The 288,358-nt window shown below is 42.4% G+C and overlaps 5 protein-coding genes and 2 pseudogenes across 9 annotated transcripts in view; 4 read left to right on the forward strand and 3 right to left on the reverse strand.

Annotated features, from left to right (window-relative positions):
* Positions 1-38,156: 38,156 nt before the first annotated feature.
* On the reverse strand, positions 38,157-87,769 carry INO80D (INO80 complex subunit D). Its single transcript, XM_081095486.1, has 12 exons — positions 87,322-87,769; positions 72,932-72,972; positions 71,499-71,591; positions 71,147-71,393; positions 64,898-65,643; positions 56,137-56,245; positions 48,917-49,141; positions 46,790-46,899; positions 44,533-44,666; positions 42,372-42,589; positions 41,510-41,667; positions 38,157-39,859 (listed from the first exon to the last, which is right to left on the reverse strand). Exons 4-12 carry the CDS (start codon positions 71,362-71,364, stop codon positions 38,694-38,696), a joined length of 3,084 nt encoding a protein of 1,027 aa, XP_080951612.1. The 5' UTR covers positions 71,365-71,393; positions 71,499-71,591; positions 72,932-72,972; positions 87,322-87,769; the 3' UTR covers positions 38,157-38,693.
* On the forward strand, positions 60,405-60,768 carry LOC308522795 (large ribosomal subunit protein eL22-like; annotated as a pseudogene). Its single transcript has one exon. The product of its transcript is annotated as a large ribosomal subunit protein eL22-like (transcript).
* EEF1B2 (eukaryotic translation elongation factor 1 beta 2) lies at positions 87,383-147,887 on the forward strand. Of its 3 annotated transcripts, XM_081095490.1 has the most exons (11): positions 88,176-88,383; positions 89,075-89,146; positions 140,161-140,219; positions 140,602-140,669; positions 143,657-143,762; positions 144,759-144,906; positions 145,345-145,467; positions 146,406-146,535; positions 146,793-146,859; positions 147,456-147,581; positions 147,688-147,887. In XM_081095490.1, exons 6-11 carry the CDS (start codon positions 144,827-144,829, stop codon positions 147,840-147,842), a joined length of 681 nt encoding a protein of 226 aa, XP_080951616.1. In that variant the 5' UTR covers positions 88,176-88,383; positions 89,075-89,146; positions 140,161-140,219; positions 140,602-140,669; positions 143,657-143,762; positions 144,759-144,826; the 3' UTR covers positions 147,843-147,887. The 3 variants fall into 3 exon arrangements, with proteins under 3 accessions (XP_080951615.1, XP_080951616.1, XP_080951614.1); XM_081095489.1 differs by lacking the exons at positions 88,176-88,383; positions 89,075-89,146 and adding an exon at positions 87,383-87,969; XM_081095488.1 differs by lacking the exons at positions 88,176-88,383; positions 89,075-89,146; positions 140,161-140,219; positions 140,602-140,669; positions 143,657-143,762 and having other exon boundaries at positions 144,051-144,906.
* Positions 116,228-144,264, reverse strand: NDUFS1 (NADH:ubiquinone oxidoreductase core subunit S1). Its single transcript, XM_081095487.1, has 19 exons — positions 144,158-144,264; positions 140,389-140,453; positions 139,784-139,875; positions 137,412-137,519; positions 136,645-136,721; positions 136,173-136,254; positions 135,951-136,081; positions 135,110-135,295; positions 133,300-133,434; positions 132,331-132,445; positions 131,416-131,561; positions 130,913-131,041; positions 129,328-129,457; positions 123,870-124,030; positions 122,044-122,198; positions 120,044-120,219; positions 119,047-119,181; positions 118,874-118,946; positions 116,228-117,666 (listed from the first exon to the last, which is right to left on the reverse strand). The coding sequence occupies exons 2-19, from the start codon at positions 140,447-140,449 to the stop codon at positions 117,575-117,577; spliced, it is 2,184 nt and encodes a 727-aa protein (XP_080951613.1). The 5' UTR covers positions 140,450-140,453; positions 144,158-144,264; the 3' UTR covers positions 116,228-117,574.
* An 8,329-nt stretch (positions 147,888-156,216) lies between the features above and the next one.
* Positions 156,217-193,902, reverse strand: CMKLR2 (chemerin chemokine-like receptor 2). The gene is made up of 5 exons (XM_081095491.1): positions 193,799-193,902; positions 181,557-181,648; positions 166,804-166,928; positions 166,028-166,111; positions 156,217-157,804 (listed from the first exon to the last, which is right to left on the reverse strand). Exon 5 carries the CDS (start codon positions 157,799-157,801, stop codon positions 156,737-156,739), a length of 1,065 nt encoding a protein of 354 aa, XP_080951617.1. The 5' UTR covers positions 157,802-157,804; positions 166,028-166,111; positions 166,804-166,928; positions 181,557-181,648; positions 193,799-193,902; the 3' UTR covers positions 156,217-156,736.
* A 34,944-nt stretch (positions 193,903-228,846) lies between these two features.
* Positions 228,847-232,061, forward strand: LOC308522524 (N6-Methyl-AMP deaminase-like; annotated as a pseudogene). Its single transcript has 4 exons — positions 228,847-228,978; positions 230,376-230,536; positions 230,928-231,045; positions 231,249-232,061. The product of its transcript is annotated as a N6-Methyl-AMP deaminase-like (transcript).
* A 48,183-nt stretch (positions 232,062-280,244) lies between these two features.
* Positions 280,245-288,358, forward strand: part of ZDBF2 (zinc finger DBF-type containing 2) — a gene marked incomplete at its 3' end in the record, with an annotated part of 13,175 nt that continues 5,061 nt past the window's right edge. Inside the window, exons 1-4 of the mRNA XM_081095990.1 lie at positions 280,245-280,436; positions 281,511-281,616; positions 284,559-284,905; positions 286,327-288,358. The exon at positions 286,327-288,358 is cut by the window's right edge and continues 5,061 nt beyond it. Of these exons, the coding sequence (XP_080952116.1) occupies positions 281,557-281,616; positions 284,559-284,905; positions 286,327-288,358 (2,439 nt within the window). The 5' untranslated portion in view covers positions 280,245-280,436; positions 281,511-281,556. The remainder of the gene's footprint in view (positions 280,437-281,510; positions 281,617-284,558; positions 284,906-286,326) is intronic.

Below are 288,358 nucleotides of genomic sequence, written 5' to 3' on the forward strand. Positions count from 1 at the left end.
ACATACAAGAAGCAACCAATGAATGCATAAATACGTGGAACAACAAATCAATGTTTCTCTCTCTCTCTCTCTCTCTCTCTCTCTCTCTCTCTCTCCCTCTCTTTCTCTCTCTCTCTCTCTCTCTCTCTCTCTCTCTCTCTCTCTCACACACACACACACACACACACATGCACACACACAAATCAATAAATATTTTTTAAAATAGGACATGAGAGATGCAGGGGCCGCCCTCGCTCAGAATGTCATGTCTGCCCTTCCTCCCACTCTGCGTCTTCCCCCTTCTGCCTCTGCCTCTCAGCTCTCACTCAGTACTTTCTATCTGTAGATGGACATTGAACAGAATTCTACAAAATAGGCTACTTTTATACTAAAAGGAATTCAATAAAAGTGAGATACATAAAGCCAGCTCTTATAGATTTTTATTATGATTCTTTTCAGCCAGGCTTTAAAAAATGCTCTCAAATTGAGAGAAGTCTAACCAATGTTTCTTGCAGGAGGAGACAAGATGTCAAAAGAAAGCCAGCATGTTTATCACGCACGTCCTAGCCAAATACAAAGCCCCGCCTGTCACAGGCACCAAGTTCAAGCTCCTCCCTCCTCATTCCCACGCGCTTTGGGACAACTTTTTTACGTTGCTCTTCTTGACGATCTCAGGTACCAAGGGGTGGTCCCCACAAATTGCATTTTTCTATGAATCTTTCATGAAAGCACTTTCTCCCCCCATACACAGTGGTGAGCTGATGTTCATAGAGATTGATGAGGGGCCCTGGGTATCAGACAGATGGCAATTGCGACAATAAATAATTGTAATGCTTTTCACTCCCTTGACCTCAACAAACCCAGGGTCTCAAAACACAGCAGACACTTAGAATTATTGAGAAGGAAGAGCCCTCGGAGAAGGGTATCTCATTCATTCTCCTGTTCTCAGCCCAGATCTCAGACTAACCAGACTGTGTCCTCGGCAGGGGGCCCCTGACCACATGGAAACTGGTATTCCTGGGGAAGCAAGTGCAGCCCTGAATTCGGGGAATCGAAGCCTCCAGACCCACGGGCAGCAATCACAACAAGCTCCAGGGCCCTCCTACAAGACGGAGATGCTAAAGAGCGACTGGTGGCCAAGGGCTGGTCGGGGGGCGCCGCAGGCAGCCATGGGCCCTCAGAGGAGCGGATGCCGCGGACTCAGCCACGACGCAAACCGCACTGCCACAGACCCGTCTGCCATGGAGAGCTTGGCCACCCTGTCCGTTCCTAACACACACATGCACAATGACATGCTTCTTGGAACCCAAGCCAGGGCATCCCCCGTGTGGACCCCCCTCCATGGGCTGTTGATCAGATGCTAAGAAGATCCAGGGCATGAGATGGCAGATGCCACCCACCTCGCCTTCCCCTCCCCTGCCAGGACAGAGCACACAAGGACGGGCAGTGGCTGCTATTTGCAGCTGCGCGTGGAGACACATTCTAGTTCCCAATCTTGCTGCTGGGCCCAGGACTGAGCAAGTGAAGAGAGTGACGCTTGCCTTCAGTTGCCCTCGTCCTTTCATTCCCACCCCCAAGAACCAGTCTGGGGTGAAAGCCTGGCAAACAAGTTGTAAACATGCCAATATCTCATGTTTCCACACTGCACAGGGTTCAAGGCCGCCTTCCTCGTCATGGGTTCCGTGATCCGAAGTCGCCAGCCCCACTGCTCAGGGGTCCGCCCTGTTTCTGTCCTGGGATCTCTCCCTTCCCTCCGGGGCCCCATCCCTCCTGAATCTTAGGTGTATCTTAATTCTCATCCCCTTTGAAAAAGACAATGTTGTCTTTGATTAGAAAAGCAGAAATATTCTGCGCCCATAAAATCCTATTATAATAAAAGGCTAATATGCAAATCGACCAAAGTGCAAAATGACTGGTCGCTATGACGTGCACTGACCACCAAGGGGCAGATGCTCAACACAGGAGCTGCCCCCTGGTGGTCAGTGCAATCCCACAGGGGGAGCCCCACTCAGCCAGAAGCCGGGCTCACCGCTGGTGAGCGCAGTGGCAGTGGCAGTGGCGGGAGCCTCTCCCACCCACCTCGGCGGCAGCGCTAAGGATGTCTGGCTGCCAGCTTAGGGGAGCAGGCCTCAGCCATCAGTCGGACACCCCTTGAGGGCTCCCAGACTGTGAGAGGGCACAGGCCGGGCTGAGGGGACCGCCCCCCAGTGCACAGATCTCGTGAACTGGGCCTCTAGTCTGTAATAATGTCCTTGTTCCTAAGATCCAGATTAAAAAGAGAGAACTGTTTGGCTCGTTGTTGTTCACAATGTCCAAAGTGAGCAGCCTGAAGGGAAGGCGTTTGAAAATTGGACACATCCACTAATTTACTTTTCCCCAACTTTACAAAATGTGGTGGTTGTGCTATCAGAAAATTGTCCTTGAGACAAGAAATGCCAGCAAGTAAACAGCGACAGCTGACATCATTAAGAAAACATGAAGCACTTTTTATGAGGGTCCTGTTTATGGCTCAGTTATCTTGTCCTAAGTATCAACATCGTCAGCAATAAATCCAAGCGTCGTTAAGACAGGATGGAGTCTGATGCCCAGAGGAATCCGAAAAGACCAGTCCTCACAGGCACACGTCCACAGCCACTCACAGCGGCATGAAACATCAAGGCTCATAGCACGAGCGCGCTCTGCCATCTGGTGGCCAAAAGGGAAATGACGCCGAGTGCTCTGCCGAGACGGAAAATAGATGTCGCCCGCATAACAGTCATCGTGAGCAGAACGGTTTTCTCAAGGCCACCACCAGTAAGCAGTGAAAGTTAGATCCTAAAAGAATAATAGTACTATTATTCAAAGACTCTCTTTCTGTGAGCCTCACAAGTATGAACGAAAGCCTCTTAAATTGCTTGCTTAGATGTGCCTAGTTACCAAACCAATGTCTAGGAAAGCAGCCATTATTAAGTCAGCAAACCCCTTTGGTCGTATGCATCCACTGACCATCCATCGGGCCAGGAACGTCTCTGTCGGTGGTCCGGTGAAAATACGCGGCTCATTTTGGTGATACAACGACAGAAGGGCAAGGGGGCCTGGGACAGGCTGAGAGCCTCTGTGAATGTATTTAGATGGTTTGGGTCGTCATGATCACTTCCCACAGGCTGGTCTGTGAAACACCAGTCCCAGAGACAACTGAAAAAAAACCAGTCACAGTCCTCACCGGTTTGGCTCAGCGGCTAGAGCCTCGGCCTGTGGACTGAAGGGTCCCAGGTTCGATTCCAGTTAAGGGCACATGCCAGGTTGTGGGCTTGATCCCCAGTAGGCAGCCAATCCATAATTCTCTCTCATCATGGTTGTTTCTATCTCTCCCTCTCCCTCTCCCTTCCTATCTGAAAAGAATGTGAGCCTAAGCTCTTCCGATCGAGAGTGAGGGACAGATCACATGCATCAGGAAGCATCAGGCATAAATTCAAGCGAACTGCCTGCTCAGCGTGCGTGCAAAAAAAAAAAAAAGCAGTCACAGAACTGGGAGGACTGACACCACCCTCCCCTCCTTTTCTCTAGCACCCCTTCATCACTCCTCCTTGGAAACCCACAATGTCTTGCAACGTATACAAGCTCAGAGCTGACCTGCAGCGAAGTCCTTTAACACTGCTTAACTCAGAACCTACTAAGCTTTTTTGGCTTCTGAATAGGGGTTTGTTAGTTAGTTAGGATTGGTCCTTGGGTCTTTTTTATAAATTGACTAGAGGCCCGGTGCATGAATTTGTGCACGGGTGGGATCCCTCAGCCTGGTCAGTAATCTGGGCCAATCAGGCTGCGGGGGGTTGGCTGTGGGAGCACACTGACCACCAGGGGGCAGCTCCTGCATTGAGCATCTGCCCCCTGGTGGTCAGTGCTCATCATAGCGACAGGTCGTAGCAGTCACTTAGCCTTTTATGTATACAGATGTTATTTTCACTATAACCCAGAGAATTTGAGGAACAATAGTCTAAGTGCAGGCTCCGCTCTGCTGCTAACAGCCATAATATGGAAAGTCACCTAAGCTCTGTGTACCTTCTTTTCCTCAGACGTAAACCAAGAGCAAAAAAGAGGGAGAGAAAAATACATTATTTCAGCCATCGCTTAGCTCTGCCATAGTTTCCCCACACACAATCAACTTTCAACGGTCTACAGTATGGATTATGTAAGGCCAGGCATCCGTGACACCCTCAAAATAGCCAGCTGACAACACGCCTTCATATCCTTCCCCTCCCCACACCCAGTAGGCTGAGAAGGAATAGTAAAGGTGTATTAATGTATAAGAAAACAAGAATAGAAGAGGGAATAGCCAGAGATTTGCAATTTCAAAAAAAAAAAATGAGAAATTGGGAAATAGCAACTGGCTTAACAAAATGGACAAAGTCATTTTGCAGTAGATTGTACTGCCCAAAGATGGCCACTTCCTCCCATCCTATATGTTCTTTTTCTTTAATTTCATTAATTGGAGCAACATTGGTTAATAAAATTATATAGGTTTCAGGCGAACATTTCTATAATGCATCATCTATATATTGCATTGTGTGTTCACCACCCAAAGTCAAGTCTCCTTCTGCCACCATATATCTGACCCCCTTTACCCTTTACCTCCCTTCCACCCCCCTTCCCCTCTGGTAACCACCATACTGTTCTCTGTATCCATGAGTTTTTGTCTGTTTCTCATTTGTTGCTTTCAGTTTATATCCCACATGTGAGTGAAACCTTGTGGTTCTTATTCTTCTTACCACCCTTCCATCAAGAAGTGTGGTCTGGCCTTGATGACTTCCCGGTAACGAAAGTCTTGAAGCTCTGCCTTGGTCTCTTGGAAAGCTCACTCTCAGAACATTCCTTCTTGGCCCTCAGCCGCCATGCTGTGAGGGAGCCGAAGCCACACGAGGTGTTTGTGTGCAGGGGCTCTGCTCCACCAGCCCGGCTGAGCCCCGCCTTTGAGGCAGGCCAGCCTGGAGCAGACAGGGGAGTAAAGAAGCCTTAAACGGAGAAGGTTTCCATGGCAAGTCTATCTAAACCGACACTTTCCTCCTGCTTTGTTTTATTCATAGCCATAACGTAATTCATTTGTCTAGTCTAATCTTCATAAGGTCAGGGGACTTTATCTTATTAATGACTATATCCCCAAGATCTAGAACAGGGGTCCTCAAACTTTTAAAACAGGGGGCCAGTTCACTGTCCCTCAGACCGTTGGAGGGCCGGACCATAGTTTTAAAAAAAAAAAACTATGAACAAATTCCTATGCACACTGCACATATCTTATTTTGAAGTAAAAAAACAAAACGGGAACAAATACAATATTTGTATTTGCATGTGGCCCGCAGGCCGTAGTTTGAGGGCCCCTGATCTAGAACAATACCTGGCATATAAAAGACACTCAATAAATATTTCATGAATAAGTAAATTAATAGAACAGTCAGAAAAAAAGAAAAGAGGAAAAATGAAACCAGTGCAATAAACAGAATAAAACTTCAAGGAGGTACTAATTAATATCTTCAGAGAGGTGTATAGCATCCACATAAAAAGAATTGGAAGTAGCTTCTGCACAGCAAAAGAAACCATCAACAAAACGACAAGAAAGCCCATTGCATGGGAGAACATATTCGCCAATGTTATCACCAATAAGGGTTTAATCTCCAACATTTACAGGGAACGCATACAACTTAACAAAAGGAAGATAAACAACCCAATCAAAAAAATGGGCAACAGACCTAAATAGATACTTTTCGAAAGAGGACATACGGAAGGCCAAGAGACATATGAAAACATGCTCAAAGTCACTAATCATCCGAGAGATGCAAATCAAAACGACAATGAGGTACCATCTCACACCTGTCAAAATGGCTATCATCAACAAATCAACCAATGCCAAGTGCTGGAAAGGATGCGAAGAAAAAGGAACCCTCGTGCATTGCTGATGGGAATGCAGACTGGTGCAGCCACTGTGGAGAACAGTATGGAGTTTCCTCAAAAAACTACAAATGGAACTCCCATTTGACCCAGTTACCCCACTTCTAGAAATATATCCCAATAAACTAGAAACACCAATCAGGAAGGCTATATGCACCCCTATATTCATAGCAGCACAATTTACCATAGCTAAGATTTAGAAACAGCCTAAGTGCCCATCAGCAGATGAGAGGATTAAAAAACTTTGGCACATCTACACAATGGAATAGTATGCTGCTGTAAAAAGGAAGGAACTCCGACCATTTGCAATAGCATGGTGGACCTGAAGAGCATTACACTAAGCGAAATAAGTCAGTCAGAGAAAGATAAATATCACATGATCTCACTCATTTATGGAATATAGTGAACAACATAAACTGATGAACAAAAACAGATCCACAGACAGAGAAGCATCAATCAGATATATCAAACCTCAGAGGGAAGGTAGGGGAGGGTGGGGGTAAGGGAGGGAGATCAACCAAAGGACTTATATGCTTGTATATAAGCCTAACCAATGGACACAGACACCAGGGCCAGTGAGGGCATGAGTGGTGGGGGAGTGGGCAAGGGAGGCATGAGGACACATATGTAATTCCTTAATCCATAAAGAAAAAAAAGTAAAAGAAATTTAAAAAGAATTGGAAGCTATTGTGGGAGTGGGACAGAAAACAATAAATAGAGAATAAGAGAGAGCTTTCACAAAGTAAAAATATGGTAGTCGAAATGAAAAATTCAATAGAAGGCTTATCTGGTAAAGCTAACAAGATCTTCCAGGAAGCTGAACCAAAATAAAGTGAGATGAAAAATGGAGATGGGGGGATGAGGGGCACAACCGAGGAGGAATCACATCTAATACACGTTCCAGAAAATAAGCAGAGAAAATGGAACGTGGCTGAACAGCAAAGGGAAACCACAGCAAGTCGTGCATGCGCGAAGCAAAACAGAGACCAGCCCCCAACCTGCAGCAGGTCACAGAGGGTGGGGGCTCCCGGGTCACATGCGACTGATGGATTGTGGGATTTGCTTGAGCATTTGGAAAAACCTTCATAAAGATTGTTGGAAAAACTTGGTTGGGAAGGTCTGCTGTATTTAGGGGGGAAAAACATATTTTGTATAGTATTTTATATTTTGTATAGATTCATAGAAACCTACAAAAATAGAAAATTAAGATACTTATTAGCTCCAGAAAAAGCAACATCAAGTAGGATTTAACCTGGCAGTAAAGAGACATGACCATTATTTAAGGCCCATTGGTGATATCACCGTGGTGGGACGATGGGAAAGAGAAAGGCAGACAGGAGCTGAGTAAGGGAGCGAAATGTGCAACTACCAGGATGCCAAGCGATCCTGTCCAAATTAGTCATGAATAGCTAACAACATAAGCGTACTTCTCAGAACTGAGGAGCAGATGCAGAAGACAGCAGCCGTAGAATTCTAAATGGGGCCTCCAGGAAACAGAGCGGAGAGGAGAGTGAAGTGGAGTAGGAAGGTAATGTTTGCCTTTAAGAGCCCTTTGATATTCATTGATTTTTCCACGAGGTGCACATATGTCTTTGGTTTTAGAAAATAATAAAATAATAATAAATGTAAAAAGAAAAGGAAATAGGCCGGAATGAGAAGGTGTGGTGGCAGTCTTCGATGGTGAGATCCTGGGCATTGTTTTGCCTTCTTTCTCCTTTTTCATATTTTCCAAATTTTCTGGAATAAGAATGTAATAAGTTTGTCATGAAAAAGCTTCAATAAACATTTTTTTTAAAAAAAAAACATACTTACAACTATTTATGTCAAAGTGATGGTCTCAAGCTGTTGAAATGAATAAAAATGACTTGAGGGGGCCCTGGCCAGTGTTGCTCAATGGTTAGAGTGTTGGCCTGGGCGCCGGAGGGTCCCAGATTCTATTCCTGGTCAAGGGCGTGTACTTGGGTTGTGGGTTTCTCTCTTTCTCTCTCCCTCCCCGGGGGAAGGCCACAGAGGGCTTCCCACAGCCAGAAGTGGCTGGACCTTCAGGTTCTTCATAACCCTACAGGGGTGGTTGCCTGGAGCAATTTTGTCCTCCTCCACACCCACCTTCACCCCTGCACCCCACTGCCACTCCCACCTCACCCCACCCCCAGGGACATTTAACAATGTTTAGAGACATTTCTGTTTGTTAGAGCTGGGCACTAGGGAGTGTTATGCCCCTGGCACCTAGTGGGTAGAAACCAGGGAGGCTGCTAAAAATCCTACAGCACACAGGACAGCTTCCCCCCATACACACACTCCAATAAAGTATTACCTGACCCAAAATGTTAATGGTGCCCGTACCTACAAACTACACTCCAGAGCCTGTGATCCAACCATTCGACTGAGATCAAAAGATTAGCTGTCCTCTTCTTTTCCCACAATAAAGTGCTATTATCTCTAAATACTCGGCTTGATAGAACGTGTTGCAAGCCTCTTGCAGAATTTGGGACCGACCATTTATAGACAGGTGCATCGGCAAGAACACCAGTCACCCCTTCCCCAATAAGATCAAAACACACGCTGTTGCCACCTCTCCGTAGCAGGCACAGATGTCATGTCATAAAAGATGCTTCGCACGATATGCTTTTTTTTTTTCAAGTCTTTCCCCTGGGGAAGCTGGAGGTGGTAAAAAATAAAACCTGAATACAAAGCTAGTGGGGAAAACAATTTAATGAGTGATGCCCAATGCTAAAAATAAAGCAAGAGGTGTTAGCTTCCTGGTGTGGGAGAGAGTATAAGAGGCTGTGAGGCAAGTTCAAAATACCAGCCTGACATTGTTGGGATGAATAACGGATGGTGTGTACAATGGTGACATCACACCAGAAAGAAAAGACCCGGCGATGCGCTGGGGGAAGGCGTCCTGCTCGGTTTTATTCCTGGGCAGGTCTGGGCGAGGCCAGCAGAGGCGGAGACGACAGCCATTGGGAAGAGAGTGTGCTGCTCAGTGCTCTCAGGAGGAAGTGGTGCGCACGCCACACCGGCCACGTGGGGAAGCGCCAGGGCCACCTAGGGCGCAGAGGGCCGTGGGCAAGGGCCAGTATTTCCATTTCCATGGGAAGGAATGTGAGGCAGGGTGAGCAGGCTAAGCAGGTGTGGGATTGGCTAGCTGGCAGAGTCTGGGCAGACTCAGGACATAGGTGTCCCTAGGTGTCCGGGCCTGGCCCCAGGGTGATTAGGGCAAGTGGATAGTCGTCCAGAGTGTGAGAGCCCAGTATAGGAGGTGGTGTGGTTGGGGCTCTGGATTGGCTGGTTTGCATTTGAAAAACATGCTAGACCAGCGGTTCTCAACCTGTGGGTCGCGACCCCTTTGGGGGTCAAACGACCCTTTCACAGGGGTCGCCTAAGACCATCGGAAAACACATATATAATTACATATTGTTTTGTGATTAATCACTATGCTTTAATTATGTTCAATTTGTAACAATGAAAATACCTCCTGCATATTAGATATTTACATTATGATTCATAACAGTAGCAAAATTACAGTTATGAAGTAGCAATGAAAATAATTTATGGTTGGGGGTCACCACAACATGAGGAGCTGTATTAAAGGGTCGCGGCATTAGGAAGGTTGAGAACCACTGCTCTAGACAATGAGCTGTTTACTATCTCTAGGAACTGGCTAACCCTGAGAGGGTTAGCAAGGCCCCAGATGACAAAGCATCAGAATCCAGAAAATAAAACTCATGATTAATACACAAAAAAGTGTCAGATGAGTAACGAAATACGTGAACTAGTAAACGAGTAAACTCATTCTTGCTGAGTGTGAGGGAATCCATGAGAAGGAGCTACGCATCCAAGAAAAGCGAATGGAGCCTGACAGAGCAGTGTTTTATTCAAATAGCTGGGTCATATGATGGGTGAACAAAACCAACATACACTCAAAGCCCCTCAGTAGACGATTGGATAAACAAAATGTGCCATACCCACAGAATGGAATACTATCTCTATATCTAAAAGGTTAATATGCAAAGTGCCCCCTCAGGAGTTCAACCAGGAGTTTGATCGCTCGCTATGACATGTGGTGACCACCAGGGGGCAGCACAGAACATGGCAGGCAACCAGCAGTGACGGCAGGGTGCTGAGGAGTGAGGGAAGAAGGAGGCAAGGAGGTGGGGAGGCGGGGAATCTGATCACTGGGCAGGCCTAGGGACCCTACCTGTGCACAAACGCCATGCTCTGGGCCTCTAGTTAACTAATAAAAAGGAATGAAGGACTGATCCAGGCTACACCACAGAGGCACCTTGAAAACAGCATGTTATATGAAAGAAGCCAGACACAAAGGGTCACAGCTGTACGATTCCATTTACAGAAAATGTCTAGAATCAGCAAATCTATAGAGACGGAAAGTAAATTGGTGGTTGCCAGGGGCTGAAGGGAAGGGGAGAGGGGGAGTGGTGGCTGATGGGTACAAAGTTTCTTTAGGGGGCAATGAAATGTTCAACTAGGTAATGGTGGTGGTTGGACAAGTCTATAGAATGTACTAAAAGAAATAATTGAGCTATATATTTATTGATTTCAGAGAGGAAGGGCGAGGGAGAGAGAGATAGAAACATCAATGAGAAAAAATCATTGATCAGCTGTCTCCTGCACGCCCCCTACTGGGGATTGTGCCCACAGTCCGGGCATGTGCCCTTGACTGGAATTGAACCTCCTCCACTCAGCCCTGCGTGCACACGTGTGTGTGTGTGTGTGTGTGTGCGTGTGTGCATGGGAGGGAGGATGTGGGATGTGCCCGACTCTAAACATGCCGAGCGCAGGTGAGAGCAGGTGAAGGATGAAGGAAGTCCCTTGACTGGGATTGAGCCTGCAATCGAGGTACGTGCCCTTGACCGGAATCGAACCCCGAACCTTTCAGTCTACAGGCTGACGCTCCATCCACTGAGCCAAACCAACTAGGGCTGAGCTATATACTTTAAAAGGGTGAACTTTATGGTACTGAATTACATCTCAATGGACCTGTTATAAAAAAGCAAATAACAACAACAAAAACCCAGGCTGTGCAAGGGCCCCCAAAGACACAGGGCGAGGAACTTGTAGAGTGACTGGACAAAGGCAGGGGTCAGGGCGGGCAGGGTTAGGCCTGCCCCCCACATACCTTCCACACTGTCTGGCTCTGGTAATTGTATTCCACCCAAAGCTATTTATTACTTTGAGACCCGAAGGCTTTGATGGTCCAGAGCCTCCTATTAACATGCAAATACTCCTGGGTGAGTTCTAAACTAGCACTCTCTCCTCACAGTGAGAGAAAAACTTGCAGAAGCTGCTGACCATCTGAGTTCAAATGAGTTCTGCAGGCATTGAAAACCGCTGTGACACTCCTCCGCTCAGCCCTGCGTGCACACGTGTGTGTGTGTGTGTGGTGTGTGTGTGTGTGTGCACGTGCGCGTGTGCATGGGAGGGAGGATGTGGGCTGTGCCCGACTTTAACAGGCCGAGCGCAGGTGAGAGCAGGTGGAGGATGAAGGAAGTCCCACCCGGACAGAGGGAGAGGACGTGGAGGAGGAGCACAGTGAACAAGGGCTTCTCAGGGAGACCCCGGAGGTGAAGGTAGAGGGTGCAGAGACGCTTGCACACCCCGCGCTGACATCCCAGCCTCTCTGCACCACAGGGCACTCCCTGAGCAGGCACCCGCACGAGGATGGAAGTGGGGTAGAGATTGGAAAGCACCTCAAGTAGGTACACAATAGGGCAGGACAGGGTGTGAGATAAGTCAGCAGGCCCAGCATCGCAAGCCAGAGGTATGGCAGTGCCAGGCAGCCTCCCACGGGTAGAGGAGGGCACTGAGGACAGGCCTGGGCCATGAGCGGCTCGAGTCCCCCTGCCCCCCCACCCCCACCCCACCCGCTCAGGTAACTGACTGACTGTGGTTCGGTTCTGCACAAAATGGACACAAATGACGGGAATACTTGGACAGCCCTCACCTGTGGGTGATCAATGGATTGCCATTCCTGCCCAGTGTCAATAAACGTTACTGAGGGTTGTAGGGGAGGAAAAATAACTTTCCCTCTACCTGTCTAGGTTCTTGGCTGAGACCACCCCCAACTCCTTAGAAAAAGGCAGATTGACAAGAGAAAAACAAACAGAAGTTTAATAACATGTAGGCCTCCTGTGTGCATGGGAGAGACTCAGTAGTAACTCCCCAGAGGGCCCAAGCCATCGCCTTATTACCAGCTCCAGCTAAAGGCAAAAGCAGATGCTGGGACAAGGGGGAGGCCAGTTATGGGAGGAACCAGGAAAAGCACAGCAGACAAGGGTAGGGTCTGTGATGTGGATTGAAGGCTGTGCCTTCTCCATGGAAGGGTCCTAGACTGTTGGGCATCCTCCTCTTGCAGGTAGAGAATGTGAGACGCCCTTCCCCACAAAGGGAGCTTTCCCTTGTGCATGGAAACTTCTCTTACAAAAGGGTAACTTCCACTCCGTTTTCAGAGCTTTTCCTGTGTCTGCTGTTTCTTTTTTTTTTTTAACATTACTTTTTTTTTTAAATATATTTTATTGATTTTTTACAGAGAGGAAGGGAGAGAGATAGAGAGTTAGAAACGTCGATGAGAGAGAAACATCAATCAGCTGCCTCCTGCACATCTCCTACTGGGGATGTGCCCGCAACCCAGGTACATGCCCTTGACCAGAATCGAACCTGGGACCTTTCAGTCCACAAGCCGACGCTCTATCCACTGAGCTAAACCGGTTTTGGCTCTGCTGTTTCTTTAAAATAACCCTATGTATGCCAAAGAGACACATTTTAGGGTGGCAGAGTCTGCTCCCCGCCAGGGTCTGCCTGCCACAGGCTCTGAGCGCCTGGAGAGATTGGGACGTGGGCCCTGAACAGAGCGGGGAGATAGTTACATCCACGGTGGAAAGAAAGCAGAGGAACCTCCTCCTCTGGTCCCTGCCAGAGAGACATTCTCCTTTTACACTCAGGGGGGCAGCCTGAATTCAGAGCAGCAGGCTGGGGACTGGGGCATACGCAGTGTCACCGCCTCCTCCTTTGTGAGCAGCTGGTTTCCGACAGGCCTGGAGAGACGGCCTGCGAGAGGGGGAGAAGGAAGGCCTGTCCAGAAGCTGCTGTTTGGAGAAAGAGGAAAGCCATCCTGCACCCGTGGCTCTCCACCTTGAGTCAGCCCAGAATCACCTGTAGCAGATCGCTGGGCCCCATCCCCCCCCACACACACACACACTTTTTCCTTACACTTCAACTTTAATGTTTCTCTTTCAGACACATCTACCATCCAAGTATAAGGCAGAAACGCAGCCAGTCAGGTGAAAATGATCTTTTGGCACCTGCCACTTGCCAGTGTGTGAACTGCTCCTCTTTGAAGAGCATTTGAACAAAAGCTGCACTCATTTTTGGACAGCAAGGTGGAATTAGAGAAGATGGATGTGCAGATTTCTCTGAACAAAGGTCTAAGAAGTGAAGCAAAGAGAGAGCTGCTGTTCTGTATCAAACTGCCTGGGAAAGACATAGTCATCTACTGATTTCATTATTAGAGATTTTCCCACTTCCTTCCACCACTCAGTGTGCGATGGCTCAAACGTAGAAAAACGCAGTATCTGGATCCTATGAGCAGGTCCTATGACCAGAGGTGGGAAGGACGCCCTTCCTTTGGGTATGGAATGCAACGTCTTAGTGAATTGCAGAGAACAGCGGGGACGCTCTTGAGAATGCCACTTCACACCCAACACAGAATGCAGTTTGGTTGACTGTACCTCATCCTTGTTTAGAGAGGGGAAGACAAAAGGACTTGGGCTCCAGCCTTTGCTATGAATACCTCATCCATTCTTTCCCCTAGTCTCTGTCTATTGGGCTCCTAGGATGTGCCCGGCATTGTGAAAGCAATGAGTTAGAAAGCCACATTTAACCAGCTCAGCAATCGCCAACAAGTACTTTTCTTCATGCACTAGTTTCTCGAGTAGTAAGATACAAATAGAAAATTGAATTTCCTAAGGAATTCAGCTCCATTTAACAAACATCTACCCAGACCTTCGTTTGGCGCCAGACAGTGTGGTCAGGGACAGAAGCCTAGAGCCCAAGAAGGGGATGGTGTCTATGAGGAGCTAGCTGGGACCCCTGCCTTGGAGAAATGGAAATAAGCCAGGAAAGGCTCCCATGTAAATGCCTGAGATCAGTGCTCCTCAGAGGCGTGGACTGCAAGTGAAGAAGGGACTTGGTCTGAGTGCTGAGAGAGAGCAGGAAAAGTCCCCAAGAAAATGACAGGGACCCTTTATGCTGGGCCGTGCAGGAAAGATGACTTCCCTGGTAAAGAACTGAGGAAGGCCCTGGTCAGTGTTGCTCAGTGGTTAGAGCACCGGCCCAGGCACGAAAGGGTCAAGGGCATGTACTTGGGTTGTAGGTTCGATCCCAGGCAGGAGGCAACCAATCGCTGTGTCTCTCTCGCATTGATGTTTTTCTCTCTCTCCTCCCCCGCTTCCTTCCACTCTCCCTAAAAAATCAATGGAAAAAAATATCCTTGCGTGAGGATTAACAAAATAAATAAAAAATGCTTTTAAAAAAATAAAAAGAAATAAGACAGGACAGTCCTACCCCCAGCTGGTGAGAAAGGCCCACACCAAGGCTGTGCTCCCCAATAACGCGGCTTCTATCTCCTGGCCTTCCCATCCTCTACCCAGGAACACAGAAATGCAGTTCAGAAGGGAGTCAGAAACAGCTGGGCTCCAAGAGAAATTCGGATAAGTCAATACTTGGAAATTAATAGTGACATGGGTCAGGGGAGGTGACAAAGAGCATGCCATCTACAGGGGACAGCCACTATCCAGCTCAGCCCAACTGCTGCTACTCGGGAAAGTTGGAGCAGCAGGGTTTGGGGATCTTTCAGAGAAGCTAAATATACACATGTTACAGGGGAGCCGAACAGGCCGCACCAAAATGTGCCTCTTCGGCATGTGAGTTATTTTGAGCTGAAGGCAATCAAGACCCAGCAGACTCAAGAAAAACTTTTACCTCTCCCTTCTTTGCCTAAAAGAATTTAGAAGGCGATAGCTTCTTATCTGAAAAACTTGCCTGTATGGCAGGGCAAACATCTAATTACCCCACATCTGCTCTTCAATGTTCGTCTTGTCCTTGAATGACTCTGCCCACCTTGAAGGCCCAGGCCCCTATCCCATTCCTTAGCCCAGGATGGCCTCTAAGCCTCAATTGCCTGACTGCCCTTGAGTATCATATCTTTGGGGCTCCCATACATAAGACATCAAATTTGTTTTTCTTCTGTTAATCTAGCCTACATCAAATTTAATTATTAGATCGGCCAAGGAAACCTAGAAGGGAAGAAGAGAACATTTTCCACCTCTATAAATACACACACACACACACACACACACACACTATCCTATATAATAAAAGGGTAATATGCAAATTGACCCTAACAGCAGAACAACTGGGAATGACAGGTCACTATGACACACACTGACCACCAGGGGCAGATGCTCAATGCAGGAGCTGCCCTTGGTGGTCAGTGTGCTCCCACAGAGGGACCTCTGCTCAGCCACAAGCCAGGCTGATGGCTGCCAGTACAGCGGTGGTGGTGGGAGCCTCTCCTGCCTCCTCAGCAGCATTAAAGATGTCCTACTGCAGCTTAGGCCTGCTCCCTGCTGGCAAGTGGACATCCCCCCAAGGGCTTCCGGGCTGCCAGAGGGATGTCTGACTGCCAGCTTAGGCCTGATCCTCTGGGAAGCGGGCCTAAGCCAGCAGGTGGTCATCCTCTGAGGGGTCCCAGACTGCAAGAGGGCACAGGCCGGGCTGAAGGACCCCTCGAATGCACAAATTTTTGTGCACCAGGCCTCTAATATATATATATATATATATCTCCTCACCCAAGGATATTTTTCCATTGATTTTTAGAGAGAGTGGAAGGGAGGGGGAGAGACAGAGAGAAACATCAATGTGAGAGAGACACCTTGATTATAAATTTTTTCTCTTAATGTTAAATATCCTTAGCACATTATCACATTATGCAGGGCGAATAAAAGGCATCTGTGTCTGCGGGCCAAATTCAGACCCACAGGCCACCTTGGGATATGTCAAGGGGAAGCTGAGGTTCTGAGAGGGCAAGTAACTTGCAGAGGCCACAACTAGTAAGTGCATAGACTGGGGTTCAAATCTTGGGCTATTGGACCCCAGAGTCAAGCTTGTGGAAGGGCTAGGTGAAGAAGGGGAAATCATCCCAGGTGTGGAGCTGGGAGTTGTGGAGGGAAGAGGAAAGAAGCTGGGAAGGCACCAACAAGGAAAGGAGTTGGTAATCTTGGTGCCTGACAGTCTAGCAGAAGAATATTTCAGATGCACTCACATGGGAAGGGCGCCCAGAGGAAGTGGCAAGATTGAAACTACTACATCTTTGCTATTGGAAGAGACCAGTAAGTGACCAGGAAAAGGAATACTTGGAAATCATCAGCTGTGGGTACTAAATTCCAGGGGGCCAGGACTCAAGAATGGCTTCAAATATTAAAATGAAACTGTTTTACCAGTGAAAGAAAAACACCAATCTGACCAAAATAAACCTAAAAAAACAAACAAACAAAAAAAAACCCCTGAATCCTGGACCTCCACTCCCAGCCCTTCCTTCAAGCCACAATTTATTTCCATTAATAATTAAAACAACATCCCCCAGGCATATTCATGACCCACAGTCTAGCTCTGCCCTGTGGGGTTCCACAGTGAACATTTGCATGTGTCAGAGTAAGAGCATGTCCCTCGACCTCTCCATTCTCCAGAGAGAACCCAGGGCCTTGCAAAGGTGAGACCACAAACACCTGCACACCTCCACTGTGTGTGTGTGTGCGCATGTGTGTGCACGCGCATGTGTGCGCGTGCGAACTGATGGGTTTATGATGCTGGCAGTGAAGCAAGGTTGGGGAGGAGAGAAAAGTATTGAGAAGAAAGTAGAACAGATATTTAGATCTAATGTTCTCTTCCAGTTACTTCCCTTTTGCTAAAGCCATTCCCAGTCAACTACAGAATGACGCAGTGATTCTGGGATTACACCCGAAGAGGACATTTTGATGGAAAAGGTGTATCCTTTTCGGGAATGAGGGGAAAGCCACCTACTTAGATGCCTGGCATAGAGCCATGAGGGCTGAAGACCCGGCAGGGTGTGCCTTGTGGGTGAGAATGAAAGCCGGTCCTTACCAAGCCTTCGCCTCGGTGCTGCACTGGGCACCCTTAGTGACTTCGGTGGAAATGAGGCTCTGAGGGGCTCTTGGGGGAAGAGTCACAAAAGCCACAAAGCAACTCTCTTCGCCGCAGACGGATAAAGCTCAGGTGTAGGGGCAGCCTCGGCTGACTCGTGGGAAATAGGAGAATCGATCTTCAGCATTTGTGAAAGGCGAGGCCTAAAGGTCTTCAAAGGCTCCACAGGCAATGCCTACCCTCTCTCCCAGGTCCCTCTGGTCTACAGATGGTCGGCTCCAAGGACTCCGCAGGCTGCCGTGTGAAGTAAAGAAGCAGCAACCCTCCCTCAGAGCAGCTCTGGGGGGAGGGGGAGCAGGAATGGTGCTCTGGACCACAGGGCAAAATAAAGCCAGGATGGTGGGTGGCCCGCTCCCCCGGGCTTTCCCACCCAGCCCAGGCCACCGTATCGAGTTCTCCCCTACGATTTCAAAGGGGTGTCCTTTCCTCCCACTTTTGTGATTTTTTTTCTACTTGATACCTACTTTTAAAGCTCCCCCCGGCCCCCAACAATACACGCCCAGGTCCAAAAGTTCATTCAGTTCTCTTTCAAAATGCCTCCATGGCACACCTGGTTGAGTTCCTGACACAGGTGCCGGGCAGGCTCCAGGCGTGGGAAGGGAAAGCGCCGACTTCCCACCAGAGAAGGACAGGATGTCCGAGGGCCGGGAACTGGTCCCTCATGCACCGCTAGTCCCATCAGCCCATGCGGGAGCCTGGCCCAGTGCAGACTTGATCCACCCGGAGTCACTGGAGGCTGGGCATCACTAACCTTGCTTTTTCTCTTCTCTTTCTGCCTTTTGGCTTGAAAGAGAGAAACACTCATGAAAAGTTCTATCAAAAAACAACGGGGCCGAAACCGGTTTGGCTCAGTGGATAGAGCGTCGGCCTGCGGACTGAAAGGTCCCAGGTTCGGTTCCGGTCAGGGGCATGTACCTGGGTTGCGGGCATATCCCCAGTGGGGGATGTGCAGGAGGCAGCTGATCGATGTTTCTCTCTCATCGATGTTTCTAACTCTCTATCTCTCTCTCCCTTCCTCTCTGTAAAAAATCAATAAGATATATTTAAAAAAAAAAAAAAAAAAAAAAAAAAACAACGGGAAGGCAGCTCGGCCGGTGTGGCTCAGTGGTTGAGTGTCACACAAGCACCAAAAGGTCTCCGGTTTGATTCCCGGCCAGGGCACATGCCCAGGTTTCAGGCTTGATCCCTAGCAGGGGCGTGGACTGGTGTTTCTCTCTCGCTCTCCCTCTCCCTTCCTCCCTTTCTAACATCAATTGAAACATTTTTTTTTTTTAATGAAGAGCAGAACAAGACACTTTTTTCTAACCAAGAAAAGAGCTCACACAGATATATAGGCATGAAGTGGGTGCTTATATCCTTCAAACATGCATTTCTACATGGAGGAAGGAGAGGACTGGCCCCCCTCCCTGCTCTGCTCTCTGCCCTGTGAGTGTACAAGGAGAAGGTGGTCGCCTACAGGAGGGCCTTCCCCAGAACTGAGACTCGACCATGCTGGCACCCTGAAGAGAAATTTATCTTCTAAAGAAGGTGAGGGTGGGAGATATGGCGCTAATATTCGCATTTCATTTCCAGCCTGAGACCTCACTGGGCGTGAACAAGGCTGGGTCTGCTACTCACGCCTCCATCACATCTCTGCTTCCCATTACATGTGTATTTATTTTCTTTATGAAAACCATAATTTCTTTCACAGCAAACTACCCATGTTTAGTTCTCCCTCAGGTCTCTTCATTCTTTTTTATAAATATTGAAAAATATCTTTATCAGAAAAGTTGATTAGATTTGTGTATTGAAGGAAACAAATCTGTTTTCCAAGTGTAAAATGAAGCATCCTATGAAATGAGTTATTTGGAAAAAACAGGATTATCAAATCTAGATCTGAGGGACATATCTTCTCCTGCAGCTTACTTCCAAGAAAGATATGAAATATGCAATGACATCATGCTAGCTGAACATTTCTCTGGAAAATATTTTCATGTTCTGAAAGAATTTTGACAAACAGCCTTTCAAAGGTAAACTTGAACCACATTAGATATATGTCAGAAACAATTAAACATCCACAATTTCATGACTAAATCTAATACAAGAGAATGAGGAAAGTGCCATTACTTTTCTACTTAGTTATTTTAAAATCCTTCTCAAATTGCACACTTAAATGGGTGAATTTTAGGGCATGTAAATTACATCCCAGTGTTATGAACTAAATATCTAATTCCAAAGTTTACATGTTGAAATCCTACCCCTCAATTCAGTAATAGGATTAGATGAGGCCAGGAGGGTGGGGTCCTTACCAATGGGATTAGTGCCCTAATGGAGGAAGGAGAGGGCTGGCCCCCCTCCCTGCTCTCTGCTCTCTGCCCTGTGAGTGTACAAGAGGAAGGTAGTTGCCTACAGGAGGGCCTTCCACAGAACTGAGACTCGACCATGCTGGCACCCTGATCTCGAACCTCTAGCCTCCAGAACTGTGAGAAAATCTTTTGATTAGAAACCATCCAACCTATGGTGCTCTGCTGAATGGGCTAAAACGCTCAATAAAGCTGTTATAGATTCTACTTGTGTCATTTACTCATGACTATTTTCAAAACACTAATCCATAATTTATAGGTGGGAGATCTTACTGAGGTTTCCTGAAGCTGAATGACTTTTCTGACTTATCCAGAGAAGGGCAGAAACCAGGCCACAATGAAAAGCTGAACATGCTCTTCTTGGCTCAATCCCCTAGCTCACAAGACGTGGGTATAAAAGGGCCCAATCCATGCCCAGGGTTTTCAGCTCTCCAAGATGGGAAGATAACTGAACCAAGGCCACAGAAGTTTGTAGAAAAGGAGCCAGAAACTAAAGTCCATGGTCCCCACGGCTTCTTTCCCCATGGTAAGTTAACCATTAACCTGAGGCCAAACAAGGACTTTGTCTTTTTCTCTGATGCTCCCTCTTCTACTGTGACACAGCAGCTCCTCCCACCCCACCTCCTAGCCCACCCTGTTAACAATCAGACAACACCCCCCCCCCGCGCCCCCCCTTCCCCAATCCAGCTCAATCCAAACAGTGCCTATGGGGAGAAAAACAATAAACCAGCACTGAGAGCAACGTGATGAAAGCCTTCTACTCCTGGTCCACCACAGCAGCAGGCAGAGGCCTGCTGAATGCATTCCTGGAAGCAGATGATCCACCAAACCCACTGGGAACCCTCTAAGAGGCTTCTCAAACTTGAACTCCCACCCAGAACTCTTTAGGTCTGGGTGGGCTAGTGCAGGAACCACACTTGAAGTAGCAAGGTTTTAGGACAGCACTCGCTGTTCAATAGATATGTAAGGCAAGGCAGAAATGAAAGATACACATACTTTTAAGTTTGCTGGTGGCTATATTAAAAAAGTCAAAAGGAACTTTTGTAAAGGAATGTGAATAATACATTCTTATTTAACCCAATAGTTCAAACGATCATTTGAGCCTTGGCCAGTGTGGCCCAGTTAGTCGGAGCATCATCCTGTACACTGAAAGGTCGCCGGTTCAATTCCAGGTCAGCACACACCCAGGTTGCAGGTTTGATCCCTGGTCATGGCATGTATGGGAGGCAACTGATCAATGTCTCTCTCTCTCTCTCTCTCTCTCTCTCTCTCTCTCTCTCTCTTCTCTCCCTAAAATCAATAAAAACATATCCTAGGGTAAGGATTTTTTAAAAAGGACTGACTGCTTCAATCATATGTTCTACAGCTTCCAGGTGCCCTGCTCCAATTACTACATGCAGGTCATCTTTTGACCAAGGAACTCCAAGCAGCTCACAAACAGTCGTTCTCATAACACTCTTCCAGGGAATAAAATCATATCAATATGTAACTCATGTAAGATTTTATTTACAAGGTGTTTTACATTATTTTTTTCATACTAGGTATTTGGATCTGGTATCTATTTTACACTTATGCACATCTCAGTTCCAACCAGCCATGTTTCAAGGGCTTGGCGGCCCCATGTGACCAGTAGTTGCTGATCAAGCCAGCCCAGCTCTAGCGGCCTCCCCAGGTGGCTCTGAAATGCCCAGCCAGGCACAGCACAAGCAACAACACTAAGAGGAGTTATTCTCCTTCTAATTTGTTCTTTCTTGTAAAAATATTTTCATTGATTTCAGAAAGGAAGGGAGATATAGAAACATCAATGATGAGAGAGAATCATTGATCGACTGGCTGCCTCCTGCACGCCTCACACTGGGGACTGAGCCTGCAACCCGGGCATGTGCCCTGACAGGGAACGGAATCGGGACCTCCTGGATCATACATAGGTCGATGCTCAATCACTGAGCCACACCGGCCGGGCATACTCTGTTCTTTCCTAGTGAGAGGTCTGCTAAGAGGCCATGGGGACTCAGAAAAGGAGAAATAAATGTCTTGTACTTTAAGGTCTACTCATCGGCAGGGAGGGGCATGCATCCAATAGAGGAAGAAGGGCATTTGCAATTGGGAGCCTGACAGGGAGTCTAGCAAGCACACTGGGAAGTTAGGGGGTCATGCCGAGTCCATGGGTAGCAGGCAGAGCATGGAAGAGGCCCCAGAGCCGCTGCTTGCCATGCCTCACCTCTGACCCCTCAACTCCTCACCCCTCAATACCATCCCCCAGCCAGTGCTGCGTGGGTCCCTGCCCCACACCCTTATATCATAGCCAAACCCATCACTCCGGTGGCTTGAATTTAGAATAAAAAATGAAGTTAAAGATGGAAAGAAAGAAATTAAATTTAAAAAAAAAGAAGAAAGTGAGACAAGTGGGACATGAGAGTACCTCAAAAAGAAAAAAAACCTCTTTTAAATACTTAACCTCTATTTTCTTCCTCACTTCCTCACTCTGAGTTCCCAGACTACACAAGAGAAGATACATTTTGGAGATAGTTTTCCTGCCTCAGCTGAAGACAGGAGGAGACTGGGAGCCACAACATGAAGCCGGCATGATTGGGTCACTCCTGGCTCTTCGACACGGACGTCATAGAACTGTAGGGCTGAGACTACAAACACCCTTCAAGGCAGGAATCCTTTCAGAAACAAAGACAGCAATCAAGCCACACCAGCCAGGCATTTCAAGATTTCCTTGAACTCTTCCAGAGAGTTCACTACTTCAGTAAGACATCTTTTTCCATGTTTAAGAAACATCACAGAGTTGAACTTATTTCTGTGAAGTTGAAATTTACCTTCGTTCAAAGTCCATCCACTCATCCAAGTCCTCTTTTCCAGAACTACATGAAATACAGGCCATCCCTGTTCTTTAAATAACTGAAGAGAGCTGTCCGGCATGGCTGTCCCAGAACTCTTCCCGTTTAAATCTGCCAACACCTGTACATCAATTAGAGACTAATATAGAGGGTATTATAATTGTCCAGAAAGAGGAGTACTTATATAAATTATAGCACATCCATGCAATAGGTTATTATGCACCCATTGAAAAAATGATGGACATGTAGATTTATTGACATTGAAAGATTTTTACCATATGTTAAATAAATAAAAGCAGGCTAGAAAAAAAAAACCCTATGTATATAATAGGATCCCCTTTTTCAAAAATATGTAAGTATAGATATCTAGTGAAAAAAAGTCTACAATGTACACTAAAATGTCACAGAGGTTATTTATGGATGAAAGCATTAATAATATTTTAGCATTTTTGCTTAATTGCATTTTCTAATGCTTTTATAAGGACATGTTGTGCTAGTATAATACAGTTAAATAATGGTTTACCTAAATAAATCATTACCAGTCTTCATAGTAGATAAAGTCCAATGAATCATTCATTCAATGAGTAAGTGCCTGCTATATGCCAGGCACTGTTCTAGGTGTTGGGGTACAGTTGTGAGTAGGCAATGGTCCTACAGCATCTCCTCACAAGCCTCTCATGTTCAGAGGCAATCACAGGGCCTAAGTGGAGACATGCCCAGATTACCAGGGTGCCAGGAGAGAGCCATTCCCTTACACACGGTGGGCTTAAAGAGTCTCTTGGGAAAGATTATGAAAGAGAGAGGGGAATGACATGCAGAAATCAGTAAAAACAGCCAAAAAGGCTCTAATCAGTAAGCGGAATCACTGATTAGGAAACTGAATCACTGATTTTAGCAAAGGAAAGGAGTCACACAAGCAATATTGGTTCATCAAGGTGGGATCTACCATGGACCAGTAGCTAATGGAAAACCCATGGGCACAACTTAATGGGAGAGTCCAGAGCATCCCCAAAGCATGGATCTCCAAATGCTGCGTTAGGTCAGCAAAACCAAAACCAGAAGGATTTCAGCTTTTCAGAACAAAGAATATTTAAAATCTAACAAACAAAACAACCAAATACTCTGAGAAAACTGTTATGTTACTTGAATATGCATTTGGGGAGTTTCTGCACGATGGTGGCACAGGTAAGTGTAATACGCTAATTCTCCCACAACCATGTCAAAACTACCACTAAATACAGAACAGCCATCATTCAGAACCGCCTGATTTCTAGCCAAACAGAGGTCCTACAACTAAGGATACAAAAAAGAAACCACACCAAGACTGGTAAGAGGGGTGAGATGCAAAATGGGCTGGTCCCACACCCATGTTTGGTAGATAAAAATTGAGAGGGATTTCTAGGCTGTAGAGGTTCCCCTTGAGGAGTGAGGGGTCCCAGCCCCTCACCAGGCCACCCAGCCCAGGGTTCCAGTGTCAGGAAGAAACGACCCCATAACACCTGGCTGTAAAAACCAGCAGGGATTGAGGCTGAGGGAGACAGAGAGCAGTTGGAGTCCTAGGCGTTCCTCTTCAATATATAGATATTAGAGGCCCGGTGCATGGATTGGGGTCCCTCGGCCTGGCCTGCGCCCTCTCGCAATCCAGGACCCCTCAGGGGATGTCGGACTGCTGGTTTCAGCCCAATTCCTGTAGGCCAGGCTGAGGGACCTCACCAGTGCACGAATCCATGCACCGGGCCTCTAGTATGCATATAAGATCTTTGATTAATCTCTTCCCACCCTCTCCCCACCCCCTTCCCTCTGAGATTTATCAGTCTGTTTCATGTTTCCATGCCTGTGCATTGAGCATCTGCCCCCTGATGGTCATCATAGCTACCGGTTGAACAAATGGTCAAATGGTCACTTAGGCTTTTATATATATAGGTTATTGCTTTCAGAGAGGAAAGAAGAAAGATAAAAAAAATCAATAATGAGAATCATTGATCACCTGCCTCCTGCACACCCCCCACTGGGGATTGAGCCCACAACCGGGGCATGTGCCCTGACAGGAAATTCAAACTGTGACCTATTAGTTCATAGGTCCATGCTCAACCACTGAGCCATGCCAGCAAGGCCTAGCTATTCCTCTTGAAGGGCCTGCACATGAACTTACTCGGACTCACTCCCTCTGAGCTAACAGGGAATCAAACCGGCAACCTTTTGGTGCATGACAGGACACTCAACCAACTGACCCACACCAGCCAGGGTTCCTAAGCACTTCTTCAAAACACAGTACTGCTTCTAGTAAACTACTAATTTTTAAACCGCTACACGTTTTGGTTTACCAAAACAAACAAAAAATTGCACCAGTAAGAAATTGTTCAAAGCAAAACTGAGACTTTTAGAATTCTACTGTTCTGAGAATTAGCTAATTAATTTAATTAGCATAATTAATAGTTAAACTTTTAAAAATCACATATTTTTTCTCTCTACTGGATTAGTTCAATGGCATCAAAGAAAAGTTTACATTCTCAGTAATTTAAGCATTATTTTATCAGAACTTTAAGAATATGTGATTTTAATGTTCACTGCATTTTCTAGTAAGGTTTTTATTTAGTCTTAGACCCAAACTACTTCCTAAAGGAGAGCATCTCCAACTTAGTAATTTATGTCAACAAGAAAATATGACTAATTAACATAAATCAGATTTACTGCCAACTTTCAGGAATACATTTATTTTGTCAAGTAGCCTGTTAAACAGGACTATGATAAGAGAAACAAATGATAATAATACAAATAAACTAGATTCCTCAAGTTTCTCATTATTTTCAGAGAGTAATGTTGTAACCATGAACAGAAAAACACGTTATGCTTTCAATACCAAAATTCAAATACAATTTTGGCACTGCTACTCCACCAGTACTTAGAATGTAAGTAAAACAAAAAAGGCACTGGATACACATTCTTAATAATTATTATTCTGCACATATGTTGAGTGAGACAAGACATGGATAAATGAAATGCTGACAAGTCAGCATATGCTGTGACAAATGAGTGTTGTCGCAAGATCACCAATTTTGGATATCAAGATATATTTGAAGGTTCCTTGTCTTCCCCCTACCCAAAAAATCAGATATATTATTTGGCTTCTCCTAGCATTATAAGGGGCAATAACTTATTAAGGTTCTGCTATATGCACTGGGCCATCCTCTCAAGCAAGGATTTTAAAGACAGGTCCTTATCCCATTGTGGCTTGGTTTTCTTGAGGAGGTACAGGACATAGAAAGATAAATCAAAGTCAGGGAAGAATATTCTGCATCCAAGTAGTGTTACAAACAATGAGTGCTGCCAAGGACAAGTGACTAAGGATTTCTCTGGAGAGGGAGTCTTCTTGAGGATAGGCTGGCTGGACGGCAGGCTTGAAAGAAGATATGGTGACAGGAGATTTGACCTTGAATGGTGGGCACGCAATGCAATATACTGATCTTGTAACATAGAAACCCACACCTGAAATGTGTATGTTCATGTTGACCAACGTCACACGAGTAAATTTAATAAGTAAATAAATGTAGAAAGGAAGGAAGGGAGGGAGGGAGGGAGGGAGGGAGGAAGGAAGGAAAGAAGGAAGAAAGGTAGTTCTTAGATAAGCAAAGGTCTTCACAGTACACGGAAGAAAGGAAGGAAGGAAGGAAGGAAGGAAGGAAGGAAGGAAGGAAGGAAGGAAGGAAGGAAGGAAGGAAAGTAGGTAGTTCTTAGTTAAGCAAAAGGTCTTCACAGTACACACCATCACAGGTCCAGACAGGATTATGCATGTCTGCACAGAAGTATGCAGAGGGCAGGTAAATTTGTCTGGAAGAGAGGGACTATGAAGGAAAGAACTTGTGCTGTTGATCATGATCAGACAATGATATTTAGTTCAAACAGGTTGTAAGAGCCTTGAAAACCAAACTGTGTTGGGACCTTCCAATGGGGGAATGGAAGGAAATTGGAGATTCAGATTCAAAATTGTAAATGACTCTTGTCTAGTTTGAGAGTGTTTTGGGAAGATTTGTGGGGCAGAAGAGAATGTACAGCATTGATCTGAGGGAGGAGAGATTATAAGCAGGGACACTAGTCATGAAATGCTGGGAGACCGGGAGAAGTCAAGGTGACTAAAGATTCCAGTGGCTGAGTGAATGTGTGAACAAATAAACAAGGACAAAAGCTCCAAGAACTGGTTTAAAATGAAAGATGAGAAGTGTGGACTTTGATCAACTGAATGTACAGTCACCGTCAAAGATGATAGTAGAGGAAGCAGCAGCAGATGGAGACCCAAGTCTGAGAGCTATCAGAGCAGCAGACATAGGCATGGAGTTCTCCTCCTGGGAGGTCCATGGTTGAACCATGGCAGTGTAAGGGTCCTCCATGGGAGCTCAAGTACAGAGTCAGAACAACAGAGAAGGCTGAAGAATTAGTTTGAGACAGGTTCAAATTGAGAGAGAAGAAAGTTGAATTGGAACAAAGAATGGAGAAAAGACATAACCAAAGAATTAAGTGGAGAAAGAGGACAATGCAATGTCTTCGATGCTGACTGACTCAGAGGTTAAAGAGAATGACAGCAAAGTCACCACTGGCCTTGGGAAGAATAGCTTCAGGAAAATAACAAGGTGAAAGCTGAATTGCAATGGCTTAAAGAGTAATAGTGGAAAGAGCAAGTACAATGTTTAACAATATAAAAACAACAACAAAAACCAAACAGCAATTGAAAGGAGAAGAGAGGGGAAATTTTAGTCTTAAAGAATCATCCCTGGTACAGAAGGTAAGTACTGTGGGGCCCCATATTTGGCCTCGATGGACTGTGGAGGTAGTACATGGTCTGGCTCTTTAAATTCGACTTCTACTTTTCTGTTTAGGTGACATGCACATCTTTTAACAAAGAACACTCACACCCTGGCTGCTGTGGCTGTTGGCTGGAGCATTGTCCCACTCACCCAAGGGTCCTGGGTTCAATTACCTGTGTGGTGTGTGCAGGAGCAGAAACCAATCAATGTTTCTCTTCTCTCCCTCTCCCTCTAAAGCAATAAACAGATAAAATACAATAAAAATTAAAAGTAAACATGCCTGGATTAAAGACCAAGGAAAACAAGTCCAAATGCCCACAAAAATAAAAGTAGTGAATCTTTACAAATGTATTGTGTGATTAGATTACTGATTTTTCTTTGAAAATTGTGTCCTAGCCTTACCACTACATCCTTCAGCAACAAAAATTGCACAGGAAATGAAAAGTTCTATCTACATATTTTTTTAAAGTAACAATTCAATTCTAAGGAGACACAGGCGGGTGGGGAACCTTTTCTCTGCCAAGGGCTATTTGGATATTTATAACATTATTTGGGGGACATCCAAAATTATCAACTTAAAATTAGCCTGCTATATTTGGCCAAACATTTAATTAATTCACCCCTAATGCCGTGGCAGGGCCAGACCAAATGATTACGTGGGGCGGATGTTTCCTGCCCCTGCCTTAAAGGAAAAGTTTGGTTATACAGCATGAAATTGTTCTTATACTTGTGACGCTATGAAAATGGAGAGAAGGGGTTTTTGATTAAATGAAATAGACATTGCTTTGTAAAACCTCCACCATAGCATTTAACAATTTCAAATGCAACTTCTGGTTGGATTTCAAGGTTGGATAGACAGCAAAGTCACCTTAGATAGCGTTTAATTGATCCACAGCTGTTACAAATATTAATCATTGTCAGTCTAACCATTGAGAACCATAAATATATTTCCCTAGAGTTCTTGATAAAATATAAGATATAAGGAAAAATTTACCCTATTTAAATAACAAAGTGGGGAGAAACACCGACCCTGGGTTAGAACCTTCCATCAATATTCAGGCAAAGGAAAGTATACAAAATACAAGGATACTTCACAGCAAGATTTATTAATACATCCAAAAGAAAGAAAGAAAAATCATTTTGTCACACTATATACAGATAATACATACAATGTTTTATACACATATTACATCAGTTTTTACACAAGAAAAATATACATAAAAATGTAAACTTTTGTATACAAAAACCCTTAAACAAATTAAACAAGGACCAGATAACAAAAGGAGACCAATCCATTATTATTTCATCAAATTTTTAAAACAGTAATACAGTACATTCATTGAGAGATATATGGAAAATGTGAACCATCTCTTCTTGTTTAAAGGGAAATTACAAACCAAAAGCCCATCCCCTCCCAAAGTGTGGTCTCTCCCAGTAACATCACACCCAATGCCTTTCCTTCAGAACTGGGGGGCTCGCACCAAACCTGCCAATCTCCTCATCTCGCTCTACAGTCTGTGCAGAACCCGGTGGCTCCTAGCTTTTGTGCATATAACTAAGCTTCCAGCCACTATGATCACAAATGCAGAGAAGATTCTGTTTGTAAGTTCCCTTTAAGCAACTCTCCTTTTTGTAAATATTTTTAATGTATGGACTATTAAACATACTTGTGTGCCAAGGTGACTGAGAACACTGAAAAACATAGGCTTCGAGGATCGCTAGTCCTTGCTACCGTGCAGTTACATTAAGAGATTTTAAAACTGTGCAACTTGTCATTTATTGGTTTCAAACAAGCCACCTCACCTTTGATTTCCCACTGCAACTTGGTTTCAACTTACACTTTCAGTACTCTAGTTAGTACCATGCAATCGCCAAGAGGCTTTTTGTTAAAGGCTGTTTCTGATATCAAGTTCCAGCTAAGCTGCTCTGAAGTCACTCGCCCCCAACCTCTCTATTTTAGTTCTCAGGGGTACTCTTACTCCACTGTTTTTCGTAACATCTTACATTTAGATTGTCCGCCTACATTCCTCTCTGTAACACCTTAAAACCTAATCAGCTGCCAACTCATCACAAAATAAAATATTTAACAGTTCTTCTTAATACTATTTCATTAGGTGTGTCAAATTGATAAGCTAATGAAAAATACTTGAAGCTGTGGGGAATAAGAATTAAACCTATGTCAAGTGCATGCAGACTTGGGAGTTCTTTTTTTTGGGGGGGGGGGGAGGGGGTAAAGGGAAGACCTTTAACTAAATAAATGCAAAACATGCTTAAGACAGCTTCATGAGAGTGCCGCCTTCCCTCAGAGTTGACTTTTGAACAAGGCAGAATAACAATTAGGGGATATAGTTCCCTGCAGCAAGAGTAGTTAACTTCCCCCAGGCAAAATGATCTGGACGATCATTATTTATTAATGAAAGGAAGAGGCAAATTGGTGAATTAAGTTGATCTAGGAGATGGTGGATGACATACACTAATGGAAATATTAGGACTGCTTTATAACTGAAATAAACAGGCTGGTTTGTGGTACATCAGAGAGCGGAAAAACACACACGGTCCCTCAAGTGAATTTCCAGCTCTCCTCCTGTGAGACAGATGGCATTTTAAAAATGACAGCCTCCCTTTCGATTAAAAAAATAAAATAAAAAAAGGAAAAGGAAGATAAATAAATAATGTGTGGATATCTTTAGATGAGAATTTTAAATGTTCTTTAAATAACTTTTGATAATGTATTTTAAATCATTACATACAACTGCCATTGCAGTGACAATATTCCAGTAGGGGCAGCATTTTGCTAAATGTAAAAGATTGCCATTTAAAACTCATACATATACATGTGTATATACAGTATATCAACACTATTTATATACATATATATCTAGAGAGCAACATTTCATTGCCTTGGAATATCTATATATCCACTCCCACAATATACACTAAAGACATACTGTGTGAGTATATAGGAAAGTATATGTACACATGCTCCAACATGTATAAATATACTTTTGTCTGTGTGTGCATAAGAGCTTGAAAGGCACAATATATAGGGATGCAAGTTTTCTAGAGAGCTGCAGCAAAGTTAAAACAATGCCACCGATGTGAGACAAGTCAAAAGGAAATATAGCAGAATGCATTCCACAAGAATTCATCAAAACAGTTTCATCATGAGTAAAATGAGTTGGTTATAGAATTCAAGAGGCTAACATGTGAGTCTGTGCGCTTTCCATTAAAATTAAAATGGTAAATTTTTTATCAAAGTCAATTTAATGTTAAATGACAATAAAGGAGGAAATGAACCTAGCACTAATATCAATCATAAAATCAAATTCTTTTTTCAATTTAAGTAAAATGTTCCAAAATTATCTAGGTAAAATTTTTCAGTTTTGTTTGAATGCTGATTTTTGTCTGTGTGTTTCTGAAACAAAGATGAACACCTGGTTCTCAAAATTACTATAGAAAATATTCCCAAAACGTGTACCTTCTGGGAAATTTCAGAGATAAAAATCTTTAAAAGAAACAACCAAGACGTTAATGTAATACACGTAAGACAATGCTTCTGAAAGGACACAGTAAAGGAGGAAAAGCACAATGAAGTGTTGTAAATGTGGAAAGGTGGGCTGAGAAGATGAAGAACAGTGGAACTGGTAAGAACGGCTCTAAAAGAAGTTCAGTTATAATCACCATAAACGAGACTATAATCCAAAGGACTTCCTCCGTCTTAGTCTGCTCTGATGATGGACTCGACTGTCACCTCCTCCCGCTTACAGCAGAATCCAGAATTTTCCATAGATGTATAATCTTGCTTAACAAAGGCTGTTTCTCTATTATACACACACATTTTTAGGGAAACATATGTATATAGCTTTATCTATACACACACATATACATACGTGTATATATAGATTTATACAAATGTATAAATAAACATAATACTTCTCAATCTTTCCATTGACAAGGCAAGTTCACATTCAGCAAAGTGCCGCCACATTCCATATACACATCTCTATACAGATATACACAAAGGGTCGATTTTCACCCTTCAATTAGGGGGACTTTACTCTAGGGAATCCCATTAATCAGTAACTGAAGGGAGAAATGGCACCAATACAAACTCCCTTCTTTCAGTTGCATGCATATGTACAAGAAATATGCAGGTTTCTTTAAATCCATAAAGCAAGAGTGAATGGAACTGGGAGATGCTGCAAAAATACCACTGTAAAAAGAACATATAAAGCTTTCGGTCTTGACTATATATAAGAAGAACAAGGCTTCAAACAGAACTACAAATTCAGGTGTACTTTCAGAAGCTGTTTTGACATATTTCAAAGTACATGATTTTTTAATATTAAAAATAAATGTGGCTGGAGCATTTAATAACAACTCTAGTTTTGACTACTTTAGACCACCAGATAATTCAGTAATGAATGTATAACAGCAAAATGGCAAACCTCAAAATATAGGAATGTTTAATTCCATATGGATCAAGTCAAGGGTAGCATATTTCCCCTACAGCCAAAATATAGGTGGAGGAGGGCAGGCTAACTTCATAAATAATAGCACAAGTAAGCAATTTTTTTCTTCATTTTTGAAAATAACTGAAATCATCTGTTTTGAAATATACACGGTGAAATGATCCCACCAATTCATTAAACAAAGCAGCCCCTTGAAAAATTGGCATTTTTTTTTTATCAAAGGCCTATAATTTTCTTAACTTCACCAAGAAAAGATGATCAACAATATTTTCTAACTCAGTATATAAAGAAATCGTAAAAAAAATAATAATAATAAAATAAATAAAATAAAATAAAAAAGAAGAAGAAGGCGGCTCAATTGATCTCTGGTCCCAGCACCCCAACGGATAAACACAGCCCTGTCGTCTCTCTCCTATCTTTATGCTCAGAAGCCAGAGGCTGGTCTTAGAACCTGCTGTTTCTCATGTCACTTTAAAAACATAGCATAATATAAGTTAAAACATTAGAATAAAATGCACATGATATCAGAGTTAGCCTTTTAACATAACATGATGAACAATTTGGTATATTTATACAACAGAGACACTGAGAAAGCAATTCCAATACCCTCAACTAAATGAATCATATTTCTATAATACATTGTTACCTTTCTCTATTTTTACTGAAGCTCACACTCATCTCTCTCACACGTGCCCCCAATGGATATTTTTGCATGTGTGTAAAAACAGACATATACATGCACACAAGTAATTTAATTCTATTTTAAAGTCACAGTGGGAATTCCTTAGTGAGGAGGGATAAAAAGGTTCCTGAATAAGACACTGAGAACATCTAGATTTATTTTCTCTATTTTATTTCCCAACTTACAAAATCAACTGTAAATTAAAGAATAAATCCATAGGAAATAAAGGAGGTCTTAAAAACTTCGTTTACAAATTCCAGCTACAGTAGTTGGGAATTTTACTTGATCTATGTATTTCTATTTACCCTGTAACTAAGCTTCTAGCCATCTTAAGTGTAAACCACAGATCACTGACTGAAGAAACATGATTCTCAACAGTTCTATGAGCGTAATTAATGGTCTAAAGGTGTTCTACATTTTGAGGCCCCAGGATATCCTTTTATTTTATATATCTGCAAGGTAGCAAAGGACAGCTATACACCTTGACACAGCGGAGATCCAGTGTAAAAAGGTGCTTCACTAGTTTGTTTTATATAAAAAAAAAAAAAAAAAAAGCTCTTATATAATTTTTTAGCTATTAAACACATAGGCAACATAACTCATTACACTCAATACAGCTTTAGTATAAAACTTATAATTTATGAGGTGATGTTAATAGCATAAATTAATATACCTTTTCTCTTAAAATCTACAATAAGTATTCTGAAAGCTCATCGGGGAAGGAGATTTTTAAATAAAAGTTTTAAAGCTGTGCATGATGGGAAAAGATTCTGTATGCTGAAGCTGAGATGAGAGGCTGAAGGAGAAAGGAAAAGTCCTATGCAAGACACTGTGGGCTATGAAACCAAATGTTTTCTCTTTCTTGCACTCTCTTCAATGATGAGTCACCTTTAGTTTTTTGAAAACTATTTTCTTATTTTAAAATCTGCCCTAATTTCCACAAGGAATCCCTGAGACATACTCAACACTGTACAGTGAAAAAGAACTATCACTGTTGAGAGGAACTGATTCAACCCTTGCAAGCAGATGAAGACAACGCCTATCACTTCCACACTCATCTGCTGGAGCCTATGGGATCTCAAGGAGGTGAAGTCACTTCAGGGCCAATCAGTCTATCCCCAACTAAAAGCAATGGTGTGGCATTCCGCTGCACTGGAGCCTTCTGCACTGCATGTTGAAAAATTTTCCAAGGGGAACTTTGGGTGCATACAGAGCTTACGTCAGTGGTCCCCAGCTTAAAAAAATAAACAAACAAAAACAAAACAAGTGAAAGATGAGGGTCCTGTTACTCTTAGGCCAGGATCAGCATCAGTACAGACCGTGTGTGTACGCGTGCGTGTGTGCGTGTGTGCGTGTGTGTGTGTGCGTGTGTGTGTACACTGCAGGACTGGGGTGGGCTGAGCAAGCAGGCAGAAAGGGAAAGGAAGGAAGGCTGTGCTGTGCTGCCCTACAGAGGTCACTAAGGGTGAGACAGGTTTTCTCTTACAAAACTAAACTCCAGGTCACCAAAAACTCTGCCATTGAAAGGAGCCGAACATTCCCAGGACCCAGGGATGTAGGTAAAGAAAGTCACGCCAAAGTGGCTCGCCCGCTCTGACTCCACATTCCCTTTGATTAGCTCTGTGCCCCAGTGCAGAGAGGAAAGCTAACAAACAGTAAGAGCTGGAGTGGAAGGAGAATTTTTGCCATTTGGAAATAAGGCTCTAAATCTGACCACAATCTTAGCATTAATGATACTGGTTATTAGGAGAAATGTAGTCATTCATTTATATTTTATGTTTTCTTTCCCAACTCGCTGGTCAGGGGAAAATGAATATGTTCTTCACTGGTATTTTATTATGAATCTTTTGAATGATAGTGTTTAAAATGTCAATCTCCTAAACGTGGATTCAGGATCCCTCCCCAATATACGGGGAAACTTGTAAAGTTCAAGATATTAGGAAGTCATTAAATTGTTTTACCTTTCTGTAGAATGCCAGTGAAGATTAAATTATTTTCATTGTATTGAGAGAGTGAAAAAAATCTATGTTCTATCATATATATATTCCCATCCCCCACCCCAAGAAACATACATTTTTGTCAGGAAAAAATCCTTGGCACAACGTAGGCATTGGTGATGAAAGAGATAGAAATGAAGACGGTTTGGGAGGGCTTACATTTTCTTTCTGAAATTCTCAACAGGGAGTTCTGCTGACCATTTAGAAGACCATTAAACATTAAACTACTCTATATGTGCCAGGCTAAAAACAGAATTTAATTGAATGTTAAAAGACGTTTAAAAAGAAAGAGGATGAAGAAAATGCAAACTAAACACCTAAAAGTTTTTGAATGAATTTCAAACCTATTAAATAGTTTAGTGTTATTAATAGCATTATCTTTCTACAATTCTAATCCACAACCTTTTGAACTAGCCTGGAGCAAGGGTGATGCCTCACAAAGACGTTGCTGATGAAGCTATCAACAATCACCACCCACAATGCACTGCACAGGAGGGACTGCAGGCAAGTGGGCGAACTGACCGCATGGGACCCCCTGCGCATGCTCAAGCTCTAGTGCCAATTGGTGAAAACTGAAAGGAACAGGTCAACAGAAATATAAATTCTTTCACATAAGAAGAGAACTGTACCGATAGGGTATTTGTGTGTATCACAGATAACCTTTCTTTCCAAATCGAAGAACTATCTTTGCTTCTCTGGGCTGTGATCACGGATTGAGAATGCTAAGAAAATACTTTAGTGTTAGTCACAGAAAAATGGGATTTCTAACTTGCAGTTGAGAGATTGGGCTTATTTAAGAAATGATTCTTGAATAATTATGTGGCAAAGATAAAGTATTAGCTTTCTTTAGCCTGAAGCCACTCAAGATGTAACTACAATTTGAAGGGCGGAATTCCAACTTTACTTCCATACTTACTATTTGCTTCTCATTAAATTACAGTCTTCTCGTGGAGGGACACTGGACTCACCACACTGCCCACCAGCATGACATTGCTCAGGAAGTCATTTGCAAAGAGTCATCTCTCACATGGCAGGTTATCAGAGAAAATAATCCTCCACAGTATAAGCTATGTGACGAGAATTAGAAAATTTTTTCATTGCATAGTCCGTCACTTGGTGGGTCAAGTGTAATTGCTATTAACTATTATGAATTGTTTACTAGATATATAACCTACCCAGCTGTGCAAATTGCTAAGTATTTTTAATAGAGAGAAAAATCAATGTCTTAAGCACTTTAATTAAAATAATATTAACAATTATGTAGAGAGAGTAAAGGAGAGAAAACACATCTTTTCTTCGGACACTAGATCACAGCCAATGAGTATCATACATTAGAATGGAATCCTGGTTTTCAGAACACAGAATGTATCTATTAACTGCAGCAACTCTGTAAATAAAATCACATTAACACAATCTAACTGGCCTTTATAAATGGTCCCGAAGAACTGCAGAAACAGAGTGAACTGAACCTTCTTTGCCACTCCTTCTCGAGTTTAACACCAGAATAAAAGCTAGCTTCCACCTAATTAGGACCTTAAATAAAATTTGTTTTTGATTCCAGTATTGCCTTATTATATATAGCATAAGTGCTACTTCAAAAGACACTAATTTTCATATTTCTGGAGTAAAAGACACTTCATTCCTTTCTTTACATATTAATAGCAAGCCTACTACTAATAGACTAGAATTGCTCCATTAGCTACCAGAAAAACATAACGGATATCTCTGGGTTCCCAGATGTTCTTCTCTCTTCCAAAAGGGGACTCAAGAAACAGCAAGAGAAAAGCAAACCACAAGCCCAGGTATTTGTTTTGAAGTAGATGAAATGAGAGGAAAAATTTGTTTGTTTTTGACTAATTCCTCACGCCTACACTGGGTACTTTCTACGTGTCCTTTCTTCAGCTATCACCGTGGGCATCTAAACAAAAATGAATTTTCTCCAAGTTTTTGGTGTGAAGCTGTAACTGGCAACATTCCTGATCATTTCCTGCCTCCTTCCAGGAAGCAGAAAAGGGCTTTTAAATGCACATAAAACAGAAAATTGCAAACAATAAAATGTGCAACTTACTGCAAACTCAGTTTTGATAACTGAAGAATTTTAAGCAGCTACCACGAGGGACAAATAGCCAGGAAAGTTCCAATGGACTCCCCGTGACTTTCCCTTTGCTGTCAGAGAAGGGCTGATAAGAACACAAGCTGCTCCCTGCAACCTTTCATTAGCACACAATGCAGACTAAGCCCAGTCGCTGGGAAGGGACAGTTATTGTAATGGGGTGTGAGAACAGTTCAGCAAACTAAATGACACTTTTGAGTAGAGGTAACTACTCATAATCATTTCATTACAGTACATTAACATAAAAAAGTTTACTCACATAGGTCCACAGGTGAGACATAGTCAAATGATCTGTTCTCACCATTCAGAATAGAAATTTATGGTGATACCGAATATAACTGCTTTGTGACATAATTTATAATTTAGAAATTTCTCAATCTGCAAAAAAGGCAAAGCTATTAAAAATAAATCTTCTAATCAATTATCATGATTTTAAAAAGAAACTAAATATATTACAAATGTATTTTTGGCCCATAAAAAGAAACTTCAATAAATATAAAATAGGGCATATAATGATTTCTTACAGTCATGTGACTTCCCCTCCGTAATCTCAGTCACATGGCACCTGCATAATGCCTGCTGATCACCATCATTCCTTTAAAAGGCAGAGAAAGAAAAGCTTTCAAAAGAAGGGACTGGTTACAAGTAGCATGGCATAAAGAGAATACATATTGGAAGTAGGAAAATACATCCCAATCTTTACCTTTTGAAAAGAAATTAAGATCAAATATTCCCTGACAAATGAAGCATTATATCACATCATTAATAGATATGCTCTCTCTACTCATCTTTTAAAATATATATATGTTAAATTAGACTAGACTCAGGTATAAATAGCCAATGGTACCTCAGGGGACAGTAAAACGTCTCAGCAAAAGCAGAGGACAGATGCCTTTAAAACCTAGTTCTGCCCTTGGGGGTAGGGGCGAGGGCAGGGGAGAAGGCAGGTAAAAAGAAAACTCACATAGTCATTTCATAGTCACCAATTTACTAACCTACCCAATATGATTTTTAAGTGTGAAATCCTGGTACTTGCAGACAACTTCCCAAAACTTAAACCTAAGCACTTAAATTATTTTAAAAGTACCAAAGAGTGGGTAAAATTTATGTCTCATTTCCATAATCTGCTTTGAAACTTTAAAATGTGTATCCTTCAGATATTACATATCACTTCACCACTGGTACACTGATTCTACAAGTGTCTTCAACATTTTACAAACCTTACCAAAGAATCACTACTGTAAACATGAAAAATTCAAAAGCAAAAGACGGACCAAGAAGTTTACAGATGCCATCTTCCCACATCTACCTGACCTACCCCGCTTTCCACATCGAAATATCTCCTTTAATTACATCTTGCGAATGCGTCGGGGCAGAGGGACCTAGGAACAAATGCATGTCCAACACGGCGACATGACCAGCAGACAGTCTCTCAGCAACCCGGCAGCATCAGGCGAGCGTCTCACCCCTTCCCACGGCACCGATGGGAATTCAGCTTTGGGTTTCGGGCTAACTTAGCAGAAAGGGTTGTGCCATTCACGTGACCAGACCACCACCCTCTCTATTGAGGGAACTTCGTTAACTCAGTGGGAGAGAATGACCAACATGAGTAGGGGTGTGAGGTGTGGGGAAGAAGTCAGAGTCTTATATGCTCATTAGGAACAAAAGAGAACAACAATAGGACAGCTGCTCCGGCCCTGCACAGAAACACACGTGTGGGCGCACACATACACACAGGCAGTCCAAAGACTACTCTTTTTCTTTTTAATTAAATGTGATCACGATTAGGAATGGAATCCTGGCCTCACTGGTTTTTAGCAGTTGCTGTTAAGTCAGAGTCTTGATCGGCCTCCACACACCATTTGCTATTACGTCTTACACACGGGGACTCGATGAATGGGACCATTCTATCTAGAACCACCTATGTAAAGACCTGGTAATAAAATGGAAAGCATTGATCTGAATACTAGGAAATAGTAAAGGGCACTGGTAATCTGAGGTATCTTCCACTTCTAGGACTTGCTGCTGAGTCAATTCTATCCAGTCACTGTGCTGAGCCACTAAGGGAACCACGGGGGGAGTGAACCTGCCAGGAGGGAATGAGCACCAGTGCGAAGGAGCACGCGTGAACACTGCAGCACGGTCCACCGCAGGGGAACTTGTCTAACCGGAAAAGGGAGTTCCCCCCGCCCCCACCTGTTATTTTTTAAATCTTCTTTAGGAAAAGGGGAAGGGGTGATAAAAGAGGAAACAAAGATAGAAAACACCAGGCTCCCCACCTGCCTGCAGACACACAGACACGCTCAGTTAGGGGAGGTAAAAGGAGAAGATGCATTATTGGTACTTGTAGCTGTGGCACCTGTTACTGTGAAGCCTGTAGGAGGCGCTATAGAGCTGTGGCTGGGCTGCAGGTCCTTGGGAATGCCACTGTGAGAACTCAGCTGGTGGCCGAAGGCTGCGCTGAACTGAGGGAGCTGCTGCTTGGGAGAGGTGGAGGCCATTAGCTCAGCGGAGGGCCCCATGCCACTGAAGCTGGTCTGCGGCAGCCCCGGAAGCACGCTGGAGCTGCTGGGGGTCGCGGTGGCGAAGGCAGGCTGTGTGGTCTCTGAGTTCGAAGTGGTGGGTGGCGTGGACAGGGAAGTGGAAAGAAGATGTCCATCTGCGTCGAGAAGGTTGCTAAATGGAGAGTGATCCCCAAGGTTGACAGGGAGATTGCCCCAGTGAGTTCTGGGGTTCACGACTCCTCCAAGTGGCACCTCAAGTTGGGTTGGGAGCAAGTGCTGTGCCATGATGGGCATCTCTGCTGAAAAGGTAGCTGCCATATTATCACCAGAGAAAGATGTTGTGTGGGGAGAGGTGATATGGTCACTGTAGGGAGACGGCACGTGCTCACTGTCATAATGGCTTCCGTGGGGCGAGGAGTGTGAATGATCACTGCTGTATTGCTGTCGTGAGGTGATTAGGTCATCTGCCTTGCTCAGCAGCTGGGCAGGGTGTGGCCTCTGGGAGGCATGGCTGCCATCGTGAAGTCCATGAAACTGTCCTGGGAAGGCTCTCTCCCCAAGTGCACTCTGGCTGATCAGAGTGGCAGAAGTAAGGCCAACGCTGGCTGGGGCAGAGAACTGCCCCTGGATCTGCCCTGCCAGGGGTGTAGGTGGGTTAGACAAGGTAGCAGAGCGGAGCAGGTTCTCATCCAGCTCTAGACTAGAAAAATTATCATGGACTATGCGCCCATTCAACAGCTCCCCCAGGTCCGTGTTCACTTCTCGGCTCAAGGACTGAATTCCTGGTGCTCCAGTACCTGCGGCGAACACCCCTATTCCTCTATCCGACAACTCCTGGCCTGGCACACCGTCTGACTGGGTGAGCACCCCAATGGTACTCAGGCACTCGAGAGAAGTTACAGCCTGCAAGGCCCGTTCAAGCTCCTCGGCCTCTTCGGTCGTTGGGAGGAGGTCTCCATTCTTTCCTAAGCAAACAAAAGTCATGGTGCATCAGCAGAGCTTTCACAGGTCCCACATTTCAAACACCATCCATCTGAAGTATCCCTGACAGTGGCTCTCCAAGAGAGGCCCTGCTGGGAAGAGAAATTTGCAAGGACTAGGCTAGAAGGAAAAATGAAATTTCAAACTCTCCTGGGGCTGGTAGCGCGCCTTCAGTTTATTTATAAATAAACCCTCTTATCAGAGTGTTAGGAAGGAGCTCTGCTGTGGACTCCTCCTGCTGGAGGGGCAGCCGTGCAAGCCCAGGACGTAGAAACTCCCTGCGAGGGCTAGCACAGCACTGGGCACTCGACTCACTTCACAAGCTATCTTATAAGGCTTCCGCACTGCTTTCTACTACTTCCCTCTCATTCTTCATTCTTTTTCCATTTGTAACTAATGTTTGTAATATGGAAGCTGATGGGCCTACCCTGATTTTATTACCAATATTTTTTAAAAATCTATGGTTAGAAGCTTGATTAATTCACCACAAAAATATCCAGCTTTTAATAGTGAAAGAAACAGTCGAAGTGTAAAAGATTCCCCATGAAAACACCAGATAATTGGTGGGATTAAGCCAGTGGTTCTCAAGCTTCTGGCCCTTTAAATACAGTTCCTCATGTTGTGACTCAACCACAAAATTATTTTTGTTGCTACTTCATAACTGTAATGTCGCTACTGTGATGAATCGTAATGTAAATATCTGATATGCAGGGTGGTCTTAGGCGACCACTGTGAAAGTGTCGTTCAACCGCTAAAGGGGTCGCAACCCACAGGTTGAGAACCACTGGATTAAGCAAACTGCTTTGGAAAAGTATATTTCAACTAAAGTACAGGGTAGAGTATTAAAATCAGAACAAGAACTAAATGCCTTCAATAAACTCAAGTTTGAAATGTCTTTGCTCAAAAGTAAACTCAAGTCTGGCCAGTGTGGCTCAGTGGTTGAGTGTATGAACCAGGTTACAGTTCAGTTCCTGGTCAGGGCACATGCCTGTGTTGCAGGGTCAATCCCCAGCAGGGAGGGGAGGGGGAGGGGGGCAGGCAAGTGGCATCCGATCAATGATTCTCTTTCATCATTGATGTTTCTATCTCTCTCTCCCCCGCCCTTCCACTCTCTGAAATCAATAAAAACATATTTAAAACAAATTAACTCGAGTAAAATTACTTCATTTTAAAGGAGTGAAGTTTTAACATGTCTATTGAACTATCCACCTACTAAGTCTATATGAGGTTGAACAAATTGCATAATCCTTACTTTCTGAAAAGGAGAAACTGGCTTATGCAGCTTCATATTCTCTATCTACAGTGGAAGGCATTCTATGTGAGAATGAATATTTCAAACACATCTCAAAAAACTATTTCCCTTTTTACGAACTCATTTTTTAAAATATATTTTTTATTGATTTTAGAGAAGAAGGGAGAGGGGGAGAGAGATAGAAACATTAATGATGAGAGAGAATCATTGATCGGCTGCCTCCTGCACGCCCCCTACTGGGAATCAAGCCTGCAACCCAGGCATGGGCCCTTGACCGGAATCGAATCTGGGACCCTTCAGTGCACAGGCTGACGCTCTATCCCCTGAGCCAAACCAGCTAGGGCTAAAACTCACTTTTCTTGACTAACAATATTGACAATACCTTCAAAAAAATCAAAATCCTGTAAGTCATCAGGCAGCCGTGGCAGGACGTCCGAGAAGTCCTCCTGGTTCAATTCCAAGTCGTGTGGAATGTCAGTGATCTCATTGGCAATGTCATCCGGCAACTCATCAGCACTCAGCTCTGGCGTGGACGGGCTCCTGGGGAAGAGGACAAGGTTGCCCCACCACTCCCCTTGACCTTCACACCATGCCCCCCAGACAGGGTCCTCAAGCAAGAAATCGGGAAAACCTAACTCAAAATGCCTCCTTTCTACTTTAAAAGAAGGAAATTTGAAAGCAAACAGACCTCACCACATATAGTCACATATTTCTACAACCTTTACTCATGTATTGAGACAACCATTTCAAAATAATATTTTTTACTTCAAATTATAATAAATTACAGTTTGGTATATCAAGTGTGTCAATACTTTTTATAGGATTTCAAGTCTGGTCAATATAATAATATTTAAAAGTGAAATAAACAGATAAAACTAAAATGCTTAGCTGAAACAGAAGCCTCATTCATATGGTCAAATGCTTACCCCTGCCAAAACTAATAATGCATCAAATTTCTGATGGAATACTTCTGCTGGGACAGATATGGAATTTCTGTAGAACAGAAAAGTCTAAGAGTAGACAATTAAATCCTCAGTTTCAACATCTGCTCTCTTTGTTTTAAACAAAAGCTTTATTTCAGATATATCCCAATCAGATATTTGGTAAAAGTTGTGCTGAAAACTAAAAAGTTTAGGCTGATGCACCAAATGGTGTATTGTAGCCTAGCTCCAGCACTAGAGAAGTGAATGAACCGAGGTGTCCTGAGAACAATCAGAACCCGTGAACTCGGGCACGTCACTGACCGGATCTGAGAGGCCTCCACTGGCAGTGAGACGCTGGTGGGCATGCTGAGGTTCCCTTGGGGTACTGCAGGGGGAATGGGCTTTTGGGGTCGACGAGGTCCACGCCTTCGCTTCTTCTTGTGTTTTTTGGTAAGTGCAGGAGGCTTGGTTTTTTTCCTGGGTTTCCTCTGCTGCTGGTGCTGAACTTTCCGGGAGCTATCTCCTCTCAAGAAATTATCCTTTGAAATGAATAAAGGGGTATTTTTAAACTGAGATTATTTGGGGAAAATCTAACAGCTACCTAAAAAAAAATACTTATATCTTTTAATATTTTACATAATGCCTAAATACACTAAATACCTAAAATTACGTATAATAAACAAATGAATTAAAAACCCCATTTTTTATATAATGCAAATCAATTCAATATATACATATCATTCTCCCACATTTAAAGACATTGTGATGGGTGCTGTAGCATAAAATATTTTAAAATTTAATTTGCAGTTTCAAAGGACTTACTCTGTCATGGCAAAAACATGAATACATACATAAATACAGTAGAGAAAATTGGGTAATAGTGACATAAACACCTCTGGGAAAACGAAAGAAAAATCAATTACTTTTAGTTTTGTGGGATTAAAAGACAAGTAAAATTTTTAAGTCCTTGGGGTTGAGGGGAAGACCTTTCTAGGCTAAAGAAAATAGCAGAAACCAGTCAAAAAGAACAGTAAATAATTGTGTTTGACTGGTACTTGGGGCATAATGGAGGATGAAGTACAGAAGTAAGCTATAAAGAAGTTTGATACCAGATCATGTATGACTTTGAATACCCTACTAAAGATTTTAAACTTATTTTATAGGCAAAGGGGAATGATTTTTGATGAGAGGAGTAGCACACATGTGCAAACACACATGGTCACAGCTTTCTGTATCGTCACTGTTTGAATTAACGTAAATGCACTACTGGTTTTACATGTAGAGGAAAAACTATTGTGTATGCAGAAAAACACAAAGAGCATCAGGGTATAAATTATTATTAGTGAAGCAAAAACATTCAGTATTGAAGAACTGACCACAATGCCTTTTTTGCAAAGCAAAATCCCAATGAAAAGGGAAAACAACCACCAAGGAGAGGAAGCTGGATCACAGCTGATGTAAGTAGAAAATACTACCTTCCACAGGTCAAATAATCCAGCTGAAAGCAAGAACGATACAGAATCCATGTCTAACAAACCGTAAGTGTAAGAAATGCACTGTGTAGAACCTTTTCTTCCTTGGTGGTACATACAAAAAGTGGTTTTTACAACCACTGTCACCTTCGATTGGATGAGTTCAGCAATAACACAACTAAATAAATAAACAAAGAATAGACAATAGTATTGAAAGAATAGTAACTGCGTTGGCCGGTGTGGCTCAGTTGGTTGAGCAGCATCCCGAGCACCAAAAGATCACTGGCTCTGTTCTCAATCAGGGACCCCTGAAACTGTAGCGTGCTTACAGTGGGCAAGAACTGTTCCCTCAGCATTGTAGTACATATGCTTTAACAATACCTTGCACAGAGCAGAAGAACTCATTAAGTGTCTGATGGGTGAAAACAATAAAAGTGCATGTATTTGAAATGATTGCATAATCAGATAGGTCACTAATTCAGACTCATCTTTCCTCTAAACTATTCTTAATTAATTAAGACTTATAACACTACCATTAACAAAAATAATGATTGTTCAATACAAACACAGCAAGGTTTGGCTTTTGGCCAAAATTTTAACAAATAGCCAAAACATTCAGAGAACTGTATCTAAAACAACAAAAACCTAGAGAAATAAGGCAAAAAGAAGCATGGGAAATCTGCTAGGTATAAGAAAATATAACTTAAGGAGAAGAGAGGTATAGCATAGGAATATATAGTAAATAAAATACCCATATTTAAGAAACTGCTAAAACATTGTTGCTGTTTATAAAGGAGAGTATGAAACTAATTCAATGAGTCAAGACCAGTAATTTTTTTTTAGTAAAATAGAACAGCCTAGCAAATATCAGGTACTAAAAGTATTGTTTCATAAAACTTATTTCTGTGATTCATATACATAGTTTGTACTAAGTCACAAAATACTTCCTTTTATGGAAAGCTATCAAAAGTTTGAAAGCCTCTGCTGCAGAAAATAAAATCTGGACTTACCATTTTTTTGGCATGTTCTTCACACAGGGGTGTCTGGTGTGTGATGTCAAAAACAGGCACAGAGCACTGCTGTCCATCTGCAAACTTGGCCGTGCAGCTTGAGAAGAGCTGCTGAGAGCGGTTCAAGAGGATGTCTGGGGTTTTTTAAGTTAGGAATCAAACACATTGCAACTCTACTTAACTTTTCAATTTTTATGTAAAATTTTCTTCTTTCCTCACTTGTGCTTAGTAAGTATAAATTTTATTATTTATAAAAGCTGAAGAACCAACCCAACTCCTGAGATGGGAAAACAATGGTAGTTTTATCATTATTTATCAGGAGATACGCCTGAAGGAGTCTATTTTGCAACGGGCACCTAAATACTCGTCTCCTTTATGGTCATTCTGATTTCTGTTATTGGGGAAGCAAGGTCATTTCCTTCTTAGCATGCAACCTCCCAGAAGTTCCACTATAATGGTTAAAAATAACAATACTCTCTTATAAGGAAAATTTCCTCAAATATGATACTCACCATGAAGAATAAAAACATCTGAAACTAATACAAAATATTTAATATATACTGTTATTGAAAAAATAAAGAATACAACATAATTAGTTAGCTATAGATATAATTCTAAAAAAAATCTCATCTACCCAAATTTGGATTTTTCACCTCATATTTCCAACACTAAACTCAAACTTACAACTTAAGAAAAACTCCTTTTAAATCAAAACTATACTACTAAATTGGAACATCAGCTCTATAGCACCAACATTTTTTTTAAATTTTTTAAAAAACATATTTTATTGATTTTTTACAGAGAGGAGGGGAGAGGGATATAGGGTTAGAAACATCCATCAGTTGCCTCTGCACACCCCACACAGGGGATGTGCCTGCAACCAAGGTACATGCCCTTGACTGGAATCAAACCTGGGACCCTTCAGTCCACAGGCTGATTGTCTATCCACTGAGCCAAACCAGTCAGGGCCAACATTTTTTTTTTTTTAAATATATATTTTATTGATTTTTTACAGAGAGGAAGGGAGAGAGACAGAGAGCCAGAAACATCGATGAGAGAGAAACATCGATCAGCTGCCTCTTGCACATCTCCCACTGGGGATGTGCCCGCAACCCAGGTACATGCCCTTGACCGGAATCGAACCTGGGACCCTTCAGTCCGCAGGCCGACGCTCTATCCACTGAGCCAAACCGGTTTCGGCCAGGGCCAACATTTTTAAGAATCCATACTTTTAGCCACTAACTACATTTCCCTGAAATTTAGTTTATATCTATTAAGAAAGTATCTTATTTCCCTTATGCTTTTATAGTTAAGACTCTTCATAAGCCTTTACTGCACAGAAACTGCTGCTAAAAAAGTTGTGAAAATACAACCCCAAGAATAGAAAGGAGGGCAAAAGTCAGGTAGTACATTAAGTAACTGTTACCATATAAATTTTTTAAGTGCTACTCTTTTTAAATGTTTAATAAAAGTGAGAGCAATAAGATTTCATAACCAGCCTGAAGCCCTTACTGTAAGTTTTCTTCAAGTATTTTCTGTCTGAAGGTATTTTCTTTCTTAGTGATGTTTACATTTTATTCATTTCAAATCAGCGCTGTACTCAGTACAATTAGCAAACTAAAACCACAGCAAAAGGCACACTGTAAAACTGTATGTTTCTTAGAAGATTAAAAAGAGTTTCTTAATAATATGATTTGATTTTTCCATCAATCAATGTTACAGCTACTTGCTGCAAATTATCTAGAACCATTGGAAGGATTGAAATTCTGTTAACAAAATTTAATCAAGTGACAGCCACTGGAAGAACCCGCTAGTTGCTGTCAATTTTGCTTATTGCAATGTGATTCTAGAATGAACAACTGCAATGATATAAGCAGAAAAAATTACCCGGAGGACATCATGGAAATTAGAAGTCATATAAAAATTATTTTAAATATTAAATAGAGATGTTTACAAAAGTCATTCACTTGGCTTAAGAAAAACTCAGCCCTAGCCAGTTTGGCTCAGTGGATAGAGCATCGGCCTTCAGACTGAAGAGTCCCAGGTTCCGTTCTGGTCAAGGGCACATGCCCGGGTTGCAGGCTCGATCCCCAGGAGGAGCTGATCAATGATTCCCTCTCATCACTGATGTTTGTATCTCTCTCTCCTTCTCCCTTCCTCTCTGAAATCAATAATATATTTAAAAGAAAAAGAATGAAACACTCAGCCCTGAATGAGTCAAGACTTGAATGCACACTCAATTTAGTTTGTAGGATACGTTGGAAACAATGTCTGGTGAATGGAAGGGCCTTGTTAGTGCACTGTTCACCCTTCACCATGCCACTGCATGCTGCTGGTTCCACCTCCCTCAACTTGGTCCGGCTTATGCTAAGGAAGGGAAAAAAAATTAATTTTTAAAAAATGCTTTAAGAATGCAGGACAATTTTTCAACACTATGTTACTATAAAGTAATACCAACATTTTACCTCTTTACATTCACTAAATAAATGTAAACATGGGTTACAATGACCAGTTCCACAGTTTCCCTAATCTACTAACAAAAGAAAAAATCAGTTTTAACTATGCCTATCTGTTTTCTTCTTATTAAAGTGATATTTTGATTCCTTTTACTTCACAAAGAAGATTGTAGAGAAAAGTGATGAAGAACATGAGACTAGATGAATCAGACCTGGTTCTGAAAATCATCTCTCCCTCTTACTAGCTGTGTGACTGTGGCAAGTTACTTAGCCTTACATAAGTCTCAACTGCCTCACCTGTAAAGTAGAGATAAGAAAAGATAACACATCTAAAATACCATCAAATACAGTATGATACCTAATAAGCAGTCAAGCCTACTATCTGAAGACAACCACTACTAAAATTTAGATATAAATTCCTAAAATGTTACATACTATATATATTCAAGGTTATCTGATAATGTAATAACTAAAAAGTGTGAAATAATACTCAATACAGAACGAAGCCTTCTAAATGTGAAAATTATTTAGCTAGTTAAATAAGATGTTTTTATCAATAAAATATTATATAAACATTATAAATCATATTTTCAAAACAATCTAAGGACATTGGGGAATGGCTATATTTTTAAGGGAGAAAAATGGACACATAACTCTTAAGACAATATAGATCTAATTTTGCTTAATTACATACATAAAAATGAAAAAATGTAAAGACAGACATTCATATTATGAAACCATTAAGTCATGTTTTAAAGTAAAAAGGAGGTCATAATTCAGTGTTAAGTGGAAAAAAAGCAAAGAATAAAATACATATAGCATGATCTCAATTTTGCTTTTTAATACAAATAATACATGGCTCACTGGAGATTCACACACACACACACACAGAGAGAGAGAGAGAGAGAGAGAGAGAGAGAGAGAGAGAGAGACTAGAAGGAAATAGAATAAAAATGTTCATAGTGCTCGTTCTGTTTTGTGAATGATGATATTATTATTTATGGAGATTCCCCGCTTAAAAATATTTACTTTATTTTTAAATATATTTTTACTGATTTCAGAGAGGAAGGGAGAGGGAGAGAGATAGAAACATCAATGATGAGAGAGAATCATTGACTGGTTGCCTCCTTTATGGCCACTACTGGGGATTGAGCCCACAAACCAGATATGCGCCCTGACCTGGAATCTAAATGGTGACCCCTTGGTTCATGGATTGACACTCAACCACCTGAGTCACACTGGCCAGGCACTGCCCTTTTTATATATTTTTCACAGTAACACAAGTATCTGCACTATAAACAGTGACTCCCCCCGCCAAGACATCCAGTGTTAATAAAATATTTAAACATACAATGTAGATATTAACAGAAACACATTTCAAATAAAAAATTTTTTAAAATAAAAAATGTAAAATGCCACTTTCATAGTAAAAACTATGAATATTACTTTTAAATGACATACAAAATTTCTAGGCATTGTATTTTTTTTAAAGATAGGTAACATTCTCTTATGCTTTACTGAATAAATTCTAATCAAACTCTAGAAAAATACAGTAATGCTTTAATTTTTTTTTAATTCTCACAGGAGAGCATGCTTAGAGAGAGGAAGGGGGAGAGAGAGACAGAAAGAGACAGACAGGCATCAAAGTGAGAGAGACATCGATCAGCTCCCTTCTGGTCTGTGCCCTGACAGGGTTCGATTGAACCTACAACCCCCAGCTGGGCAGTAATGCTTTAATTTTAATGTCGGCTCATGCAGTATTATTTTGCCATCCATGTAGAACCATATTTGAGCAACAAAACCAAAATACAATGCATAAATATTTCAGACTTAAGTGCCCACAGCCCATCGTGTCCAGCTATCTTCTCACAAAGTACAAAAAAGAGAGGACAGGTTCCTTAGAAGTGGGCGCTGCGCACGGCTCTGACCTGGTTCGGTGGCACGCAGCTCTCTGCAGTTCTTGGATTAGCTGGCCAGCGCACTCTGGTTCTCGACTGGCCGCCTGCAGCAAGGCTTTCCTAAACGTGTGCCGGCATTTCTTTTGACGGGATTCTGCCCGCTCCAGGCGGCAGAGGTGCTTATATTTCTGCTGAAAGTAAGTGCAAAGTTGGGTCACCCTGGAGCTCCTACTCTCCGTGTCATCGTCATCTGACCTGGAAGGTGCAAAGAGAGAAGTGAAAACCTGATTACCTGTGAGGCTCCTTTTAGAAAAGGGAAACGCGGGGAGGAAGGATAGCTGGATGCACAGGGTTAAAATTTGTGCCATGTGAACACATACTTAACAAAATTAGTGGAAGAGAATTCCAGCAGAGCTGAAAATAAGCACAATATTTCAACAATAAGGCAGGCAACAGAGGCAACCCAATGCTTTAAGCTTAACCTTCTCAGCATATCAGAATTAAACAGTGCTCTGGGTCTTCTAAACTCTTAGGAAGAATATATTACTTACCTTTACTTAATAAAAAGTCTCAGTAAGTGGCATGACAGCTATGAGGAAACAGCATAATTTCGTAAGATAGGTCATACCAGAAATAGAGCCGTGAATTCTAACAGCACATTATCAAAGAGCTGCCCCTTTAGACACACTGGCTTTTCTTGCTAAACACACAAAAAAATTTATTGTAGGGATTACAATCATTCTACAGAATTTTTTTTAACCACAGGAGATATCCTACACATTTCATACACCAGGTTTTCTTCTGTCTTTATGCTAATGTCACTGATTGGGAGCACTCCATTGAAAAGGATGCTAAGGGCACATCCAGACTCCATGAGAAAGAGTGGTCAGTCGGCAATGTCCACTACCCACCAGGTTAGAAAGGGCACCTTTCTATCTCACTTTTTACTGTTAGAAATAAGGCACACTAGGCTTGGAAATGGACCATGTTAATTATTTTCTCTTCAATTGTAACATAAATAAATAGCACCCATGTGACCCTACAAACAAAATGCTATCTTACTCATCTTCTGTAAATCATTGCTTGGTTTCTCTTCTCGAGCGGCATCCCTCCCTTTTCCTTCAGAATAGCCCATTAACAGGCTGTCGGCCAAATTCCATTTAGTGTATGTCCTAAGAAACATGTTCCCTTCAGTGTACACTCTCTACAGGTATACCAATTGAAGGCTTTTACTTCAACCTTTTCATTTATTCAGCATTCAACAGTTACTGTATGTCTACTACGCTAAGTACCATAGAGGAGAAACAAAACATTGTGGAGTTTGCAATGTAATTTAGATAAGATAAATGCATCCCAAAGTTAAACAATTCAAGAGGATAGACTCAGTACCTGAAACTGTGGGGCAGTCAGGCCAATGATTCAAACATCTGACCTCAAATTTGAAAAGTCTAACTGCTCTTTAAAATGTCAGATTCCCAAGACCTTCCTCAGACCAAAACCAGAGTTTCCATGGGATGGGGCCCAGGAATCTTTATTATGAACTAGAGGCCCGATGCATGAAAATTCATGCACTGGAGGGGGATCCCTCAGCCCAGCCTGCCCCCCCTCACAGTCTGGGAGCCCTCAGGAGCAGGAGGTGACCCAGCGATCAGGGGAAGGCAATGCCCCCATCACACCTCTGCTGCTGCCACTGCCAGCAGCACAAGCCTCGGCCAGCCCTGGTTACCTGAGCCTCGGGCGGCCCTGGCGGGTGGGGGGCTGAGGAGACTGGGGGACTCTGGAAGCAGGCGCGTGGCAGGGCTGAGGGGACTGCCCTGCCATCTTTGAGGGCGGGGCAGTCAATTAGCATATTCCCTCCTTATTGGCTGTGGGTGCCACCATCTTTGAGGGCGGGGCAGTCAATTAGCATATTCCCTCCTTATTGGCTGTGGGCGTCACCATCTTTTGCAATGGTGTGAGGGTCAATTAGCATATCCCTCTTTATTAGATAGACTAGAGGCCCGGTGCACAAAAATTTGTGCACTCAGGGGGGTCCCTCAGCCCGGCCTGTGCCCTCTCGCAGTTTGGGACCCCTTGGGAGATAACGACCTGCTGGCTTAGGCCTGCTCCTGGGTGGCAGAGGGCAGGCCCAATCCCTAGGTGCAGCCCCTGGTCGGGCTCAGAGCAGGACCGATTGGGGAGTTGGGGCGCCACCCCCTGTCATGCACAGAGCAGGGCGATCAGGAGGTTGTGATTCCACCCTCAGTCACGCTCAGGGTAGGGCCGATTGGGGGGTTGGGGCACTGTCCCCTGTCACACTCAAGGCAGGGTCGATGGGGAGGTTGCGGCGCCACCCCCTGTCATGCACAGAGCAGGGCCAATCAGGAGGTTGGGGCACTGCCCCCTGTCACTCACAGAGCAGGGCCCATCAGGAGGTTGGGGAGCCACCCTCTATCACCCACAGAGCAGGGCCGAGCAGGGTGTTGGGGCGCCGCCACTCTCACACTCAGGGCAGGGCCGATGGGGAGGTTATGGCTCTACCCCGTCACACACAGAGCACGGCCCGTGGTGAGGGGGGTTGGGGTGCCGCACCCTGTCACACACAGAGCCACAGGGCAATCAGGGGGTTGGGGAGCTCCCCCCTATCAGGCACAGAGCAGGGCTGATCAGGGGGTTGGGGCGACTTCCCCTGTCACGAACAGAGTAGGGTGGATAGGGAGGTGGTGGCCCCGCCCCCTGTCACACACAGAGCCACAGGGTGATCAGGGGGTTTGGGCGCTGCCCCGTCATGCTGATCCCGGTGCTGGGAGGCATATTACCCTTTTACTATATAGCATAGAGGCCTGGTGCACGGGTAGGGGCCGGCTGGTTTGCCCTGAAGGGTGTCCTGGATCAGGGTGGGGGTCCCCACTGGGGTGCCTGTCCAACCTGGGTGAGGGGATGATGGCTGCTTGCAGCTGGTCACACATCCTTCAGGATGGGGGTCCCCACTGGGGTGCCTGGCCAGCCTGGGTGAGGGGATGATGGCTGTTTGCAGCTGGTCACACACCCTTCAGGGTGGGGGTCCCCAATGGGGTGCCTGGCCAGTCTGGGTGAGGGGCTGACGGCTGTTTTCAGGCTGGCGGGTGACTGAAGCTCCCAACAGCTCCTTTTTTCTTTTTTCTTTTTTTTATTCTGGGCCAGCTTTAGCTTTGAGGCTTGGCTCCAGCTCTTAGGCCTCCGCTGCTGAAAGTAGGTTTCTGGGGTTTTGTTTAGCTTCTATATTTGTTACATAGTTGCTTAGAGTTGCAGCTCAGAGGCCTGCAGCGGCAGGCGGGGAACGTTGGAGTCCTCCATCACTGAAGCAAGCAAGCCTCATGTTAGTTTCAAGCTGCCGGCCGCCATCTTAGCCGGCACTTAATTTGCATATCGCCTTGATTAGCCAATGGGAACGGTAGCGGTCGTACGCCAATTACCATGTTTCTCTTTTATTAGATAGGATTGTTGCCCCAAGTCCCACAGCAAGTGTCAATTTGGGAGTTGTATCAGAGCCCTAAGGGCTGTATCATTAATGCTAAGTCACAACAGTAAGTAACATAAGAGAGGCATAGATAAAGTGCTATTAGTGTTCACTAGAAGGTTTGCTGGATAAAAGAAAGGCTTTGCAGAGGAGATGACAACAGAACCGAAGCTTGAAGAAAAGGCAGAATTTGAAGATAAGACACAAAAGGTACCTCACAAGGATAAAACAATATAGGCCAAGATACAGAGATGGACAGGATGGAGAACAGCAAGTAGCTTGGTTTGGCTAAAGTGTGGGGTTTGTAGGAGAGTGATGGTAGGTAAGGTAAACTTTCTACACCTGAAGACGAGATTAAAGAGTTGAACCTTTTATTCCAAGGCAGTGAAGAACCATGTAGATTTTTAAGAAAATAGGTCACAGTAAGAGCTGTGCATGAGCAGGATTACACCATCAGCAGATGTGAGTGGAGGAACAGACAGAAGAAGAGAACAGTGAGGAAATTGTTATAAAACTCCAGGTAAGAGATAACAGGGAGCCACACCATAGTGGCAACAGCAGAACTGGAGAGGATGAGGTGTAACAACGGGGCAAGGGAAATGGAAGGGACAATAATCACTCAGCAGTTTCCACCAGCAACGACCAGGGAACAGGAGCAAGAGCAGATTTGGGGCAAAAAATAAATTCCGTTTCAGACCCAGCGAATTTCAAGTAGAGCTGAGAGGTATGAGAGGGAGCGGTGGCAAAACCGTTGGAAATGATAAACTGGAGCGCACTTAGGGATGAGATACAGATTTCAGAGTCAACAACTAACAATTGAAAGGCATGGGAGTGACTAAAGTAAAAAGCCAGAGATAACAGAATGAAATAGACATATAAGGGCCATTATCATCAAAGAATTAACTCAATTTGGTGACTGGATATGAAGGATAAGAAAGTCACCAAGGACTCAGTGACTTTGAATCTGTATAACTAGAAGGATGGATGTGCCATTAATAGAAAAAGAAAAGAGAGGAGAAACAGCAAGTCCTAGAGGAAGTAAAGCCAGTGGGTAAGCACTTGCCAAAACTGCTGTTTGAAAAGACTATTACTGCAGGGAGGACTGGCCTAGATCAGTGGTTCTCAGGTGATGGCGGAAAGATGCATCGGCTGCCACATCTTCACAGAAGTGTTCAGAGCTTACTCATAATTCCCACATGACCAGAGTAGGTCCACAGATCATCCCTAAAATGGTCCTAAACTAGAAAATCTCCAACTTGCTTCCCACTTCTAAGATGCTATGACATTAATATCACACACTTGGGTTTGCTAATGAAGAGTAGCAAACTGGGAAGGGAAGGGCCAGTTCCCATCATTTACCAGCAGTGGAAAGGCCTGGCACCTAGAGGATTCTCAAGGTATGCTACTTTCCTTCCTTCAAGGAAATGAGAGATATAGCTGGCTGGCTTGCCTATCCCTGAGGTTAAAAGGATGAAAAGAAATGACATATGTAAGATCACAATGTAAGTACAGGCATTACAATTATTTAAATGCTAATAACTCCAAATACAGAGCAGTAAATTCCAAACCTGGTTTCCTAAGACTTCCAGCTTACCTATAATCTCAAGGCATGGCATGAAATTCCTCAAGTAAAATTCTTTTTACTTTACTTTTTAAAAACAACAAAAGAGCAAAAAGGTAACATCTGATAAAAATAGGGGAGTCAAAAAAAGGCACTACATATTGAGGAAAATAATGAGTTTAATTTTAGAAATACTGAATTAGGGTATGGCAGAATATTTAATAAGAAATATCTGATCAGGAGTTCTAACTCAAAAGAAAGGTCAGACCTGAGAAAAAAATCTGGGAGTTGTTCACATACAGGTAACAGTTGAAACAAAAAAAGGAGTAAAAGACTTACGGCAATATGGCAACTGAGATATTCTAAGGGACCCAAAGCAACTACATACAGGATAAGATAGGCTTATGGATGCATTTTTGGTCTCAAAGGAAATAGACTAAATCTCTTTCTGAACTGCCTGGTCAAAAAACAAACCTGAAGACAGCAATAGAAACTTTCTAAAATGAAACAGAGAGAGGAAAAAATACTGGGGGAGAATGAGCAGGACATCAGTAAGTTAGAGATAATTTCCAGCAGCCTAAAATATGTGTAACTAGAGTTTCTCAAATAGAAGGGGGAAGAAAAATAATTGAAGAAAACTTGGCCAAAATTTTTCCAAATCTGATAAGACTTCTAAAACTACAGATCCAAAAGCTCAGTTGTACTTCTATCTGAAAGAATTGCTAATGGTAAGGAAACAGTTTTGAATGACATCTAAAATGGAACATCAGGAGAGGGAGAAGAAACATGGCATTTTCCAATAGTGTGTAGGCGATAGGGAGGGCAAGGACAAATAAGTGGGAAATAAGTCCCAGGGCTGCAAAGGGATGCCTCAGACTCTAGGTTAAGGACACTGACCATTAATAAACCTAACGAACTCTTTTTGCTCTAATTCCATGCCCAAGTAAGCGTCTGATTGCATTTTGCTTCTTATGTAGTTCTGCTTAGAGAACATCTGTACTACTTACAGATTATATGTCTCACTGTAAACTGGTTATTTTGGTTTAGACGTCAGTGTCTAGTGAATCAGTTCCCTAAGCTTCATCTCCTCTGGGTGTACTTACAAATCACATTTTGAAGTCTATATGTATGTCCACTCAATGAAACTGCAAAATTCTACGAGTTGACCTGAGGCAGATAGCTGCTTTCCTCTCCATCTCACTGAATATCTAGTCAAACCACAGTACTCTTCAAAAAAAATAATTAGCTGAGCTTGTGAGTTATCCTTTGGCCCTATAAATAAGGATGTATCTCAGTACCATCACACTGCACCAGGTGAATTCCTCTGACTCTAAGGCAGTCCCCTAGAAAACAACAGCACTGGCTTCCTCACTATCACTGAAGGAGCTGTGCATTAATCTACAGCTTCCCAGTAAGGTAGATACCAAGAACCTTTCATGAGATTATCTTGAAAAACATGTTGGCACATTAGAAATATTCAGTGCATTAAATATTAAAGAATAGGTAAATCTTGCAGAAGACAGAGGTGACGTCAAAAACACTATTTCCAGCCTTGCCAGTGTTGCTCAGTGGTTGAGCATTGACTCAGGAACCAAGAAGTCACTGGTTAGATTCCCAGTAAAGGCACATGCCTGGGTTGCAGGCTTGATCCCTAGTAAGGGGTGTGCAGGAGGCAGCTGATTGAGGTTTTTCTCTCAATGTTTCTATCTCTCCCTCTCAAAATAAATAAATAAATAAATAAATAAATAAATAAATAAATAAATAAATAAAAACTTTCTTTTTTTAAAGCACTATTTCCAGATACTATGGGGATAGGGCCAACAAAGATAAGGAGAACTCAAAGAATGGGACTTCCAAGTAGCCTTGGGTTGGGACCACAGGCAAGTTCCTTAACCTAGCTGGGTCCTGATTTCCTCTTCTGTAAAATGAGGAAATGGGCTCAGATAAATCACTAAGGTCCCTTTCAATTCAAAATTCTATTACAATTATTTCCCTCAGTGATAACTGGGAAAGGTACAGAAACAAGTTAACTAAGAAAACTTAAGAGTAACTTTCCTCAAACAATATAGTATATTTCTCTCCAGGTAGAATCTATTTTCTCTCTCTTACAATAAAACTAAATCCAGTAAGTTTTTCAAAAATTGCACACATAGGAAAGAATCCATTGGCTACAGTGGTCACTGAAGAATAAAAACGAAAAGGAAGACTTACGTGTGTCTTTCATATCTGAGGGTTTCTCGGATGGACCATGCAACCTGATATGGCGAGGCCTGCTCCGAGTCCTCCAGTTCCTCTCCACTCTCTTCAGACCAGTCCAACCCTGGACAGGAAAGATTATTGCAAGTGAGAAAAAATTTACTTTTATTTAAAATTTAGATAAAAAGAAACCTGAAATATGTGACCTAACATCAATAGCAAGTGCTACCACAGTCTGAATAAGTGCCTCCTGGTGAGTGTCATCGCTACCTGACAAAGACAGTAATAATGAATGTATGACATACATTCAGGCCTAAAATAATGACGTTATTGCAAAAAGGCTATAGTCCAAGGATGGACTTTTTTTGTTTTTGTGCCCCCCCCCCCCAATTTGTTTACATTCAATATTATTTTGTATTAGTTTCAGGTGTATAGCATAGCGGTTAGATAATCATATACTTTACAAAGTGTTTCCTTCAGTATTTCCTGTACCCACATGACACCATACATTATTATTAATTATTAGCTATCTTCCCTATGCTGTATTTATATCCCTGTGACTATTCTGTAACTAACAAATTGGATTTCTTAATTCCTTCACTCAGTCCCCCAACACCCTCCCCTCTGCCTACCATCAGTCTCTTGTCTGTGTTTATGAGTCTGTTTCAATTTTGTTCTTTAGATTCCACCTATAAGTGAAATCATATGGTATTTGTCTTTCTCTGGCTGACTTATTTCACTTAGCATAATAACCTCTAAGTCTACCCATACTGTTAGATTTCATTATTTTTTACGGATGAACTTCTTTTATCAGACATTTCACAAATGGAGCAGAAACAACACAAGCAAAGAAAGTTCAAGTAAAAAAAAAGGGTAGACTTTCATAAGTATCAAAATATTATTCACCTAAAATGTCAGAAAAGCAAAACATATTCAAAACGGTGAGAAAAGAAGTTCAGGCAAGAAAAAAGTCAGAAGGTGCCAGTGAAGTCACTCTGACATCAACAAGGACCCTAGAAAGAATTGTCAAAAGTAAAGACATTCCATCCCCTTCCCAACACGAGTGGAGGAAAGGATTCATCGAGCAGGCAGGGCCATTCCCTGGCTCCTGCCTTCCATAGGAAGAGGAAAGAGCAGGGTGGCTTGGGTTTCTTTGAATTTTTTAAACAACAGCTGCCCCATTTAGTGTTCTATTTTGAAAAACAAATTTATAGGGAAAAGTACAGAAATATAGTATGAACAATGCTTACTTATTTTGTTAAATGCTATTGTTTTTAATGATTGGATAATTGTTAGCTTCCAACAGAAAGGTTTTACCTGTTTAAAAGTTGTATAAATACTGACAATGATGAGCCTAAAATATGCCAGCATGTGAGACTACATTACTTTAATATACTCATGCTGCTGTTAGACTTTAATTAGATAACCAGTATTCTACATCTTCCTTCTTGAGACTGTCAAAAATCATTAAAGTTATATTTAAAAGGACTTCACAGATTTCTTCCATAATTTAAATCTTTTTTTAAAATTGATTTAGAGAGAGAAAGGTGAAGGGAGAAGAGAGAGAGAAAAACATAGATTGGCTGCCTCCTGCACACCCACTACTGGGGTTTGAGCGTGCAACCCAGGAATATGCCTTGACCAGGAATTGAATCATCAATCCTTAGGTGCATAGGACCACACTCAGTCAACTGAGCCACACCAGTCAGGGCTTCTTACATAATTTAAATAAGTTTACATGTGATAAGTAGAGAAATTAAGATAAAGTTAACGGAAATGCAAACTTTAAATCAGTGGTTCTCATCAACCTTCCAAATGCCGCGACCCTTTAATACAGTTCCTCATGTTGTGGTGACCCCCAGCCATAAAATTATTTCCGTTGCTACTTCATAACTGTAATTTTGCTACTGTTATGAATTGTAATGTAAATATCTGATATGCAGGATATATTTGCATTGTTACAAATTGAACATAATTAAAGCATAGTGATTAATCACAAAAACAATATGTAATTATATATGTGTTTTCCGATGGTCTTAGGCGACCCCTGTGAAAGGGTCGTTCGACCCTCAAAGGGGTCGTGACCCACAGGTTGAGAACCGCTGCTTTAAACGCTTAAAATTAAAGAACACATTGCCACTGGCATAAGAAACCTCAAATCTAGGTTCAAGATTTCAGGTCATTTTCAAAAGTAAGTTACTTTCTCTCAACTAAAATAATTAGTAATTTGTTTTGTTTTCTTAAAGTAAAAATCAAGTGATCACAACAGCATCAGCCTCAGGATGTTGAATGGTGCATTCTTTCTTTCAAACACAAAGTGACATTTAGGCATCTTTGAAAAATTAGAACAGGGGTTATCTGTAGAAGTTATAATAATTTCTACCAAGACACCTATACTTTCTCTGAAAATGTCACAATCTAAATCATAAGAACATAAAATATAAGTGTTTCTCCTATTATAATAACAACTGTCCAATAAAGCAAACCTTTAATCTTGGCTTCATTATCACTAGTTTAATGTAACTTACTGAGATAACCAGCCCAGCCAGGAGTTCTAAAGCCAATTGCAAGACTGCATTTTTAAAAAATATATTTTATTGATTTTTTTACAGAGAGGAAGGTAGAGGGACAGAGAGCCAGAAACATCGATGAGCGAGAAACATCTATCAGCTGCCTCCCGCACACCTCCTACTGGGGATGTGCCCACAACCAAGGTACATGCCTTGACTGGAATCGAACCTGGGACCTTCCAGTCTGCAGACCGACGCTCTATCCACTGAGCCAAACCAGCCAGGGCAAGACTGCATTTTCAAAAAGTATTTTTTGCTGACATTAATGCAGATAATGTTTGGTCGTAACAGTGCATTACAATTTCTGGTTTCTCCAAAATAATCTTTGTTTTGAAAACTTGGGCTCCTAATATGTTTGAGTTAAAAAAGAAAAAGACAATGCTTTTCTGCAAGTTTTATTCCATTCAACATGATAGAAATCATCCCTCAACATGACATTCAAAATCAAAAGCTAAAAAATTATCAGCATCCAGAAGTAAGAGTAAAAACTCTAGTAGATGATATAGGTAAGTGACAGAATAAGAGGCAAAAATTCAGCGGGGAAAAGTTAGATCTCTGCCTCAAAACTAACACCTCATGAGTTCCAAATAGATGACTAAAATCCCTTATACTAAACCCTAATATGCAAATCGACCAACCAGTGGTCAGTTGCTATGATGTGCACTGATCACCAGGGGACAGACGTTCAATGCAGTTCCTGCGTTGAGCGTCTGCCCCCACCCCCCAGAGGCAAACCCCCCCATCACTCTGCCTGACTGCCCCACAGATGGCCCTGATCGCTGGCCAGGCCTAGGGACCCTACCCTATATATTGGGAACAGTCTCTTAGATTTAAAAATTAAAACCTGGCAAGGCTATTCTAACATTGAAAAAGCAGGATGATGCAGTGATGACCTGCATGGACTCTGACTTGCACATTTTGTGGTCAACCCTGGTTTTGACACTTAGAACTGTGTGACAAAGCCAATTAACTTCTCTCTGCTTCAGTTTTTCCACCCATAAGATGGGGAAAATGGTACTACTGCCTCAGAAGGATCATGTTATGTACTACTTTTTATAATCAGGGCAAAAAAATGTAGCTGCCCATACAACAGCAAGATGCCTTTCACCTATATGAAAAGTATGGTCACTGGTGCATGCAGCGTCCTGGATTGCAAGAGGATGTCCAACTGCCGGTTTAGGCCCGACATCCCCCAAAGGGTCCTGGATTGCGAGAGACTGCAGGCCGGGCTGAGGGATGGCCACCCCTCTCCCACCCCACCCCTGTGTACCGGGCCTCTAGAGCAGTGGTTCTCAACCTTCTGGCCCTTTAAATACAGTTCCTCATGTTGTGACCCAACCAAAAAATTATTTTCGTTGCTACTTCATTAACTGTAATGTTGCTACTATTATGAATCATAATGTAAATATCTGATATGCAGGATGGTCTTAGGCGACCCCTGTGAAAGGGTCGTTCGACTGCCAAAGGGGTCGCGACCCACAGGTTGAGAACCACTGCTCTAGAGTAAATAATAAAAGGACTAAAAAATATATATATATAGGTGAAATACTGATGGGATGAAGAGCACCCAAAGATTGGCGGGAGGGGAGGGGAGGAACGGGGGGGGAGGGGGGGACGGGGACACGACGACTGACTAAAAAGGAAGAAATCCTTAAAAAAAGAGAATACATTAAAAATTTTAACTTGTCCTTTTTATCTGCCTCCGCGGCCGCCATGGCTCCCGTGAAAAAGCTCGTGGCGAAGGGGAGCAAAAAAAAGAGAAGCAGGTTCTGAAGCTCCCCTTGACTGCACCACCCAGAAGATAAAACTATGGACGCTGCCAACTTTGAGCAGTTTCTTCAGGAGAGAATCAAAGTGAATGGAAAAGCTGGGAATCTGGACAGGGGGGTTGTAACCACTGAAAGAAGCAAGATGTCCAAGGTGCCTTTTTCCAAAAGGTATTTGAAATATCTCACCAAAATATATTTGAAGAATACTCTACGTGCCTGGTTGTGTGTAGTTGCTAACAGCTAAGAGTTACGAATTGCGTTACTTCCAGATAAACCAGGATGAAGAGGAGGAGGAAGATGAGGATTAAAACTAATTTATCTGGCACATTTTGTATGAGTTCTTGAATAAAACTTAGGAACCAAAAAAAAAAAATTTAACTTTTCCATTCTAAAATCATAATAGATATTTAAAAGCAAATAACAAATGGGAGGGAGGAGAAGTATTGTAACAAACACGAAGTATGCATAAACAGCTCTTACTAATAAAGAAACCCAGAAACACATCATTAAAAATGAATGAAAAATTGAAAAGGCGAAATAAGAAATACAAATGTCCAAAAAAACACATATGGACAAATATTCACAATATTAATAATCTAAAATAACAGTTCTCACTCAAAGTGTGGTCCAAAGATTCCCAGGGGTCCCTGACACTCACAAGGGAGTTCCTTAAGTCAACCCTGTCTTTAAAATAAAACTAAGAAATTACTTGTCTTTTTCACTGTGTTGACAGTTACACTGATGATACAACAACTATGATGGGTAAAACTGCTGGCATAAGTCAAAGCAGTGGCTACAAACTGTACTAGAAGTCAGTATATGTTTCACACCAGGACTTACAGTTAAATAAAAGCAATAAAGTTTTAAGGATGTTCTTGATAAAGCACTTGTTTATTAAAAATTGTTTATTTCATTAAATCTCAATTCCTTAGTATATGTCAGTGATGGCAAACCTATGACACTCATTTTTTGGTTGATTTTTCTTTGTTAAATGGCATTTAAATATATAAAATAAATATCAAAAATATAAGTCTTTGTTTTACTATGGTTGCAAATATCAAAAAAATTCTATATGTGACACGGCACCAGAGTTAAGTTAGGGTTTTTCAAAATGCTGACACGCCGAGCTCAAAAGGTTCACCATCACTGATGTATGTCTTTATAACATTCTGTGTGACTAAATGTGAAGTATATATAAAGCACCTCTGTTGCATACAAAAAAAGTATGATGGCTGTCTTGAGGAAAAGTACTTGCATGACTGTTTTAACTGTGACCTAAACTTGCTTCCCCTCCCCCCCCTTCAATACCATTTTTATTTGAAAGAGTAATGACAATGGACATTATTTGTTGCCAATATCTTTCAAAGTTTTACCTGAGAGCTTGATTTTTTTTGTTGTTGAAAATTTGAATTCATCACTGAGAGCAGAGGTCCTCAAACTTTTTAAACTGGGGGCCAGTTCACTGTCCCTCAGACATTCCACACGTGTGCACTGCGGGCCCAGGACGAGTCGGCTGCTAAGCAGGACAGGCAGCGGTGGCAAAAACACCCGGTGGGCCGGATAAATGTTTTCGGCGGCCACATGTGGCCCGCGGGCCGTAGTTTGAGGACCCCTGACTGAGAGTATGACAACTTCCTAACAGACTTTTCTGATGAAATTGGTGGTAATTTTAAATCTATAAAAATAAAAGGATAAAATGCTATTTAGACCAGATGTCCTTCCAGATGAAGCTGGGGCTGCGAGGGAAGCCCGGGTCCTGCGTGCCAGAGGGAAGCTGGTGCCAGCAGCCAGGGGAAGGAAGGCCTACTTTTGCACAGATTTTGTGCATCAGGCCTCTAGTCTTTACATAATGAGCTGGGTAGAGCATGGTACCCATATCCAAGGTTTTGGATTCAATCCCTAGTCAGAGCACAACAAGAATCAACCAATGGGTGCTCGGATAAGTGGAGCAACAAATCAATATTTTTCTCTCTTCCCCTCCCTCTCTCTCTCTCTTAAATCAATCAATAAATAAAAAATATATATTTTTAAAATGATCCATTCAAGTACAAGGAAAATCAATGGATTTTAATGTAACGGTATGTAAAATTCCTTGATCTGATAGCAGATTCCACATTATAACTACTTTTAAAGAAATTAACACTTACCAAGTTTTGGTGTAGAATCAAATAAGAATATGCACAATTATTTGGGGGAAAAAAAAAAAGCTATTAAAGTATTCCTCCCTTTTCCAAATGTGTAAGGACACATTTTCATCTACTAACCAAAACTGCATATAACGACAGACTAAATACAGAAGGAAATATGAGAATCTGTCTTCTAGTAGATCAGATAGTCGGATTTGTAAAACAATGCTGCTCCTTCACATGATATTTGTTTTGGAAACCATACTTATTTTTCATAAAAAGAACATGTTAACATGTGGTGAGTTTATTTTTAAATGAGTTATTTTTAAACTTCTGTATCAACTTCTAATTCAGTAAATATCAATAGATATAACTCACACAAAACTCTGTGTTGTCCGCAATAATCTTTAAGAGGATAAAGGGATCCTAAGGCCCAACATTTGAGAAACACTGATCTAAGTTATGCAAATTAAAGTAAAATTTCTATAAAAATTGCAAACATAAAATAATTATAATAGTATTAATAATATTATCTAATACCCATGCCTATAAAGATATAGAGAAGGTGTCATTCTCATTCACTGCCAAATGGGTAAACTGACAAAATAATTCTGAAGGAAAATTTGGCAGCACCTATCACAAACCTCTTTAAGAATGCAAAAGCTTGGAATCAGCAATTCTGCTTCTAGGAACTTATTTAAAGGAAAAATTAAAGATATGACTAATTGTTTTACTGCAAGGCTATACAGCTACAACAATTTATAATGGATGTTACTTACATTAGAAAAGGTATTCAGCTGTGACAAATTATGTTGTGTATGAAAAATTACTAATTGGTAATACATTACCAAAATTTTTAAAAATTACAAAACTGTGCATATAGCAGGAACTCAATTTAATGATATTTGGGGCATTTTATTATTTTTGTTTATATATTTTAAGTTTTGTTTGTTTTTTTAATGAACAAAAGTCATACATGGTTTAGTAATAGGAGAAACAACTCCCAGCTACTTAAAAACACACCCTGTCCACTCCATCTGCTTGTGGCAGCCAATGTTAACAGCTCAGCAGTGTATATCCACTCGCACTTGACCTATACTCACACCTAATAGGCAAACATCTATCCATATACTCAAGCAACAGATATACTGATGTCCCTTGTTTATTTATTTTTACAAAAATAAGATACTATACAAATGCCTCTTGATTTTTTTCTACTTGTTAATACATATCATGGGCACAGCCAGGTAAAAATATAGATTTCATTCATTCTTTCTATGAGCTGCATAATACTTCAAAAACATAGATGCATCATAATTTACCCAAGGTTTCCTATTGGTTATAAAGATTGTTTGCAGATTTTTAATATGACAAGCAATGCTGTAATAAACGTCTTTGAACACAGATCCCTACATTCTGATTACTGTGATCCATAAGACAGAATCCCTAAAGCGAGTTTGCTGGCTGTGCATATGACTTTGATTTAGCAAATACTGTAATACTACTTACCAACAATGTCTGAGATCCCATATCCTCATCAACACTGGGTATAATTTTTGCCAATCTGATGAGAATTCATTATTACTTTAATTTGCATTTCCTGCCTGCTTTGGGGTTTGAGATTTATTTGTTTATTGAGCACTTATATTTCTTCTTCCTCTATACCCATCCTTTCCCCATTTTTCTATTGCTGTCATCTCATGCAAATAATTTTTCCGCCGGTCAGAATCACAGCTCATACCACATTCAAAAATAAATTCCAAATGAGTTAAAGATTTAAATGATCAAAAATAATCAAACTATTAATATAAAATATAGAATATCTTTATAAACTTGGGATCAAAGAGATTTTCTTAAGCATAAACACTAATTGCTTTGGGAATTTTTTCAAGTTCTCTTTTAAACTGTTGGCAGATATTAACAATGCTCTCATTATTCCAAAGTCCTACGATAACACACGTAGAGAACTTCACTGGACACACAGGTACTGAGACCACAGAGGCATGCAATCAAACACAACTGCCTTTTACTACTGCTGCTGCTGCTGCTGCTGCCACAACTACTATTACAAGCTATGACTGGGATTCTAAACTCCCAACTCCTTTCTCTGTATCCTGTTCACCAAGTATTACCCTCTCCAGCAGCATATTTCCTTGACGGTGGTCTACCTAAATACAGAATCTTCCACGGGACACTCTATCCAAATGTTCTTCTCCCCCATCACGTATGTGGTAGTTATAAAAATAAAGCCTCATGCAAAAGTGCCCATTTTGTTGTCTTACACATATATGATACGTAACAGGTAACTCACCCAAATGGGGAAACAGATCAGTGTCCAACTGATGCTTCTGAGTGCACAGTTTCACCAGTCTCTGCAGTCGACTTATACAAGAGAAGTGTGGAGAGAAGGCTGTGGCTTTCATAAGGACCCGGTCAGTCCTGGGCGGGTCCACGACAGGAGCCCTACTGGATGGCAGGAGGGGCAGAGGCCTCTTGTGAGACCACTGCCTCGCTTGTGCTATAGTGTGTGTGGTGGGGGCCACTCCCTGCAGTGGTAGGCTGGTGTTCGGAGGCTGAGGTGACTTGCAGACTAAGCCCTGCGGTGGCGCTGGAGGTTTGACAGGCGCGGGTAAAGGTGACAGGCTGGAGTGCTGCTGCGGAGGCTGCTGCTGGGAAGGTGCAGGAGGGGGACTAAAGTGCTCTTGCCGAACTTTTAAAATCTCTGTCTCTCTCTGGCGCTGACGATTCTGGGCCAACTTGCTCTGCAACTTCTTTCTCACAGTTGCCCCTTTCTTTAGGTCATCATCTTCCTCGTTGAAAGCGAACGGGTCTTCCAACTCGGTTTCCAGGTAGTGGAGAGGGACCCTTGCCCCCGGTGGAGAGAGGGACATGCCGTCCAGTCCGTTGGGCATCTTCAAGGCCAACGTGGGCACCGCCAGGCTAAAGGCCATGGTATCCATCTGGTGCCTGCCCTTTACCTCATCTATAGGATCATTCTTTTTCTTCCTCTCTTTTTTCGGGATAAAGCCAAGTACCTGCAAGTGGCTGTTGCAGTACCTTTAAAAACAGAAACATACATGGGAAAATGTTCATGATATATATTAAGAAAAGCAAAATATAAAACTACATTTTATAAAATATGAATCCTAATATGTTAAAAATGCTTGATTAGAGTAACTCTTGACATTGATGAATTTCATACATGCAACTTCCACTCCTCTGAAGCAATCCTCAAAGTCTGGCAATTTTGCTGAAGCGAATATGTGACTGTACACATGCAGAGGCCGCCAGACAGAAGTCACTCAAATACTGAGTGGCCCAGCTATTGCTTCTCAGACCGCTTTCTTATCCTTTATTCATAGCAAACAGAGTAACTCATAAGAGTCACTTAAAATTCTCTTACGGAGAAAAAAATATGTGTTCTAAAGCCATTCAAGTATTAGAAATTCATAAAGATCTTATGGGCCCCAGCCCATAAGTTGGTTAGAGAGTCCTCCTGATACTCCAAGGTTTCGGGTTTGATCCCTGGTCAGGGCACATACATGAATCAGCCAATGAAAGCATAAGTAAGTGGAACAACAAATTTCTCTCTCTCAAATAAATCAATTTTTTCAACAAATTTCTGTCTCTCAAATTAACAAATCAATTTTTTAAAAAAGATCTTATGATGTAATCCTTAAGAATGTCAAGTGTCCACTGTATGTTCTACACACACAGAGAACAGATTCATAAAGCTGGCCAGCAAGAGGAAGGGCTTCAGGGATAACTGTAGTAACTGTAGACACTTCCCAATCTCTCTATATAAAAGCCTAATATGCAAATTGTCTCCTCAGGAGTTCACGCTTCCCAATCTACACTAATAAAAGAGAAAAATGGTAATTGGTGTACGACGATACCCTTTTCATTGGCTAATCAGGGCTATATACAAATTAACTGCCAACTAAGATTGGCAGTTAACTGCCAACTAAGATTGGCAGTTAACTGCCAACTATGATTGGCAGTTAACTGCCAACAAGATGGCGGTTAATTTGCATATGTAGGCACAATGCAGGGAGGCGAAAGGGAAAGCAGGAAGAAGCCCCCTGCCACTGACAGTGATCGGAAACCCAGTGGGGAGCTAAGAGCTGATGATGGGAGAATCAGGCGCCTTTGCTGCCCTGGCCAGTGATAGCAGGAAGTAGGGGTGGAGCCAGGGATGGGAGCTAGACACGGTCGAAGCTGGCAGTCCCGGGAGCTAGGGGTCCCTTGCCTGGGCCTAAAGCGAAGCCCACGATCGCGGGGCCGCTGCAGCTGCGGGTCCCTGCTGCCCGAGCCGGACGCCTCAGCCAGAGGCGTTAGGCCTAGGCAGGGGCAGAGCCTGCAACTGCGGGGAGCTGGGGGTCCCCTGCCCAGGCCTGACACCTCTGCCGGAGGCCTCAGGCCTGGTCAAGGGGCCGATCTGGTGATTGGTGATCGGAGGGTGATAAGGGTCAACTCCTCTGGCCGAGGCATCAGGCCTGGGCGGGGGGCTGAGCCGGGGATTGGGGGGATATGATGGTCCCCTTGCCCAGGCCTGAAGCCTGGGTCAGAGACGTCAGGCTTGGGCGGGGGGTGGAGCAAGCGATCAGAGGGAGATGGGGGTCCCCTGCCCAGGCATGATTCCTGGGCCAGAGGCTTCAGGCCTGGGTGGGGGCCAGAGCCAGTGATCGGGGGGAGATGGGGGTCCCCTGTCCAAGCCTGACACCTCTGGCGGAGGCGTCAGGCCTGGGCAAGGGGCTGATCGGGTGATCAGAGGGTGATGGGGGTCTACGCCTCTGGCCGAGGCATCAGGCCTGGGCAAGGGGCAGAGCCAGCAATCGGAGGGGTCTGGGGGTCCCCTGCCCAGGCCTGATGCCTGGGCCAGAGGCATCAGGCCTGGGCTGGGGGCAGAAGCAGTGATGGGGGAAATGAGGGTCCCCTGCCCAGGCCTGGCACCTCTGTCAGAGGCGTCAGGCCTGGGCAAGGGGCCGATCCTGCGATTGGAGGGTGATGGGGGTCAACGCCTGAGGGCTCCCAGTATGTGAGAGGGGGCAGGCTGGGCTGAGGGACACTCCCCCCCACACACACCCAGTGCACGAATTTCGTGCACCGGGCCCCTAGTCTCTCTATATAAAAGCCTAATATGCAAATTGTCTCCTCAGGAGTTCGACTGAGAGACTGTGAGTTCACTCGCTCACTATGACATGCACTGACCACCAGGTGATGGTGTGGAACGAAGGAAGGCCCCAATCATCCCTGGTCACCAGCCAGGCCTAGGGACCTTTCCTGTGCATGAATTTCATGCACTAGGCCTCTAGTATAGAATAAAGGTTTTGTTGTTTTCAACTCACTTTCAAATTGACAAATGGATTAGTTTTTTTAGTGAAGAAAAATAGATGGGTTGTTTTTTTAATTTACAAATCAGACTTTCCTGGTCATTGACATGTGGGCAGCCTGAACTGGTAAATGAGGCCACTATGTGCTTCATCATGTAACACAGCAGAGGCTGATGCATGAACAGTACTCCCTCAGCCTCGCTCTGCACGCACTGCAGCCACACTGGCGGCACTATCACAACAGTCAGAACTCCTAAACCTCCACCTCTTCACACCGAGAACAGCTTACTAGCATTTAAAATAAGTGTGCAAACGTGAATTTCTAGTCTAAAAGAATTAGTAACTGCTAATGGGGTTCTGGGGGGAAGAAAATGTAAAATTAGACTGTGGTGACCACAGTTGCACAACCCAGTGAATATACTAAAAAATACTGAGTTATATACTTTAAATGGGTAAACATATGGGATGTGAATTTTATCTTAAACTGTTTTAGAAAATAAACATATAGATGACGAGTTTTCCTGGCTAATATATACATACTAGTAAAATAGATATACACACACATACACACACACACACACACACACACACACACACACATATATATATATATATATATATATTATAGCAAACTTAAATTTAAAATATTATATAAAATAACCAACTTAATATAACCATGATCTCTGAAAAAAAGGGTACAATAATGAGCCCTAGCTTAGAAAATGATTTTTACCTTTTAATTATACCATTACTTCTACTGAGCATATAACACTATTCTATTTCAAAGAGCTGGAACTCATAAGTTAGCATTTATAATGCACACCAGATAAGCTAGACACTGATATCAAGAAGCTTCCTCTAGCTGACCACCAACCAGATAATTTTGTCCATTAAAAATCCTTGAGCACTGGCTGGATTGGTTCAGTGGATAGAGCATCAGCCTGCTGACTGAAAGGTTCGGCGTTCGATTCCGGTCAAGGGCACATACCTCGACTGCAGGCTCAATCCCCAGCCCCTGCTGGGGTATGTGTGGGAGGCAACTAATAGATATGTCTCTCTCACATTGATATTTCTGTCTCTCCTCCCTTCCACTCTCTCTAAAAATATCAATGGGAAAAAAATCCTTAAATTTTATTTTCCTCTAAAACAATATATAAACCATCTCAAATACCTAGGTGCCCAAGTAGTAATTGCATCAATAATAATGAAAGTACATTTTCAAAATATTAATCTTTTCTACAGTAGTATAGTTAGAACTATCAATATTTATACACTGGTCAAGATATTATTACATAAATTCAGCTTGGAATTCTTGAGGTAACATAAGAATATTACCTGTGTTAAAGTCTACTTTAATTCTATTTTCAAACAACCCTACAAACAAAAATACCAATACCCAAAAAATTATAGCCCTGACCAGTTTTTCTCAGTGGTTAGAGCATTGGCCTATGGATTGAAGGGTCATTGGTTTGATTCCTGGTCAAGGGCACGTACCTGGGTTGCAGATTCAATTCCTGGCCCTAGTGGAGGCAAGTACAAGTGTGGGAGGTAACCAATCAATGTCTCTCTCCCTTTCTCCACTTCCCTCCACTCTCTCTAAAAAAAAATCAATGGAAAAAATATCCTTGGGTAAATATATATATATATTCATATTCATATGTTCTTGGACCAACTTTGAAAAAAGAAGTAGCTTCTCTTGACATAGCAACACAAAAATCCTTTCCCTTATCTTGTTCTAAAAAAAGGAAATTTCTTAGTATATAAAGGTGAAGGCATATGCTTCACAGAATACTTTGGACAAATTCGAAGTGACTCACTTTACTACTTGCTGTAAGCTATAACACTTGCTTCAGCTGAATTTTAAAAAAAATCGAAGGTTAACAATCACAACTGTGAAAAATGGAATTTAAGACAAAATTATAGAAATGTATTTATAATGGAGCTCGAAGTAAAAAATTAATCCAAGTTCTTGCATTCTTTAAGTTTAAAAAGGGCAGGGGTAAGAAATTATCATTTTTAGTCTGCGAAAACCAAATGGACAGATATGTTTACCCTAATACAGTGGTCCCTTTCTCACCTGAGATTAAAATTTTATTCCTTGCCTCACTAAGCAGCTGTTTCTAACTTTCGGGTATTGTAATTTGACGCCTTAAGTGCTCATTAGAAATTCTAACAGAGTATTCCCAAATCACCACATTATACTATACTCATTTTGGTGGGATCTCTATCAACACAAATTATTTATTTCACCCTAAAAGGGTAAAAATTGCTCACTCTGAATATAAAATACATATTCCTTTTCAACCCTTTTATGCAGGTGACATCTGCTTATGTATGGAACAAGGATGAACTTTTTACCTCTAAAAGAAAAGTAAAAAGTTCAAAGTTTCTACCTAAAGATAACAAATATTTGAAACTTTCTTATAAAATAAACATGCACCCCTCATTGTAATAACCTACAATGATGAATACTGTTTCTGTAGAACTGAAGAAAAAGAGATCATATGTGAAATCTAGTGTGAATTTTCCTAAAAATATGAAAGGTGAATAACCAGCATAAGACTTCTTTAAAACACCTTCCTGTATTATTATTTTTAATTCAGCAAAGCATAAATTCATAATTCTAGTGATAACAGCCACTCATACTATGAAAATACAGTTTCCAATTTATAGTAAACATACTCTATATGGAATTCTTTTTAACCAAAAAGAAGTCTGATAAAAAGTACATCTGAAAAAAAAAAAAGTACATCTGAGTGATTCAAGTAATCATTCTTTTGAATAACTCTTTTTCAATAAATACTTACCCTTTTCTACCTTTCAAGCACAGATTTTAAAGTTCCAAAATTACTATCATTACTTACAACACCTAAGTAGTTCCTATAATTTTTCTCATTTAGGCAGATGACAAGTCAGAAACACTTTATAAGGCTGCAAACTAAATACATCAGTACTAAGACTTTAAGCAACAGTTTCATAATCCTAGCAAGTCTATTAAGTCAATATAAAAAGAAAATACTGAAACATACTTTTCAAATGATTCCCCAAATTTACTATTCCCTTTTTTTAAATTACCAATCTCTCATCTTTAGAAGCATTTCAAAGTTTAATTAGAATACTCCAGGAAAGCATCCTTTACATTCACTGTATCAAAAGAAAAAAGGACAAGAAAAAGAAAAATCCCAGCCTAACTAAATCAAAGGTTGAGTCCCATTACCAGCTCTTACCTACGATCCTCTGATTTGGGGATGGGGTTGGTGCAGCGTTGGCTGTTATACTTGGCCACATATTCACATTGCTTGAAGGGGGCAGTCTTGTCCTCCAGAACGTGTCTGATACAGAAAGCGTAGCCGTTGAGTCGCCGCTGCTTGCACAGTTTGGGGCTATATGAGCACAAGGGCTTATTGTCAACCTCAGAGAAGTGTATATGTTTCCCTTCATACATCACGTGACTCTATTCCTTGTGAACATCAGCTAAAAGACCACCACAAAAAAAGAAACCCAAATGATAAATCAGAGAGTGTAAGGGAGATTTAAGTTGAGAATTTCACTGAGCGACTTCTGGCCCCATAGCCATACCTGATTTTAAATCTTCTGCACCATAGCAATGTTAAGAGAACCCCAAGGATACCACACTTTGGAATGCTGCAGAATCAAGATGAAGCAGATTGTCTATAAAAATATCAAAAGGCCTAGTTAACAAAAGTGGAATAAGCGAAGTTTCCTCACCTCAGAAGTAAAATACTATATCACCCTTCTAATGGGATGGATTCTTCATTGTAATCCAACATCCCAATACTGAATTAAAGTAATAAGAGGCATAAAATATTAAGTTACCTTACCCCTCCAAACTGAACTAAATAACTTCTCCTCTGGTTAAGTTTTGGAAATACCTCAAAACAGGTAGGGGTTTTCCACCAAACAAACGCCATAAAGTCTTTTCATCTCATTACTGCTGCTTACAGGCTATACCTATTTTCAGAACCCGAATCTCTTTACAATGCCGATGGACCACAAACTTCCCTCAGAAAGTCTATATTTTTTGATAGGTTGACAAGTGTTTGGCAATTTGTAACAAATGTTTTTATGAAATTTAAAAAAGAGCAAATTCCTGTTTTTAAAAAAGTAATTTTCCCTCTAATCTTCCCCCTCATTTAGCCCATCTAAACTATAAACTTCTTGAGCCCAAAGACTAGTCACCCAACCACACTTCCGCCACTCAGTTCAGTTCTTGGTACTACATGGCACTCCCAATTAAAATAAATAGAATAATAATCATGGTTTATGAGTCTTTGGAGGTTTAGGAAGAAATGGAAGAAAGGACACAATACTCATACCTCTCTAAACACAAAGTTCCAGCAGTAGAATTTATATATTACTAGAGGCCTGGTGCATGAAATTCGTGCACTGGGGGTTGGGGGTCCCTTAGCCCAGCCTGTTCCCTCTCGCAGTTGGGGAGCCCTCAGGGTATGTCCGACTGATGACCCCTGGGGAGTGGGCCTAAGCCGTCAGTCAAACATCCTTAGTGCTGCTCTGGAGGTGGGAGAGGCTCCCACCACCACCACTGCACTCGCCAGCTGTGAGCCTGGCTTCTGGCTGAGCGGCACTCCCCTTGTGGGAGCGCACTGACCACCAGGGGGCAGCTCCTGCATTGAGCGTCTGCCCCCTGGTGGTCAGTGCACGTCATAGCGACCGGTCGTTCTGTGGTTCGATTTGCTTACTAGCCTTTTATTATATAGGATAAGACCACATAGTCTACAATGAAATTGAATCAACTAATCTGTCAAGTATGATTGCAGTGGGCTGATGTGGTCTAACACCCTTCCTCTACACTCTGAAAGTCACCCACATAGCTGATAGAGCAGCTTAGATACCAGCTACAGAAAGCCTCAAAAAATACTCTCTCCTTTACTAAACTCATTATGAAATTCCTTATACGAGTGACTGGCAAGACACACAAATGCTTCAGGAGTCGGAAGATATATTTGCTCAAGTTCAGAATCTGGACTTACTTTGTTATCCTGAACAAGTCATTTAACCTCAGTTTTCTCATCTGTAAAATAGGGATAATAACAGTAGCTATGTTATCATCAAGCTGCTCCAAGGATCAAATGATAGAGCATGCAACACACCAAGTACTGTGCCTCATACATGTTAAACAATGAACAAATGAAAATTACAGATTTTGAGAGAGAAGGGAGAGAGAAAAAGATCAAGAGCAAAACATAATCAGCTGCCTCCCCCACACCCCCTATCAGGGATCTAGCCCACAACCTGAGCATGTGCCCCAACTGGGTACTGAACCGGCAACCTTACGGTGTACTGCATGACAACCAAACTGAACCACACCGCCAAGGTAATAATGTTGACTTTTAACATGATTTCCTATTATGTAAAGAAAGTTATCAATTAATTCCTATTTTAGTAAGTTGTCCTATTTTTTAAAAAACCTCAGAATTAATGATTAATGTTACCAAATTCTTTTTCAGCTTCTGGGAAAGATGATCATTTTTCTCTTTCATACTTTAAAAAATATGGTGTTTATTATTTTCTGACACTGAACTCTTCTTACAGTCCTGGGATGAAAGCAACTTGGTCATTATGTATTATTATCTTAATGTGTTGTTGAATTATACTTGTTAATATTTAATATTTCTGTAGTAGGAGAAAGATCTAAATTTTCTGTTTGTGTGCTTTGCCAGAATTTGGTATCAATAAATATTTCAAAAAATAACTTAGAAAATCTTTCTCTTTTTCTATGTTCTTGAGCAAGTTAAAAAGTACTGCGGTTATGATGTTCCTTAGAACTGCTGGGCTTAGTACTGCTTTTTCATAGTGAATCAGGTTTTCACATTTATTCCCATACACTTTAGCAATATGACCTCTTACATTTAATTTCCTAAATATATATGATTTTTTCTCATATTCAGTGTATTCATTAATTCGCATATGTGATATTTGTGATTTCTCCCTTTGTTCATGACTGGTTTTTTCCCCCAGTATCCTCTAAAATAAAAACACAAAGAATTCAACTCTCTTGGAGTTATTAGTATCTCCATGTATGTTTTCTAATTCATCAATTGCTGCTTTTATCTTTGATAATACGTTCTCTTATTGATTTTTAGAAAGAGAGAAAGGGAGGAGGGAGAGAAAAACATCGATGTTTGAGCGAACTATCGATCAGCTGCCTCCTGCACACCCCCTACCAGGGATCAAGCTGCAACCTGGGCATGGAATCAATCTGGCAACCTTCTGGTGCGTGGGATGACACCCAACCAAGCCACAATGGCCAGAGCTGATAAACTTTCTGTTTGCTTTTCATTTATTATTTTTTTGTAACTTCTTTGGGCTGAAATATTCTATTCTATTTCTTGCTTAGTAATTTATGAATCTTCCGGAGTACTGCTTTAGCCATATCCCAAAGGTACTATTACACAGAATTTTGAATATCAGCAGTTTTTAGTTGATTTGGATTTGATATTTTAATTTCTCCTTTGACCCAAGAGTTATTTAGTTTTAGACGGTAGAGTTTTATGTTTTCCTTGTTTCAGTTGTAGAGAAGAATAAGGAACATACCTGCATATATTTGGGTTTGTTTTTTTTTGTTTGACTGAGGTTGTCTTTGGAGCCTCATAAGGATTCTTGAAGAAGCACATTCATTGTACCCAGGGTATGTTGTCTGTTATACCATATATCATGGTATTAACATCCACTATATTATTACACATTTTGTCTGGTTGCTCTATCAAGAGCTCAAAGAGATCAGTCAAAACCCCCTACTATGAACTGATTTGTCTGTTTCTCTGTATATTCTTTGTTTTATAAATTTTAAAGCTGTATTATCCTACCTAATAAAAGAGAAACATGGTAATTAGCGTACGACCGCTACCCTTCCCATTGGCTAATCAGGGCGATATGCAAATTAACTGCCAGCCAAGATGGCGGCCGGCAGCCAGGCAGCTGGAAGCTAATATGAGGCTTGCTTCCTTCAGTGACGGAGGAAACCAACGTTCCCCGCCTGCCACTGCCAGCCTCTGAGCTGCAACTCTAAGCAACTATGTTACAAATATAGAAGCTAAACAAAACCCCAGAAACCTGCTTTAGTCGCTGGGCTTCAGCCAGGAGGATCGCAACATTGTTTCAAATACAGAAGGTAAACAAAGACCAGAAACCTGCTTTCAGCAGCAGAGGCCTAAGAGCTGGAGCCTCAGAGCTAAAGCTGGCCCAGAATAAAAAAAGAAAAGAAAAAAAGGCGCGGTTGGGAGCTTCAGTCACCCCCAGCCTGAAAACAGCCCTCAGCCCCTCACCCAGGCTGGCCAGGCACCCCAGTGGGGACCCCCACCCTGAAGGGTGTGTGACCAGCTGCACACAGCCATCATCCCCTCACCCAGGCTGGACAGGCACCCCAGTGGGGACCCCCACCCTGATCCAGGACATCCTTCAGGGCAAACCAGCCGGCCCCCACCCGTGCACCAGGCCTCTATGCTATATAGTAAAAGGGTAATATGCCTCCCAGCACTGGGATCCGCGGAGCCGCGAGGCCTCCCGGCACCGGGATCAGTGTGACAGGGGGTGGGGCCACAACCTCCCTATCCGCCCTGCTCTGTTCATGACAGGGGAAGGCGCCCCAACCTCCTGATCAGCCCTGCTCTGTGCCTGACAGGGGGAGCTCCCCAACCCCCTGATCGCCCTGCGGCTCTGTGTGTGACAGGCTGTGGTGCCCCAACCCCCTGATCGGCACTGCTCTGTGACAGGGTGCGGCACCCCAACCCCCCCCCCCCCACGGGCCCTGCTCTGTGTGTAACGGGGTAGAGCCATAACCTCCCCATCAGCCCTGCCCTGAGTGTGAGAGTGGCGGCGCCCCAACCCCGATCAGCCCTGCTCTGTGGGTGATAGAGGGCGACGTCCCAACCACCCCCCACGGGCCCTGCTCTGTGTGACAGGGGGCGGTGCCCCAACTCCCCTATTGGCCCTGCTCTGTGAGTGACAGGGGGCAGCGACCCAACCCGATTGGCCCTGCTCTGTGCGTGACAGGGTACGGAGCCCCAACACCCCTATGGGCCCTGCTCTGTGCATGACTGGGGGTGGCGCCGCAAACTCCCCATCGACCCTGCCTTGAGTGTGACAGGGGGCGGTACTCCAACTCCCCAATCGGCCCTGCTCTGAGCCCGACCAGGGGCTGCACCTAGGGATTGGGCCTGCCCTCTGCCACCCGGGAGCAGGCCTAAGCTAGCAGGTCGTTATCTCCCAAGGGGTCCCAGACTGGGAGAGGGCACAGGCCAGGCTGAGGGACCCTCCCTTCCCCCCAAGTGCACAAATTTTTGTGCACCGGGCCTCTAGTTTGATATATAAAATTCATAACCACTAGATTATCATTCTTTATCATTAGGAAATGCAACTCAAGTGATGAATTTTGTCTTAAATTCAACCTTGTCTGACAAAAATATTTGAACTCTCATTTTTGTTGTTGTTTCAATTTGCCAGTTAAGTATTTACCCATCCTTCTACTCCAAAGTTTGGTGAGGCACTGTTTTTAAATCATGGGTCAGAAAACTCTGGCTTACAGGACAAATCTGACCCAATGACTATTTTTTTAAATAAAGTTTTAGTGGAACACTATCCTGTTAATTAATTTACATGTTGTCTATAGCTGCTTTCATGCTATAACAGTAGAACTGAACAGTTGCAACAGAGATTGTATGACTGAAAAGCTTAAACTATGTACTAAAATATTATCTGCTGGTCCCATTTAGATGACATCTCTTAATTGGTTTGACTTTTTTGCTCTAATATGAGTGTCATTTTCTTTTAATAAATGGGTTTATCCAATTTATAATTTTATATTTATTTATTTTGAAAATATTTCATCTTAATTTTATTATTTTACTAGAGACCCAGTGCACGAAATTGTGCACAGGTAAGGTCCGTAGGCCTGGCCAGTGATCAGGGCCAATCGGGGCCTTCCTTCATTCCACGCTGCCCCCTGGTGGTCAGCACACATCACAGCGAGCGGTCAAACTCCCAGTTGGTCAAACTCCCGAGGGGACAATTTGCATATTAGCCTTTTATCATGCAAGCATTTTTTGCATTGCTTTTAGCTCTTGATTCTTTTCATTACATGTTTCATTATATAGCCTATTTTCTTGGAAGATTTAGTCTGTGTCCTTAAGATAACATTTTTTTACTGCACACTAAGAAAATTAGTCTACTTAGCATTATCATGATTGACCTCATATTATGAGAAAAATTTCCTAAACCACACATCCCAAAGCAGTATTTTTTCCTTGTATTATGATTTCTACATTGCCATAGTTTATAACTTTTTTTCTTTTTTTCAATATATCCTTTATTGATTTCAGAGATGAAGAAAGAGGGAGAGATAGAAAGAAACCTCAATGATGAGAGAGAATCACTGATCAGCTGCCTCCTGCACACCCCAACTGGGGATCAAGCTTGAAAGCCAAACCCACAACCTGGGCATGTGCCCTGACCAGGAATCAAACCATGACCTCCTGGTTCATAGGTTCATGCTCAACCACTGAGCAACACCAGCCAGGAAGTTTATAACATTTTAATGCTGGTTCTACATTTAAATTTATTCCATGCTACTCACTAATCCATTTAATTTTTAATTCATCTCTGATTCAATGGTTTAAACATAGTCAACTCTCTTCTCTAGCTCCCCTTCCACTCCACCCCCACCCCCACCCAAAGCTGATTTATGGAATCTCAGCCATGGTTTTTTGTCTGGAAATATACGTCAATTAAACAATATACTTAAACTATAGCTTACCTGGACATAAAATTCTGGGGTCAGATACTTTTTTGTCTACGAAATTTGTATATTTTTTTCCATATCTTCTAGAATGAAAATGCCTAAGGCCAGCCTCTTTATTTTATACAGGGCTTGATTCCCTCCCCACCCCACCCCCCATTTTGACCTAATAATGTCTTTATATTTAAGGACTAGAAACTACTTTAGAGGCCAGCCAGCATGGCTCAGGGGTTGAGTGTTGACCTATGAACCAGAAGGTCACAGTTCCATTCCAGTCAGGGCACATGCCTGAGGTGGGGACTTGATCTCCAATAGGGGGCGTGCAGGAGGCAGCCAATCAATGATTCGCTCTCATCATTGATGTTTCTAGCTCTCTCTCCCTTTCCCTTTCTCTAAATTAAATGAAAACATATTTTAAAATGTATTTTTAAAACAAAAATATATATAAGAATGTATTAAAATCTGCCAAGTCAATGTCCTTCTAATGCTAAGAATTCAGTAATCTATCCAATTGCCCCTTTTCAGTATTTGCCACTAGGTGGGAAAGGAAGCGCCGCTAATCATCCCCATGCCATTACAAAAAGGTGTTTAATTTCAACCTCTTATAAACAACTCCTCTGCCATCTTAATATTTTTACATCTGTGATTAATTTTTCTTCCCATGTGTTTCATTTTTAATGTTTTTAATTTCTTTTAATTTTTTCTCTGATTTTTAATGTTTTAAAGTCCTACTAAAAGCCAACTTTATACCATTCTTTGCATCTTACTTTTGAACAATCATCTGGTTTCTCTATTTTCAAATCCCTCTTTTAAAAGCTCAACTTAATCTTTATACTTAAACTTTCAATTCCCTTATGAACTCACTCACTTTAAATACCATAAAACGAAAGAATGTTTGGGGAAAATGGCCCTCTGCTTGGAAATCTAACTTTTCTAAGTGAGTATTATTTAATATCAAAATCACTTTGTCTATAAACTGGAAACAACTATTCCTCTAATAGGTTTTTCCTTTTTTAATTAAAGAAGACATTATGACAAAATCAGTAAGGCAGCTCTCAGGAAAAAGAGCCTACATTTTTTTCATTCTTTATATCCAGCCTCCCACAACTCAAGTTCTTTACCATTACTCCACCAAAGGTGAAGTTCACATGGCCTTCACTCTTTGACACTCCTTGTAAAATATAAAGAGAGGAGAAACATTATAAATGATCTTAATCAAATGTCTTATAGACCCTAATATTTAAATACTACCATATCTCTAATCCAGAAAGAAATGCTATAGCTAAGCTCTACCTTTTAACACATGCTAACTATCTTAAGAGGAGGGAAAAATATCCTAACCAGACAACTATAAGTAGATATTTTCTCCAACCATGGAAATAATTTGCTTAGAATATAACAGATTTATGCTCCCTTAAGGAGAAGAATGCAGATAATTAAGCACTTTAGAGTGGCAGCAGAATAGAAACCCTTATTAAATTATTATCAAAAGCAAAAACAACTATATTGAGAATAGTCTCACAGAAAGAATACCTCCATGTTAAACATACCCTAATGTTTAACTGGTGCGTGTACATTTGCATATGAGTATGGAAATGTTACCAAAATTCAAGAGTAGAAAATATGGTTAGGTGTTAAATATTAAAAACAAACAAACAAACTAAAAAACCCACAATCCTCCTTGATATTATATGCTGAGTTTAACTGGAAAATGAAACAATTCATTTCTATAATTTCTTTCATCTTGCAAATACAGAGACATTAGCAGGGGACAAAAGTAAGAAATGTAAGCTTATAACAAAAGCACCTATAGCCCTTTCAGTCTTCCAACAGCAACCATAAACCAATTTGACAAAAAATATGAACATTACTCTCTTTGGGACTGCTGCTGCACCACCTCCATGTGGGATCTCTATACGTCATGACTGTTCTTTTTGAGTCTCGGGTTTCAGAAGCATGTTCATTTCACCGCCACAGCATTTTTCCCTAATTGCCATCTGTAATTTTATATTCTACCCCCTTTTAACAGCCTAGACCTCCAACACACCTTACAATTTTCTTAATCCAGCATGTACCTAAATTCTCAGAATGTTAGGTTTTTTTTTAATATATTTAATAGAAATGAATAGTTACTTACCCCAGAGTCACTTTCAAGTCTTTAAAAAAGCTTCCCTACCTCCCACATTTTAAGCTTTTTATAAAGACTTTTAATTCAACTTTATAGAGCAAAAAATGTAATAAAATACTAAACAGATAAGTATATTAATTTTTTTAAAAAACTAACATCCCACATACTAATGTGAAAAGCAGTAAAATTAGAAATAATGAAAATCAGCTGATGGGAAGAAAAACATCCTATCACCCAAAAATATGAACAATATTCAGTATAAAGTTCAAACTAAATATTTTTAAATAAATCAAATAAATGCTTATTGAACGTCTATTATATGCCAAACTGCACTGGACAAATAAGTTTGCATTATGAACTTGAATTTAAATGGCCTTTACAAGTAGTTGAGTTCCTTACCTGATTTATCAGAAAGGTAAAGGAGAGTTTTTGCAGATGTTGAGAGCACTTATTGGCTCTAGTGGGTATCAGAGATGGCACTCAGTTCTGGGTCTCCTAATTACTAGGTCTATGACTTTGGGCAAGTAATTTAGGTTTCAGTTTTCTCATATGTAAAGCGTGATTACAATAGTCATTGAGTTGTTTAGAATTAAATTAGGCATTTCATGAACCATACTTAGCATGGTACCAAGAACACAGTAATCACTTAATGTTAACTATTAGAAGCTGTAAACAGTAGTTTATTAGTATTATCATTTTAATCTACAATCTGCAGAGCTAAAATGCCTTCTCCAGCTGCTAGTGGTTTTCTGAATGGTACAGTGTAACTCTCCATTAAGTCAGGCCCTCCCACCCTTTCGGGGCTATGCTAACAGAATCCACTGAGAATTCTTCCCTATAATCCATATTAAAAATCTAATACTAAAAATAATGTCTATCTTCTATACAGCATCTATATACTGTTGTTCTTGTGATGGAAATAACTAGTAGAGCAGTGCTTGACTTGGCTACAGCATTATTAGTTCCAGTAAATAAATCATCCTTTACAACAAATGCCTTCTGAGTTCCTGTCCATGCCAGTCACTCTCAATTATTATGGAAACCCTATATTGCAGGACAAGAAGAAAAAAGTTGTAGCTATAATCCTCAAAGTTCTCTTGTTCTACGAATCTGAAACGAATGGCCTCTTTGTTGCTACACTCCACATACACAGTTCCATCCTCTCACTTGACCTCTCTGTAGCATCTGACTCTGCTGACCACTTTCTCTTTCTTGAAAATCTTTCTGGCTGCTCAGTCAGTGACTTAGTTTCTCTGGCCCCCACACTCAAGCGTCAATGTTCCCCAAGATCCTCTCTGCCTTGTTTTGTATAGGGATGCAGGATGAAATACCTTACATGGGCCACCAGGGTGGGCCAGGGGCAGACGGTGGCAAACTTTGCTCATCTCCGGGGACGGACTCAAACCAGTTCCAGTAAACTGATGCAATAAAAAGTAAAAAAAAATAAAAAGCAGACCCAGAGTTTCTAGATCTTCCAATTTCCAAAAGAAGATAAAATTCCAAATAGTCCCACAAAATATTCTAATCGTTTTCATGTCAGCAGCTCATTAAAGCCGTTCAAAGACAAGATGTACTGTGGTAGGCAGTTAGACAGACCTGATGCAGAGCAAGGACCGTGGCCATGTCACCAGGGTGGACAGCCCTGGGTGCCTAGCAAAGGACAAACTGTAGGGTGGGACCTTGCCCTCAGGGTGACCTTTCCTCCCCCTAGCAAATTGCTGGTCATGCGGTTTGGACCCCTGACCTTTCCTCCCTATTAAAGATAACATTTAGGCCTCAGTTGTATTTCAGCTCCAGGCCCAGAAAAGCAACAAAACCAGCCATAGCTGATATCAGGACCAGCTGCACTGACTGACCCCCTGCCCAGGTGCCGTGGAGACCACATCCCTGAAAGGACACACCTGGAAAGCTGCTGAATATTCTATTGAGATCTCCTCCTGGGACTTCCCCTAAAATCTCCACCCTTAAGCTCCAAGGGCTCTTCCTTTACCTCTATAACTTGTTTCCTAAGCCCATTTCTTCTAGGAATCACTTTTTCTACATCTGTGATGTCTTGGCTTTTTGTTGCTAAGAACTCGAGTACCAAGGTTGCTGAACCCAGGTCCAGTCTGACCCGATAGGGCAACACCCTGTGCCATTCCTGCCACCTACAACAGTATTACCTTGAGAAATTTATTTTATAAATCTGTCCCCTCATCCATGAAATGGCAGTGATAAAGTCACACACAAACACACAAGAAGTGTGAGTCAAGACACTTGTACAAGCTTTCATTTTCATTTCTATTCTACATCTACCAAGGTTAGGTTATTATCCCAGATTTCAAACCAAATGTACAAAACTGTTAATGCGAATAAATGCATTTTTCTGGACAGGAGTCCGTAAAGTTCGTCAGATTTTCAAAAAAGACTATGAACCACTGACTAAGCCAAATTTTTCTACTTCTACCCTCCAGCTGTTATCTATAGGAGGATGATTCCCAAATCTACATCCGGTTCAACCCAGGCAGCCACTTTACCTTGGTAACCTCGCCACTTCTCTCCATCTCTGGCGCCATTGCCACCGCCATAGTTCAAACCTTCAATCTCTTCTCAGCAGCACTGGATCTAATTCCAGTTTTGCCCTCATTTATTCCACCCTTTGTACAACTCAAATTCTCTAAAACGCGAATAACTTATTAAGCCAAAGGCTTCAAGGTCTGCTTATAATTGTAAAAGGAATTCAAACATCCACTCCTTAGGACCCAGCCAGGCTGACTTCTCCCTCTTGCACTATTTATTGCTCTTCCTACAATTTGCAACACAGGATACTTTCGTGTCCTCCGGCATTTATTCATACCTTCAGGTCCCACCCTCAGAAGTGCCTTCCTAAAACTTCCCATTTGCTTAGCACAGAAACACCCCTGGAAAGTCCTTACTTTAAGGGTTGCCCCAGGGCAGCCAGAATAAATAGCTTTCCTGCCTCCAGGCCTCCGGGAGAACCTATCCCTTATCATCCACGGTTGTATAAGTCAGCGGTTTTTCCTTCTCCACTAGACTAAAAACTCCTCAAGGGCAGAGAGTGTGTCTTTGTATTACAGGGCCCACTGTTACAGTTAAATGAATGAAACAGCGGGGCTCCAACAACCCCTACCACCACCTCAACACCCCCCCTCCCAAGGTGAGGTCACACACACCCAGAGGGCAGGCAGATAGATAACTGCAAGAGTTTTGGAGGAAGAGCTGGAAGTAAAAGTAAACCCACCTTTTTGGCAACTCTTAGAATTCAAAAGCAGACTACGCTAACATCAAGCTGCGGAAAGTTTCTATGAATATACTGCTAATTTTCTCCTGGCACAAAAATATTTATTTGCCCCATGAAGGTAATGATAACATTCCATTTGCACTCAATACGCACTAGTATTATTAGCATATATACTGAATCAAGAACTCATTCAGACTGAAAAAAAAAAATCACATGGAAAGTATTGAAACTCTTTAGAGGAAAACGCTAGCTAAAGGTCCTGCACCAGGCACCACTCGAAGGGCTTTCTGTGCAATTCCTCATTTAATCATCACAGCAACCCTATGAAGAAGGTATTACCATCACCTTCTCTCACAGATGAAAAAACTGAGAATGAGATTAAGTAATTTGTCCAAATCACAAAGGTAGGATTCAAGGCCAGTTTAACTCCAGAGCCCAAGCTTTAACCAACAAAAAACTACACAACACTGTTAAATGGAAAATCCTAAGATTATGTTTATGTTGTATGCACACACAATCACACAAAACACAACATGTTAACAATGGTTATCTCCTGGGGTAAATCTGAGTGGAATGAATATGAGAATTTATTACTTTTAGCCAGAAAAAAAGCAAACAAGTAAGAGAAACTGTTTTTAGATGGCGCTAACAGAAAGGTAAGGTGGGCTCAGGAATTAATATTTAAAGAGCACCAGCTAAGAGCCAAGCACATGGGCTATCTCATCTAATCCTTACCTCAAAAAAAGGTATTTCTATTTTACAGATGAACAAACCCAACCACTGGAAGCGCTGCGATGAGAACCCAAAGCCCAGTCCAAATTTCTGTCTGACTGTAGGATGTCATGCTACAAATAAAAATGAACTGAAGAAAAATTTTTTGAACTGAAGAGCTGTCTTAAAAACCATCAGAACCTCGTAGCCTGGCATCTTTAGTGCCACGAGGGAAAAGAGAGGCTATAGATTTTAATTTGAAGTTTTAGTGCAGAGTATCTTTACACGTGTCTCAAAATAGCCAGAAGTATTGTCTAAAATCAGCATTACAGTCAGAGCTCTGGGACAAACAGAGTTACATTAGCATAAATTAAATGGGCTTGGATGTGACTCCATTGTATATGCAGTGGAGTATCTGCTTTTGGGGACAATTTGCTGCTTCCAACCCATTCTCACCTACCTACCTATTGCTTACAAGTTTCTAAGTGTGTGTGTGTGGGGGGGGGGGGGGGGGAGCTGGGCTACAAGACCAAGGGACTGTGGATTGTATCCAGAAATAAATGGCCTCTCAATATCCATAACTATTGTTCCCAACCTGGATAGTGAGAGCTGCTCACCCTGGGGGAACATTTCAGATAAGAATGAATGGATCAGCATTTTTTTTTTTTTAATGACTTGTTTAATTCTGGGTGCTCTGACTTACAAGTTTTAAAATCCATCAAAATCAAAATTTCATTTCTCTAAGAACAGCAGTGACATGATTTGCGGAGAAAAATAGTTGGGGGTGTGGTGTTCAAATTTCCTTCTACAATCTTCCAGAGGAAAGAAACATTGATCCTTTCGGATTTATAAATCAAAATAAATATTTATTTTTGGAAATATTTAAGAGTAAAAAAGTAACTCACCTTAGCAATTTAAAATTAATTCCGTATTTGCCCTGAAGTCTCTTATTCGTTTCAAATAAAATGTAGCTTTTGAAAATAAACCCCACCATTTCTTCAGGAATAAAGTAGTCCTTGAGGAAATTTAAGAAATTAACATATTTTGGAACAGGGTAGAAAAAGTACAAAACTTTTGGGATTTGTCCATATAGTTTTTTAAAGCTTAGGAATGTGAAGTTAAACCTATATCTTTCAAATATTGGATTATGAGGCAAAGGGGCTTTTTTTTAAACCTTAAAATGTTGTGCTAAGAGACTCATTGAGTGATTTCTTCCAACCAATATGCTCTGAAAAGGCCAAACTACAACAGAAGTAACCATTTTGGGTACACAAGTACATAAAAACGTCCAAGTCAATAAGCAATTTCAATTAATCAATAAAGTTAAACAACCATTAAATGTAATTTGCATGTCTTGTACGCAATCCATATCATCTCGAATATCACGCCTTTCTTAAGAACAATGCTAAATGGCTGGATGTGTATCGCTGTGGAAAAAACAGAAGTAGTTTTATTCTAGGCAGACAAAAGGAAAGGACACGGTAGGACTCACAGGAGGAGCCTCACACTTCCATCCGGACAGAAGTCCGCCTGCCCAGGTCCTGGGCCATCCATCCCCTGCTCTGCGCGGCCCCTTCTCCCGGGTACCAGTGCTCTGGGGGCGGGTGGTCAGAAGGTGGCACACCCCTGCCAGCCAACTCCAGCCCGACACCCGGCAGGACGCACACGCGCACCCACCCACCCAGCATCCTGCCCTGGGTCCACCACAAAGGGCAGGAGGTGGGGATGGGGGGTGGGGGGAGGGAGGCACAAACGAAAAGAGGAAAAAGCACCTCTCCCCACCTGCCCATCCCGGAGGCGGGCCGCGGGGGGCAGGGGGCATTAGCATCCCAACTTCCATACCAAAGAACCCCCAGAAGGCGGCTAAGTGCGGCACAGGAAGCATCCCATCCCTGAAAGCCAGGACATCTAGATCTGGGAATGTAAGTTTTCAACTAAAAGACAAACAAGCAAACAACAACAACTAAACCCTTTCAAAGCCCAGGGCACCAAAATACAGCTAACACTGAACCCGTTTAAACGGAAAGAAAGAGGAGAAAGCCCGGTGTCGGCGAGGCTGCGTTCCCCGAGGGCGCTCCCGCAGACCCCTGTGAGCTGCAGCGATCGCAAATGCCCGTAAAACCCCCACTTTCCTATCGCTGGGGTGGGACAGGAGGGGTCCCCTGAATGCAAACAGTTCTCCGAATAAACCCCCTGCGGATCCCCGCGCCGGGTTGCAGAGGTGCCCTGCCCACCTCCCCTACCTCCCCGTTTCTCCTGCTCCCACGCGTGCTGACAACCAGCCCCCCCACCCCCCCCCCCGGCTGTTCACGTGTTCGGCTCCCCGGACAGTGACCACACAGGACGGGAAACTCCCACCTCCGGGGGCGGCGGCAGAAACCCAGCCCGGCTCCTCGACGGGGTCCTCGCCGCCCACGCCCTCCCGCGGGGCCGCAGACCCGAAGGAATCCGGGGTGCAAGGGGGTGTGTGTGCGGGGGGGGGACTGCCAGATCGCCAAGTACCCGCCCGGGTGTCCGGGGTCCCGCCCGCGCCCACAGCAAGCCCACCTGAACTCACCGCCTCCCGCCCCGGCGCCCCGGCCCCGGCGCTCACGACGGAGCCGGGAAAATCCTCGGGAAACTTTTCCGAACGGGGCGGCGAGGCCCTCACGCGCCGGGCGCCGGGGCTGGGCTGGAGGCGGCCGCCCGGCGGGGCGCGCGGGGCGCGGGGTGGGGCGCGGGGCGCAGTACCTTCGCCGACGGGAACTGGCCCAGAGTTTCCAAATCGCCGCGAGCTCTCCCCGCTCCCGCGGGGGTCGCGAGCGCTAGCGCCAGGGCTCCCCGCGAGGAGGGCCGCCCCCCATTCGGGCCTAAAAGGAAACTTTCCGGGCCGCGGCTGCACCTGACTCCTCGCCGCCCCGCCACCCCACCCCACGCCCGCCAGGCCGCCCGCCCCGCCCCGCCAGGCCGCGGGCGCGGAGGAGGGGGCCGAGCACACCGCGCGCTCCCCGGGTGGGGGCGGGGGCGGGGGCGCCGGCGGGGGGCCGGGGGAGGGGGGCGCCGCTCCCCACTCCTAGGCCCCGGCGCCCCGTCCCGGCCGCCCGGGCCTAGCCGCCCACGGGGGGCTCCGGCCGGCGCCGGTCCCGGCCCCACAGCGCCGCCGTCCCGCCCGGAGGCCGCGGGGACCCGCCGGGGCGCGGGGAGCCCGGGTGCGGGGCAGGGCGCGGTCGCCGCGGGGCCCGCCGGCCCGAGGCCTAGCCGGCACCCCCGCCCCGCACCCCACCCCGGCCCGCAGGCCGCGCCGCTCGCTCCGCTCCGGCCCCGCGGGACCCGGTCGCCCCCCGCCGTCCCCGCCCGCGGGCACCCCCCCAGACCCCCCGGCCCCCTGCCCCGCCGCCCCGGCGCCGGCCCGCCTCACCCTTTCATTCTCCGTCCCGGGCCCGGCGCGGGCCGGCCAAGCCCCGGCCTCACGTACGCGCGCTCGCCGCCCGCCCTGCCCGCGCGGCCCAGCCCGCCGCCCTACGGGAGCCCGGGGATGTGGGCCGGGCCTGGGGCCGCCTCTGCTTACCTTTCAGCTGCTTTTTTCCCCCCTCCTTCCCCCCCGTTTCCTCGGCCCGGCTGACGGATGCGAGTGCGAGGCGCTGGCGATGGACGCGGAAGCTCGGCGGCGCTGCTGCCGCTCCCCCCTGGGCTCCGGCGCGAGCCTGTCCCTGTCAGGCGAGAGGGGCGAGGATCATATTTTTATTTTGGAAACTGAAAAGTGCTCCCGGGGCCGGCGATCATGAAGGGGAAATCCCTGAATGTCCTCTCCAGCCAGGAGGCAGGGCTGCCGGCTGCGCTACGAGAGGCGGCAGCCTCCTACAGCACCACTATCGGCACCGCGAGGACATAGCACCAGACCGCGCTCCCGGCCCCCGAAACGACAACTTTCCTACCATCTTGGCGGCCGGGGAAGGGGGGCCGGGGGGACGAGCGCACCCGCGCCCGAGAGAGCACCGATTCCGACTTCTCATCTCGGGGGGAAGGCGCCCCCCGGCCGTCCACGCCGGCGCCCGCGGGCAGAGCGGGCCCGCGACGGGGGGGAGCTGCTGCTCGAGAGACGCGCTCCTGGGCACCCGGGGGGCAGTGCGCCTGCATCTTCTGGTGGAGAGAGATCTTGACAGGACCCCGGGTTCCCGGTGGTGATTGTGTTCTGTTTTCCGTGTCGGTGACGGTGGTAGGTTACATTTTTTTATTTTTATTTTATTTTTTTCAGGCTCATCATGGTTTGTTTGTTTTTTTCTTCCCCTCCGTTACAGATCTAAGGTCAGTGTCTGGTGGTCCGTCGATACATGGGTACTTCAAGGGACTTCGAGGCCACTTGGTCTCTATTTGTCAGTCTGTGTATTTATATGTTTTTATGGAGAGAGTTGTTTCTCTGTGTGATAGGGAAAACGTTGTGTTGTCTATCGCTCCCTCCAAAACTGGGATTGCCAAAAGGCGATTGATTGCAAAGGGGTGTCTTTTGTCTCCTTTCCCCAAAGCCACGTAAGTAAAACCTGACGGGCGGTCCAGGAAGGCAGGATCCAGATGTGCAAACCCCACGTGCGCACCAAGGCAGAGATCACCAGCGGTCAGGTGCAGCTGTGGTGTAAGTGACCACGTCCCTGGAAACCTCCTTCTGTTATGGTCTTGCCAGGAAGAAAGGTTACTGTAAAACTGGAAATAGATTCTGATGACCAGCTTTGGGTTTTAAGTAGAATGACTTATGAAGAATTCATTATCGCTAGGCATTTAAAAAAAAATTTTAATTTATTTAGATTTTTTTTTTTTTTTTTTTTGGTAAGGCGTAAATCTTGGGTGCATGACACATGTTGCTGTCCGCTTTCTGTTGTGTCACAGAAGCGAGCGGTGTCTTTTTGTTGGAGTTGAAATGTCTGCTCAGGACGTCCAGTGTGCTGCCGGGCTGTATAAATTACTTTTAATGTGTTTCGGTGGATGGTGGATGTCATCCATCTTTTTTTTAATTAGCAAAGCTTAGATGAATAGCATCCGAGTTCCCGGGAGCCGAGGTCTAGCTAGCGCAGTGGTGAGAGAGGAAGGTGATGCCCACTTGCAACACTTCCCATAGAACTCTGACGGGGGAGAGTGAATTGCAGAGATACTTTCCTATGTTTGTGAGAAAAAGGAGAATCTTAGAAAATAACCAGAGGATCATTTTGTTTGTTCTACAGGTCATGGGGAGTCTTATACTTATTTTTCTGACACATGTTGGCTAACCTAATGGGAATTGATTTGTACTCTGACTGCCTTGAATCTCTTGCATTTTAAATTTATTACAGTGCATTAAGAAATAACTGATGACTCCACTTCAACCTGTTTATGTTTTGAGCTCACAAATTTAGAATTTTAAAGTAAGTTCAAGTAATGCATGTATTGTGGTATTTTCATGTTGACCCCCATCTTTATCATCTAAGTTTTCCCCCCTAATGCCAGTGTAGCTGAATAGTTGAGGTGTTCTTTTGTGGGTTTTTTTTCTTTCTCTGGTAAGAAAATCTAAAGTAATTAAAATTAACTGAGTTTTATCATCTTGGAAACTTGGGTTGTGAAGTTCTGTTCAACTTACAAATCTTTTAAGCATTTGGAGATCAAACACATTTGTCATAACAAGGAAATTACTTCTCCTAATGTAGAACTCTAAGGGTCTTGAAAAACGTGTTTTGAACAACTTGTTCCTTGAACATGACGTGACTTTATAGATAATGCTTTGAATTTTTTTAGGAAATTAACATGTGTTTGTGCTGGCTGCACCCATTTATGCAATCTATCTAGTGACCAATAAACTTGTTTATATGATGTGTATCGGGGATAGGGATATTGTGCATAATCTTAGCGTTTCAATGTCTTTCTCTTTATAAAGCTTGACTTGTACATGGTTGTAGTCCATAATGTTTATCCACCATCTGAGCTAAGTAGCCAAGACTTAAGGAATTATAACCCAATCGAGAAAGAAATCCCACTTCATTTGCAATACTAGAGGACTGATGCAGGAAATTCGTGCAAGGGGCTCAGCCCTCCTAGCAGCTCCAGCTGCTGCAGGCCCCTCCTCCCCACACTGGTCAGAAGGTCGTTCATCTACTGGTCTAATTAGCATATTAGCTCTTTATTATATAGGATTGGTGAATTTGATTGGTCAGTGTATATTTCAGTTGGTAATTGAACTCATTGCAGGTACGATGTCTCTGTAATTCCTAGAAGCTGCAGGTGCTAACAAAACTACTGACATAATTGAGCTTAAGTAATCCTATTTGCCCAATAAAATTCCCAGTACTCAAATTTGGCTAACGTTATTGAGGAGCTAATGCATCTTGGTAACCTCACTGGGCACTTTTATGCATGTGCTCTCATTTGATTCCCCCAAGAGTATTATTTTTTCTTTCTTTCCTCCTCCTTTCTCTTTCTCCTTTTAAACACAGTTGAGATAACTGTCTTCACTTTCAAGTAGTGTAGACCTACTTGGCTCTAAAGCTTTCCAGTAAGATTTCAAAACTTCCTCCCGCTCTAGGCTCTCCAAGGTGCCTGGAAATGCTAAATTCCTGCCGTGTGTTCTTTGCCAAGAACAAACTGAGCACCCAGCAGCTGGAACCCTCTTCGTTCGTTAGTCCCAACCAGTGGCCTATTTCATCTTGAAGTCTAATATCTAAGTCTATCCATTGTTTTGAGGATGCAAAAAAAAAATGTATTTTTCAATTGAAATGCACTGTCTTTATGGCAAATGTTTACTGACACATCACCAAGTGTTTAAAAAAGACACTGACAGCAGACATGGTTGTACAAATTCAGTGGGGGTTTTGCTTGTCTTTTGGAGGACTAGGGTTGTAAATATAAACCTTCGCTAGTTATACAAATGCTTTTTCTGACATTTCTAAAGGCAGACTCAAAAGTCATGCAAAGAATCCCTCGCTAGTGTAAAAAAAATCCCAACGAGGTAAAAAAGTTAGAAGTGAAATGTGTGTAGAAGCTAAAGTTTTTAAAAACCACACTGCTATGATGGCCATAGACAATTTTTTTTCACTTTAAGTATTTCTGCTTTGGAAACATTTGCTGGTAATGTTTCTATCTAAAACAAAGATTTTGGTTTTATTGTGGTTACTGTGCCCTGCAAGGAAATGCTTCTGAGACAAGCGTATTTGGCAGATATCCACATCATAGCTTCAGATTATTTAAGTGTGAATTTTCTGTAATATGGATTCAACTATAGTCAAAACACACATGATCGGGTAATCCCCCAAGTTCTAACATGGGGCAGGCACTAAAACCTGGGGACTATTACCTGATGCCAAGTTAGAAACCAAGAAAGTCTTTTATTTTTAAATCCCCACATGGGCCAAAAGATACCCCTAGGTACCAGATGGTCACGGGCAGCAGCAGGGGCAAGACATGTCCCTGGTGCCATTTCACTGCCTTCTCCTCCTGGTGCAGGCAGAGAAGGTGATGTCATAGCCTAGGCCAGTGGTTGGCAAACTGCGGCTCGCGAGCCATGTGCGGCTCTTTGGCCCCTTGAGTGTGGCTCTTGCACAAAATATCGACTTCTGCACCTGGGCCACGAAGTTTCAATCGCACTGTACATATGCGCCCGCACGTGGTATTCTGTGGAAGAACCACACTCAGGGTGCCAAAGAGCCTCATGTGGCTCGCGAGTCGCAGTTTGCCAACCACTGGGAAGGCTATGAGCATTCTTGGGCCACTCTTCTGACTCCTGATCGTCGGCTACGGAAAACAACTTTCCACCTGAAGTCATGTTTTAAGTAATGATTAGTGGAAAGAAACACCCCGAAGCAGTATTAAAGATTGGATCTGGGTAGAATTATAAGTGATAGCTTTTTCCATAATTTATAATGAAAAAATCTGTGTCCCAAGAGGTGGTTAGCTAACACATTGTAGTAAGAAGAGAAATCCATAGAGCCCCAGAATAATAGGCAGAGTGCAACATAAAGGTGACAGCATTCATTTCTGTCACATTCCTGGTGAAGCAAGCTTTTATAGGTCCTCCGGGAACTTAGCCACTATTTCCATGGGAAAATAAATTCCAGTTTCCAAACAACTAATTTACTGGAACACAGCCCATTAATAAGTTTGGACTTCCTGTACTATAACGTATTTGCCATATATTCATTACAGACTTCCAGAAGTCAATAGTAAGGTTGGGAAAAGAAGAAAATCTTCTCATTCAATCAAAATAAGGAGTAACTATTAACACAATTCAAACAGTTTGATTTAAATTCAGGTAAGGAAAATTATCAGATATAAAATGGGGAGGCCAGTTATAGTACACCAGGAAGGAGAAAAAGACCTCAGTCAGTAACTAAAAATTGTATTATTTACCTTAATTGAATACATTGGTGTTTCTATTTTATGCATATCTGGTTGCTATATTATGTTACAGTTGGTATTTGCATTTTGTTTAATCTTTTTAAAAAATATATTTTTATTAATTTCAGAGAAGAGGGAAGAGAGAGAGAGATAGAAACATCAGTGATGAGAGAGAATCATTAATTGGCTGCCTCCTGCACACCCCCTACTGGGGATGGAGCCCACAACCTCGGCCTTTGTCCTGACTGGGAATTGAACCGTGACCTCCTGGTTCATAGGTCGATGCTCAACCACTGAGCAACACTGGCCAGGCTGTTTTATTCTTAAGAAAAACCAGAAGGAAATGAGGAGACTGAAGTAGATAAGAATCTATTAAAAATTACCCACCCTTGTCCATTAGGCTGATGCTGTTTCTTACCCACTCAACAAGCCCTGGCCATTCTTGTCTATCATGATGCCCCAGCTTTCAGCTGGGCCAACTAAATCCCACCCTGCTTTGATGCCTTGCTCAAAATCTTGTCCCTGAAGTGTTCTGATGCCAACCTGATTCTAGTGACCTTATTCTTACTCTAATACCTCGCGTTGTTTTGTGGGGCCGGGGCATTGCTTCCCTGTGTTCCTCTTATGCAGAGAGGCACAGTGGTTAAGAGCTCCATCTCCAGTCAAGGCCATCTGGTTTAGAAACTTGGCTCCACCATTTTTCTTGGTACCATGACCCTGGGCCAGCTACTTAACCTCTTAGTTTCCTCATTTGTAAAAACAGGAATAATAATAGTACAGATCTCATTGTGTTGTTGTGAGGATTAAACAGCATAGTGCATCTAAGGCACAAGGCAGGATCTCCAGCTGCTCTCTTTGGTTGACTGCCAGTGAATACCTTACAGGCAGTATGGCTCAAGGTCAGGGAGTATTGTTTTGTTTTGTTTTTAAACAGTACCAAGACAGTGAACTAAGTATTAGTCACAAGTTGAATTCAACATAGAAAAAGGTGAAAGAAGACTATGATTATGGCATAACAAATATTTTCATTAAAACAGAAACAGGCTACTGAGTTTCCCCCCAGATATTTTTTAATATCCAGATAATTGAAAATCTGCAACAAAGAATTTTAAGTGTAGCTGCTAAGCTTTTGATATCCTGATTCAGATTCAATCACAGTCTTAAAAAATATAAAGTGAAGGTACAGGAAGAGTATATACAGAACACACAACAGGAGAATATTGGGACCAGTTAAGGCCTCCTTCATTGGCCATTCTAAAGAAGGAAATGCATTTAAATTTCAATATGAGGTATTGAAGAAGGCTTTTTTTGACTAGGCATATAAAGAGTTATCAAAAATCTCCAAAAAGAGTTGTCCCACAAAGGGAATAGTAGATTACTGACATGTGTAATACTTCCAACTAACATTATAGGACAGGTACTAGTTTATTGTTTTAAAATGCAGTGTCAGGCAGTAAACAAAGTGTGGGGCGTAAATCAGGAAACCACGTGTATATCTCAGAGCTAATATTTATTTACTAGCTGTACAGACGGGCAAGTTCCCCAGCCTTCTCAAACCTCATTGCCCCCGTTCTTAATACAATTGCTTGAATAAGATGATTTGTAGGACCATATGTAGTATAATATCTGATATATAACAGTCACTCCATAACTGTCAATTTCTATTTCTGTCTTCACTGAATTCAAAGAATGCTTTTGATCAAAGTAGGACTTTAATTAGAAAACTGAAAAGGGCCTTGCTATAGGATCAATTATTAAAGTATTGAAGAACAAATATCAAATTAATTAGAAATCTACCTACATATTTACTATTTTCTTGCATGATTTATGTGATATTTCTCTTTTTGATTAAAGTTATTGGTGCTCTTGAGTACATGAAAACGTAACTTTTTTTTTTTTTTAAATATATTTTATTGATTTTTTACAGAGAGGAAGGGAGAGAGATAGAGAGTTAGAAACATCGATGAAAGAGAAACATCGATCAGCTGCCTCCTGCACATCTCCCACTGGGGATATGCCCGCAACCCAGGTACATGCCTTTGACCAGAATCGAACCCGGGACCTTTCAGTCCGCAGGCCGACGCTCTATCCACTGAGCCAAACCGGTTTTGGCAAAAAAACGTAACTTTTAAAAATACAATCGAACTACATATTTTCACAGTAAGAACAGGCTCAGCTAACAAAACCACAAGCATTTATTCACTGACATGTGTGCCAGACTGCTAGGCATTTCCCTAGCACTTGGCTCTAACAAAATGATTACAGGTGTCTTCTTATCCAGGGTACTTGGTGATACAATAGCAAAAGACCTTACCTGAACTCTGTGGCATAGTGTGTTTGAAACAGGGAACTTAAGAAATCAGTTTAGCAGCTTATGACCTAGTAAAAAGAACAGGGCCCTGGCCAGGTAGTCAGTTGGTTGGCGCATAGTCCCAGCAGCCAAGGTTGCAGGTTTGATCCCTGGCCAGAGCGCATACAAGAATCCACCATTGGATGCATAAATAAGTGGAACGACAAATCAGTGTTTCCCTCAAATCAATCAATAAAAAATTTAAAAGAATAGAATGATGTAGAATAGAAAATATCCAAAGTTGTGGTCAAAGCATTATTTCATGAAACAGCTCTTCCCAGTTCCGTATGTGTATATGTCTATTTTGGTGGGTTGGGACAAAAAATGTGAATACTTCACTATATGTTATACGGCTGAAATTTGTAGCTTCTTGTGGTGGTTAAGTAGTCAATAAGACATTCCCTGTCCTCATTGGATTTCCAGTGTAGGCATAAGATAAAGGTCTGAACTGGCCTGGCTGATGACCATAAAAATGATGGGGGGAGAGAGGAACTTGAGAGCATTGGGCTTAAAAATATTGTTTCCTTTTTTTCTTTTCTTTTTTTTTAACTGCTGGCCAAACTAAACATGTCTGTAGCAGATTTGTTGGCTGCTGAGAACATGTGACACTGGATAGGTTATCTCATCAAAATGCAGCTTGTCCATGCAATTGAGCTTGCCAAATCTCAGAGACACGAAGGAGCCATTGTGTGGTCAAAAGAATGAAAGAAAACATAGGACTTCTCTGCTTGGAAAAATAAAATCAACAGGGTTGTGATTAAAGTCAACTAAGGAAGTGGATCAGATGAACATGAATTAAATTGACCTGTAAGTCAAAGATAACTTGAATCTCAAGTGAGGTATTTAAGATTAAAAGAAAGTATTTTTTCACACAACAAGTTCTGACCATATAGAACTTAATTCAAAGACAGAATTATGTTGCAAAGTTGAAAATAGGAGACTCGGCCCAAAGTGGCTAGCCTTCTCTCAGTGAAGTATTTCTTGAGTGCTCCCTGGGCACAGTATTGAGTTAGGCTCTGTGGGGTAGGGAAGTAAAAATATATACATATAATACACAGTTGTGCACAGGGAGCTTACCATCTAGTTCAGCGGTTCTCAACCTGTGGGTCGCGACCCCTTTGGCGGTCAAATGACCCTTTCACAGGGGTCGCCTAAGACCATCCTGCATATCAGATATTTACATTACAATTCATAACAGTAGCAAAATTAAAGTTATGAAGTAGCAACGAAAATAATTTTATGGTTGGGGATCACCACAACATGAGGAACTGTATTAAAGGGTCGCAGCATTAGGAAGGTTGAGAACCACTGATCTAGTTGCAAAGATAAATAACATCAGGAAGCCCTTGAAGAACAAGCAAGGGATCATAGTAGGGAAAAGAAGGGCAGAGAGAGGGAAGGTTGCTGTGGGTTGGAGGAGACCAAGGCCCCAACTTGTTAAGCGAATGACTATGGGTTGCTCTCAGAGCTCTGAGTTTCTTTTGCTCCTAAAAACCAGTGAGAGTGCTTGTGTACATTCAAGAAAATGCATGACAATCTCTAGTATAGTCTTGGCACATAGGAGATACTATGTCAGTATTTGTTGAATCTAAATGGGGAGGACTTTTATTTATCTGGGTAGAGGATATACCATAAGGTAAAGCAGGAGTAAGCATGCCTTCTCTACAGTACAACAGGGGTTGTTTGTTGAGAAATGGTAGGAACTAAGGAAGTAGGGTAAGAACCAATTAAGAGGACTTTGAAAGCCAAGCCTAAAAGTTCAAACAGATGCCGAAACCGGTTTGGCTCAGTGGATAGAGCGTCGGCCTGCGGACTGAGGGGTCCCGGGTTCGATTCCGGTCGAGGGCATGTACCTGGGTTGCGGGCACATCCCCTGCAGGAGGCAGCTGGTCGATGTTTCTCTCTCATCGATGTTTCTAACTCTCTATCTCTCTGCCTTCCTCTCTGTAAAAAATCAATAAAATATATTAAAAAAAAAAGTTCAAACAGATATAACAGCAATAAAGAACCATTATTTGTACTTAAGCAAAAAGGATCTTCTGCTATTTAATTATTCAAAAAGCATCCTCTCCTATTTAATTATCCCCCCCCCATTTTGTTGGACATGATCAATTATACCATCAGCTCTTCAAGGTAACTTGGCAGCTGTTAATTGACTTAACATTGTTCCCTGAGTTTTGCTGTCATTGTAGATGGTTCTAGAACATAGAACAAAAGATGTGCAGGAATAGCTTTCATAGTACAAGTTCTTTCAGTTAAAGAGGTGGGGGGAGGGAGAATCAATATTGACCAACTGGGAAGAACTAAATAAGTATTTAAATAGTCATCAATCATTTCTGTTTTCTCAGAGATTACTACAATGGTGTTTTATATATTTAAATGTTTAAATGTATAAAGCAAGAGCAATTAAGTAATTTAATACCAACAGAATTTCTACTTTAAATGGGGAAAGAATGGACCATCTCGGTTTGTGGTAAGCTACACAGATGCTTCCTGTTGCTCTGTCCAGAATGATGTTAACATTAACCTCAAAGGAGGCCGTTATGCCAGCCTTGAGCTGGATGGCAAGCGCTGTGTTTCTCTATGGTACAAGGAGGGAAGAATTGTTACCCAAATGTACGAGTAGCAAGTCAGAGTATTTCATACAATAATCACTGATGATGTGATCTATTATTATCCAATCCCTATGGTATGTGTCTATTTCTCTGAAATGAAGCTAAGAAAAAAATTATAGTGAAAGAGACTTAGGATACCACTAGAGGCCGGGTGCACGAATTCGTGCACAGGTGGGATCACTCGTGGTGGCCTGCGATGATTGGGCCCCAGCTTGTGCCCCCAGGTTCGCAGCCCCAGCTCATGCCCCAGCCTTGCAGCCCCGCAGCCCTGCCTGGCACCCCGCTGTGGCCTGGCACTGCCCGCTCACCTGCTCAACCATCCTGCTGTGGTCCTGCTCTCGTCAGGGCCCATCGGGGCCAGCAGTGCCTCCACTGCCTCCCGCTGCCAGCGCCACATTGCGGATGCCTGTCATGTTCCACACCGCCCCCTGGTGATCAGCACATGTCGTAGCAAGCAGTTGAACTCCTGGTCAAATGACCACCTGAGGGGACAGTTTGCATATTAGGCTTTTATTATATAGGATTCTTAGCTCATGTAAATCCAGGCAGGCCCTTTATCCTTTTTACCTAATGGAAGGGAGTTTGTCTTGTCTGAATCAATCTGTTCAAATAGTGTGTTACTGAGTTCGTTTTTGCTTCTATCTTGACTTCGGTTCAGAAAACTTCTGAAATGTTTATTCTTTCAAGCTGTTGATTTTGTATATTTATAGTTTCACATGCTAACTCCTTAATCCTATATAATAAAAGCCTAATATGCAAATTGTCCCCTCAACCAAGAGTTCGACTAGGAGTTTGACCAGGGCATGGGGCTGGCCGGCCAACCACCCACAACCTCTCCCCCACCGACCCTGCCCCCAATTGGTCCCCCCAACCCCGATCTGGGGCAGAGCCGGCCAACTTCCCTCATCCTCTCCCCTCAGCTGGCCTGGACTGATTGGCCCTGATTGGGGCAGGCTGACCGGACCCCACCCATGCACGAATTCATGCACCGGGCCTCTAGTTTTAAATAAAAGTAAAAAGCAAACAGCTGCACTGGCTGGGTGGTTCAGTTGGTTGAAGCATCATCCTGTACACTGGAAAGTTTCAGGTTTTATTCCCAGTCAGGGCACATACCTGGGTTTCGGATTCCATCTGCGATCAGGGTGCGTACCAAAGGCAAACAATCCATGTTTCTCTCTCACACTGATCTTTCTCTCTCCCTTCCCTCTCTCTAAAAATCAATAAAACACATCCTCGAATGAGGATTTTTTTTAAAAAATGCAAACATCAAAGCAACAACCACAAAAAGTTCCCACAATGTAGTAAATTGTCCAAATTTTCATTTTTGGATTGCATCCATCAATAGTATTTATTTTCATTAATTTATACTATTGCATCAAAATGCTTACAATTGTGAAGCAACCAAGTCTTCTAAAATACTCCACCTCTTCCAAAATTAAGCTATCTTAAAGGGGAAAAAAATTGGAATTAAAAGAAAAACAGTAAGCAGCATAACTTACTACTTCAGCAAAGACTCTTAAAACACATTACATACTTTTCGTGTTACCTAACAATTGGAAAAACAAGTTCTAGCAAGTGAATTGCTCAAGATTACATAGACGAGCCCAATTTTAGAGAGAAGTAACTTGAGGTGTGTTTTGTTGTAATTTTTGTTCTTGTTAACTCAACTACAGACTCGGGTTTCACCAGCTTACCACTAATGTCCCTTTTCTGCTCCAGGCACTGTCTTTCCTATCTTTATGACCTCCATCCCTTTGAAGAGTTCTGGTCCGTTATTTTATAGACTGTCTCTCAATTCAGATTTGGCTGATAATCTTCTCATGATTAGGTGAGGTACTGTATTTTTGGCAAGGAAATTTTAGATGTGATGTGTCCTTTTCAGAGCACCCTATCAGGGGGGACGTGATGTAGATGTGTTATGATGAGTTGAGTAGTTTTCTACTTCTGCCGTAACAAACCACTACAGACCCGGCACCATAAATACCCACTTACAGTTTCTGGAGGTGTGAAGTCCAGGCAAAGTATGGCTGGGCTCTCTTCAGGGTCTCACAAGGCCAAAATCAAGGTGTCTGACGGCTGCACCTTACCTGGTCTTCCTCTCCCCAGCTCGTTCAGGTTGTTGGCAAAGTGCAGTTTCTTGGTTATAAGACTGAACAGTTTTGCTGGGTGCAGCTGGAGATCACTCTCAGTTCCTAGAGCCACTCTCCAGGTCAGGGGTCCTCAAACTTTTTTTTTTTTTTTTAAATATATTTTATTGATTTTTTACAGAGAGGAAGGGAGAGAGACAGAGAGTTAGAAACATCGATGAGAGAGACATCGATCAGCTGCCTCCTGCACATCTCCCACCGGGGATGTGCCCGCAACCCAGGTACATGCCCTTGACCGGAATCGAACCCGGGACCCTTCAGTCCGCAAGCCGACGCTCTATCCACTGAGCCAAACCGGTTTCGGCGGTCCTCAAACTTTTTAAACAGGGGGCCAGTTCACTGTCCCTCAGACCGTTGGAGGGCCTGAGTATAGTTTAAAAAAAAACTGAACAAATTCCTATGCACACTGCACATATCTTATTTTAAAGTGAAAAAACAAAATGGGAACAAATACAATATTTGTATTTGCATGTGGCCCGCGGGCCATAGTTTGAGGACCCCTGCTCCAGGTCTTGCCCTGTGGCCCCTTCATCTCCAAGGGCAGCAGGAGAATTGCCCTCCTGTATGATCCCTCTCACAGTTTTAATCTCTGACTTCTAGACCCAGATTTTAAAAGGCTCATACGATTAGGTCAGCCCAAACCAGTTATCTTTCTCAAAGTCAGCTGTGTCACCTAATGTACCTAATCACAGGCTTGAAATCAATCATGCTCACTGATTATGAAAGGCACATATAGCAAAGGTGGGGACAAAAGGGGGAGGGAGCAGTCATCATGGAGCTCTGCCTTCCACACTAGTGATACTAACCTGATTGATTAAGCTGGTGTCTTCTGGGTTTACCCTCAGTAAAGTTGTGATTTTCCATTTATAATTTTAAAATATATCGGGGCAGAGTCCTGGCTGGTGTGTCTCAGTTGGTTGGAGCATTATTCTGTCCACCAAAAGGTGGCAGGTTCGATTCCCAGTCAGGGCATGTACCCAGGTTTTGGGTTTGATCCCCAGTTGGGGTCCAAGACAAACAGTCAATGTTTCTCTCTCATATATTTTTCTCTCTCTCCTTCCCTCTCTCCCTTTTCCTTCCTTTCTCAAAAAAAAACAAACAAAAAACAGTACATATATGGAGAGATACATATGTGGAGATAATTTGAACTATGCAAATGTTCTATTTCTCCTCAAACTTTCACTTACTAATTTTAACTTTCATCAATGGAACTGTCCACTGTCCACTTATTTATTGTTTGATTAATTCATTGCAAACTCATAGGTATACAGTATATTTTATTTGGGAAGTTACAATCCAATGCTATCATTAGCTCTGGCCAGTGTGAGTTCTTTCAGGTTAGCTTCTGTGCCCTTTTGACATGCCCCATCCTTTTTGAGCACTTCACTTTCTGACATCATAAGATGCTCTAGATTCATTCTTGTGTTGTTTGTTTTCAGAGGTATAAGGTTCATGCTTTCTGTTCCTTAGGTTAAATTGTACTTCCCCAGTTGAGCTCATGCTGCTTTTTGTGTGTTTACGTGATTTACAAACCCAGCCCTTGGATTTATTTCCCTTTTCCTATTCCTCAAATCTTTTCCTTCCCGTTGGTTTCCATTATTGTTGTGGCACCTGAGCTCTCTTTAATCTGCCTCTAAGTATAGTTCTTCCCAAGTACCCTTTCCCCCCCCCTTTTTTTTTGTTCTTGCATGCATTCTTTGACCATCTCAGCAGTTCCATCATGTTGAACCTCCCTCACTCTTGTGCTCCAGGTGCCATCCTCATGCCTGGACATTAATGACCTGTGAGTACACTACATGCCTTTTCCCAAACTGAACTGTTGTAGGTGGTGGAACAGCACTGGGTGTTAGAATTAGGACAAATGGTCTGGGTGGAAGGAAAAAGTTTTCGTTCTTAAAAATTCCAAGTCAAAGGACGGGAGAAAAATGAAACATTAGTTTGGAGGGTTGTAGCCAAATATTTAAGAAAAGTAGATAAATTCAGGATCCAGTTCAATGTATAGGTGAAAAGTAAAACTTTGAAGACAATTAATTAGAGTCTAATATTCACAATTGTGTATTATAGAGTCTATTGAAACACAATTACCCCCCTAAAATCACCCTCAAGTTTTATTAAAGAGCCAAATTAAGGTCAATTTATTTGCTGTATTAAGTCCAGTTTCAGTTTGGCCTGGTTATTTGCATTGCTCTAGAGCAGTGGTTCTCAACCTTGGCTGCACCTTAGAATCACCTGGAAATCTTTTTAAAGTCCTGATTTCTGGGCCTCATCCTCCGGAAATTCTGTTTCTTTGTTACTAATGTTGTGGCCCCACCCCATAACAAAGAAACAGATTTTCCAGAGGATGAGGCCCAGAAATCAGGATTTTAAAAAGATTCCCAGGTGATTCTAATGTACAGCCAAGGTTGAGAACCACTGCTCTAGAGTCATTTGTATTTTTTCCTGACCCAAACCCAAACTAAATCACTTTTCCAAGGATAACTCATTTTAATCCCAGAAAACTAGAAGTAAATTTCAGTTTGTATTGGCTACAAATTCGTGTCTCTGTAGGTTAGGTACAGATTAATGAATGTATTCATTTCTACTTGTTGTCCTACAAAGTACCACAAATTTAGTGGCCTAAAATACAAATTTATTATCTTATAGTTCTGCAGATAAGTCTGAAATGGGTTTTGCTGGGCAAATAATTAAGGTATCAGCAGGTCTGCTTTCCTACTGGAGGCTCCAGGGCATAATCTGTTTCTAGTATTTTCCAGCTTTTAGAAGTTACCTGCCTTTTTGACTCATGATCCCTTCCTACTCTCTTTAAAGCAAGCAGCTAATTTCCTCTGACTCTTGTCCTGACTCGGTCTTATTAGAATCTTCCTGATTACATTGTACCACACAGATAATCCAGAATAATCTCATTATCTCAAGATCATTAACTTAATTGTGTCCACAAAATCCTTTTGCCATGTGAAGTAACATATTCACAGGTTCAAGGGATTAGGACATGGACATGTTTCGGGGCCATTATTCTACCTACCATGTGAATATATTTGGAAATATTCCTTTAATAGTGGGTCTCTTTACTTTTTCTTAGCCCAGTAAGTCACTTTTTAAAAAATTGCAATCTATTTGCACATTTGTCTAAATCCTTCATAAAAGTAAATGTCAGTAATCATGTCTTAGTAGAACATTGATTTTGATTGTCCTCCAGAAACAGTGAAAAACTTCTGTTGATCCATCTGTCTGTCCTCCTCCTTCATTTTGTTTGTCACCAACAGCACATATTTTACAGGATCATGCCCAGTTGTAAAAGCAATGATTGTAATTTCCCATGATGCATTACTTTGCTGTCCAAACAGCTCAGTTTATATAACCTGTATTCACTTTGCTGGTTGGGAATTACATTGCCAAAGCCAATATATATAAAATGTTCTTTCTCTTGGCTATAATTGTACATGTACTTTTTATTCATTTATTTATTGAGCAAATGTTTATTGAGTATCTGTGCAAGACACTGCAATAGGTAGTGGTGACCAGTAAGATATATAATAAGTCATGATTCAAAATATGGGAATATTGCTTTTAGTAGCTTAACTTCAGGGAGTAATTCAAGTATCTAATATTAAATACTTTCTGTCTGGGAGGCTGTTTCTAAAACCAAGGTCTCCCCATTCTTACTACTTTTAGCTAACTAGAAATAAAATTGGGATGTAAAGTATTAAAAGCTAATGCTTTCTATTCTAGTACTAACCTACAGATTGGTTGCATCGTAAATAATGGGCTTCTAAGTCTGTATTTTCACTCTTTCTTTTTGAAGGATGAAATAACAACACAAATTAAGCAGTTACTACATGCCCAGTGCTTTACATAAGTTAATTTACTCTACTAGGGATCCAGTGCACAAATTCGTGCACCTTGAAAGGAACCATGGGCCACGAGGCTGCAGTGGCACAGGGGTGGATCTCAGCCCATCCTCTGCGCCCCTGCCCAGTCCCTTCTGCAGTGGCCCCCAGTCCGCTCTCTGCCAGCAGCCCCGCTCCCACTGCTGCCACTCCTACGTGCTGACGGTGCCAGCCCCACTTGCACCCACTGACAGTGCGGAGCAATTGGGGCCGGCACCATCAGCGGGTGCAAGTGGGGCCGGCACCGTCAGCGGGTGCGAGCGGCAGCTGCTGCCCCGATTGCCCCACAGGAGCAGGGGGAAGCAGAGAAGCCCTCAGGGGCGATCAGGGCCGGCAGCCTCCGCTCGCACCCGCTGATGGTGCCGAGTGATCGGGACTGGCGCCGGGTGCCAGCAGTGGGTGGGAGCAGCGGCTCTGGCACTGGCTGCAGGTGCAAGCACGGCTGGCGCTGGCAGTGGGTGCGAGCAGCGGCTCCGGCACCAGCAGGGCCAGTACCGGCAGCAGATGCGAGCACCAGGTGAGACTGCAGTGCACAGGAACAGAGAATTTTCAGTAACCACCAGAGGCTCGCCCCAATGACAGCGACTGGCGCCCCGCCTTGGTCTGGCGCCCCCGCTCACCTGCTCCACCATACTGCTGTGCCTAACACCTGCCATGTTCCGCGCACACCCCTTGGTGGTCAGAGCATGTCATAGCAATTGGTTGTTTGGGTTGTTCCACTGTTAGGTCTATTTGCATATTAGCCTTTTATTATATAGGATGAGGAAGGTGTTACTATCATCATCATCCCCATTTCAATAGGTAACAGTAATAGAGATGATATAGTTGGTAATTGGTAGTTAGGATTTAAGTCTGGAGAACTGATTCCAGAGTTTTCTCCCTTAACACACAAATCAGTGTGTACAATGTCACACAGTGTTGACACTCAGTAAATAGTGTGGGATATAATGATTGCCCCAAATTTTTCCCAACTTTGGAATATAGCTGAAAAACTACAGTCTCAATGGATTGATACATACAGTGAACTGAACTTTTACAAACAGCTTAAATACTGCACAGATTAGTAAATAAAAGTCCTTTTTAAAAAAATTCTCACCCAAGGATAAGTTTTTATTGATTTTCTTTTTTAAAGAGAGGAAGAGAGATAGTGAGAAACATCCATTGGTTGCCTTCCGTATGCACCTTAATTGGAGATCAAACCTGCAACCTAGGTATGTGCCATGACAGGGAATTGAACCTGCCACCATGTGGTGTACAGGACAACAATCCAACCATCTGAGCCATCTAGCCACGGTTCAAAGTCCTTTTGATTGCACATAACAATAACTAGAGCCCAAGACATTGCAGTCTCAAGTTCACCACTGCCATTGTTGAAATCATCTCTTTAATTTTGATGGCACAACTTGGCGAATGTAGCTCTCAGCAAAATTACTCAGAACAAGGTTGAACTATTTTACTTGTATCTGTTTTGCCATGGACAATTATTTTCTCATAATTGAAGACTGCTGTCAATTTAGGTATTTGCTATGATTTGAAAGTTTGTGTCCTGTCAAAATTCATACATTGAAGTCCTAATGTCCAATGTGATTGTATTAAGAGGTAGGATCTCTGGGAGATGCTTAAGTCATGAGGCTGGAGCTGTCATGAATGGGATTAGTATTTTTATGAAAGAGATCCTAGAGATCCCTGGTCCTTCCACCAAGTGAAGACACACAAAAAGATGGCCGTCTACAATCCAGAAGAGGGCCTTCACCAGAACTGGACTATGCTGGCACCACGAGCTTGAAATCCCATAACTGTGAAAATAGAATTTTTTAAAAAAAGGATTTTTATTTACTAATCTGTGCAGTATTTAGGCTGTTTGTAAAAGTTCTGTTCACTGTATGTATAAATTTTTGCAGTTTATAAGCCACCTGGCATTTTGTTATAGCAGCCCAAACAGACTAAAACGGTATTATTTTTCCAGTTCTTAGAAAAATCCTGGAAGGAAACTCTTGGGTAAATAAATTTAGGCTGCCTGGTGACAGATTCTTGAAAATACATTTACTCATAACTAATCACAAAAAATGTTTTTTATGTTTGCTTTATTTGTACATTTGAGTGCTTACATGTTTCATTCATGTAAATGAGTAAGTTGCCTGGCTGGTGTTGCTCCGTGAACCAGGAGGTCAGGGTTTGATTCCCGGTCCAGGCACATGCTTGGGTTGTGGGCTCAATCCACAGTAGGGGGCATGCAGGAGGCAGCCAGTTGATGATTCACTCTCATCTTTGATGCTTCCATCTCTCCCTCTCCCTTCCTCTCTGAAATCAATAAAAAAAATATTTTAAAAAAAGGAAAAGTAACTTTTTCTATTCTAGGACACTCAAGTCTAAGTTATTTTCATGTTGAAGTTCGTAGATATTTCCCAACTCAGTTTAAAAAGTTTATGAATCTAGATAAGTTAGAGGAAAAATGAATTCAATTTATGTCCACATTTGTACAAGTCTGAAATATGGCCGTCAACAAGAAGGAGCATTATTCAAGGTAATTGAAAGTTGGGGATAAAATAGAAATGTGATTGATATAGTCCAATAAAATATAAGTATATTCAAAATAAGTTTATATTATAATTTGAAAGTAAGTTTTGTCAGCACACATGACTACATGTGACTAATTTCTACTGAATTGTTTCATCACTTCGAAATTATTTTCATAAATAAGGCTGTTTATCAATAGCTTTAAAGAAATAGGAGATAATGTCCTGAATGACCAATAAATTATATAGGATTTGGCAAAAGTTGGTTTGCAGTTATGAGTATGGGAAACAGTTAATAAAACTATTATAATAATCATAACCTGCATGACTTTTTCTATATGAACTGTAAACCTACTTTTGCCAAGTCCCTATAGTATTAGAAAAGGTTTTCTAGTCAATAAATATATTATTTTTCTACATTTCTGTATTTTCCAAATTTATAGGGAAACAGTTACTCAACATTTGACAAACTAAATAACCTTACATTCTTTGCTCTGGATGATTTAGTTACTAACTTGTCTGAGATCAAATTTTAAGACCTTTATACTGTGATATAAACATAGTTCTAAAGATGATACACTAGTAAATATCCTATCTAATAAAAGAGAAACATGGTAATTAGCTGTACATCCGCTACCCTTCCCATTGGCTAATTAGGGTGATATGCAAATTAACTGCCAGCCAAGATGGCGGTAGGCAGCCAGGCAGCTTGAAGCTAACATGATGCTTGCTTGCTTCAGTGATGGAGGACTCCAACGTTCCCCGCCTGCCGCTGTGGGCCTCTGAGCTTGCAGTTTGAAACATTGTTACAAATATAGAAGCTAAACAAAACCCCAGAAACCTGCTTACAGCCAGCTGGGATCTCAGAGCTGGAGTTGATACAGTGTTTCGATTATAGAACCAAAACAAACCAGATACCTGCTTTCAGCAGCTGAGCCTCAGAGCTAAAGCTGGCCCAGAAGAAAAAAAGGAGCAGTTGGGAGCTTCAGTCACCCGCCAGCCTGAAAACAGCCCTCAGCCCCTCACCCAGGCTGGCCAGGTACCCCAGTGGGGACCCCCACCCTGAAGGGGGTGTGACCAGCTGCAAACAGCCATCATCCCCTCACCCAGGCTGGACAGGCACCCCAGTGGGGACCCCCACCCTGATCCAGGACACCCTTCAGGGCAAACCAGCCGGCCCCCACCCATGCACCAGGCCTCTATTCTATATAGTAAAAGGGTAATATGCCTCCCAGCACCGGGATCAACGTGACAGGGGGCAGCGCCCAAATCCCGATCGCCCTGCGGCTCTGTGTGTGACAGGGTTTGGCGCCCCCCCCTCCCCCCATGGGCCCTGCTCTGTGTGTGACAGGGTAGAGCCATAACCTCCCCATTGGCCCTGCCCTGAGTGTGAGAGTGGCGGCACCCGAACCCCCTGATCGGCCCTGCTCTGTGGGTGATAGAGGGCGGTGCCCCAACTCCCCTATCGGCCCTGCTCTGTGCGTGACAGGGGGCAGCACCCCAACCCCCTGATTGGCCTTGGTCTGTGCGTGACGGGGTACGGAGCCCCAACCCCCCTGATGGGCCCTGCTCTGTGCGTGACAGGGCAGCGCCCCAACCCCCTGATTGGCCCTGCTCTGTGTGTGACGGGGGGTGGCGCCGCAACCTCCCCATTGACCCTGCCTTGAGTGTGACGGGGCGGTGCCCCAACCCCCCAATCGGCCCTACCCTGAGCGTGACTGAGGGTGGCATCACAACCTCCCGATCGACCTGCTCTGTGCATGACAGGGGGCGGCACCCCAACTCCCCAGCCAGCCCTGCTCTGATCCCGACCAGGGGCTGCACCTAGGGATTGGGCCTGCCCTCTGCCACCCGGGAACAGGCCTAAGCCAGCCGGTCATTATCTCCCAAGGGGTCCCAGACTGTGAGAAGGCACAGGCCAGGCTGAGGGACCGCCCCTCCCCCCCGAGTGCACAAATTTTTGTGCACCAGGCCTCTAGTCCTATATAATAAAAGGCTAATATGCAAATAGACCGAACGGCAGAACAACTGGTCACTATGATGTGCACTGACCACCAGGGGGCATGCGCCAATCATGGCGGGCATTGGCAGCAGGCGGAAGAGCACAGAACATGGCGGGCTCACAGTTCCTTTCTAGTTGCATGAATTCGTGCACTGGGCCCCTAGTATAAATAATAAATATGTAGGGATAAGACAAAGTGCTAAAAATTATTTTCCTTTTTTCAGAGAGGACAATAGTCTTAGCTTTGTAAAATTAATGATTGGCCTTGAAAACTTTGTTCATTAATTTATTCATAAAATATTTACTATAATGAGCCTACCTGCTGAAAGTGCACTAAGATTAGAGAGAGAGGGAAAGAGAGAAACATTGATGTGAGAAACACTGATTGGTTGCCTCCTATACACACCCCAACTGGGAATCAAACCTACAACCTGTTTATGTGCCCTGACCAGTAATTGAACCTACAACCTTTTGGTGCATGGAGTAACACTCAACCACTGTGCCACACCAGGCAGGGCCATGTAAGTGTTCTTAATGATACATATGAACAATGTATACATTCATATTTGTGCCTATCAAGCCACTGGTGGTAAATAAAGTAGATAGTATTTAAAATCTGTACTTTGCTGATGAAAAAAACACAATTATTTAAATCAATCACTGGACTATCATGACCCAGGTCCCTTTTGCATCCAGTTTACCTGTCTACTCCTAATCAAATAACAAATGATATGAGGAAAGGACACTTAGATAATTATTCATCTGGTAAAGGACTAAGATGGCTTTCTAGTCGTTTTGCTAGTAACATTTTAAATACGTCAAAATATAGTTTGTTGCCTCTGATAAAATGCTACCTCCTCAAAACAAATGATAAATTAGAAGAAACTTTTCTGTCCCAAGAAAAATGTGCTGCTCTCTGACCCTACAATGTCATTTCAAGGAATTTGTCCTTACAGATATACTTAGAAAAATATGCAAATATTTATGTATGAAAGGGCGAGGACTACGCCCTCCATCTTACCCTGGATCCTCCATTTTTGGGCAGCCATGTGCTCGGCAAGGCTTCTTCCCAGAAGCCCAAGCCTCTGCTAGCCACACCCAGGATTTCTTTAAACTAACCAATGACAATCAAGGGACGTGCGCGCCATAGATATGACCACATCCTGTGTAACAAGACCTGACTTGCACCTGGCCAATCAGCAGGGCCCACAGTCATCTGTCCTCCCCTCACTCCAACCCCCCTATTAAACCCCTTTTTTCCCACGGGGCTGGCACTCTCGTCTCGCCGCTGTGTCGGTAGAGGCTGGGAGCCAGACCCGGGTTTGTAATAATAAAGACTCTCTGCTTTTGCATCGGACTCGGCTGGCTCCTTGTTGGTCTTTTGGGGATCCTGAAATCTGGTCATAACACTGTATAAGGATATTTATTATTGCATTATCTGTAAGAGTAAAAAAAATCTAGAGAAACCCTAAATATCCCATCAATAGGGAAGCGGTATAGCATAGTGGTTAAGAATTGCCTGGATTAAAATCCCATCTCCACAGTTCACTAGATGTTTGATTATGGACAAATTATCTCACTGTGCTTTTAGCTACCCATCTGTAAAGAGTTAAAAACAGGGTCTACTTCATTGGCTTGTGATAGTATTTTGAACAGTGCCTAATCCATTGTATATGTTCAATACATTTTGGTTATCATTATTTTTTAGGGGGATTAGGACACATTTTGGTAGAGGCACACAATAGAATACTAGGCAACTATTTTAAAAAGAGGGCTCTATGTACTCTACTTAACCAGATGCTACCTCAGTTTGTCTCTCTCCAATGCCCAAGAAAAAACTTAGCTAGAGAGGAGCTAAATTTAAATTTAAATACACACACACTGGAGCTCTGGAGCAACATAAACTGTGAGGAGAGAAAAGAGTAGCCAATACTTTTGATGTATGTTTGGTGGTGGGTTCAGGAGAGAAAAGGGACCAGGGAAAGAATTATGAGCCTGATAGGAAATTGAGATCTGGCATCTTTTTGGTCACTAACTGCATAGATATGCCTTACTACACCAGAAACTCTAGCAGAGACTAATTTCTCCACCGCTTATTGTATGCAATCATGCTGAGTCAGAGGGTGAGTCAGCCCTGCTCTCTGGGAGGGAAAAGGAATGACCTCTTCCTGGGCAGCCAGGCCAATTTAGGAAAATTCCTTGCCCAGTGCCCTAATCAGTAGGTTGGTGCCTGAGAAAAATTAACTTATTCCCAGGGTGAGCAGTTGGCTTGCTCTACTCAACCTTGAGGATCAGGCCTAATTCCAGTTAATATCAGAATGTTCAAATTTAAGAGCATGTTGGGCACTGCCAAGGGAGAATAGAATAGGCACAGCCCTCAATTTGTAGCCTTAATTGTAAAGCGTTAAGGAAAATAACAGGTCACTGTATTGGAAGCATAGAAGCTCCTAATAGTCTTTTTGGTGGCTCGCTTAGCAGAAAGTTTTCTGCCCCCTTTAGGGTGGTTTTTCATTTTCCTTCTGAAAATTGCTTTTCTTGCATAGGGACTTAAAGAATTAAACCACAAAACATGAACAGAAGAAACAATTCCAATAAAAAAGATCACAGTGGAATAAGATATGGACTCTCAAGACTCAAATATATTATTAAAAATGATTAGGTATCTTTTCTGGCAATCAATAGATTTCTACAGGGTAGCACACTTTCCTAAAATCACTCCCTTTCAAGTTACTTGTCCTAATATTCTAGATTTGGATGAAAATAACTCGTTTTATCAAAGGGCAATATATTTTATAAACTGAGTCACAATGAAGGAGAGATGCAGAATGAGATGACAATGACAAACTTGAACCTGTTGAGAATGTACCTTATGTATACATGGGAATGATGTGAAAGGAAAATGACAGAACATTAGAGGCAAACCATAGAGATATAGAGCGGAAGGAGTAAGGAACACATCCCATCAAAAGGAACAAAAGGTTTGAAGACAGACACACACAGGTGGCTAGTGAAATGTAGGATAAACAAGGAGAGGTCATAGGTCAGAGTATGGCTACACACAGGAGTTTTGCGAATAATTCTAATTTCCCAAGGGAATGCTATTGCCCAGGGATACACCTCCTCACTCTCTCCGGGTTTGCAAGTGCAAAACAAGACCCATCCCATGAAAGGGTGTGACTGTTTGGTTCTTTCTACTAAGCAAACAGTAAACATCCACTTCATGCTTTATGGGAATTGAAGTTTGGGTTTTGGGAACTACAGGGAGGCATCTATTCTATTATTAACTTTACACCTGCCACACTACACCTCAGATAAAAACCTGGTTGCGCCCTAGCCAGTTTGACTCAGTGGACAGAGCATGGGCCTGCAGACGTAAGGTTCCCGGATTTGATTCCGGTCAAGGGCATGTACTTCGGTTGCAGGTTCCTGGTCAGGGCACATGCAGGAGGCAACCAATTGATGTGTTTCTCTCACACTAATATTTCTGCCTATCTTTCCCTCTCTTCCACTCTCTCTGAAAATCAATGAAAAAATATCCTTGGGTGAGGGTTAAAAAAATAATAAAAATAAAAAAACCTGGTTGTTTCCAGTCTTAGAAGAAAAAAAAAAAGGCAAAAAAATGTTGGCCTTTATTCTTCTTGGCAGGGGAAGTTGAGGTTAATGGAATTTAGTCATGCTTTACTGCTCCTTTTAGACTTCCAAAGTTATCCCAGGATTTCCCAGCAGCAAAGTAGATGCTTCTGTTCTAGAACAATGGGCCAAGGTCACCTTACCCCTAGGAACATGAGGAAAACCCGAGTCTTGGAAGAATGTAAAGACCTCAGTAGGTTCAGTTTCCTGTCCTACTTTGATCTTGTGGCTTATCACAATCTTTTTTTAATTTAGAAAATAATTTATATTAATAATGTATAGTACACTCTGGCAGGGAGGTTATTTGTCCTGCTGAAGATGGTAAATCCTGTAAAGTGGAAGTGGAATAGAAGACATTGGGCTCCACTACTGTAATCAAACTGATACTAAATGTGTTACATGAAGACTACTTCATTTGGACCTGGTATGTAACCCACCTACAACAACCTAAGATGGATAATCTATAAGCAACCTAACAAAGACTAAGTTAATTTTCTCCTATATATAGCCTTAATACCATGAAGAGCATTTCAGTTCCAATGTGCCAAGGTTCTTGAACTATATTTAGAAGCTTAAAGAATTTGAGACAAAGTAAAGGGCCTCAAAGCATGTTTTTGTTTGTTGTTTTAAGAGAGCGGAAAGGAGAGAAACATCAATTTGTTGTTCCACTTACTTATGCATTCATTGGTTCATTTTTGTATTAGCCCTGACTGGGGATTGAATCCATAAGCTTGGTGTATTGGACGATGGTCTAACTGAACTACCTAGCCAGGGCCTAGCTCTATCTATATATGATAGGGGAGTTACCAACTCTATATTGGATATAAAAGCAAGAGAGTTGGGTTATGTGGTAAGTAAATCACAAAATAGTTATAGATTAACTATTAATTTCATTTTATAATTATGGTCTATTTTTTTTCTCTGTATCTTCCTCTTCATTACTGCAGTACATATCACACAGGGCCTCTGGCAGGAAGTAATTGTCCCCCGATATCTACCCTTGTAGTGGTTTAATTCTTTGACCCTCTTCCCATCAAAAGATGGGATGTGTGTTTCCTCCCCTTGAATATGGGTGGGCTCTGACCCATAAAGTACAGAGGAAGTGATGCTATTTATGTAACTTCTGAGGTTCAGTCATAAGAAGCCTTTAGCATTCTCCTAGGTCTCTAGGAATCTCTTGTTCCTGAAGCCCTAAACCACCCTGTCAGTACAACTATCCTGAGGTCACGAGTAAATGCTCTAGAAGATAATCCCATCTGAACCTGTCTTCCCAACATTCTGCCCAGGAGCCAAACATGGGAGTGAAGATGCTATCTGGAGACTGAGTCCTCCACCCACAGTTGCTCCAGTCCTCAGCTATTACTCATCCCCAAACATCTCTGCTGTGCTTTCTGTATTTTGAACCCAGGGAACCTCATGAATATAAGACGACGGTTGTTGTTTTACACCACTAAGTTTTGGGGTGGTTTGTTACACAGCAAAAGATAACTAAAACCCCTTTAGAATCTCTGTGTGTTTAGGTAGATGGCTGGATAGTTAGAGGCTGTATTTCCTAACCTCCTCTCGTGCAGGGGAATGTGGTTATAAGTCTTGCCTGTGGGATGTGAGTGGAAATGATGCAATAAAGTCAATAAAACATTAAATGGCACACTTCCTCTCCCTCTTCCACTCCTTTCGGCTGAGACGGTGATAACTGGAGCAGCTACCTGGGATCCACAGACATTGCGTTTGGCTGTCACAGATTAGCTTCCCCAGGCAGCGGACTCAGCAGAGTTTAGAGTTCAGAATATTTAAAAGGAGTTTCCCAGGGATCAACACCTAAAGGGAGGGGAAGAAAGCAGGAGTGGCAAAGTTAAAAGCTGGATTGCAATGCAGATCCAGTGACAGCCTCAGCCAACCCCCCAGAGAGCTCAGGAGCTAAAACAGCCCTTCAGAATTGTCCCCCATTGGGTCTAAATGGCCTTTATACTCCCACATGTATCAGTCATTGGATATGGGTCATCCTGTCCTATGCTTTTGTTAAGTTATAACATATTAGTTGTCTATTTGTGAATAACTAACCCAAAACACAGTGGCTAAACCCAACATTTATCATCTTACAGTGTCTGTGTGTAAAGAATTCAGAAATGTACAGGGTTGCAGTTAAGCTGTTGGCTGAGGCTTCAGTCATCTCAACTCAACTGGGGACCAAAGGACTCAGTTCACTCACTTGGTTGCTGACAGGGCTCTTCCTTACCATGGCCTTCCTCCTCAGGCTGCCTAAGTGTTCTCACAACATGCAGTTGGTGATCTGGGAGGAGAGAATCAGAGAGTCCAAGACAGAAGCCACAGTCAGACCAGCCTGCACTCAAGGAGAGGGGTTACATAAGGATGGAATCCCAGCCGCCAGGGGCACGGGGGCAGGCTCAGAGGCTGCCTACCACACAGCACACACACAATTTTGTATCCTGCCTTTTTCAGTTTTCATCAACTTAAATGTTTTGCTACATGTTCTTCATTAAAAAAATGTTTTTAAAAATTATGAAAGCAACATTTAATCCCCCCCACTGCTGAAAGCAATATTCTTGTAAAAAATTTCAAATGTGTAAATGATACATCTGTAAAACTTTTTTTTTATGCTTTCCTATTAGTTGAAGAACCCAGAGGTATCCACAATTAAGTTTTATTAATCTGCTGAGAAACTTTACATATATATACACACAGTACTGTGCATTTAGTACTGTGCATTTAAAGTTCTTAATATATCTTGGAGCTTTTTTCATATCACCATGTAAAGATCTGGTTCATTCTTTTTTTGGGGGGGGGGGTCATTCTTTTTAACATTGGAATATTTCATTTCATGATTATATTAAAAATATGTTAAGCAGTCTCCTATTGATAGACATTTAAATTTTTTGTTCATCTAGCAAAAAGATGTAAATGTACATTCTTACCCATGTGTCTTTGCAAACTCATGCTGATATAACTTTAGGATTAATTCCTGGGAAGTAGAATTCTTGGGTCTAAGAAATGCACATTTAAAATTCTTTTTAAAATATATTTTATTGATTTTTTACAGAGAGGAGGGGAGAGGGATAGAGAGTTAGAAACATCGATTAAAGAGAAACATCGATCAGCTGCCTCCTGCACACTCCCTACTAGGGATGTGCCTGCAACTAAGGTATATGCCTTTGACCAGAATCAAACCTGGGACCCTTTAGTCCGCAGGTCGACGCCCTATCCACTGAGCCAAACCAGTTAGGGCTGCACATTTAAAATTTTGATGGATATACAGTGTATGACTGTGTGTGTCTCTAAATAATGGCTAACACTGAGTATCAGTAAATTTAAAAATTTTGTCAGGTCTAGCCATGGCCAACACTGAATTATGTACATACCTGTATTAGACTGTTATGACATTAGTGTAACTGATGTTTACATACCTTTTATTACAGGGTTAGCTCCTTGAGGCACAAACTTAACTGCATTTCTTTTTGTAGTCCTAGTACTTACTATCAAACTTGCCACACAGTAGATACTCTGCAAATGTTTAATAAATGTCAGAGTTGAATTTAAGGCTTTGAGAAATCACAAAACCACAAAACCTGCCTCCAATTTGACCCTTATTCTCTCTGGCCTTCATTTTCACAATTACAAAATGCATGTATAAGACTAGATTTTTCTAGTCCTTTTTAGATCCAACATTATATGCTTCTGAGAAGTAAATTAATGTTATCTTCTGATCTCTTTACATACCAATTTAAAATTAAATATTACAGTCTAATCCTAGACCATACATTTGCCATATTTTTCTTTTTGCTTTTGGGTTTTATTGCCATATTTTTCAATACCAATGTATTGCTTTTCCGTTTAAGTTATTTTGACAAATCAGTCATAGGTAGGTCTCTATCTTTAATCTTCAAAATTTTTCAGTGGTATAAAACCACAAGAAAACACATTAAACAATGAGTATTTGGTTCTGAGATCCTTGTTTTCTTAAAATATGGACCCTAAGTATAGTCACAGTTTTCTAACATTTTTGTCTCTTGGGCTAAATTAAATAAGCAAACTGATAAGAGTACTATGCAATTGTTAAGATAGTTTGAAATACTGGTTATTAAAAATTATTAGGGAATTATCAGCTATCTTCATATTTTTATAAAATGTCACTATATATGTATATACACAATTTTTTGTTCCAACAGATCCTTATATCTTTTTCATGTCTACTTGTTTCCAAAAGTTGTCAATCACAAACATAAGGTCTAGCCATGCTAAAAGAAGCCTTATAAAGTGACCTAAAAAATAGTGTCATATTTATGTATAGCATTAACTTCTGCATGAATCATAATTTTTAGCCACACCATTGGTAATGGGTGACTTTGCTAATGACATTTTAACAGTAGTCATGAATGACAATGTTAACATTTACATATTAACTTTAGTTCCTCTGTCCTTGGGAGCCTGACTAGTGGTGGGGTAATTTGTTTGGGTAGCAGTAAGGCTGACAGTTTATATCAACCAAAGCTTTACGTTGGCAAAAGAATCCACGCATCCACTTCCATGCAAATCAACAGCTCTAACTCCCCTTCACTGCCTTTCCTATCACGAGCACACAGTCTCCCCTCTTCTGACAGCACCATTTTATGCTTTGCTCTTTTTTAAGGGTTAGAATCCAACAAACAGTAAGTTTTACAATGACTGGTAAAAATTCCATCCATTATTAAAAATAAGCAGAATTCTGTACAATTAATTTTCACAACCCTGGGTGAGATACTGTAGTAGCAGTATTTCACTGACTGGGTTGACCTTGACCAAGTTACTTAATTACTCTGAGCTTTAGTGAAGAAATGTTTTTCTTTTAAAAGATACAATCTGGAGCTTACATTAGACATGACTTTCCCTTACAATCAATGGAATTGAGTTTATATCAGAACAGCAGAAAGGAATAATCAGGAAAGCAGAAAGGGATAATAAAACAAAAGGATTCTGAACGTGAATTTTGAAAAAAATTTAATATAGCTTTAGATTACCTCCAAGATTAGCTGTAAAATTTTTCCTTTGTGTTTTGACAATTAAAAATTATGAAAGCTATTAGTTTATTTTCTATTACTGGAAATTTATCTGACTTAATACTATACATGGTACTAATATAATGAATATGAAACATCAATGAAGACCTACATTATAGATCTCTTCAGACCTCCCTCATTCCCGGTGGGTGTATGTACGTGTAATCTATTATCCAAAGAAAAATGTCACATAACCACCATGACATTATATAAACAGGTACAAGAGAATACAGAAAAATGTGTTGCCCATTAAGCTGCTCAATACCAATTCTTAGAATATGCATCAATGGCAGGGAATTATGTGTAGCAGTTAAGAACAATACATTTTGAAGTCAGACCTCAGCTTGAGTCTGACTTTTTTGTTGTGGCCTTGAGCAAGCTACCTAATATTACCTGGGCTTCAGTTTCTTCACCTGTAAAATGAGATACTACTATCTTATAGGGTCAGAGCAAGGACAAAACAAGATAATACATGTAAGCTTAGTGGTTACTTCGCACACAGAACAAGTTGAATAACCATTAGCTATCGTTATTATAATTTTCCAGGATACATACAGTATATGATTATGTATTTTTTCTATGTACCCACCCTGACAGAATGCTTAAATCTTTATTTTAACAATAAAAAAGGGGGTCCTGCCCTCGCCAGTGTGCTCAGTGGTTAGAGTGTCAGCCTGCACACTGAAGGGTTACGAGTTTGATTCTCGGTCAAGGGCACAAACCTGGGTTACAAGTTCTCGATTCTGGCCCCAGGTGGGGCTTGTGCAAAGGCAACCAATTGATGTGTCTCGCTTACATCAATATTTCTCCCTCCCTTCCTCCCTCCCTCCCTTCCTCCCTCCTTCTCTCCCACTCTCTCTAAAAATAAATGGAAAAAACAGGTGAGGATTAACAAAAAAACAAAACAAATTAAAAAAGGGGTCCTAATGGAAGCTTTGCTTCTTTAACCCATTTACAAACATAAATGACCTATAAAGATAAACAAAAATTCATATTTTAAGGATTTTCTTTGTATTCATCACAAAGACTATTAATGCTTTTACATGAAAAAGCATGTGTACATGTTTATTAAACTATTTAATGTTTACACACAATACATAAACATTCTTGGAAGCTCCAAGTTCTTTGATGATTGCAATATTGTTTTCAAATAAGCATGATAGAACCTTAAATATTACATCATTCAGATTATTTTTTAAAGAGAGAAACCTCTAAGAGATCACTCCAACATAGTTGTCCATTAAGTATCTGTAGCAAAACTGGTAGATGTTTCAGCATATGGATGGTTCCTCTACTGCCTGGGCACCCTCTGTGACAGCTTTAACACATTTGGCCATGGTCTGTGAGGCTCTGCTAATTGAATCTGAAAGAGATTTTAAAAAGTTGGACTTTGATAATACAACTTTAAAAAAGCACATAGTAAAATGTAGGAAGCTGATATAGGGTTAAGCCTCGGACTGGACCCCAGCAGTAAAACTCTGTTTCACATATTCAGGAACAACAAAAAAAAGGCTATATAAAATTATGCAACTATGTGTAAATTTTGTGAGATCAACCAACAAATTCAGAGAATAAGCCCCTTATTAGCTAAATGCTTTTAATAAGTATTCCTAGGTATGATTAAATAATTACATATAGCAAACAATGTGCCAGTATGCAACAATTAAACATATTATAGAAAAGCATTAAAGACTCTGGAAAAATATGTGAATATATACTGTAATTGGAAAAAAGGTCACACAACAATGTGTATTAAAACGCATTCAACTGTACACTTTATGGGTAAATTTCATGACCTATGAATTACATTTCAACAGCTATAAAAAGCAAACAAAAACCCCATAGTAACTGAATAATCTGTTTTTGTTAGAATAATATATGTATATATCCCCGAGTGATTGGCCAAAATGTTAAAAATAAATATAGTTATTTCTGAGTAGTGGGGTCATAGTGAGTTTTTCTTGCTATTTTTAGCTTAGGCATATATTCTACAATGAATACAACTTTTATAACATTACTAAACATCCTATTAAAAATAATCTTAGATATAAATTGTACCAAAAAAATTAAAATATACTCCTACCTGCTTTTAGATATAAAAAAATGTTTAAATCATCTATCAAGTACCTCATAACCTAGATGTTATATCAAGTGTTGTAAGATGTGCAGTAAACAAGTTTCAGTTAGTCTGCATTCCTTAAAAACATTCCTAACCCCTTCCATCAGAAGCACCATTTAACACGTTTCACCACTGAAGTATTTTGATTCTTCTACTGTAATTCTCAGGAAAACTTTCACAGAAAAACTCTCCCTAAATTGCTACACAGTGATACTAAATACAACAGTAAAATTTTATATTTAAAATCTGTTAACTTTTCCTGCATTTTCAAACTCTGCTTACATTTTAGAAAAGGGAATTACAGTAAAATCAGAAAATATGAATTATACCAGTTCTGATGTTTTAAGATCTTCAAAAATTAAAAATATTAAATACAAACAGGTTGTAATCACAATGCTGAATTATTCCTTACCACCTTTCATACTTGTCAGTCATGTTGACAACTGCATACCTGTCATATAGAAGTCTTTTATTGTTAGCTGAGGTGGAACAAGAGGATCAGCAAGTAGTTGCTGGTTCACTAGCTGCAAAAGAGGAGTAAGAGATCAATAATAGTATTAAAAAGTACTACTGTTACACTGAAGGATACACTATTATGAAAACTGCATATAAGTAAGTTTTTACCTTGGAGAGCTCACTTGCTTGCTGGAAATAATTAGCTCCTTCAACATCATCATATCGAACAAGATTAGGAGAGACTTCTTCCAATCTGTTCCTTACTTGATCCAGAGTATCATATGGAAGAGTTATGCCTGCTATCTATAAACATATCAGGACCCAAAAATTGACAAAAAGCTTTAATACTTAAAATTTTCAAATACTATATGGGTGGGCAAAAGTAGGTTCACAACTGTTTATATGAAAAATACAATAATGAATAAATAATAATCTCTCTCTATATATAAGGCTAATATGCAAAGTGTCCCCTCGGGAGTTTGACTGGGAGTTCTATTGCTCACTATGACGTGTGCTGACCACCAGGGGGCGGCATGGAACAAAGGAAGGCCTCACAGGCAGCTGAAAGGCCCCAATCAGCCCTGATCTCCGGCCAAGCCTAGAGACCCTACCCGTTCACGAATTTCATGCCCCGGGCCTAGAATAAATGCTGTGTTGCACATACAACTGTAAACCTATTTTTGCTCATCCCTGTATGTAACTGCGACTATGGTGAAATACACAGTACTACTGAAAATCTACTGGTGTCCATTAGTGTGTATATTAAGGAAGGGGGTAAGAGGGGAACACAATTGTAAAAAACACTGGTAATCCATAAATAGCTGTCAGTACACTAGTAATTTATCTTTAGAAAATAGACTGATTATGAAATAAATGACTGAAGAGATAATGCTATGCTAAAGGTGACTGACTGCTTGTTATTGATTATATACAGCTTATAAACAACTACATTATTTTAAATCTCATGATTCTTTTTCTAGTAAAAAGAGTTAAAAGAAATATAAGACAAGTCAAAAATTAAAATACCAATTTCAAATTTCCATTTTTTAAACACATTTTCCCTGTAGAGATAATTCAAATCATCTTTGCATTACAGACTTGGGTCTTCCTTGACTTTGAAAACCATTCTGACAAACTAACATGTCAAGCAACCAAGAATAAATACCTCCGAGAGGGCTCTTAAAATTTTCCAGTCTTCTCTCGCCAAGCCAGGAGGGGTCACTGCTACTTTAGTCTGCTGAGCTCGGCCCTCAGTATTGACATAAGTAGCAGACTTCTCTGTGTAAGCTGCGCCTGGGAGAATAACATCAGCTATAGGAGCTCCAACATCACCGTGATGTCCTGTGAAAAGATGGATAATGGCAAACAACATTTTAAAAAACTGATTAGGTACTATTACATAAACATAGTAAACATTTTTAAAATTATAAAAGTGTTTAAAAAATAAAAACAATACAATACTGAAACACTGGAATAAAGATTAAAACCAACCTTGCCCACAATTCAACTTCCTTCCCCAAAAAAATTACTGTTAAAGTACTTGATATGTATCTTTCCAGATTATTGTTTGCAAATACACAAATATGTATCTCATACACATATATAGTGACAACTAGGTATATTATTTCTCTTGATGATTATAAAGTGAAAATGCTCATATGAATGTTAGTGAAATTTGGTAAAGTAGACTGAAATGGTGGAGAAACAAAAAGTGTACAACAAGAATAAGACAGTAGTAACACTGAAAAGGGTATATACAGAGAATTATAAAAAATAGTATAATGAATCACTAATAGTTTAACAAACTGTTGGGGGAGGAAGAAATTAAATGAAGAATTATAGCACAACATATAAACTTTTTCATTTGTGTACATGCTTGTATATGCATAGGAAAATGTATGAAGCATGCATATCAAAACCACAATCACCCTGGCCGGGTAGCTCAGTTGGTTGGAGCGTCATTCCCATATGCCAAGGTTGTGGGTTTGAGCCTGGTCAGGGCACATACAAGAATCAGCCAATGAATGCATAAATAAGTAGAGCAGCAAATCTCTCTCTCAAAATAATAAAAATTAAAAAATAAATTACTTAACAAACAACAACAAACCACAATCAATAATTATCTCTGGATAGAACTATAGAATTTGAGTTTATGCATTTCAGTTTAACTTTATCAAACTAAAGATACAAACTACTTCCATGAAAAGCCTATTGTAAATTTATGGTGTTTATGTGTAAAATGAAGTGGAAAATTATGTAATACTTTTCTCTGTAAAATATCGAGAAAACTCTGGACTCTATTTATTCCAGGGAAATTTGATTTCATTTCATACAATGAATGAGAGTTCAAGAAAATGAGTCAAATATTAAAGAAAAAGCCCAAGGAGCACTATTAAATATGATGCATTAAAGTCCTGTAATACAGGACTCATGATTTTTAACGTTTTTACATGGTTTCTTTGAAAAGCTGAATTTTAATGTTATATAACATCTCATTGTATAAATAAACCAGAATTTAACCATTCCTATTATTAGGAGCATTTAGGTTTAATTCTCTTATTAAATCACATCAAGTAATAATTCTTAATAGCAGTACCAACTATCTATACTAATAGAGGAATATGCAAATTTTCCAGGACGCCTTCACGTAACAACCAATCAGGACGGGGATAGGGGCAGGGGCAGGGGCACGGCGGAGAGCTCTCAGCAGCCTGTGCCGGGGTTCTGAAGGGTGTGGAGAGGAAGGGAGAGCAGATAGGCAGTTAGGGGGATCAGGCCAGGAGGGGAGAGCAGTTAGGGGGATCAGGCTGACAGGGGTGAGCAGTTAGGGCCATCAGGCTGGCAGAGGAGCAGTTAGGGGCAATAGGCAAGCAAGCAGGTGAGCAGTCAGGAGCCAGTGGTTCTGGATTGCAAGAGGGATCCAGGATTGGAGAGGGTGCAGGCTGGGCTGAGGGACACCCCCCACCCACCTCCCCGTGCACAAATTTTGTGCACCGGGCCTCTTAACAAATAAAACCTTTAACTTGGTTTTAAAAATATTGGGAGGGTGTGTGGGGGAAACTCCTGAATGGAGAATATTCAATCCACTGAATATACTGCCATACAGTTTCTACAATACACAGCGTGCTATTCTCTTCCGTTTCTGGTGTCACAGATGCTACTTACCTTGATAAATAATGAAACAATCCTTTGGCAAATCCTGTCGAGTGATACAACCTCCATCTGCTCCGAGGAGAAATAACACTTTGGGAGGGTTCTTTCGAATTGCTTCCACCCCAGGCTTATACCCAAGGTCTAAAGCAGCTACTTGGCTTGCAATCCTGTAGAATTAGGAATTTTTAGCATAAGTACCATGTTTCACTATAAAAAATTAAATGAGTCCTGGCCGGTGTGGCTCAGTTGGTAGGAGCATTGTTCCATACACCGAAAGGTCAGAGGTCAAGGCTTCCATTCCTAGGTTGCCGTTTCTATCCTCAGCTGGTCAGGGTGTTAATGGAAGACAACTGATCGATATTTCTTTCTCACATTGATGCTTTGCACTCTCTCTCCCCCTTCCTCTCTCTCTGAAAATCAATGAAAATATCCTCGGGTTTAAAAAAATATTTAATGTGATACCTAAACCATCCCTCACCTTTTTTATCCATTTAAAACAGATGTCAAAAGCAGAAACAATAATCTTTTACTTTTAAGAATGGCTAAAAAACAAACAAACAAACAAGATGTCTAGGACACTGTGTTTCTTCCTTAGCTAATATTTAATGAAATAATTTTGGAAGCTTTCTGCCAATTGCAATTGTTTTAAGTTGATTCTTATTCAATACAGTTAAGCCATAAAACACATGATAAGCCGAACACAGTAAATTAGAGAAAAATGGGTGAATTTGAAAGCCAAAAGGGATAAATTTAAACACACTCATAAAACTGTAATTCAGAGAAAACATAATGAATACAATGGTGTATGTCTCTATGGAATTTTTTTCTGTGAACATATATAACTCTTATAAGCAGAAAATAATCTTTTAAAAAAGATAGATGTTTATCTCTCACATTGATGTTTCCCTTTCTCCCTCTCCCAATTCTCTCTCTCTCCAATCTATGGAAACATATTCTCTGGTGAGGATTAAAAAAAATTCATAGCTGAATCCTTTGCAGAAACTGACCAACTGATCCTAAAATTCATAAGGACTGCAAAAGACCCAGAATAGCCAAACCTATCTTAAAAATGCAAGTTGTGCCCAGCCAGTGTGGCTCAGTGGTTGAGTGTTGACCTATGACCCAGGAGGTCACAGTTTGATTACTGATCAGGACACATGCCCAGGTGTGGGCTCAAACCCCAGTGTGAAGTATGGAGGCAGTCAATCAATGATTCTCTCTAATCATTGATGTTTCTCTCTCTCTCTTCCTCTCTGAAATCAATAAAAATATATTCTTTAAATTATTTCTAATAACAGGAAGAAATTTTTATTTGGTAATAAGAATCAAAATGAGGACACAAAATTGTATGCATAGTATGATTTCAACTATATTATTTTACACGGAAAATAAAAGACCAGACAAGAGTGACCAAAATAGCAATAGTAATTATCTACAGATAGTGGAATAAAGAAAACTTTTATTTCATACACTTTTTTCTCTTTCGAAACTGTCTTAAACTTGCATTGTTAATATACTCACCAAAAAACTTCAGATATATTCTCAGTAAGTTAGCTCACATTTTCATCATTTAATCAAAGACATTGCAATTTTTGAAACAAGTTTTACTGATTCAGATTTTCAAGATTTCTCAGCACTTAACTGAAAATTTGGGTATTTTAAAATACTTTTTATTATCTTGGGTTTTTCTCACAAAGAAAATAAAGGTTTCTATTTCATACCAGCTAAGATAATGTTGTTCAATATTAAGTTGTTTGTAAATCTAAATGTGACAATGTAACACCCTTATACACAAAATTACTTGAATTTTATATTATGTAAAACAATACTCAACATACCTATGTAGGATATTCATAACTTTCCAATCACCAGCAACACCACTGCTCATCCGAATCTTTTGAGCAATGCTGGAAACAGCTGCAAGAATCGCTGCCCCATCATTTCTTTGGAGCGCAGAACTACCTAAAACCACCATAGGTTTTTTAGCTTCCTTTAAGACCTATTAAAAAAAAATTTTGTAACTTTTATGAAAAACACATGAAAACTAAACTTAACCAAATTTGAATCTACAATATGTTGTCCCCAAGTTTAGTCAACATACATATAGCCACAATTAATCACATTGCCAATGCTATGTGAAATGATTAAACAAGTACCACGAGATAAAACAGATTTTCTAAAAGTAAGCATTGGGAATCAAAATCCAACCCAAACAACTTTAGTCAGGAAGACTGAGTCAGAGGAACTGGGGAATGTTCCCGACTGAGATTCCGATGGTACTGTGTAACAGGAGAAACCATGCTAAGGTATCATGTCTACTGTCTTCTGTCTACTCACCAGGTCCCAGACAGGGAGGAGGTGGTAGGGAAAGCAATGATCCCTAGATCCCAATGCAGTTTGCTTTCAAACATAGCAACTTCCTGAATGCCAAAGACTAAGGGGGGAGTGCATGCCAAGCGCAAAGGAAACTCCATCTTTGGTAGAAGATGGAAAAAATTAGAAGTAAAGCTGTAGACTACAGAGCTCACTCTCCTGCTCATCCATCCCCGTTTCATTCTTCAACAGACAGCTAGCCCTAACCAAAGAATCAGCATGAGAATTATGCCTAGATACTACAAGAGGAGGATATTGCAAGAGGAATTTCCCAAGGAAATGTGAAGAGTTCGGAGAAAGTTTCAATAGCTCAAAAAATGAAAAACACACTTTTATCGCACTTTAAAAAATAAGATTTCAGCCTGGCCTGTGGTGTGTGGCTCAGTGGTTGAGCATCGACTGGCCCATGCACCAAGAGGTCACTGGTTCCATTCTCAGTCAGGGTACATGCCCTGGTTTCTGGATCAATCCTCAGCGGAGACCATGCAGAAAGCAGTCAATCAATGTTGATGTTTCTCTCTCATCAATGTTTCTATCTCTCCCTTTCCCTTCATATCCCCCCTCCCCCCCCCAAAAAAATCAGTAAAAACAAACAAAAAAAGAGTTCAAATAAGTGACATAATAGAGGGTATAATACAATAGATTTTCATATCAGAACTAAGGAGAGAACTGGAAGAGAAATTAGATATGAACACCATTCCAGAAACAATAAAAAACAAAATAAAACATGACTGTAAATACAGGAACAAGAAAGGCTATAAAAAATTATATAAAACAAACTGAAAAAGAACAAAAGAACTAAGGAAAAAATGGCAGAAAAGATAGAAAAGGAGATCCAATATCTGCATGGTTAAGAGTTCTTGATGAAGAAAAGAGAATTGCCCGGCTGGTGTGGCAGGCTTGATTCCCAGTAAGGGGCATGCAGAGGCATCTGATCAATAATTCTCTCTCATCATTGATGTTTCTTTTTTTTTAAAAAAGTGTGTATATATATACAAATATATATATATTTTTTAATTGATTTCAAAGAGGAAGGGAGAGGGAGAAAGAGATCTACACTAATAAAAGACAAAGATGCTAATTGACCATACCTTTGCTACACTCATCAAGCCAATCAGAAGAGTATGCAAATTAACCCAGCAAAGATGGCCGTTAAATTTGCATACTGCAGGCAGATCCCGCTGCGCTGCCCTGCGCAGGCGGCAGCGCGATCCCCAGCAACTGTCAGCCCCAGCACAGGATCCGGGCCTGCCGTGTGCGACCAGGGAAGACGGGGCAGGCACCACGGGACTGGGCGTACCATCTGCCACCAGGGGAGCGGGTCTAAGCCAGCAGGTGGTTATCTCCCAAGGGGTCCCAGACTGTGAGAGAGCACAGGTTGGGCTGAGAGAGACCCCCTCCACTGCCAGTGCACAAATTTTTGTGCACTGGACTTCTAGTAGAAACATAAATGACAAGAAAGAATCATTGATTGGCTGCCTCCTGCACACCCGCTACTGGGGATCGAGCCCACAACCCCGGCATGTGTCCTTGACTGGAATAGAACCCGAGACCCTTCAGTCTTCAGGCCAACACTCTATCCACTGAGCTAAATTAGCAGCTAGGGCTCATCATTGATGTTCCTATCACTTTCTTTCCCTTCCTCTCTGAAATCAATAAAAAAATATATATTTTTAAAAGGCACACGTTTAAAAAAAGAGAGAGAAAATAACTAATCCTACATAATAAAAGCCAGAGACCGAATGGCGGAACGACCAGAATGACTGGTCGACCAGTTGCTATGACGTGCACTGACCACCAGGGGAAGACACTCAACGCCGGAGCTGACCCTGGTTGTCAGTGCACTATCACAGTGGGAACACTGCTTGGCTGACCAGGACGAGCAGCTGCTCCCACAGTGGGCCAATCCCTGCAGGCCACGCCCCCCCCCACCAGTGCACAAATTTTGTGCACTAGGCCTCTAGTTATATAATGGAAAACATACATTGAAATCTATTTATAGAAGCAAATTTTCCTGAAGAACACTGAATCATCTCCTGGGGCATGAGGCTGAGAACTAGAGATAAAAGAGGACTACTTAATATTTTTTAGTATTTTTGATCATTGTAATCATGGTAATGTTTTTCCTCTTTAAACAAGTAGGTCTTGGCTGCTTTGACCCTTTGACCCGACTGTCTTCTTATTTACATTTGAGGCTATAAATGAAGCAATCATCTTGGAACCATGAGAGGAGGCTCACACAAACACGAGTGAGCAAATGCAGCGAGGATAGCAAAGCAAGAAGGCAGGCCCCTTCCTTGATGATATCTTGGGAAACCTGTATCATCTGTCAAACTACCTACCTCTAGAACCATTATGAGAAATAAAAACCCCTCCCACTTTTAAAATAATCACACACACACACACACACACAAATTCTAACATAAAGAGAACCTTGAGTCTTCAGACTGAAAGGCACACCTCCTCAGATAAAAAGTGATAGAGAACCACCATTAAGACACTTTCTGGTGAAATTCTTAACTTTCAAGAAAAAAGTATCTAGACAGGGAAAAAAAAAAATAGGACAGGGCTGGGAGAAAAGAGCTGATATCAGACTTCTCCACAGTAACAAGAATGTTTATGAAGTTTAGAGAAGAAAAAAAGTGTGACCCTAGAACTTTCTATCTGCTAAGGCTCTCTTCAGGAATACTAGACATTCTCAAGCAAGCAAGAACTGAAGGGATAGTGCACCTATGAGACACTCTTTAAAAAATAAGAAATGAACAACTATAATCTACAGACAGCAAGGAAATGAATATTTATGAAGAATCCAGTAATGAAAAAGGTCATGTAAAAGAAGTGGTGAAATTTCTTTTAGGAATAATAACTTGCAATAAAGACTTCATTGCCCTAGCCAGTTTGCTCAGTAGTTAGAGCATCAGCCTGCAGACCATGGGTTTGATTCCTGGTCAAGGGCACATACCTCCAGTCAGGGCGCATGTGGGAGGCAACCAGTCAATGTAGCTCTCTTACATGGAAGTTTCTCTCTCTCCCCCCTCCCCCTTTCCCTTCCAATTTCTCTCTCTAAAGATCAATGGAAAGGTATCTTAGGGTAGCCCTAACCGGTTTGGCTCAGTGGATAGAGGGTCGGCCTGCGGACTGAAAGGTCCCAGGTTCGATTCCGGTCAAGGGCATGTACCTTGGTTGCAGGCACATCCCCAGTCGGGGGTGTGCAGGAGGCAGCTGATCGTTGTTTCTCTCTCATCGATGTTTCTAACTCTCCCTTCCTCTCTGTAAAAATCAATAAAATGTATTTAAAAAAAAAAAAAAGATATCTTAGGGTAAAGATTAAAACAAAAAAAGAATAAGAAAAAATTCATTGAAGGTTAAGGTTTAATCCTTTCAGTTTCACTTCAATGTCTTTTCTGATAATTTTAAATAAAATTAAACTCCAGTAAATAAAAACAGCACGTATGGTATCACTTCATTTTTGTTTGCCTGTTATTCATCTATTTTGCTCTATATATGAACAGAGAGATGACTGTAATGTACTAGGGGCCTGGTGCACGAGATTCGTGCACTGGGTGTGTGTGTGTGTGGGGGGGGGGGGGGTCCCCTCAACCCAGCCTGCCCCCTCTCACATACTGGGAGCCCTCAGGCGTTGACCCCCATCACCCTCCAATCGCAGGATCGGCCCCTTGCCCAGGCCTGACGCCTCTGACAGAGGCATCAGGCCTGGGCAGGGGACCCTCATTTCCCCACATCACTGGTTCTGCCCCCAGACCCCTCCGATTGCTGGCTCTGCCCCTTGCCCAGGCCTGATGCCTCGGCTAGAGGCGTAGACCCCCACACCCTCCGATCACCTGATCGGCCCCTTGCCCAGGCCTAACGCCTCCGCCAGAGGTGTCAGGCTTGGACAGGGGACCCCCATCTCCCCCCGATCACTGGCTCTGGCCCCTGCCCAGGCCTGAGGCCTCTGGCCCAGGAATCATGCCTGGGCAGGGGACCCCCATCTCCCTCTGATCGCTTGCTCCACCCCCCGCCCAAGCCTGACGCCTCTGACCCAGGCTTCAGGCCTGGGCAAGGGGACCATCATATCCCCCAATCCCCGGATCCCCCCCCCACCCAGGCCTGATGCCTCGGCCAGAGGAGTTGACCCTCATCACCCTCCAATCACCAATCACCGGATCGGCCCCTTGACCAGGCCTGAGGCCTCCAGCAGAGGTGTCAGCCCTGGGCAGGGGACCCCCAGCTCCCCGCGGTTGCAGGCTCCGCCCCTGCCCAGGCCTAACACCTCTGGCCTAGGCGTCCGGCCCGGGCAACGGGGACCCGCAGCTGCAGCGGCCCCGCGATCATGGGCTTCGCTTTAGGCCCAGGCAAGGGACCCCTAGCTCCCGGGACTGCCAGCTTCGACCGTGCCCAGCTCCCATCCCTGGCTCCACCCCTACTTCCTGCTATCACTGGCCAAGGCCGAAAAGGCACTTGATTCTCCGATCATGGCTGGGGGGCAGGGCAAAGGCGGCCCCAGGCCGCCTTTGCCCTGCCCCCCAGCTCTTAGGTCCCCCCTGGGTTTCTGATCACTGTCAGTGGCAGGGGGCTTCTTCCTGCTTTCCCTTTCTCCTCCCTGCATTGTGCCTACATATGCAAATTAGCCGCCATCTTGTTGGCAGTTAACTGCCAATCTTAGTTGGCAGTTAATTTGCATATAGCCCTGATTAGCTAATGAAAAGGGTATCGCCGTACGCCAATTACCATTTTTCTCTTTTATTAGTGTAGATTACCAATACTTGTTTGGGGTGGTAGGATTTTGAATTTTTTACTTTCTTCCATGATCTTGTCTATATTGCTGTAATTTTTAACAGTAATCACATAATATTACAAAAACAAGAAATTTTAACAATACTTAAAAGTCAGTAAGTGTAAATACATATAATTTGAGAGTACCTGGCTGAATGGATGGGTACCTGAAGCAATGTCTTGAAGAATTTTGGGAGAATCTCCCAGATGGTCATATCTGTAAGTGAGATCCACTTGGCTGCCTATAAGGGCCACTTTTAAGTCATTATGAAGCCAGCTGAAATAAAAACAGCAAAGTTTTTAGAGCTAAATTACTGAGCTATTGGTCTCATTAATGCTAGTGTTACATGTTATTTATATTACAAAATGTTGAAAGCACAAAAACACCAGCAGAACATTTAACCTTAACAGATACAATTTATTGTGTACCTTTCAAAATAAAGTGTTGTAAAAATACACACAAAGGTAGTCAATTAATTTTCTGTGTAAGAATGCTAACTGTATAACCCAGCTATAAACAAAGACTAATTTTAGAATAAATGATCCGTAGTTTTGTTTTTGCCATATTTACACAACAGAATTATCTCCTAATTATCCACTAAAGCCATTTAAATATAGTTCATGAAAGCCCTGCCGGGTGGCATCATCTGGTATACCTAAAAGGTTGCATGTTCAATTCCCAGTCAGGGCATATACCTAGGTTGCCGGTTTGATCCCCAGTTGTGACACATATGGGAGGCAACCAATCCATGTTTCTCTCTCACACCACTATTTCTCTCTCACTCTCTCTTCCTTTCTCTCTCTAAAAATCAATAAACATATCCTTGAGTGAGGATTACTATATATATATATATGTATATGTATTTCATGAAAACAAACTACCTCATTCATATTTACTCTCTCTGACATGAAAGTATGGATCCAGTTCCTCCAAAAATAGTTATAAACACGGTGAACACATATTTTGATTTGTCTGAGACAGTGCTGGCTGAAACCTGTTATCCTGGAGTAATTAACACCTCCCCATTTCACTCTCAACAGTGTCCCAGTTTAGAAAATAAATTATATGATTGACCTATCCACAGATCTCTAAGATACAAAAAGATGGAGAGGCATTCTACAAAATAACTGCCCTGTGTTCTTCAAAAAAATGCCCCAAAAAAGGGACTGAGGAGTCATGACACTAATTACAATGTGTGACTCTAGACTAGATTCTGGCAGGAAAAAAATTACTCTAAAACAATTATGGGAAAATTGGTAAAATCTGAACATAAACTGTGGAATAAATAATACTGTATCAATACTAAATACTTCATTATTTAAGAGAATGTATGTCTTGTTCTTAGGAAACCCACATAGAAGTATTTAGGAGTAAAAGGGCATCATGTTTAACTTTCAAATAATTCAGAAAATTACATTCACACATATCTACATGGAACAAGAATAATAAAACAAACACGACAAAATGTTAACATTGGTTAATCTGGGTGAACAGTATTACAAAACAGTGTATACAAAGATCATTTCAAGCATCTTAAATTATTTAAAAATAAGACAAATAAAAGATCACTGGGAGGAGACCCCGGGGGGTAGACCTGTTAGAAACTATCCTCCAATAGTATTTTGAAGTTTCGCTCCTACTAATACTTAGAAGTCAGCTAAAATAATAATTTTTCATATATAAAACAAATTATCACATAAATATATTTAAAACCTGAATACTATTACTAACCTCTTTCGAATTCTAGCATTAAATAGTGGTGCCTCAAAACGTGGATTTGTACCAACCAGAAGGACAACATCTGCCTCTTCCACACCAGCAATTGTAGTATTAAGAAGATAATTGGATCGCAAATCTGTGCTAGAAATACAAAATTAAAAATACAAGTTTACTTTAAAACTAACATACACTGACAATCCATGGAATATCTTCGTGTCAACAAACCCATGGCAATCCCAGACAAAACATTTTTATGAAGTATTCCTAAATTACATCAAAGTTTCAGAAACTTATTTATAATTGGATTCTGCAATACCTCCTGATTTAATGCTGGTCTATATGTGAAAATAAATTGGTGGGCATGTTAGAGAATCCAAGTTGTCTCATTTCAGTCATAGATACTACAGATGTGTTGACTTATACACAGGAAGGAAAGGAGGAAGGTAGGGAAGGAGGTGAAGAGGGAAGGCAGGAATGAAGGAAGGAAACCTAGATCCTAGCTTTATAATTCTCACCCAGCTCCTGCAGTGGGAAAGACCTCTTCAGTGCATAGGGTGTCAGAGTCCACTCTATTAAGCAAATCTTTGAGAGCTACTAGGGCTTCAGCATCCACCAAGCCACCTGCAATTGCTGCCACGTCTTTGCCTTGAAAACTCTGCAACTGGAAATGAACGCAAAAGGTATCACTAAGGAGTTTTCATTCAGCAAAGACCACAATGAACAGTTCAGAGAACAAAATAATCATTTTCAATTGTAACTAAAAAATAAAATTAAAAAAAAAATCATTTTCAAGTAGAAAAAAAGCGACAAACTTCTAATAAAAAGTTTCACACCAATGATTAATTAATCTGTGAGACGCAGAGGTATATGTGCGGCCAACCCTAGTAACACCAGCTTGGAAGGAAGCTGTTTGTTTTAAATTAGGAACAAAAGGGCCTCAAAATGAGGTCTGGAGGATGAAGACTAGGAGTTACAGTTAAATACAACTTTTTCTCAAGTATCTGTCATTCCCTCAAGCCCTGCATGTTGAAAGGCATTCCCTTTATTTTTGCTTTGGCAAACTAGTATTCATTCTTCTTAAATTTTGCCTAAGGAGTCACCTTATCCAGGAAGGCAGCCTTGATATGCTAGCCCTGGTTAGGCACCACTCATATATCACTTATATGTCACATATCATTTCCTGCACAACTACCCATAGCAGCATATGATAATTGCCTAATTAGGTATCTTTCTTTCCCTACAAGACTGTGAGAGATGTGTCAGTGATTTCTATATCCCTGCATCTAGCATTACATCTGGCATACAGTTCTCAATGTTTGTTAATAACCTTTGCAAAGGGAAAGAAGTGAAGAAATATATATCTCTTCTTCACTACAAAGATGTCACTGAAAAATCACAAATACTATTTATTTTATATGTCCATGTTTTACCATTCCAGCTACACGAGAGAGTGCATCCTCCCAGGAGGTATAGGTTAAAAGCCCTTTTTCATTTCTGACCATCGGCTCGGTAAGTCTTTGACGTTTTAGCCCATCATAGGCAAATCTAGATTAAACAGAAATTACACCATTTGTGGAATCTTGATAAAGAGGCAACTATAATTTCCAAATTTAAAATCTAAAAAAAATGTTAAATTCATTATCAAGTAAGTTAATAAATACCTGACAAGTAATTATTCTAGGTTTTCTTAGAGGTAAACTAATAAATATTTTACAAATATCAGGTAAAAACTAAAACACTACCTATAAAGCTTGAATTCTTATAACTTATTTTCAGCTACCTGAATAATCTTAAAATTACACAAACAATATGACAGCTGAAAAAGCTAAATCATTTTTATTTATAAAACTTGAGTGCCTCTAGATATTTTATCAAAAAATTATGTTGCATAAACTCTAACTGATATTTTGCTTATTTTCTCCAATAAACAAACTGACATATCTTCATCTACTTCAATTTCTCCATTTAGAACAGTGGTTCTCAACTTTCTGGCCCTTTAAATACAGTTCCTCATGTTGTGACCCAACCATAAAATTATTTTCGTTGCTACTTCATAACTGTAATGTTGCTACTGTTATAAATCGTAATGTAAATATCTGATATGCAGGATGGTCTTAGGCGACCCCTGTGAAAGGGTCGTTCGACCACCAAAGGGGCTGCGATCCACAGGTTGAGAACCGCTGGTTTAGAAAGAAAAAAGATGTATCTCAAAGTTAATATGAAAACCAGTGACATATCTAAAACTATTGTTAGTTTTGTCCAATTCTCTATATTAATAGTACAGAATTTAATAGCCTATATTCATTAATTAATTTGCAACTATACAAAAGATAGTTCTTTAAAATTATTATAAAATTTCCTTTAAATCAATTGCAAAAGGAGAGCAGTATGGCATATACCTGGTTTTATCAGAGATCCACTCTTCATTAATGTCCTCATGCATTCTTGGCAAAATCCTCATCACCTCTCCAGTTCTTGTGCTTACCACAATATTACTTCCAACTGCATCCATTACATCAATGGATTCTGTCTTTCTGAGAAAATACATACATATATTTGCTATGTTGATTTTATGAATAAGAATAAAGTTTTTGCTATCTGGTTTACCCCAAACAAAAAACTGTCTAATTACTTTCCTTTATGAATTTCTAAAAATAATGGAAGTCAGAGAAAATGCTTTAAAAATTTTTTAAAAACCCTCATATTTGAACACATCACATAAATTCCTAATGCAAAAATGAAGACTTTAAAATTGTTCTGATATAGAAGTCAACTGGAAGGGCTCTAAATGGGCAAATCTGAAACAATTTGAGTATCAAAATAACTAACAAAAAGGGAGAGATTTCTGGCTTGGTTATTTAAGAGCTTGACAATTCCTTCCCCCCAAAAAACAAAAATAAAATTGAACAAAATTAAAAACAACCAATTCAACACTCTGGAACTCTACCGAAGGGAAACTCATAGAAACTCTTATGCCTGGGAAAACAGCTTAACTTTAAGAACAGTGGAAATCAGCGGTATTCTGGGTTAGGGCAGTTCTTAGCCTTCCTCCCACCACCTTGAACTAGAGGTTTTGCCAGGATAGGGCAGGCTGTGAAGACGGGAGCCTCTGTCCTGCAGATGAACAATCACTCAATATGGAGCAATGAGGAAAGTTGCCTGGGGAAGTGATATCATGGAGATCCTTGAGTGAGGAGAGCCAAACATACTAGAGGCTGTAGGCATAGTTGGGGCAAGCACTCCTAGCAAAGGCTGTTCATATATGTGCAGCTGAGACCAGAGAGGGCCCCAAGCTATTCACACTCCTAGATGACACTGAGATTCAAAGTATCCAGTGGAAACACATTGGGCCAACTAGAAAACAGCCTGAACTTTGAATGTGCTCCTCTATTCACACACAGATCTACTGGCTGAGTATGGAAGCCTTATTGGCTGAGGAGAAGGGAACAAACTCTCTAATTAAACATCTGTTTTGTACTGTTCTCCACCCCCCAATCCTTTTGCACACATAAATACAATGTTTGATACCTGGAATTTTAAGAAACTCCATAAACTCTGGTGGAAGTTTAAAAGTGGAGGGGAATTTGATTATATGTTTCTAAAACCTTAATAATATTCAAATTCGTTGTACTACCAACTCCATTTCTTGGTTTAATCAGAAGAACCAGAGATATACAAGAAAATTTATGAATGTTTATCATAGATTTGTAATTATAAAAAATAGAAACAAAATGTCTAATCATAGGAATTGGTTAAAGTACAATATATTCACATAGTTAAAAACTTAATATACAATGAAAACAGACCATAAATTTTAAATTTGCAGTTGCATTCTATCCTACAATCTATAACTATTTATTTTCCAGCAAAAGGATTTTATTTGCCCAGCTGGCATGGCTCAGTGGTTGAACGTCAACCAATGAACCAGGAGGTCATGGTTTGATTCCCAGTCAGGGCATATGCCTGGGTTGTGGGCTCGATCCCCAATGGGGGGTGTGCTGGAGGCAGTTAATCAGATTCTCTCTCATCACTGATATTTATATCTCCCTCTCCCATCCTCTCTGAAATCAATATAAGATGATTTTACTTAATGCAAACAAATAATAACTTAGCAGATCAAAGCACTTAGGACTCAGAAATAAACTTCTTTATAAAGTTTTTAATAGTAGCAAAGGGCAGAAATTATCTAAAAAATACAATGATGAGTACCTTGTTTCCCAAGGCCGGGCAGTGAAGGCATAGGGCTTAGAGGTCAGGGCGCCTACAGGACAGATATCAATGATATTCCCAGACAGTTCAGACATAAACATCTTTTCAATGTATGTGCCAACTTGCATATCATTTCCTCTGCCTGTTGTTCCCAAATCATCTACTCCTGCAATCTCACTTGCAAACCTGCAAGACAAAAATATACCATAAAATCGTCAAATCCAGCAAAGTTAATCTCCTTTCCTACTATCATTTTCAAGCACTAAAAAAGATGTGAGTATATTTTCAATGGTGAGCATACTCCCTAGATAAAAAGTAATTCTATAGCTCAGCCGATGTGGCTCAATGGTTGACTATCGACCTGTAAACCAGGAAGTCACAGTTCAATTCCTGGTCAGGGCACATGCCTGGGTTGCAAGCTCAATCCCCAGTTCATGCAGAAGGCAAGTGATCAATGATTTTCTCTCATCACTGAGGTTTCTATATCTGACCTCTCCCTTCCTCTCAGAAATCAATAAAAAAATATTTTTTTTAAAAAACAAAAATTCAATGTTTGCATTTGAGGCATAGCACACATACATAAAATTGCACAAATTACATGTATCTAGCTCAGCAAATTACCACAGAGTTAATGCTTATAGATTTGGTTTTTAAATCCAACTGACATTGATATTAACCAAAAGTGACCAACTTACTCATTTTATTGGCTGATGCAAAAAAAAAAACACGTTAAAAACATTCCTCTTCTCCCACCAAATGAAAGTGTTGTTATTCCACCAAATTTTATGAATATTAAATAAGTATACAAATGATATTCCAGAAAGGGGGGGTGGGGAATTACCTGATGCAGCGAGTACACTGTATACATCTAGTCATAATGGTCTTTACCAACGGCCCAATATTCTTGTCCTCCACAGCACGTTTCCCCTCTAAAAACCGGCTCCTATCACTTCCAAACATCATGGACTGGTCCTTAAATAGATCACAAGAGAGTTAATCTAATGCTGGTAATAAAATTAAAACTTGAGACTACCAAATAGATTCATAAGATTACCCTACATACCTGCAGATCACATTCGCCTCCCTGATCACAAATAGGGCAGTCCAATGGGTGATTTGCTAATAAGAACTCCATCACACCTTCCCTGTATGGAAAATTAATATATAAAATGGTTTTCATATACTATTTAAATAACCTTCACAGATGTATGCTATCATATAGTATTAATTTTAGTTATTATCAGAAATGTCAATGTAACTATTATCCAAGTAGTATTAAAAACAACCTAAAAAATGCTTACAGAAGCCTAGAATAAAGTATCATTAGAGAATCTAAAAAATTGTGACTTATAACAACACAAAATTACCGGAAGCTGCTGAACTGTCCTCAAAAAATATTCATATTAATTGAAACAAAAACAAACACACAAATGCAAAGCAAATCAGGACCAGTAAAGTAATATATCACTGCAATAATCTCAGTCCAATAATTTTCTGGTCTAAGAAAAGTTACTAAGCCAAGTAACAGTAAGTACCTGGCTTTCTTAGATTTCTCTGAGTTTGTCAAGATATTCCAACCTTTCATTACTGGCATGGCACAAGCAGCTACAACCTGAAATTTCAATAGAAACATCGGTAAGTATTTGTATTTATTTGTAATTATAAGTAACCCAACATATAAAAACATTATACTTCTGAAAATAAGCAAAAAAGAGAGTATTTTTGAAGACTGAATTTTTTAACTTTCATATTCATAATATGATAATCTGACACTTTACATTTCTTTTAGAAACAAATAAGACATCCTAGATCTTAATTTTATTCTACCAATGCGATTTTCTATAAGGGTCTGAAACAGAACATCACAAAGCTGCTTTTTGATTAGCAGGCACTACTGAATTAAAACTGCATAGGCCAAAATGAAATTAAACTCAAAGTGAACCTCTTCGCTGCTACCCTTTTCTCTACTGAAAACGGCACAGCATAAGCACTTCCGATGCACTGCTTAGCAACGCCACATCCCAGCTGTGTGTCATATAGCCATTTGGAAATACTGACAGCTGTAAAAAGACACCTTTAATTTCTGAATTTGTTAGAATTTTATAGCCCTTGTGTTTACAAAGCACTTTCATCAATGTGTTTCCACTTTTGAAGAGAATCAATCATCCACAAAATTAATTTATAGAAAGAAGTAAACAGGGCTAGATTCTCCACTATAATAGTGATTCTAAATACAGTTTGCTGTGAGATTTAAAGTTTTCTACCTTCCACAGCATGGAGTGGAATTTTAGGTATCAAGTACCTTAGGAGCTTTCTCAATTTCAACAAGGCACATCCTGCAGTTTCCAGCAACTGACAGCCTTTCATGGTAACAGAATCGAGGGATCTGCATGCCAACCTTCTCACAAGCCTAGAAGACAACAAGTAAAAAAGCTTTGCATTAGAATAACCTGACCTCATTCTAGTTGTGCCTAAAACACGGGAGGGAGGGTGAGGCCATCCTCCTACCTATCTTATTAGTCCTATTTACAAATATCTGTATTTTCATTCATTCTTTCTTCATCCTCGAAGAGATTTCCTTTCTTTGCTCTTGATTCCAACCTCAGTCTGCTCTGAAGCTGCCTCTTTAAGGATCCACAGCCATGTCTACACTGTACATGGAAGAAACTAAATGAAGCAGCTTCAGACTGAAGGCTTGATTCCCCATTTCTATTCTGAACCACTGTTCACGACTCCCATTCAAACTCTAGCCCAGTGGTTTCATACATGGACATCTTCTTTGCCTCCTCCTTTAGATCAGAGACTCCACTTCACACAGCCTCGCTGGCTATGACCTGGTTCTAGCTTTGACTCCAAATAGCCAACCCAGGACTGACACCCCCACTGTGACTGAAGCTCTTCCCAGTTCCTGTTTGCCTAGTAAGAGGGATTAGTTCTATCTACCAATTAGCACTCTTCCTTCTCTGAGCCTACAATAAGTATATTCAGATTTCCTCTAGAGTTAGCCCTCACTCTAAAGCAGTGGTTCTCAACCTTCCTAATGCCGCGACCCTTTAAAACAGTTCATGTTGTGGTGACCCCCAATTTCACTGTTACAAATTGAACATAATTAAAGTATAGTGATTAATCACAAAAATATGTAATTATATATGTGTTTTCCGATGGTCTTAGGTGACCCCTGTGAAAGGGTTGTTTGAACCCCAAAGGGGTCGCGACCCACAGGTTGAGAACCGCTGCTCTAAAGCAATGTTCAATGTTTTAACTACCTAGCAAAATGTATAGTCTTCCTACTTGCTAGATGCAGTAAATGATATTATCGCAGCCTTTGTAATATCTCACATTCTTCAGCTGCAGCCCAGAGTTCTCTCTTCTCCAAGCTTTAGACTTAAAAAGGCATTTATGCAAGTGTATGCTCCAAAGAGTTAAAATTCAACCTATTTCTGTCCCCTACTAATTCACCCCAAATAAGCCAACAAAGAATCCACAAAAATCCCTCTGCTCTTCATCATTCCTAAAGGCCTATCTACCTCTCACTCTCCTTTAACTCTATCTTGTTTTCATTCCCATTGCTACCATCTATTTTAGGCCTTTTCATTTCCTGCTCCACTAATGCAAGACACTCTTTCCTTATCTCTCAGTCCAGTCTTGTTTTTCTCACAAGCCATCATCCTACTGTCACTGACATATTGCTCAATAGCCACAAAAACTCCTGATGGGTGAAACTACAAGCTCTTTAACATGGCTTATATCTTCTTTCATGACTGGACCTTCCCTACAGAATAACTTGATTTCCTGTTATCTCATCTTCTACATATACCCTATGTTCCATCAATGCAAACCTTGTCTATATCCTTTCAAATCTCCTCAGGAAGCACCCGACATGCTCCTCACATCTCTTTCTACCACCTCCTATACCTGCCAAAATACTCTGCACTGTACCTTGAACATATTTTTGTTATGTATTTATTGTTTACATGTCTATACCTGGCAGACAGTCCAGAAATGGTGGCTAAAATGAATACATAGCATTTGGCTCTGTTAGAACTTGCAGATGCAACAATGCATCCCTTCTGCATGAACAATTTTCTTAGTTCTGGAGAAATTTGGAGAAACTAAATATTCAAGAATGTATTGGCCTTCACTTACCTGTTTTGTAGGTTATATTCCTAGAAATATACTGAAAATAGAAAGGTTACATGAAAGTCAAAACATCAAGCAGGCTCACAACAAACAGAGGTTACTTTCCCCCCAAACTTACCTATATTAACTAATAATTTTAAGTAACTTCAAATTTCTTAATGAGCATTTATTTGGAAGGCAGAAGTGAAACAAAAGAATTGCCATCGTTCACTAAGAAAGTGAGAATCAGCCCTGGCTGGGAAGCTCAGTTAGTTAGTGTCGATCTGATATGCCAAGGTTTCAGGTTCGATCCCCAGTCAGGGCACGTAAAAGAAATGAATGCATAAGTAAGTGGAACAACATAAATGACAGCTCACTTTGGAAGATTTCAAAGATGTCAAATTACTTATTTTCATGTACCTATAGTGCTTTTATGAGTATTTATCAAGGAATCTTAAAAATTTTAGAGATAAATAAACAGTATAAAGAAATAAACTGGTATTTTTCTAAAAAGCAGAACATACACAAAAGTAGAGAATTAGGACATATGCCTACTTGGAGGACAGTAGTTCCCGGTTCCACCATGACAGACTGGCCGTCAACAAATACTTCAATTAAGTTGCTTGCTGCTGTGGCTGTTGTTCGAACTGACCATCAAAAATATTGAAGTGAAAAACAGATTAATATGGTTGAATTCATTATAGCAGAGGATAACGGATTACTTAACTCTAACATACAAGCCTAAAATTTCCATAGATTCAAACTTTTAAATTAGTGTATTACCAAAAAAGCTTTTTAATCTTGAATACCAAACAGAATATAGTTGTCTACTTTTAATAGCAATTTAAGTTAAAATTTTTTATACCACTAAAAATATGTTCACGGGAAGACCACTTTTCAAAAGCAGAATGACTGTTTCTTTTCATTTGCAGCAATGATGGGCAGTTCCAGTTACTTTATGTTCCACGATGATTTCTATAAACTGTTTAAGGTAAAGTTACAATTCCCAAACTATCCTACTTGACTTGGGTCATTTGCTTCTATTTTTATTCCAAACAAATTAAGAGTTTAGGGTCTTGCAATAAACATTCCACAGATCTATGAATTTATAAAAATAGAAAGTTGAGTACAAACAAATGCAAATTAAAAAAAAAACTCACCATATTCTTTAGGAGACTTAGAAAGGCCTATTAAGGCCCTTCTCACAGGTATCCTTAACATATTGCTAAGAATGAAACAAAGAAGAGTTATATTATTGTAGGAAGAACCCTAATTATAAACTTTTTGGTAATATTTTATGATTTTAAAACATTCCACATACATTATTTCTTTGAACACTGACAAATCCTGTTATTTTCCCTCAAATTCTATAGATGAGAGTATTCAGTCTCAAAGAGATTACTGACTTATACCATGTCAAGGAGCTGAGAAGCAGCAGCTGGTATGTAAATTTGGGCCTTCTAATTCTATGTAAAGGGCAGATTTGTTGTTTTTAACTATTAACAAATTATCACACTTAAGATACTATTATACAGTAAAACAAATTTCAAGAATAACAGCTTATCATTAATATCTATGTAAAGTAAAACGTACCTTTCTACCTTCATTTCCTAACAATATGCCTTCTAATATTCTTAGCAATTGCATACTAAATGCTCCTGAGATATTCTGAGCTAGCTCACAAGCCCAACCCTTTTAAGTGCCTGGAGTGCCATTTTTTGTGCTGAGTAGTACATTGAACTTACAGATTTGCAATTATCTGTTCTACTCCCACTGCATTATGAACTTATCTTCAATGCCTACCCCCAAGGCTGACACAGTAGGATCTAAAACACTGGTTCTCAACCAGGAAGAATTTTGCTTCCCAGAGAACATTTGGCAATGCCTGGACACACTGCTGTCACAACTGGGGACGGCTACAGGCATTGAGGGGCAAGGCCAGGGCACGCTAAACATCCTGCAATGCACAGGGCAGTCCCCCTAAGAGTTACCCCAAGTGTCGAGTGCTGCAAGTTGAAAAACCCTGCTCTAAAAGGTTTGCTGAATTACTGAAATACATAGAAGTGGATTATGTAAACAACGATTAAAGGCATATACATGAGCAAAGAGAAAAGTTAGCTGAACTTTTAGAGGTTTTGGTCCATTCACTTGATCAGATGGGCTAAGCATCCAAAATACAATTTTTCACTTTGGAATTTTTAAAAATGCAAGTTATGTGATCAGAATATATCAACATAAAGAATTTCAAAGGTAAAGAGAGTGGAAAATAATGTACAGAGCATCCCAAAAAATGTATACACACTTTGAATATAATTTTAAAGGCAGTTTACTAAGATACATTTCATTTTCATTTAACAGCTTCTTGCTGTTCAAGCGTGTAGACGTATTTTGGGGCACCCTGTGTACCTAGTATACCTAAGTCTTAAGCATCAAGCTTCACACGCCTGTTACAGATGATATATACCAGGGAATTTCAGTACGTCAGATCTCAATAATTCATAAAATTCACCAGTTCTGAACCTGTGATACTGGATTTGCAGACAGTATCAGGTCTGTCGCCTACAAGCGAGTGGCTTTTGGTGCATGAGTTTCTGCTGATCTAAAGAGCAGAAAACAGTGCTTCCGAGGCTGTGCTACAGGTTGGAGCCGAATAAATGCCAGTTCAAGCGGAAGTGCATTTAGGCAGGATTGGCCACTTAGGAGCGGTTTTTTTTTTTTTTTTTTTTTTAATTAAATCTTTATTGTTCAGATTATTACATTTGTTCCTCTTTTTTTTCCCCCATAACTCCCCTCCTCCCAGTTCCCACCCCACCCTCCGCCCTCACTCCCCACCCACTGTCCTCATCCATAGGTGCACGATTTTTGTCCAGTCTCTTCCTGCATCTCCCACACCCCTTTCCCCCCCAAGAATAGTCAGTCCATTCCCTTTCTATGTCCCTGATTCTATTATAATCAACAGTTCATTCTGTTCATCAGATTATTTATTCACTTGATTCTTAGATTCACTTGTTGATAGATGCATATTTGTTGTTCATAATTTGTATCTTTACCTTTTTCTTCCTCTTACTCTTCTTAAAGGATACCTTTTAGCAGTTCATATAATCCTGGTTTGGTAGTGGTGATGAACTCCTTTAGCTTTTCCTTATCTGTGAAGCACTTTATCTGACCTTCAATTCTGAATGATAGCTTTGCTGGATAAAGTAATCTTGGTTGTAGGTTCTTGGTATTCATCACTTTGAATATTTCTTGCCACTCCCTTCTGGCCTGCAAAGTTTCTGTTGAGAAATCAGCTGACAGTCGTATGGGTATTCCCTTGTAGGTAACTGAGTTTCTTTCTCTTGCTGTTTTTAAGATTCTCTCTTTGTCTTTTGCTCTTGGCATTTTAATTATGATGTGTCTTGGTGTGGTCCTCTTTGGATTCCTTTTGTTTGGGGTTCTCCGCGCTTCTTGGACCTGTAAGTCCATTTCTTTCACCAGGTGGGGGAAGTTTTCTGTCATTATTTCTTCAAATAGGTTTTCAATATCTTGCTCTCTCTCATCTTCTGGCACCCCTATAATTCTGATGTTGGTTCGCTTGAAGCTGTCCCAGAGGCTCCTTACACTATCCTCGCATTTTTGGATTCTTTTTTCATTTTGCTTTTCCGGTTGGGTGTTTTTTGCTTCCTCGCATTTCAAATCATTGACTTGATTCTTGCGAGGAGCGGTTTTTAAAAGTGCTCTTTCGTGCTCCTGCTCACACTCTCGGCGCACACTGCACACACATCTTTATTCCACCCAGTAAACTGCAGGCTACCCCCAACCTCAGTACCGACTACATTGCAGGCTCCTGCACAAGAAACAATGCCCTTTGGTCACTTCCTTCTTCTAAAGACTTAACTCCAGGTCCCTGGGGTTAAAAAACCATCAAATAGGGCTAATCACCCACTTCCAGGATGAGTAGCATCTGTCCCATTAAAACCTACGGATGTCGAGGTAAACCTGAATTGGCTGAATTCGAGTAATGACAGATTCAAAAATCACACAGCAACGACGCACACACACACTGGGGGGCGGGGGGGAGGAGAACATTAAACAAAAAAAAGTCTTGATGTGGAGTCATCAGAACCAGTTCACTACACTGTCCACACTGTACTCTCACAGTGGTTCCCAACCTTCCTATTGCCGCGACCCGTGGATACAGTTCCTCGTGTTGTGGTGACCCCCAACCATAAAATTATTTTTGTTGCTACTTCATCACTGTAATGTTGCTACTGTTATGCATCGTCATGTCAATATCTGATATGCAGGGTGTGTTTTTCGCTTCGGAGCAGGGCTGTGTCCGACCCACCACCTTGCAGTCAGGCTCGGGAGCCCAAGACCTGCCAACAGGGCGGCTTTGCTGCTCGCAGCGCGACCTTGGGCTCTAACTTTTCATGTCTTCTCCTCCAGCTTCCCCACCGGCGAAAGGACCAAAAAGCGCTACCCAACGCGCACAATGGACAAAACCAAAAACAAACCAACAGTCAGACGCGCGGACGGTTGCTAAGGCAATACGGTACGCACTGGACCGGCGAAGTACTGACTGGGGACAAAGTGCTCCGTCCGTAGGCTCAAGTCCCTTGACCCAAGTCCCCGTCCAGGGAACAAAACGGCCTCCCCTCCAGAAAGGGGCACGTCCTGCATTGCCCCTGCGGAGCGAAGGTCACCCTAAGCCTGCGTTCGGGCCAGTGCTCCCCAGGGCCTGCTTCCTTCCTGCTCCGGCAGACCGGAGACCAGGGCCGGCAGACCTCCCCGGCCGGCCCTTGGGGGCTCCCGGGAAGGCGGGGTGGGACGCAGTGCCCAGTCAAGGACAAGGGGGAAATGAGTCTCCTGGGCCAAAGCAAAGTTTTCTCAAGAAATAACTTCCTGAGGCCATGGCACCTCAACCTTCGCACCCAAACACGTCCTCACCTTCTATCTGGAGTCGCCGAGGGCACTCGGCAGAACTGTCTGCACCGCACCGACCCCCTTAGACGCCCGGTTGCTTATTCAATATGGCAGCCTCGGCGACCTCCGTCAGCCGAGCCTGGAGAACGGGAAGCCAGGAGGGACTAGAAACCTCAGCTGCGCCAATTTACCCCCCCCCCCCCCGCTCAGGTTCAGTTCGGCAATTTCCGTCAATTTGACAGACAGGCGGGAGGAGGGCGTGGCTTGCCAGGTGGAGGCGGGGATTGGAGGCCCGGACCTGCAGTTCCGCCGGAAGTGCCCGGGAGGCTGAGGCCGACCCTCTTCGGTCATCTCCGGTGCTTCAAGGGGCGGTTCCTGTGATCTTCAGGGAGGGGGGGCGCGCCGAGGGACTCATTTAAGAAATGCCCTTTCTATTAGTTTATATCCCAACACAAAGAAAGACCCCCGGAAAATCTGTGGGCCGTTCAAGCCAGAGCCCCGGTTTTTATGTTGAGGAACGAGAAGGTTAACGTACTTTGACCTTTAACCTTGGCGGCGGAGGGAAACGCCTCCGTCTCTATATAAGGAGTTTTCCGGCTTTTGGCGGCCCTTTTTCCCCTCTTAGCGCTCGCTGGCCGTAGCCCGCGTCCCGCTTCCCTCTGCTGCCGCCCAGCTCCCGGGTCAGCCGACGCCATGGGCTTTGGAGACCTCAGAAGCCCGTCGGGCCTCCAGGTGCTCAACAACTACCTGGCGGACAAGAGCTACATCGAGGGGTGAGCGGAGCGCGGGGCGGGCCGGGTGCGCCGGGGACCACGTGGCGCGGCCTCCCCACGCCGGGGACAGGCAGCCGGGCCGCGGCCCTCCTCGGGGAGGGGCTCAGGGGGAAGAGGGTCCAAAAGCTGCTTTTATATTTTTTTATTTCCTAGCCCTTGCTGGATGTCACCCAGCTTTTTCCGCGTCTTTGCTCAGTGAATGTAAGCCCGTCGGTCTGTCATAAAGACCGCAGCCTCTGAGGTCTAGCAAGTGTCAGGCATCGCCCAGGCTCCCCAGAACAGGTGGTTCCTTCCCTTAAGGAGCCCGTTTGCCTACAACTCGGACGCCGCCCGGGCGGCCCGGTGCCGGGGGAGATGCCCCCGATGAGCTGACGGGCCGGCGCCTGTCCCGCCGCGGCCGGGCCCGGGAGCTGTGTGTCATGCCCTCTGCCCTCGCAGGTACGTGCCGTCCCAGGCAGACGTGGCCGTGTTCGAAGCCGTGTCCGGCCCGCCGCCCGCCGACCTGTGCCATGCGCTGCGCTGGTACAATCACATCAAGTCCTACGAGAAGGAGAAGGCCAGGTAAAGCCGCCTGTGTGCGCCTGGAGCGTTAGGTGTTCACGGGGCGGGGCGGACCCCGGCGCCTGGCCTTACGCTGGGGCGTGGCCAGCTCACTTCCTCGGTGACTTTAGGAAGAGGCTGCAGCCCTGCGTGCGCCTGGGTAGCCCGTGGACGCAGCAGTTCAGCTTCTCCCCACGCTGCCCTGCCCAGGTGCCCCCGGGGGGCGGGGGACCCTCTCTGGGGCGAGAGGGTGGCTCCTGGGGTCGGGCCTGGGCCATTCTTGTGAATTCTCCTCCCGTTCTCCCTTCCTGTCTGAATTCAGGAGGTTACATCCGAACCTCCGCCGGCCAGGGTGGAAGTTTGGGGACGTGGGCTCCAGTGTGAACTGAGCACACTTAATGGAACCTCAAAACAGAAACACTTGTCCTGAGAGCGGAAACCAGCGGTTCTCAACCTGTGGGTCGCGGCCCCCTTGGGGGTCGAACGACCCTTTCACAGGGGTCGCCTGAGACCATCGGAAAACACATATAATTACATATTGTTTTCGTGATGAGTCACTATGCTTTCATTATGTCCCATTTGTAACAATGAAAATACATCCTGCATGTCAGATATTTACATGATGATTCTTAACAGTAGCAACATTACAGTTATGAAGTAGCAACGAAAATTATTTTGTGGTTGGGGGTCATCACAACACGAGGAGCTGTATGAAAGGGTCGGGGCATGAGGAAGGTGGAGAACCGCTGGGTAAACGCTGGTGAGTATGGCATGTGCGGCCTCACACGCGACCAGTGTCTGTTGGGAGAGGAGTTAGAGCTCAGGAAGCACTTAGCCTGGGAGCGTTCAGTGGGTCCTGCTGGTAAATAAGGATGAGAGCAAGGCCTCCTGTGTTTTCTGAAAAAAGAACTTGTATCCCCCATATAGTTACACTTAATTATTATTATTATTATGTTAAGCCTGCCTGGAGTGAAGAAAGCTTTGGGCAAGTACGGCCCTGCTAACGTGGAAGACACCACGGGAAGCGGAGCTGCCGACAGCAAAGACGACGACGACGACATTGACCTCTTCGGGTCTGACGACGAGGAGGTATGATGCGCGGAAGCACAGGCTCGGTAGCCTCCTTGCCTGGATTTGAATCCTGGCTTCACTGTGTCGCCGGCTTTTAACAAAATTCTCGCTGGTTACGTGATGAATAAAATCAAATCACCATCTTTCGGCTGAACGTAAGCTCATGATGGATTTGCTTTTTTTCTGATAAAGCTGGTATTTGTTGTGATGGCCTCCCTATCTCTAACCTGAGGAACAACCAACTTTGTGAAATCTATTAAATTTTTTCTTTACAGGAAAGCGAAGAAGCAAAGAGGCTAAGAGAAGAACGCCTTGCACAGTATGAATCAAAGAAAGCCAAAAGTAGGTCGTTTTATAATTGTTTGTCTTCATTTCATAATAGTATGAATACACTTCTTCAAAGATTAATCCCCAAAGTAATTTCCTCGTTTACTGACTATAAGTCAGTATTTCAGAACTTTCTGTAGAACTTCCACAGCTACTGGTCTGCAGCTGTTCTCATGGTGGCAGTTGTGGCATTCCTCTGTGGGAAAGAAATTGTGACACGATTAAACACCTCTTTCTTAGCAAAACAGAAAGGGGGCATGTGTGTGACAAACAGATGTATCCCACAGTTTTGTGTGGCTAAGGAGATGATTTTGAAAATCAAGACTTATTATGGTCCAGCCGGCGTGGCTCCGTGGTTGAGCATTGACCTATGAACCAGGAGGTCATGATTTGATTCCCAGTCAGGACACATGCCCAGGTTGCAGGCTCAATCCCCAGTTTGGGACGTGCAGGAGGCAGCCGATCAATGGTTCTCTCTCATTAAGGATGTTTCTACCTCTCTCTCCCTCTCCCTTCCTCTCTGAAATAAATAAAAATATATTTAAAAAAGAGATTTGTGTCTGGACTAGGGTAAAAAAGACATAATTAATGCTGTTTCTTTTTTTTTTTAGAACCTGCACTTGTTGCCAAGTCTTCCATCTTATTAGATGTGAAACCTTGGGATGATGAGACAGACATGGCAAAACTAGAGGAGTGTGTCAGGAGCATTCAGGCAGACGGCCTGGTCTGGGGCTCTTGTGAGTTCAGCCTTTCTTAATTGAAATTGGCATCAGAAATTTACATAATTTCAACCTTTGCCGACGAACAGAACTTCTCTAAGATTTTTCTTAATGTTCTTTTCAGCTAAACTGGTTCCAGTGGGGTACGGAATTAAAAAGCTTCAAATACAGTGTGTAGTGGAAGACGATAAAGTTGGAACAGACATGCTGGAGGAGCAGATCACTGCTTTTGAGGACTATGTGCAGTCCATGGACGTGGCTGCTTTCAACAAGATCTAAAGTCCATCCTGAATCCGTGCCCTTAAATAAAAGCTTGAAAGAGAACCCTTGGTCTTGACTCTAATAGGAGGGTGGTACGGTTGTCCCTTATGAGGCTGGGGTGCTGAGCCCCCATGCCGCCGGAAGTTTGTGTTTAACTTGGTTCTTTTTTCTTTTTCATTTTTATATGTATATATATATGATTTTAGAGAAACATCAACATGAAAGAGAAACATTGATCAGCTGCCCCACACTCTGATGGGATGGATCCCACGATCCAGGTATGTGGCCTGACCTGGAATCAAACAATGCTCAACTCACTAAGTCACACTGGCCAGGGCTAATGTTCTTCATACTTAAGTTCCTAGTATTCCTAGGGGATTGGTCCCAGGGCTCCCTTGGATACTTAAGTTCCTTATGAAATGGTGTAAGACAAGGCATGCTTTTGGCCTCCTGTATCCACAGATGCAAAACCCAGAGGAACAGAAGACTTTTAGATTCTGCATGTAAGTAGACCCACACAGTTCAAGCTCATGTTTACGGTTCACTATATTCATTCCATTTTGAGAAATTCAGTGACTATAATTCATAATATAAATTTGGATCAGCATTAGTCCAAAAAAAGAGAGAAACTACCTGTTACATACACTATATAGGTAGGTGTTGCGTAGATTTTTATAAACTGATTTAAATGGACCTAATTTCAGTATAATTTCTGTACTCATTAGTGATGGCTTAAATTTTCATATTTGATTTATTTTTAAGAGAAATCGGGAGCTAAAAATTTCAGTTGTGGAAATTTTGGGTTAAGAAATTAGCCCCAGCCAGGTCGGCGTGGCTCGGTTCAGCTATGACAAATGAACCAGGAGGTCCTGGTTTGATAATCGTCAGGGTACATGCCCAGGTTGCAGGCTTAATCCCCAGATGGGCATGCAGGAGGCAGCCAATGAATGATTTTCTCTCATCATTAATCTCCCTTCCTCTCTGAATTAAATATTAAAAAAAAAAAAAAATTAGCCCCAGCCCTAGCCAATTTGGCCCGGTGAGAACGTCGGCCCTTGTCTAGAGTCTGATTCTGGTCAAGGGCACGAACCTCAGTTACAGGATAGATCCCCTTACCTCCAGGGTGAGTTCATTGAATCGATGTTTCTCTCTGTCTCTCCCCAGACTTGTTCAAAAGTCTGGCTTGGGGGTTGCGGTGGGTAGTGACTAAGGACGTTTATTTTTTGGAAATCTGAGTGAACCTATTGGGCTAGGACTTCATACGCAGGTTAGTGCTGCAGGGAATGTACTGAGATGAAGGCATTATGTTAGGTGATTGTCCAATTCTGGTAACAGTTAACATCTTGGTTAATTTGGGATGTATGTAACATTTGATTTTTTTTTTTTTACAGTTTTTGAAAGTAGAGCTTGGAATTGCTGCTCTCTAAAGTCTGTAGACCAGTGGTTCTCAACCTTGGCTGCACATTAGAATCACCTGGAAATCTTTTTAAAATCCTGATTTCTGGGCCTCATCCTCCGGAAATTCTGTTTCTTTGTTACTAATGTTGTGGCCCCACCCCATAACAAAGAAACAGATTTTCCGGAGGATGAGGCCCAGAAATCAGGATTTTAAAAAGATTCCCAGGTGATTCTAATGTGCAGCCAAGGTTGAGAACCACTGTAGACCAAAGAGATTAAATTATTTGAAGTCAAAAGTTTCCTAGCAGACCCAGACAATGCTGTTCTTTTCCTCCCTCTCAATCTGGTTTTATGTGTGACTAACATGAGTATGGAAAATCGTTTAAGTTCTAGAGAAAAATTAATTGGCCATGTACATACTGATGATTGAAATCATCTTCACTAAGCAATTAAGTCCAACAGACCCACTCTAAAATCACGGGGCAGGCAAGGGGACGGGAAGAGATTACCCAAAGAAACCATGGACACAGTGAAGGCTTGGGGGGAGTAGAGGAGGGGATTAATGGGAGCGGAAGGGGACATCTGTAATACTTTAAACAATAAAGATAAGAAGCTGAAGCCTAGATTGTATTCTCTTTTCACCCTTCCATTTTTTTTGCCCCAGTCCTTTTCCCTGCCTGCCTCCAGTGCTCAAGAGTGAACTGCTTGTACCATTTTCTGGGGAATCTGATCATACCTGAGACGGTATTTGGGCTGGAGAATGGCCCTGGGGTTTAGTTTAGCTTAATCGTGTGCTCTGTTCTGCAGGTGTGGTGAGAGGTGCCTTTAATGCAATTGCACAGAGCCCCAGGCTCCTGGGGGACCCCTGGGGAGCCCGTTGGAGTTAGAACTGATGGAGAAGTGGGAGGGAGGATCATTTGGGGTCTATTTGGCACCTTTGGTGATGGGATTAGGAATCTATTTGGTGTAAGGAACTTCAACTTCCTTGCACATCTCCCTTCATCTAAGTTGGCAAAACCGCACCCTGGTTAAATCCACTTTGCTGTCTCCTGCATACGTGCACTCGTACAGCTGAACTTGGGGAAGCACAGCCACGTCCGCCACCGGAATCCTCTCAATTCGTGAATTAAATTCCAAGTGGGCTTCAGTGCTGCCGGGGATCAGACCACCTCACGTTTCCTGAGGCTTTGTCTTCAAACCTCCTCCACAGGCACCCTGAGTTTCCCCACAGATCAGCTCTTGCCTAGTCAATATTCGCACCCCTTTACCCAAGACAACCACTGGGTGAAGACAGACACATACTTCTGCGTGCTCTGTGAGTGGAATCAGCCAGTATGCACTCGAGTCGGCTTCTTTTGTTCAACATAATGAACCTAATCCATAGTCCTGTATGTGTTAATAGTTTATTACTTTTTCTGTCTGAGTAAGTAGTTCCTGTGTGACCATGTCACATGTATGTAACTTGCCTGTTAATGGACATTCAGATTATTTCCAATTGGGGGATTATGTTTGTATAGATTTAAAAAAATAAAATAACTGGACACATTTTCAGGTTGTCAGTATCATGAGAGCCAGCAGAGGGCAGTCTTTCATTTTCTGGAGACACATCCTATGGATCCTGGAAATGCTGCTATGGAGATATGTATTAGTAACTAGTGAATAGCAGCTAAAAAACAATTTAGTCATTGACATATTCAGGGGATTGGTACTAAATAGCTTGACCAAAACATTAAGTTTTAACAAATAGTAATGATAAACTAATGATCGAAAATTTGGTTAAAAGTAAAAGGAATTTAAAAATTTAGAATAGTGAGTTGAAGCCACAGCTGTCTTGTAAATCTTAAAAAGATAACAGATGAAATGTGACCAAAATCTGACTCCACAGCCTTGAATGAGAAATATATTTAATAGTATCTTTTAATTTCATATTTTACAAAATAGATAATACATTATCATAGTTCAAAATTCAAGAGGTTATATATGAAATTGCCCATCTTCTAGGCCTCCCATTCACTTCCATAAAAGCAACCAACATTACCAGGTTCTTAGGTCTTTCCAGTGCTAGGCGAGGCAAACTCGTTTGGACTAACTGCAGCATACAACCCAAACCGTGTGTACTTTGCATTTTGTCCATAGAAATAGGTATCTTGGAGTTCATCTGTATCTTGGATATTCATGTCAGTACATAAAAATCATCTCCATTTTTAAGTTACATAACCCATTGTTTCATATCTTATGTAACCAGGCTATTTATTAGATTTTTAAATTGCTTTCAATTTTTTTGATATTTATGAGCAATGCTCACATTTGCATGTGAGCCAGGATACTGAATGAACTGTTTTTGAACCCATTATTTCAGTGGGCCTAAGTATATGTAGACAAAGAGATTTTTTTTTCCTGTTTGTCTTTGGAGTGGAAGACAGGAAAAATTAGAGGTCACCTCTTTTTGCATGCCCCATAGGTGATTACAATAACAAGTCGTGTTATTGTTATCAGCATCCCCAGTGCAGGGCTGGGTACAGTGTGGGAGGGCATTAAACATGATTCACTCAGCATCACTGTTAAGCTGCTATAAAAATACAAAGAATTGAAGAAAATTACTATGGGGAGGTGGTTCAAACACATAACAATTTTAAAAAGTATAAAAGTCATTTTGTGATTAAGCAAGCAATCCAAAAGTTCAGAAAGTCAGGGAAAGCTAGAATTAAGAAAACATTTTTAGAGAAATTGGGGCTTAAACTGGATAGACTTTGATCAGTTTGTGAAAAAAGAGAAAGAATGTTCGAGAGAGAGTGAATGTTCCAGGAGGGTGTGAAAGGCAGAATGATAGATAGACATCTGGGAGGCAATTCAACCAGTTTGGCTGTGTTTTGCAGTGTGTGGAATTATATAGGGTGGGGCCAGGTTGTAGAGGCATTTGTATTAGACGCTGGCTCATTCACGGGGAGCCAGAGAATGACAAAATAAAGGCAGAGCTTTGATCCGGACATGGTGTGGATGGAAGCAGATACATAAGAGGACTGTTATAATCCTAACGTAAATGGGAATGACTGCATGTGGCATATATACTCAGTGAAATATTCTAGCTTAATAGAATTACTTTTAAAAATAATGGACACTATAGCAACATGGAAAATGCTGGATTTTTCATTGACTATTTTTATCAAAGATAAGCTTATAGACAAAGATCCAAATACAAAAAGAATTGCATTTGTGTTTTGAGACATATGTATAATCTCCCCTCGCACGCCACCCCCCCCCCGCCCCCGCAAAAAAAAAAAAAAAAAAAAAAAGACAAATACAATTTGGCAATGGCAATTATTGTCCTTAGGATAAAAAGGTTAAACAAAATACACGCCTCATATACATTGTCTAATTTGAACTTCATAATAACCCGAGGAGATAAACAAGGCAGACACTGTTATCACCATTTATAGATTAGAGGGAGTACTGAAAGACGACTTGCCTGATTACTCATCTAGTGAGAGGTCTTCAGAGTCCACTAATGTGTTGGTAATAGAATGGGGACAGTTCCTCATCCCTGCTTTTATACAATTTAATCCCATTTCATCAGTGTAACCCTTGCTTCGTACCCTCAGGGAGAGTGAGAAGGTTTCACTTAAGGGTAAACTTAAATTGGAAATGGAGACTGGTAAACAGACATCCTCTCATTGCATGCCCTGTGTGATAATAGTTGCATTCAGGAAATATCCCAAATGAGTCTATCGTTTGGAATTTCATTGGCCTGAATAGTTTTCAGGAAAGTAAAAATCAAAGGAAGTGTCCATAGACTTATAAATATTCATTGCCCATATGTAAGCATAGTGAAGAACTATGGATTGCTCTTCACGCCTGACATCAATTCCGAATCTCCCATCTTCACTTTGTCCCTATAAAATGGGACTATTGTCTTTTCTGAACACAGCCCCGTGTTTTCCAATCTCTGCACATTTGCTCTTGCTGTGCCATCCATCTAAAATAGCCTCTTTCCTCACCGCACTTTGTCAAATGGTAGTCATTTTTCAAAATGCACTTCAACTACCTCTTGCAAGAGGTCTTCTTTAAAAAAAATTCTGTTCCTTCCTGCCCCTTGCAGCCTCCCAGCACATTATTCTTTTGCAGTACTTATAAACTGTCTTGTTTTAAAGTTGTCTGTGTAGTTGCCTGATTCTTCCTATGAAATTTTGATGTTCATTCAAGAGGAGAGGAGGAAGGGATCTAACATTTCCTAAGCAAGTTCCAATGTCAGAACATGCCAGGAATCTCACTAAGGATAATACTAGCTAATCTAGCTAATTTTTATCGGGAATTTATAGGGCTAAGTACCACTTTAAGTGCTTTTAGGTGAAGCCCTGTAAATACCTGCATCAACTCATTTAATTTTCCCAATAGCCTTATGTGGCAGATACTATTGTTATACCCATTTCACAGATAAGGAAAACTCAGGTCTAGAAATATGAATTACTTTAGCCAAGCTCCCAGTGCTAGGATGTGTTGGAGCCATAATCCAAATCTAGATATTCAGCCTCCGGAGGCCTTGGGACTTGCCCTAGAGCTATTCCTAAGAGTTTCCTATCACTGAGGAGGCAGGTCTGTCTCAATAAGTCTGTGCTCAAGTCCCTGAGCTTCCTGGGATTCTTTACCCTCCTGCCAACTAGGCACTGAGCTCCCTCGCTTCCTCTCCAAATTGCTGCAATGCCTGTCCAGCCTCCCACTTCTGTCTTTTTAGTCATTCATCCTACTCTTGGCTATTAGACCCCTAGTAAGCCTCATTGACCAGATTCCAACCACCAGGGAGGAGGTTTGGAGTACCCAGTCCTCGGTCTAAGTGTGGGTCCTTCTATTTTCCTCCTTGGATCTTCCCTCAGACTGAGAATAAAAAATTATTCTGCTGGAAAGTACCTGTACTGGTTATTGCTTTCTCCTAGTGAGTCCCAATCAACATTCCCACTGGCAGCTATTTTAAAAGCTACTAAACAGGGGAATTCTTAGCCTGGGGCCTAAGGCCTCCCTGATATTTTATTTAAAAGCATTTTTCTGTAGAAAGAACCCATAACTTTCATTAGATTCTTAAATGAATTCCTCTAAGACCTTTGTAAACCTTCCTTAAAGCATTTTTCTTTTTGGAAGCTCCACTCCTCACATCAAATATTGAAACATATTGAAATCCATGTTAAATATATTTTTAGATAATTATTAAATACTTCCTTTGACCAAGTGACATGAAGGTATATTTTATAGACATGTAATTAAGTATTTGTTTTTACTTTTTCAGTCTTCTTGTTGTATTCTAGATCCAATAATGTTTTTTAAGATCTCAAATATCGTCATAGGCCCTTGCAGAGCTCACAAGCCTGCAACACTGTACCCATTGAACCAAATTCGATAAATGGCTCTGCGTGGGCTCCTAACCCACTAAGGTTAGAAAGCACCGCCTTGAAATGTAACTTCCAGAATACCACCTGCTCCATTGATTTCCTTCTGCTCTTGGCTGCTTAATCCCTTTCCTACTCCTCAACTTTCTTTCTCCCATATCCTTGAGTCTCCATTTGCTCAAAAAAGGATGAGACTAATAATTTTTTTTTTTCTTGGATCCTCCAGCTTCTCTCCTGATCCTGGGAACCCAGGACCTGTCCCTCAAGGGTCAAAGGGAACCCAGAGTGGAAAATCTCAAACCCTGGTGGTGGAGGGGTCAAGGGTAAAGGCTGCACAAAGAGCCTTTCTCTCCCGGCCTTTCCTTAATCTACACTGCATAGGGCAGAAACCATGAATTTGGGAATGATAAGTTGAGGACAGGCTGAGCTATGCCACACATTTTGGTGGGATAATTTCCAAAGCCAGACCTAATTGTTCCATGGGGCTAACAATAAAGAACACAGCCAATAAATGACCTGATATTAGCATTTCCAAAACGAAGAGATGAAATAAAAAAGGATGTGAAGGGGGATAAGGACACGTAAGTAATACCTTAATAAAGAGTTTAAAAGGGTGTTAAATCAAGAAATAACATAGCCCCCCTAATAACTTTCAAAATAAAATTGAGAAATTATATATAATTAAGCATATTTTTAAATTTGCAGTGAATAGCAGAATTTATACTCATAAAAGATGAGGATGTCAGCAGGGACAAAAGATAGGAGCAGAATCTTTAGGGAACCTCAAAGGCAAGGACATAGAATTCCAATGTTTCTTTACCTAGATGCCATTTCTTTTCCTGGCTCTCCTATGGCCCTTATTACTATCTGCCTTGTTCTGTGATTGTTTTTATGCAACTTAAATCTCACTCTCTAAACTGTATGGTACTTGGCATTCTCAATGTCTATATACCATGGTTCTGGTATCTCTTCAATACCCACCGATTTGCTAAAGGAATAAATGAAAACAGGGCAGAATATTATTACAGTCTATAAGGCAACAGATTTTCATCTGACTTAAAGGTTGCTTTATTGGTGCCTATATAAAGATCATTATAGAAATAAAAGGCTTATATCTGCTTTAACCAATAAAATAATAGTACAAGGGAAGTGATACTGTGTTTGTGCAGGGCACAGCTTTTAGGAAGACTGGAAATGTCCACCTTGGTTTCTCAGAGCTCTAAATTGCCATTTAAGAAGTCTGGCTACCCTGAGGTGCCATGTGGGAGCAGCTGTGTGAAGAAGGGAGAGGGAGAAAAGAGAGGCGAGAGTGGGGGTAGGAGGGGAGAGAGGTTGAAGGGAGGGCAGGGATGGGGAGAGAAGAGGGAAGGGAAGAGAGCTGCTCAGCCAGCCTCCAGCTGTTGGAAACCTCAGCCATTTGGGTATTCCCAGTCCAGCTGAGGCTCCAGACACTGTGAAGCAGAGAGGACCCTCTCTTCTGTGCTTTGTTTGAATTCCTGGCTCTGAATTGTGAGATGTAATACTACTAAATTGTTGTTTAAAGCAACTAGATTTGGGGGCAGTTTACGAAGCATTAATAACCAACTGGCTGGGTGGGGAGGGGACATCTGTAATACTTTCAACAATAAAGATAATTTATTAATAACCAACTGGAAGAATGTTTTAAACTACTATAACCAACTATTAGTTTCATTCATAAATGTATATACAAAGGTTACATGAAATAAAGAAGTACACGTTGCATTTTAAGAATTTGTCTAATAGGTTAAATTAAAGTGAACTTAAGCAAATTTAATTTTCCATTTTTCAAATGAGTTGATCACACATTTAATATTAAGATTTAGGACTTAGAGAAAGTTATTAAGATTTTTAAAATAATAACTGATCTCGCCTCCACAGTGGTCATTAATCCACTATGGTATAATTAGCAAGAATGACACATAATATAAGTGGCAGGCGAAAAAAAAATGGAGATCTTTCCTTCATTTTATATCCACACAAAAACGTGATGCTAACAAACTGACCAAAAACAACAACAAAAAGCTATGGTCAGCTCTGTATCTTGGAACCAAACAATCTGAAAGCATCTGTCAGGGGACCCACACGAAGCCTTATGCTGATTTGTGGGAGAGAAGGATTTCACTGAGCTGTTTCCTGGAGACCCGACTTCTTGGTTTCAGAGCTCCTAAGCTGCTCGCCCACCGTGCCAGAGCAGCTGACTTCCCACAGCGTGTACTTTAGTATCTCAGCAACCGAGGCTCGAAAGCGCGCTTGGAACTTCTTACTAATTAGAACATAAAGGATGGGATTCAAGCAGCTATTGAGGAATGCCAAAGCGGTGGAGAGGGGGAGGCCAGCTCGCAGCACCTGCTGGTAGTAGCCACCGTGGTGTATCGCGAGCTCCCAAATGTTAAACATGTGATAAGGAGTCCAGCAAATCAAAAAGGCCAGGACCAAAGCTAGGATGGTCAAGGAATACCTATTAGAGACCAGGATGCTTTGCCTCTTCACCTTTAAGATGAGACACAAATAGCAAATGCTCATTGTAAGTAAAGGGGTAAGGTACCCATTCACAAATTTCACCCAGGTCAGAACATGGTGCCTCTTCAAAGCGAGGTCAGAATCATGCTCGTGGAAATTGTGGTAGCAAACAATGTGGTCATTCACCTCCATAGTCTCCCGGAAGTATAGGGAAGGACCACCGATTAGAGAAGCCGAAAGCCACACGAGCACAGTAACAATCTGGGAGTTCCTTAGCGTTCGGTGCCGATGAGCTACAACAGGATGGACCAACTGGATGTAGCGGTCCAGGCTGATCACTGTCAGGAAAAAAACACTGGCAAACATGTTCAACTGGGCGATGAAGGAATTGGCCTTGCACAACCAGAGGCCAAAGGGCCAGTGGAAATTCATGGCCACATAGGAGATATAGAGGGGCAGGAAGAGAAGAAAAATGAAATCCGCCACAGCCAGATTGAGGAACCAGAAAGTGGTGACTGTCTTCTTCCACTTGAAACCCGTGAACCAAATGACAGTGGCATTTCCTGGAATGCCCAAAACAAATGCTAAACAGTACAACACCAGGGAGACCCAGTGAGCAACTTCCAGGGGGGCTTTCTCTTCCAAAGGAGACTCTGGGGAGGAATAGTCCAAGGAATAGGAGTAGTTCTCAAGTTCTTCAAATGTTTCCTCTAGATCTTCCATCACCTCGAGAAGTGGAGAATGAGGAAATCAATAGCAGCAAATTAAAACACACACACACAAAAACAATTTTTAAAAGAACAAGACATGTTCAGTGAATAGGAACATAAGGATAAAAATATTTCATCTATGAACTGGAGAGAGTGTATTTCTTAGCAGCATTTGTGATTATACTCTAGATGTCCAAGTGTTGGTGGGCCTCAGCTTCACTCTGATTATTCTCAAAGCTGTGAGAGTTCGTTTTTTTATAAAGTATTCAGTAAGGGCTAAGTTAAAATGACTGTACAGGTGCAAATCCTCTGTTCATAATGCTTTGCAGGGCTGACATTCAAGACATTTATTAGGTTACTAGAGGCCCGGTGCATGAAATTCATGCACTGGGGGACAGGGGGTCCTTCAGCCTGGCCTGTGCCCTCCCGCAGTCTGGGAACCCCATGATTGATCGCCCCACAGAGGGAGGCCCCGCCCACCACCGCCACCTGGGTAGCCTGGGCCTCCCTCTGCAGGGCAATGGTGGCCCCCCTTCCCCCCCCCCCGCCCCCCGACCAATCACATCGCGCCTGCCTTAGCAGCAGCAGTCAGTGCTTAGTTGCCGTGGTGCCTGCAGCGGTGGTAGTCAGTGCTGGATCGCCGCGGTGCCGAGACCCAGGACTGACTTCCGCTGCACGCACAGCCTGGCATTCAGTCATCCGTTTGGTCGTTTTGGACGTTACAGACCCTGGCTCTTTATATATTAGGATTCCTAGGCATGTATTATTTATGGAAGATGCAAAAAAAAAAAAAAATCCCCACCAAAAACTAGGTTAATACTTATGTGGTGATGACTTCAAAATCCCTGTTAGTAACATGACTTCTTAAGTTCTAGACAGAGTTTCAACTGCTTTCTCAACCCATCCATCCGGATGCATAAACAAGCACTAGAGACTTTTAACCACTATGTTGCACCCATGGATCTTATGTTTGTGGACGCAAACATGTTCATCAGTATCATATCAATATGGAAAGCTTTTCAACCAAAAGGAGTCTTTTGGAGTAAACTTGTCTCTGGACATTTAATTTCTCCATTAGTTGCCTATAGAGTACAATTAAGCTTTACTAAATTTTTATTTTACTAAAATTCCTTTGTTTTGAATGAATTTCAATTAATTCCTTTCTACCTTTACAACAAAGATTTGATTTATTAATTGGTCTTATTTTGTTTCTTTTTGTCCATACCAAATTTTATCTATTGTAATTTTGCCCAAAGTAAAGGTGTTTTGTTTTTGTTTTGTCCTTGCAAGGCCCATTTTCCTGGGTTGAGACTTAAATGTCAATATTCCAATCAAAACAAAGTTTACTGGGTACAATTTTAGCATTATCCATTTTATTTTGTGTTATTTCTATTAGTATTCAAAATCAAATAGAAAAACAATTAATAGTTGTATTCATTTCATGGAGCTACCATCATTAATGAGGCAAATATGTAAGATTATAACGGGGTTAGAAATGAAAAGTGAAAACATCTTGTGTTGCTTGCTCACTGGCATCTCACTCTCAATGACTAACTCTGGATTCATCATCCTACCTAAAATCATTCGAGGAACTTAGCAGGGCATAATTAAAAAACTAATGCAATTCGTTAGCGTCTTCCCAAACCAAGACCCAGCCAACTTCTCTTTTATTTCTTAATATTCAGCTCACATGCCACCTTTTCTTGGGAACATTTCTGATAGTAGCTTCCCCCCCGATAATTATAACTTTTACTACAAATAATAGTCAATGTTATTGTGAATTTACTAAGCACCAGGCAAAAAAAATTTGATCATCCAAAGACTCTTATACAGTAGGTAAGTACTATTATTATTTGTGTTTATGAGAAGGGATGCTGAAGCTAGGAGAAGCACAGTGACTTGCCCAGGATCATGCAACCTATAATTGGAGCATCGGCATCTAAACTCAGATCTGTTGAACCCAGCGCCCAAGCTCTTAACCACTACAACATTCCCTTCCCTGTCATCCTATTCTTAACATATTTGATACACTATTATCATTTACTTAACTTTAATTTTTGCCCTACCAAACTGTGAACCCCTTGGAAACAATGTCATCTGTATACCCCCACAGTGCCTAATAAAAGTCTTCACATATCACAGGTGCTTAACATGTGCTTAAGACATAATTGGCTCTCTATAAATCCTGTTTAGAACCAATGGAATTTTCAAGACTCGGGTTAGAGTTTGTGAGTTCACCTCACAACGTTGCTGCCAGAATCTCTCTGGCTGTGACCCACAGCTCTGTCCCCAGGATCTCAGCTGTTCCTTAACATTAAGTTCTTTTCTTCACGTGTCCTACCTACTCCCGTGAGCAAGACTTGGCTTCTTTCTTGCTGCCCTATTCTTTCAGGCCTGAGGTCTTACTCCACTCTCCCTGCTCCTTCTGCTGGCTGGCCCTCTCCAGTGTCAAATCATTTCTAGCCAGTCTCCACCTACATGTCCTGTTTTTCTGCCTGTATATTAGGACACCCTTACCTTCCTGGTGCTTAGGACCTGTATTTAGGCTATTAGCAATTCTATACCAAATGGCCCGGGTGGTGGACTAAATCACCTTATCAAACCCCAAGCACTGAGTAGAAGAAACCTCATTCCCCAAGCATGGACAAGCCCGTGGGAAACCCCTAATTGCACACAACCACTATTCTCACCATAAGCCAGGAGCCTCCCACCTCCAATGTCATTACTGACCCAAATGATCACAGAGTCTGATGAAGGACACCACCACCCCTCTTCACAATTCTCTTGGGGTGAGGCAGTACCTTGAGGATGAGGGATCTATCTGAACAGAATCTCTTCAAATAGAAAACTGCACGAGAAAGGTTCTTAATCTTCCGGAAGGCAGAGATGCTGACTAGGTGCCAAGCCCAGTTTAGGCGAGGGGAAAGGTCTTCAAGAGGAGCTGGAGGCTGCCCAGCTGAATTGTTCATGGGAAATATAAGCTTGGCGCTCCCCCACGACTTAGAGCAGATGTTTTTGTGTGGAGGTGATGCTAAAGGTAGGGATGAGATGGAGAAAAGTGCAAAGTAAGGCAGAATTTAACACCTGTCCCACCCAGGTGAGGGAGCTAGTCATGTGGATATTTTCAGGCAAGTTTTCAAGGCAGAGGAAACAGCCAGTGCATTTCAGGAACACTCTTTTTTAACCAATGAGACAGAATATGGGAGTTTTTGCAATTGACTATGGTTGGCTGGTATGTCGCCTGGTTTATAAGAAAAGGAGGGGCAGACTTTGAGTTGTGATGATACTGGAGCTATCCTGTGTTGGCAGAGTTAAGGTCCTCTGCCCTTTATTTCATTATCTAAATGCCCCAGGAGCAGGTGGTGGCTGTAATGGGCGCAGTAGTCCAGATCCGGAGATAATGGGGTTTGGGTGAACCGAAGAGCAGTGGACTTGCTTTCAGCGAGCGGCAGATTCTCAGTTCTAGCCAACTGTTTCCATGTGGAAAATGAGCACTTAGTGTTGCCAGAGTTTTTGAAGACTCGCTGAATATTTATATTTTTAATGTGAAAAGTTTCCAAATTCTAAATTACTGTTTTAAACAAAATAGCTATGGGCCACATTCAGTCCAGCTGCAAGTTTGTGACCCTTGGGGCAGGCAAATTTGTAAGTTTTGAGCTTTGTAAAGGGGAAATCTACACATTAAAACAGAAGTAGCCCCACCGAGTAGCTCAGTTGGTTAGAGTGTCACTCTGATACACCAAGGTTACAGTTCGATGCCCAGTCAGGGCACAGAAGAATCAATCAGTGATTGCATAAATAAATGTGACAGCAAATCAATGTTTCTCTCTCTCTCTCTCTCTCTCTCTCTCTCTCTCTCTCTCTCTCTCTCATAAAGATATCCTCTGGTGTCCTGACTGGTTTGGCTCAGTGGATAGAGCATCAGCCTGCGGATTGAAGGGTCCCAGGCTCAATTCCAGTCAAGGGCATGTACCTTGGATGCAGGCACATCCCCAGTGGAGGGTGTGCAGGAGGCAACTGGTCGATGTTTCTCTCTCATCGATGTTTCTAACTCTCTATCGCTCTCCCTTCCTCTCTGTAAAAAATCAATAAAATATATTTTAAAAAAATAATATCCTCTGGTGATTAAAAAAGTAACACAATACATATGAGAATGCAAATGGTGTGAAAATGCAATCTCAAAATAATATCTGCAACCTCAAAGTAAAAATATGATCTACAAAAGAACTTACCACCTTGTGCATTCCTGCCAATTTAAATTTAAGGCCTAAACTTAAAGAGATTTGTTTTCAAACTTTAAAAAATTGATATTTTGCTGTATCATTAATCATGTCATGTTATACTTACCTGTTCATTCTTGGTGAGATAAGAAAGGGCAAAAAGAGGTACAGAAAGAAAATATAGGGGAAATCTACTCAGTTTAACCATGTGGCACATGCATATGTGTTTTGGAGAAGTGATGGGGGGATGGGAGTGCAGACTCAGGTGAAACTGGGGGGATTTCTGGGCAATGGAAAGGAGCCTTGTTGGGTAGTAACTGGAAGGAGGATGGATAGCAGCCAAAGTAGGTAGGTCTTTAAATGCAGACTCGAAGGAAACACTGTCATTTATTTATTTAAGATATTTACTTAAAATATGTTTTTAAAAGATTTTAGAAAGAGAGGGAGAGGAATAGAGAGAGAGAGAGATCAATTAGCTGCTTCCTGCATGCCGCCTTTGGGGATTGAGCCTGCAATCCGGGCATAGGTCCTAACCGGGAATTGAACCTGCAAACTCTTGGCTCATTGGTCAACATTCAACCACTGACCCACACCGGCTAGGCCCATTGTCATTTATTAAACAGTCAAACCGTGTTGGCTGGCAGTGACTTTCCATTGAGATATTGTATGATTTTATCAATTTGGAAGCACTTGGAGAAACACAGTAACAATGCCAGGATGCAGTTTTTAGACTTGACTAAAAAGAGAAAATAGCTACTGTATTTGTCTTAAACCATATGTGCTGCTGAAAGGCAAATAAATAATTCTGACGGAAATAAAGACTAATAAAGGTCTACATGATCATAAAATCTTTTGAGTGGCCACTTCAGTAAGTGGCAGGCTGCAATGTGGACATGAATATATGCAGATCCGCCCAAGACTGTTAGGAATGTGTAAGACATGCTTGGGGTGGAGCAAAGTTCAGAGAAGCATCCCTGAAATCTGTAGTTTTGGCTTCCAAAGAATGTGAAGAGGCATATTTACTGCAGGGATTCGGCTGCAGTGAGGACCCAAGTTTTCACTTTCCTGGGCAGCATTTACCCAGATGCTCAAGTGGCAAATGTCTCGTTCTGGAGCACAGAATTGCTTATTGAATTAAACAAATTGGTTTCGGATCCATTCCGGTTTACTGGATGGTAAAGCTGAAACTCTTTTCTGAGTAAATAGATTTCAGTGCAAGAGTTCTGGCAGAAAGTGTAGTGATAAATAGTGTAAGAAATCCAGATGACTTGGGGAAAGGACATCTGGTAGAAATGTGTATCATTAAACTTTTCAATGTGGTTTTAAACGAGGCTTGGCTTTAGAGGGAGGCATTTTGTTTATCTACCTTGACGAACACAAAGATGCCTTCTGGCAGAACATTTGGTGAGTGCAGAGAGGTTTAATTTAGTTCCATAATGTTGCGTCAGATAGGTTTCCAGGGACCATTGCTAAAATGTATACCTAACAGAATCTTAAGAAAACTTAGGCTTTAATCTACTTTGAACAGAGAAGGATGCAATGTGATTGACCTTTGGGTATGTGGATTGCCTGTGTAAGGTTCCCCCCAGACACACTGGAAAAAAAAAAAAAAAAAAACTCAAGAGCTGAATGTGTTTCCTGTGAAAACCATAAGGGTCCTTGAGGGAACATGTATTTTGCTTCTGATTGATGACAGGAATGAGTTGAATGAATCAGTGGACATGAGAGAGAAACTCTCTGGTGAAAACCACAGATCCATGACCCAGAAAACATATGTGGTAAGCAAACTTAATTTCTCAAGGGCTGTCTTCTTAGGGAAGAGACAGTTTTTGAAAAGTGTGTGTGTGTGTGTGTGTGTGTGTGTGTGTGTGTGTGTGTATATATATATATATATATATATATATATATATGGCATAAGGATTATTTTTGAGGCATTGTTCAGTGTTTTCCACTAGCTATCAAATATAAACTGTATACCACACTCCAGATTGCACTCAGTATGTTTGGCACCAGTAGAATGTTTGGCGGTCCTCTGGGTGAACAATCTCAGCTTGGAAGGTGTTGAGGCATAGCAGTGTTTTATAAAGATGCCAAGGGAAGCCAAGGAGGTTTAAATGGAAACTGGAGGTTGGGTGTGATACTGACAGCTATTGCTGGTTCGTAAGAGGTAGAGAACAGTGATTACAGATTGTACCCTCTAACCCCAACCCAAGGCATAGCCTATTCTTTAATAGAGGAGTATGTTGCCTAACTGTAGCTCCCATGTCCTTTAGTGCTTAATGTCAGACATTAAAACAAATGACAATATTCCTGGGCATATTAGGATGAATGGAAACTTTTTGGTTTGGCTGGAAAAGAGACAACAAGAAAGGGGAGTGTTCTGGTAATGAATCCTTTGAATATCATGCTTCAGCATTTGGATTTTACTCCATTGCCAGTTGGGAGCAAATAAAAAGGTTTGTAGGAAGGAGTGACATCATCAATCTTTGTTTTTGTAAATATCATCTGGTGGCAGTTTGGGAGGATGTTGTCACAACTGAAGTCAAAGATGGAAGGGCCCTAGGCAGTGAGAGTGAGAATGGAAATGAGGGATATTTGAGAGACATTCACTTAGGACATTAACAGAAGTTTTCAGGAAGCTTAGCTGAACGAAGTAGATCCTACACAATAACTTCTTTATTGGGTTGGCATTGAAAATCAACCTCAAATAGAAAAGCTAATTAATTTTAGACATACAATTGTCTTATTCACTTTTAAAGGCAGCGAGGTTGGGAGTTTTTCCTTTACGAACAAAAAGTGAGAACAACTGAATCCAGTGGAAATGAAATGATACCTATTTTCACTCTACTGGGATCAAGGTCTTTTCATAAAAGGCACTTGAAGGCTGACCATGCTTCACTTGGACAGTTTAAGAAGACACAGCACGTATTTGAAGGGTCCACGCCTAGTTAAGCTCCAGCTGTACTAATGCTCCACCCAGCTGTTAGTGTCCCCACTTGTACAATTGGGGTGACTGTTGATTGCTGGGAGAAAACAGAGTGAATGATTAACCTTGGGCCAGGGAGAAACTTTTAGGCTTTATTCCTTTTCAAGGCTGTAAGATAATAAACACAGGTATACTTTAAATATCAGGGAAGAAAGTGGTGTATGGACTCTGGAATCAGAATGCTTGCCTTCAAATCCCAGTCTTCTGCTCTTCCTGGCTGTGGAATCTTAGACAAACCACTTACTACCTCAAAATCTCTGTTTCCTAAAAATAGTAATAGTACTATTACTACTGTAATATGGGAATAGTAGTAGTACGAAGTCATAGAGTTACTGTGATGATCACATAAGGAAATCCTCAAAAAGTGGTGGTCAGCTCAATAATTGCAGCTACCGCCCTAGTTGGTATGGCTCAGTTGGTTAAGCATTGTCCCATGCACTGAGAGGTCATGGGTTCTCACGGGTTCGGTTCCCAGTCAGGGCACAGGCTGGTTTGATCCCCAGAAGGGGTGTGCAGGAGGCAGCTAATTGATGTTTCTCTCAGATTGATGTTTCTCTTCCTCTCTCCTCCTCCCTCTCTCTAAAATCAATTTAAAAAAATATGCCTGCCTTCTGAAGGTGTTTGAGTTGGGGGACCCCTGTGCCAAGCCCCCAAATGCCATTATTATTCCCATATCTGGCCAAGGCTGGTGAGAAAATAGAATACTGCATTATATTTCTCTTACTTCTCTCTTTTATTTATTCTCCTCCCCCCCACCCCCCACCCCAGAAATCTACAGCATCTTCCTATTTTTAAAAAATCTATTTTTTATTGATTTCAGAGAGGAAAGGAGAGGGAGAGACATCAATGATGAGAAAGAATCATTAATTGGCTGCCTTCTGCATGCTCTCCACTGGGGATCAAGCCCACAACCCAGGCATGTCCCCTTAGACTGGAATTGAACCGGGACCCTTCAGTCCACAGGCTGATGCTCTATCCACTGAGCCAAACTGGCTAGGACTACTTCTCTCTTTTAAAAGAGCAATTTACTCACCTTTGAAGGATATAGTCTAACCTTGTCCAGGTAGTTCAGTTGGTTGGAGCGTTGTCCCAATACACCAAGGTTGCGGGTTCAATCCTAGGTCAGGGCACATACAAGAATCAACCAATGAATGCATAAATAAGTGAAACAACAAATTCATCTCTCTCTCTCTCTCTCAAATCAAGAAATGAAATAGTAATTTCATCTTTAAAAAAAATAAAGGATATAATCTAGGTCATTATCTCACTCCTCTCCAAAGTCTGGGGAAGAACCACCATCATTGACGATATATTTCAAAGCCTTGCTTATCGCAACAAGAAACCCCCAAATCAGTATTTCCTTGAAAAAGGATTTCTATGTGATGGGTAATTTTTTAGCAGGAGGAACGTGGGCACTGAATTTGAAAACCTTGATGGCACAGGACTTCTGGAACTTTATTTTTATGGGGAATGACTTGATAGCTACTGGAGATCTCAATTTATATTTTTGATCTTTTCATTCCAACAATCAAAATTAAAGAGTTAATCCTTTTCAATGGCCTCTGGGCAGTGTTATGACTCCTAAAGAACTGACTTTGGAAGCAGCAGACACAACAGGGTCCCTAACAGTTCACAAAACATCTCATAGAAAGATACCACCGTGGCTTAACCATTGTTTTAAAAGTTGACCATGACTATGTTTGTGTAAGTCTAGAATCCTTACCATGACCTGAAATCTCTGCAGTCAGAGCTATGCTTCAGAAAAGTCAGGGGTACAGAGTGGGAATTTGTGCCTCTGTCACAATATACCTTTGTTTTCTATTTCATCATGACTTGGCACTAAAGATGTTTTGGTTCTCAATCACACGTTGTCAGTGACATTTACAGAAGTCTCGGGGCAAGGTATTTCCTTTCTTAAAGAGAAGGCTCTTGTTCTAAAGGAAAAGGAACAATAGTCAAGGAACTTACAGATCATATTGAAGTTATAGGCACCTCACAAAACAATACTGTTCATCACTCAAAGAAGTAGTAAGTGAACTTGGTGAGGGGGCAGATGGGAAACTTGTTTTGATAGCAACAGTCATGTTTATTCAACAGGACAGCAAAAAAAAAAAAAGTGGAGGGAGGCGGGAAAAGCAACATTTCTAAAACTTCCTCCCATTCATACAAGATTGTGCCTGAAAATATCGTTGCCTTTTTTCTCCCCTCGGAGGAGATAGGAGCGAGTACAGGATGAAATGTAGAAGTGAAAAATAAAGTTAAACCAAGTTGAAAGGTAATAATCAAACAATTGGGCCCCAGAATTATCACTGTGATAGTTTAGAAGACAGACATCATTAACACTTTTAGTTATTTTATGGTAATGAAAACAAAAGGAGCCACCTCAGACCTCCACTTTGTCGTGGTCAGTCTATATTTGGACTAGCTTGTTGAGGTCTGCAAAACCGATTTGGAGAAGACCACTGGAAAACTAAAGCAGTGAAAAAGACAGGAGTGAAGAGACTGCAGGAACTTGAGATGATGGCTTTGTTGGAATGGTTAAAGAAATCAGTGGCCGAAACCGGTTTGGCTCAGTGGATAGAGCGTCGGCCTGTGGACTGAGGGGTCCCGGGTTCGATTCCGGTCAAGGGCATGTACCTTGGTTGCGGGCACATCCCCAGTGGGAGGTGTGCAGGAGGCAGCTGATCGATGTTTCTCTCTCATCGATGTTTCTAACTCTCTATCTCTCTCCCTTCCTCTCTGTAAAAAAATCAATAAAATATATATATATATAAAAAAAAGAAATCAGTGAAAAAGGAAGACTTAAGGAGTCTGACAGCCATTTTCAGACACTTGAAGATAAGGAAAAAGTAAGGTGTTTATTCTGTGTTTTTCCAGTGTTGGAGCTAGGGCCAAAAATGTTGGCCTAATACCCAGGAAAATGTTGGCTTATTAGAAGCAAGAACTGATCAAATTAGAGAATGTTAAAAACCTACAGCACAACAAACCAAACAGACAGATTGCATTGCGTGGGCTCTATGGGGGTTCAGGCACTGAATGGTTGCTGAATGGGGATCCTACAGAAGGCAGTGATGCATGTGTGAACGGGACCTTTAACGTCATCCTTTAGGGACAAGAATCTGTGACAACAGATATTATTTTTGAGTCCTTATTCTCTACTGATTAGAAAACTGAAGGTGAGGAAAATTAAAGAACTTGCAAAGGCCACTTGGTTGGCAAGTTGACATGGTTAGAATTCTTATCCAAATTTCTAAACGCTCAGGTTCTTAACTGCTGTAAGCACCCAAAGCACAGAAATCCTCTCTGATGCTGATGTAGAGAATACTTCTACTGTGTGTTTCCCCCTAGAGCTGTCCCTGTGGCTTAATGAAGAAAAACCTGAAACAAAAACAATGAACCCCTCTTCCCTGCAAATGAGGGTGGCTAGATAGGAGAGAGCTGAGAATGGTCTCGGAAAGAGAAAGCTGCTCGGTTCTTCCTTTGCCTCTTCCTCACCACTCCTCACCTCCAGGCCTAGGGGAGCCAGCGTTTGAGAACAGCTTTGGACGTTGTGCTCCTGTCACACCTGTGTCAGAGGCCCACACTCACCCGAATCTCTGCTACCCCTGGGGCTGGCTCTGACTCTCCTGCTAAAGTCACGGCAAAATGCGGGAAAGTGAAGAACCACACTGCCAGGCCAGGAACCTGAGCCAGCCTCCATCTTGCCCACAGCAGCTGGATGCTGAAGCTGTTCAGGCGCACGCATAGCCTTTACTGCCCCACAGCAGGTTAAACCCCAAGCCTCCTTTTGGTCTCCCGTGATGAACTCGACTGGACATGAGCCTACAGGCCTGCATTTGCCCAAGCACCTCTCCTTTCCTCCCGGAGCCCACTGTGGCTTCTTGGCCTTCGAAGGGCAAGGGTAGTTTCAAATAGTGTATATCCAGGTCCCTGGCTTAACCCTTCAGGCACAGGACACGGATGAGACTGAAGCAAATAAAAGAAGTGAAAGAAAACTTGTAACTCAGTTTCTAGTTTCGGTCAAAGCCCTCCAATCAAACCCCACTGTGAGGCCTTCAGGACTCTGGGTTCATTATGGGGAAGGTGCCCTTTAGTGGTTGGCATGACCCACTGTCACAGCTTGAGATTTCCCCCATGCTCTTCAGTGTCAGTTTCTTATTAAAATAAAATAAACGAGCCCTGGCCAGGTAGCCCCATTGGTTAGAGCATCGTCCCAATGCGCCAAGGTTGTGGGTTCAATCCCAGGTCAGGGCACATACAGGAGGCACCAAAAGTGCATAAATGGGTGGAACAACAAATCGATGCTCCTCTCTCTCTCTCTCTCTCTCTCTCTCTCTCTCTCTCTCCTTTTCTCTCTCTCAAATCAATAAATAAAAATTTAAGGACAAAACAAAATGAGCTATTTTATCTCAGGATACTACTGTGGGCAGTTTGTGGCCCATCTCTGAAAATCTGAACACCTCACTCTATACATTCAGGAATTCCTTTACAATTTTCCCAGCTGTGGGAATATTTTCTTCTTAGTTTCCCCCTTGGTCCACCCAAAAGTTCAGATCGCATGACATAGGACCAAGATTAGGGTGAGGCAAGTGAGGTTGGGTCATGCAAATAGTCTAATCCTGACTTCATTGAAGATTTTGATCTATTGTTCAGCATGGATTTCTTTTGCATTAAGTGAGATTACTAAGCGTTTGGGCACCTGTGAAAATTTTGCCTTGATCACCTCACCCTAGTTCTCCACCTGCCATAACACTTGACCCATTTAAGTCCACGGGTACTAGGTAGCCTGGTATGGTGAGAGCTTGTTTGGAGGTTCTAGCAGGGGAGCACAGCTACTCGTATACTCCTGACTGAAGACCGGTCCTCTCCTGGGAGGGGGGGGAAGAAGGTCGTTCTCTTCTACCGAGTGCGAAGCTTTGGGAGGGACGCACATGGATCGGTGAGGGAGGAGGGGGCACCCGCCTAGCCAGCCAGATCAGCCTAATCAACCCTGGAGATCAATGGGGTGACAGATGTCGCAGCCAGATCGCCCTCACATTCTAGCCTGGTGTGTTGAAAGGACATGGGACCTCAGGAGAGATGGTTCTAAGTTTTAGCTCTGAGTGTCATTAGCTGCATGACTTTGGATGAGTCACCTTCCCACGTGGGACCCCAGGTGCCTCATCTGGAAAAGACAGATTGACGTGCAGTTTTGCATTTATGAGAAGCTCAAGTGTGACAGGTCAATGTATTCTAGCTCTTTTACTACTCTCTGTGCCTCCGAGTAGCACTAAATCCAGTACTTTGCACAGAGTGGGCATTCAAAAAATGTCTTCTAGTAGTATTATTACTTTTTGCACATTGGACCCAAAATATGGACCAAGGTCCAAAACAAAAGGCCTACACAGATTAAAAACATTCTGCAAATGAAAACAAAACCTCCCCAAACAAGAATATTGTCCCTCCCTCATTCCTCCCTGAGAAAGGAATGAATTTTAGGTCATTGCTCTATCTAATTCATTTAAGTATGGCTGCTCCCCGCGCCCCCCCCCCCCCCCGCCCCCCGAATATATTCAATTCAAATACTTCAGGTTATGAGCGAACCGGACTTGTGTAATCACTCAGTCCTCTGGGACTTCTTTTCATTTAAAGATACCAGTACCACCCTAATGAGTCACATTTCATAAAATGTAACATCTGTGAGAAAAGGTTATAAACATGCAGCAGTGCCCAAAAAACAGCTGTAGAGCTGCAGAGGCAACAGGATCTCCACTTCTTAACTAGCTCTTCTTACTGAAGTCTGCGTAACTAGAAAGCAGGGGGAGAGAACATTTGTGCATATAGCTCAAACCCCTTTTATTTTCTCCTCTTCCTTTCTTGATATCAAAGAAAGGGAGGGAGGGAGGAAGAGAGTAAGGGGAGGGAGAAAGACAAGGAAGAAGGAAGGGGGGGAGCAAAAGATACTGGTTCCATGGTGAAACACATGACTGTATTTTAAGAGCTCTTTTCTTTATACTGGAAGCTCATTTTCACTTTTGCCATCTTTTCCATTTACTTACCCTCTGACCAGAGGTAAAAATTCAAGGAAAGAACCACTTCTGAGACCCCTTAACTATATTATTTTGCAAATTGGTTCTGGGCACAGTACGTTTGCAGTAAATAATGTTAATTTATTTAATATCTCTGTTTCATATTTGATACCATGCAACCTTGTCTCAGAAATGGAGGTCTGGTACTTGAGGAAAAGAAAAGTGACTTCTAAAGGTCACTAAAGTACGGTGGTTTATAAGAAAGAATGGATGTACGCATGTGTCTGTACTGTCCCGATGGTCCCAGTATTTTGAATAAGTCAAAGCCAAGGGTTTCTCCAAGGTATTCAAGTCCAAGAAAGTAATCAGAAAATATCTTGGCACCTGTACAAGTAATACAATATTCCTTCACTGAAGCACAGTTGCAAGCAGTTTCGTTCCTGATAGGACACTTGGAAGGAACTCAGTGACAATCCACTTGATACAATAAAATTTCTTTTTAAAAATTCTACTTTTAAAGTTCCTATAGCTTTTCTGCTTTTCACAGAGTTTTCTCTAACAAGGCAAAGTCAGACAAACCATTTTGATCTAAAGTCTGATTCCCCGAAACGGTGTTCAATAACTTCTGACTAGTTATTAAAAAGCAAAAAAGCTTGGCAATTCTAAGCTCATCTTTAAAACCACCTAAGAAGAGTCAGATTAATAGTAAACACAGACATCTTGAATTGAAGACACTTTAGTTTAGCTTGCTTTCAAGATAATGTTTTGAAGGTTCTGAAAAGAGAAATTCACAATAGCCAGTCTAAGACTTCTAAAAAAAATCCAATTTTCCCGTACTGACCTGGAGAATGGGATGGGAAGGCAGTGTCCAGAGGATTCTTCAGAAATTACCTGTCTTCGGCCACTTCAAAAGTCACTTGTTAAGCAACACTTGCACTGAACTCTATGCCAGTTACAGTACTAAGCACATCATCTTCTCCGACAGGTTTTCCTAGCTGATGATATGCTTAAGCAACAGTTACAGGCCCTGAATTATTTTGCTAAAATGGATTTGGTAGGCCTATATTAAAGAGATCCGTAATAAGGACTAATGGCTTATTCAGTGCCTTTTAACCATCCATGCATGAGAAGGAAGTCAATGTGATTTGCCCGGGAAGCATGCCAATCAACTGCCTTCACTTGCATTTCCATGGGATGTACACTACTAGTCATGGAAGGCAAAGATTAGTGTCTTTGGTGACCTGTTCTGCCATAAGACATGCTAAATTTCTGCCCAAATACAAGCTTTCTCCTTGACCATGAATGAGTTCAATGTGAGTCAAGAAAGAGATGTGACAGCTTAAATCATAATCATAATCAAAAGTAAATTTAGCCCCGGCTGGTTTTTCTTGGCCCGAGGATCGAAGGGTGGAGGGTTTGATTCCTGGTTAAGGGCAGGTACCCTGGGTGCAGGTTCGATCCCCAACCCAGTCAGGGTGCATATGAGAGGCAATCAATCAATCGATGTGTTTCTCACTTGAATGCTTCTCTCTCTCTCCCCCTCCTCCCTCCATTCCACTCTCTCTAAAAATCAATGGGAAAAATATCCTCAGGTGAGGATTTAAAGAAAAAAGTAAAGTTTCCTTGAGCTTTTTAATAGAAATGGGGGAGTATTTCTCCAACTCTACTGGAACTGGTAAGACTGCACCTGGGGGTATTGTATTCTTTTCTGGGAATTATAATGTGAGAGGAACAATGATAAACTGGAGCATGTCCAGAAGAGAGGGAACATGATGGAGAGAAAACTTTAAACTATGTCATGTGGTGAGCATTGAATGAACTGGTGGAAGCTATTTATCTTGGAAAAGAAAGGGCAGGGTCACTTCTTCAAATGTTTCAAGGGCTAGCATAGAGAAGAGGGTTTTATCTGCCAGAGTGTAAAACTAAAGAAACCTTTAGCTCAATATAAGGCAAAACTTTCTAAAGATTATAGTCGTTTTAAATGGGCATTTATTCATTTAATAAATATTTACTGAGCACCTACTACGTGTTCTAGGCCCTAGAGATACAGTAGTGAATAGCAGTGGAAAGAACCCATAGAATTTTCATTCTCAGACAAAACTGTGTCAGCTAATGGCACATTTCTTATAACTGGAGATGTTTAAAGAGGCAACTAGAAATTGAGGATTTTGTAACAGGAAATGAGGAATTAAACATGACTGGACTTGATGATGTCTAAAGTTCTGCCAACCCTGAAATTATGTTGTGGTTACTCTAATGTTATAGTGATAAAGTTTGATGGCTCTCCTGGCTATTGGTCAGGATGTACAGTTCTATTATGTGGCTTAGCCAGTCCTCTATCAATCAATGCATATACACAGTGATGCCTCTGCTAAGTTTCTTAGAGAGATTGGGTGGCAAAGAGGGTAAAGAGAGGACACTAGAAAATTTCTTCCATATGTAATGAACAGAGAAGGAAAACAATTTTCCTCATGTCCAATATTTAGCCCCAAAGAGCTGGTTGCCATTTCTGTTACTGTTATTCTTTTTCTTTTCTCTGTAATTCTTTTTTTAAAAATTTTATTTACTGATTTCTAGAAAGACAGAGGAAGAGAGAGAGAGAGAGCGAGAAAGCGAGAGAGCGAGAGAGAGAAACATCAATTTGTTGTTACACCTATTTATACATTCACTGGTTACTTCTTGCATGTGCCCTGACTGGTGGTCAACCCTTCAACCTTGGTACATTGGGATGATGCTCCAACCAACTGAGCCACCTGGCCAGGGTTGCTTTTATTCTTTTTCTTCAACTTGCCATTATTAGTTGGGGAATGTGAGTTCTCTCTTTGAAAGAGGGTGGACTCAGCATAGCTAAAGATCATAGATTCAGAGTCTGTTTAACTGGATGAGATGTTGGAGATACATGAGAAAACAGAAAGGCAGCAAACACTTTAAAAGACCTGAATACTAAAGATAGAAGCACTAATAACAACTGTTATTTTAGGCAGAATATCTACTTTGGAACAGCAAACTTTTATACAGAATGAAGTAGAACTTTTAGAAATTGCAAAGTTAATATTGAAATTTAATTTAATGGATGTACAAAATAGTAGCTTAGACCCAGATGAAGAGAGAATGTATGCCGTGCCAGCACAGCCAAGGGTTCAGTGAGCCTGAGGAAGGGTGGTGACGGATTAAAGAAAAGATGGACAAACAGAATATAGCTGGGGCTCGGTGGATCTCCTGTGCCTGGATGAGGCCACAGAGAAGGTTCCAGCTAGCAAGCTGAGGCTTTATTTTATAGTTAGAGAAAAACAAGGTAGTGGTCAACATAGTTATGATGTTCTTGTGAGTTTCACTTGTTTTGGCAGCACTTGCTGCACCTCCCACAGCCCATTAGTTACCTAGGAAGGAACTAGGGGGCAGCCATAAGGTCAAGCTTAATTATGCTAAGAGGGCTCTGCCCTCTAAGCTGGGACTTGTTTATGACTCTGCCACAGGTCAGTCTGAGGCTTAACTCCAGAGCCGCTCCCTACAAGAATGTAAACTAGAAGATTTATCTGAAGAAGTTACCCAAAGTGTAACACAGAGAGACAATGATATAGAAAATATGAAAGAAAGAAAAAGCTAAAAATTGAGGAGTAGAAAATAAGAAAGTCTAACATATCAAATCAAATCAAAACTTCAAAAGGGGATAAAGCCTTGGTTACCAGGTGGTTAAAATGAGTCCACAATCAGAAGTTGGGCCTCTAGTTATAAAACAATGCCCATAATATTCCTGATCAAGACAGAGGATGATTGATTTGGGTTTCATTCAATCTGGTAATTCTCAGATGTGTCAAAATGTCCTCTGGAGTTCAGAAGGGCACACTTATGTCTCAATAGCACCCAGAGGCTTGGTCACATCTTTGGACTGGGAAGAACGGTCATCTTGAAAACAGGGTCTCTCTGATTTGCACCTAAATATGGAGCAACTAACACCATAAGCGAATAAAATTGGAAGACAGAACTCATCTTAGAATGAAATCATGACCATGATTATGAGACCTTGTGCAGAATTATGAAATGCTTGTAAATGTCTCATATTGATCATGTTTCTATTATTGACTCTTCCCTAATGATTTATAGTAAAGTCCTTAAGATAAAAATAAATATTTGTGGAGCAAAGAATATGGAAGTTGGACACTAGCTTGTTTGGCTAAGTGGATAGATAGAGTGTCAACCTGTGGACTGAAGGGTCCCGGGTTCAATTCTGGTCAAGGGCATATACCTTAGTTGCAGGTTCCCAGCCCTGGTCAGGCCGTGCAGCAGGCAACCAATCGATTTGTCTCTCTCACGTCGGTGTTTCTCTCTGTCTCTCCCTCTCCCTTTCACTCTCTCTAAAAATCAATGGAAAAAATATCCTGAGGTAAGGATTAAAAAAGAAAAAAAAGAATATGGAAGTCGGAGAGATTTGTGACCAGAGAAGTGGGTAGGAGAGTCAGCTTCTGAGAGACAGGGAAGGGTCTTGAGTACCTGGGTCCCCTCCAGGATAAGAAGACAATGGAAGCTGGTTGAAGCCTGTTCTGACTGCATAGAAAGAGACAAGTGGGATCCTCCAACTAAACAGCCACTGCAGTCTGCACAACTCTGCTCCTTACTATATTCAGGTATCAAATGAGCGTACAGGTAGATCCTTCCTAAAGACTAGGATAGGAAAGTAGTAGCTCAAAAGCTGGGTGGAGTTACATTTCTTACAATATGGTTATTAGATATTCTCTAAAATCTCTAATAGCAGTGGAAAAGAGGTGAAAATCATCTTTTTAAATGTATACCTGACCTAGCAAGAAAGGAAGTAAAATCCTTAATGGCCTGAACTGAAATGGGAGCAAGAATCCAGAGAAATATCAAAGCCGTTGGCTGTCCTATGGCCCATGTGGCCTTTCCTTTATTGTTACCACCATGTAAAGTGCAGAAGGTAAAATGTTGGACCTGGAAATTTCCTGAAATGCTTCGAACCAATAACTCTCCAAGTGTTTGGTGAAGGGCTCATGTGCATGTTAGGGTCCCAATTTCAACTCGGCCTTAGCCATCACTTTCTACTTGCACAGAGTCACAAGTTATCCAGAGATGAGAGGTTAGGGCCTTTTCGGGTCTTAGCAATGCACAGAGTCCTGGACGTGAGCACACCCCTATACATGAATGTGGCCTTTTTGATTCCAGGGTATATGTCAGAGCTTTTCAAAGCCCCTCTGTATGTCTCATTCTCCAATTTCTCTTTCAAAGCTTTTGGTTAGTTTAATGCCTTGCCCCAACTGGTATCCGTCACCTCAGGCAGCTGCAAAGTTAAGTAATTGCCTGTAATTATTTTTGACAAATGCTTATGGCTAAAAAGCTTTTCACACTGGTTAAGCTCTGAGTTAGGTCAAATATAGACAGCTTGCAAGTGAGGTTTTTTAGGGAGCCACCAGACAGGTCATATAATAATTCTCTGGAAATGAAGCTTTGATGGAGCTCTAGCTCCTTTCTGTTGTTTTCAGTGGCTGCCAGGCTGCTGGTTGTCACCTAGAATGCAGGCTGTTAGTTTTAACGAATATCCCAAAGCAGCCCGGCCAGCATGGCTCAGTGCTTGACTGCTGACCTATGAACCAGGAGGTCACGGTTCGATTCCCGGTCAGGGCACATGCCTGGGTTGCAGGCTTGAACCCCATAGTGGGGCATGCAGGAGGCCCCACATCTCTCATCACTGATGTTTCTATCTCTCTCTATTTCCTCTCTGAAATATATATATATATATATATTTCCTCCCTCCCTTCCTTCCTTCCTTCCTTCCTTCCTTCCTTCCTTCCTTCCTTCCTTCCTTCCTTCTCTCGCTTTTTAAATTAACACTCCTCAATTGTTGCTAGCCTGTGGGTAATTTCCAGAGTTCTAAAAAAGCTGATTCTGATTGTTTTGCCAGTTTCTTGTTGCTTTTGTGGAGGAAAGAATTTTTTGAGGTCCTTACTTTGCTATTTTCACTAATGTCACCTCAATAGGGAGTTTGAATAGGCATACTTGATGCATCTGGAAACCACTCGGCCCAAATAGCATGGTGCTTTTTTATTTTTAAATATTTTTATTGATTTCAGAGGGGAAGGGAGAGGGAAAGAGAGATAAAAACATCAATGATGAGAGAGAATCATTGATCGGCTTGCCTCCTGCATGCCCCACACTGAGGACCAAGCATGTGCCCTTGACCAGAATCGAACCTGGGACCCTTCAGTCTGCAGGCCAATGCTCTATCCACTGAGACAGACCTCCTAGGGCAGCATGGTATTCTTTAAAAAAATTAGGCTTATGAAATTTAAGAAGAGGAATAGTTAAACTCCTGTGGAAAATGTACATTGTTCTACCACTTCCTTCTCCTTCCTAAACTTGCTTTAAGTCTAGAGACTATAAAAATGAATGAATGAATGAACGAATGAATGCATGGGCCAATAAATCAACTGCATTTGTGGCTCACTAAAACGTCCAGTACAGGGATTTGCAGAGAAAGGGCACTCAAGGAATGGTGCTGAATCAAAATAGACTGGCTCAAAACAGGCAAAAATTTTTTCTTCTCTATTATATCTTATCCTGCTCATAACATTAAATCTCCAGTTTTATATTTATCCCATATAAAATTGTGTAATCTTTTATCATGAATGCTTCCCACTTAATTTTTATGGGGTATATCTTAGTTTGGGTAGAAAATGAGTCGTGTCATATAGTTTTAACAGTAAATTTTTTCCATACAAGAAAGGAACAAAGGAACCAGGAGGGACAGAAGAAAGGAGGAAGGGAAGAAGATATTCTTGCCAGTTGTCAAGGTGTTGGCCACTGGCAAATTGCAAAAGTATTTTGACTAATATGCAGCAGAGATATAATTATTTTCCATCAGAAAACTCTTAACTAGCTCAATTGAAGGACAGTAGTTAAAGAAGCCTATTTGGAAAGGATCCAAAAAGATTGTTGTGTCTTTCTTAATTTGTTATAATGAATGAGTCATAATATTTTAAGAGGATTAAAGCTGCTTATAATGAGAGTGCTACATTTAAAGGACTAAGGAAGCTTTAGGAACAATATAATATGATTGTAATACAATATAATATGATGGGCTAAGATAACGTGATTCTTCCATTTCTTGTTCTTACAAGCAAATTACAAAACAAAATACTAAGTGGCTTTTAATTTTGTTTCATTCTTTGTCAGAAGATGTGACGATGAAATAGAACCTGGTTACACACACACACACACACACACACACACACACACACACACTGAGTTAACTCAATTTTATGCCATAAATTGTTATAATAAATCATTTTATATCCTTACTTCTCTAATGATTCTATTTAATTAATAATGAATATAAAAGTAGGACTTCAATTAGTACTCCAGCAAACACAGCCCACATCTTTTAAAATTGGTTTATCTTCATTAAGTACTTAACATCATCTAAGAAAAGGCAAATGGTATTTTTCTCAGTTCTTATGACATCGTCGTATGACTTTCCAATTTGGAAAACACTCGGAAAAGTAGGAAGGGTCTTCAAGACATAAGGCCTGGTCTCTTTAGAAAATCTTTGTCACAGAAAAACAAATAGAGGGGTTATTCCGGATTAAAAGAGAAAAGATACAAAAACGGAATGTAATATGTAACCACTGATCAGGGGTGGGCAAACTTTTTGACTCGAGGGCCACAATGGGTTCTTAAACTGGACCGGAGGGCCGGAACAAAAGCATGGATGGAGTGTTTGTGTGAACTAATATAAATTCAAAGTAAACATCATTACATAAACGGGTACGGTCTTTTTTTCTTTTTTTTTAGTTTTATTCATTTCAAACAGGCCGGATCCGGCCCGCGGGCCGTAGTTTGCCCACGGCTGGATTAGACACTAATTTTTAAAAGCTATGAAAGATATTTTGAGAATAATTGTGGAAATTTGATATGAGTTGGATATAGTTAAGAACATATTTTTCAGCCCTAGCCAGGTGGCTCTGTTGGTTGGAGTGCTGTCCCCTACACCAAAAGGTTGCAGGTTTGATTCCTGGTCAGGGCACATACCTATGTTGCAGGTTCAATCACAGTCAGGGAGCATACAGGAGGCAACTGATCGATAAGTTTCTCTCTCACATCAATGTTTCTCTCTCTCTTTCTCTCTCACATCAATGTTTCTCTCTCTCTAAGAAAAAATGTATTTTTCAGCTCTGGCTAGGTAGCTCAGTTAAGAGTCTGATCTCTGGTTGTACATACAAGAAGAAAGCAATGAGTGGGACAAGAAAATTGGTGTTTCTCCCTTCCTCTCTCTCTGTTTCTCCCTTCCTCTCTCTCTGTTTCTCCCTTCCTCTCTCTCTGTTTCTCCCTTCCTCTCTCTCTGTTTCTCCCTTCCTCTCTCTCTCTTTCTCTCCCTCTCTCCCTCCCTCTCTCAAAAATCACTAAACAAAAAAATGTTTAAGTATTTTCTTAGGAGTGTTAATGATATTGTTTTGTAGAACATTCTTTTTTGGGAAGTGCATGCTGAAGTTTTTAGGGCTGGGTCTACAACTTGCTTTCAAAAGATTCAGAAAAAATATACATATCATAGTTGTCAAGCTGGGAATGTATAACCTGATTTTTATCATGAAATGTGGTGAATAGCAATATATTTCCTCCTTCAAGGAAAAACTTACTGCCCTAGGCCCTGGGAGAGCAGTCAAGAGCAGCCTCCAGCTAGCAGCTCTCATGGGACTGCTGCTACTACATATAGTGCCCCACCTTTGTCCAAGGTCATGCCCTTCAATGATTATTGAAATGGAAGTGCAAAGGCTCGGCCATTTTGGCCCAATGGGAGACAATTCTGAAGGGTCAATTTTAGCTTTAGAATTGGCTATGGCTGTCAATCCTACCCTGCAGCTCAATTTCTCCCCCTGCCCAGTTGTCCCCCACCCACCCACCTTCCTTTCACACATAGATATAGACCCTAAGGGCACAATCTAATAAATATTTGACCATTAAACTCTGTCCCAGAGTCTTCTAGGATAACTCAACCTGTCACACGGATGGACATCAAATAACCTCCAAATGAAGAATTTGTTTTTTAAAGTTTTGTTTCCCTAAAAAATGCCAATGTCACAAAGAAAGGCTGGGGAAATGTTCCATATTAAAATAAACTAAAGAGGCATGACAACTAAATGCAACATATGATGCTGGGCTGCATCCTGTACTGGAGACAAATTGAATGCCCAAAGAGCATTATTGGATCAGTTGACAAAATTGGAATATGGATTGTAGTTTAGATAAAAAATATTGAATCAATTTTAAATTTCCTGTAATTGATAAGTGTACAGTGGTTATGTAAAAGAATGTCCCTGTTTTCACAAATGGACACTGAAATATATAGGGGAAAGGAGCGTGATATTTTCAACTTCCTCTGAAATGGTCTGAGAAACTACATACAGAGAGAATATAAAAAAGCAAATGGGGCAAAATTTTAACAATTGGTGAGTCTAAGTAGAGGGGATATGAGAGAATTCTTTGTATTTTACTTGCAACTTTTCTGTCATCTTGAAATTATTTTCAAATAAGAAATATATATTTATATATTACATATAAAGAATTACAGATTAACCAGATATAGCAAAATATTAACAACTGATCTAGATGATAGGGATATGGTTGTTCTCTGCACTATTCTTTCAACTTCTATGAATGTTTGAATTTGTTCACAAGAAAAGTTGTGTGTGTGGGGGTTGGGGAATAGGGGCCAGGATGTTTGTTATGCAAGACTATACCTTCTGGAGCACTATGTCTTTATTTCAAGTTGCTGCCCCATGTTTAATGGTTACTCTGTCTGTGATTAACTGAGAGAACATAGATTAGCATATCAATTAGACTCTTAAAGTTTTCCCCTCTGTAAAGTAGCCCTCTTTTAAGTCATTAGTTATTTACTTCCTCATTATAAGAAACTCAATTAGATGTACAGTGTAAACTCTTAAGTGCCAAAACTTTCTCTCTTTTTTATTTTCTGCTGTATCCTTAGTTGCTAGAACAATTCCTAAGCCATGGAATGTGCTCAATAAATATCTATTAAAACAACAAGTGAGAAAATAAAATAAATAACACGTGAGAAAGAGCTGAAATAAATATGATTTGGGTATAAGTTAATAATTTTACCTACTAAACATCAACGCCTACCATTAAGACCAAAATTAAATTTGATTTGACTTTTTGCTTGCTCTCTCTTTCTTACCGCAAATTGGGAGAATATGAATTCTAGAATTATTTTAGCAATCAAGTTGTTAATTTGGATGGACCTGAGCCAGGAAGTAGTTGGAGATAGCACTGCTGGGCTCCAGGAGGGAGCGGCAGAGAGCTTTTGAATGCTAGCCCTTCAGGGCCCTTAGGTAGAGTGACCTTGAGGAAAGAAGTGCAACTGCAGCTGAGGGCCTGGGAGGGGAGGTCTCACCACACAGGACCAAGCTAACTTGAAACCAGGAGAACCCAGGCTCTACCACACTTGAAGAAAAGAGATCGTAAGGCTATATGAACCCATGTGTCAGAAAGCATCGCGTAATTTATTAGCCACGTGTCAATACTCACTCAAGGGGCCTGGAAATGAGTCCAGCTGCAGGAGACGATGAGCCAGGAGTCAGAATGCAGAAATCAGAATTGGAGCAAGAACCGAGAGGAACCTAAATAGATGTGGAAATAGGGTGCATTAGTTTTGACCTAATAATGGATGTGTGTGTTAACCATAAAACAGCAGCCTTCCCAGGATCGTGACCTCCTGGCAAACACTGGGGGCTTGCTGATGGTGCTGGTGGCTGACAGGTCTCAGTCCTAATGGTAAGTGTCATCCTAAGACACACTCTGCTGTCATTTCAGGCCATCCTTTATATTCTACCTTTCCACTCATTACTTCCACTTCCAGCTCAGAATCAGAGGAAGCTGAACAAAGCATAGCCAAGAGGCCTTCAATTTTTTAAATATATATTTATTCATTTCAGAGAGGAAGAGGGAGAGATAGAAATATTAATGATGAGAGAGCTGCCTCCTGCATGCCCCCGCCCTCACCAACACACACACACACACACACACACACACACACACACACACACACTGGGGGATTGAGCCTGCAACCTGAGCATGTGCCCTAGACAGGAATCAAACCCAGAACCTTCAGGCCAATGCTTTATCCACTGAGCCAAACCGGCCAGGGCATGAGGCCTTCAATTTTTCATGTTTATCCTCTTGTCTGGCCCTCGCCTCATTTTTTTTTTTAAAAAAATATTTTTATTGATTTCAGACAGAAAGAGAGGGAGATAGAAACACCAATGAGAGAGAAACATTGATCAGCTGCCTCCTGCACACCCCACACTGGGGATTGAGCCCACAACCTGGACATGTGCCCTTGACCAGAATCGAACCCGGGACCCTTCAGTCTGCCTGCTGAAGCCCTATCCACTGAGCCAAACCGGCTAGGGCTCACCTCATTTTCAAATCTAGAGAGCTGCTTGCTCCCTAGGCAACTGTTATTTAAAATAATTTGTTTAGATTTATAATTAGCTATTTTGCATGGAATAATAACAATTATCTCTTTAACTAACACACCCAGCAAACATCTGAAGTGTTTTTAAGGTGGCATCTTAAACTGCTTAAAAAGGACCACATTGCCCAACTTTTGGACACATTGTAGTGAAACATTAGAACTAAAATCAGTACCGTGGTCTTACACTGTAAGACATGATTTATGATATGCAGGTGCTCTGAGAAATATGATTAATGGTTGGGTTTTATTTCAGATATTTTCCCCATTTATAGTGAGAGTACTATATAATGTTTCTCCATTTTCTTCTTAGAATTATTTCATTAATACTCAGCTGTTGGCCTGTACTAAGGTTTGGCCTATAAGAGAACTTTATTACAGATGTTACTAGTGTGGCCAATAGCTAAGTTGACGGGTGCGGAGTAGTATTATTCCAAAAGTTAGTACAGTAAAGCAGAAGCAGTTAAACATTAGCTTCCATGGATTCATCTAAAAGTATGCAATAAGAAATTCTGGAAAGGAGCTAGTTTTACTTCCATTATGAAATTTGTGAGTTTTGGTTTAGTATTTTTTTTATACTGAATTACATATGCAGAACGATAACTGTTTTTCCAGTATATTTAGGGTCTGTCAGTAAACATGGTAAAAGGCTTCACAATGTGCAAAAAGCTCCCTGGACACCCTAGCTGGGGTGCCTTTTCAGGTTCTCTCTGCCTGTCGTTGTCTCTGAGGTATTTTATAGTTGTATGAGTTGATATTTCTGCAAATGATCTTTGTCCACAGAAATACAAATGAATTGTATCTAGTAGAACGCAATTGATTATTGCCTTGTGAGTACTGGCCAGTTTTGCAACTGTTTATAAACTCACTTCAACATTCTTGATGGCCTATATATGTGTGATACTTTGAATGCTCCTTTTAATCCATGTAATATTTTTACTGATTCTCTCATTTACTAATGAGTTAATTAAAACCTGTGAAACGTATTAATTTCATATTTGTATGAGTCATGATTTACCTGTTTAAAATTATCTTTTGTCACTGGGGAAAAAACTGAGGACCCATAAGCAAGATTAATGTGGTTGTTTTGCATAGTTAGAATATTTAACACAGCACTCAAATATATTCAGCTTTCCTTCTCTCTCTCTCTCTCTCTCTCTCTCTCTCTCTCTCTCTCTCTCCCTCTCTCCAGTTAGACTGAGGCCACTTTAATCCCTGCTGCAGCTTTTCAAACAGAGGAAGGGAGCTAAACCAATGTTCCAGCCAGCACCAAACAACAAAATAATTGGTTAGATGTGCTGCTTTGCCTGAGTGCAATCTGAGAACACAGAATGCCTCCCTGGCCTGAGGATACTATCTGCCTCAGCACCGTGGGATAAAGAGAATTCACAGCCGCCCCAAAGAACGTGCAGTTATATCTAATCTGTGACCGTCCTGGCCTCATCTCTCCCTCGGGGTATCTAAATATTTCCAGGGTGTTTATGTAGACTTGAGGCTTATTTCTACATAGCTCTCTGCAGTCGGTCTTCTTTCTCTTCTGCCGCCTGGTCTCTGCAGTTGTTCGGCCTCCCTCTCTCCCCCCAGTCCCTTCTCACCAAAGTGTTTGGATGTGAGCGATCACAAGCATTTCCGGGCAGTGTTTTACAGCAGTTAGGAGCGAGGGCCCTGCAGTCACACAGACCTTGCTTTCTAATTGCAGTGCCATTTTTTTCACCTGTGTGGCCTCGGGAAATGAGTTAAAAGCTCCAAGCGTCAATTTCTCCATCTGTAAAATAGGGATAATACTATCTACTTTATTGGGCAGCTGCGAGGATGAAATGAGGCAATTAAGTGAAGCTCCCGGCTTGATGCAGTCATCTGTTACGACTGCAATTTCCATCTCTGTCTCCTAGTTCCTGTTTGACTTCTATTTGTAGTGTTCTTCTACTTCCCATTTTCTTCTTACTTGTAGGTTCACAGCTTTCCCCTCCATCCGACATAGATACTACCGGGTTTCAGGTGCCCAAAATAAGGCACCTTGGCCTGGTAAGTATTTTACGCTGACGGAATCTGAGAAAACAGTGGGTCAAGAGAGGCCTTTTGGATTTCCCCTGAAGCAGGTCATAAAACCCGCATGTGAGAGGTGCCTCTCCCATAGCCAGAGGAAAGGAGTGTCCTATCTCAGAAGCCGGAGGGACCAGGAATCTGAAAAAACAGGCCTTGCTACATTTCCCCCACCCCCCGCCCTCCCCCCATACTACCCTCAGCTCATAACCCTTTGGTCCCACCACATTTTTCCATGACTCTCCACTTTTCATCAAACACTCATGAAAACACTCACCTTTAACCGTTTCTTCGGGCCTTCATTATAAAGCCTTCTTTTGGAAGGCTCTCAGGTCATTTACCACTAATATTAATTGTGTATGCTTTTCTGTCTTTTATATAAAAATTAATATAAACTTTATATAGAATTATATTTGTCTTACGTAATTTGTATGCATTTAATTGTTTATAGTTAATATAAATAAACATTAAATCTGTTAATTTGTCTTTTGTTACAGGAGCTCTGGCTGAGAATTCAGAAGGAAAGGAGGAAAAGATGTTCAATAAATCAAAGGCAGGGATCACATGTACTGCATCGTTTTTAAAAAATGTATTTTATTGACTTTTTAGAGGAAGGGAGAGGGATAGAGAGTTAGAAACATCGATGAGAGAGAAACATCGATCAGCTGCCTCCTGCACACCCCCTACTGGGGATGTAACCGCAACTCAGGCAAATGCCCTTGACCGGAATCCAACCCGGGACCCTTCAGTCCATAGGCCGACGCTCTATCCACTGAGCCAAAGTGGTTAGGGCCTTTTAAAAATTATTATTACAATCGATTTAGTTTTTTCATCAATGATCTGGGGAGAAAATCCATCAGCAAACCATTGACAGTGCTTGGCTCAGACTAAGGCCTGAAGAAGTGTGAGATGCTGTTGCTGTTACCTCACTTTATCAGTCTTTTTGTTAGGGTGGATTGTGAAATAACTCACATAACTAACATATGACTGTTGAAAGGTAGCAAATTCTTGGGTTTCTAGCTAATTTAATGACCAATGGCTCTAGTCAGAGAGTTCGTTTGATGATATTATTTGTGATTACTTCAGATAACATTTTGGATTTATGTTTCATCCTAAGAGAAAACATCAGCTGAAAAGACACCAATGTGAGCAGCAAACTAGTGGTTTCCTGCTGTTACGGTAAAGCTGAACTGTGCTCATTGCTTCCTGTCCAAACGTAGGACATTCTGATCCTGTGATAATGTTCTACTAAAGGAGTTTATTTGTTTTTGCATCAAATGATTTGTGTTGATGAGTTCATTTCTTGTGAGGAAGATCAGTACAACATGGCTGGGCTCCTTGCTGTAATCTCCCTGCCGGCTAACCCAGCTAGCCAGAGAACACATCAATTGTCTGCCTTAGCAAGAAAAACATCAGCTCTTCCAAAAAATTTTTCCGTTGGGGCATTCTCTTAAATTTGATAAATAAATTATTTACCGATGGCTTGAGAAAAACATAAAAAGAGGAAAATGGTCATTTTTAAAGAAATCACTGAACGGCAGCCAGAGGTTTCAAGCAGGTTCCATTTGCCATGGCTAGAAAAGAGCTGATTTGTTTTAAACCAAACTTCTGTTTATTTCAGGTTGAAACAAATGACTGAATGTCTCTAAAATATCCCAATGTAAAATTAAAATGGAGAAATACTCTCTACAATCGTTTTTCCCCCTTTCTGTATTCTGGGAGATGTAATCCATTTCTGAGAAAATCCGAAAATACCACTTTCATAGAGTGGTGCATTATAACCTCTCAGACAAGCAATTTCATGTGTGTGCTGACATACCCCTTCCCCATGCAGTCTCTCAAACCAAAAGGCAAACAATAGAGAAATGCCATATTTATACATGAAATATCGTTCCAGAGCTAGGCATCCCTCCCTGACAAGGTAGGAAGAGCTTAGCCATTTTACTACATTTCCCCCATCTTCTTGGTCAGAGCATGTAAGCAACTGTAATTAAGTATATGTTTTGTGTGTTGATTATGTAAAATCATTCCAGAGGCGACTGGTTTTATTTTGAATAGAGTTAATGAAATGAAAGCTCGTAGGAGGGAGAATGACAATCAAGCAGAAGAGTCTTGTTTAATATTATCTTTGCACCTGGGCAACATAATGCGTAATTTATATCAACTTAGTATTTTCCATAAGGTAACCAAACAACTGATTTGACTAAGCTTTAATTTTCTGAATTTGCTAGTGGTTTTGGAATTAAGGAGAAAATCACCAACAATTCTAAAGGGTAAGCTGTGTTTTTACATGTTACTTTCCTAACCTCCACAAGCCTATCCCACATTTTAAATCTGGATCCCTATTACTCTTCACTTATAATTTTTAGTTATATACTTAAATGCTTATTTGCTAAATGTCTCTCCCCCACTGATCCCATTGTAATGAGCTAGTTATTAATAAAAGGAAAGGAGCAACAGGAAGGCCAGACATGATAGGCATGTCATTTGGGCAGTTCCACCAGGAAGCTGCAATTTCACACTCCCAGGAGATCCTGGCCCATTTCCAGCAGATCATGGGAGGATGGGGGAGAAGGGATCCAACAACGGGAAGATAAACACATGCCCAGTAAAGTTGGGGTGACACAGGAAAGGCACTTGCTTGCAAATCACACCTGGGGTCAGGGATGGTTGGCCAGAATGGGTGTAGCCACTGCAAGTGCTCAAACATTTGGGAATACAGAATCCCCTAAACAAAGAAGTTGGGCTCTTGTTGCACTTTACTCTTGGTTGGTGGGGTCCTTTTGCTCCTGCTTCTTTGCATTCACTCCTATGGCCCATAGCCCTGGGGACCCCACATGCAATGGACTAATGGACTACAAATGGGAACCACAGGCTAAGCTAGCCTGGTGCTGGACTGGACCTGGGTCCAACATGGAAAGGAAACCCTGGATATTAGCTCTGATTTTAGCTCTACTGAAGCCCTAGCTACATTTCTTTTATGACTGGACTAAGGGAAATGGGACTTGGAAACCGGGGGCATAATTCCATGAAATAAAGCTTTCTACCATATCTCATCCTCCCGTGGGGGCCTCCAGAAATGCTTATCCAACAGTACCCCAATTACCCCACTTCCACATGCAACCAGGGAAGATGAGCCCCTCTTATGTCCAGTAACACCACCAGGCTGCAGTTTAGCTTACTTCTATACTCCAGAGCCTACCACAGTTTCTGGCAAAGAGCGGACCTCAATAATATCCACTGACTGGTGGAAAGACAGTACAGTGGGTTTTGATAAAAGGCATTCATGCTGATGGGCATCTCAACAATAACCAATATTTCATTTTGTCTGAGAAGGCAAAGGTGAGTTTGAGAAGTTCGTAATTATCATCAACTCCATTCATTCCTGTGCTCAGAGCCTCTTCTTATGAAAGGTGTTAAAAGAATGCTGATTACCTAGGAAAGCTCGTCTCACTCCTGAGAGGTGTTAAATTTGTTCAGCCACTTCATTAGACCAGGATTTTTGATTGACAGGGAAAATGATGGAGAATTTTCTTCAAATTGCTATTAAGGGCAAACTAGTTTCCTGTAAACCACATGGCTGTCTAATCACGTATTGCTTATAATTAAAACCAGTTCACCTATCTACGTTAAAAAGGAAGCAAATACCAAGCACACCTAATTACATAATATCATTTAACACATTATGGTAACTCCTAACATTTCCTGAGGACTTGTTAAGTGTCTAAGCAACTTTACATGCATTTTTCACAGTTAATTCTCAAAACAATCCTGTGAGGTACTATTATTTACTATTATATTTCTATTAGGGTAAGAGTGGTTGGGCAATTAGCAAAAGTGGTAAAGTCCAGACATGGCTTCTGGGGCTGTCTGACTTCAAACACTTCTTTCTTAACCCTTGTTCACAACCTCTCTGTTAATGTGTTTATCTCCCTTGCTAAACTGTGAAAGCCTCAAAGGCAGGGGCTATGTTTCACTCACCCTCACATCTCAACTACAGAGTAGAGTACAGGAAATGCTATAGATGCTCAATAAAATTGTAGTGCATGAAGGAGGAAGTGCTTTCTCAGTATCAAAACTATATGCTTGCTATAGTTTAATGTCAAATATAGTTAATTATACAATGTGTACAAACAAAATACACATATCAAACAAATATTTATATAATAAAACAATTATATATGAACATATCTCACTACTTTTATTAAATTGGTAATCTATGTTTTATGTTAAAGCATAAGAAATTCTCATTCTATTAGGTCAAAAATGGTGAAGGTCAAATAATATCCGTTTTATATGGTACAAGCTAGTGAAAAAAAAAATTTATGTCAACTCTTAGTGGTATAATTAGGCAGGATGTTCAACTACCAGATTTTTCCTACTCAAATAGAGGTATGTCATTATAAACCACCAAAGAAAACTTCCTTGTGAGAATTAAAGATGTCATATCTATAAGAACTTTCTTCCAGGTCCAATGGCCTAACTTTATATATGAATTATTTTCCATGTATTTATCACAGTGAGGATAATTTGGTCCTATGAAAATTCAACCTCACACATATTAGCCTTGGCTTGGATTCTGTTTTTCAGGCTGACAAGTTGCATACACCTCCTTTCAAAGTCCTTCTCCATGATGCCCTCCCTCCCCCAACCCCACCCCCTCCCGCCCCGCCCCGTTAAAAAAATATATGTTCAGTAAAAAGTATTTCTGGAGCCTCTAGGACAGTGGTTCTCAACCTTCCTAATGCTGCGACCCTTTAATACAGTTCCTCATGTTGTGGTGACGCCCAATTTCATTGTTACAAATTGAACATAATTAAATCATAGTGATTAATCACAAAAACAATATGCAATTATATATGTGTTTTCCGATGGTCTTAGGCGACCCCCAAAGGGGTCTTGACCCACAGGTTGAGAACCGCTGCTCTAGGAGGTGAAGGTGAACTATAAGTTTGCTCCTCTTGGGCACCAAGACCATACGGGGTATGCCAGAGAACTGGCCACTTGCCTTGAAGCTGGGTAGAACTTTGGGATGAAGTGAGGATAGTGGGCTGGAGAACTCTCTTACTATGATTTTCTTTGTTATGGAAGACCCAAAATAAAGGGCTGTTTTTGCCCTGATGTTTTAGGGAAAGCAATGGTTTACATTTGCACTTGCATGCTGTTCTCACACCCTCTCTCCTAGCAGAGGTCAAAGGCTGTTCTGGGCTCCTCAGGCCAGAAGGACTTCTCCTGGGTACACCCTATCGTTTGCTCAGTCAAGTCCAGATCTTTTCATCTCACTTGCCTTCTGATGGGACACCAACACCCACCTCTCTCACTGTCTCACCTCCTCCAGGAACTGTTAACTTGCACACTTCTGTCCTCCCTTTTCTGAACTCCATATCCTGTAGGAAATGCACGCTCTTAAATCTTTTTAGTGTAATAGCTCAATTCCGTCCTCCACACAGCACAACTCTAAGCTCACGTAGGGCAAGAATCTCCCGTTAAAGCCCTCACTTCGTCTTCCACCACACTGGCTGAGGGTTCAGTCAATATTTGCCTGACTGAATGTGACACATAGAGATGGCTTCTCTTAGTTAATGAGAAACAACCTCTCCTCCCTCCAAACATGGAAAAGAACAGACTTCCAAACAAGGAACCACATATCCCAGCGTCCCTCTTCCTTTGCTTAAGCATGGAGGTGAACACAGATATTTGTAAAACAGAACAAATCGAAATGTCACCCATACAAAAGCTCTAATATGCCTTATTTATTTGATTGCAGGAACCCCTTTACCACAAACCAAGTCTTTAGGTGCATTCGTCCTGCAGCAAATCGCTGGGCGAATGCAGGGTTTCTCACGCGCAGGTTTACATGGGCCAGTGGATTGTGTTTGCTGAACAAGGGGCCACTGTGACCAAGGCTGGATGTTGGCTCCTCCCGGGGTCAGCTTGCTTCACACAAGAAACCCTTCCACAGGCAAAGCCAGGCCTCATTTAACCCCTGCCCTTCCACCCTCAAATTAACCATTGACCAATAATATTCTCTTGCCTGAAAGGAAGACTGCATAATTTCCAGTAAAATGTGGTGCCCGAATCATGTGCCGTTTGCTCCTACTGCACCATTTTCTTTAACAATGAAGAGATTTTTTTTTTTCAGTAGCAGTGGCATAATCAGAGCATACTATGATAATTGGATATAAAAAATAAAGTCTGAATAAAAGTGTATCTCACTAAACATGCATTAGGTACCCACTGTATTTGCTAAGTACCCATTCTGTATTTCACACTGAGCAATGACTTAATAAGCAGCGATTAAAAAGGTGGTAGGGGGGATGAAAAGCTGGGAGAAACCTAACCTATTGGATTTCTTTTAGAGGAAAGGAAACCAGGGTCCCAAGAATTTGTTCTTTCTTGAGGCATGAAACAAGTTAGAGACAGAGTTGAATCAGAGCTCTGGAGACAGATAAACTCAAAACAGCAACTCTAAAATATTGTGCAACCTAGATTTGAGACATAGTTGGAAACTGTCCAGTATCAAAGAATGTGATGTTAGTAATCTTCATTTAAGTAGTCTGTATTTTTAACCTTTAAAATTTTTATACTATCAGCTTTTATTGTTGTCTTGGCTTTTATTAATTTCATTAGAAGTTTTATTTGAGGTAGAAACCTTTACTAAAGTTAACATCACCAAAGAAACCAGGTGAATTAGAACTGGAGTCCAGACCAGATTGAAAGATTTAACTTTATGTGGTATACATGAAAACTGAGACCTGAAGAAAAATAATAGAAATTTTTAATATTAGAAAGTTTCTAATTTATAAAAGTAATGGACTATTAGAGAAAGTTTGGAGGAGGGGGGGATGTATCACCTGAAGGGGTCCAGCATATACCACTGTGGCACTAAAATTATTTTGAGCAGAAAGCATTTGAGGTCCCAGAGGAACTCAACGGTCATAAATCTCTTTCCTGGGAGTAACCAGGGAAGAAGATTGGCTCTGATCACAAGAGATAAGGCATACCTCACCTAAACAGACATGTCACAAAAACTTGTCCACCTATTCCCCTAAGGATTCATCTAACTTTCATTAAAAAGTCAGAGCTCAGGAGTTGTGTTTCCCCATAAATACTCTTTCTCCCCCTCCCCTTTTCTTTTTAAGAAGTCACTTGTATTCCTGGAAGTGCCTTTTCCCCCTTTCTTTTCTGCTATTAAGATGGTTTATAAGCCCCAAATTCTAACCCTCCCATTATAGTCACATTTTTCTATGAACTCATCTATGTACATTAATAAAACTATGCACCCCTATGTTCATAGCAGCACATTTTACAATAGCTAAGATTTGGAAACAGACTGAGTGCCCATCAGCGGATGAGTGGATTAAAAATCTTTGGCACATTTACACAATGGAATACTATGCTGCTATAAAAAAGAAGGAACTTTTACTATTTGAAACAGCATGGATGGAACTGGAGAGCATTATGCTAAGCGAAATAAGCCAGTCGGAGAAAGATAAAATATGACATGGTCTCACTCATATGTGGCATATAATGATGAATATAATTTGATGAACAAGATTAGATCCAGAGACAAACGGCAGGGGAGGGGGGGGGGGTCAGTTGGGGAAAAAGGAGACTTATGTAAAACTTTAGACAAAAAAAATAAAATAAATAAAAATATAAAACCATGGGATTAAATTTGTGTTTTCTCTTACGAATCTGTCTTTTGTCAGTTTAATTCACAGGACCTCAGCAACTGCACCTAAGAGGATAGAGGGAAAGTTTTCCTTCCTGACACAACATTAGTCCAACACAACTATTTTCAATTTTGCTTATTTCCTACAGTTGTTTCAACTGTGTTTACTTTTTACATCATTATAATCATTGTTAACATTACAATATAAGCACCCATCCACAATGCCACATAACCCTTCAAATTATGATTTCCTAATGACTGCAACATACTTCCTTGAGATTATACATAAAAAGTTCCTTAACTAGCCTTCTACTGTTGGATATTTAGGTTGCTTCTAATTTTTTAAAGTTATAAACAACTCCCAGTGCTGTGGCCTTTGAAAAGGGAATGTTGGGTTAAATATATATCTCAGGAAAATGGCAATTAGCGGTAAAGTAACAAAGGAAATGTAGGACATTCTTTTATAAACTAAATACGTCTCAGATAAACTCATAAAGAAAGGCCACGGAAAAAACAAAAACCATTTTGTGTCTGGAAGATGTGCAAACATGACAAGAATTATCCAGTAAAAGGCATTACTTGGACGAGGTAATTTGAAACCCAGAAAAAGGTCCCTTGGCCATTGTTCCCACAAAACAAACAAAAAATTATAATAGTGGATTAATTTAGCAACAAGTTTATGGAAGATTGGGTGAATGAGTTTGTTTTAAGCGAAAAGGGCCAATTTAAGAGTTATTGCTGATGAAAGTTCCATTATCAAACCTTCATTTGGTTTTCATTAGCTTTCATTTGAAGAAAATGATAAACCATTAGACAGAAAGCAATTGCTGCTCGCAGTTATCTGACCACCATAGGAACAATCGAGTTAGCCGAACCTTTCCCCCCAGCTACTTCTCTGCATTTAGCCATTAGTCCTCCATTAGGAGGGCCCAGGTACCAGCCATTCGAACAGGCAATCGATTAGGAGATTTCAAGTAGCAACAACAACAAAAAGTTTGTTGTGAAGAACCACAAGCTATTCATCTCTGAAAAGAGAGGGGGAAACACACACACAGCCAAACTACATTACAGCTCAATTTAGAACTTTTTCTTACCTTGTGATCTAAGGAGGGAAAATCAATTTTCATCTCAGAGCCCCATTTTCTCCTATTAGATTTCTCTACAGTGGGCTTTCCAGAAATGATGCTTGATTATTTCTGAGTCACAACTACTTAAAATCCACATTTATGAACCATTTCCTAGGTAAAAGCTGAGGAAATTACAGCAAGTTCTCTGTGCCCTTATGTTCTCTCTCTTTCAGGAGTTTAGATCTAATCAGCAGCTGTAGCAATGCCTGTTATGATCTTCCCTCAACACTTTTATCAGGACCAAGAATATGAACCTTCATCTAAAGTGTTTCATAAACTATCAGGCGTCCCTTTTTCGTCCTTTCTTTTCTTTTCTTTCTTTTTTTTTATTTTATTTTTATTGCCAGCTGGTAGTTAATCCAAATACTGCTTTAGACATACATTGTCTGCAGGAATCCTCATCTGGTCAGCTGCAAATGCATCCCTTGAAAAACAAACAAGAAGCACTTACCAGTTAATTTTCTGAAAGCAGAGGAGCTATTGTGATGCCTGGGTGTGACCTCCCTGCTGCAGACTGGAACGCAGGGTGGTTGTCAGAACTGCTACGTGGTGCACTCTTTCCCTGCTTCCTCCTTTGGCTTTTATCTGGCTGTTTGAAATGACACTGGAGAGGAGAATGATGCTGGGTTTCCTCTGAATGTGGCTCTTCCCTTCCTCCTCCACCCTCCATAAAAATTCACCCTGCTTTCCTGGAGGAAAGTAAGCAAGGAGCATACTGCCCCAATTAATTCTTTTGCTCGGCCTGTGTGTGTGTGTGTGTGTGTGTGTGTGTGTGTGTAACTGAGATTTGTTTTTTGAATGGAAATCATCGCCATTGGCTGCAGTGCCGCAGGCTGAGGAACTAGGGGTGGGGGAGGCACCCATGCCTCCTTTGTTTGGGTGGGCTTGAGCCTAGGAAAAGTCAAATTAAATCTCATTTCAACAATGGAATGAAAAGAACCTTAGACATGTCAAAGGAGAGCTCTTCAAATGCCCTGGGTTTCAGTGTATTTCTCAGAGGGAAGAAAATTGGAATCACATTGTCAGTTAGGCGAGCATTTTAGCTGTGTGTGGTTTGTGTGTGGGGTGTGTGTGTGTGTGTGTGTGTGTGTGTGTGTGTGTTTTACTGAGGCAGGTTGAGAGACAGCTTGCCAGGCTCTGAGGAAATTAAAGGTTGGATTTTTATCTCTCATCTCCCTCGTGGGCCTGGCAGATACGGGCTGTCTGTGTATCTGAAACAGGACTCATAATTCAGAAATTCTCAGGGCGAGCTTGGGGGGTGGGGGCGGGGGGTGAAGGTGAGCAGGCCTTGATGTGGTTAGCTTCCCTCTGCAGGGCTAACGTGATTATTTGGGGAAGGTCTAACATCAGCTTGACCATGTGATATTGGAAATCGAATGTTATTAGGTCCTGAAACATGGGTGGGCCACCTAATTGGACATGGTTTGAGGAGCACACGGCTTTGTGTCTGACTGCTGTGCGAGGCTGCCGGGAGCACCGGGTGCCACCCCAAGTGTGCCTCTTTGGCATGAGGCTTATTTTGAGCTGATTATTTTTGAAGAGACTGCAGACCCGGAAGAAGCTTGGAAAGCAGGCAGGAGTTACCCTTTTGTGAGGGGAAATCTACATTTATAAGAGACATTTACATTAGAAAGGGGGCCTGTATCAGGAAGAGAGCTACTACTGGAGATCATTTTTTCATCCCAGAGGCTTATCTGCCTGTCAGGGCAACCTTTGTTTCCCAAACATTTCCTCTTCTCACCTTCCTGTGAATTGCCTTCCCCTCCTTTAAATCCCAGACCCCTATCCCTTTCCTTAGCTCAGGATCCTATATAATCCTCAATCTTCTGGCCACCATTTGAGGCTGGTATCTTTGTGGGTCTCCTGAATGCACGTAATTAAAGTTGTTTTGTGTTTGTCCCCTCCCTCCTGTTCGTGTCTTTTTACACGGGGTCTTAGCCACGAACAATGAAAGGTAGAGGGAAAATGCTCTTTCCTTCCCTCCAAGACCAAGTCTAGAAAATTTAAAGCAGGATCCTCTGAGTAGTGGGTAAGGGTGGAGTGGGAGCAAATGGGAATAACCCTGGGGGATGCTTTCTCAAACTACAAATTTCCCCCTGCCTATGAGGATGTGCTCCCTCACATTTTCCCTCGGGTCCCAATCCCTTGATTCCACAGAAGTAACCACCAGTAATAATCCTGGCCTGTCTCTTTTCAGTATGACCCCAGCACAGATGTGCTGGTTGAAGGAGTAGCAAGTAGTAGAGCACTCTGCTGGTGACTCCTGCTTAGGCACCAGCTCCCACTGCTTTGCTTCAGCAATGTTAGTATTTACTACTAGTTAGATGCTACCTTCTGTAGCCACACAAAAGCACAATTTCACCCACAAAAGACATTTTTGAGAAGAATTTTAAGTGTTGGTTACTTTACACGGTTTCGAGTTTATTTTTTGGTGGTAGAACGGCAAGCATTGAGGAGCAGAGGATAGAGAAGGATGAGAAATGACATTTGGCAAACAGTTACTAGGTGCCAAGCATAGTTTAAGCACAGTACACACCGAAACTCAGGAGAGTGTACACATTTTTATGTTTCGCTACCACCTAAAACAATAGAGTTGAAACATATGATAACTTACCTTTAAAATTGGTCCAAAATGCCCTAACCGGTTTGGCTCAGTGGATAGAGCGTCGGCCTGCAGACTGAAGGGTCCCAGGTTCGATTCCGGTCAAGGGCATGTACCTTGGTTGCGGGCACATCCCTAGTAGGGGGTGTGCAGGAGGCAGCTGATCAATGTTTCTCTCTCATTGATGTTTCTAACTCTCTGTCCCCCTCCCTTCCTCTCTGTAAAAACAAAAATCAATAAAAATAAACAAACAAATAAAAAAAATAAAAAATAAAAATTGGTCCAAAAAACTCAGGAACAGTAAATCAAATGTCTCAGCTGTACATTTGAGGAGCTCCCTTAAGATGTATATATATATATATATATATATATATATATATATATTCCTTACAGTTGGTCCATTATTCAAAAATAGTTGAAGCTGAAGTGCCACCCTTCATGCAGTGAGTGCAGTGGACATCAGCCAGGCTGTTGGGTGGTGCATTGGTTAAGCTGGTGAGTCAGTTCATTGGAGATCTAGTAAGATGGCCTCTACTGCCTGTTGCAGAGTTGGAGTTCAGGCCCAGGCACTGACTCTACACACCTCATTTATAGCACATAGAGATGCTATTCAGGGAACAAGATAACAAAAAGGGGTCCTGGGTGATCTTGTGCTCTGGTGCAGTGGGTGTGCCCCGAGGGGTCCAGTAAAGGAGATTACTCTGACATTTCAAATGTGATGTTATCTTGGATACAAAAAAAGGCAATAGACAGGCTCCCTTAAGGTAGAGATTGACCTTTGTCAAGGTCTGGGATGAGACTTGATTATTGCCATAACTCACTTTTAGTTAAAAATTATGTTCAGCTTGGCTGGTGTGGCTCAGAGGTTGAGCATTGACTTATAAACCAGGTAGTTATGGTTTGATTCCTGATTAGGGGTTGTGGGGTCAATGACCTCCAGTAGGAGGCATACAGGAGGCAGACAATCAATGATTCTCTCTTATCATTGATGTTTCTATCTCTCTCCTTCTCCCTTCCTCTCTGAAATCAATTTTTAAAAAAGATACAGTATCTGTATAATAATAATAATAATAATAATAATAATAATAATAATAATAATAATAGTGTTCAGATGCTCCTGTGTGGTTGGTTACTTTCAGTCTCTGCATTTGTGTGGCCCACCATACTGGCTTCCCCTGAACTTGTCAGATTTAGTATGTGGCCCCTTTTCATCCCCACTGCCCCGTTTTGGTCATAAATCAATCCAAAGGATGCATTAACATCTGACCCTCTTGATTGGATAATGTGGTCCCACAGTACCAGGAAGGCTTATTCTTGGGAAGTTTCTCTCCCCCCCCCCCCCTCCCCACCTGCCCCCTGCCTTCATTAGTTGTTTGTTCCTTCCATTGTTTCACCATTTCCCCAAACAGGTCCAAAATTTTAATAAAAAACGATCCTACCCATTTCCCTTCCTGTCCACCTCATCCCTCCCACACCCAAATGATATGCCAGTAATAGCCCAAAAGTACACACTTGCTATGTTGCAGAAATGCAGTTAACTCTATTGGGAAGGAGATGCTCGCTGAAGATCTATAGCAAGCATGTCAAATTGTGGCCCGCGGGCTGCATGCGGCCCAGCCAATATACGGTATATAAGAAACGTTTTGATAAAAATTCCATAACTTAATTTTTACAATATTCTGTTATACATAATTATTTTTTTATATACATAATTATTAATAACGAACTACAATGTTCACTAATAACTGATTACTATAATCCTGTTGCATTCATTTCCCTTACACCAGCGGTTCTCAACCTGTGGGTCGCGACCCCTTTGGGGGTCGAACGACCCTTTCACAGGGGTCGCCTAAAACCATTGGAAAACACATATATAATTACATATTGTTTTGTGATTAATCACTATGCTTTAATTATGTTCAATTTGTAACTATGAAATTGGGGGTCACCACAACATGAGGAACTGTATTAAAGGGTCGCAGCATTAGGAAGGTTGAGAACCACTGCCTTGCACGCTTTACACACAGTTACGCACAGGCGCACCATTTCTCTCCACTAATACTAGCAGCGAATATTTTAGTAGCCAATTGCCACATCATTAGTCTTGGACTGACTTGTTTGGTGTGCGCAACAGAAAATATTTCACTTTCAGAGAACAAGAAAAATAGGTTTATTTGCGTTACGCTTATTAATTTGTGCAGTTGTTCAGTGTCTGATAAGTTAATGTTCAAGAAAAATATTAATGTTTATTAAAATGTTCCATTATTTTATGTTAACGATGACTCATTTATTTCAGCCCTTTGTATTCAGCATGTGTCTATCGAAATAAACCTACGTTTCTATGAAAATTGAAGCTTTTGTTTGTTTGCGGCCCACATAAACTTAAACCTTCTTTATTTGGCCTGGGTTAGCCTTTGAGTTTGACTTGCTTGATCAACAGTGTCTTCATGCTCTCCCACACATCTATTCTGCAAGTTGTGTTCCTCATAGAAGGCCCTTTGCTTTTCTCAGCAAAGCACAGAATGGTTTGCCTTGAAACATACCTCCCCCACCCCTGGGATTGGTGTGCAAACTGTACAGCATGGAAAGGCTTTAAAGCACAGGGCCTGCTGTAGGGCACAGAAACTATACAGGCTTTTTAAAGGACATCTTCTCAAGCCACCTCTTTGTGTCAAGTAGAACTCCCTTCTCCTCCCCACTTGAAACCCACAGTCAGATGTGACAGGGGCAGGTACTCAGGAGAATTAATTCTTGTCACATCCTCTGAGGGGTAGGAACGCCACATCAACCTTTCCCCGTAGAAGGATATGACAACCTAGGGGCACCTGACATTGGCTTCCTTTGCAGGGCCGAGGCCAGTGATGGCGAACCTTTTGAGCTCGGCGTGTCAGCATTTTGAAAAACCCTAACTTAACTCTGGTGCCGTGTCACATATAGAAATTTTTTGATATTTGCAACCATAGTAAAACAAAGACTTCTATTTTTGATATTTATTTTATATATTTAAATGCCATTTAATAAAGAAAAATCAACCATAAAAATGAGTTCATGTGTCAGAGGTGACATAGGTTCGCCATCACTGGCCTAGGTCAACCTCCTTAGAGTTTTTCCATTTTGTCAGGAACATGAGTTCTCCAGTGGAGCCAGTCTCTGCAGTAATCTGCTCCACTCCAAACCCTGGGGAAAGCCTCCTGGCTGTAATGACACTTCTTTTTTCTTCTTTGATTTGCTCTCCTCTCCCTTAGCTTCAGAATCAGGTGATTGTGTGTGCGTGTGCGTGTGTGTGTGTGTGTGTGTGTGTGAGTGCGCGCGTGCGCGCGCGCCCTCATGCACTTCTGATTTATCTGTCTCATGTGTGGTTTTCTGTGACTGTAGAAACTCAGCAATAAGGTCAGGGAATTCAGGTTGCATTCCTGGAAGTCTTAGTGTCATCATTTGTCTTGCTGAAATGGTGGACCACTGGGATGGGGTAAGAGCATAACCTTAGAGGGAAAAGTCAAACCTGTCTGTTGTCTTTTTGCATCTAAGATAACAGACCTTTGAAATGTCAGAGTAATCTCATTTCCCAGAATCTCAGGGCACACCCACTGCACCAGAGCGTGAGATCACACACAACCCCTCACTGTCACCTTGCTCCCCGAATACCACCTCCCTGTGCTGTGCATTATTACCTACTCTGTACCCACCATGTAAAATAAGTACGTGTCTCTTTGTGTCACTTTCTGTCCAGTCCTAGAGATCCTACCCTTTGCTTTCTCCTGCCCCTTTAATCTACGGAGGAGACAGAAGGGAACTAGGTAGACAGGGACGAGTCATGGGGAGAGGAAGTAGAACCCAGGAACCAACTGGGGAGAGTTACTAAGGCAACCCAGCTGGGCAGGGAAAGAAGGGCACACAGGAGACATAAACTTTAAAATGTCTGGATGTTGCTAAGACAAGCAGCTTACGGAGATAACTAATCACAAGGCAGTGAGGCGTATAACCAATCCCAAGAATGTTACTAAGGCAAAATTCTTAGAAAGAAAGAACCAATCAGGAGCTAGCAAGGCATGTGTCTGCCCCTAGACAAAAAAGTGCGCTCATGCGCTCTCTCTCTCTCTCTCTCTCTCTCTCTCTCTCTCTCTCCCCCCCCCCCGCCTCCCCCCCCTCCCCCCCCAATCCAGGCTGCAACATAAAATGTAAGAAAGCTCTGGACACGGATCTGCTTTGGGAATCCCAGCTGCACCTTTTCCAGGACTGGCTTCCCTCAATAAACTTTGCTTTTGCTAACTGTTTTTGTCTACATATTCATTCATCGATTTTGTGAGACAAAGAACTCAGACCTAAACCCCACATTTTGGTTTCACTGCCACCAATGGACTTCGTGTAACCCTCCTTAGGTCTCCTCTTTTTATTCTAATGTATAAAATAAGCTGCAAAACTGACATTCTCTGATGCATTTTCTCAATCCACTGAGAATCTGCCTCTGAGGTTTGGATGTGTCTTGCGTCAACATATTTATTTTTGTTAATGGTCATTTCTAATCCTTTTGTTGTTTGTCCAAAAAAGAAAAAAAAAAATCATCCCAGAACATAACCACTGGAAAAGAGATAGTATACAAATGGGCAGTTTTTAAATAAAAGAGACCGATTTGTGAAAAGTAGAAACACTTCCCTGCTTTCCATGTGTTTCCTCTTGTCATGCAAGGAGGTGACTGTCTCCTTGCTTACGTGCCTTTCTCAGGCCTGATTCTTCGGGGTAAGCGCAGGGATGGAGATTAGACTTTGGAGCTTTGATTGGGTTGAACAGCGAGGCTGGACCCAAGCAAAGCTTTTCCTCGGCACTGAAACAGGACGCCCAAGCGCAGACTCCGTGGCCCTGGGAGGTCACATGGAGGAGCCATGCCAACCTGGCCATCAAGGGCAGCATTCATGCCTTTTAAACCAGAGACTTCTTAAAGGCCGCTGAGGACAAAGCCTTTTGCACATTCTCGCTTTTAATTCTGTATGGCCCCTGCAGGAACGGAGCCGTGAGGATGCTGAGTAAATACGCTAGGGGATTTAGCTCCACATCTTTTTAATTAAGATACACAAAGCTCTAATTACCTGCAGAAATGTCGGGAACAGCTTCTATTGTTATCTCTAATTTGAATAAACCTTCCCTTTTAATATGCCAAATGCCAAATCAAATGAGGTCCAAATAGGAGGATTTAGCCTGGTTTTCTTAACTAAATCTCAGATGCTCAAGGCCCGGAAGCTTTTGGAAGGCAAAGAAAACACTCACCTCTGGAAAGGTGCCTGTGGCGGCAGCCGCCGGGAGGGTCGTGGGCAGAAGCCTGGAGCTCTGTTCTCTGAATCTTGGTGGTTACTAATTTCTCTGGGAGAACTGGTTGCGGCTACCCTGAGTCTTGGAAAAATTGTTCCTCTTTTTGTAACCAAGGGAGGCCAATAATCTCTTAATTTACTGCCCTAGAAAAAGAAATGCAGTTTGCCAGTGGTTAAATAAATCTGGTGTGTATCACTTAGTCGACAGGCATCTGGGTGACACCACCCTTGCCCTGACTCAAGAGAAAGGATTGCTCTGGGAGTTCAGGCCGCTCCCAACTATTTACTCTAATTATGCTACTTTTCTTGTTAAACTGCACATTATGGTTATGATGTAAGTGTATCTGGATCTTCCTAAAATGTCACATTTTGGGCTAGAAAAAGGTTTGGAGAAGAAAGCGCATTTGCTTGACTTCTTTAACTGGTTCAAGCACGGCTTGCATTTTTCATTAGGAAAGTGGTTGCCTGGGGCATCCTGCAGCTGCTGATGTGTTCTGTTTGTGCTGTGCAGTGTTTTTTAGTGTTTGAATTAATTTCCATCATTTGAAAATCAGGAGATCCAGATTATCAGCTCCTGAAAAAAAAACACAAAACACGGCCAGATCTGGTAACCACAGGCCTGCCTCCCACAAGGAGACGGCTGGAGGAGGCCGAGTACTGGCGGCTCCCCGTGCTGCCGGACCACCTCTGGACCACCTCTGGCAGGCGTGACCTCCAGTGCCTCACCTCCCTCCCCTGCCCCCGTCACTCACCCACAACATCCATCTGGACCCTCCCGGACCCTGCACCTTCAACCCTGTGTCCCTTTTTAATCATTTTCCTGTTGAGTTTTTTTCAATTTAGGAAAATTGAGCACACAGAAAGCTAAGTCATCAAGCACTCATTTTTAATGCATAAGGAATTTTATGTTTGCTCATTTAAAAAATATGAATCCCCTAGTAAAATCTGAATGCATTATACAATATGAGGAAATTGACAAAACCAACTTAACCAGCTTAACTGTGGAACAGCAGTGTGCCAGTGCAGGTGCCATGGGCAGCGGTCTGCCCACTGCCAGCAATAAAGGAGTGCCCCGCCTGCAAGGAATTTAAAAACAGTAATAAAAAGCAGGGCCCTTCTGCTTTTATGTGTCAACAATTCTAAACAAGGTCAGTGATGAAATACTCCTCCCCTCCAAAAGTCTTCTGTTGGCTGGTGCTTCAGCTGATTAGAGTATTGTCCTCATACACCAAGGTTGTGGGTTCGATCCCTAGTCAAGGCACATACAGTGGGGCCTTGACTTTCGAGTTTAATTCATCCCGACACCGAGCTCGTTAAGGAGCTCGTTAAGTCAAATTACTCTATCAACTCAATGCAAAAAATTAGCCGAGAGACAGCTGGTATCTCAAAAAACTCGTTAGTCAGGACACTCGTAAGTCAAGGCCCCACTGTATAGTAATCAACCAATGAATGCATAAATAAGTGGAACAACACGTTGATGTTTCTCTCTCTAATATACATACATATATATATATATATATATATATATATATATATATATATATATATATTTGTTGTTGTTGTTGTTGTTTTTGGCTTAAATTCTAAAAATATTGCTGTGCCTGGCTGGTGTCACTCAGTGATTGAGTGTCGAATTATCCACCAGGAGGTCAAGATTTGATTCCCAGTCAGGGCCTGTGCTCTGGCTGCCGGCTTGATCCCCATTGTGGGGCATGGAAGAGGCAACCGCCAATGGATGATTCTCTCATCATTGGTGTTTCTCTCTCTCTCTCTCTCCCTCCCTCCCTCTTCCTTCCTCTTGAAATCAATAAAAATATATTTTAAAAAAGAATAAGATAAAAATATTGCCATGATAATGATGCATTTTAATCATATAATTATATATGTAAATTTTATTTTTAATAGGCAATGTGGATTACATAAATGTTAATTCCTTATTCTTATTTTAATGTTTTAATAAACAATATTTTTAAATAAACAATGTGTTTTACATGGAAGGTCACTGAAAAAAAAACCTGCCATTTATAGAGCCACCCCCATGCCTCATATGGACTCAGTTAATCTTTCTTTTGAGATTAAGTTGGTAATGGCTCCAAGTTATTGGTGCAGTTTGTGTTGCCCTACATTTAAATGATACATTTGAAAAACAGACTGATAGCACGATCATGGTAGAGATGAAAACACAGAACTGGCCCTAGCCAGTTTTGCTCAATGGTTAGAGTATCACCCTATGGACTGAAGGGTTGAGGGTTTAATTCCAGTCAAGGGCATGTACTTTGGTTGCAGGCTCAACCCCTGGCCTGTGTGGGAGGCAACCAGTCGATGTTTCTCTCTCTGTCTCTCCCTCTCCTTTCCATTCTCTTTAAAAAAATCAATGGAAAAAAATATCCTTGGACCCTAGCCAGTTTGGTTCAGTGGATAGAGCTTTGGCCTGTGGACCAAAGGATCCTGGGTTCGATTCCGGCCAAGGGTACCTACCTTGGTTGCAGGCTCCTCCCCGGCCTGGGCCCTGGTCATGGCTCGTGCAGGAGGCAACCAATTGATGTGTTTCTCTCACATCGATGTTTCTCTGTCTTTCCCTCTCTCTTCCACAGTCCCTAAAAAATCAATGGAAAAATAAGTAAATAAATAAAAATAAAATAAAAAAGAATGTTTAAAGTATATATATATATATATATATATATATATATATATATTTCTCAGGTGAGGATTAACAAAACACACACCCACACACAAAACAAACAAAAGAAACGAACTTAAGGTCTTTCAGCCTCTTTATACTTAAAATGTAAAATGGTGAAACCAAGGGGGAGCTGCAAGGTGTACTGTCCTTGGTTTGGCAAATGTACATTTAGTCCACAAACTTTTAAAAACTGAATGTGGATAATATTTTAAAAAATTAAACTTCATTTAAAAATTGTTTTACAATGAAAGACGAATTCAAGAAGTAAAAGCATTGTAGCAACGATGTGTTCTAAGAGTTGCCTAGGCGCATTGTATATTCTACAGACATATCCGTTTTAATGAAAATTCAGTTATTGATTTCTGATGTAGAAGGGGAAAAGGATCTCTTCCCCCATCCATCTAAGCAGGAGCCCTATAACAAAAATACAGATGAACAAGGGAGTAGCATACAAATTTAGTTAATGTACATTTTACATGACACAGGAGCCTTCCTAAAGAAATGAAGACCCGAGGAAAGAGTTAAACCTGAGTGTCGCTATGCTAGGTTTGATGGTGTGTGGCAAGTCATGAAAAACTGTGATAGGACAAAAAAGGGGTTGAGCTCAGGATAGTAAACTGGGGGAAACAGGAAGGCCAGTTCATTCAAATTCCTCTGGGTGTCTTGGAGATAAAGATGGTCCTTGCCTCGGCATAGGTAGGGCGCCTCTCACACGACAGCAAGGCATCTGCTTCAGGAGAAGGCCAGCAGGGTCCGCCTGCACCTGCTGCTTCTCAGATTCCTTCGGCTTAAAATACTCAATATGCCAAGGTGCCATATTTTGGGGTAGTGTGTCTTGAGCCCTGTCCCTGGACACTTATATTTGCATAAAATATTATATCAGACTGCAAACAAGGGATCTACAGTCTAATTGTTTGATATAAAAATTGTTGAAAAAATAGTTGTTCATGTTCCTCTTTCTGGGCTATATTATTTAGTTCTTTTTCATTTTGTTTCCTGGTGTAATTATATAGACAAAGGCTCAGTCAATTAAAAAAAAAAGCTCACCAACCGCATTTCTTTTTGTTTCATTTCATGACAGTACTGAAAATAATTGGGTCACATTAAGGAGGGGAGATACTAAAAGTTGATCTGTTCCACAGGTCAATCAATATACAGGTGTACCACTGCCAGGGCACACAGGGACCATCAAGGTAATGTAGGGGAAGAAAAACTTTCTCTCCACCTTCTTAGATTCTGTTGCTGGGACCTGTGAATTCAACTGGAAAAGGGTAAACAGGAGGAAAGGTTTATTTCTCATATACACAGCAATTTCACAAAAAAGAAGTTAAAATCCAAAGAAGCAGTTAGGCCTGGAAGCTTACAAACAATGTTGACAAAGGACAATAAATCGTGGAGAAGTGACTAGACAAAAGAAAGTGGCGGTTGTGCTTCTAGGGGTGATATATTGTGGGAAGCAAACAACTAGGAAATGTATGGCACATACAAATTTTTAGTAGGTGATATGGTTGCAAGAGAAATCAGTGGGTCCCCTTTCTCTGACATCAGTGGGAATGGGGTGGCTCTTGGGATATCGTGAGAAAATGAGTTTTCTAAGACTCGCTTGGGAGAGTGAATGGTTTCTATTGGCGTGGAATTACATGGATTTCTTGGGTTGTAAAGTCCCATGCCTCTTAACCCCGTCCTGCAAAAAGTGTAGCGGGGGCTCCAGTAGAGCTAAGAGGAGGGCCAGGGTCCGCAGTGCCTGTGCCGTGGTGGAACTGAATCCAGTACAACATTAGCTAATCACAGCCCATTCGGCCATTGTGTTGCGTCCACATGGCCATGAGCCACGTGAGCTCAGGGGAGTGCGCCCCCTGCAACAGGAATCAGGTAGGAGCAGCAAGAAAGAGAGAGGTTCCTTTGTTCAAGAGGCATCTTAGATCTTTGTAGTGGTCACACCTATTCTGGCCAATGACTCGCCCCCAGATGTGACTGACAAGTAAGCACCTTCCCACATCACGCAGACCTTACTGGACATGCGTCTATTGTCCAGTCCCATCTCACAGCGATTTGTGGGGGACAGACTTGGAGAATTTTTTTTTTTTTAATATATTGTATTGATTTTTTTTACAGAGAGGAAGGGAGAGGGATAGAGAGTTAGAAACATCCATGAGAGAGAAACATCGATCAGCTGCCTCTTGCACACCCCCTACTGGGGATATGCCCGCAACCAAGGTACATGCCCTTGACCGGAATCGAACCTGGGACCCTTCAGTCCACAGGCTGAGGCTCTATCCTAGGGGTGGGCAAACTTTTTGACTCAAGGGCCACAATGGGTTCTTAAACTGGACCGGAGGGCCGGAACAAAAGCATGGATGGAGTGTTTGTGTGAACTAATATAAATTCAAAGTAAACATCATTACATAAAAGGGTACAGTCTTTTTTTTTTAGTTTTATTCATTTCAAACGGGCCGGATCCGGCCCGTGGGCCGTAGTTTGCACACGGCTGCTCTATCCACTGAGCCAAACCGGTTGAGCTTGGAGAATGTTAACTGCAGCTTTCCGGCAAAGCTGTATAAATGGCCTACTATTTAGTCTTCCCTTTATTTCTTTCCTGTTATTTAGTAACCAGGTTGTTATTACAGTTCCACTGTGGTCTGAATGTGTGTGTTCCTTCCTAATTCCTATGTTATATCCTAACCCCCAGAAAGGAGGGCAGAGAGTTCCTCCTATGTCTGCCTTTTCTTTAAATTACCTTCAGCTCAAAATAATCCTTATGCCAAATACGCATCTTTTGGGTGGCACATTCTGATTCCCTTGAGTAAACCTCCTGAACTCAGCAAGATATGTTTATGTCCACTGGGCTTCTTCTGCTGGGTCGGAGCCCTCTGTACTGAATTCTTAAAATTTTTTCTTTCTTTTTTCTAAATTGTGATAAAAACAACAACAATCACATGTAAAATTTATCACGTTCACCATTTTTAAGTATATAGTTGAGTAGTTCAATATTTATATTGTCATAAAATAGATTTCCAGAACTTTTTAATCTTCTAAATGTGCAAACTTACACCCATTAAACAAGAACTCCCACTCTTGCACCGAATTTTTAAAAGGAATGTCAACTGGCAGGTTAGTGGAGGGAGGACACTAAGCTAAGTATCCAGCATGGAGAAGGGCAGCGCGAGGAGTAAGGGGACCAACTGCACGGTGGGTAGAAAGGACAGTACCAGCTGGGCCTGACAGGGACAGCCCGACTTGCCAGGATGGCACAAGTCCAGGTGGAGTTCCTGCAGAGGCTAGAGAGGGGCCCAGGCCACTATTTTTACCAGTCCTTAAAGACGCTTGGCATCCTAGCACTGAAACTCTCTGTGGAATGAGGCGTCAGCTGTTTGTTTAGGCTTTGTTGCTCCCAAGTCAATGTCATGCCATCATATCTTCCACCCACACATTCACAGTAACTTTAAAATAACTTTTTTTCCAATTAAAAATATGATTTTGTTCCTAGAATATTCAGAAAATACCAAAGGGCATAAGATGAGAATTAAAATCACCCCGAACTCGGCCATATTGAGCAACCAAATCCTTTGGCTTTTTGGCATATTTCTATATTTTAAGAATATCTGTGCGAGATTCAGTTGTAGTCGCAATTTCGTAACTTGCCTGTTTTGCTTAAACCATGAGCAATTTTCCATGTCATTATATATTATTCAAAAACATGTTTTTAATGACTGCATAAAATCACAATCTCCAGCTGTTCTTTGAGGCATTTTAAGAAGCAGCAACCTTATTGCTATCCTAGAACACAAAAGTGCAGTGCGGTCACACCTGTTTTCAAAAACAATTCCTGGAACATCTTCTACAGAAATAAAGCATTATCATACTGGATCCCAAAGATAAGCACATTTTTAAGAAATGTTAAAGTGAAATATAAAACCCTAGCACAGGCTGCCATTTAGGCAAATAGAACAAGAACGTGGCATTATCTGTCAACAAACAACTTAGAAAGCTTTTCCATAAAATTAAGTAATGATATGATGTGTTATCCACTACATTTGTAGCAGCATAATTACAATAATGAGACATATTTAAAATAATGAGACTCTGTATTTTAAAAATGTCAAGTCATGCCAAGCATGCTATTTGGTGTTGCTCAGCTATTAAGCCATTTTATATTTTCCATTTCCATTTTATGAGGCCCAGGAAGCAAAGTGAGGAGAAATGTTTGTTGCATGATAAACATATTGAAATGGGGAAACGAAAGCTTCCCTTGCATCCTCCAGATCAGTTAGCAACAGAGTTGCGAGTTTATAGCTTCGGTTATAGTCCACCAGCCCTCTCCAAGGGACACAAATTTATGGCATTTTAAGGCATAATAAAAAAAGCATACTTAATATTTTATTTTCTTTCCTGTAATTTCAGCTATCAAAACATTGTAATAAATGTCACACTTGGAAATTTACCTGAAACACACACACACACACACACACACACACACACACACACACACCACCCAAGTCATTATGGTACCAGTGCTCAAAAGGTTGATAAATGCAAACAACAGAAAATGGAAATGGCGCTGAAGAAATTTCTCATTGGGAGGGAAAGCAGAGTCAGACCCATTAGCATCGCACTTGCACATACGGTAAAGGGCCCAGGCCTGAGAAAGGCTCTGACCACACATCTTTCCAGGAGTCGTCTTCCCTCTCTAGATCAGAGACCCGCAATGTTGTGACTAGTCAGTTGTTTCAGAAGGGAAATCACACATTCTGACGGCAAAGTCTTGGCTTTAGGAGAACCGGGACTCGGATTCCAGCGGCTCCCCCACTGATTTTCTGAACGACTTTAAATACATTTCTGAAATGCTCCAAGCCCAGGTTTTCTTATCTGGAGAATGGGGATAATAATTTTTTTTAAAATATATTTTATTGATTTTTTACAGAGAGGAAGAGAAAGGGATAGAGAGTTAGAAACATCAATGAGAGAGAAACATCAGTTAGCCGCCTCCTGCACACTCCCCACTGGGGATGTGCCCGCAACCAAGGTACATGCCCTTGACTGGAATCGAACCCGGGACCCTTCAGTCCGCAGGCCGATGCTCTATCCACTGAGCCAAACCGGTCAGGGCTGGGGATAATAATTTTACCTACAGCATAGTGTTGTTGTGAGGTATCAGGAAGACAGTATAAAAACAAAAAGAAAACAGACAGTATATGTAAAGCACATAAAGAGTGAGGTCTCAATCAATAATTACGTTATGATTACTTGCATGGTTCACCCAGGTGCTTTCCAGTTGTCCTATCTATTAATGAAGAACTCGTGTTGCTATTGTCATGATTAGCTAGTTAATATTCATAAAGGGAAGAGAGCAAAGGGAACTCAGACGTTGTAAGCATGGTCATCTGGGAAGCCTCACCGGGAAGCTACAGCCTCACACAGTATTGCTCCTCCAAGGGGATTAGCACCCTCCCTTCCCCCATCTGGTGCTGGATTGTTGGGGGAGAAGAGGGAGATTGGCACATGCACAGTAAGTAGAAGTCAGGGTGGTGCAGGGGAGGTGCTTGCCTGTCAGCCTAGCCTGGGGAACAATGGATTCGCTAGGCGGTGGACCCCATCAGAAACCTTGGGAGGTTAATTGGTCAGTTTGAAGAAGCGCCTGGTTAAAATCCCCAGACAAAGAGATCCCTCTCTTACTCTCTTTTGCTCTGTGGCCCACACTCGCCCCTGTGTTTGCGCATCCACATGGCCTTACGGCCACATGGCTCACGGCCATGTAGACTCCACCTGCACGATGCTGCTCGGGGCTGGACTGAACTTTAATATGGAGCAGAAGCTATGGGCAGTGGCCTTTACTCTGGCCCTGCTGAAGACAAGATTGGAATTCTCAGGGGTTTATTATCTCCACACTAGTAAACATTCCTCATCTTACCATGTGAGTCTCAGGAAATTCTTTTCCTCATGACATTGCAAGAACTTCACTTCCACCAACCACAGTATTACCTTTTCACTTTGCCGCAGGGACAGCAATTGCCTCCTTAGAATCTACTCCTTTCTTCTTTCACATCATCAGAACCACACTTCAAGGAAAGCTGGCTGTGCCTGGGTGGTATGCCTTGGAGGGTGACATGACAAGAAATTTCAGCAGCTCTTTTGGAACTACATGGAGAAGTTACAAAACAGAATCCTAGTGACCTCAGCCTTAAAATCCTTGTCACTGAAGTAATGTCAACAACCTTCTACCTCTAATTTACTGTTTCTTTTTTTTTTTAAATCCTTGCCTGAGGATATGTTGTTATTGATTTGAAAGAGAAAGGAAGGAGAGCGAAACATCGATCGGTTGCCTCCCGTATGTGCCCCCACCAGGTATGGAACCTATAACCTAGGCATGTGCCCTGATGGGGAATTGAACCTGCAACCTTTTGGTGCACAGGACAATGCTCTCACCAACTGAGCAACCCAGCCAGGGTCCTCTAACATACTGTTTCTTGAGAGAGATAGGCCTTTCTGTGTTTAGATTGCTATTACTTTGAGTCTGTTGTTATCGTATGTTGCCCAACCAAATTATAGCTCACATACACCACACCATATTAACATCCTTGAAAAATAATGACAACTTCATTATTCAATGTATAATTATAATACTGTCTCATTATGTGTGGCAACCTGGGTAAATTTATTTTGAAACAAACAAAAAAACTGACTGAGAATCTACCTCACAGTGTTGCTATGAGGATGGAATGAAAAGAGAGAAAGCACATATCAAACTTGCCTAATACAGTCCCCAGCATGTAATGATTTTTTGCTTTACAATGACTAACATTATGAGACTATCACAAAGAGAATCAAGCTGGAGAAAGCCTTGTCTTGTCCTTGGAGTCGAAACCAGGGACAATCATTTTTATAGCTTACCATTGACATTTCTGTATTATTATTTTCCTAAACTCACTGATGAATGCATTACTCAGGAGGATGTCAGCTCAAAAGTGCTTGAGAAGGCAAGGCACAAAGGAAAGTCAATAAACCTCACGAAACTGGAAGCACAAAAGGAGTGGCCTTCAACTCAAAGAGAGAATGGCAGGCAACAATTTGCAATCTCCCGATGTTGTGTTTCTGGGATATGAAAGAACTCTAAGTTCCAAGTTCAATGTGCAGGTGAAATGTACTAGTACACTCAGAAAAATGCAGCTGGACCTGGTCGGTCTGGCTCAGTGGATAGAGCATCCACCTGCAGACTAAAGGGTCCCAGGTTCCATTCCGGTCAAGGGCACATGCCCAGGTGGCAGGTTCGATCCCCAGTGGGGGGCGTGCAGGAGACAGCCGATCAATGATTCTCTCTCATCATTAATGTTTCTATCTCTCCTTCTCCCTTCTTCTCTGAAATCAATAAAAATATATTAAAACAAAAAAGAAGAAGAAAAAGTGCAGCTGTCCCTAATCCTGAGAGCTCAACTCATGATTTCCTGACTCGCTACTCTTATTTGCAGGCGATAAACCAATATACCACAACCTGGAATAGGAATGAACTCAGTGGCTCTATGTGAAGTTTTTAAGTGATGGAAACATCTATAAGGAACTTCATCCCAACCTGTGGTGATCCATGTGACAAATGGGTGGCTCTGAAACTGTCACATGGACAGTCATTGCCAAATGTCCTGAGTGAAGTCACAATTCACATGCTGAGGATAATTTTTTTTATTGGCTTAGTCTGTTTTAGCATCACACTGCTTTTAATTAAGCTGTAAAAGAGCAATAAAATGTCAGGGACAGCTCTCAGGCAACGTATGTTTATCTCATCTTAAATTTATTCTCACTGGATTTAAGGGAGAGGCTAATCTCAAAATTGTTGGCAGTATCTTGCGACATCTTACTGTACATCTACAGTGTCCAAAACGATGTGCAAAACACATAAAAGATAAGATGACTGCTTTCCCAGTATTCCTCCCTGCTTATCCAAACTATGACTTAATTTAAACGGAAGAAAACATTTTTCTATGGCAGCCATTTATAAATGTCCTACATATATAGTGTAGAATTGGTAACTACATTCTAAAATTATAAATCATTTTATGACATGAAAAAATAAGCTAACTAGATTTTATGATATATATAAGAGACACACCTAAATCAAACAAATTATGGTACCCCCATATAATGGAGTCTTCTGCAGATGAAAAAGGAATAAACATTATATCTATATACTGATGTGGAGTGTTCAACAAGATATATTTTAGTAAAAAAAATTTGGGTCCAGCACCCTAGCTGGTTTGGCTCAGTGGATAGAGCATTGGCCCATGGACTGAGGGGCCCTGGGTTCAGTTCTGATCAAGGGCATGCACTTCGGTTGTAGGCTTATTCCTGGTCCAGTCAGGGTATGTGTGGGAGGCAGCCAATCGATGTTTCTCTCTCACATGGATGTTTCTCTCTACATTCATGTTTCTCTCTGTGTGTGTCTCCCCCTCCCTTCCATTCTCTCTAAAAATCAATGGAAAAATATCCACAGGCAAGGATTAACAAAGTATGTGTGTGTGTATATATATGTATATATATACACATACTTTGTTAATATATATATACTAGAGGCCTGTTGCACGAAGAGATTCGTACAGTAGGCCTTTCCTTCCCCTGGCTTCCGGCACTGGTTTTCCTCCAGCACCCGGGACCTGGGCCTTCGCTCCAGACGGACTTCAGTCTTCGGGTTCCCAACGGAGCCTTCAGGCTCCGCCATCTTTGTTGGGTTAATTTGCATACTCTCCTGATTGGCTGGTGAGCATAGCGGAGGGACAGTTAATTTACATGTTTGTCTATTATTAGGTAAGATACCCAGAGGTGTTATAGTATACTACCTTTTGAGGGGATGTGTGTATGTACGTTTGTATATGTTGACAAAGATTTTTTGCTCGACCAAACTTTGCTCATGCTCCCCTGAGCCCTCTCCTCAACAAGGACGTTTCCTTGCGGAATCTAGTTTTAGCAAGAATCCTGCTAAGTCATTTAGAAGAATTCCCCATAGTGATCACTAGCTGATAAATTTGCTAAAGCGGCAAGCTCTTCCCCAACCACTCAAGAAATCCAAGCAGTTTCCTTGGGACTATGCCACTCGGTCCCACCCGGTCCCTTAGACCCCTCGTGGGTTTATGTACCCTCCCTTGACAAAGAGACCTTCTTTGGGCTAACACCTCAGGAAATCATAAGAGAACTGCATGGTCCAATAACAGCTTCAGACTCAGGAAGAGCTGGATTTGGGGGGAAAAGCTGGAAGTTTAATCCGGGTAGATGGACTCTGGAAACACCAGGATGGCTGCTTGGTGGCTCCTATGCCTCTCTCTCCAGTCATTGTGTATGGTTTCCATGACGCCCCATGGAAAGGATGAATTGAGGGAAATATTAGACAAGTGGAGGCTTGGACCCTTCCCATGGAGGATGGGGGGCTCTAGCTAAACTGACTTTTTGCTAATATCAGATTTTTGTGGATGTGCATAGATGGGCCTAGATCAGGTTCAGAAGCCTGACTAAAGTGGTCAAAGACTCTTTGTCGGTAACCATATTTGTTTCATTTTATTTTTATAAATGTTATGTATACGGTTGCAATGTTTTTGATATATTTTTATTTACTTATTTTTTTTAAATTATTTTATTTTATTTTATTGATTTTTTACAGAGAGGAAGGGAGAGAGATAGAGAGTTAGAAACATCGATGAGAGAGGAACATCGGTCAGCTGCCTCCTACATACCCCCTACTGGGGATGTGCCCGCAACCCAGGTACATGCCCTTGACCGGAATCGAACCCGGGACCCTTCAGTCCGCAAGCCGACGCTCTATCCACCGAGCCAAACCGGTTTCGGCTATTTACTTATTTTTTTATGTTAAATATATTTATATTGATTTCAGAGAGGAAGGGAGAGGGAGAGACAGATAGAAACATCAATGATGAGAGGAGTCCCGCAGGCTGATGCTCTATCCACTGAGCCAAACCAGCTAGGGCAACCATATTTGTTTTAAATATTTAAAAGAACACAGTACAATCAAGTGAAGAGAAAATAAGGGGAAGACAAATTCTCCTCTACTCTCTTTGGCTCCCCAGCTGGGCCTAAAATGTAAACTGATATAATCGTGACAGATTAACACGGGAAAAGCATACAATTTTATTAAATGTTTACATGTTCACGGGAGCCTTCACAAGAGAATGAAGATTCAAAGAAGTGACCAGAGCAGGAAGCTACTGTACCTTTAGACAAAGTAACAAGAAATTTGTGAAAAATTGGCAAAGCCTCAGAGGGGTTTGGATTCCGGGTAGTAATGATGAAATAACTAGGAAGATAAGGGTTAGTTTAACAAGGTTTTTCTGGACAGATTTCGAGGCTCCAAATTTCTTGTCTCTGGTGATAAGGCTGTCTTGCCTCCTCCTGCCATGGGGAAGGCACTTTGCACATGGGAGGTTTATCTTTTGCTTTTTGGACAGAGGGTCAGAGTGTCCTTCTTGTCCCAGCTGTTTCTTACATGCCTTTAATCTAAGTAATCAACATGTCAAAGTGGCATATTTTGGGGTGGCATACTCTGGTTTCCTTCAAGAAGAATCCTTAAGAATTGAAAACAAACTGAAGCTAAAGAACCTAACTACTACATATCAAGTTGGTAGCATATCCATACAAGGAAAAAAAAGTACTTCAAAAGACTTTAAAATACAATATTTTGCCTGCACATCCCCGTGGGATGTAATTTAAGGAAAAAGAGCTGCAAAGAAGTTTTAAATTGCAGTTGATAGTTACTGTTAGTAGAGATATTGGTACAGCCTCACATACAGAATATTCTTTCTTAAAATAAATTGAACTGAACCTAATCACATCTCTAGAGCTATCATTTTAAAGGAAATGTTAGAAGATGGAGAAAATTTAGATGACATTATGAAAAAGCAATCAGCCACATTCAAAATGTGGAACATTCTAAAAGATAAATGATTCTCCAACAAATATATGGTGTGGGAAGAAAGAGTTAAAGAGAGGTAGTATAAAATAAGAGATTTAAAGGATAAGATAAGCAAATAAATGTGTCGACTTTATTTGAATCCTGACTTCCTTTGTGACAATCAGATAAATTTTAATATGCATTGGGTAGTAGATGAGACAAGTGAAGAAATCATTAATTTTATCAGGTATGGCAATGGAAAGGTGGTCATGCTAAAAAAAAAATATATTAGCTAACAATGCATCCAGAAATATTTATGGATTCCATCATATGACATATGGGTTTTTAAAATACTCTAGTGTCTTCGCCTGGCTGGTGTGGCTAAATGGATTGAGCATCGTCCCATCCACCAAGAGGTCGCTGGTTTGATTCCCAATCAGGTTTTGGGCCCATTCCCCAGTGGGGGTTATGTGAGAGGCAGCTAATCCATGTTTCTTGCTCATCAATGTTTCTATCTCTCCCTCTCTCTCTCTCCTTTTTCCCTTCCTCTCTCTCTCAAATCAACATAAACATATATTTTTTTAAAATATATTTTATTGATTTTTTACAGAGAGGAAGGGAGAGAGATAGAGAGTTAGAAACATCGATGAGAGAGAAACATCGATCAGCTGCCTCCTGCACATCCCCCACTGGGGAAGTGCCCACAACCCAGGTACATGCCCTTGACTGGAATCGAACCCGGGACCTTTCAGTCCGCAGGCCGACGCTCTATCCACTGAGCCAAACCGGTTTCGGCAACATAAACATATTTTTAAAAAAATACTCTAGTGTCCTAACACTAAACAAACAGATTAAAAGAAGAGTATGGCCATTAGATGGAAATGCTTCAGAGATGACTAGTAGAGCAGAATGGGAAAAGTGTTTTTGGTTTAAGCAAAAGGAAGTCATTAGCAACCTTAAGAAGAGGTAGACCAAATAATTTTTTTTTAAAAAAATATATTTTTATTGATTCCAGAGAGGAGGGAGAGGGAGATAGAAATATCAATGATGAGAAAGAATCCTTCCCTAACCAGGAATTGAACCGTCACCTCTGGTTCATAGGAGAGCTAGACAGAATGATTTGGTGTTTAGAGAGGGAGGGGTTTGCGAGTGGACAGTGAGATTTTAGTTTTAAAGGGCTGGAGAAATACTAGTAGAAATAATAATAATAGCAATGTAATAGTAATAGTAACTAGAAGGGTTTGAGAAATGTTGGTTTGCTGACTTTTTTCTTTTTTTTAATGTGGTGATTCTGCATCGCTGGCGGATTTGGCTCAGTGGATAGAGCATCGACCTGCAGACTAAAGGGTCCCAGGTTCAATTCCAGTCACGGCCACATGCCCAGGTTGTGAGCTTGGTCCCCAATGGGGGGCGTGCAGGAGGCAGCCGATCAATGATTCTCTCTCATCATTGATGTTTCTGTCTCTCTGTCCCTCTCCCTTCCTCTCTGAAATCAATAAAAATAAATTAAAATAAATAAATAAATAAAGGTGGTGATTCTGTAGGGAGGTAAATGAGATTCCTCTTTCTTTTACTTTCTTTCACAGTTCAGGCCATAACAGCATGCTCTCTCTTTTCCTCTGACTGAAAGGCAATCCAGAGAGTGCATGCTCCTTCCCCTGGGTCCTGGAGTGAGGAAACTTGGAGCAAAGCTTCCAGCCATAGTATAATGGCTGTACAGTGAAAGCAAGAATAAACCCTTGTTGTTTTAAGCCACTGACATTTTGGGGTTGTTTGTTATTATAGTATACTTCAGCCCATCTGACTTAAGGATACATTTTTAAAAAGTATTTTTTTTATTTATCATCTTCCCTCCCTCCCCCCATTTCCCTACCCCCTCTCCTTTGGCAACCATCAGCTTGTTCTCTGTATGTATAGGTCTGTTTCTGTTTTGCTTTCATTCATTTGGTTTGTTTTTTATTCCACATGTAAGTGAAATCAAATGGTATTTGTCTTTCTCTATCTGACTTATTTCACTTAACAAATATCCTCTATATCCATCCATGTTGTTCCAAATGGCAAGATTTCATTCTTTTTTATTGCTGAGTAATATTCCATTTGTGTGTATGTGTGTGTGTGTGTGTGTGTGTGTGTGTGTGTGTTAACATAAGAGATGTTTAAACCTGTAGAGAATTTTTGTGAGTTTTATTTGAACCAAACTGATGACAATTGCTGGGAAGCAAAATCTCAACAGATTGAGAAAATGCTCCAGAGAATGGTAGTTTTGCACCTTAATTTATGTATTACGATCAAAAGAGGTGAAAGTGGATTACATGATATCCATTGGTGAAACATTAGGGAGGTGGGAGGAAGCAAAGTGGAGAAATCTCTGGGATTGGATAAAAAGTAAAAGAAATGGAAACATACTTCTTCTACATAGGTGGGTACAGGATAATTAACAGTTAACAATGAACAGGATTGCAATAACAATGAGAGGTTTTGTGGTCTCTCCTCTGGTGTGGTGAGAGGTCTGGAAAAAAAGAAAATGACCCTGACATTCCAAAGGTGTGTTACCATAGATGCAAAAAAGACAACATACAGGCTCAGTTCAGGTAAAGGCTGACTTTTGTCAGGGAAGATGTCGGCCTAGGATATGACCCCACACCATGACTCATTTTTAGTTAGGAAGTTTTCATTTCAGATCATCCTTTGTGGTTACTTTAGGTCTTTGAGTTTGTAAGGCTGCCACTCAGGCCTCCCCTGAGCTTGTCAGGTTTAGTATGGGGCCCCTTTTTTGATATATGTATATATTCATGTCTTCGTTATATATTCATCTATGGCTGACACCTAGGTCCATATCTTTTTTTTTTATTATTGCTTAAAGTATTACAAAGAGTATTACATATGTCTCCTTTTATTTTTTTCCACCCTTGACAATCCCCTGGCCTCCCCTACCCCCCAGTGTCTTATGTCCATTGGTTATGCTTATATGCATGCATACAAGTCCTTCGGCTGATCTCTTACCCACCCCCCTCCTGCCCTCCCACCCTCCCTGGCCTTCCTGCTGCAGTTTGCTAGGTCCATATCTTGACTATTGTAAATAATGCTGCAATAAACATAGGGGTGCACATATCTTTTTGCATGAGTGTTTTTTTTTTTCCTTTGGATAAATACTCAGAAGGGGAATTGCTGGGTCATATAACAACGTTTTAATTTTTTGAGGAATTTCCACATTGTTTTCCATAGTGGCTGTACCAATTTAAAATTCCACCAGTAGTGCATGAGTGTTACCTTTTCTCCATTTTGCCCATCCTTGTTATTTGTTGATTTTTTTTATGACAGCCAAGAGATACTTTTTAATATAATGAAATATAAAGGATGTGTAACGAATTCTGATAGTAGCTTCCACTCAGCGAGACATTGATGATAACACCTTCCCAATGTGACTAAGGGAGAAATACGTCATCAGCGTGACTTCTATATCTGTGTCCCACAGTTTTCTGTGTCTCCTGTGGCAGGAAGGGTTGAAAGTAATTGCTGACTTTTGTTTGCTAACTCCAGGAATAGCTGCATTTGTTCAGTACCTGCACCTCTGTTCTTCTGTGTTTTCAGAGAAAGCTTTTTTTTAAAAAAGTATTTTTATTGACTTCAGCGAGGAAGAGATAGAAACATCAATGCGTAGAGAATCATTGATTGGATGCCTCCTGCACAGCCCCCCACAGAGGATCTTGCCCACAACCCAGGCATGTTTCCTGACCAGGAATCAAACTGGTGACCTCTTGCTTCATAGGTTCAATGTTCAACCACTGAGCCAAGCCAGCTGGGCTCAGAGAAGGCTTTTTGTGTATCTTTTCACAGGAATAGAAGCAATTGCAGGGTGAGGCACTCCAACCTTTAGGAAGTCTGTGGAGAACGTGGTAAGCGTTCAAACAACATGATTAAATAAAATAAAATGGTTGGAAAATCCGACCAGATCCAGGCCTGAAAACTCTGAGAACCCAGCATGATGGAATATGAGGAACTGCTTCCGCATCTTCAGGCAATTCCTGGAATTTGTTACCTGCCTTAATCTTGAAACCATCATTGAGGCACTGCCGTGGTAACTTAGCAACTCTCCTTCTTTTTTTTTTTTTTTTTTTTGTCTGTGGAGCCCCACTGAGCAGGAATGTGATTAATTTGCCTAAGGCATCAAATCCTAGCTAATGCTTCGGAGGACCAGGCTTTGTCTTAGAAATATTTTCCAGTGGATAGAAAAACAGCTCTTTCTGGCTCACTGCAGGGTCTGTCCCTCAGCGTGCTGATGAAACTGCTGATAGAGCGGTTTGTTTCAGCGAGGCAGCACTGGCTAGCTGCTGTGAAGCCTGAACCCATTTACCCTTCAGGCAGGTTTGCTAATGTAGCCAGGTTCCCTCCTCAGCAGCCTCAGTTGGGTTCATCCAGGATTCAGACTTGCCGTAGCAAGATCTGGAAGGCTGATGGGTGACAAGGGATTGGTCTCTTTTGCATAAGGAGCCTCATGGAAAAGAAATCATCTTAAGGGAAGAAAAAGTTGAAATCCACTTCCTTTGATTTGGTTCAAAGACAGTGAGAGGGTTAAGGAGTGGGGGGCGGGGGATGCTGAGGACAGCACGGTGGCTGTCTGTCACTCGGATTGCCTGCTGCCTGGCTGAGTCCTGGGAGAAGGAAAAGGAGCTGTGATAAACAAGTGAAAATGGAAAAAGCTATTCCCCTTATAACCTGAGAAGGGCTAGACCTTCCTCTGAAGCCTCATCAGAGAGCACACGGCTCTTCCCTGTCCTGTGGCTGTTCCCATGGTCACCTCTGGCTCCTGCTCCCCTTGCGCTCTGCCCTCTGCCCCCTGCCCCCCTCCACTCGCTTCTCCACGGACCCAGATTTGGAACTCAGAGACTTTCTCATGATTCTTTCTCTGGTCTTTTTCCAAAGATGCCCTTATGTAAGGTGTTTATATATGTGGCAGATTTGACTGAATGATCAGAGCCCAGAAATTATATCACATCAACATATTGCTTAACTCCCCCCCCCTCCCCAGCCCCCAAGAGAGCTTTTTCCCACCTCGCTGCAGACAAACCTGCCCACTCTGAGGCCGCCTGCCACTTGGGTGGCGAGCAATCAAGCACGCTGACACTCCTCACCCAGAGGCCTCACATGGTCACTGCCTAATGGCTTTGTCAGGCAGCGGGGAGCCTCCTCAGGCCCAGGGCTAATGCACCACTGCCACCCTCAACTGATGCGACTTAGGCAGAGAGATAAGCACCCCAGCTTTCCAATCCTGCAGTGAAACGCTGGGGGCATGTTCCTCACGGGGTCCACCTGTAATCCCCTCATTAACATATCTTTCCCAGGCTTTGGTCTCTCCCCTGTGACTCACTTTATTCACTCCTATACGTTAGCTTCCTTCCGGGTAACACCTTCCAAACAGCCTGCTTGCACCCACGCCCCTCCTCAGGGGCTGCGTTTTGGGAAAATCTAAACCAAGACCAGTCTCTATCCCCTGCCTTGCCACCAACTTAAATTCTCTACTCTCTCTTCGTTCTTCAGGCCTTTCTTCTTATAGCTGACATCTCATTAATATCTCTGCTGAAACAATGGACCATCTACTTTTCAATACACAGGCTAGCAACACAGAGGAGCTGTGTCTTTAACATTCCAGTCTTCTTCTCCGCCCCCCCCCCCCTTCAACCAGCATCTGTATGTAAAAGAGGCAGTGAGGACCCTCTGGGTCTAGGCAACCATTATTCTACTTTCTGTTGCTATGGGCTTGGCTTTAAAATACATATTCTACATAGAAGTGAGATCATACAGTATTTGTTCTCTGTCTGACTTATTTCACTTAGAATAATGCCCTTAAGGTCCATCCATGCTGTTACAAATGACAGAATTTATGGCTGAATTGTTTTCCACATTTTTTTTTTTATCCAGAAAGCAAAATCTCAATGGATTGAAATAATGCTCCAGAGAAAGGAAGTTTTGCACCTTATTTTATACATTACAGTGAAAAGAGAAGACATAAGTGGGTTACATGAAATCCATTGGTGATAGATTAGGGAGGAGGGAGAAAGCAAGGGAGGGGGAACCTTTGGGATTGGATAAAGAGTGAAATGATAGACACATATTTATTTTACATAGGTGAGTATAGGATAGTTAATAGTCAACAGTTAACTCACTAACAATGAGGGGACTTGTGGCCTCTGCAGAGTAGTGTCTGGAAAAAGAAATTTACTTTGACATTCCAAAGGTATGTTATCGTAGATGCAGAAGGACAACAAACAGGCTTAGTTAAGGTGAAAATTGACCTTTATCAGGGAATATTTCTGGCGTAGGACATGACTACCAACTGTAAACTGCTTTTAGTTAAAAAGTTTTGATTTCAGACCATCCTTTGTGGTTATTTTAAGTCTCTGAGTTTGAAAGGCAGCTTCCCAGGTTGCCTCCCCCAACTTGTCAGGTTTAGTATGTGGCTCCTTTTGTGTCCACACATGTTTTGGCTGTTGTGAATAATGCTGCCATGAACATGCAGACAGATACAGATAACTCTTCAAGAGAATGATTTCATAGCCTACATATTTAGATCCAGAAGTGGGGTTACTGGATCATACAGTAGCTCTATTTTGCATTTTTTAAAGATATATTTTCATTGATTTTTCTACAGAGAGGAAGGGAGAAGCATAGAAAGTTAGAAACATCAATGAGTGAGAAATATTGATCAGCTGCCTCCTGCACAACCCCTACTGGGGATGTGCCTGCAACCAAGGTACATGCCCTTGACCGGAATCAAACCTGGGACCCTTCAGTCTGCAGGCCGATGCTCTATCCACTGAGCCAAACCAGTTAGCGCTATTTTGCATTTTTTGAGGAACCTCTATACCAGTGGTTCTCAACCTGTGGGTCACGACCCCTTTGGGAGTCGAATGACCCTTTCACAGGGGTTGCCTAAGACCATCAGAAAACACATATCTAATTACGTAGTGTTTTGTGATTAATCACTATGCTTTAATTATGTTCAATTTGTAACAATGAAATTGGGGGGCACCACAACATGAGGAACTGTATTAAAGGGTCGCGGCATTAGGAAGGTTGAGAGCCACTGCTCTATACTGTTTTCTGTAGTGGTTGTATTAATTTACATTCTTACCAACAGTGCACTCCTGGTACACTTCCCTTCTCAATACATCCTCACTGACACTTATGTCTCCTCTCTCTCTCTCTCTCTCTCTCTCTCTCTCTCTCTCTCTCTCTCTCTCTCTCAGAAAAGCAAGTAAGAATTTACTGACGGGAGCAAAAGCACACTTATATCTTGTCTTTTTTATAACAGCTCTTCTCATAGGGGTGAGGTGTACCTAAATGTGGTTTTGATTTGCTTTCCCTGAGGATTAGTGATATTGGACATCTTTTCATATGTCTGTTGGCTATTTGTGTCTTCTTTGGAAAAATGACTATTTGGAACCTCTGTCCATTTTTAAATTGGATTATTTGGGGGTTTTTTGCACTTCAGTTGTATAAGTTCCTTATATATTTTGGATATAAATTCATTATCTAATATATGCTTTGCAAATATTTTCTCCTATTCAGTGGGTTGCCTTTTCATTCTGTTGATTTCTTCTTTGCTGTGCAGAAGGTTTCAGTTTGATATAGTCCCACTTGTTCATTTTTTAAAATTTGTTGCTTGTGCTTTTATTATCATATCCAAAAAATTGTTGCCAAGTCCAATGTCAAAGAACTTTCCCCCCATTTTCCTTCAGGAGTTTTGGTTTCAGGTCTTACATTTCAAGTCTTTAATCCATTTTGAGTTAATTTTTACAAATGGTGTTAAGATAGGAGTGCAATTTTATTCTTTTGCATGTGAACATCCAGTTTTCCCAGCACCATTTATTGAAAAAACTATCTTTTCCCCATTCAGTGTTCTTGGCTTCCTTATCAAATATTAGTCAATGATATGTGTCTAGGTTTATTTCAGGGCTGTCTTCAGACTCTTGCTGCTCTCTTGGCTTGTGGCTTGTGCTTGGCTCTCTTACATTCGTCCCGATGGCCTGTGACCATGCAGACTCCACACTCTATGTCCTAATGGAGTGAGTGGAAAACACAAGCTAAGCTAGCCTGATGCTGGACTGGACTCGGCTCCAACATGGAAAGGAAATTCTGGACACTGGCTCTGATTTTAGCTTTGCTCAACCCCCAGCTACACTTCTTCTATGACTAAGTATGGGACTTTGGAAATCCAGGGGTAATTCCACAGAAATAAGGCGTTCTATTATATCTCTTCCTCCCATTAGCGCTTCTGGAAATTCTTATTCCAGCAGGATCCCAAGAATCCCACTTCCACAAGCAACTGGGGGCGATGAGTCCCTTTCCTGTCCTGTAACATTTTGATTACTACAGCTTTGTGGTATAGTTTGAAATCAGGAAGTATGGTGCCTCCAGCTTTGTTTTTCTTTCTCAATATTGTTTTGGCTCTTCCTGTTTGTTTTGCTTAGTTTTTGTGGTTCCATACAAATTTTTTAAAAATATTTTCTATTGATCTTTCACAGAGAAGAAGGGAGAGAGCTAGAGAGTTAGAAACATCCATGAGAGAGAAACATCTATCAGCTGCTTCACGCCCCCCCCCCCCCCCCCCCCCCCGCACTGGGGATGTGCCCACAACCAAGGTACATGCCCTTGACCAGAATCAAACCTGGGACTCTTCAGTCCACAGGCCGACGCTCTAGCCACTGAGCCAAACCTGTCAGGGATCCATACAAATTTTAAGATTTTTTTTTTAATATTCTTTGAAAAATGACATTGGAATTTTGGTAGGAATTGCATTGAATCTATAAATGACTTTGGGTATTATGGGCATTTTAACAATATTACTTCTCATCCACGAACATGGGATATCTTTCCACTTATGTTCATCTTCCTCAATTTCTTTCATTCATATCTCACTATTTTCAGTGTACAGATCTTTCATCTCCTAGGTTAAATTTATTTGTGTTTTATTATTATTTTTTTATTCTGTGTAATGGAATTGTTTTCTTTTTTTCATTCAGAAACAAAACTGTACCCTGCCGTTTTACTTAATTTGTTGATTAGTTCTTACAGTGTTTTGGTGGTACTTTAGGGGTTTTTTTTATATATAAGATCATATATGTCATCTGTAAACAAAGTCAATTTTATGTCTTCCTTTCTTTTTGCCTAATTGCTCTGGTTAGGACTTCCAGTACTGTGTTGAATAGGACAAAGCTCATCATCTCTGCTTCTTTCTCCATTAGGATCAATTTTCTCCCAGGAGCCTCTTCATTGACTCATGCTTACATTTTTTGGCAAGAAGTACCCTATGGTTTTCCAGATGTGCACAGGCATGTATGAATCAGGCCAGAAGTGCACTGATGAGTCTCAGAAGGTAGTTTCTGCTGTGTTAGTAAAGCATCTAGCCTTCAAAATTGACGACAACCACAAGTCCTGAACTTGACCTCCTTAATTGAGATACACAAAGTAGGGCAGTTTCAAAGACATTTACACCTGGATTTGGACTCCAACTCTACTGATTATCTGTTTACAATTTTATTGATTTTTGTTGTTGTTGTTGTTGTTGCTCTAATTCTTATTTCTTTTTTCTGCTTACTTTGGATTTAGTTTGTACCTTTTTTCTAATTTCCTAAGGTGGAAACTCAGATTGCTGATTTCAGATCTTTCTCTTTTTTCTAATATATGCATTCAATAGTATAAATTTCCCTCTAAAAATTGCTCTTACTGCATTCCTCACATTTTGGTAAGTTGTGTTTTCATTCTCACTTAGTTAAAAATATTTTTAAATTTCTCTTGAGATTTCTTCTTTGACCCATGTGTTATTTAGTAATGCGGCTCTCTCTCTCTCTCTTTCTCTCTTTTTCTCATTCTCTCCCCTTTCCTTTCCTTTCCTTTCCTTTCCTTTCCTTTCCTTTCCTTTCCTTTCCTTTCCTTTCCTTCCCTTCCCTTTCCTTTCCTTTCCTTTCCTTTTTTTTCCTTTCCTTTCCTTTCCTTTCCTTTCCTTTCCTTTCCTTTCCTTTCCTTTCCTTTCCTTTTCTCTTTCTTTCTTTCTTTCTTTCTTTCTTTCTTTCTTTCTTTCTTTCCTTCTTTCTTTTGAGATACTATTTATTTCCCATCAACCTTATTTCCATTTTCTGTTTAAGAGTCTGTAGAAGAATAGCTTCATACCACTCAGTGGTTGTTCCTACTCCTTCAGTGGCCTGTGTGGTGGGGGCTGCAGGCCGGTCTTCTGTGGCAGGCTGAGCTCCAGGCTTCAGTGGGAAACTGCTGAACAGGCACAGAGGGCACCTGAGCCTCCAGACAAGTCTGCAACGTTGGACTGAGCAGCAGTGAACTTGGGAGGTGGAGCAGTCCATTCACCTTGAAATTTCTCTTTGGCCACAGCCATTTTTTTTTTTTTATTTTTTTTAGCAGTGGCCTGCTTGTCCTTTTTAGTCTCTACAGGATATCTGTGGAAATAGAGATCCGGCGTGACCTCCTGCAGAGAGATGGTGCCAAGCATGCACAGAACTTCCCTGACCAGTGTCCGTCACATTAGCGTCACCGAGTCCTTTGTTGTACCTGATGGCAATGGCCACACAGTGTAGAGGAGGGTGTGTGTCACACCGCGCACTGGTCGGTGGGTTAACATAAGACACCTCAGTGAAAGGCTGGCCTTCAACCCTGGGATCAATAACCACCAGAAGTTGTGGCTTCCAGAGGCTGTTCTAGACTGGTCAGCAAAGATTCCAGTAGTAAAGTGCCAGCAAAAGAAGTGGCTCCAAAGGCAGCAGCAAACTTCAGCACAGCCTGTTGGCCATTATCCCTGAAGCATATGACACTGACACCAGACAGTATTTCAATGGCATGAAATGTCAGGAGAAGCTTCTCTCAGGGCCTCTTCAGATTTATGGTGAAGATGCCATCACTTTTCCTTCTGTAGATGCATGTTCCGTTTGGAAGACCAGGTTGGTGCCACCTAAGTGGGACCTTTCCTGCTGCAAGGAATTGGAGGACATCCTCCTCCTTCATCTGTGGAACATCAAAGACTCCAAACACGGTGGAAGTTCCCCTTTATATTATGATAGGAACACACAACAACCCCACGTGGACACCACTCTGGGTAGCACAGAAAGGCTACATGTGTATAACTGTAATTTTTCCAGCTATCTTTCTGTTATTGATTTCTAGTTCAATTCCACTGTGATCTGAGAGCGGACATCAAATGATTTCTATTTTTAAAAATTTGTAAAGGTGTGTTTCACAGCCCAGAATGTGTTCTCTCTTGGTCAGAACTCCATGTGAGCTGGAGGAGAATGTGTATGCTGCTGTGGCTGGATGAAGCAGTCTATCGACGTCAGTTACATCCAGTTGATAGATGGTGTTGTTGAGTTCAATTATGTCTCTATTGATTTTCTGCCTGCTGGATCTGTCCATTTGTGATAGAGGGGTGTTGAAGTCTACACTTATGATAGTGGATTCATCTGTTTCTCCTTGCAGTTCTATTAGTTTTTGCTTCACATAGTTTGACAGTCTGTTATTATGTGCATACATGTTAAGGATTGTTATGTCTTCTTGGAGAATTGACCCCTAATGCCATTCTTTATTCCTGATACATTTTCTTGCAGTGAAGTCTGCCCTGTCTAAAATAAATATAGTTATACTTGTTTTCTTTTGATTAGTGTTAGCTGGTATATTTTCATCATCCATTCGCTTTTTATTTTGTTTTATCTTTATATTGAGGTATAATTGACACCCATTATATTAGTTTCAGGTGTACAACATGATTCCATATTTGTATATATTACAGAATGATCACCACAATAAGTCTCATTATCGTCCATCACCATATGTAGTAACAGAATTTGGTTCCTCGTGATGAGAACTTTTAAGATCTACTCTCAGCAATTTTCAAGTATGCAACACGATATTGTTAACTATAGTTGTCATGCTGTACATCACATCTTCATGACTTACTTATTTTGTAACTAGAAGTTTGTACCTTGTGACTCCCTTCACCAATTTTGCCCTCTCCTTCCTCTGGCAACCACTAATTGATTCTCTGTATCTCTGAGTGTGTGTGTGTGTGTGTGTGTGTGTGTGTGTGTGTGTGTGTTTTAAAGATCCCACATATAAGAGAGATCAGATAGTATTTTTTTCTCTATCTGACTCATTTCACTGAGCATGATTCTCTCTAGATCCATCATGTCGTCACAAATGGCAAGATTCCATCTCTTTTTATGACTGAATAGTATTCCATTGTGTATATACCAGTATACATCACATTTTCTTTATCTATTCATCTGTTGGTGGACTCGTAGGCTGTTTCCATATCTTGGCTATTATAAATAATGCTGCAGTGAACATGGGGGTGCATATCTTTTTTTTTTTGAGTTAGTGCTTTTGTTTTCTTTGGATAACTACCTAGAAGTGGAATTGCTAGATCACACAGCAGCTCTATTTTTAATTTCTTGAGGAAACCCTTATACTGTTTTCCATAGTGGCAGCACCAATTTGCATTTCCACCAACAGTGCACAAGGGCTCTTTTTTCTTTACATTCTCACCGCTGCTTGCTGTTTCTGGTCTTTTTGGTAATAACCATTTTAACATGTGTGAAATGATTTTTTTATTGTGTTTTTGATTTGCCTTTCTTTGATGATTAGTGATGTCGAGCATCTTTTCATGTATCTGTTGGTCATTTGTATGTCTTCTTGGGAAGAATGTTCATTTAGTGCTCTGCCCATTTTTAACTTGGATTGTTTGTTTTGCTATTGAGTTAAGTTATTTATGTATTTTGGATATTAACTCCTTATTAGATATATAATTTGCAAATATTTTCAAAATGTCTTTTCATTTTGATAATGGTTTTTCTTTGCTGTGCAGAAATTTTTTGGTTTGCTTAGTGCCACTTGTTTATTTTGCCTTTGTTTTTGGTGTAAAATCTAAAAAATCCCTGCCAAGACCAATGTCAAAAAGTTTACCATATATATTTTTTTCTAGGAGTTTCATGTCTTATTCAAGTCATTAATACATTTTGAGCTAATTTCATATATGTTGCATGATAGTAGTTTAGTTTCATTCTTTTGCATGTGGCTGTAACAGTTCTTCCAACACCATTTACTGAAGAGACTATCCTTTTCCTATTGTAGATTCTTGGCTCTTTTCTTGTCAATTAATTGACCATATAAGCATGGATTTATTTCTTGGTTCTCTATTCTGCTCCACTGTTATGTGTCTGTTTGTATGCCATTATCATATTTGCTTGATTACTATAGCTTTGTGATATAGTTTGAAATCAGGGAGTGTGATGACTCTAACTTTTCTTGTAGTTCCATACACATTTTAGGATTATTTGCTCTATTTCTAAGGGAAAAAAACCAAACCATTGGAATTTTGATAGGAATTGAATGTGTAGATTGTTTTGGTAGTTAATATTAATTCTTTCCATCCATGAGCATGGTATACTAGTATACTTTCATTTATTTGTGCCTTCTTTAATTTTTTTTTTTACCAATGTCTTAGAGTTGTCAGTGTACAGGTTTTTCACTTTGTTAAATTTTTCCCTAGGTATTCTATTCTTTTTGGTGCAATTGTACATGGAATTGTTTTCTTAATTTCTCTTTCAGATATTTTATTTTTAATGTATAGAAATACAACAGATTTCTGTATATTGATTTTGTATCCTGAATCTTTACTGAATTCATGTATTAACTGTAACATTTTTTTGGTAGAGTTTTTTAGGGTTTTCAATATGTAACATCATGTCATCTGTAAATGGTGACATTTTTACTTCTTCCATTCCAATTTGGAAGCCTTTCCATCCAGTCACTCGTAATATATACCTGTCTTTATATTTAAAGTGAGTTTCTTGAGCTTCTGGGCTGGTGAACACCTGGGGATTTGGGGATTGTGGTGCGCCTAGAGAAGGCTTGGAAGCTTCTTACTACCCTTCCCCCATACCTAACTCTATGCAACAATTCCATCTGACCGTTCTTGAGTTATATCCTTTTATAATTAACTGGTGATCTAGTTGGCTATCAGAGAAACATGGAACAAGAAGATGCAGTAGAAACAGTCAAAACTAGGGAGAATAAGTCATCTGTCATCCTGACAAGATCTTTCCATGTCTTCATGATCAGTAACATTGACCTTGACATTGATGATTCCTTAAACCTATTGGTGAAAACTGCACTTAATTTGCCTTGCTTTAGTCTGATAATAGTGGTGACTAGAGTGTACTGTGACAGAGACCCTAGATCCTGACATGAGCTATAGAAACTCATGGGACTACATGTGGTGCACAAATAGGAGGTTGGAGTGGAAGGACTATTACTTGTCAATCAGGTTTCCCTTTGATTTTTGTAAATGGGGAGGACAGTTCTTGGTCCAGTAAAACTATGCAGGTTACATGTAAATATTTTTGTAAGCAAAGTTTATTTCCAAATAAACTTTCCAAAGTTTATTTTTTATTTCTTTAAAATGTTCGAATTTGATTTTTCAAAATCTGATGACGCTAAGTGTTTGTCATCCATTTCTTAAGTAAGTGGTCTCTAGCAGATCTGTTTCAAATGCAAGTACAGAAACCGAATGAAAAGTTTGCTTAAGTCACTGAGTCTGGTGTTTTTCATTTTCTCTGGGCTGACCATTTAAATTGACAAACCAGCAGGAGATAGGAAAAAATACTTATGTGTTCCATTTTAGGATAAGTACACAAAAATTTTCTCAAAAATTATTGTATGATTGCATAGTAGAATAGCAAAATTTGCCAATATGCTATTCTATGTGCATCCCTAAGTAAGTTACTGGGGTAGAGAAGAAGCCATTTACATTAGTGCAAGGTAAATAGAAAGTCTAGCCGAAACCGGTTTGGCTCAGTGGATAGAGCATCAGACTGCGGACTGAAAGGCCCCAGGTTCGATTCCGGTCAAGGGCATGTACCTGGGTTGCGCGCACATCCCCAGTGGGAGATGTGCAGGAGGCAGCTGATCGATGTTTCTCTCTCATCGATGTTTCTGACTCTCTATCTCTCTCCTTTCCTCTCTGTTAAAAATCAATAAAATATATTTAAAAAAAAAAAAAGAAAGTCTAAATGAATGGAAGTACTATTATTCTTCATCAAATTCAATGTTATTCAGGTGCAAATACAGGAAATGCATGTTTAATAACAAAAGATAGTTTAAAGTAACAAAAAATATGATCACTAAAAACTGCAGACACTGACCTGCTGTTAAGAATGCTAACTTGAAAATAAAATAAATATGGTACATAGCTTTCCCATTTCCCCATCTACTGCTAAAACAGATACTGACTTGGGCCCAAGGTTCTTGTCTAATTGCAAATAATTTTGAGAACACTGAAAATTTGTTATGCAAATAATTATGCACACATACACTCTGTGGATGTAAATGGGTCAAGTGTAAGAAATACATTTTGGTCCCAGAATTAGCACCACATCAGAGGTGTTGTGCATGTACCCGAGGGAGGCCAGGGAGCTCTTGCTGAAGGTTCTGCTGTCACTGGTGCACTGCACTGACCCCTCCTGAAGCTCCTGACTTGGCAGGGCCCATCTCCTTAAGATACTCAAGAGTGACAGCAGTCCCTCAATGGAACTTCATGCCCACTTGAATGGATCCATTAGTTCTATACCATGAAGATATTAAAAGCTAAGAAACCAGGTCTTAACATTCATGATCTGATGACTATGATTGATAGTCATATCCCTGCCATATTCCTCTTAGTAAACCGTCCACCACTCCCTTTGAAGAATAGCAGCCAAGTAGCATGGACTTCATCACCAATAACTTACGGTGGCTTCCCTGTAAATATGTCTTAAATTTAAAAAAATGTAAATTTCTTAAAGTTCCATGTATCACATACCACTTATAAAGTCTTACTATTAAAAAAATAATAATTTGATTAAAAAAAAATTAAGTGTGGAAACATGGCCTCCGAATAGGGGTTCAAGCTAGTCTAAGCAGCCATACGCTGCTTGAGAGGTGATTCACGTTTGCTATTTTGAGGAGTCAAGTTGAAATTAAGTGATCCTTGATAGTTGTTGGAAAGTGAGGTGAAAGTATTCTACTTGATAATATCTTACAGAAATTCCAACAAATATGAGAATGTGCCAGAAAAGAACTTTAGAAGAATGTTTCCAGATGTTTCAGATTATTTATCAGCCTACTACCAGCCCTGAAGATATTCTAATGGTCACAAAAGATGTCATTAAAGAATTTGCAGCCGGAACCGGTTTGGCTCAGTGGATAGAGCGTCGGCCTGCGGACTGAAGGGTCCCGGGTTCGATTCTGGTCAAGGGCATGTACCTGGGTTGCGGGCACATCCCCAGTGGGAGGTGTGCAGGGGCAGCTGATTGATGTTTCTCTCTCATCGATGTTTCTAGCTCTCTATCTCTCTCCCTTCTTCTCTGTAAAAAAAAAAAAAAAAAAAAAAAGAATTTGCCGATGATGGTGTCAAGTACCTGGAACTAAGGGGTACATCCAGATCTGAAAATGCTACAGGAATAACTAAAAGGACTTATGTGGAATCTGTACTTGAAAGTATGAAACAGCCTAAAGAAGAAAACTTAGACATTGAAGTTAGGTATTTGATATCAATTGACAGAAGAGGTGGCCCTTCAGTGGCTAAGGAGACTAGTAAATTTTCTGAAGAATTCTTCCTTTCTACTGAAGTTACAGTTTTTGGCCTTGCCCTCAGTGGAGACCCTACAGCTGGGCAAGCAAAGATTTCTTGGAAATTCTTTTAGAAGAAGGCAGCGGCGGGGCGAGGGGTGGGGGTAGGGGGAGAATCAGTTCTGAAGTTGGCCTTGCATCTTCCAGAGATTCCAACCCCCTCAAAAGAAACACAAATAGTCCTGGATCTGCTTCCCAACAGATCGAGCATGGGACGTTTCTCCACTCCTCTGAGGGGGAAGGGGGTGGGGTGGGGTTCCTGGATCTGCTGGACTTTATGAGGAAATACCAGATACTGCTGGAACTCTGTTTGACCTCAAGTATCGAAAGTCAGACAGTTCCTTCTTATCACTAGCATCGTTTCGGATTCCTACAGCATTGCTCATCCTCCTGTGAACTGTACCGATGATAGGGGTGTTTTTTTGCTATAGACCTTTCCCAAGAGTACTAGCTGGCAGTTGAAAACTTAATTGGACCCAATCTCAGGTATGGGATCTGTCTTGTGAATCCATCAACTACATCTTTGCTTCTGAAAGCACCAGGTCTGAACTGAACTCCAAAGTGTGGCACTTTTAAAGCTGGAACAAGGTGAATTGCTTCTGAATGTGTTGCAACCAAAATCTTCCAGCCATATTCCTCTTAGTAAACCATCTACCGCTCCCTTAGAAAAACAGCAGCCAAGTAGCGTGGGCTCCATCGCCAATACCTTACTCACGGTGACTGCTCAGTAAATATTTCTTAAATTGGAAAAAAAAGAGAAATATTTTTATTTTTCAAAGTTCCATGCATCACATACCACTGATAAAATTTTGCCAACTAGTAAAATAAAGAGGACCTCTTGATAATTTGAGTTTTAAAAAATTGAGCTGTGGAAACATGGCCTCAGCACAGGGGTTCAGCTCGTCTAACCAGCCATACACTGCTTGAGAGGTGGTCCACATTTGCTATTTTGAGGAGTTATGTTGAAACTAAGTGGTTCTAGAAGTTGTTGGAAAGTGAGGTGAAAGTTTTCCACTTGATGATATCTTACAGATACGCCAACAAATATGACAATGTGCCAGATTTCGCATTGTAAGAAGATGTCCGAAGGGATAGTTACTGCAAAGCCATATGCCAAATAGACCCTGGAGACACTGCAGTTTTACAGGTGATGTTCATATGAGATCAAAAAGTAGTTTTTCCTTTTCTGAAATCTAGGCCTGTTTATTATAATTGCATTGGTAACAGCAAGCAAAAGAAGCAACATTGAGCTCAGACTGGGCTCTAGGGGTTAATCCCTATAGAATCAGAGAAGGGATTCAAGTTTCTGTCCTGAACATCCTAAAACATTGGTTTCAGAGCCACAGTGTAACTATTTATGTTGGTTATTCATGCTCTTTGGGGGGAATTATGCCCAAGACAACCCTAAACAAACAAGAAGTGATTTAAAGAGTATGCTAGTTAACAGACTCTTATAGTAAATTACTACAGATGGTGACTATTGAAGCGTATAAATAGTAACAACCAGTTGGCCTTCCCTGAGCACCTGCTTTGGAGTGGGAGAGGCTACACTTTGCACACAGAGGGACACTAACTGTTTAGTGGGCTAATTATGCACTTACCCGAGTAACGCATGGCTCGTAGGAGCAAATTGTGCATCTGAAAAAAATGCAGCAAAAATATTAAAGAATAGGCATTAATTTTTACTTCATATTTGATGAATCAAACCATTTTCTTCATTTTCTATGGCGTTTTATAGTAGAGTTAGTGAAAGACTTTAAGTATTAAGTTATTACCGACACTCATGAAACAGTCCAATAAAATATAATGTCAATATATGACAAATTAAAATTAAATAATATTTCCAACATATCTGACAGAAATTTATATGTCTGATGTTGCACTCTTATAGGAATCAGAGATAATGGATGGTTTTATTCAACATGCACAGAATATGTATTTTTTGTATCATAAATCTATTTAAATAAAACAAGTTTTAAATGTTTACATATTTATGTATTCCATACTTGTTACTTTGAGAAAGCAAAATAGCATTCCTGATCAAGGTACATTATTTTTTAACTGCAGAACTGAGTGAGTTTTTCTTTTTCTTTTTTAAAAAAATATATTTTTATTGATTTCAGAGAGGAAGGAAGAGAGAGAGAGAGATAGAAACATCATTGATGAGAGAGAATCATTGATTGGCTGCCTCTGGCAGGGTCCACATTGGGGAATCGAGCCCGCAACCCAGGCATGTGCCCTTAACTGGAATTGAACCTGGGACCTTTTAGTCTGCAGGCCGACACTCTATTCACTGAGCCAAACCAGCTAGGGCCTGAGTGAGTTTATCTTGGGCGGGATAGCATCCTCACAGTCTTAAATCACTAGAGAGACTGTATTTTTGAGTAATGCCGATTGAACTATAAAGAAAAAACACTCCTCATAATTAAAAATTTCCTGAAAGTTAATGTTTTGCCTACCCAAATGAAGGTATTGTGGATCCCATGTCAAACCATTGAATATATTGTATACAGTCGGTATACTACATATCAGGGGTCCTCAAACTACGGCCCGCGCGCCACATGCAAATACAAATATTGTATTTGTTCCCATTTTGTTTTTTTACTTCAAAATAATATATGTGCAGTGTGCATAGAAATTTGTTCATAGTTTTTTTTAAACTATAGTCCGGCCCTCCAACGGTCTGAGGGACAGTGAATTGGCCCCTGTTTAAAAAGTTTGAGGACCCCTGCTACGTATAATGGTATATATCATGTGGAAGGCATAGTCAGATTATAGTTCTGTGTACTGTTCTCGTAACAGATCTTTTAAATAAAGACTTCTCTTTTTATTGACTTTAAACATTTCTTTAAAAGTGAGTTTCTCGTAGATAGTATACATTTGGGTCTTGATTTTTTATCTACTCTGACAATCTCTGTCTTAAAATGGTGTATTTAAACCATTGATATTCAAAGTGATTATTAATGTAATGAATTAATATCTACCATATTTATTACTGTTTTTATTTTATTATGTCACTATTATTTGTTCCTATGTTTGTCTTCCACTCTTTTCCTTCCTTTTTGTGGTTTTAATTGAGCTTTTTATATGTTTCCATTTCCTTCCATTCTTGGCATACTTTTTTACTATTAAAATTTTAATTAATTGTTTAATTAATTATTTTTAGATCTTTTGGTGAAAAGTTTATTGATTATATTAGTTCTTTCCTAGAACATCCTAATAATAGACAAGCATGGTAATTGACCATACCTTCACTACACCTCCCATTGGCCAATCAGTAAGATATGCAAATTAACCACCAACAAAGATGGCGGTTAATTTGCATACATAGGGGCAGAGCGAAGACCGAAGGCAGCTCTGGCCGGAGCGAAAGCCTGGGTCCCAGGTGCTGGAGGAGAACCGGTGCAGGCAGCCAGGGGAAGGGAAGGCCTATTGCACGAATCTTTTCATGCAACAGGCCTCTAGTTTAGATATAAGCAAGAAAACCCACCAGCCACCAAATTCACAGTAGAAACTAGTTTACTAAGCTGGGAAGGAAGGGGGAAGAGTTAAAATGATCACATATTTTAGAATAAGAATGTCAAATAATTATATAAAATTTTCGTTCATGCAGGTGATTATTTAAATACCTATGACTGGGTTTTTATTCATTCATAAAGTATTTAGGGTCTATTACTAGTATGTGCAGACACACATTTCTATTCCTAATGAGGCCTATAAAGACAGATACTCTTGCAAATTTAACGTGTAATTTAATATCTTAAAAAAATTTTGGCCCTGGCCAGGTATCTCAGTTGGTTTGGATTTCCAGTGGGGCACATGCAGGAACCAAACAATGATTGAATAAATGAGTAGAACAACAAATCTCTCTCTGTCTCTCTCTCAGTAAGCTATTAAACTTTTAAAAAAATTTAATGATTGTCCTAAACTTTGCAATACACACAACTAATGCAAGTGTACTTTCCAATAACAATAACTCTATACAAGTTATAATAGCAAAATAATCCTACTTGCATCCTCTTGTCCCTTGTATCATTGCTGTCATTCATTTCACTTAGACATATGCATACACAGGCATTTATACAAACATAAAATAAATATACACAAGCATGCATAGTTGAATACATTGTTGAGATTAACATTTTAAACGAACTGTTAGTTCAATTAAAAATAAAAAAAAGTAAAAGTTTTTATTTTACCTTCCCTTATTCCTTTGATGCTCTTCCTTTCTTTGAGTTTCTGACCTCTCTATTATTATTATTATTATTTCCTGTAAAAAACATCTTTTCACAATTCTCACAGGCAGGTCTACTGGCAATGAATTTGCTCAATTTTCTTAAAGAGTGTATTTCTCTGTGAATGGGATGCCCTAGATACCCCTGGGGAGGGGTGCACACTGTGACAGCAGCAAGGCCTGCTCCCCGGAGGAGGGAGCCTACCCACTACCACAGCCATTGTCCGGCACACTTGGAGTGTTCCGGCAAAGCTCTCACCCACCCTCCGGCAGAGGTCATTTGATTCGGAAAAGCTCAGAGAGAAAGGGGAAAGTGGGTTATTAAGTGCTCATGGGTGTTATTAACAAACTATAGAAACGAACGCTGAAAGGATAGTCTTTTCATGGGGGTTATTAAGTGCCCTGACAGGAGATGGAACCCTCAGCCTTGGTTTATTTGGAAGATGCTCTATATAAGCAGCTGAGGGACCCGGCCAGGTCTTCCCTACCAGGCCACTCTTTTGTGATGCAGAGTCTTTGCTTCCTTATGCTTTTTAGTCAGGCTTGTTCCCTAACCTTCTCCTAGGCTCATCTGTGTAATTCCTTGTAAAATACAGTTAATATATATATATATATATATATATATATATATATATATATATATTATACAGTTTAAAAATATAGTTTATGCAGTTTAAAATACAGTTTAAAAATATATATATATATATTTCAGAGAGGAAAGGAGAGGGCGAGAGAGATATAGAAACATAAATGATGAGAGAGAATCATTGATCTGCTGCCTCCTGCACGCCTCACACTGGGGATCGAGCCCGCAACCACAGGCATTTACCCCCACCGGGAATCAAACCGATGACCTCCTGGTTCATACCTCAGCACTCAACTACTGAGCCATGCTGACCAGGCATAAAATCCAGTTTTAGGTAGAAAGTCAATTGCATCAGAACCTCCATACTGAACCACAGGTGGACCTTGGCATAGTACCAGGTGTACCCTAGAACCACAGAACAGCACCACACCCCAGATGAACTCGGCCTTGTACTTGAGAGCCACTCAACACTAACGCAGAGGCACTTCCCTAACTGCAGTTGATCGGCTTCCTGCGCTTGCAGCTCAGAATGCAGGGGAACCTCAGCACTTACTGGCAGGTCTTACTGCGCCACTCTTTTTTTAAAAAAAAAAAAATCTTTATTGTTCAGATTATTACAGTTGTTCCCCCTTCTTCCCCCAATATGCGCCACTCTTTTGTGATGAAGATCCTTTGCTTCATTATACTTTCCTGTCGGGTTTGCTCCCTAACCTTCTCCTGGGCTCATCTGGGCACTTGCTTGTAAAATCCAGTTTTAGCAAGAACTCTAAGTCAGTTTCATGAGAACTGTCCCCCCCACCAGCGCTCCCCATCAGATCACCCCAAATATCAGATCGGGACCCTCCCCTTTCACCGTCCTCCAGGGGATATTTGATCAACCTGTCGCGTCTTCAGAGGGACTCGCGTTAGTTTGTTGGGCCAGAACACCCTTTCCCTGTGCGCACCTCCATGCACAGCATCCGACAGAGCACCGTTCTTTGGCTGCCTCTAGTGGTGCCATGGTCGGTACTGCAGCATGTGCCCTGGTACTGTGCCCGCAGATGCACCCCAAGGCAGGGGTACCTCGACCCCTTACTTCCAGGTCTTACTGCGTCACCCTTCAGAGACCAAGATTCTTTGCTTTGTTGTACTTTTTCAGTCGGGCTTACTCCCTAACCTCTAAGGCTGATCTGTGCATTTCCTTGTAAAATCCAGTTTTAGCAAGAATCATGCTAAGTCCGTTTCACCAGAACCTCCATACTGAACCACAGGCCCACCTTGGCGCCTACTGCGTGAACCCTGGAGCGGTACCGCGGGTGTACCCCAGCGCTGTGCCTCCCATGTGCCTCGGCTTTCTGCTGCAGGTGACTGCCAGCACTGAGTGGTCATGCCTCGGGACCTTAGGGCAGTTCTACCTCAGCCCCTGGCCCACGCACTTCGGCGCTTGCGACCGGTCTTCCCGTGGCACTCATGGGTAAGGAAGATTCTTTGCTTCCTTACACTTTTGGGTATGGTTCTCTCCCTAACCTCCTAGGCTCATCTGCTAAGTCAGGTTCACCAGAACCTGCCTGCCTGCCTCCATATGCAATCTCCCTGGATATCTGATCAGGACCCTCACCTTTCACCACCCCCCGGAGGATATCTGATGACCCTAGAGCATCTTCAGAGGCATTCATGTTAGTTTTGTTGAGCCAGAACCAGAACCCCTTTTCCCTGTGTGCACCTCCACACACAGCATCCCATGTAGCACTGTCCTTTGGCTGCCCCTTGTGGTGCCACAGCTGGTTCTGCAGCATGTGCCTTGGCACTGTACCCGCAGATGTGCACCAAGGAAGGTGCACCTGGACACTTACTTTCGAAGATTTTTTTTTGCCTCATTATACTTTTTAGCCAGGCTTGCTCCCTAACCTTCTCCTAGACGGATCTGTAAAATCCAGTTTTAGCAAGAATTCTGCTAAGTCAGTTTCATCAGAACACCCCACCCTCACCCCGCCTGTCCTCCATGTCTGATGACCCTGAATATCCTATTGGATCTCATCCTTCACGATCACCCCATTTATATTTGATCACCCTGTCCCGCCTTCAGCAAGAACTATGTTAGGTTTGTGTAGCCAGGATCCCCCCTGACCCCTGATGTTTTCTCTTAGTAATTTCTATCCATTGTCCCACACCCTCTCCTTGGCTGGATAGTCTCAGCTGCTTGTGCTGTGTTGGAAGTTGAGCCCAGCCTCTCCCCTGCTGTGAAGTCTTCATTGCAGAGGTCCCTGTACCTATGCTATGGTCCTGAATAAAACCTGTCTTCCCATCTTTAATAAGTGTCATTGAACATCTTTTTCTTTAACAGTGGCACTGCGAGGCAGCACATCTCAACACACAGTTGGCAAAGAACTTCACCCTTTGCAAGTCTGCATTCACAGCATCCTTCGCCGGACCATTCTTCAGCTGCTTCTGGTAGTGCTACCGTCAGCACAGCAGCATGCACCTCAGTGACGGAGGGCAGATGTACCTTGGCCTGTACCAGTGCATAACACTCAGCATCCTGCTAGGAGACCTTAACTGGCATTCTTCTATGACGAAGCGTCTTTGCTTCATCATACTGCAGTCAACTCTTGTACCTTCTCCTGAACTCCTCTGTGAATTTCCTTATCAAATCTAGTTTTAACGCCCTTGCAGGGTAACTCAACTAACGAGAGTATTGTGGGTTCGATCTCCTCTACGGGGCACATACAAGAAGCAACCAATGAATATGTAAATAAGTGGAACAACAAATGCTATTTCTCTCTCTTTCTAAAAATCAAGAAATAAAAGATATTTTTAAGAATCTAGTTCAGCGGTGGGCAAACTTTTTGACTCGAGGGCCACAATGGGTTCTTAAACTGGACCGGAGGGCCGGAACAAAAGCATGGATGGAGTGTTTGTGTGAACTAATATAAATTCAAAGTAAACATCATTACATAAAAGGGTACGGTCTTTTTGCTTTTTAGTTTTATTCATTTCAAGCGGGCTGGATCCGGCCCGTGGGCCATAGTTTGCCCACGGCTGATCTAGTTTCAGTCCTTGCTGGTGTGGCTCAGTTGGTTGGGCATCACCCCATGCACTGAATGGTCACTGGTTGGATTCCTGGTTGGGGGAGTTCCAGGTTCAGTCCCTGGTGGGGAGCATTCAGGAGGCAGCCGATGGATGGATCCATGTTTGTTTGTCTCTCACTGATGTTTTTCTTTCTCTGTCTCTTCCTTGCTCTCCAGAATAAATAAAAACATATATTTTTTAAAAATCTAGTTTTCATAAGAACGCAGCTAAGCCAGTTTTCCCCAAACCCCACAACCTCCATTTTTGCTGGGCTTGGCACTCCTTTTTCTAAAAAAAAATTTTTCTTAAAAAATTGACTTCAGAGAGGAAGGGAGAGGGAGAAAGAAACATCAATGATGAGAGAGAATCACTGATTGGCTGCCACACTGGGGATCTAGTGGCAACCTGGGCATGTGCCCTGGCCAGGAATCGAACCCTGACCTCCTAGTTCATAGGTCGAAGCTCAACCACGGAGCTACACTGGCCAGGCACTGGGCTTGGAACTCTTGACTGGCACTCTCAAGCACTGAATAATCCCCTTCTTGCCATCCTAACATGCATCATTGCATGCTGCGCCCCTGTGCGGTGGCACTGTACTGTGTCCCAGGACCTCAACTTCACACATTGTTTGCGGGTAGTTTTTATCGCGTGCTAACAGGTGGCGTGGGCCATTTTTGCAGTTGAATAGATTGATTACCGTTATACCTGGAAGTACATACATAATTCACCATTGTATGTGTTAGAGACCCAAATTTTGTCCTTTGGAATTCGTATATCTGCATGTTAGCATCCCTTTAGAGCAGCCGTGGGCAAACTACAGCCCGCGGGCTGGATCCGGCCCGCTTGAAATGAATAAAACTAAAAAAAAAAAAAAAAAAAGAGACCGTACCCTTTTATGTAATGATGTTTACTTTGAATTTATATGAGTTCACACAAACACTCCATCCATGCTTTTGTTCCGGCCCTCCGGTCCAGTTTAAGAACCCATTGTGGCCCTCGAGTCAAAAAGTTTGCCCACCCCTGCTTTAGAGCAATAAAAAAGTATAAAAATAAACGTATTTATACGTTACCCGCATTCTACCGCTAGTCTATAAAAAACGTATTAATACGTGTCCCGCGCTCTACTACCAGTCAACGTAAAACGTAAAACGTATAAATACGTTTCCCGCATACAATGTGTTCATAAACTGCACCGCAGGCAGCATCCTGCGCACGGCACAGGGCATGGCTCTGCAGGGAGTGGTGCTCTGCTCAGCCTCTTCCAGGCAGGGGAAGAGGGCTCAACTCAAAGAGCTCCCCCATAGAGTGTCCTTCCCACCTGGGGTGGTCCACTGGGCCGCAGTGCCAGTGGTTTTACAAACATGCCCTGGACTCGTTTTAAGCAGAAAGAGTAAGCTGCCCAGACACAGAAAGAGTGGCCGTGAAGGAAGATGTTTGCATTATACTCTCCGTCTCATAGAAACAGGAGGCCTGGCAGGCCACACAGGGCTCCTGGGAAAGTGGCCTGGAGGGTCAGCAGGCGGAGAGGAAGAGGGGAATTTATGGAGTTTTTCTCAGGAAGGAATAAACAGAGCAAGCAAGGCAAAGAAGAGGCGCAAACTTCTGATCGAGCCCTTTCTTCTAGGCCAACCAGTTAGTTGGCATATCACTGTTTTAGTCGTTTCTTCATGGTTCTTTGTATTTCTCTGGTAAGAATGGTAATGTGTCCTCTTTCATTTCTGATTTTATTATTTGAGCCTTCCCCTTTTTTGGTCTTGCTTATTCGAAAGAAAGGGTTTCAACATCGTTTATCTTTTTTTTAAAAAGGCAACTTTTATTTGGTTGATTGTAGGGAGTGGCTATAGGGTTAAGCCTGGGACTGACCTGTTGACAAAGTCACAAACAAGTTCCAGCTTAGAGGGCACAGACCTTTTAGCATAATTAGGCTTAACCTTATGATGCTCCTTAGATCCTGTCTGGGAAGCTAATGGGCTGAGGGAGATGCAGCAAGTGCTGCCAAAACAAGTGAAACTCACAAGAACATTGTAACTATGGTGACCACTACCTTGTTTACCTCTGGCTATAAAATAAAGGCTCAGCTGGCTGGCTGGGTCTCTCCCTGTGGCCTCAGCCAGGCACAGGAAGATCCACCTGACCCAGCTTATTCTCTCTGTCTATCTTTTCTATGTTCTTCGCCGCCCCCCATTCAGGCTCACGGAACCCTTGGCTGTGCTGGCCCGGCACAGTTGGTCTTTCCTATTGGCTTTCTACTCTTTATGTCATTGATTTCTGCTCTAGTTCCTTTCTTCTGCTAACTTTTAGCTTAGTGTGTTATTGTTTCGAGTGCTCCTTAAGGTTAATTATCGTTAGGTTACTTGAGATATTTTAGTATTCTGAATGGAGTGCTTGTCATTATAAACGTCCCTCTTGGATCTGCTCTTGGTGCATCTCATAAGCTTTCTTATGCTTGTGTTTTTCTTTTTGTTTGTGTCAAGATACTTTTGTCGTTTTTCTTCTCATTGGGTCCAGAGCTGTCGTTTAATTTACACATGTTGGGAATTTTCCAGTTTTTCTTCTGCTGGTAATTTCTGTTTTCACACCATGGTGGACAGGAAAGGTACTTCTGTGTCACTTCAGCCTGCCTTCCAGCCACTCCGCTGGAAGCACTCTATTTACAAGCGGCTCTCCGCGTGGCAGCTCAGGGTGCGCTCAGCCTCAGAGCTCCTGAGTTGTAGGAGGGAAATCAGGCAATTCCCAATAGACACAACACAGTAGCCATCAGGCAGCTTGTGTGACCAAAAGCAGTGGTTCCCTTTAGGCAATGGCTGCTCTGTTCGGTCCAGTGGTGAGCCAAAGCAGTCTAAGAATGTATCAGCCCCTGATGTGATCTCCTGGGCTGGTGGTGCCAGTTGTTCTAAAGACATGCCTTGATTTGGCTCAGTGGATAGAGAACAGCCTGCGGACAGAAGGGTCCCGGGTTCGATTCTGGTCAAGGACATGTATCTTGGTTGCGGGCTCCTCTCCAGTCTGGGCCTGATGAGGGCTAGTGCAGGAGGCCACCAATCGATGTGTTTCTCTGTCTTTCCCTCTCTCTTTCACTCTCTAAAAATCAATGGAGAAATATCCTCGGGGAGGATTAAAAAAAAAGAAAAAAAGACATGCCCTGGATTTGTTTTAGCATAACCAGGGGGACACACAGACACCTAAATGATTGTGATGAAGGAAGGCGTTTTGTATACATTTCACAGTCCCCTAGACGCAGGAGGAATGGCATGCCACGCAGGACAACTAGGACAACCAGGGGATGCAAGGTCCAAGGTCAGCCGGCAGGGAGGAAGGAAGAAGGGAAATGGGCTGCGGGAGGATTTATGGGGTTTTTCTCAAGAAGGAACGTGCAAACCAGAGCAAGGCTGGCGTGTAAACTTATGGCCAAATAGTTTAAATAGTTTTGGTGGACTCTGACCCATATATGGCAATATCTCTGAAGTCTACTTGCAGAGAGCCTGAAGATCACTTAGAAAATCCTGAACGTCAGAATCTCATGCCATGGCAGCTGATTGCTGCTTTTCCCAGAAGGAGCCATGGCTCAGAGCCAGCGTAGGGACTCTTAGAGGTTTTCTTTCCTTCATTCTCTGTATTTGCTTCCTCCCCACATTGTATAAAACAATAGGTAACATTAAATGTACCATTTCAAGTATTTAGAAGTGTATAGTTACTGTTAAGCATTTCTGCAATGTTGTTCAACAGATCTCTAGAACATTTTTCTCTTGCATTCCTGATATTCTGTAAGTAGTAAAACACGAATATTGTCTCCTACCTCCCCAGACCTTGGTGATATCCATTCTACTATTCTTTTTTTTTTTTAATTTGACTACTTTACATATTTATATGAGTGGGATCATACGTATTTGTCTTTATTGTGGCTGGTGTATTTTGCTTAGCATAATGTTCTCAATGTCTATTTATTAGGTAGCATGTGACAGAATTTTTAAAGGAACAAAATATTTTTAAGGATTTTACAGAGAGAGGAATGGAGAGAGAGAAATGCCGATTTGTTGTTCCACTTATTTATGCATTCATTGGTTGATTCTTGTATCTGCCCTGATTGGGATCAAACCTGCAACCTTGGTGTATCTGGATGGTGCTCTAACCAACTGAGCTACCTGGCCAGGGCAACAGGATTTTTTCTAAAGACTGCATAATGTGCCATTGTATGTGTATACCCCATTTTCTCTCTTCTTGGACCCATGCATGGTTATTTGGGTTGGTTCTCTTTCTTGGATATGATGAATAATGTTTTGATGAACTTTGGGGTCCAGATATCTCTTTGAGATTCTAATTTGAGTAGTTTTGGATAAACACTCAGAAGTAGCATGGCTGGACCATATGTTATTCTCTCTTTTTATATTTTTGAGGAATCTCCATACTGGTTTCTATCATGGGTACAGTATTTTACATTCACATGAAGTGTTCTTATATTCCAACTTTCTTTTTCCAGCAACAATTGTTATTTTCTGTTTTGTTTTGTTTTTTGTTTGTTTGTTTTTTTTAAATAGTGGTCATCTTGATACATGTGAGATGATATATCATTGTTGAGCAACTTTTCATGTATTAGTTGGCCATTTATAAAGAAATGTCTATTCAAACCTCTGCCCAGATTCTAATGGGGTTATTTGCTTTGTTTCCTTAAATATACTGGGTAAGACACCTTTTACTGAGTTCTATGATTTTCAGTTATTTTCTCCCATTGTGCAAGTTGCCTTCGATGAGTTTTCTTTCATGTGTGGAAGTCTTAAAGTTTGGCCATTTGCCTGTTATTTCAAAAATTTACAAGGACAATGTCTTTTGTGTATTTCTTGCACAGTAAATATAATAATTGAATCCACATTGACTATTGACTATTGTAACAGGTTCCTATTGCTGTTTAACAAATTGGCACAAACCTAATGGCTTAACCCAGTGATGGCGAACCTATGACACGCGTGTCAGAGGTGACACGCGAACTCATTTTTGGTTGATTTTTCTTTGTTAAATGGCATTTAAATATATAAAATAAATATCAAAAATATAATTCTTTGTTTTACTACGGTTGCAAAGATCAAAAAATTTCTATATGTGACACGGCACCAGAGTTAAGTTAGGGTTTTTCAAAATGCTGACACGCCGCGCTCAAAAGGTTTGCCATCACTGGCTTAACCTAAACCCACTTATTAGTCCACAGGGCTGTAGTCAGGATTGCCCATGCCGTATTCTGAGCTGAGCCCAGTCTCTCCCTCCCTCTAAAATCCCAATTGTGGAGGCCCCTACACCTACTGTATGGACCTGAACAAAGCCTGTCTTACCATCTTAACAAGTGTCAATAAATACGTTTTCTTTATGTCGTTACGGTACCCCCTATGGCACTGCTGCCCTGTACCTCAGCCCATCACCTGGCACCATGCTTGGCTCCAGACTTAGCATGGACTGGGACCTACAAAACACTGAGTCTTGGCTCCCTAGGTGGGGAGCTACAGGCAGCACTGTATTTCGGCGCCACATACCGAGGCACTCTTCAGTGGCAAGTATTCTTCGGTTTGCCATACTTGATTCAGGCTGCTGAACCTTCTCCTCGACTCATATGTGCACTTCTTTGTGAAATCCAGTTTTTGCAGGAATCCCGCAAAGTCATTTCCCTCAGAACCCCCACCTTCCATATCTGATCACTCTGGATATCTAATCAGGACCTTCACCCTTTACCATTCCCAGCTGATATGTAATCGTTCTCCCCCAGCTTCCGCAAGATTCCTGTTAGGCTCCTTTAGCCAGAACCCCCATTATCCTGATGTTTTCTCTTAGTTGTTTTCATCCATTTCACCTGCTTACCTATGGGGTATACCTTGGAGATATTGTGGGTTTGGTCTAGACCTGTGGTCGGCAAACCGCGGCTCGCGAGCCACATGCGGCTCTTTGGCCCCTTGAGTATGGCTCTTCCACAAAATACCATGTGCGGGAGCGGACATACAGGGCGATTGAAACTTTGTGGCCCATTCGCAGAAGTCGGTATTTTGTGGAAGAGCCACACTCAAGGGGCCAAAGAGCCGCATGTGGCTCGCGAGCCGCGGTTTGTCGAGCCACAGTTTGCCTACCACAGGTCTAGACCACCTCAATAAATCAAGTATTGCTGTAAGCGAGTCTTCATCTCTTTGCTGGTGGAGGATCTTAACTTCAAGTTGCAAAAAAGGTGAAGGGGCCTAAGAAGTACAAACTGCTAGTTATAAAATAAATAGGTCCCAAAGAGGTGTTTTACAGCATAAGGAATAGAGCCAATAATATCAGAGTAACTGTGCATAGCTACAGATGGTTACTAGACTTCCTGTGGTCGTCACTTCGTAAGGTAAATCAACAAATCATCACTCTGTTATAAATCTGAAACTAAGATGATGTTGCATATCAACTACACTTAAAAAATAAATTTAAAAACTCCACACCCTCTGTTGAAAGAAATGAAGCTCAAGTGCAATAAAACAAGGTATGCCTGTGTATTTCCACCTGTTTGCGGCGTATTCAGCGTTGAGCTTCACCTCTCCCCTATACCTACACTATAGTCCAGAATAAATGCGTTATAGCACCCTGTAACAACTGGCATTGAATATTCTTTTTCTTTCACAGCGGCACTGCCAGGCATCCTCAACGCAGCACCACAGGTGGCAGGGTAGGTCACCACCAGGCAACATCCCAGGCCGCAGCATCCTCTGCCTGTCCTTTAGCTGCTCCTGGTGTTACCAGGGGCAGTACTGTCCCTGTGCGCTCTACCAAGGATGTACCTCCATATCAAGTGCAGGTGGACCTTTGCCCTTTTCCAGGTGCACTCTGGTGCCAGACCGCGGCTGTCCCCCAGCACAGTCACAGGGTGTGCGCAGGCACGCTATGGTGGATACACCTCATGCACCTTGAAACCTTACCATGGGCACTTACTTCCACGTCTTAATGTGGCACTCCTTTTTTTATTAAATTTTATTTGCCGATTTTCAGAGACAGAAACATTGATTTGGCCATTTATTTATGCACCCATTGGTTGCTTCTTTTATTTATTTTAAAAGATAACGTGTTTTTTTAAAATCCTCACTTTAGCAAATGTTTTTATTGATTTTAAAAAGGAGGGAAGGCCCTAGCCAGTTTGGCTCAGTGGATAGAGCGTCAGCCTGCAGACCGAAGGGTCCCAGGTTCGATTCCAGTCAAGGGCACATGCCTGGGTTGCAGGCTCGGTCCAACAAGCAGGAGGCAGCCAATCGGTGATTCCCTCTCATCATTGATGTTTCTATCTCTCTCTTCTTCTCCCTTCCTCTCTGAAATCAATACAAATATATTTTTTTTAAAAAAGGAGGGAAGGAGAAAGACACTTTTATCTTTTGCCTCTTGTATGTTTCCCGACCAGATTGAACTCACAACTCTTCAGTCCTCCTGGAAGACTCTCCAAGAAAGTGAGCCACACTGGCCAGAGCCATTGGCTGCTTCTTGTATGTGCCCTGACAGGAGATGGGACCTGCCCTCTTGGCTTATCTGGGTGACGCTCTAACCAAAGGAGGTACCTGACCAGGTCTCACCTACAGCGACACTCTTTTGTGACGCAGAGTCTTTGCTTTGTCATACTTTTTAGGCAGCCTCGCTCCCTTTCGCTTAGGCTCACCTGTGCACTTCCTGGTAAAATGCAGTTTTAGCAAGGACTCTAAGGCATTATCACCAGAACCTCCACACTGATCCACCGTAGACAGTACCTGGCACAGTACTGGTGTTTGCTGGAACCCTACCGCGGGTGCACAACAGCGCCATACCGCAGGCGGACACAGCACGGTACTGCAGACCCACTCACTGTACCGCGACGCACCTCGGCTCTATGCCCTGGACGCACTGGGGCAGGAAGCTGCGCCAGTTCATCAGCGCCTTGGGGCATGAAGCAGCTCCGCATGGTACCGCGGCGAACCTGGCACTTCTAGGTCGTTCCGCGGCTTTTGTGACGCAGAGTGTTTTGCTTCGTTATACTTTTAGTCAGCCTGCTCCCTACCCTTCTCCTAGGCTGCCCTGTGCACTTCATCATAAATTCTACTTTCAGAAGGAACTCTGCAAAGTCATTTTCACCAGAAACGTCATACTGAACCACGGGTGGACCTTGGCTCCGTACCTGGTGTTCCCTAGAACCGTACAGCCTACCGCGGGTGGGCAGCAGCGCCGTACCGCGGTGGACATGGCACTGTCCTTCAGACCCACTCACTGCGCCGCAGATACACGTCAGCTCCATGTGGTGGACGCAGTGGGGCACGTGACTGCGGTCGGTCGTCAGCGCCTTGGGGCAGGTGCCCCTCTGCACGGTAACGGTACCGCGGCTGAGCCTGGCGCTTCCCGGTGGTACCGCGGCCGAACCCGGCACTTCCCGGTGGTACCGCGGCACTTTGTGTGGAAGAGCCTTTGCTTCCTTATACTGTCTAGTCAGGCTCGCTTCTTAAACGCCAGCGCTCCTCTGTGCACTGCCTTGTAATATGCAGTTTTAGCCAGAACTCTAAGTCCACTTCACCAGAACCTCCATACTGAACCACGGCTGGACTTTGGTTCTGTACCTGGTGTTCGCTAGAACCGTACACCTGTACTGCTGGTGCACCCAGCACTGTACTCCGCATCGGCACTGTACGTCAGACCATGCAGCACCGTACCGCAGAGGCACCTCTGCACTGTCGGTGGTGGCTCTGGCGCCCCTAACTGTGCTAGTTCGGCAGCGCCTTGGGGCGGATGCACCTCGCACGGTACCGCGGGTGAACCGTGCGCTGCCGGGACTGACCGCGGCTCTCTTTGTGACGCAGCATCTTTGCTGCCTCGTACTTTTTTAGTCAGACTGCTCCCTAAGCTTCTCTGAGGCTCCTCTGTGCACTTCCTTGTAAAATGCACGTCCAGAAAGAACGCTTTTGGTCATTTCACCAGAAACATCATACTGGACCACGGGTGAACCATGCTCCGTACCTGGTGTTCGCTAGAACCGTACAGCAGCGCCGTACCGCGGTGGACACAGCACTGTCCTTCAGACCCACTCACTGCGCCACAGATACACGTCAGCTACGTACGGTGGACACAGTGGGGCACGTGACTGCGGTAGTTCGTCAGCGCCTTGGGGCGGGTGCACCTCTCATGGAAACGGTACCGTGGCCGATCCCGGCGCTTCCCGGTGGTACCGCGGCCGAGCCCGGCATTCCCGGTGGTACCGCGGCCGAGCCCGGCCCTTCCCGGTGGTACCGCGGACGAACCCGGCGCTTCCCGGTGGTACCGCGGCACTTTGTGGAAGAGCCTTTGCTTCCTTATACTGTTTAGTCAGGCTCGCTTCTTAAACGCCAGCACTCCTCTGTGCACTGCCTTGTAATATGCAGTTTTAGCCAGAACCCTAAGTCATTTTCATCAGAACCTCCATACTGAACCACCGATGGACTTCGGTTCAGTACCTGGTGTTCGCTAGAACCGTACACCTGTACCGCGGTGTACACAGTGTGGTACCGTGGATGCACTGGGCAGTGCACTTCAGACCCACTCCCTGTACCGCAGACGCACCTCTGCGCTGTAGGGGACGGCACCGGGAGGCCGGTAACTGCGCTAGTTCGGCAGCGCCTTGGGGCAGATGCACCTCGCACGGTACCGCGGGTGAACCCGGCGAGCTGGGACTGACCGCGGCTCTCTTTGTGGCGCAGCGTCTTTGCTGCCTCGTACTTTTGTAGTCATGCTGCTCCCTAAGCTTCTCCTAGGCTCCTCTGTGCACTTCCTTGTAAAATGCACGTCCAGAAAGAACGCTTTTGGTAATTTCCACCAGAAACGTCATACTGGACCACGGGTGGACCATGCTCCGTACCTGGTGTTCCCTAGAACCGTACAGCCACACCGCGGGTGGACAGCAGTGCCGTACCGCGGTGGACACGGCACTGTCCTTCAGACCCACTCACTGCGCCGCAGATACACGTCAGCTCCATACGGTGGACGGTGGACGCAGTGGGGCACGTGACTGCGGTAGTTCGTCAGCGCCTTGGGGCGGGTGCACCTCGCATGGAAACGGTACCGCGGCCGAGCCCGGCGCTTCCCGGTGGTACCGCGGCTGAGCCCGGCGCTTCCCGGTGGTACCGCGGCCGAGCCCGGCGATTCCCGGTGGTACCGCGGCCGAGCCCGGCGCTTCCCGGTGGTACCGCGGCTGAGCCCGGCGCTTCCCCGTGGTACCGCGGCTGAGCCCGGCGCTTCCCCGTGGTACCGCGGCTGAGCCCGGCGCTTCCCCGTGGTACCGCGGCTGAGCCCGGCGCTTCCCGGTGGTACCGCGGCTGAGCCCGGCGCTTCCCGGTGGTACCGCGGCTGAGCCCGGCGCTTCCCCGTGGTACCGCGGCTGAGCCCGGCGCTTCCCCGTGGTACCGCGGCTGAGCCCGGCGCTTCCCCGTGGTACCGCGGCTGAGCCCGGCGCTTCCCGGTGGTACCGCGGCTGAGCCCGGCGCTTCCCGGTGGTACCGCGGCTGAGCCCGGCGCTTCCCCGTGGTACCGCGGCTGAGCCCGGCGCTTCCCGGTGGTACCACGGCTGAGCCCGGCGCTTCCTGGTGGTACCGCGGCACTTTGTGCGGAAGAGCCTTTGCTTCCTTATACTGTTTAGTCAGGCTCGCTTCTTAAACGCCAGCGCTCCTCTGTACCCTTCCTTGTAATACGCAGTTTTAGCCAGAACTCTAAGTCCATTTCACCAGAACCTCCATACGGAACCACGGCTGGACTTTGGTTCAGTACCTGGTGTTCGCTAGAACCGTACACCTGTACGGCGGTGTACACAGTGTGGTACTGCGGGAGCACTCGGCACTGCACTTCAGACCCACTCCCTTTTCCGCAGACGCACCTCTGCGCTGTAGGGGGCGGCACCAGGCCCGTAACTGCGCTAGTTCAGCCGCAACTTGGGGCGGATGCTCCCCACAGGGTACCGCGGGTGAAACCTGCGATGCCAGCACTGACCGCGGCTCTCGTTTGTGAAGCAGTGTTTTGATTCGTTACACTTTTAGTCAGGCTGCTCCCTAACCTTCTCTGAGGCTCCTCTGTGCATTTCCTTGTAAAATGCATGTCCAGAAAGAACGCTTTTGGTCATTTTCACCAGAAACATCATACTGGACCATGGGTGGACCTTGCTTCGTACCCGGTGTTCGCTAGAACCGTACAACCTACTGCGGGCGGACAACAGCGCCATACCGTGCTGTACCGCGGTGCACACAGCACTGTACTTCAGACCCACTCCCTGCACCGCAGACGCACCTCAGCCTATGCCGTGGACGACCTGGGGCATGTGACTATGGTAGTTCGTCAGCGCCTTGGGGCGGATGCTGCTCCGCACGGTACCGCGGACGAACCCGGCGCTCCAGGGTGGTACCGCGGCACTTTTGTGTGGAAGAGTCTTTGCTTCATTATACTGTTTAGTCAGGCTCGCTTCTTAAACGCCAGCGCTCCTACCGCGGGTGGACAGCGCCGTACCATGGCGTACCGCGGGTGGACACAGCACGGTACTGCAGACCCACTCACTGTACCACAGACGCACCTCGGCTCTATGCCCTGGACGCACTGGGGCAGGGAGTGGCGCCAGTTCATCAGCGCCTTGGGGCGGAAGCCGCTCTGTGTGGTACTGCGGCGAACCTGGCACTTCTAGGTCGTTCCGCGGCTCTCTTTTGTGACGCAGAGTGTTTTGCTTCGTTATACTTTTAGTCAGCCTGCTCTCTACCCTTCTCCTAGGCTGCCCTGTGCACTTCCTCATAAATTCTACTTTCAGAAGGAACTCTGCAAAGTCATTTTCACCAGAAACGTCATACTGGACCACGGGTGGACCTTGGCTCCGTACCTGGTGTTCCCTAGAACCGTACAGCCACACCGCGGGTGGACAGCAGCGCCGTACCGCGGTGGACACAGCACTGTCCTTCAGACCCACTCACTGCGCCGCAGATACACGTCAGCTCCATGTGGTGGACGCAGTGGGGCACGTGACTGCGGTCGGTCGTCAGCGCCTTGGGGCGGGTGCACCTCGCACGGTAACGGTACCGGGGCCGAACCCGGCGCTTCCCGGTGGTACCGTGGCCGAACCCGGCGCTTCCCGGTGGTACCGTGGCCGAGCCCGGCGCTTCCCGGTGGTACCGCGGCACTTTGTGTGGAAGAGCCTTTGCTTCCTTATACTGTCTAGTCAGGCTCGCTTCTTAAACGCCAGCGCTCCTCTGTGCCCTTGTAATATGCAGTTTTAGCCAGAACTCTAAGTCCATTTCACCAGAACCTCCATACTGAACCACGGCTGGACTTTGGTTCTGTACCTGGTGTTCGCTAGAACCGTACACCTGTACTGCTGGTGCACCCAGCACTGTACTCCGCATCGGCACTGTACGTCAGACCATGCAGCACCGTACCGCAGAGGCACCCTGCACTGTCGGTGGTGGCTCTGGCGCCCCTAACTGTGCTAGTTCGGCAGCGCCTTGGGGCGGATGCACCTCGCACGGTACCGCGGGTGAACCGTGCGCTGCCGGGACTGACCGCGCCTCTCTTTGTGACGCAGCATCTTTGCTGCCTCGTACTTTTTTAGTCAGACTGCTTTCTAAGCTTCTCTTAGGCTCCTCTGTGCATTTCCTTGTAAAATGCATGTCCAGAAAGAACGCTTTTGGTCATTTTCACCAGAAACATCATACTGGACCACGGGTGAACCATGCTCCGTACCTGGTGTTCGCTAGAACCGTACAACAGCGCCGTACCGCGGTGGACACAGCACTGTCCTTCAGACCCACTCACTGCGCCGCAGATACACGTCAGCTCCGTACGGTGGACACAGTGGAGCACGTGACTGCGGTAGTTCGTCAGCGCCTTGGGGCGGGTGCACCTCTCATGGAAACGGTACCACGGCCCATCCCGGCGCTTCCCGGTGGTACCGCGGCCGAGCCCGGCGCTTCCCGGTGGTACCGCGGCCGAGCCCGGCGCTTCCCCGTGGTACCGCGGCCGAGCCCGGCGCTTCCCGGTGGTACCGCGGCCGAGCCCGGCGCTTCCCCATGGTACCGCGGCCGAGCCCGGCGCTTCCCCGTGGTACCGTGGCTGAGCCCGGCGCTTCCCCGTGGTACCGTGGCTGAGCCCGGCGCTTCCCCGTGGTACCGCGGCTGAGCCCGGCGCTTCCCCGTGGTACCGTGGCTGAGCCCGGCGCTTCCCGGTGGTACCGCGGCTGAGCCCGGCGCTTCTCCGTGGTACCGTGGCTGAGCCCGGCGCTTCCCCGTGGTACCGCGGCTGAGCCCGGCGCTTCCCCGTGGTACCGCGGCTGAGCCCGGCGCTTCCGGGTGGTACCGCGGCACTTTGTGCGGAAGAGCCTTTGCTTCCTTATACTGTTTAGTCAGGCTCGCTTCTTAAAAGCCAGCGCTCCTCTGTGCCCTTCCTTGTAATACGCAGTTTTAGCCAGAACTCTAAGTCCATTTCACCAGAACCTCCATACGGAACCACGGCTGGACTTTGGTTCAGTACCTGGTGTTCGCTAGAAACGTACACCTGTACGGCGGTGTACACAGTGGGGTACCGCGGGAGCACTCGGCACTGCACTTCAGACCCACTCCCTGTTCCGCAGACGCACCTCTGCGCTGTAGGGGGCGGCACCGGGCCCGTAACTGCGCTAGTTCAGCCGCAACTTGGGGCGGATGCTCCCCACAGGGTACCGCGGGTGAACCCTGCGATGCCAGCACTGACCGTGGCTCTCGTTTGTGACGCAGAGTGTTTTGATTCGTTACACTTTTAGTCAGGCTGCTCCCTAACCTTCTCTGAGGCTCCTCTGTGCATTTCCTTGTAAAATGCATGTCCAGAAAGAACGCTTTTGGTCATTTTCACCAGAAACATCATACTTGACCATGGGTGGACCTTGCTTCGTACCCGGTGTTCGCTAGAACCGTACAACCTACTGCGGGCGGACAACAGCGCCATACCGTGCTGTACCGCGGTGCACACAGCACTGTACTTCAGACCCACTCCCTGCACCGCAGACGCACCTCAGCCTATGCCGTGGACGACCTGGGGCATGTGACTATGGTAGTTCGTCAGCGCCTTGGGGCGGATGCTGCTCCGCACGGTACCGCGGACGAACCCGGCGCTCCAGGGTGGTACCGCGGCACTTTTGTGTGGAAGAGTCTTTGCTTCATTATACTGTTTAGTCAGGCTCGCTTCTTAAACGCCAGCGCTCCTACCGCGGGTGGACAGCGCCGTACCATGGCGTACCGCGGGTGGACACAGCACGGTACTGCAGACCCACTCACTGTACCACAGACGCACCTCGGCTCTATGCCCTGGACGCACTGGGGCAGGGAGTGGCGCCAGTTCATCAGCGCCAGTTCATCAGCGCCTTGGGGCGGAAGCCGCTCTGTGTGGTACTGCGGCAAACCTGGGACTTCTAGGTCGTTCCGCGGCTCTCTTTTGTGACGCAGAGTGTTTTGCTTCGTTATACTTTTAGTCAGCCTGCTCTCTACCCTTCTCCTAGGCTGTCCTGTGCACTTCCTCATAAATTCTACTTTCAGAAGGAGCTCTGCTAAGTCATTTTCACCAGAAACGTCATACTGGACCACGGGTGGACCTTGGCTCCGTACCTGGTGTTCCCTAGAACCGTACAGCCACACCGCGGGTGGACAGCAGCGCCGTACCGCGGTGGACACAGCACTGTCCTTCAGACCCACTCACTGCGCCGCAGATACACGTCAGCTCCTTACGGTGGACACAGTGGGGCACGTGACTGCGGTCGGTCGTCAGCGCCTTGGGGCGGTGCACCTCGCATGGAAACGGTACCGCGGCCGATCCTGGCGCTTCTCGGTGGTACCGCGGCCGAGCCGGGCGCTTCCCGGTGGTACCGCGGCCGAGCCGGGCGCTTCCCGGTGGTACCGCGGCCGAGCCCGGCGCTTCCCGGTGGTACCGCGGCACTTTGTGTGGAAGAGCCTTTGCTTCCTTATACTGTTTAGTCAGGCTCGCTTCTTAAACGCCAGTGCTCCTCTGTGCACTGCCTTGTAATATGCAGTTTTAGCCAGAACCCTAAGTCATTTTCATCAGAACCTCCACGGCTGGACTTTGGTTCTGTACCTGGTGTTCGCTAGAAACGTACACCTGTACCGCGGGTGGAACACAGCACTGTACTGTGGGTGCACTCGGCACTGCACTTCAGACCCACTCCCTGTACCGCAGACGCACCTCTGCGCTGTAGGGGACGGTCCCGGGGGGGCCGGTAACTGCGCTAGTTCGGCAGCGCCTTGGGGCGGATGCACCTCGCACGGTACCGCGGGTGAACCCGGCGAGCTGGGACTGACCGCGGCTCTCTTTGTGGCGCAGCGTCTTTGCTGCCTCGTACTTTTGTAGTCATGCTGCTCCCTAAGCTTCTCCTAGGCTCCTCTGTGCACTTCCTTGTAAAATGCACGTCCAGAAAGAACGCTTCTGGTAATTTCCACCAGAAACGTCTTACTGGACCACGGGTGGACCATGCTCCATACCCGGTGTTCCCTAGAACCGTACAGCCACACCGCGGGTGGACAGCAGCGCCGTACCGCGGTGGACACGGCACTGTCCTTCAGACCCACTCACTGCGCCGCAGATACACGTCAGCTCCATACGGTGGACGCAGTGGGGCACGTGACGGCGGTAGTTCGTCAGCGCCTTGGGGCGGGTGCACCTCGCATGGAAACGGTACCGCGGCCGAACCCGGCCCTTCCCGGTGGTACCGCGGCCGAGCCCGGCGCTTCCCCGTGGTACCGCGGCCGAGCCCGGCGCTTCCCCGTGGTTCCGCGGCCGAGCCCGGCGCTTCCCCGTGGTACCGCGGCCGAGCCCGGCGCTTCCCGGTGGTACCGCGGCCGAGCCCGGCGCTTCCCCGTGGTACCGCGGCCGAGCCCGGCGCTTCCCGGTGGTACCGCGGCCGAGCCCTGCGCTTCCCGGTGGTACCGCGGCCGAGCCCGGCGCTTCCCGGTGGTACCGCGGCCGAGCCCGGCGCTTCCCGGTGGTACCGCGGCTGAGCCCGGCGCTTCCCGGTGGTACCGCGGCACTTTGTGTGGAAGAGCCTTTGCTTCCTTATACTGTTTAGTCAGGCTCGCTTCTTAAACGCCAGTGCGCCTCTGTTCCCTTGTAATATGCAGTTTTATCCAGAACTCTAAGTCCATTTCACCAGAACCTCCATACTGAACCATGGCCGGACTTTGGTTCTGTACCTGTTGTTCGCTAGAACCGTACACCTGTACCGCGGTGTACACAGTGTGGTACTGCGGGTGCACTCGGCACTGCACTTCAGACCCACTCCCTGTTCCGCAGAACTGCGCTAATTCAGCCGCAATTTGGGGAGGATGCACCTCGCAAGGTATCGCCGGTGAACCCGGCGCTGCCGGGACTGACCGCGGCTCTCTTTTGTGACGCAGCATCTTTGCTGCCTCGTATTTTTGTAGTCAGGCAGCTCTCTAAGCTTCTCTTAGGCTCCTCTGTGCACTTCCTTGTAAAATGCGCGTCCAGAAAGAACGCTTTTGGTCATTTTCACCAGAAACGTCATACTGGACCACGGGTGGACCTTGCTTCGTACCCGGTGTTCGCTAGAACCGTACAAACTACTGCGGGTGGCCGCTGCGTCGTACCGTGGTGTACGGTGCCGTACCGCGGGTGGACTATAGCGCCCGTGCACTGTACTCCGCATCGGCACTGTACGTCAGACCATGCAGCACTGTACCGCAGTGTAGGGGGCGGCACCGGGGCCGTAACTGCGCTAGTTCGGCAGCGCCTTCTAGCGGGTGCACCTCGCCAGGTACCGTACTCGCCGGAGTAGGAACACCCGGTGTTCGCTGGACTGTACCGCGGGTGTACTGGACACTGTACTTCAGGCCCACTCCACGCCACCGCAGGTGCATGTCTGCACTGTCCGGTGGACGCGCTTGGCCACGTAACTGTGGTAGTTCGTCACCGCCATGGGGTGGATGCTCCTCGCACGGTACCGCGGCTGAGCCCGGTTTTCTGACCCGGCGCTGCCAGGTTGTACCGCGGCTCTCCTCTGAGGAAGTGTCTTTGCTTCCTTACACTTTTTAGTCCAGCTTCTCCCTAACCGTCTCCTAGGTTCCTCTGTGCACTTTCTTGTAAGATGCAGTTTCAGCCAGAACTCTTGGGTCATTTTTACCAGAACCTCCATACGGAACCACGTGGTACCTGGTGTAACCGCAGTGCGGGTGCACTCGTCAAGGTACTTCAGACCCACTCCCTGTACCGCAGACGCACCTCTGCGCTGTAGGGGGCGGCACCGGGGCCCGTAACTGCGCTAGTTCGGCAGCGCCTTGGGGCGGATGCACCTCGCACGGTACCGCGGGTGAACCGGCGCTGCCAGGACTGACCGCGGCTCTCTTTTGTGACGCAGAGTGTTTTGATTCGTTATACTTTTATTTATTTTTTATTTTTTAAAATATATCTTATTGATTTTTTTTACAGAAAGGAAGGGCGAAGGACAGAGAGTTAGAAACTTCGATCAGCTGCCTCTTGCACACTCTCTACTGTGGATGTGCCCGCAACTTCAAGGTACATGCCCCTGGCCGGAATCGAACCCAGGACCCTTGAGTCTGCAGACCGATGCTCTATCCACTGAGCCAAACCGGTTAGGGCAGATTCGTTATAGTCGGGCTGCTCCCTAAGCTTCTCCTAGGCTCCTCTGTGCACTTCCTGGTAAAATGCACGTCCAGAAAGAACACTCCTGAGTCATTTCCACCAGAAACGTCATACAGGACCACTGTGGACCTTGGCTCAGTACGCAGTGTTCACTAGAACCGTACAAACTACCGCGGGTGGACAGCAGCGCCGTACCGCGGTGGACACGGCACTGTCCTTCAGACCCACTCACTGCGCCGCAGATACACGTCAGCTCCGTACGGTGGACGCAGTGGGGCACGTAACTGCAGTAGTTCGTCAGCACCTTGGGGCGGGTGCACCTTGCACGGTAACGGTACCGCGGCTGAGCCTGGCGCTTCCCGGTGGTACCGCGGCCGAGCCCGGCGCTTCCCGGTGGTACCACGGCTGAGCCCGGCGCTTCCCGGTGGTACCGCGGCCGAGCCCGGCGCTTCCCGGTGCTACCGCGGCACTTTGTGAGGAAGAGCCTTTGCTTCCTTATACTGTTTAGTCAGGCTCGCTTCTTAAACACCAGCGCTCCTCTGTGCCCTTCCTTGTAAGATGGTTTCAGCCAGAACTCTTAAGTCATTTTTACCAGAACCTCCATACGGAACCACGTGGTACCTGGTGTATCCTAGAACCGTACAACCGCACCGCGGGTGGACCACAGTGCGATACCGCGGGAGCACTTGGCATGGTACTTCAGACCCACTCCCTGTACCGCAGACGCACCTCTGCGCTGTAGGGGGCGGCACCAGGCCCGTAACTGCGCTAGTTCAGCAGCAACTTGGGGCGGATGCACCTCACACGGTACCGCGGGTGCACCCGGCGCTGCCAGCACTGACCGCGGCTCTCTTTGGGACGCAGAGTGTTTTGATTCCTCATACTTTTAGTCAGGCTGCTCCCTAAGCTTCTCTAAGGCTCCTCTGTGCACTTCCTTGTAAAATGCACGTCCAGAAAGAACGCTTTTGGTCATTTTCACCAGAAACATCATACTGGACCACGGGTGGACCTTGCTTCGTACCCAGTGTTTGCTAGAACCGTACAACGTACCGCGGGTGGACAACTGTGCCATATCCTGTTGTACTGCGGTGCACACAGCATTGTACTTCAGACCCACTCACTGTACCGCAGACGCACCTCTGAACTGTAGGTGGCGGAACCGGGTCCTGTAACTGCGCTAGTTCGGCAGCGCCTTGGGGCCGATGCACCTCGCACGGTACCGCGGGTGAACCCGGCGCTGCCAGCACTGACCGCGGCTCTCTTTGGGACGCAGCATCTTTGCTGCCTCGTACTTTTTTAGGCTGTTCCCTAACCTTCTCTTAGGCTCCTCTGTGCATTTCCTTGTAAAATGCACGTCCAGAAAGAACGCTTTTGGTCATTTTCACCAGAAACGTCATACTGGACCACGGGTGGACCTTGGCTCCGTACCCGGTGTTCCCTAGAACCGTACAGCCACACCGCGGGTGGACAGCAGCGCCGTACCGCGGTGGACACGGCACTGTCCTTCAGACCCACTCACTGCGCCGCAGATACTCGTCAGCTCCATACGGTGGACGCAGTGGGGCACGTGACTGCGGTAGCTGGTCAGCATCTTGGGGCGGGTGCACCTTGCACGGTAACGGTACCATGGCCGAACCCGGCGCTTCCTGGTGCTACCGCGGCACTTTGTGTGGAAGAGCCTTTGCTTCTTTATACTGTTTAGTCAGGCTCGCTTCTTAAACGCCAGCACTCCTCTGTGCACTTTCTTGTAAAATGCAGTGTTAGCCACAACTCTAAGTCATTTTCACCAGAACCTCCATACGGAACCACGGTGGGCCTTGGCACAGTACCTGGTGTTCGCTAGAACCGTACACCTGTACTGCGGTGTACACAGTGTGGTACCGCGGGTGCACTCGGCACTGTAGGTCAGACCATGCAGCACTGTACCACAGGCGCACCTCTGCACTGTAGGGGGCGGCACCGGGGCCGTAACTGCGCTAGTTCGGCAGCAACTGGCGGCGGGCAGATGCACCTCGCACGGTACCGCGGGTGAACCCGGCGCTGCTGGGACCGACCGCGGCTCTCTTTTGTGACGCAGCGTCTTTGCTGCCTCTTACGTTTTTAGTCAGACTGCTCCCTAAGCTTCTCCTAGGCTCCTCTGTGCATTTCCTTGTAAAATGCACGTCCAGAAAGAACGCTTTTGGTCATTTTCACCAGAAACGTCATACTGGACCACGGGTGAACCATGTATCCGGTGTTCGCGAGAACCCTACACACTACCGCGGGTGGCCACTGCGCCATACCGTGCTGTACCGCGGGTGCACCCGGCACTGTACTCCGCATTGGCACTGTACTTCAGACCATGCAGCACTGTACCGCAGACGCACCTCTGCACTGTTGGGGGCGGCACTGGGGCCCGTAACTGCGCTGGTTCCGCAGCGCCTTGGGCGGACGCACCTCGCCCGGTACCGCGGTGAACCCGGCGCTGCCAGCACTGACCGGGGCTCTCTTTGTGACGCAGCGTCTTTGCTTCCCTGTACTTTTCAGTCAGGCTGCTCCCTAAGCTTCTCCTACTCCAGTGATGGCGAACCTCTGACACGCGTGTCAGAGGTGACACGCAAACTCATTTTTTGGGTTGATTTTTCTTTGTTAAATGGCATTTAAGTATATAAAATAAATATCAGAAATAGAAGTCTTTGTTTTACTATGGTTGCAAATAACAAAAAATTTCTATATGTGACAGGGCACCAGAATTAAGTTAGGGTTTTTCAAAATGCTGACACGCCGAGCTCAAAAGGTTCGCCATCACCGGCCTAGGCTCCTCCGTGCACTTCCTGGTAAAATGCACGTCCAGAAAGAACGCTCCTGAGTCATTTTCAGCAGAAACGTCATACAGGACCACGGGTGCACCTTGCTCCAACCCGGTGTTTGCTGGAACCGTACAACCTACCGCGGACACAGCACTGTACTTCAGACCCACTCCCTGCACCGCAGGCGCACCTCAGCCTATGCCGCGGACGACCTGGGGCACGTGACTACGGTAGTTCGTCAGCGCCTTGGGGGCTGGTGCCGCTCCGCGTGGTACTGCGGGTGAACCCGCACTTCCCGGTGGTACCGCCCCACTTTTGTGTGGAAGAGTCTTTGCTTCGTTATACTTTTTTAGTCAGGCTCGCTTCTTAACCGCCAAGGCTCCTCTATGCACTTTCTTGTAAAATGCAGTTTTAGCCAGAACTCTAAGTCATTTTCACCGGAACCTCCAAACCGAACCACGGTGGGCCTTGGCACAGCACCTGGTGTTCGCTAGAACCGTACAACCTACCGCGGGTGGACAACAGCGCGGTACCTCGGGTGCACTCGGCACTGTACTCAGACCACGCAACGCTTGGCTCTATGCGGTGGATGCACTGGGGCACGTAACTGCGGTAGATGGTCAGCACCTTGGGGTGGATGCACCTCGCACGGTACAGCAAGCAAACCCGACGCTTCGAACTTGGTGCTTCGAACCCGGTGACCCCGGGTCTTCCCGCGGCTCTCTTTTGTGTGTGAAGTGTTTGCTTGTTATATTTTTTTTTTTTCTGAGAACACAATCGATCCACATTTTAAGACTAACTTTAATCTCAAAAATCCCATATCCATTCACCCATTTCTTTTGTGCTGATTTCACTTAAACTTAAAAATATATGGTTTGTCAAAGACTGGAAATAAATATTTACCATGCCTGTTACATGTAACACACAGAAACACCTTTTGACAGGAATTCATTGACTTTTCCCATGACATTTTAAAAAAATTATAAATACAGGTATCAAAACAATCCTGAACATACATATTTTTAAAATATATTTTTATTTATTTCAGAGAGAGAGAGAGAGAGAGAGAGAGAGAGAGAGAGAGAGAGAGAAACATCAATGATGAGAGGGAATCATTGATTGGCTGTCTCCTGCACACCCACTCCTGGGGATCAAGCCTGCAACCTGGGCATGTGCACTTAACCAGAATTAAACCCAGGACCCTTCCGTCCACAGGCCGATGCTCCATCCACTGAACCAAACCGGCTAGGGCCTGAACACATTTTTGATAGTATTGGGAGTCAGCACCTACACCGCTTCAAACATTAAGACAATTTGAGACAATATTCATTGTACCCACTACTTCAGACAATTTAAATTGAAGCTTTTTCGCTAAGCAAGATGGATAAAGCATTCCATTTCTCTTTTTCCTTCTTGAGACTTTTCTTTTTTAGTAAAAATCACCATAATTTCATCTTGTAAATCTGAATTCTGTTTTGAATACTCCAGCTTTATGTGTAAATGACCGTGCCTTAAAACAAATTGTGCTACCTTTTTTTTCTCCTGTTACCTGAGAACATACTGTGAATACAAATATTAAACATATTCTTACACACGTCTGGGTTTTGTTTACCAGCTGGCATTCTTTCACTTAATGGGTGGCTATTTTGCATTGTAATGTTTAATCAAGACATTAACATGAGCAGGAGATTGTTGGTTTAAGACAAGTTTGAGATCCACTAAAATTAATTGTTGTTTGCTTGTCCTCCTGGCGGCCGTGAAAGCATCCCATTACCTTTGGACATCATTAGATCTCTGAGTTCCTGAAGTCCAACTTCGAATGCTCTGTGAATTTTGCCGTTTTGCCGATACTGGTGTGCTCTGTGCCTCTACCATTCCACTGGAATTATTTATTCCATGCATGTTAATTTTGGTTACAAATCTAACCGACGGAGGAGCTTCTGGGTATTTAGGTCCACATTCTACTTTCAGGCTATATAGGCCGTTTTCATAATTTGTCCTTGGTGGTCCAATAATCATACCTATGCACCTTGAAAGTGTCATATCTTCATCGTCTTCAAGGCCCTAGCGTACTAATCGCCCACTCCTTTTTGTCCTTCCTCAAGTTCTTCCAACAAGCAAACATGAGGAGGAACTTTATAACTCCTGTGGGGCCCACCATCTTCTTCTGCACCTCTGCTTTGTTATACTCTGTAGTCCGGCTCGCTCCCTAACCTTCTCTGAGGCTCCTCTGTGCACTGCCTTGTAATATGCAGTTTTAGCCAGAACCCTAAGTCATTTTCACCAGAACCTCCATATGGAACCACAGCTGGACCTTGGCACAGTGCCTGGTGTTCGCTAGAACCGTACACCTGTACCTGGGGGGTGGGAGAGACACAGCATGTACTTCAGCCTCCCTCACTGTATCACGGATGCACATCAGCTCTACAAGGTGGACACATTTGTGCATGTAACTGCGGAAGTTCATTAGGGGCTGGTGCTCTAGTGGGCAACCCGGTGCTTCGAACCCAGCGCTTCCAGGTCCTACTGGTGGCACTCTCTTTTCAGAAAGATTCTTTGCTTCATTATACTTAAAAAAATATATTTTTTAAAAAATTGATTTCAGAGGGGAAGAGAGAGCGAGAGAGATAGAAACATCAACGAAACAACCTACCGAGGGTGTACTACAGCGCCGTACCCCCATATACACAGCATTGGCGGTATACTTCTCACAATGCAGCACTGTACTGCACACACACAGAGGCACTGTAGGTGGTAGCTCGTCAGCGCCTTGGGGCGCATTCGCCTCCCACGATAAGATACCGCAGGCGAACCTGGTGCCTCAAACCCGGCGCTTGGAACCTAATGCTTCTGGGTTTTACTGCAGCACTCTGTGAAGAGTGTTTGCTTCATTTAACTTTTTTTAGGTAGGCTCGATCCCTGACATGCTCCTATGCCAGTGATGGTGAACCTATGAACTCATTTTTTTGGTTGATTTTTCTTTGTTAAATGGCATTTAAATATATAAAATAAATATCAAAAATAGAAGTCTTTGTTTTACTATGGCTGCAAATATCAAAAAATTTCTATATGTGACACGGCACCAGAGTTAAGTTAGGGTTTTTCAAAATGCTGGCACTCCGAGCTCCAAAGGTTCGCCATCACTGTCCTATGCCAAGCATGTCAAACTCATGTCAAACTCTCATTCAGCCCACAATGAATATTTTTTGTGGCCCAGCCAATATAACAGTATGTAAGAAACCTTTTAATAAAAATTTCGTTAACTTAATTTTTACAACATCCTGTTATACATAATTATTAGTAATGAACTACAACATTCACTAATGACTGATTATTATAATCGTGTTGCGTACATTTCCCTTATGCGCCTTACGCACAGGCGCACCATTTCTCTCCACCAATACTAGCAGCGAATATGTTAGCAGCCGATTGCCACGTCATTAGTCTTGGACTGACTTGTTTGGTGTGCGCAACAGGAAATATTTCGTGTCCAGAGAACAAAAAAATATAGGTTTATTTGCGTTATGCTTATTAATTTGTGCAGTTATTCAGTGTCTGGTAAGTTAATGTTCAAGAAAAAATAATATTTATTAAAATGTTCTATTATTTTATGTTAGCGATGACTCATTTATTTCAGCCCTTTGTATTCAGCATGTGTCTATCGAGATAAACCTGCGTTTCTATGAAAATTGAAGCGTTTGTTTTTCTGCGGCCCACAGAAACTTAAACCTTGTTTATTTGGCCCGTGTTAGCCTCTGAGTCTGACATGCTTGTCCTACGTGCATCTGTAAAATGCAGTTTTAGCAAGAACTCTAAATCGTTTTCACCAGAACCTCCACACTAAACCGCAGGCGGACCTGGGCTCCGTAGCTGGTGTTTGGGGGTGTACAGCAGGGGTACCTCTGATGTGCGCGGCGGCATTGTACTTCAGACCCACACAACACTGTGCCGCAGACACACGTCAGCTCTGCCTGGTGGACGCACTTAGCCTGGAACTGCGGTATCTGGTGAGCATCTCAGGCGGAAGCGCCCTAGCCCTTCCCCGTGTTGCCGGGCACTCTTTGGTGAGGAAGACTCTTTGCGTTCTTACACGTTTTCGTCAGGCTGGCTCCCTGGCCTCCTGGGCTTCTCTGTGCTCTGCCCGGTGAAACCCAGTTTTAGCAAGAACTCGCCTGTCACTCTCACCAGAACCTCCCTGCCCGCCTCCCTGTCTGATCGCTCTGCGTATCTATCTGATCAGGATCCTGATCCTTCATCATTTCCCAGGTGATATTTGATTGCCCTGTCCCATCCTCAGCAAGGATTGTGTTAGGTTTGTTTAAGCAGCACTTCCCTTTTCCCTGATGTCATTTTCCATCCATTGCCCCCATGCTCCTCCTTGGCTGTGTATTCTCACCCCCTCATGCTGTGTTTGGGATGGAGCCCAGTCTCTCCTCCACTGTGAAATCACAAGGGCAGGGGTCCCAATACCTGTGCTACGGTCGGCCTTACCATCTTCAGTACGTGTCATTGGATATTTTTCTCTCTAACAGTGGCACTACGGGGCAGCACAGCTCAGCACCTTAGTTGGCACGAACCCCACCTTCCTGTGCAACTCTATCCATAGCTTCCTGCACAGCAGCGTCCTGTGGCTGCCACTAGTGATGCCATTGGTGCTGCTGCCGTTTTTACCTTGGTCTTGTACCACAGATGTGCCTTGGCACTGTACCTTTCAGACTTTCCAGGGCACTTTCTGTGAATTCTTCACTTCAACGTACTTGGTTTAGGCTCCCAAATCATCTTCTCCGAGGCTTCTGTGACATCTTCCTTGTAAAGTGTCGTTTTAACAAGAGCCCTGCTGAGCCAGTTTCATCCATCTCTCTCTCTCTCTCTCTCTCTCTCTCTCTCTCTCTCTCTCTCTCTCTCTCTCTCTCACACACACACACACACACACACACACCCCATCCTTTTCTGCATCACTTGGCACACTGCTCCCAGCACTCTTCCAGGCAGCTCTAGGACAACGTTACTTTTGGAGCGCCCCCAGTTCAGGCTAAAAACACAGGGGAATGTAGCAGCCATCATGCAACATGTATGCGCATAACCAGAGGTGCCCCTAGGCGGTGGCAGCTGTTGTTGGGTCCAGCTGGTGTATCACCCCCATGGCTGGCAGTGTCCTGCTTGCTGTGCCAAATGCTCTGAAAGGTGCTCCGGACTTCCGCGCAGAAATAGAAAGACACAAAAGTAATTGCCACGAAGGAAGATGGTTTTTACTGTAACGAAATCATTCAGAACAGAGAGCCCAGCAGGCTATGCGGGGCCACCACAAAAGTGTCCTGCAAGATTAGCTGAGACAGAGAGAGATGCAGATGTGGGGGGGGGGGTGCGGGGCGGGGGAGGGAGGGGCGGGGGACGGGATCCCTTATGGGGGTTTGTTTAAACAGGAAGGAGAGAAGCAAATAAACATGTGTATGAGCTTTGCCTGGAGAGTTTGAATAGTTTTGGTGAGCTCTGGGGTATAACATTGGTCAGCGGCTGTGTAAAACCTTGTCATGGAGAGAGTAAGGATCTTGGAGGAATCTTGGATCTTAGGACCCATCTATGGCACCTAATTGCTGCAGTAGATCAAAGTTCATGACACAAACCCTTCCAGGTTCCCATTCCCCTCATTCTCTGTCCATTATTTCTTTCCAATACAGCATTTTGTTGTGTAAAAGATAGATAATACTAAACCTACCACCTTAGCCATTTTTAAGTGCATAGCTTATGAGTGTTAACTATACTCGTTCTCACTAGATCTCTAAAACGTTTTGATCCTGCAATCCAGAGACTGTATAGCCAATTTATGCTAATAACACTTCTCTACTTCCCCAACATTTGGTAATCTTCATTCTACATTTCTTTCCATGATTTTGACTACTTTAGGTACTTACTCCGTGCAGTGATTTTCTTTCTTATGACTTTGCATATTTCTTTTAGCATAGGTCCTTGATGCTCATTCATGCAGTAGCCATGACAGGATTTTTCTTAGGGCTGCATAATGTTCCTTCATATGTAAATACCCTATTTTCTCTCTCTATTTCTCTCTCAGCTGTTGTAATGAACATGGGGTCCAAATATTCCTTTGAGATAAACTTTGAATGGTTTTGGATAAATACCCGAAGTGGGGTTGGTAGAGAATATATAACCTCTCTTTTTGATATTTTTGAAGAACCTCTATACAGTTTTTTAATAACGGCTGCACTGTCTTACCTTCTCACCAACAGTGCACTTGGGGTTCAACTTCTCCATTTCCCTTGCAACACTGTTGTTTTCTGCTATTTTGATGGCTGGCATCCTGATGCATGTGAGGTGATATTTCATTGTGGTTTCGACATATATATTTCCCTGATGATTTGTGGTGATGAGCATCTCTTCATATGCTTGCTGGCTGTTTGTATATTTTCCTTGGAGACATGTCTATTCAATCACTGTTTCCCTTTTCAACTGGGTTATTTGTTTTGTTGTTCATTTGTATAAGCTTCTTAAATGTGCTGGGTAGGAAACCCCTTATAATTTACAATTATTTTCATCCATCCCACAGGTTGCCTTTTACTCTGTAGTTTTCTTGGACTTGGGGAAGTTTTAAAGTTTGAAGTCATCCCACTTTTCTGTTTTTCAAACAATTTTAAGAACGATGTGTTTGTGAATTTCTTGTGTAATGAATATAATTGCGTTCACACTGATTGCTGTAATAGTTTTCTACGGCTAGGTAACAAATTACCACAAACTTAGGGGCTTAAATGAAAGCCATTTATTAGTTCTTAGTTCTGTAATCAGAACTGCTCCTGCTGCATTTGGCGCTGAGCCCAGTCTCTCCCCAACTCTAAAATCCTAATAGCAGAGGTTCCTACACCTGTTGCGATGGCCCTGAGTAAAGCCCATCTTACCATTTTAACAAGTACCATTGAATAGCTTTTTCTCTTTACAGTGGCAGTGTACAGACACTTCCTGCCTCTTTTTGGGCAGCGCCTTACCTCTGCATTGCATGGGGCACCAGGAGCACCATCAAATGCAGCCCCATAGGGTACCCAGCACTCACGGGACAAGGATTCTTTGCGTCACTGTCCTGTGGTCAAGGTTCAGGACCTTCTTCTGGGCGCATTTGTGTACTTCCTTGTTAAACCCAGTTTTAGCACCAGCGCTGCTAAATCCATTTTCACCAGAGTCCCCCAGCTTCTGGGATATCAGATCAGAAACCTCCCCCAAACTAATCACCGTGGACTGCCTCGGCAAGAATGCTGTTGGCTTGGTAAGTTGGAGCCCGCCTTCTCCCTCATGCTTCCTCGTGGTCATTTTTTCATGCCCACCCTGCTCCTTGGCTATACATTCCCACTGGACCTTATTGTGTTAGGAATTAGGCGCAGTGTCTCTCCCACTAGGAAGGACTGCTTGGAGTTGTGCCTATACCTATTGCTGTGGTCCTGAATAACACTGTCCGGCCATCTTAAGCGTTATGTCACTCTGCCACACCTTGCAGCGCAGCGCAGCGCGCTCGTGCACAGTCGTGGGTCCTGAACCCTATATGCCGGGTCACACAGCCCCCACCGTGCAAGTCGCAGTTTGGGCTCCTCCTAGCACCCTGCGGGGCTCACCCTCAGGGCTCGCTCTTCAGCGCTGCCCTCTTCCACGCATCAGGAGGAGGACTCAGGTGGAGGAGCTCCCTCCTTTAGTCTGGGAAGTCATGGCAACATCCGACAAACACACACACACACACACACACACACACACACACACACACACACACACACCAAACCAAAAACCAAAGCCCAAAAGCCAAAAAGCAAGAAACAATGCAATACTCATCAGGAAGTTTTTGTACCGCAGCCAGCAGTGCTGCTTAGGTGTGTGGTCTCTGGTGGGTCCCGCTGGAGAGCCCAAGAGGTCTCAGGCCTATCTTAGCCATCTGGGGTGGTCTGCTGCGCTCCACTTCGCCCGTGGTTGTGTACACATGCCCTGGACTTGGTTTAAGCAGAAAGAGTAAGCTATACAGACACAAATATGATTGCTATGAAGGAAGAAGTTTGTATGATACTGTGTCCTGGAAACAGGAGGCCAAGCCGGACACACAGGGTCCCCCGGGAAGTGGCCTGCAACATCAACAGGCAGAGGGGAGAGGGGGACTGGGAGCAGGAGCCTGGTGGAGTTTTTCTCCGGAAGGAATGTGCAAAGCAAAGAAGAGGTACAGACTCGTGACTTATCCATGTCTTTCTAGGTTATCGGGTTTGTTGGCGTATAATTGTGTTAGTGGTCTCTAACGGTTCTTTGCATTTCTCTTGTAAATTGTAATGTGTCCTTTTTCATTTCTGATTTTATTATTTGAGTCCTCCCTCTTTTTGTCTTGGTTGTCTAACTAAAGGGTTTCAATTTTGTTCATCTTTTCACAAAGGCAACTCTTACTTTGATTTTTTTTCTATTGTCTTTCCAGTCTTTATTTCATGGACTTCTGCTCTAATCTGTATTATTTCTATTATTTCTTCCTGCTGCTACTTTTGGCTTAGTGTGTTGTTCTCTCTACATTTTTCCTTGAGGTTAAAGTTAGGCTGAGTTTTTTTTTTTTTTTTTTTACTTTTACTATATTGTTTTTCCGTTATAAACATCCCTTCTAGAACGGCTTTTCCTGCATCGTGCAAACTTTGACTTTTTTCCCCCATTTTTGTTTGTATCAGGATACCTTGTAATTTCTTTTATGAGTTCCTCTTTGACTCATTAGTTCTTTCAAAGCTGTGGTTTAATTTCCACACATGATTAATTTTTCAAGTTTTGTTTCACTAGTAATTTCTGTCTTCACACCATTGTGGTCCGAAGAGATAGTTGTATGAATCAAGCCTTGATATGCAGTCTACTTTCCAGTCACTCCATCTCCTCCTGCTGCAGTGGCATCATGCTTGGCATGGCAAGTGGCCCTCCACAGCTCAGAGGGCACTCAGCTCCTGAACTCTCCAATTGTAGGCGGGAAATCATGGCAATACCTGAGAAAACAACAACAATACAGCCAGAAAGCAGCCAGGGTGACCACAACCAGCAGTGGCCCCTCTGATGGTGAGCCCAACCATCTAAGTACATACAAATCCTGTCCTCTGGTGCAAAGCTATTCTGCTCGCTGCTCCAATTGCTCTAAAAAACGTACCCTAGACTTGTTTTTCGCAGATAAAGTAAGACACACAGACACAAAAATGATTGCCAGGGGGAAAATATTTTTGTTATATTCATGGTTTCCTGGAAACAGCAGGTCAGTCCGGGAAGGCTCCTGGAGAAGCGGGAAGGAATGGGCTAAGCAAGGTGAGCAAAGGGTACGTACGTGCACACGATAACTGGACAGTTTGAATAGTTTCTGCAGACTGCGCTGGAGATTGGATCTCTAGTTGTCTGGTATCTGGCCCTGTAATGAAGGGCTAGGGCCAAAGGTCTGATAAACGGAGCTGAGAGGGCAGTTTGGACTCAGGGACTGGTTCACTTGCACATCAAAGCTTTGCTGGAAGGCACATTGTCTCCTTATGTCTGGGAATTAGTTAACCCTGGGAAGAGGGGACCCCTGGGTCCTTGGGCTTCAAATTTCAGAGCATCAGGAATACATAAAATAAGAAAATATAGGTGATACAATTGACCTTGTGATACTGAGGCATCTTGTAGAGGCTTTTCTGGTAAGGATGGGAGATACTTCAGCCATGAAATAATTCTATACTGTTGCAAGTCAACCAGTGAAGACATTTGGAAGTTTAATAGGGGGCAAAGATCAAGAATATATATAGTTCTCATATTAATGACTTCACTGTATGGAAAGGCAATAATAATACTTTTTTAAAAAAAGTTAAAACTCCGGAGGACATAAGCTTTGAAATGACTTTTGAATTAAAGGAAGGAACAAGGGTGAGGTAAGTAACATTGTCAGTCCTAATTATCACCAGAAGTTAAAAATACTATCTTTAAGGGCTACAGGTTGTGGTTTTACTAGCAAGAAAAAAAGAAAGGAAAAAAAATTAAAAATGGGTAGGTAGAAACAAGAGGGGAAGGAAAGAAAAAAGAGAAAGGAGTAGGATATGGTAAGAGTTGGTAAAGAATTGTGTATTGGAAATCAACTATGTCAAACCATGTCCCAGCTATGCCACTGTATGGAGTTGTATTACAGGTTTATCTACAGTATGTAAAAGTGGAAAGGAGCTGAAACCGGTTTGGCTCAGTGGATAGAGCGTCGGCCTGCGGACTGAAGGGTCCCAGGTTCGGTTCCGGTCAAGGGCATGTGCCTGGGTTGCGGGCACATCCCCAGTGGGAGATGTGCAGGAGGCAGCTGATCGATGTTTCTCGCTCTTCGATGTTTCTAACTCTCTATCTCTCTCCCTTCCTCTCTGTAAAAAATCAATAAAAATGTATTAAAAAAAAGTGGAAAGGAATTGGTTTTGACTACATGGAAGGAAGAATAGGATGGGAAAACTATAACGGATAAGTTAAATCTCATTCATGTGCATATTTTATTTATTTATTTAATCCTCACCCGAAGATATGCTCCTTCTATTGATTTTCAGAGAGGTGAGAAAGGGAGGGTGGGGGGGGGGGAGAGAGAGAGAGAGAGAGAGAGAGAGAGAGAGAGAGAGAGAGAGAGAAGAGAGAAACTGTCTATGGGATGCCTCTTGCACACGCCCTGACTGGAGAGCGAACCTGCAACCAAGGCACATGCCCCAACTAGGAATTAAATCTGCAACCACCTGGTGCACAGGATGATACTCCACCCCACAGAGCCCCCAAGCCAGGGCTCATTGTGCATCATTTTAAATTGACGTGTGGGAAATACTGTTAGAATTGTAGTCGCCTGCTCCATTGCCATGCCTTTGCCCACATTTACTCCTGACAAATAGAAGCAACCACGAAAAACATTGTCTTGAGCTCTGGTGGGTCATCTCTAGGTTTAGTTAAAAATAGGCTTATAGTGCTAGTTAGTGATTCTCTGACTGCACACATTACACATTACATTCTTATCTGATGGATAAGGATTTAACCCATTCACACAATCTCCTCCTGCACTCAAGCCTGTCCCCACATTTACGCTGCCATCCTCCATTTGTCCACCATATAAGTCTGTAGTTTCTAAGCTATGTGTTTCTTCTTGTTCTAATGATCAGTAAGATGAAGACATTACATTATCATCCTTCCCTCTCCTTTTGGATAAAATTTTTGTCAAGGATGGAGGTCACCTTACAGGGAGGAATCAAGGACAAGACATAATGGATGGAGATATTTTGTGACCCTCCTAATTAATTTTAAAGTCATGATTTGGATGTGGAATGTGAGTCCTTTTCCTTTAAAAATGACATTATACTCTTTAAAGAGTTGAAATGCCACGCCAGTGGGTGAAAGCTTCATAGTGATTTCACCTGACTATGAATAGGTAGATGTGTACAGTAATATAATGTTTGAGGTAAATAATCCAATCTCTTACCAGATGGAATCTAAATATATATTTTTTAATTTATTTATTTTTTATGATTCGGGATTAGGACCTAACCCTAGCCAGATAGCTCACTTGCCCCCAGTCAGGGCATATACAAGAACCAACCAATGAATGCATAAATAAGTGAAACAACAGATTGATGTCTCTCTCTCTCTATCTCTCTCTCTAAAACAAATAAATAAAAATAAAAAACTAAAGAAAAAAAGAAATGGGACCTAGGTTTTCCCTATAGCATTTTCCTTGAAGACATTAGCCTAATGTTAGCTTAAACAGCTTATAAAATATAGGAATTATTGGAATTTTTATGACTTGTGAACATAAAAAAGCAGTTTTCATTCTGATGAAGAAAGGAGAATGTGAAATAACACATACGTAGGATAACTTTTTTTCTCTATGGGGGAGGGACTGAAATGCATATAAAATCAACCTAGGATCCTTTAAATAAATGTTTGCTGAATGAATGGGTTGTGATCTATAATGGGATAACAAAGGATTGAGGGGAAATATTAACTTTTAGAGCTCAACTTTATAGATAATTAAGCTCTGCTAAAAAGTCCCCACGGCCACTGGACAGAAATCTGGCCTGGAAAGATTGCGCATCTGACGCACGATGGCACTTCCTCCACCTTTATGATAATGTCATGTTGGGATAAAAAAAATGCTGCCACGTAGCCCTAGCCGGTTTGGCTCAGTGGACGGAGTGTTGGCCTCTGGATTGAAGGGTCAGGGTTTCAACCCTGGTCAAGGGTATGTACTGTGGTTGCAGGATCCCCAGCCCTGGTCCCGCACACACATGGAAGTTTCTGTCTGTCTCACCCTCTCCCTTCCACGCTCTATAAAATAAGTGGAAAAATCTCCTCGAGTGAGGATTAACAACAATAAAAAAAATTTGCTGGCAAGTAAACTAAAATGTAATGATTTCTTGTCATTTAGTAGTTGTATTTCAACCTTAGTGAAAGAACTCTTTCATACTTAGAAATAGATTATTATGTATCAACCTGGTGCATGCAGAAAAGGAGAAACATAAAACTGGCTGCGGTGTTGCAAGAACTTCACCTTTTTCTAAATCACTTTTTGGTTCAGTTGTTGAACGGCTGTGGTTTTCCATGCTGTACTGTCTCCTGTGCCACCAAACGGGCTTAAAAGTGCTTCGCTATTGAATCCAGGGATTCTCCCCACGCAGCCGATGCTATTCAGAAAGTTTTCTTGCTGGCATGTTCTTGATCTAACCAGAAGAGGTTAATGGATTCTTTTCAGGTTACATTCAGGATTCATTTTCCTTCTTTAATGATTTTTTTTTTTTACTAAAACGTAGAGGGATTGCAATTGACTAACCATACCATTAGGAATAATAACTCATATATTTCACTTTTTGGGAGTGTGTGTGTGTATGTATGTGTGTGTGTGTGTTAGGCTTATTAAATGTTCGGCTATAGGTTTCCAAAATGCATTAAGAACTAATGTACTTGGTGCGTAACTCAGGGGTCTAATAGCTTTTAGCCGGTCCCATATCTCTCTTTGCTAATTGCTGGAGGAATCTTTTCGGTCCTAGGGAAATCTGCCCTTTTTTCCTAGGAAAAATCCTCTTCAAGTCTGAGAGACTCCTATACCTGTTAATCCACTCCTTCTAGGGTTGTGAGTTTTAAAAAACAATGCACTTAATTCAGTTGAAATAAGGGCAGTGTGAACAGCTAGCCGTATCCAAGTGTCTATCTGTGGCGGCAACGGCAGCCGCGTTAATACAGCCCCCCCTGACCAATGTTAAGAGCCCAGTTTGTAAAACGCATCCTGTTTTCAGTGTAAAAAATGTGTCTTAGCATCTGTGAAATACATTATGTCATGGGGACTGGGTTAATGTATAATGAGTTTTCTTTCATCAATTCCAAGGTTGAAATGTGAAAAGACCTTGCCTTAAAAAAAAAAAAATCAGTGCTTTTGTTTGTGTCTTAAAAAAATCTGAAGGGGGTGATAAACCGAACAGTTGCGATAGCCGGTTTAAAATGGGAGAAAGATATAGCAGGAGAGGCAGGAGCTGAAAAATACACAAAGAATGTAAACTAGGAATGCAAAAGCAATGGGCAAGTTAAAAAAAAGGGGGGGGAGACAAATCCACATGCTTATCAAAAAACATGTAATGATAATTATTGCAATAACCGAAGAGCAAAGTAGCACATCTATGATTTAATTTAATTTTTTTTTTTTTACATAAGACATAAGCTCTCCCAACAAGTCTTTCTCCATTTTAGGTATGATTATTTTCCTTGTCACAGGTTATAATACATTCAGTAGCGTGATGAATTCAGGTTTGTGTCCCTCATTACACTAAGCTGTTTTTGCACAAGGCTGCATTCGCAGTGGGTAGTACAGAATCTCACTGAATAACTGAGTGGGTTTTGGTTAATATTCGTAACCCTTTCGTGTGCAGTACAGGTCTTTGAATACCTAACCTCCCCAAGCCTAGGGTTTTTTTTCGTTTGTGAAAAGGTACAGTAGGATTCATCCTAAGATCCTATAAAGGCTTGCCCTGCGGATGAAATGCAAGAATCCCATCTAAACCTTAAGCCCAGTGTCTAGCACCAATCAAGCGCCCGTTGAACAGCTGCTTTTGTTAGATGCAGCTCACTGCGGTAAACACACCGGAACAGCGCAAATCGCCAGCCCCTCGGAGCCCCATTTTCTTTTCTGCAGCTCCTGTGTGTTGCTCGGAATTGGCAAGCGTTTTCTAGCTGGCCCCTCCGAGAGTAACCACCTCGGTGTCTATCTCGCGCCTTCCCTGCGCTCTGAGCCTGGTCATTTTGTTTGGAACAGGTTTGATTTCACAAGCTCGGAGCGGGGCCCTGACCCTGGAGGAAGTGTTCGCTTTAAAAGATGTAGGGAGGGGAGTGTTGGGGGCGGGAGGAGGGGGCTCAGGCGCCCGGAGGGGGGGTGGGCTGGAGGCGGTCCGCTGAGCCTGCGTCAGAAGGGGCCTTGTTTTCGCACCTTCCTTGACGTCAAACCTCATTCGGGGCTGCAACGCAGCGTTGCCCCTGGAGGACGACGTGGGCTGAGTCGTGACTGGGGGCTCAGGTCCTGCCAGTGACGCTCTCATTCCGCTTCTCCTCTCGCAGCGGCGGGAGAGGCGGGCGGCTCCTATATCTGGCTCCGCGGGCTGCGGGCTGCGGGCTGCAGGCTCGGCGGCCGCGGCGCTCTGGACGGCTCCGGGTCCGGGCACTCGCCATGGATCCGGAATAGGACGGCAGCGCACCCACCGGTCCTCGGTCTCCTCCGGGGCCCGGAAGAATCCGGCGGCTTCCACGGAGGTGAGAACCGGCGGGGACGGAGGGGCGGGCGCGGGCGGGCTGGCCGAGTCGGCGCGCAGCCCGGGCGACGCCCGCGGGCTCTGTGCGCGCGGCCGGGGGTGGGGCCTGCTTGCCTCGCGCCCTGGGCGCCTTCTTCCTCCCGAGGGACCCACGGACCGCTTGCCCGGCTCCCGCACTCGCCTCGCAGGTCCTCGGCTTCCCTCCTCCCCAGTGCCTTTCTGCGCCTCGGGCGCGAGCGGGGCCGGCGTCTCCGGGCGGGGATCGCGGTGGCGGGGATCGCGGTGGCGGGGATCGCGGTGGCTGGGGCGCGGGCTGGAGGTGGGGCGCGGGCTGCCTTGTGTTTCCGTCGGGTTCCGTGATCGGAGGGGTCCGCGGACGAGCCTTGCGCGGGGGCCGGGAGAGGGGCGGCCGCCGAGGTCGGAGTTGAGGCTTTGTACCCGCGGGAACTCGCACGGGCACCTGTGGGACCGCGGTCGGTCCGGAGCCACCTGTCTACGAATCCCCTTCCCCGTGTGCCCTGCGCTGTGTCCAGCTGCCCCCAGACTTCGGTCTTTGCCAGCTTCCCGCGATTAGAATTTATTCTGGAAACGTTAGTTTTTTTTGTTAACGATCATTTTACTATCGCCGTGCAACAGTTGTGTAAATCTGGTCAAATTACGCCGTCGTCATTACGCGCGGCTAAAGGCCCTTTCCAGCTCCTAACATTATCCGACGCGGTGATTCTGGTAGCGCGTGGAAGAAATGCGTAACGAGATACTGGCTTTCAAGGAACAAAACGTTTTTTTTACCCCCAGAATAGAGGTATATATATATATTTACAATATATATTAGATATTAGATATCTATTAGCAAATAGATATTATCAGGGGGAAAAAAAAAACCACACTGAAAAAACCCATAGCAAGCTCATCTTTAAGAGAGTCACTGTTAATTGAGGTTTCGTTAATTATAGTAATTTGTTACATATTTGGGGTACTAATGTCATCTGCTTTTTCTACTTAATACATTGAAGATGTTCTGTATATAGATGCGTAAACATCCCTCCACTGCCTTATCAGCGCGCACTGATTTGGACCCAAAGCGTGAAAGGCAGTGATTTTTTCCCCCTGCACCTTGGCCAACAACCGTCAGCCTTAGTAAAGACACTCGTTAAATACTTGAAAAGCATCACTATAATGGCCAAGATATTGGATGGCAATAGACTGAATTAAGGGTCACAACCATCTTTTATAAAATAGTGTTTGTTCTGCTTAATAATGTAAGGCAGTGTTTTTTTCTTACAAATTGTAGTTTTCAATCCATTCATTGGTAAATTGTGAAATTAATTTGGTGAGTCATAATGAGCACTTAAAAAAAAAAAGGGAAACAAAATAGCATAGAAAAGACCAGAATGCATTACATTACGCATCGTGAAGGTATTGTTTTCGCAAAACTGTCTGCGTGTGTGTGCGCGCGCGCGCCTTCGCCTTCGTGCATGTGTGCCTGCTGGGCTGTGATATACAATGTATTGCTTTCCTGTGCCACGATATTTAATTTTGAAAGTCACTAATCCAAGGTACTGTCAGCGCTCATCTCAGAATGGGAGCAGTGATGCAATTATGCTAAATATTAGTTTTACTCTTTTCTTTGGAATATGTGACAGTGTTTATTGAGGCAAATTAGATTCCTAATTATTTGTTTTCACCTAATATTAAAACAAGCAATTAGCATTCCCGAAAATGCAGAGAAGGGAGCATTTTGTGGTAGCGAAGAGGTTAGGAGCGGGGACTGCTCAGATTGACCTAGGGTCACATCCCTGCTGCACTGGGTATTAGTGTGTGACCTGGAATAAAATACCGCTTCTCTCTGAACTTCAGTTTCTAGATTTTGTAAATCTATTTGATATTCAGATGAAATAATGCTTGTGAAACTGTTGACATAGTCCCTGGGTCAGATTAAGTACTCACTAAAAGCTAGCTATTATTATTTTAATAAGACTGAATTGAGGTGTCCAGGATAATGCTTGTCACTAGAGCTAAACCAGCGTAAAATGGATAATTAAAAAAAAAAGGGGGGGAAGTCAAATCAGTTTAACGTTGTAAAGAAAGGGACAATGATTTACAATTTTAAAAAATAGTGTTTGCTTCCCAATCCTGCCCCCTTTCCTAGACAGGTAATTAAATTATTTTATTCAACAGACCAATTGCTGTTCTCTTGTCTTTTCTAGTAAATTGCTGTCTCTCTTGTCAGACTGTTGACAAATATTTCCCATAGGGATTCTGAATTTTGTTAGCTTCTATTTCAACACCGAAGTCAGCGGGAGGAACACACACACACTATAGCTCTGAACTCATGTCAACAACACAGGTGTGCAAGACATAATCTGGAAAAAAAATAAATGCAATTTTATGTCGGTTTTGAGACAGTTGTGAAAGCCTTTCAGACAGTCCAGAGTCTCTGTTCATCGCCCAGGTCGCTTTGTGCAGTTTTAAACATTAACATACACCAATGAAATAAGAGTGTAAGCATTGTCATTTTTATAGTAGTTACACTTATGAAAAATAAGTTAAATGCTTTGGACTATAAAAAAACGCTTGTGCAAAAATTCTTAATTGGGCAGGACAACTGTAAAAGGTTGCACAGATTCCTAAACACTCATGATGGTGCTCTCAGTTTTGAATATGTCTTTAAGTTTTTGTTCTGCTTTAGAGGAGCAAAATGGAAACTTGTTGAGTGTAAATTATTATGATGAGGTTTTTGAAAGCATGGGGAAAAAAAATGACTCGGAACTCTCGCTCTCCTATGCACAGAAAGCCCTCAGTGAAACAAAAAAGCCTGATTTGACCTTAAATAAAACACACATACATTTCTATATTTTAAGTTAGATAAAATAGTAAGATTATGTGTGTATACAGTTTTTTAAAAGTTCACTAATTATTGGGCTCTAGCAGATAAGAAGGCTTTATTCTTACACTAATAAGATGAAATAAATACTATGCAATCATTAAATATTCTGTTTTGGAATTATGTAACACATAGAGGTGCTTATCATATATGGTTAAGTCCGTGGTCGGCAAACTGCGGCTTGTGAGCCACATTCGGCTCTTTGGCCCCTTGAGTGTGGCTCTTCCTAAGCCTTAGGAGTACCCTAATTAAGTTAATAACAGTGTACCTACCTATATAGTTTAAGTTTAAAAAAATTGGCTCTCAAAAGAAATTTCAGTCGTCGTACTGTTGATGTTTGGCTCTGTTGACTAATGAGTTTGCCGACCACTGGGTTAAGTAACAGAGGAGGCTATAGAATGGACCAAATAGTATCATTCAATTTTTATAAAAACATGTTTAGAACAAAGAAGAATATATGACCAATGTTAATTAATGGTGGATAGTGGGATTGTGGTTGATTTTTATGCTCATTATTTCTTTAGCTATATAATTGCATTATAATAAGTACGTTTTACTTTCATAATAAAAATGAGTAAAAGTCATTTTTAAAGAAAAAATTTGTGAGTGTTTTCCTAATTTGCAAGCATAATGAGACTAAATTTTTGCTCTAAAGGATACTGTTTCTTTGAACTTGAATATTTTGGGTATAAATTAATTTCTCCAGTATTCTAGGAAATGGTGCTGAATAGTGTAACAGTTATATTCCTTACCCTGGAAAAGCTCCTTTGAGTAGGAAATAACCATTGTTCCAGAATTTTCTTAAAGCACTTCTTTAAAGCACTCTTTCTTAAAGCATATATATATGCTTCTTTCCAAAATATTTCCATACTGCCTAAAGATATGGTCTAGATTCTTTAGTCCACTTTGAAACCTTATCATGTTAAAACTCAATCTACTTTTCTTGCTTTATTGCTCCTTAAATTCTTAAAGGAAACCTCAGCTCTATCTGTACTTGTCAGCTCAATATCTCCAAATATACCTTGTGCTTTCTTGCTTCTGTACTTTTGCTTTTTTGTTACTTGGAATATCTTTCTCTGACCTTTGTGTAAGCTAATTCTACCCATTTTCCAATTTCCAGTTTAAAAAAACAAAACAAAAAACACTCATATCTACTATGCATCCTGGCCCCTCCTGTTAAAAACAAATTAGCAGTTATTATTTGTGCTTACGCATTTCTCAGATACCACCTGGTATTTTTGTGTTAATTTCCTAATTCCATTTTAAACTTCTTAAGGGCAAGAAAGCTTGTCTTATATTTCTCTCTATCCCTTAAAGCTTCTACCATGGCACCTTATACAGGCTAGGTGCTGAATATCTATTCTTTGAATATACAGCGCTGTCACCAGCTCTTTTGAGTCAAAGCGGCGGCATTTTGTGTTCACCAGTAATCCTGGATAAGAGTCAACACTTTGCTTACAACAATGTGGAAAAAAAAAAGAATTGATAATTTGGCTGAGTTGTCAATAGATATAGATAGATGGTAAAGAATTGACAGTATCTTTCATAAAAATTAACACAGGAACTAAGAGTGGGGTGGTGAGTTCAGAACCTAAACTTAATTTCACATAAATATTTCTTTTAAAAGTTTCTTATGGAACTTATTTGGAGTTTGATGGTATCTTTGTTCTTAACCTTAGAGGCACAGTTTTGCCTTACATTCTCTTCCAGCTGCTATTCTCAAATCCCAGAGATTTGATGTATTTGATGGGGATTACATGGACCCTCACAGTTACTCTGTTCTAGAGCATCTTAGGCAGTCATTTAGGGTGTTCAAGAATTAATATTTTTTCTCTTCTTATTTTTGGAAACTTAATTATGTCTCTTTTCAAAGAAATATAACTTGGAGGTGTTTATTTGGCAAGTGTTAGACACTTACGGAGCTTATCTTTTTCAAAAAAAATTATTTTAATTTACAGATGTTCGCTGGGACTAATACAGCTGATGAAATACCTGCCCTTTTCTGCTGAAGGTAAATGACTTGCTACTTCTTAAAAATACCAGGTACCAGTAGAATTCAGAGACTGTATAAAAAGACCTAGTTAGTCATGCAATGCAATACAATCCCAGACCCCAAAGAAATGATCCTTTTAAGTAAGAATTTTATTAGTACATAAAGGAATGACATATTATTGGCTCAACCTATATCAGAGTCACCCGGGAGCATTTTTAATATGTGGAATTGCCTGGGCCAGTGTGGCTGAGCGAGGACCTATGAACCAGGACTTAATGATTTAATTCCCCTGTCAGGGCACTTGCCCGGGTTGCGGGTTGCAGACTCCATCCCCGGTGTGGGGAGTGCAGGAGGCAGCCGATCAATGATTCTTTCTCATTATTGATGTTTCTATCTCTCCCTCTTTCCTCTCTGAAATCAATAAAAAGTATTTTTAAAAAATATGTGGAATATGCATGGGCTTGTCTCTTCAGCGGATTTTGATTCAGTAAGTTTTCCAGGTGAGTCCTAGCATGTGAGTTTTAAAAAATGCCGACAGGTGCTTCTGATTCATTGTAGCTCATTGTCATTGTAGAATGTATATGACACTGAAGATGATGTAAATGGCAGGTAATAATGCAACAGGAGTTGAAGGACATAAAGGTTAAAGATTTTAAAAATATTTGAAGTATTTCGATTTTGTGTGTGTGTGTGTGTGTGTGTGTGTGTGTGTGTGTGTGTGATATTAGGCTCATGCTTTCACTTTGCCTTTCATTCAATGAATGTTTTCATTAAGAAAGCACTAAAAAGTTTTTTATGTAATGATTTTCAACGTTTAGGTTTAAGCTCTAGGGTTCTCTCAACCTGAAAATTTTCATATCTATAAATAAACTTAAAGCTTGATTCACTTTGTTGCTTCAGATTACAAATGAAGTAAATGGAAATAAAACTAAATTGCAAGTAAGTCACTTCTTATATATTCTTTATTTCAGAGGCTGGTTTAATTGATTCACTTTCCACATAAGTGTGGGAAGTAGAAAAGTCAGTTTCTCATACTAAAAAGTAATAGGTAAGTGAATGTTACAGCATTTTACTTAATGAAGCTGTTTTCTGTTCTCATTTTACTGGTGTTAAGACTCTGAAATAATTTTTAAACATTGATTTTAACGAGTCAACTTTTTCTGTTGCAGAGCCATCCTTCTTATCAGAAATACTCATAATGCTATAGGATCATTTTGTTATATATTTCCCAACCTACAATGTTTACAATAATTAGAATTTAAAATGTGATAAAATTATTTCTTACAGTTTTATTTTAACTTTAAGAAAACAGCAAAAACTGTATTGAATTTGTTACTCAAATAATCATAAACTATATATACTTGGTGTCAGTGAATGAATTGGATGTAGATAAAAGTTACCTGGGAATTTAAAAAATTCTAAATTCTAGATTGTCTCAGCTCTGCTAAATCAAAATTTTTGGGGATGATTTTGATATTTATTCTCATTTAGAAATCACTGCAATATGTATTGTTAAAGGATTATAGTTTTAAGGGGTAGAAACTTGGAAAATATTTGTAGAGAAATCTCATTACACCAATTGGAAAAAAAATCCTCATTTGGTTTATGTAATTGTCAGAGAAATGTCTTGCATTTCAGAGGTTAAATTTGTTGTTATTTTTATTTTCAGCAACTTTGTTGGGTAAAGTATTTCAAAATCTGCCCCTTTTTGGACTAAACAGAAAATCCAAGTGTGATCTTTCCTCTCATGACAGAGAATTAGATGTTACATATGACACTGGCAATTTAAGTAACCTGGGATTTTGTATAGAAACATAATGGGAAAATTCATGAGCCTCATTAGTGTATAGAAAATATACGATAGTAACAACTTAGAAATAGTAATTTGTCTTTAAAATTGAGTACGGTATTCTTCAATACTGTATCAGTCCTAATGCGATCATCTTTACTTTAGGTTCACTGATTGATTCCGTATCTCATGGGAAGAAGCCTTATCTATTTTCATAATTATGAGAAAAAAGAGTGGTTAGGTTTCAAGAACGAAATTCTGTTCTCTGATATTAATCGTAGCTGTTTTCCTTGTGACAGTAAGGAATTGTGATTTTTGCCATTTTTTCCCCAGTCTTTGAATATTCAACGACAATACCTTTTGACTTTGGTTATTCAGCATGCCAAACAGATACGGATATTGCAGCTATTGCCTCCTGCACTATACCGATCTGGACGAGGTGAGAGGACCCTGCTAATGTGGTTATTACACCTCAAAGGACTTCTGAGTGACTACCTCTTCCTTCACATTCTAGTCATTTTAAAAAATTCATTCATTAAACAGATCATAATAACAACCTTCTCAATGACAGACACTGTTTAAGGTTCTAGGGATATGACCATGAACAAAACCAGGTCCTTTTATTTATGCAACTTACATTATGGTACAATCAAACAGAAAATAGATATATAAACTTAATACTTACGTCAGATTGTGATACATGTTACGAGGGAAATAAAATAAGGGAGGGAGTATAATATTAGGTAGGGCGGCTAGCTGAGGTTCAGGAAATAACATTAGTTGGGATTTGAATGAAGTGTAGGAGCCAGGCTTGCTTACCTCTAGGGGAAGAATTTCTAGGTAGAGAGAGCAGAGAGCAAGGATAGAGACCCCGAGACAGATGGATGCTAACCTAAAAGCCAAGTGGTCATTGTGACTGCAGTAGAGGGAGAGCGTGAGGTGGGAGAGGGTTGAGTGATAGGCAAAGAATTCAGAGAATTAGATTCTGTAAGACGTTGTAAAATAAGGTAAGGACTTTTAGTTTTATGCTTTGATGCACAAAAGTTTTACATTTTACAGTAGTTGAACTTTGTTTTTCTTTTGTTGCATGTGTTATGGGTCTCATAAGGATTGCCTGATTCAAGGTCATGAAGATTTATGCCTGTGCTTTTCTTTAAGAGTGTTAAAGTTTTAGTTTTTACATCTAGATCTTCGATTCACTTTGAGTTAATGTTTCTAGATGATGTGATTTAATTAGCTCCTAAAAGCCTTGTCTCCAAACAGAGTCATTTTGGCAGTTAGAACTTCAACATATAAATTTGGCGGGAACAGAATTCAGTCTATTATAGCAATTACAATTGATTGAGTTTCAGATTTTAAACCAATTTTGCATTCCTGGGGAAAAATTACACTTGATCATGGTGTATAATGCTTTTTATGTGTTGCTGGGTTTGGTTTGCTAGTAAGTATTCTGTTGAGGATTTTTGCATTTATGTTCATAAGGGAATCGTGTCGTAGGTGAAGTTGCAGTATAATCAAGTTCTGGTTCTGCTAGTGCTAAACTTTAATCTTACATATCAAACACAGGTTTATAACGTGTGAAAAAAAATCTTTTTAGTGGCATTTGCCTTGTTTAATTATCTAACAGTAATCACTTAAATTTATATTAAGGAAAAGTTTTATTATTGTGATTTCCCCACCTCCGCCTTTTAAAAAAGAAATACTTTTTAATGCTGGTTATAAACACGAGGAGGCAGATAATAAATCTCAAAACTCTTTTTAATATTTCTCTCATCAATTATATCATCACTTGACTGGGAGATTATCTGTTGAACCTTTGATAATGATAAAATATATTAAATCTTTAACACACGTTTTATGCAATAAGCTCTTGTATAATTTTTTTTTTTGCTTAAAGTAATTTTTAGACATTTGGATATTCCTGCACTAAACGGACATTTAAAAAAGACTGTAATGACAGCAAAAAATAATTTGTCCTATCTTTGAAAGCTCAAATTTCAAGGCTTTGGAGAACTATTAAGGCAGTGAAGAAATAAGGAACTCCGATGTGGCTGAATATTAAACAAAAACAGTAGAAGCCAAAAGAAAGAAAATAACACTACCTTAGAATTCTATATTTAATAAGTATATCATTTAAAAGGAGGTGCAATAGAAACATTTTATTTTACAAAGACAAAAATTAAGGAACTATGTCTAGCAGACCCTTACTAAAGGAAATAGCAAAACTATTTCTTCAGGTGTAAGGAAAAGAATTCCAGTTGGAAGCTCAGAGATATGGGAAGGAATAAAGAGCAATGGAAGTGTAAATATGTAGGCAATCTAAATAATGTCACATGGGATTAATAGAAATGGCATATAAATTGGAAGGAAAGTAAATTGAGTTAATTGGACGTTGCATTGCTCGAGAAGAGAGTAAAAGTAACAAATAATTTTAGACTGATAGGTCAGGTTGCTTGTTATATACTGTTCCCACTAATGGACTAATATATCTGTAACTAAGTTAATAGGAACAAATTGGAATAATAAAAATAGTTCACAAGAGAGCAAGAAAGAAGAGAAATAGGGACATTGTATTAGCAAGAATAATAAAAATAGGTTTAAAAATAAAAACAAAGATTAGATCCAAATATATTGAGGAAAAAATAGATTTGATGCTTGAGTTAAACTATATGCAATATTTTACCAGAGGTCCTAGTCAGATAAATAAGAAAAAGAAAAAGAATTACAATGATAAAGATTAGATAAGAATAAATAAAACTATTCTTATTTGTACACAATGTGATTGTGGAATAGAAAATTCTAAAGTTACCTAGATAAACTATTAGTATTGATAAGTGAGTTTAAAAAGCTTGTTGGGCTGCCATAAAAAGATACTGTACTTTTATATACAAACACCACACAGAAAATGAGATTTAGAAAAGATATTTATACGCTGGCTCGGGTGGCTCAGTTGGTTGGGCATCATCCTGAGTACAAAAAAGTTGTGGGTTTGATTCCTGGTACAGGGCATGCAGGAGGCAGCCAATTGATGTTTCACTCTCACATAGATGTCTCTCCCCCTCTCCTTTTCTCTCTGAAAATCGATACAAAAAAATCTTAAAGAAGAGATGCTTGTTATGCTGTGATTAAGCATCATCTTTTGCACAAATCGCCCACATTTAAGATGATTCTCTAAGGAAAGACTTAGAGAGATGTCATTATTATATCTAAGAGAAAGGTAATCTTACGGATTTTAGATGTATATTTTAGAATTGCTTTATAGAAAGGGTATTTCAACGTATACGTCTATCAGGACCGTATTTGTAAATGAATCCATTTTGTGAAACTCTCGCTGCCGAATATGACCCATTTAAAAACACTCAGTTTCTTTCTTCTGTACAGCATGTGAACAGTCCAGAACACAGATTCATGACCGCACAGAATAGAGAACGGATGGGTGGTGGGAGTGGTGGTGGTGGAGGAGGAGCAGGAGGTGCAGGAGGAGCAGGAGGAGCAGGAGGACAAGGAGGACCAGCAGGACAAGGAGGACCAGCAGGACAAGGAGGACCAGCAGGACAAGGAGGACCAGCAGCACAAGGAGGACCAGCAGGACAAGGAGGACCGGGAGGATCAGGAGGAGCGGGATCAGGAGCAGGAGAGCGAGATGCTGAGGTCCCCAGTAGTAGTCTGATGGAACGTTTCTTGCAGGATGTCCTGCTGCACCACCCCTATCATTATCAAGAAAGCAGGTAAAGTAACTGAGTGGAATAATATTAGTGCATCGTCGTCGTTATGTGTTACAGCAGATATTTGCGTTAACATTCAGCCCTCCTTAAAGTGCATCTTTGAATCGGAACATAATGTGAAATGGTATCTAGTAACTCCCCTTTGCACATTGCCATCTTGATGGATTTCATGATTCTGCGTGTCTTTTTCTTCCTTTCTTTTCTTAGCCAAATGATACGAAATTGATTTTTTATTTTGAGAATGTTGTGATAGTGTTTAAGACAAATGGAGATACTCCACTAGGGTTCTGAAAAGCTAGGGTAGAGTGGTTATTGTACTGCAATTTTATTGATTAGAGTTCAGAAGTATGAAAAATTATGGCAATTTTTGGCTCTTCAATATTATTTTTGATGCCAGGCTTAACATTTTTATTTTACAATACCAAAGCACTATCTTGATATTAATTGTGATAGTATATTTTTTCTATGTATGCATATTCTCTTAAGAAATTGTGGCATCTCCCAAATGTAAAAATATGTAATAAAGGTATTTTTAGGTGTTAATATATTTAAAATTTTTATTATTTTTCAATAGACTATATTTTTAGGTAGTTTTAGATTTACAGAAAAATTAAGATAGTGCAGAGAGTTTTTATATACCCCCTCACCCAGTTTCCCTATTAGTAACATCTTACATTAGTGTGGTACATTTGTTACAGTTAATGAACCAATGTAATATATTAACTGAATTATGTAATTTATTCAGGTTTCCCTAGTTTTCACCTAATATCTTTTTTTTTTTTTTTGGTTCAGGATCCCATCCAGGATAATCAGATTGCATTAGCTTGTTATATCTCTTTAGACTCTTCCTGGCATTTTTAATTTTAATAGGCATTACAAAAGTGTTCTTCATATAAATTCATCTATATTCCTACCAATAATGTGTTGAAGTGCCTGTTATTGCACCTTTGCCCAAACAATGTGTTAAAATAATAATAGTTAATACCTGTGAATGATTACTATTTTCCAGTATTTAAAAAAAAATGTTCTTTACATGTAACAACTAGTTTACTTTTCAAAACAATTTAATGAGGGAAATCGTATTATCTTTTTTTGGGGGAAGGGGAGGCCTAAAGCCTAAAAGATTAAGTAACTTGTGTTAAACTTTATGCTATTTGCTGCTCTGATAACCAAAAAATGAGGTATGCCTTTGCATTTTTCGTATGTTTAGGAGCCATTTGTGTTTATTAAGTATCAATTGGTGGAGCTACTTCCAGCTGCACTCATTACCTTACTGAAATGCATTATACAGCCTAGTGTGATTGGCTCAATTATTTGTCCTCTAAGAATCTCGCCTAGGATAAAAAGGAAATACCATTGTGTCCTTATTTAAACATTTTAAACAGATATTAAAACTTTTTATGATTTCCCCCTTTTCTTTTTAGATCAGGACCAAATGAGAATAACGCCCCGCCTGCTGGGAATAATGCACCTGCTGGGGATGATGCAGCGCCTGCTGGGGATGACGCAGCTGCTGAAGTGATTCTCATGGATGACTCTGCTTCTGAAGAAATGGCTGATGATGCTCCTGGAACCAGAGGAGAGATACCCACCCACAATTCTGAACCTACTGGAGAGTTGCATTCTAGACCTAGTGTATCACAGGAATGTATGCAGGGTGTTCCAATTCGGCCATCAGTTATTCAAAAATTGGAGAAGGGGCGGCAGAAGCCCTTGGAGTTTGTTTATAAAATTGGGAGTGGCCTGAAAGAATTTAATCCAGTAGGTGTTGGTCAAGCTACAAATACTGGGAAAAACCCATTAGGTCCCTCAGTGATTTCCACTGCTCCTGCTCGTCCTTTGCCTGAGAGTGCTAATGCTCGACCAGTTATAACTAGTACTGCTAGGTTACCAGTAGCAGCCAATTTGGATTCGGTTAACAAATGTGACCCAAACAAAGTTGACAGATCCCTTGAACAGGGAGACGGGGGCTCTAGAAATCCTAGGCCCTCAACCAGTCTAGAAAATTCTTCACGTTTAAATCCGAAACCTAAAGAGTCAAATAGAAAATCTGTATGTATAAATCCAGATAAGTCGGTTATACAGGAAGATGTAAAATCTCGGGGTAAAACCCTGTCACCTGGCTTTCAATCACGTGCATCTATGGGTACTGAGGGTTCCTTAAATGTTGAGTCAGTTTCCAAATTAGCAGTTAACCCCACAGTCAATCAGAATAAAACTGATATGCCTTCTAATAAAGGAACCTTTGAAGGTGCCATTCCCAAGCACCATGAGAAATCCTTTCCTAATATGGATCGTACCCAAGACAAAAAGCAGGTGGTTTTTAACAAGCCAGCCTCTTTGGAACAGAAATGCTCCGTGATAACTAAAATGGACTTTGCTTGTGGCTCTCAGTCAGTCTCTGATCAGCCTGAAGTGGCTGTACAAGATCTTTGCAGCGAGGGGCAAATTGACCAAGAAGATAAGACCTATGAATCAAGAGCTTCTGAGATGAGTTTTGATTGCAGTTCCTCTTTTTATTCAGTGACTGACCAACCGAAAGTGACTGCCCAAGAAACAAACCTTTCCGAGGAAGTGCATGATGATTTGCAGCAGAACAGCAATGAATCTTGTGTTTCTGAAATAAGTTCTGTTCACGATGGCCCTCTGCAGTTGGCTACCAACCGAATTCAAGTAATTGTTAAAGGCACTAGTGTTCAGAAGGCAGTGCATGTTCGCCTGGTTGATGAAAGCTATGATTCCAGTGATTCTGAGATGAATTTTGATGGTGACACCTCAGTTCAGCCAACTGATGACGACACCCAACAGCCTGCAGAAGAAGTAGACCTTCCTCAGGAGGCACCCATGGACTTAGATAACAACTATGGATCTGGTAGCTCTGAAATAAGTGCTGGTTCTGTTGTACCACTTCAGTCAGTGATTGAGGAACTCCCAGTGGCTGTCACTGAAACAGAACCTCAGGAGAAGGTGTACACTGGCTTGGTTGATATGAACTATGGATCGAGTTGTTCTGAAACAAGTGTTGGTTGTGATGTTTCTCTTCAGTCAGTAATTGTCCATCCCCAACTGACTGTCAAAGAAGGAAACCTAAGGGAGGGGCCTGTCTACGTGAACGATAACAACAAATCCAGTAGTGCTCAAGCACATCTTGACTGTGATACCTCTCTCGAGGCAGTGACTGATGAACCTGAGAGGGCTGCTGAAGAAATAAATCTTCCGAAAGAGAACAATGACTTTATGGATATGAACTGTGAATACTACAGTCCTGAAATGAATTTCCAAACTGATGCTCAATTAGTGGCTGCCCAACCTCAAGTAGCAGTTCAGGAAGTAAACCCTCAAGAAGCAGCTATTGACCTGCAGAATAAGAGTGCTAACTCTAGTGTTTCTGACCTAAGTGTTAATTCTCATGCTTCTCTTCAACAGTCAGCTAATGAACAACCTCCTGGAGTTCTG

Source organism: Myotis nattereri, assembly GCF_964212035.1.
Source record: "Myotis nattereri genome assembly, chromosome: 7".
NCBI lineage: Eukaryota > Metazoa > Chordata > Mammalia > Chiroptera > Vespertilionidae > Myotis > Myotis nattereri.

What these genes read in the sequence shown, in the direction of transcription:
- INO80D (XM_081095486.1), bottom strand. Translation starts at nt 71,364, where the DNA reads ATGTATGAAGGGAAACATATACACTTCTCTGAGGTTGACAATAAGCCC. An exon ending in CACCAGACATTGTTTCCAAC is followed by an intron (nt 44,667 to 46,789) that starts GTATCCTACAAA and finishes AAAAAACCCCAG; the next exon opens with ACATCCTCTTGAACCGCTCT. An exon ending in AAGAACATGCCAAAAAAATG is followed by an intron (nt 42,590 to 44,532) that starts GTAAGTCCAGAT and finishes TTCATTTCAAAG; the next exon opens with GATAATTTCTTGAGAGGAGA.
- NDUFS1 (XM_081095487.1), bottom strand. Translation starts at nt 140,449, where the DNA reads ATGTTAAGGATACCTGTGAGAAGGGCCTTAATAGGCCTTTCTAAGTCT. An exon ending in GAGAAATCTAAGAAAGCCAG is followed by an intron (nt 136,255 to 136,644) that starts GTACTTACTGTT and finishes TTTTCCATACAG; the next exon opens with GGAAGGTGTGATGGAGTTCT. An exon ending in AAAAGACTTCTATATGACAG is followed by an intron (nt 117,667 to 118,873) that starts GTATGCAGTTGT and finishes AATCTCTTTCAG; the next exon opens with ATTCAATTAGCAGAGCCTCA.
- EEF1B2 (XM_081095489.1), top strand. Translation starts at nt 144,827, where the DNA reads ATGGGCTTTGGAGACCTCAGAAGCCCGTCGGGCCTCCAGGTGCTCAAC. An exon ending in TCGGGTCTGACGACGAGGAG is followed by an intron (nt 146,536 to 146,792) that starts GTATGATGCGCG and finishes TTTTCTTTACAG; the next exon opens with GAAAGCGAAGAAGCAAAGAG. An exon ending in CGGCCTGGTCTGGGGCTCTT is followed by an intron (nt 147,582 to 147,687) that starts GTGAGTTCAGCC and finishes TGTTCTTTTCAG; the next exon opens with CTAAACTGGTTCCAGTGGGG.
- CMKLR2 (XM_081095491.1), bottom strand. Translation starts at nt 157,801, where the DNA reads ATGGAAGATCTAGAGGAAACATTTGAAGAACTTGAGAACTACTCCTAT.